This window comes from Pleurodeles waltl, chromosome 10 (assembly GCF_031143425.1).
Source record: "Pleurodeles waltl isolate 20211129_DDA chromosome 10, aPleWal1.hap1.20221129, whole genome shotgun sequence".
In the NCBI taxonomy this organism is placed as follows: Eukaryota; Metazoa; Chordata; class Amphibia; order Caudata; family Salamandridae; genus Pleurodeles; species Pleurodeles waltl.
This window is the reverse complement of record NC_090449.1, coordinates 668,934,020-669,222,377: the sequence shown is the minus strand read 5'-3', so window position 1 is coordinate 669,222,377 and position 288,358 is coordinate 668,934,020.

Sequence of the window (288,358 nt, the reverse complement as noted above, 5' to 3'; positions counted from 1 at the left end):
GAGGGCCGTAGCTCACATCAGGCCCCTAAGTAGCTCCATGTTAATTACAACAATGTGTCAGTTTATATATCAGGGTCACCCAAAACTACAGGGGATGGAATTTCAATAGCTCTAAAATGGGGAAGTGGCCCTGGTGTTTACGTACTGTACAGTGACAGTAAATGCTCCAGGAGAGATAAGGGATTCTACATTTTTTTTAAAAAGGGGATGTACTGCCATAGAGGAAGGACAATATTAAGACTAGTTTTAAACCCAACTAGTATGATGACTAATTACCCCAAGGTATTTTTGTATTAGCTCCCTTGGTCACTGTATCCACCCCTTACATCAAAATGATCTTCACAATCACGATTTTATCAATATCAATGATATGAGGTGGAGGAGCATGACGGGCTAAAAAAAGTTTACGTCCCAAGATGTACCTATTCTAATTTGGCATCCCTCACAAGCTATTTCATTGATACCAAGGAATTTCATCATTTAATCCCCTTTCATGGCTGCGGAATCGGTAAATCCATCTCTGTCCTCACTTGAAAATGATCCCCTTTAAATTTTTTATATTTCAAAGATTTGTTGGCTTGTCCAATACAGTCCATGCAACATCCTCCACACCATGGCCAAACTCCAGGTAATGGGATGTTAATTTAGACATTGTTTTTTTGCACCTAATGTTACTCCTATGTTCCATAATCCTGGTCCTGATTTTCTGTGTCATCATCCCAATGTAAAGAAGACTACCTGGGCATCGGATCAAGTAAATAAAATGTTCTGAATTACAGTTGGTATGTTTAATTTGCACCCACGGGTATGCTAGTATCACATCCACTGCTTTCGTACTCTCTGTAAGTGGACATACACTACATGAGACATATACTGTTCAGCCTCTAATTGGTGGCACTTTCCACAATCTTGGTTCGTTGTTTGGCCTTTGCACTTGAGGTCTTGTGTGGACCAACAAATCACAGTGACTGTTGCCCTGAAGGTGAACATTGGTGTCGCAAAATTCAAGTTACTAGAATTAAGGATACACCAATTTTTTGTCATTATCATCTTTACAAGATTGGAGGCCATGCTAAATGTTGGTACACAGATCGGTCTATCAACCTTGGATCTCATTCGATGCTCTAGGAAAATATCTCAGTCACAGTTCCTTGCTCTTTTTTGTGTCTTATGTACTACTTTCTGTGGGTAATCTCTATTTTTTCACTTACTTTCTAGTCTCAGGGATTCAAACTTGAAATATCTTAATTATGAATAGTTTCTCCAAAGTTGTAAGAACTGTCTGTAGGGCAAGCTTTCCTTAATGATATGGGATGAAAATGTTGAAAAAAAGGAGATTGTTTCTATCAATCGATTCATGATATACTCTTGAGGCAAACCCCCATTTTTGGCTCTTAATTCCAGGTCAAGAAATGGTAAAGACTCTTCCGTGGTAGTCGATGTAAAGTAGAGGAGTGGAATTCTCCCATTCAGCCACTCCATGAAATGGTCCAAGGACTGTTGATCCCCCCTCCAAATCAGAAAGGCATCATCTATAAATTGGTGCCAGAGTCAGATCTGAATATCCCAAGGATGATCCTGTCCTAAGATATATTTCTTATCAAATTCTGATACATACAGGCAGGCCAGACTCTGCACAAATGTACTACATATAGATGTACTATGGGTTTGGAGGTAAATCTTTCCTTTAAATTCAAAGAAATTCCTTGTCAAAGCTATCTGGGCCAGACCTAATATGAAGGATCTGGGTATTTTGTAGCCCCATACCTGCTGCCACAGAATATCCTCAACTACCCTCAGAGTCTCCTCTTGGGGGATAATAGTATAGAGGGACTGAATGTCGAGGCCCATCAAAAAATCCTTATCAGGGTCAAATGCCATGTCTTTAATGAGATTCAGGACGTCCCTGGTGTTTTTCACATAGGACTCCATCCCTTGGACCAGCGGTTTAAGATAGAAGTTACAGAGCTGTGTATGGATCTCCTTCTATATCTCTTCGGTAGGATCCACTTGTAGAATCCTATAATTTCGTTCACCTGAGAATAGCAGTAAGCATTCTAGTTTGTAGGTTTCTTTTGTCTGGATTACAACTGCTCCCCCTTGTCAGTAGGTTTTATAATGATGTTGGGGTTCTGTTTAAGCTCATGTATAGCCTCCTCCTCTAGATTAGTGAGGTCCTTGAAGGAGTTATCTGTCATTTCCCTGATTCCCTCTACCTCATGCATCACTGCCTGCTCAAATGCTGCCACTTCAGGGGGTAACAGGGACAGCATTGGTGTGAAAGTAGATCTAGGGCGAAGGGTCCTACCCCCTTGTTGTGTCAATACCTCCTCATTATTATCCAAATAGACCCTTAGGCGTACTCTTCTAAAACACTCTTCAAATTCCTGTATGAGTTTAATTGTATCAACCACTTTAGTAGGAACAAGCGCCTAGTTAGAACATTTTCTTGGGCAGCAGATAGAGTCACGTCTGTCAAATTCATAATTAAATTTGATCCTTCCTTGTATTGGGCAAGAATTCCCAGGACATGCTTCTCGTCACCCTCTATTCGAGGTCCTCCCATTTAACCCATTATTCTTTTCTTTGTCTTCTCCTTCCTCTTGCTCTGCCTCTTTCTAAAAATGGTTGAGGATTCTGTTGAAATTGGAAGGGTTGTAATTGCACGTATGGGAACACTGGTAGCCATTCGTAACCTGGACCCATATGAGGTGGAAAAGGTGGGGGATTAGACAACTGTATCTGTGTGTGTCTGCTATTGAAACCTCTTTCTCTCCCTCTGCTCCTTGGTCTACATTCTGAGACACTGCTTTCACTTCCAGAACTTGAGACACCATTATCTCTCATGCCCACCTGATCCCCTCTGTTGGACTTAGCCTCCTTCTGTTATATATACTCATCAGTGATGTAGGAGTATACCTTATCTTTAGAAAATAGTTTTAAGTCCGTATGCAATTTATTAATTTTGGATTATATCAGCAACTTCCTTGTTAACTTCATCTAATTTCTTTTTGAACATGGCTATCTAGGTTTTAAATGTCTGTGCATTGGCCTGATTTGGATCAGTAAAATGTCTGATATTTTCTTAGCAGTGTTAATAATGAGCAGTGTTAACAATCCCTCGTACATGTCCAGGCAATTAAAGCCCAGTCCTGTCTGAATGATGCATCCTCAAGGAAGATCACAGTTTTGTTGGTCACCAGTAGTCCCCTTGGGGATGCATTGGCTCCTAAGTATTCCGTTAATATGGCTCCATGTAAAATAGTTTTGACCTGTGTCTTTTTTAAATCTACTAGGGTTTCCCAACCCTCTGCCTGGGTGAATGCCTGGGTGATAGTTGTGTGCCCCAAAAGGGATGGCTCTGACACATTAATGCTACTGCATCATCCTCATATGACAAACCCTGTTTGTCCATCATGTATCATTTTTAAACCTGGATAGTTATCCTATGTCCTGTGATCTTAAGTTACTTGCCACTCATCAGCTTACAAGATTCAAAACAGCTCTGTGGCTCACCGACCGTACAAACATAACACACACTAGAGAGGGGAGAGAGGAAAACACTCCTTATCCATCTTCCCTAATACTGACACTTACACATGCAAAATAGGACAAGGAGGAAAAGCAGAAACTTCCTAAGACTCACCAGCGGTCCACCGTAAGGGGAAACAATGCTAGGTTCTTTAAAATGCCTTCACTCATTAGTTGTGGCATGCTTCATCATCAGGCTTTTGCTAGGGTTAAAAACCTATACTGCAGTGGTGATATTGGGGAATCATCACCTATTCACCCCTGTCATCTGCTATTGTGTCAATGTGTTTCGGCCATTCAAGTCTGCCGTTGTAGGTCTTACGGCGTTCATCAGTACATTGGATCCTTATGGCTCTATGGCTCACCAGAGGAACAGGTAACTAACTTAAATACATGCTTGTCAGTTTTCAAAACCATCCTTTCCTTCTAAAACGTACCTCTGAGTTTCAGTAAGTTATTTAGTTGCCTGTTGTCACAATCTGTGGTCCGCAAATGGGATGTACTAGTTGTGGATTGTGGAGCTCAATACTCTGAGTATTTCAAATGTCCATTGTGTTTTGTGATATGTGATAAGCTCTAAATCCTCCTTGTGCTGCATTCAAATATCTATGCAAGTAAGCTTTATAGCCATATAATGATTTGTCTGATAATCCGATTATGGTAAATAACACAGTACATGTATTTGCATTACAGCATGAGCTGTGTATGCATACTGTTTGATTCAGTTGAGGACGTTGTGAGCAAAGTGTAAAGTTCCACAAATTGCTCATCCCAGATCAAGCCTTGGCAAACTGTGGTGTGAGACCCATGTAAAACTCACTGAGTCCTTCGGAGTGCCACACAACCCTGAACTCACATATAGGGTGACCACAGCATTTATTGTTATGCATGGAAGTTATGGTAATGTGCTGTTCAGGTACACTCTGACTTTTAACTTCCTTTTTATAGTTATTGGAAAAATTCATTGGGGGATCTGACTGTATCTTTGATACGGTGACGCACTGCAGTAAGGACTGTGTTGGAGAACCTACATATTAAGTGGGCTTTACATCTGTTGAGATGTTACTACACTTAAATCGATGTTGTAATGGATTTAAAATTTTAAAAAACTGTAGGTCCAACTGCCAAAATGGAGCATGCCTGATCATGTTAATTGGACTTTAGTAACCTCCTTCCGCCGGCAGAAGTTGACCGCACAATGCGGGGGGAGGTACAACCGCAGCAGACACAGCCAAAGGCTAACGTTGTTGACTGTGACAGTCACAGCCCAATGGCTGTGCCCGTCGATGGTGATGATGGCGTACGTGACATACATGTATGCTACGGTTTGAAAAATACCTCACTTGCCTCCTGACACTGCTGCCATCAACACCTCCACCACTTCAGCCGGTGTGTGCTTCCTGTGAGAGCAATCATGCCAAGCATGTGAAAGGGCCCCTGCCTTCTCTCCAGAGGAGCAGGAGAAAGTTGTTGAAGAGGCCCTTCTCCTGCATGGCTAGCTCTAGGTCTCATAACACACCCCCAGAGAGGGGAAAGAGGAAAGCACTCCTTATCCGTCCTCCCTAATACTGACACTTACACACACAAAATAGGACAAAGAGGAAAAGCAGATACTTTCTAAGAATCATCAGAGTTCCGCCTTAATGGGAAACAACACTAGGTTCTTAAAAATGCCCTTACCCACTAGTTATGGCATGCTTCATCATCAAAGCTTTTGTGCCAATATCCCCACAATAGCCAATATCAGGGTTGGAGCAAAATGTGTGTGGGGAGGGGGGGTTAGACAATTCACAACATAAACATAGGGATTTACTCCGCAGAGCACATATACATGTGAAAACTATCTCATGGGTACCATCATCTAATTTTATTCAAGGATTCTCTCAATAGGGTTAAAACCCCATATTGTGGTGGTGATATTGGAGAATTATCACCCATTCACCCCTGTCATCTGCTATTGTGTAAACATGTTTTGGCCATTCAACTCCACCATTATAGTTCTGACAGCCTTCATCAGGACATTGGATCCCTCTATCATCACCCCACAACTGTGTTTGTAGATTATTTGGCAATGGGATATGCTGGACTCAATGGTCCCTTACCAGTACACACACATGGAAGCATCTAAAAAATAAACAAAAGGAAAAACAAATAAATATGTAAAGACACAAAGAACCAGCATGTTTCTACTCATATATCTATTATGCACCAATTTGGTAATCCCTTCACTATTCCAGAGATTCCCCATCCAGACTTACCTCTGTCCACTACTCCAACACCTCTATTATGACCAACGTACCATCACTACGGCACTCCACCCAGTCACAAATCAGGGAGAAATTCATGCTCTGAGTGGTCGCTTACCGAGTTTCATAGACCCTGCCTCTTAAACTGGAGTCCCAGTGGGAGCGCCTCCTTGTAGTCACACACTATCACGATGATCAAAAGACATATAGATTCATGACATTATCATGTAAGCGATCAATTGATCAATACGATACGCACTTGCTCATTAGTAGTCCCAACTCGTAAAGGTCTGGTGGCCATTTATTGTGTTATCAATCAATTGATGTGATATCTGCTCCCACAGATTGTCTGTTCTCATATCTAGTGTATACAAAGCATTGCTTTCAGTAATCCGAAATCTCCCCCTAAACTAACAACCCCAACGTTACGACTGCCTCGTGCAATAGCCATCGCGTCATGACTTACTTCCTCAAGGCACCGGCACCTCCTCCCCCTTCCACTCGCGGCTCCGTGAAGACGCCAAAGTGGAGTCTGAGTCTGTCTTTTATGACTCCTCTCCCGCATGTTCTTCCCCCAAGTCACATGCTTACTATGTGGTCCTCAATATCACGTGATCCATCCCAAAAACAGAGCCGCCATCTTTGAATCATTATTCAACTGTATATTACCAATGCACGACCCAGATAAATAAATGCCATGGTGAGTTAAATGTATCTAACTGTAGAGGATGTGAAATTTATTTCTTTTGTCGGAATGTGCATCATACTACATACATAACAAATATTATTTATGAAGGGGCCGTAGCTGACATCAGGCCCCTAAAGTAGCTCCATGTTAATTACAACAATGTGTCAGTTTATATATCAGGGTCACCCAAAACTACAGGGGATGAAATTTCAATAGCTCTAAAATGGGGAAGTGGCCCTGGTGTTTACGTACTGTACAGTGACATTAAATGCTCCAGGAGAGATAAGGGATTCTACTTTTTTTTTTTAAAGGGGATATACTGCCATAGAGGAAGGACAATATTAAGACTAGTTTTAAACCCAACTAGTATGAGGACTAATTACCCCAAGGTATTTTTGTATTAGCTCCCTTGGTCACTGTATCCACCCCTTACATCAAAATTATCTACACAATCACTGATTTTATCAATATCAATGATATGAGGTGGAGGAGCATGACGGGCTAAAAAAAGTTTACGTCCCAAGATGCACCTATTCTAATTTGGCATCCATCACAAGCTATTTAATTGATACCAAGGAATTTCATCATTTAATCCCCTTTCATGGCTGCGGAATCGGTAAATCCATCTCTGTCCTCACTTGAAAATGATCCCCTTTACATTTTTTATATTTCAAAGATTTGTTGGCTTGTCCAATACAGTCCATGCAACATCCTCCACACCATGGCCAAACTCCAGGTAATGGGATGTTAATTTAGACATTGTTTTTTTGCACCTAATGTTACTCCTATGTTCCATAATCCTGGTCCTGATTTTCTGTGTCATCATCCCAATGTAAAGAAGACTACATTGGCATTGGATCAAGTAAATAACATTTAGGGTGACCACAGCATTTATTGTTATGCATGAAAGTGATGGTAATGTGCTGTTCAGGTACACTCTGACTTTTAACTTCCTTTTTATAGTTATTGGAAAAATTAATTGGGGGATCTGACTGTATCTTTGATACGGTGACAGCAATATTAAAAGAACTGACTAACAATAAGAAGGATGTATTTTCAGGCCCAAGGAAATATGTTGGTTTGGAAGGATCACCACTGATGGGTAGAAAGATTCATCATGAAGAAGTCTGTTGTCAAAATGATTTCGGCTCTCAGGCAGGAAAACCTCACAACAAGAAATGCTCCAAAGAAGCTCCTTGTATAGATAGTCCAGTCAACTTTATTTGGTTTGTCTTCAATAACTCTTCTACTAAAAAGAATCTAAGTGAAAACCCTCATGCACTCGAGCAGGACTTGTTACCGATTTTTAAATCTCGCCCTAAACAGGTGTCATGCATTGGCGTTTAAAGCAAGTAAAATCTGGAAAGAGGGAACTATCACATAAAGGAAAGAAAAAATCTTGTCATAGACTTTCAAATAAAGGTCGAAGGAAGTTTCGTTTCGGAGAAATCATGGATAATTTACCTAACACTGTGGGCCTGGAGCAAATACCTTATTTAGCACAGGCAGCGGATCCTAAAAAAAAACCAGTAATGTCACTTGTTAAGAGAACCCCTGCTGATAGGCTGCACACATCTTTTACACCCTGTTCCCTAAACTCTATGGCTGTTCTTTTTCTAGATTCTGATACTAGAAAAAGTCAATTGGCACTAAAAGGGACAAAGGCAGCAGAGTGTTATGTGGACTCTTTTAGGTTGGACTTTACCCCATGTTTTGATGGAGATTTAATTTTAAATAGATCTTCTCTACTCAAATGTTTTCTGAAATCATGAATTTAAGATTAATTGAAGGTAATTTATATACAGTATAGGGTAACCTTTCACTCCAAACTTTTGGCAAATATAATATTAAATAATTCAGAATGTTTGCAATGTAGGGGATTGATGTTATCTCACTTATAGAAGATCAGGGGAGGCAGACCTTTGGTGTGGAATCCTATGGTATTAATGCAATTAGTAAAGGGCAATCCCTCCCCCATGTCCCCACCCGCAGTAAAGGACCCCCGCTAGATTATAAGGGGATGAAAGTCAATTTAGGTAATCATGGTAGACAGGTATCCGTTAGGGATGCCTCTAGTTCCTCTTCTCCAGTAGAACGTGAAGATGAATTGTCTAGATGGGACTGGTTAATGGGTTTCTTATCCAGTGCCTCCCAGAGTGGGCACTTGCAAGGCTCTTGTAACTAGCAATAAGTTAAAAATCCTCTCTTGGAATATCACCAGAGTTCAGAACAGCCGGGAGAAGCTCCAACTTTTGGTATCTTTAAATGCAGATGTACGATGTCTCCATGAGACATGGAGCATAAGAGGTCTAGCCTTTCATGGTTTCTTTACCTTGGAGTGTGAAGCAGAGCCCTCAAGAAGGGGGCATGCACAGGGAGGGGTGGCGTGTCTGTTGTCTAACAAGCTTAAATGGAGGTATGAGTGTGATAAAGATCCCAGTAATCTGTTTCTGGCAGTTTAATTCTGGAAACAAAAAGGAACATTACCCTTATTGCTGATAAATGTGTATATTCCCCCCAAGAGCATCTATGATGAGCTCCTGGGTAAGGTTTTTTCTTATATGAAAAAAGTTGCTGGAAAAGACGAACCTCCACATTTTATCCTGGTAGGAGATTTAAACTGTAAAGTATCTAATTCTGCCCCAGATCAATTTCAGAATATTGAAAAAGAGGAAGCCTTGCAGATCTCTCCCGCTATCTTCCCCTCAAATATAAGAGCAAATAAGAGAAGGAGAACTCTGTTGACCCAGCTAGAAAAAACTGACAGTATTATTGTTAAAGGGAGGTTACCCTCTGATTTTCCAACAGCTTTCACTCACAGAGCATCTGGGGGAGGTGCATCTTGGACTACATGATAGTAAGTTGTTCCTCGTTTCATCTTTTGGGTGATCAAAAGGTGGCAGATTCCCTGCTTAGTGACCATAGCCTGCTAGCTTTCTCCTTGAATACCAACACATACCCTTCGAGTCCTTGGAAAGCAGATAGATCTGCTTTAAGCCTCAATAAGAAGACAGGGCTGACTCATTGGGATTTTAGATCAAGTAAGGGGTTGAAACTCAAATTAGAGGCCACGCTTGGCATTTTAGGTAATTGGGTTGAGAATGAAATCGAAAGTTTTAATAAGTTTATGAAGCAGATAGTTAACAATGCTAAACAGAAAAAATCACTGAATCCCCCTAAAGTAACCCCCCTTCCTCTTCTTCCCCTTAATGGGGAAATAAACACACTTGTTAGGGCACAATATTTGGCTCTTGATATTGATAGAAAAGTGAAGGTGCAGGTATTAAAGAAGAGAAGGGCGAGAGTGAAAGCCTGCCTAAAGAATGGGATAAACTATGGATTAAATTGAGGGAGTCTGCAGTCAAAGGCAAGTCCCAGACTTTTGGGATGTTAATTGGAGTTGGCAGTGGTACGAGAGCTAGGTCTTTCCCTTTATCCATTGAGGAATCGAAATGGGTCTCCTTCCTTAAGGGTCTTTATGTGGTGAATAGGGGGGGGGGGAGACTAAACAATCTGTGGCAAAGAAGGATCTGCCCCCATATGACCCCTGACCGAAGTAGTGATTATGGCTGCAATGGGGCCTGACGAGCTTCCCATCTCTGTTCTAAAACAAAATCTAATACTCTGGAGTAAAAGTCTCTATCCAGTTTAAAAATAAATTGTTTATAAATCCATCTTTCTGGACAGGAAGTATTTCAGTCCCTATCTTGAAGATGGGAGACCGTAATTCACCAGAAAACTATCATCAGATCACCCTCCTGGATGCAGTGCGTAAAGTTTTTGCCAAATGTGGATTGGTCCAAATCAATGAATGGGTGGTAGAAAATAAAATTCTCCCTATTGAACAAACTGGGTTCAAGAGTAGACATGGAACCCTTGATAATACAACCGCCCTTCAGGCTTTAACAGAAAAATATGTGGTAGTAAGGTGTGGCATCCTTTATGCAGCTTTTATTGATTTTTCCACAGCCTTCAACAAAGTTGATCTTCCTTTGCTGAGGAATAAGCTGCAATAATTGTATATGCCAGGCCCCCTTTTAAATTTAGTGATTGTTCTGCATTCAAATACCTAGTGTAGGGTGCTTATGGGTGGGGACAGGAGCCCATCACAAGTTATTTCCACTGTAAATAGGCTTAAACAAGGCTGTCTACTTGCCCAGCGTCTCCTTTCTTTTTACATCCATGACCTTCCGAACTATCTGACTCAAAGTAAGGGTATTCCTTCTTTACTCAGAAGAAAGGCTATTAGTCTACTTCCTGCAAACAACATAATCATTTTGTATCTAATCCCTAAAGGGTTAAATTGTTGCCTGCAGGCCTTACAACAATATCTCAGACACACATTTTATGAAGGTAAATGTAAGCAAAAGTAAATCAATGTGTTTCCATGGGAGAAAGAAGCCACTCTATAGAAATTATGCATAGTTCTTAGGTCCCCATAGACTAGAAAATGTTAATTCATATGTTTTCCTGGGAAAGACAGTATGTGGGAACCTACGTGAGAAGGCCCATATAGGAAAAATATATTCAAAGCTCTTTCTCAGGCCAAAGGCTTAGATATATTCAATAAAGCCAAAGGGAGAAGTCATTTTTCACTCTTGCTAGAGGTCTATCGCGCAAAAATTCCTGCCTCCCTGGTGTATGGTACAGAACTAATTCATGTTTATAAATGGTGCTTTCTAAACTCAATAGAAAGTTGTGTTCTTAAAAGCTTAAGCTCTGTGCATTCAGCCTCTTCCGTAGCAGCTTTACAGTTGGAATTTGGCTTTAGAGGTGCTTTGTTCAGGGCCGCGTATCTCCTAAACTGCAATGGCGACTCATTAAGATCTTGTATAAAGAAAGAAATCTAGGGCAGTTTAGAAAATAAGTCAATAATTCAAAGGAACTTTATGGCAGCTATAGAGATGCTGCATTTGGACCCCATTGTAGTTTTCTCACTATCAACACAGCAAATAAAGGCAAGTCTAAAAAAAGCCACATGATATTTAATTTGGACAGAGAAGCAGGCTCGAAGGAAATGCCCAGTGAATTTGTGACTGACTCTTACTTGGTAAACAAAATTTAGTCTTACACCTATTGGGATTTGCTTCACAGCCAGGGATGCTTTTTGTTCCTTCCAAGACAGGGCTTGCAGCCATTAGCCCCTTGTTGTCTAAATGGTACGGCATTTCGCCAATCTGTAATTGGTGGCAAATGGGGATTCAGAATCTTAATCATGTTCTTTTCATATGTCCCACTCTTTTTACCCCACCGGCAGAAGTGGTTGAGGCCTATCTGTTTGCAATTATTGATTTCTCTTGCTCCAATGCTCCTTAATGCACTGTTTTCACAGCCAAAAGAAATGCTCTGTTTTAGAATGTTTTACTTTTTTTAAATGTTCCTAAAATTATATTAATGATGTTTGATTTAACATTTAAGTTATGGTGTATTCATTGATAGCTATTTTATCCTAGTAATATAATAAGTCTTATGATGCTATCAAGATATGACAATTATTTTTGTCCATGTGCAATACTTTTCATTTTTTCTTTTTGGGAAAATTGATTTGATGTTTTGTTCTTTGTTATGTGGACCTCATTGAAGTTTCTGCAGGATAAATAAACAAAAAACTTTAAAAAAACTAAGGTAGGGTGTGTATGCTCAGCTTGCACAGAGAAAGGCTGTTTAAAGCATTTTCACAGTACGGGACATTGTCAATTACAAAATGCTTATGCTAGGTGTTTAAAAAAATTTGTGTTACACTGTTACTCTTAAAAAGTGCAATTGTGACCTCTTCATTTGTCTATTGCATCCATACAGGTCAAGGCCCAACAGATGCAAGTAATTTAGAGAGCCATTGCCCTGAAGGTGTGGACCCTGGGGGTCAATCGCCGATGAAGCATCCACTGTTGAATAAGGTGGGAGGACCTGAGATTCTGGGCCCAGGAGATCGTGGAGGTCCCGATTGGTGTTTGAGGGGAGCACAGCAGCTACAAGGGCGTGAGTCCTTGGCAGGTTCCTATCTGTTACATTGTCAGGTTCATGTGCTAGAGGCAGCCATGGAGATAGCAAATGTGCAATATAAACGATGAGTTAATGTTTGTGTATGTATGGTAGCTGGTGCATGGTGATGAGCCTTGACTCTTGTCCTAGTGATTAGGGAAACAACAAAGTACAGTCCACTATCAATATACTGTCTTTAGCGGACACATGGCTGAGTGCAGAAGTCAATCATATCATGTTGTTTCATGTTGGGGGTGTCATTTGAACCCAACAATCCACTTGTCTTCAGCGTGTCAGCCCCAACATTAAACAACATGAGGTAATAGATCACTGTACTCAGCCATGTGTCTGGTCAAGGGAGTATATTGATGTAAGGAAATGCCTCCTTGGCATGGTTGCCCCCTGACTTTTTGCCTTTGCTGATGCTATGTTTACAATTGAAAGTGTGCTGAGGCCTGCTAACCAGGCCCCAGCACCAGTGTTCTTTCCCTAACCTGTACTTTTGTATCCACAATTGGCAGACCCTGGCATCCAGATAAGTCCCTTGTAACTGGTACTTCTAGTACCAAGGGCCCTGATGCCAAGGAAGGTCTCTAAGGGCTGCAGCATGTCTTATGCCACCCTGGAGACCTCTCACTCAGCACAGACACACTGCTTGCCAGCTGTGTGTGCTAGTGAGGACAAAACGAGTAAGTCGACATGGCACTCCCCTCAGGGTGCCATGCCAGCCTCTCACTGCCTATGCAGTATAGGTAAGACACCCCTCTAGCAGGCCTTACAGCCCTAAGGCAGGGTGCACTATACCATAGGTGAGGGTACCAGTGCATGAGCATGGTACCCCTACAGTGTCTAAACAAAACCTTAGACATTGTAAGTGCAGGGTAGCCATAAGAGTATATTGTCTGGGAGTCTGTCAAACACGAACTCCACAGCACCATAATGGCTACACTGAAAACTGGGAAGTTTGGTATCAAACTTCTCAGCACAATAAATGCACACTGATGCCAGTGTACATTTTATTGCAAAATACACCCCAGAGGGCACCTTAGAGGTGCCCCCTGAAACTTAACCGACTGTCTGTGTAGGCTGACTAGTTCCAGCAGCCTGCCACACCAGAGACATGTTGCTGGCCCCATGGGGAGAGTGCCTTTGTCACTCTGAGGCCAGTAACAAAGCCTGCACTGGGTGGAGATGCTAACACCTCCCCCAGGCAGGAGCTGTGACACCTGGCGGTGAGCCTCAAAGGCTCACCCCTTTGTCACAGCCCAGCAGGGCACTCCAGTTTAGTGGAGTTGCCCGCCCCCTCCGGCCACGGCCCCCACTTTTGGCGGCAAGGCTGGAGGGAACAAAGAAAGCAACAAGGAGGAGTCACTGGCCAGTCAGGACAGCCCCTAAGGTGTCCTGAGCTGAGGTGACTCTGACTTTTAGAAATCCTCCATCTTGCAGATGGAGGATTCCCCCAATAGGGTTAGGATTGTGACCCCCTCCCCTTGGGAGGAGGCACAAAGAGGGTGTACCCACCCTCAGGGCTAGTAGCCATTGGCTACTAACCCCCCAGACCTAAACACGCCCTTAAATTTAGTATTTAAGGGCTACCCTGAACCCTAGAAAATTATATTCCTGCAACTACAAGAAGAAGGACTGCCTAGCTGAAAACCCCTGCAGAGGAAGACCAGAAGACGACAACTGCCTTGGCTCCAGAAACTCACCGGCCTGTCTCCTGCCTTCCAAAGATCCTGCTCCAGCGACGCCTTCCAAAGGGACCAGCGACCTCGACATCCTCTGAGGACTGCCCCTGCTTCGAAAAGACAAGAAACTCCCGAGGACAGCGGACCTGCTCTAAGAAAGGCTGCAACTTTGTTTCCAGCAGCCTTGAAAGAACCCTGCAAGCTCCCCGCAAGAAGCGTGAGACTTGCAACACTGCACCCGGCGACCCCGACTCGGCTGGTGGAGATCCAACACCTCAGGAGGGACCCCAGGACTACTCTGATACTGTGAGTACCAAAACCTGTCCCCCCTGAACCCCCACAGCGCCGCCTGCAGAGGGAATCCCGAGGCTTCCCCTGACCGCGACTCTTTGAATCCAAAGTCCCGACGCCTGGGAGAGACCCTGCACCCGCAGCCCCCAGGACCTGAAGGACCGGACTTTCACTGGAGAAGTGACCCCCAGGAGTCCCTCTCCCTTGCCCAAGTGGAGGTTTCCCCGAGGAACCCCCCCCTTGCCTGCCTGCAGCGCTGAAGAGATCCCGAGATCTCTCATAGACTAACATTGCGAACCCGACGCCTGTTTCTACACTGCACCCGGCCGCCCCCGCGCCGCTGAGGGTGAAATTTCTGTGTGGGCTTGTGTCCCCCCCGGTGCCCTACAAAACCCCTCTGGTCTGCCCTCCGAAGACGTGGGTACTTACCTGCAAGCAGACCGGAACCGGGGCACCCCCTTCTCTCCATTCTAGCCTATGTGTTTTGGGCACCACTTTGAACTCTGCACCTGACCGGCCCTGAGCTGCTGGTGTGGTGACTTTGGGGTTGCTCTGAACCCCCAACGGTGGGCTACCTTGGACCAAGAACTGAACCCTGTAAGTGTCTTACTTACCTGGTAAACCTAACAAAAACTTACCTCCCCTAGGAACTGTGAAAATTGCACTGTGTCCACTTTTAAAACAGCTATTTGTCAATAACTTGAAAAGTATACATGCAATTTTTATGATTTAAAGTTCCTAAAGTACTTACCTGCAATACCTTTCGAATTAGATATTACATGTAGAATTTGAACCTGTGGTTCTTAAAATAAACTAAGAAAAGATATTTTTCTATACAAAACCTATTGGCTGGATTTGTCTCTGAGTGTGTGTACCTCATTTATTGTCTATGTGTATGTACAACAAATGCTTAACACTACTCCTTGGATAAGCCTACTGCTCGACCACACTACCACAAAATAGAGCATTAGTATTATCTATTTTTACCACTATTTTACCTCTAAGGGGAACCCTTGGACTCTGTGCATGCTATTCCTTACTTTGAAATAGCACATACAGAGCCAACTTCCTACAATTGACATCTATACCCAACAGGCCACTTGTCTTCAGTGTATCAAGGGTGCTGGTGTCTGCCTAACTACTGTCTCTCGTGTTGTGGTGGCCATCATACATGTGACATAACAGATATTGGCCCTCATTATGACATTGGCGACAAGTACCGATTACCTCCATGCTGACTGCCGCCAACATACCGCCACTTCAGCGGATTACCGCCACCCATATTATGACCCACACAGAGCAATCCGTCACTATACAGCCACATACACAAGTCCGCCAGACCAAAGGTCAGTGATAAACTGGCGGTAGCAAAACTCACACTGTTACGCCAACAGAACTACGCACACAGCATTATGATCCACGAATCACTGCGGCAGACATTCAATGGCGCTAAACCATTGGTGGTACATACCGCTGCGCTCAAGATACACACACACAAACAAAACAACACCACATTGGACAGTTTGAATACACACACCTGACACACATCCACACACCACACCCACACAACCACACCACTATAAAACACATGCCCACATTAGCCAAAACCCTTTACGAATACAAACAATTGCCACAAGAGAAATAGCAAGACCAGAGACAAGACGCACCTTACATCACACACCCCAACACATCACCCCTGACACTCTCACCCACACCACTCACACTACACCCATGGCACCACAACCACACCCCAGGTTCTCAGAGGAGGAGCTAAGGGTCATGGTGGAGGAAATCATCCGGGTAGAGTCGCAGCTATTCGGATCACAGGTGCAGCAGACATCCATTGCTAGGAAGATGGAGCTATGGAGGAGAATCATGGACAGGGTCAACGCCATGGGACAACACCCCAGAACAAGGAATGACATCAGGAAGAGGTAGAATGACCTAAGGGGGAAGGTGCGTTCCACAGAAGCAAGACACCAAATAGCTGTTCAGAGGCCTGGCGGTGGACCCCACCTCCTCCCCCACAACTAACAACATGGGAGGAGCAAGTCTTGGCAATCATGCACCCTGAGGGCAGGAGTAGGAGGACTGGACTCTGGTAAGTCAACTCTCTATTACTATCACCCCCCCCTATCTGCATGCCATCACTAACCCCCACCCTTACCCTCACTCCCATCATTCCACCACCTCACATACACCGCACCATCACAACCCACCTCTCCCAATACCAAGCCCTGCATGTAACACCAATGCACGGACCCCCATCACAGACCTGCATGGTCACCCATCACTAAACCATGCACACTAGAAAGAATCACCTAGCCCACAAAATAAATTCTCACACAGGGCAATAACAATCATAGAGGGCAACACACACATGCACAAGATGATACACACAGAAACAATAACACTGCATTTACATCCCCACAGGTCCCCCACCCAAACTCACCGGAGAGGAGGCGCCGGCAACATCCAGTCCCCCCCCCAACCTGGCCCACCAGGGATCTCCGGACAGTCGGTAACCCAGGCACAGTCCCATACCACCACAGAGCCTCCCCCTCAGGAAACACCACCACAGTACCCACCCAGCGGGCCCATACCTCTGTCCGTAGGACACATCAATCAGCAGTGTGTTCCCCACTACAGGGACCCCAGGCAACCCCACAAACACAGGACAATCAGGGACCTGGGGTCAGTGGCAGTGTGCCCACAGTTCAGGGGACAGAGGCACAGGAAAACAGGAAAACAGGGAAGCTGGGAGGACTGCTATGTGACAGGGGGAGTACAGGCCCAGGGACTTGAAGGACATCAACACCACCCTGGTCACCATTGCAGGGGTGCTGGCAGACATGGCCAACACCATGAGGGAGGCAGTGGCACACCAGTGGGCCCCTGACACTAGCCAAACCGATGATCAGCCTTCCACCTCCGCTAGTGGACCGGAGGCCCCGCCACAGGAACAACAGGCCACCAGCACCCCACCCCCTACAGAAGGAGAACCACCCTGCAAACGGTCCATGTGATCCAGGAAGAAGCCAGAGACTATTGCCAAGACCCCTGTCAGGAATTAGACTCTCTTGATTGTCACCTTTGTGTCCCACTCTATCACCCTGTCCACCTTGAACTGCCATTGCTCCACTTCCTATGCCCCCTTGTATAAATCGCCTGTGATACAAATAGACTGGACTCTATCGTGGACATTCTTCCACCATCACCCCAGCCCATTGCACATCCCCCTCTACTTATTAGCACTTAAATAAACACCATTTGAATAAATACAAGTATGGAGTCTGTGAAATGATTTAAATATGTATTTGTTTAACAAGCTTTAAACACTGGAATACAACTGTATAGTAATGTGTACATAGGAATGACCTGTAGTTGGCTGCAGTCAACACACCAGGAGCGATAGTGGGGCACAAATATCTGAAAATAGAGATGCCAAAGGGTACAGTAAGTGGCCATAGGATTGGGAAAATCAGCCTGTGTGTATTGTCGTATTATTGCACTTCTGTTGTCCTCATCCTTATCCTCTGTCTCCTCATCTTCACGGTCCACAGGGTGCACTGCTGCCACACGGCCATCTCCGGGCTCATCCTCCTGCAGAAAAGGCATTTGGCTCTCAGAATTTTTTTTTTCGTTTGCCTCAGGGGTATAAGAATAGCCCAGGACTGTTTTCGGCTCGTGTAACTGAAATGCTGCATGAGTTCGACCCTGAAGCATTATCATATGTTGATGACATATATCTGACAGATGATGAGATTCTGCAACATCTAAGGCGTGTATCGCGCATTGTTGTGGGGTTTGCTGATATTGGCTATAAGTTTAATTTTAAGAAATCAAAGATTGCCTTCCTCAGTGTCATTTTCCTGGGATATGAGTTGTCGAGTGAGGGCAAGAGCCTAGCGCCACATTTTTTGGAGAAATGTGCTTTATTGCAGCCTCCTAATACGGTTCGGAAGCTCCAGTCATTGTTGGGGTTTCTGAATTTTGGCAGAACTTACATTCCTGATTATGCAACGCGTATAAAACCCTTATACGAGTTGATTCGCCCGAATTTTTCGAGTACATTTTGGACGATTGAACATACACACATACTGCGAGAATTACAGAGTGATCTTTTAGCAGTTAAACATTTACACACACGGGACAATAAGACACATTTAGTGATCAGGGTGATACCTGGGGCTGTTGGGTTTACTTATGTCACCTTTAATGAAGCTGAGACTGTCCCGATTGCATACAAGTCTCACTTGTATTCTGCTGCAGAGCAACGTTTTGCACAAACTGAGAAAATTCGCACTGCAGTACAGATGGCTGTTATTAAGGAAAGACCGCTGGCCCAGGGTCAACGCATAGTTGTTTCCCCGGTTCCGGCCTTAGAGGCTGTTACAAAAGCGAGTGTTCCTAATTCGAAAGCTTTACACCCGCGATGGATACAATGGGCTACGTCTTTGACAGCCACTGATGTAGATTATGTATTTGACCCTAAACTGTAGACTCAAGAATTTCTTCAATACGAAATAGAATACCCTGTTCCTGCTGGTACATTGCCTATTGACCAATATGAAGTGGTCATGTATACAGATGGCTCTGCGCAACCAGCGGTTGGGACTAAACAACAGTATTCTGCTGCATGTGCGGTGGTGAGCGGCACTATGGAGGGGGAAGTGTTCTGCCCCCGACATACTTATACTAAAACCTTGGGAGATTGCACGGCACAGCTGGCTGAGCTCAAAGCTCTATTGTTAGCGTTGGAGCACGCGGATCCGGCACTTTTAACCTTGCTGGTCTGTGACTCCTACTACTGTGTGCAGTCTTTCAACGAATATTTACACTATTGGAAGATGAATGGGTTCAGAGATTCTAAAGGCAACACCATTAAGCATAAAATGTTGTGGGGTAAGGTTGCGGATCTGAAGGAAACGCTTCCTAAAGTCCATGTTGTGCATTCACTTGGACACCAGTGCGTTGGAATACACGTTGCTGGTAATACTTTGGCTGATGAAGCCGCGAAATCAGAAGTGGCTGTCGCCACTGTGGCCGCAGTGACTCGTTCGAGTTCCAAACCAGACACAGAAATTTCGGCTGCCATAAAGGCTACGGCTGATGGCACGCCCTTTCCTAAAGGATTTCCTTCAAAATATAGTTACTGCTTGAATGGTGCGCTAAATGCTACTGTTACAATTACAGGCATTGGTGTACGTGAAATTCCCAATAAAATTGAGAGACCTCGATTGATTTCTGCAGCACATGAGGGGGTGGCTTCTGCACATGCTGGGGTGGCTGCCACAATTTCACTTTTACAGGCTCGTTACTGGTGGCCTGGTCTCTATAAAGAGACGAAGCAATATGTCCTTTGTTGTGACGTTTGTCAACAAATTAAAGCATCGTCGGCTAGACGCCCGCAGCAGACGCCCCTTCTGATTTCAAATAAACCATTACAGTGTGTGTACTTGGATCATTGTGGTCCGCTGACACCAGATAGTGCAAACAAATATATATTGTTTGCTGTAGATTCGTGCTCCAGATTTGTATGGGTATGGCCATAACGCTCGGCTGACGCTCGAACTGTTATTAAAGATTTGCGCATCTTTGTCGATATATTTGCAGTTGCGGCTTTTCATTCGGACCAGGGCCCTGCTTTTGCCTCTAAGGCAATCAGGGACACCATGGCTTCGTTGGGGGTCCAACTCCAATTCTTGTCTCCATTTCATCCCGAGGGAAATTCTGTCGTGGAGCGTTTAAATCGTGATTTAAAGCAGTCCTTAACGGCCAGAGTTATAGGTACGGGTCGTGGTTGGCTAGCCCACCTATATGGAGTACAGAGAGCACTTAATAACTTGCCTAGAAGGTCACTGGGGGGTCGTACTTCATATGAGTGCCTGTTTGGAACACAAATGTATGTTCCTGATCTAGATGGTCCTGGTGTGGAGGCGGCAGATACGCCCTTTGACATAAACGATCGTGTCACTGTTTTGCAGGATTTACAACAATTCCGTGAAGATAACTCTTCCGACAGTGCTGCCTCCTCAGGAATTAAGGATGAGCCAGTAACACCTACTGGTTGGATACCCAGGATTGGGGATCTAGTGCGTGAAAAGGTCGCAGTTAAAAAAGAATTTGGTCCTTCTTATCGAGAACCTGTCCCTGTGTTAGGGGTAAGCGGCACGAGAACTGTGATTTTACCGCCGCTGAGAGGGGCCAAAGGAAATCGCTTTGTTTCCATTGATAATGTCAAGTTACAACATGTGGCCGATTCTGCACAGCAGACCAAGAGGGACACCCAGTAGTTCCGGAATCCCTCTCACTACTGGGGAAGAAGTCCCGCTGCAGGTGATTTTCACCGACACTGTTTCGTCTCCGAGCTTGGGGAGGGTGGATGATGATCTTGCGTTTGTTCCACCGACGGCGATTAATATGGAATCTTGTGATCAAATTGCTGTACGTTCTACTGATGTTTCTGAACATGTGGTTTATAGTGTGCCACGGCGAGAGCCTCCGTCTGCTTCTTCGTTCACAGTTGCACCTTTTGCTAGAACTGCTTCTGGCTGCTTCAACAACGCTGATAATGATGGGTCCGGCTCCTCGTCTTCGATGTCTTCTGTCCACGGTCCACGACGGCTGCTGGGATGGCTTAAACGAACATATTTTGTTTTTCCTTGGAACTATTTTTGGCTGTTTTTGGCCGTGATGACTATTTTATTATGGTTGGGATTTGTGGTTACTTTTTTTCTGATAATACATGGTCATTTTCTTCCTGATCGATCTGACATTGAGCACGTGGAGACTGTGTTAAAACCACATTTTTCGTCTCATATGGTTCGAAGAGACTTGTCCACAGTGAACATTTCTGCTATACCAGTTCCGGATGGAATTGTGTGGGATAAAGTAATGTTTGATATATATGGTCCCACTGAATTGATTCAAATACCGTATGTCCTCAAATTATCAATGAATGATATTGTTATACCTGGCATTGTTTCTGATGATTGGGATGTGAAGACAGTAGATTCTATGCTAACGGATTTGCAATATTATACTGTCTATGACGATGAAGATGCTTACCAGTTTAGAGATAATCATGGTGACATGTTTTGTTACAACTATTATGGATACCACTTTATTCATAAAGCTAGTAGCCCTAAGCCCATGTTTAATTATGTGCAATGGGAACATTGCTCGACTCCTCCACAAGGGAGTTCAAAAACGTATTATGACAAATTTGCATATTTTGCTGGGCATGATCCACGTAATGCTAGGTCCTACTATTTTAAAGTTATACCGTATTCTAATAAGCAAATGTTATTGACCAATACTAAATTACTGTATTCCAATTTGTTTGTATCTAAACTGTTGGTCGAGGGATATGAATACTGGTTCAAAACTGTTGACTTGAAAAGTGTTTGGGGTACAAAAAATTCGCAAATGCAAGGCAGGGACACGTTATTTAGAGCATGTATTATCCCTGTGCAGATGATTTTCCTCATTGACACAGTACAACAGACTAGCTGTTTGGGCTTAGCGACGATTAGGGAGTTAACTTTGCCTAGTATACCTGTCCCTTCTAAATTAAAAAATTGGCAGCACTATGTGAATGCTACTTTCAGTGACTTTACACATTGGGTCCAGAATGGTACGCTTAAAACTTCATCGTTACATCCAGGCGGGTGGTTATTATGGCCTGTAGACACTAATATGTGTCATCAACGTTTTGTCACCTCTTCAGGGGGGTTCAGGACTAGTAGGGCAGACCCTCGTTACGTTTCACCAGAACATGCTGATATTATAACTACATACAGTGTGGGGAAGCTTTGTCAGCAATGGTTGAAGTCATCCACGCTGGATGCAGTTAAGTCACATCTCATGTTACTGTCTAATAATACTGATTTACAAGATTTTTTGTCAGGTCCCAGAGTACCACGGAAGAAAAGGTTCTTATACGAGGTTCTTAATGAGATTTGGAAGCTTTCACAACAAGAGGCTGCAGCCCGGTTGAGGCAGATTGATCAAGAAAATCTGATGCAGACTTTGTCTGTTGTTGATAATGGCATGCATACCCTTTCTGAACGTGTTTACACGATTGACAGCATTGTTTCCTCTGCCATTGACATTATTAAATCGGACGTGTCTTCTTTATATCATGGGCAGAGTCAGACGCTGTCCATGATGCAGCTGGGTTGGACTCTTCAGACCTTGAAGGCGGGTCGCGTTCCATGGCAGCACGTTCGTGCCAGAGAGATCTTTATCTCTTTTAATTTGACTCGTCAACAACAACTGATGGCTAAAAAGGAAGCGACATATGTTATGTTAAATATTGAGAAATTAGAGAAACTGCCTTTCACGGTAGCTGAAATTCCGTCAGCTGAATGGTAGATCCATGGGGTTATTAATTTGCCTATCTCTACTTTGCAATTTACTTCGTGTTTGAAGCACATTCCGGTGGGTAGATATGAACTATTGGGAGACAGTTACATACACGAGGTGTGGGACCTTCCCTTTCAGTACAGATGTGTTAATGGTTTGAAGGAGGTTTTTCTTAGCGGCAGCGAATGCGAAGCTTCTGTCAGCCATTCAATGGTTTGTAAACAGCTGTCCTTGCACGGGGCGTGTAACGCTTCGATTGCTAACTTAGCTTGTTATCTGAAGGGAGTTCCAGTCCCGGTTATTAAAAACACTTTCCAGGTGCTTTCTAACGGCAGTTACATTGTTCTTAACAGCGAACGCTGCTGTGGCATGCGTGCCGGAATAGTTTACATCGTCGTTGTCAACAAGGCCGTTACGTGCTGCGGGAATGTGTTGTTTCCCCCCACTCAATTTAGGGAGGTAGCAGACATCTGGCCTCATATTGCTACTTCCAAGGTTGATTTCGACAAGTTGAGTCGGCTAAAAGCTTTATTGTTTCAAAAGCATGTGGCCCTTACATCTGCTAGCGAGACCTACGCACTTGAGGTGGCAAGGTCATTGGCGGAGATACAGTCCCTTTTGAATACTAACTTTCCGAATCACTTCGGTGAACTTGTGGGACGTATATTTAATGCATCCAGCACCGCTGGTATTGCACATTTTTTCAAAGTCGTTGGTGTTGGTTTTGCTCATACCTTCTCTTCCATATTCGGTTTGATACCTTCGGCTATACATTCTATTTTCGGAAGCATTTTTGGGGGTTTCCCGATTACTTTGGCTTTATTGGCTGGAGTCTTGCTGTTGTTGCTATTTTTTCGCAATGGCTGTCCCGTCACGACGAGATCCTGCACTGCTGCTCCCATCAGCGCAGCTGTGTCATGAACGCATGATGCAGCATTTTGGAGCAACACTCCTGGGACATTTGGAGTGCGACTGGTCTCTGTCATTCAGACCGGTTTTGGATTGTGTGCAACCCGTGTTTCGATGCCTTTGGTGCTCGTTTGAACATGCACTGGCTCTCTGTCTCTCATTGCAGCGCCCTCCAATGGTCGATACTGATCTGTTGATGTTCCCGATTAGGGCTCATTCCCAGACTTGTGCACTACGGATGCGCTTGCTTCGTGAGGCAGTTTATGAGATTCCCTTCCTGGAGGAAGATGGTATTGTCTCTTTCATAGGCCCTGCACGGGGTGCCGCGCTGAATGGTTTTGGGGCTTTGGATCACACCTGCTCCATGGTACTTTGTGGCGTGGATCTTCCGATATTGACATATAACGAAGTGGAGGAACTCCTGCGTTCTATTGCTTCTGTCTGACGATTGGATTTTTACGAAATTGACACTATATTGAATTTGGTTATGCTCACATGTTACCTAAATTTATGACTTTGTTGTCTTCTCACCTTGTCGAAATACTTGTTTTAGATATTGTTTATATTTAGGGCATCCTTTTATATTATTGGAACCACTTGCTACCGACAAGGGGAGGGTGTAGTGTGGTTAGTTTTACGTATTCATTGCGCTTTAGCTTCAGGCTTTAGGCCTTTGTGCATTTTGCCCTGAATATATTTTATTCATTTGCTGACAGCTTAGAGCCTCTGTGCACTCTGCTCTACATGCTTTTTATTAGGCTTCGTACTGTTATTTTTCAAATAGCCAGTTCTACGGTGTTGTTTTTTATTCATATCACACTGTTTTGCCTACTTCAGCACTGGAGTTCTCCATAACATATTTACTCTGTGCTTCAGTCAAGGATACAGTCTGGTACATTGCCGATAGACGTGGTAAGAGTTTAGACTTGGCATTCCTGCGTAGGGACATTTTGTGATCACGGTGACATGTTAGTAATAAAATCACTTCCTTGTCCCAATACACGCAAGAGGGAGATTCCGACCAGGGAACCACAACTTGACTCTGACTGCCTAGTTGCAGATGCTGAACCAAGATCACAGGTCTTTGCTCAGGTATGAGGGCTGATGTATCCACAGTGATTCTAATAGGCAAGCTAGAAGCTTAACATGCTGTGCTCTAGATAAAACAAGCAGAGGGAGAGTAGAAACTGTTTGACAATATGATAGCTTTGTTTTTATGTTTTACTCTCCTAGTAACTATTACAATCCTACTGTGTTGTATCGTTCTGGTTATTGCGTCTCACGCCTTAATATCTAAAATACAGTCGTTTTATTAAAACATTATATAAAACTTATACTGTCTTTGTCATTTGTATATGAGATCATATTGGAAATAAGAGAGTTGGTTTGGATCTGAGTAACCACGACTTCCCTGAGAAGTTCCAAAGATGTCATGCGCTCGGCTGCCAAATCATTCCTTCCAAATGGGAGGAATGAGGCACTGCTAGTTAGCCGGAGCAAAAACCGGATTTAGGGTGACAGAGTTCTTTACACGTGGGTCAGACTCAGTCCCCCACACCGTTATCGATCCTGCTACCTAGAAATCCAGTAGTCTCATTTAGAATAATGAGAGCCCACGCGACACACTTGGAAGGAGCCAGTTGCCAGGAAATGGAGCACTGATAGGACTTGCACAAGAGGGGGCATCCCGGCAGGCTGACGGATAGCAGATATCAAGTCAGGTTCCAATTGGGCACACAGCTCTGTGACCGTGGCCCTGTCCAGTCTATAGGTGAGGATAATGTGCCTGTCCTCCATTGTTGCCAACTCCACCAGGGGCCTGTACACGGGAGGATGTCTCCATCTCCTATTTATCCTCAGCAGTTGCAATCTAGGGGGCAAACGGTGGGCAGCTGGTCAGTATTCCGTATTTCCAAACACTACACTGCATTGCATGTTATTACTGTAACAGTATATTGTTGGATAGGCCCAAATGGTGCCTATGTGTATTGTGACACAGTTAGGTGCCATGGCCTGCCCCCCCTGAAATGGTGTCTGCCTGTCCTGTATGGAGGGACAGGTGGAAATGAGGTAATTCCACTGACGTTGTGCGCCGTTGCGGAAGGCAGTCGAGAACCGCAGTGCAACTCCTCATTGGATACCATTGGGCCCTATCGGTTACAGTGGCCAATTGTGATGTATGCCAGCGGTGACGGTACACACCGCCGCAGACGTGACCGCCATTTTCTATCGGTTCACTCACTTGCTACCTGACCTTCAATAGGAGAGGACCTACACTGCAAATGCTGCTGTAACCTGTGTCTGGAACCGACCATGGCTCCTGTCACTGGGGAAAGGGCCTCTGCCTTCACCACTGCAGAGTTGGAGAGACAGGTGGATGGGGTCCTACCCCAGTACCGAATGCTGTATAGGCTTCCAGACCAACAGGTGAGTACACTGTGAGCACAATGCATGGAGTGCTGTGTGTGAGGACCTCATGTGGGGGGGGTTGGTGGAAGGGCCCTGGGCAGCGTGCTGCATGTATGGTGGGCAATGTCTGTGCATAAGGGGATGTGAGGGCTATGGTGGGCCATGAGTGTAACTGGCAGGACGGTCTCACTGACGCATATGGCATGCCATCGCCAAGGACGTGCGGACCCTGGGGGTCTACACCAGGTGGAGCACCCACTATCGCAAACTTTGGGAGGACATGAGAAGCTGGGCACGGAAGACGGCGGAGGCCCAGCTTGGGATGGCCTCCAAATGAGGAAGGGGTGCCCGTCGAACCCTGACCTCCCTGATGGCCTGCATCCTGGCGGTGGCCTATCCGGAGCTGGATGGGCGCTTGGGGGCATCACAGCAGCCACAAGGGGGTGAGTACAATTCCCCAAAATGCCTCTTGCGCGTGGTGGGGTGGCATCCAGGTGATGGATGTGGGCCTGTGGGTGCCCCTAGTCCAGGCCAGACATTTCAGGGTAAGGCCCATGTTGGGCAGGGTCTGATGTACACCTCCTCCAACCAAGCTAGTAGGCATCCACTACTGGGCAGGGTCTCAGGTATGCTGCAATTGGCGTTAGGTATCCCTGTCCATAGGCTGGTGACTAGCATTGTGACTGTTAGTGCATTGCCTAGTGTGTAGGGCTGTTCCATGCGTGGGTCTCGTGTACGCCAACAGTGGTTTTGTTGCCACCATTGACCAAGGGTATCCTTTGGCTTTCCCCCCCTTTTTGTTTAGTCACCCTGTCCTTATGTACATTAGCATCATCTGGCGGAGGAGCAGAGACACCAGCGACGGGGAGAGCTGCATCCCACAGGGCCCAGAAGGCTGAATGAGTGAGGGCACCAGTAGGACAGATGGCGAGGGGAGCACCACGGCGGCGGAGACTGGAGGGGACAGTTCTGACAGTGATACCTCCTCCGTGGATCTCCCTGGTGGTGGCGGACACCTCTGTGCCCACCCCAACTACAGGTTCAGCCACCACCCCCTGTACCAGCACCGCCCTCCCAGCAGCCCCTCAGCATGTTTCCCGGGCCCGCTCACCCAGGAGGGTGGGCATCTCCTTTGCCCCAGGCATCTCAGGCCCTGCCCCAGTTAGCCCTACTGCCCTGAGTGAGGAGGCTATTGAACTCCTGCGATCCATCTCTGTTGTGCAGTCAACCATTGTTAACGCCATCCAGGGGCTGGCAGCCCTTTTGCAACAAACAAATGCATTCCTGGAGGACATTCATTCTGGCATGGCGGCCAAATAGAGATCAATCCAGGCTCTGGCCTCCTCCCTGATGGCAGCCATTGTCCCTGTTTCTAGCCTCCCCCTCCAACTTCCTTTGCCCAATCCGATTCCCCTCAACCCCAACCTATTCCAAGCACACAGGCAGACCAGCATGCACCCAGGAGAACACACTGAAGTGGTTCAGGCAAACACAAATACCATACATCATCCCACAGGCCCTCACACAAACACCATCCAGATGCAGACATACCAGCATCCACTGCCGCCACTGTGGCCCCCTCCTCCTAGTTGTCCACCTCCCTCCCAGTAGCGTCTACACTCACACCTGCATGCACTACATCCTCATCACTACCACCATCACGCCTATCACTACACACCCCTCACTGGCAGTCACCACATCACCAAATCAATGTACACGTCCCTTGTGTCCTCTCCCACTGTGTCTGTGCCCCCTCCTCCCATAGTACACAAACGCAAGCACTCAGACACCCAACAGTCATCCACCTCACAACAGCATCCAGCCCATGCACCTGCACCGCAACACAGCAGACAGACACCTCCTACAACCACTTCCTCTTCCTCCACTCCCAAACCTTCACCCTCTTCCCACCCAAATGGCCCTAAGAAGCTTTTCCTCGCCACCCTTGACCTCTTCCCTACCACTCCCCCGTCCTTCTCATAGAGCAAGGGTGGTCAGAACCTAGGCGAGCACCTCAGCCACCCAGTCCACGGCCACAGTAGTGTCGACAGCTACTGCAGGTGTGAGAGGATCCCGGGCACCAGGCAGCAACACTGACAGGGTGCCTGCACCAAGTGCATCAAGGAAGGGCAAGGAGGCACCACCAGCTGCAGGAGGGAAGGGCAAGGGGCAATCCTCAGCTGCTGACAGGAAGGGCAAGGGGCCTGTACCAGCAGGCAGGAAAGACAGGATGCCTGGTGCTGGGACTCATTCGGAGCCCCCACCATCAACCATGGTGGTTCAGCCGTCTGAGGCTGCAGGAGAAGGGCTTGAGCTTCCCCCCACCACTGCCAGCACTGCCACCAGCACCAGCACTGCCACCAGCACCATTGCCAGCAGCACCAGTGGGCAGCCGTCTGAGGCTGCAGCGGATGTGCTGGAGCCTCCCCCAACACTCGGCGGACAGTGTGTAGTCCTGCCTCCATGGGCTGTTGTGCGTCCTGGCCCCTGCAAAGCATGTGGGTCTGACACCCAGGTGAGAGACTGTGACCTTGCACTCCCCAAGATATGCATCACAGGGCACAAAGACCCCTCCAGAACCAGTGGAAGAAGCCATCCACTCACCCCATCCTTCCCAGGATGAAGCACACTGGGCACCATTCCCCCTCAAGAACCAGTGGAAGAAGCCATCCACTCACCCCATCCTTCCCAGGATGAAGCACACTGGGCAGATGCTCCCCTCCAGAATCAGTGGAAGAAGCCATCCACTCACCCCATCCTTCCCAGGATGAAGCACACTGGGCACAAGGCCCCCTCCAGAACCAGTGGACGAAGCCATCCACTCACCCCATCTACCCAGGACCAAGCCCAGGGCATGTTGCCCCCTCCAGAGCATGTGGGCAAACTACTCACTTGAGAGACTGTGGCCTTGCACTTCCCCGGACCAAGCAGTGGGGAAACAACCCACTTGAGAGACTGTGGCCTAGCACTCCCCAGGACCAAGCAGTGGGCAAACCACCCACTTGAGAGACTGTGGCCTTGTACTCCCCAGGACATTGCACAGGGTATGTAACCCCATCCATTACCAGTGGTGTTGTACCATCTTCCGGCTGAGGTGCCCCCTCATTCCCCATCCCCCTGAGGTGCCTGTGTATTTTCGACCTGATGCCCCTGCAGTGTTCTCTCCGTGTTGTTGCAGGAGTGAGGTGAGGCCTTGGCCTATGTAATGTGGGCCTGTGGCCCACGAAAATTGAGGACTGGGCATTGTCCCTACATTTGTAAATATGTATATACATTTGTATTTTGATGCACTTATTCATGTTATTTTATCGTATTGCACTCACTTTCTTCCAGTCATTTTGTCCTTGCATTATTCCTGAGGAGTACTGGGTGGATATGTAATGTTTGTGCATCTGATTGTTTCTATGGTGTTAGGGGTGTTGCGTGCTGTGTGTGTGTGTGTCACTCTTTTTTTTCTCCCCCCTCCCTTGTGTGCTAGGTGGCAGTACTCACCGTGGTCGTCTGCGCCAGCGTTGCTGCTCATAATGCAGGAAAAGGTAGACGAGCATCGGAAATATGTGCAGCTCTGGCTCCATGGCGTCGTGGTTGTTCCCTGAGTCTCCAGAGGTGAGTCCTTTGACTTCTGTGTTCTGTTTCCGCCGTGCTTTTGATGTCTTTGGTACCGCCCCGGAAAAGGTGGTAGATAGGCCTGTCGTAATAGTGTGGGCGGTACATTGTCTTACGTCTGGCTGTTGGCGGGTGGCGCCGTGGTGCTTGTTGATACTGCCGTGGCAGTCGGTGTGTTAAAGTGGCTGTCTGTCTGAGTGGTTTCTGCTGTGGTCATAATTCCATTTTTGTTACCGCCGGCCTGTAGGAGGTATTACCGCCTCTTTATCACCGACAGCCAGGGTTGTAATGAGGGCCATTGTCCTTTGCATGCAGTCACTGAGCAATACTTTCCCTCGTATGTAGGGAATATAAAAATTCATGATACAGTGTGTCATCACTGTTGGCATCAGTAGCCATGCCTACATGTTAGCATGTGTACCTTGCACTTTTGTAATAAAATTTCCAATATTGTTTCATACATGATATACCTGTCTTGAGGGGATGATGTCTGATTCCAATACATATGTGTGCATGCCAAAATCTCTTGTTGAATAGTTTCATATGACAGGTATACAGTCCATGTGTTACCACATACAGGAGTTTGTCAACATTGTGTGTTGGGTCACACATACCCCAAAATATTACTCTTTGTCATTTATCATGAACAAATCAATGAAGGGCATGAAAGGTAGACCTCCAGTACTTACTTGCTCACAATGTGCATTTCCATGCCACTTCATTGATGTTGAAACATTTGGCTAAGTGCTTTGCACATGTCAGTTGTTGAAGGTTCTTTACCTGACTGTTGTCATGTATCAGGGAGTGACAAGCAGAAATGTTAAATCATATGTGAGTGTGTAGACTCAGGACTCCAATGGAATATGTGTTTGAATGACATAAAGGTAGGTATACAGATGTGCCTTCCCATTGAGAAAGATGTTAAAGGCCATCTTCAGATTTTAGAGATACCCTAAGCCGCAACAACATTCAATGGACTATTGGCTTTTAGTAATGCAATTTTAGAAGGGTGTTCTCAGCAGTACCAATCGAAACAGGTGATTTCCCTAGGTCTGGATGATTAATTGTGCTGTGGATATGTGCTGAGAAATCTCCCAGACACTTTCACTGGATTGTCTCCAGTGTACTTTTCTTTGCAAGATGTGTTATCTAGCAAAGCAATATTAGTACAACTTCCATTACACAATTTTGTCAATGTACATATTGTGAAATTACCATTGGTGACTTTGTACAGTGTAGCATGGGCGTTTCCATGTCACCTTGTTTGGGCTATTGTACTTCTTACTGCAACATGGCTGGATTAATTGCTCATCATTTCATCCTGATAGAGTATTGTTTATATGAACATTTGCTGATTGCAGGGCCTTGTGTGGAATCTGTGAGAATGTCCTTGCATTGCCATTTTATTCGATGCCAACAGGTTAGTGAGGGGTGCTACAAGAGCCAAATCATTCAAGGTGATAAGGTCTCCTATTGATCCATGACTATTGAGATTAGACAACTTCACTCATGCAAATGAAGATGTCTATGAAACTAATTTTCCTGTGTGCAAATGTTTACAGTTCATGTAGCTTGCATGCATGTGGTGTTGGAAATGTTGGAGGTACTTTGGGGGACCCTGTGGCTGTGGACTACTGTACATTATGGTAAGGGTTTGTAATCAAATCTGTTGTTCAAGTGTGTTCTGGCACATGGACTGACCCTATATGTCCGTGTCATTTCAGCATCATCATAGGCAAGCAGAGGAGACAGGGCCGACAGCAGTGGGGAAGCAGCTGGCCATGGCACCTCAAGTTTTGAGACATCCGACATGGAGGGACCCAGTGGCCCAGAGGGTAAAGGGAGTGCCACAGAGGACACTGGTTCCACATTAACTTCTTTGGAGTCAACCTCCAGTGGACAGTCTCTAGTGGTGGCAGAACTTTCAGGACCTGCAAATGTTCAATCCTTGTTCCATCTCTACCCTACCTGTAGCTCCTCACCCTGTTGGCCAGGCCCGCTCCCTCAAGAGAGTAGTCTCCTTCACGCCAGGCACCTCACCCCCTGCCCCTGTTACCATTGGTGCCCTGAATGAGGAGGCTATAGATCTCCTGAGGAGCATCTCTGTGGGTCAGACTGCCATTAAGAATGCAGTCCAGGTGCAGGGCACCCAGCTCCAACAGATAGTTGTATACCTGGAAGACATTCACAGTGCTATGTCTGGCCTATAGAGTTCTTTTCAGGCTTTGGCCTCCTCCCTTATGGCAGCCTTCCACCCCCCACAATCCTCCCCCCAACACCTTCCTCTATCTCATCCAATTTCCCTATCACTACTCCTGTCCAAAGCACACTCACACATATGCATGCACACTCCTCAAGAGCCACAAGCAGCACACATAAACACAAACACCACATGATACACAAGCACTCAACAGTCACTCACCCTGTTCACAACCACCACCACACCCCCAGACACCACCCCAAAATACACATACACAACTACCAAATATACCATACCCTCAGACACCACCACTACACCCACAGACACATCCGCCACATCCACCATACCTTCAGACATCACCCCAATATCTATAGACACAGCTACCACATCCACCATACCTCCAGACACCACCCCCGCCCAAACAGACACATCCACCATTCCCACCATACCCATCACATCCACATCACAGCCCACCAAGAAACACAAACACCTACAGTCACACAAGCAACAGACACCAACTGAACACAAGCACACTTTAGAACCACACACACCAGTACCAAAAACACCCAAAGCCACACCTGACACAAGCACTTCCTCAACCTCCTGTCACGTTGTCTTTTCCTCTGGATCTGCACGCTGCTGAACAAGAAGGCTCACCTCCCGGCGTCACCAACTTAGAAAGCTTTAATAGTACAGAGTTATGATGAAGTCAGGCGTGGGAAGGGAATTAGGGTAGGGAACAGCTGGGAGAGAGATCTGAAAAGGAAAAGGTTAGAACAAACATGCATATACTCATTAATGACCATCAAATTCACCATTAGAGCCTTAGCGTACATGCATCTCCATAACACCAGATTGAAACTCTTTGTGATTGTGCAATAGCCCCTTGTAAATCACAACACCAGAATGAACTGAGACCTCCGAGTCCCAAGAAGACCAGAGTTTTTAGACCACGGACACTCTCTTAAATATCAATCATAGAACCACTTATGCATTGATAATATCAATCATAGAACCACGTATGCATTGATAAAACTCTAAACATTAGATCTCAGTTTTAGAAGACTCGTAAACACTTAAAGAGGTCTTTTCACATAATATAAAACACCTTAATATGTATCTCACGTATCATGCATCCTAAAACGATGAAACTGTGATTTCTTTATCTTTGAAACCCTTTTTCGATAAATGTTCTCCTGTACATGAAAAGCACTTTAGGTATTGAGCCAAGGGCGCTTTACTTTCTGTGAACTGAAGTGCTTTCAAATATTGTGGTCAAAGCGCCTTTTTTCTCCTCTGGAACTGAAGCGCTATGCCAATGCACGTTTATTCCTTTTGATTGGAGCGCTATGTCAATGCGTGTTATTATTGAGAACTGAAGCGCTTTATCAATAGCGCGTTGCTGGAGTGAAATGAAGCGCTTTTACTTGAGCACGTCGTTGCTGTGAACTGAAGCGCTTTACTGAGCGCATTGCTGCTGCGAACTGAAGCGCTTTACTGAGCGCGTGGCTACCGTGAACTGAATCGCTTTACAGAGCGCGTTGCTGCCGTGAACTGAAGCGCTTTACTGAGCGCATGGCTGCCATGAACTGAAGCCCTTTACTGAGCGTGTTGCTGCCGTGAACTGAAGCGCTAAAATCAAAAGGCCTAAAACGCCATGCTCGTTAGGCTAGGGGAATGCTGAAAGTTAGGGAGAAACAACTCCCTTCTGACTTGGGCTCTTCTCAACATTACCGCCCATGAGTACAACCTACTCGTGTCTGAATTCCAAATGGAATAACAGGAACCTTCGAGTTTCTGCCAAGCTGCCTTTGAAGAAATTCTGCTTTGCTCCAGAGGAAGGTCCCTTGAGGTCTGACTGCATCGAAGTCTTTAAAATAGTGAGCCACACGCTTGGATGTGGCTGGGCTTTATAGGCCAGCCGCAACCCAAGATGGCTGCTGCCTCTAAAAACATGGCAAATGTAGTCCCTTCATAGAATAGCACTGATAAGTGCATCTTGACCACCAATGGCCTGAACCTGCAGCTATGTGAGCTTTACCACAGGGCAAACGATGCTGCTGGCCATTCTTGGAACAAGCGGGGATGACCAGTGGTGCGCATAAAGCGCCGCAAAACCGCACAGCGAACCTTCGGGTGGAACATGGACCACACACAGCCTTGATCCTGACATTACACCCCCCTCCCAAGCGCATTCCAGGGCGGCGTTTTTCAGGATCGAGGAGATTAAATCGCTGCACCAAACGTGGTGCATGGACATTTTTTGCAGGTTCCCAAGAGTCATTTTCCGGTCTGTATCCTTTCCAGGACACCAGGTACCAAAGAGAAGACCCCCGATATTTGGAGTCTAAGATAGCTCGCACTTCATATTCCCAGTGCCCTTGGACTAAGAGAGGAGCAGGTTGTGTGACACTTGAGGAAGAAGCTAGTTTAAGAAGTGAAGTGTGAAATACTGGGAGAATTTTCAAAGACAATGGTAACTTCAGTTTATATGTTACTGGATTCCCTTGTCGTAAAACTTCATAGGGCCCTATGAATTTTGGATGGAACATATTTTGATTTTTTAATATAACGTTTTTTGTGGACAACCAAACTCTATCTTTTTCTGTGTATTGAGGACCAGGCTGGTGTTTCTTGTCATATTGTATTTTATATTTTTTCTTAGCTTCATGGAGATTTGTTTGCAGTTGTGAATGTACCTTCTTCATGTGCGTTAGCATGTCCATACCTGCCGGAGTAGTTTGTGTTGAAGCCGGTAATGTGACTTGCAAAATATGTGGATGGCGACCATATAGCCCATAGAAAGGTGTTGAGTTTATCGAGGAATGATGAGAGTTATTATAAGCCAGTTCAGCTATCCACAAGAGGTCCAACCAGGTTTTTGGAGATTTTGTTGCATAACATCGTAAGCATTGTTTCAGGGTTTGGTTTAGTCTCTCTGTTTTACCATCCGTGTGGATGATAACTTGTAGACAAGGTTGAATCAATTAGTAAAGCCTTGCACCACTGTTGCCAAAAGTGTGCAGAGAATTGAGTTCCTTTTTCAGAGAGGATGAATCTTGGAAGTCCATGAAGGCGAACAATGTTTTCTAGGATAATAGTTGCTAAGGTGTCAGAGGTTTGGAGCCCTTTACAAGCGATTAAATGAGCATATTTGGTAAGTCTGTCCACTACCACTAAAATGGTTGTAAATTGTTTTATTTGTGGAAGACCAGTAACGAAGTCCATTGAAATATGTTCCCATGGATAATTGGGAACAGGTAGACCTTTAGGTTTGCTATGTTTGCTTTTGCATCTTGCACATATCTCACATGATTTTAGCATTTGCTTAAGATCATGAACGAATGTAGGCCACCAAAAAAACCTCTTCATGAATTCTTTTGTTTTTTGAGGACCTGGATGACCTGCCTGAGGATGACTATGTAACCAATAAAAAGCTGTTTCTCTTAACTCCTCAGTAGGCATGAAAACTCGAGATTCATGTAGCGGTAAACCTTGTTTATTGGACCTTTTGGTGTCTTGTTGTAACCACTCTTGCCACTGGGTGATATGAAATTTTTTACAAATAAGATCAAAGAATTTCTCAGCTGCTATTAAACACAGTACCTTTGAAAGCATTATAATAGGCATTAGTTTTTGTTCAGTATGAGTAATCGAAGAATCTTGCCTAGACAAAGCATCTGCCTTTCGATTATCAACTCCAGGTCTAAAGGTCACTATGAAATCAAATTCTGCGAAGAATAGCATCTATCTCAATTGTCTGGGAGTCAATAGTCTGGCAGAACTCATAAATTGTACATTTCTATGATCAGAATATGCAGTTATGGTGTGTTTTGCTCCCAACAGATAATGTCTCCATTCCTTAAAAGCATTGCGAATTGCCAATAATTCTTTTTCGGCTATGGTGTGGTTCTGTTCTGCTTCATTCAATTTCCTTGATGCATAAGCGATGGGGTGCAACTGTCCCGTTTCTCTATGACGTTGAGATAAGATGGCTCCCACAGCAACATCGGATGCATCAGCTTCCACTATGAATGGTTCCTCCACATTGGGGTGAGCTAGGATGCGAGCTGTAGAAAAGGCCTTTTTTAATTCTTGAAATTCTTCCTCAGTTTCTTGGGACCACTTGAAGATGGCCTTTTTTCTTAGCAATTTAGTGATTGGTGCCACTTTTTGGAAGAAATGATGGATGAAGCGTTGATAAAAATTTGCAAATTCCAAAAAGCATTGAACATCACATACTGATTTTGGTGTTTGCCATTCAGGTATTGCTTGAATCTTTCTTTCAGTCATTTGCATGCCATTTGGTGTTAAAATGACTCATAGAAATTCAACTTCTTTGGAATGAAATTCACATTTACTTAATTTACAGAATAAATTGTGCTTTTGCAGGGTTTGTAGTACCTTTTTCACATGTTCTTCATGTATTTCCTCTGAGTCTTAATAAATCAATATATCGCCTATATAAACGATAACAAAGATGTCCAAATACTCTCTCAGAACATCATTTAGAAAGTATTGAAAGGTTGCTGGAGCATTACATAGACCAAACGGCATCACTAGATACTCGAAGAGGCCATTACGAGTTTTGAAAGCCATTCGTAAGTCAAGTTTGGTATAGATAACGGCGGATTATACTTGGTCTAACAAGACTGGAATAAGGCAGTGGATATTTGTTTTTCACTGTGATCTTGTTGATTGTTCTACAGTCAATACAAGGCCTCAAATCACCATTTGCTTTGGGTACGAAGAATTGGGGAGAAGCTGCTGGAGACCGTGATCGCCGAATCAACTTGTTGGCCAAAGATTGATTAAGATATTCTCGTAGGACTTGATTTTCTTTCTCAGATAAAGCATAGATTCTACAATTTGGTATATTAGTGCCAGGTACTAAGTCGATCTGACAATCGTACGGTCTGTGAGGTGGTAAGGAACTTGCTTTTTTTCACAGATGATTGTCCATCATCACAATAAGCTTTATTCGATCGACAGACCATCAAAGCAATACAATACAAAGATAAATAACATCATAAACAAAGCAGTACAAGTCTACCCTAAACCAATATCTAAGGATTAAAACCCTGGTTGCCCAGTCTTTAAAATCTGTTAAAAGTCATTATTTATATAAGAGTTGCGTATACGCCATGCTGCTACTAAAAACTTGCTTACGCCATAAATTAACAAATTTGAATTGTGACTTTTTAAGAACCTCAGACCTAAAGCACATTTCCTTATCTTCATTTCCCGGCAGATTTTGCAGATCCATTTAGACCTAGGGACTAAGTATGCAGGACAGAAAAACATAAAGGGGGTCATTCTGACTCCCGCCGGCGGCGGTAACCGCACGCCTGGCGGGAGCCGCCGAATGACCGCACCGCGGTCAAATGACCGCGGCGGTCATTCTGAGTTTCCCGATGGGCTGGCGGGTGACCGCCAGAAGGCCGCCCGCCCGCCCAGCGGGAAACCCCCTTCCACGAGGATGCCGGCTCCGAATGGAGCCGGCGGAGTGGAAAGAGTGCGACGGGTGCAGTTGCACCCGTCGCGATTTTCAGTGTCTGCTATGCAGACACTGAAAATCTTTGTGGGGCTCTGTTAGGGGGCCCCTGCAGTGCCCATGCCATTGGAATGGGCATTGCAGGGGCCCCCAGGGGCCCCACGACACCCGTTCCCGCCAGCAAGGTTCTGGCGGTCAAAACCGCCAGAACCAGGCTGGCGGGAAGGGGGTCGGAATCCCCATGGCGGAGCTGCCTGCAGCGCCGCCATGGAGGATTCCTCAGGCCAGGGGAAAACCGGCGGAAATTGGCCTGGATGCACCGCCAGCTTGTTGGCGGTGCATCCGCGGTCCCCGGCCACCAGGGTCGGAATGACCCCCAAAATGTTCTACTGTTTCAGGGGAAATGCCACACACGGGACAAATATCAGAAGTGGCATTGGATCCCCATCTACTCGTCAAGGTCTTCAATGGTAATGTCCCGAAACGAAATCTGGCATACAGTCCTTTGCCTAGTAAGTTAGGTATTATATCTAGATATAATTCAAACTCTGGGTACCATTTAAAATCAATAAAAAGGTTGGTTAGACGGCCATGAGATTTGTGAGAAATATAGTTGTTCGGTACATAGGACCAGTATACACCCTTCAATACTTTTACATGTGATTTCTCAAGTTGGTGGGGATTCTCCCAGAAGTCTCCCAATCCCAATGTGCGAAACCAACTAGATATGTGTTTAATCCATGGGATAGAGATAGATTTTGAACATTTTAGCAATTCTAAAAGTGAGATCTTATATACGACCAATTCAGGGACTATCCATAGCCTTACCCAATATAGCAGAGGTCGTAAAATAATTAGGTCGGCCATCCGTTTTAGTCCCAAGTCTAAAAACAAAGGGATTAGTGGGGTGCTGGGGGGGCATACGCATATGGCCCTTGCAAAACTGTTCTCACTTTTGGTTATCCTGCTACTATCAGAGAAACCCCATATCTCTGCACCATAGACAGCGGCTCCCTGCGCCTTGGCCACATAGATCTTAATTGCTGAGGATACAGCTTTGGCCATCGTGCTCCTGTAAAAGCGCAGTATGGATGCTGCCCGATGTTGCAGGAGCCCAACACTCTTGCTAGCCTGTTCTTCCCAGTAGAGTGTATCTGTGAGCCTCACGCCCAAGTAATCGATGGAACTAACCTGGTCCAGGGTAATACCATCTAGTCTTATAATGCATTTCTTACGGGAACCAGAGTGAAATACCATAAATTTAGTTTTCTTCAAATTCAACTCTAGACTAGAGTTCCGGCAGAACAGATTAAATTTGTCCACAAGAATTTGGAGGCCCATAGGGGTTTTTGAGATGAGTAGGGAGTCATCTGCAAAGAGAAGAATAGGGATTTTCTGATTGTCTAAGGTGAGAGAGTCATTCTGACATGTCATTAGTTCTTGCACCACCTCGTTTATAAATAGGGAGAACAGGAGGGGTGCTAGCACACAACCCTGACGAACACCCCTTTTTATGGGGAATTTATTAGTCAGCTCGCCTTTGTTGCCCCATCTCACTTGTGCGTATGTATCTTCGTGCATGCGTTTCAGTAAGTGGGTTATATTAGCTGGTATCCCTATTTTATATAACACTTCCCACAACTTTTCTCTTGGGCCAAATCGAAAGCGGATCGCAAATCAACAAAGGCAACATATAGGGTTTGCTTTGCCAGGACTATATATTTCCAATGTAGCACGGCCAACCTGAAAGCCTGGTCTACCATACTTATTCTAGGCCAGAACCCCGCCTGGAGAGGAGAGAGAATCTGTTGTTCCATAACCCAACTCGATAGTCTATCTAAGAGCTGTTTGGGAAAAAAAAATTGCAGGTTATCAATTAGACTAATCGGTCTATAATTAGTTGGGAGATTTGCATTACCCTTTTTGTAGATGGGATTAATTTCGGCACCCTTCTACGTCCCGTGAATCTGTCCTCCTGTGATTTTATTTGACAGTAGGTTGATATACCAGGTCCATATAGTTGGCTCTGATCTGTAAAGATCGCCTGGGATTTTATCTGGTCCTGGGGCTTTACCAGGTTTCAAGGAGTTAATAGCGTCAGCAGTTTCTTTTAGAGAGAAACAAATGTGGTCCTAGGGGTCATATAGACTCCCGTCTAAGGAAGTGGTAACAGGGTTTGCATTTGAAAAAGTGGGAGGATCTAATCCCACGTTGTTGCTATCGGGGGGCCCTGGAATAGCGATTTTATCATAGAGGAGAGAGAAGTGCTCCACCCAACTTTCGGGTTGGATATGATTCTTTAAGCTATTCCTGCCCCCTTTCTCACGTTTAGTCAACAGTTCCCAAAACAGCGTGTTATTATTAGTTTTCGTGGCATCCAACAGCTCCTGCCAAATAGAATCTTCCCAGGATTTCTTTGATCGTAAAATAGTCTTCTTATAAAGACATCTAGCTTGTTGGATCGCCCCCAGGGTCCCATCCATAATAGCCTTTTTTAGCCCGGACTTGGCCCTTGTACATGAATCATTGAACCATCTGTTATTAGCCGAAACCCCACATCGCGGTCTTACCATAATCTTTTTGTATAAGATACTTTGGAGTTTGACAGTCATGGTTTCATGTATACCAAGAATTGGAATAGCCTTAGGATCATGGTCTTCATAGGCTGACAAATTGTCAATAAACATTTGGTAGATCTCGCGTAGCAAATAGGGATTCAACATCACTTTTGGCCACCCAATCTTCGTATATGCATTATTCAGAATAGGAGAAGGGACCATTGTAAATTGCGTGTTCAAGGTTCTTCCAAATATATTCCCAGAGAGGGTGAGTAACAGGGGGTAGTGATCACTCTCACACCTGGAATCCACCCTCATGTCTCTCAATAAAGGCCATAGTGGCACATCCACTAGGAAATAATCAATAACACTTGTCAATGAACCTCATTGGAATGTAGTTGCAAGGTTTAGATCAGAGGGAGTACGACCATTACAGGCCCTAAGGCCGAACTTTAAACATAGTGAGGCTAGCTGAACAGCAACTCGGGAACATGGACAAGAGATGTCACCATTCAGTTGTGCAATCCCCCATAGTTCGTCTTCCTCCACGGTTAGGTCACTAAAAAGCACTGAGGGTTCAAAGGTACAATTTACATCCCCAGCTATTATTAAATAGAAGTTGGTTTGTATGGTATCTAGGAAATCAGAGAGCAGAGTTTAAGTGTGTGATTCTGATCCTCGAGAAACGGATCGTGCATAAACATTAATAAAAATTACATTAAAACTCTGTTGAAAGGAAATTTGTAAGCCCATCAAGTCAACACAGTCAAATTTTAAAACCTTATAATCACATTGGAGTTTTGAATTTAAAAGAATTAAGGGGCATATTTATACTCCGTTTTGCGCCGATTGTGCGTCCAAAAATTTGACGCACAATCAGCGCAAATGTTGCCCCATATTTAAACTCTGACGCCCGAGCCCGCGGACAACAAAATTCTGCCGTGTGCGTCATTTCTTGGATGCAGGGTAGGCGTTCCCGTCCAAAAAACGACGCAAATGGCCGTGCGTCGTATTTATGCTTCCGGGCAAAAATGACGCTCGGCCGGGAGGCGGAGCCAGAAAATGGCGCACAGCCCGATTTCGATTTGCGTCAAAATTTAACGCCTGGGTCTTGGCAGGCGTTAAAATGGGGCAAACACACCTGTTTTTAATCAGAACACACAGAACAAACAGCAGAGCAGCATAGCCATAGTGGCACATCCACTAGGAAATAATCAATAACACTTGTCAATGAACCTCGTTGGAATGTAGGTGCAAGGTTTAGATCAGAGGGAGTACGACCATTACAGGCCCTAAGGCCGAACTTTAAACATAGTGAGGCTAGCTGAACAGCAACTCGGGAACATGGACAAGAGATGTCACCATTCAGTTGTGCAATCCCCCATAGTTCGTCTTCCTCCACGGTTAGGTCACTAAAAAGCACTGAGGGTTCAAAGGTACAATTTACATCCCCAGCTATTATTAAATAGAAGTTGGTTTGTATGGTATCTAGGAAATCAGAGAGCAGAGTTTAAGTGTGTGATTCTGATCCTCGAGAAACGGATCGTGCATAAACATTAATAAAAATTACATTAAAACTCTGTTGAAAGGAAATTTGTAAGCCCATCAAGTCAACACAGTCAAATTTTAAAACCTTATAATCACATTGGAGTTTTGAATTTAAAAGAATTAAGGGGCATATTTATACTCCGTTTTGCGCCGATTGTGCGTCCAAAAATTTGACGCACAATCAGCGCAAATGTTGCCCCATATTTAAACTCTGACGCCCGAGCCCGCGGACAACAAAATTCTGCCGTGTGCGTCATTTCTTGGATGCAGGGTAGGCGTTCCCGTCCAAAAAACGACGCAAATGGCCGTGCGTCGTATTTATGCTTCCGGGCAAAAATGACGCTCGGCCGGGAGGCGGAGCCAGAAAATGGCGCACAGCCCGATTTCGATTTGCGTCAAAATTTAACGCCTGGGTCTGGGCAGGCGTTAAAATGGGGCAAACACACCTGTTTTTAATCAGAACACACAGAACAAACAGCAGAGCAGCAGAGCAGCAGAGCAGCAGAGCAGCAACAGGGAGACATGGAGGTGATTCTTATCCAGCGTGCACGCAGACGCAGAGCCCAGCAGCAACAACAGCAGCTACCACAACACCAGCAGGGACCCCAAAGGCAGCGCAGAAGGCAGGAGAGGATATTCCGCCCAAGAACCACCCTTCAGGGCTTCAGGGAACACAACATCATACAGAGGTACCGGTTGAACTGGCAGGCCATCCAGCAGCTGCTGCGAAACATTGAACAGCAGTTGGCCCCCACTTTGGTGACACCCCGCACCATACCAACAGAAACAAAGCTGCTTGCCGTACTTCACATGCTGGCAAGTGGCTCATTTCAAACAACTTGTGCCCTGGTTGGCGGAATATCACAACCATCATTCTCCGCATTTCTGCCAAAAGTACTGGATGCCATAATTCGCCTGACACCCGCCACATCTGCTTCCCTAACACACTGCAGAAGCAGCAGGAAACTAAACCGGGGTTCTACGCAATCAGTGGCTTTCCACACGTCCTTGGTGCAATCGACTGCACACATGTACGCCTTGTGCCACCTGCTGTGACTGAGCACCTCTACCGCAACAGGAAGCACACACATTCAATCAACGTGCAGGCCATAGTCGATCACCAAGGAATGTTCACAAACATCGTGGCTAAATATCCTGGGAGTGTACATGACTCATTCACTTTCGGTCACTGTACCATCAACCAACACTTCCAGGATGGACGGTATGGCAATGGACTACTTGTTGGTAAGTACTAAAACCTACTTATTCACACACTGCACAGCAACCCTCTAGGACACACAACACATACACCACAACAGCAACATGTCAACAGGAACACACTGAGGTCCTGACATCACTAGCCATGTTTCTTAAGTCACCATTGAACCTGTCACACATCGGAATTTACTGTACAGCCTAATGTGAAAATGTCAATGAGTGTGCTAGCCGAAATGTCACCTTGCAAATTGTAAGTCTCACAATGACCTTTACATTAATACACTGCCTAAGTCTAAAGGTATGGGATGTCCAGGGTACTTCCATATGAACGTGCTAACAACACTTATAAATTAAACTCTACATTGAACTATCTACTCACCCCAAGTGAAGACACAAGGACACCTGTATCACAAGTCACAATGTTAGGGAGGGCACACTGCACTGAAAATCACCAAACATACTGATGACAAACGGTTAGCAGACAAACACGTGCTCAGCCAAGGTAAAAACACAATGCATATGGTATAGCCTACAAGTATAGGATGTCACATCAGTACACAAAAGAGTCACAGATAACACAAGACAACTACTGCCATGAACAGTCTTTTCAATAATGCAAGCTACATCAACATGATCCCATTCTTTTTTTTCTTTCAGCTAATCAGGGGTATGGCATCCAGCTATGGCTAATGACACCATTTGGGAACCCAAGTACTGCTGCAGAGCGGGCATACAACGACCCCCATAAGAGGACATGCTGCATTGTTGAGCGGACCTTCGGCATCCTCAAGTCAAGGTTCCGCTGCCTCGACATCACTGGTGGTAGCCTACTACATTCCCCTGAGATGGTCTGTAGGATCATACTCACATGTGCAATATTGCACAACATTTGTGTAAAAAGGAACACTCCCCTCCTCGAACCAGACCCATACATGCCTGAAGACGAAGAAGAGGAGGATGCTGGCCTGCAACAGGAGGGGGAACAACCAAACACGGCTGCTGGAGTGCGTAGGCGCCAACAGATTGTAAATAATTTCTTTTCATAATTATCACCATCACCACTTAATGCACTATTGTAAATTAACACTGATAACAAACACCACATCATGGTTTGGCCTATTCATTTCTGCCCACCTTTAGCTTTAAATATCAGAAGAAGAATGTTGTCTCATTGAGCAATAATGATATAACAATCAGGACACAGAAAAACACACAACAAATGTAATGGCCACCATACAATGGTCACATACACACACAATGTAAATGACTGACATCCTGTACAGTTCACCTTTGAAGGGCAATAGCTGAGGACCACACATATGACACACATACATGTAGGAAACATGGATCATCGCAGCAGATGGCACACAACTAAAAAACCATCACTCAACTCGGGGAAAACAGGCCTCATACATAAGGCAGTTCACATGCTTATGCTTCAGGAACAGGAATGTATTACCAGACTCTTGGCAAGAGTAATTCCAACTACTTACTATCTGTGCAATGACTATCTGTCACTAGAGTTACACATAAGCAAAACATACACAGCACAAGTGCTACACATATGACAAGCATCCAGCACATCACTACCCATCTACATGTCAGCCCTTTTCTAAAAACATTACACACACATGCGGCTGGTCACACCCCACCTGTCTGAAGAGGTCCCTGGAATGCTGATATGTGTACACTGAGATTCCCTCATCTACACACACACACTCACAAGAGTCATCCAGTGTGCCACACCCTTTCCTATGCCTACCATTGTCATAGTACCATCTCACTGCGTGGAACTCAGCTCATATAATACACTGGCTTGGAGTTTTTAAGGCATGGTATCACCTGTAGATTGATTCTCGTGTGAAAGGTACTGTAGGCTAATTTTCAGCAAATCTCATCTGACAGGACTAGTGAGACACTGATGGAGGCCACACCAGTGATCCCCTCCATGCACACCACCCAAATGTACATTCCCTGTCCCTGCTGATGCCTCCTACAGCATAGATGTTGGCATTTGGGCAATTACATCATTAAGCATTGCTACTAATGTTGCCATGTAACACTTTATCAGGGTTCATGTGTCACCTTCAAAACAACACAGGACATACACAGTGTGACATGTCAACTGTCTACTGCTCCCTCTGACCAGTCCTAGTCAGACCACTGATCATGTAATTTCTGAAAGAACTGGCTCCTGATTGACCCAGCATCCTGTCAGACTGACTGGCACCTGTCCGTGGGTCACCCTAAAGATACCTGGGGTCCACCTATGGACCACACGTGCTGTCCAAAACCTCTTGTACCTCAGACACTAATTTGTCATTTGCCTCATCAATGTATACTCAAATACATAGTATTGCATCATCTGACTGTTATTTCTATCATATTTGTGACAGTGCCCTTGAATAGCTAAATCATGGCCCTTCCATTGTCTGGGCCTCATTAATGCCTAAACTACAAAGTGTGACAGTGTACCTGGACCATAGCGTTTGATGGCGTACGTGGCCTCCAGCCGAACCAGCAACCTCAGATAATGTCCATGAAAAGTCAACACATATGAGGACCCTGACAGTTCACATGCAGAGTTACATTGTTCAAATAATAAAGATGAGTCGTGTGTGCTGAATACCAGCCATTTACTTCTGCACAGAGGCTATGATGTTGCCTGATACATTACCATCCACAGAGGCCAACTTGAGTACAAATGTTGCAATGACACATGCCGGATCCAGACACCTGAGACATTCTCTCACTCAGCACACCAAGGTTGCCCAGTTGAAAGTCTCATTACACGTCTTCAGTGACAGGGTGGGACCATCCACGTGTAGGTGACCATGTCCTCAATGACTTTTCTCAAATTTTGCTACAAACGATACTCATTAGATACACGATTAGATGCCACTAACTCATGAGGAGACCTGGACGTTACAGTAACAACATACACCTTGACAGTTGATACTGGATCAATATTGGACCACACACATGTACATGTACCATCCAATCAACAAAATGGTTGCAAGCAGCCTATCACAGTAGTGTCCCAGTTGTAACATAGCAGGAAGAATGAAACATGCCACTAAACCAGGTAATGCATAAAGGGCCACATACATCAACAACCTATTTGCTATCATGACATAAGGAACGTTGAGATTTTGCTATAATGGTATGTCAGAATTCTCCAAAGAATCAATAGGGCAAACGTCAAATGGTCAAATGGGATTACAGATTAGCAAACAGTGAATAAGACCCAATTTGCTTCCATGGGCCTGCTGCCAATGGTTTTGCATTACTGAATTTGAGAAACCCTTGGAAAAAGTTGCAAGTCTGGAAGAGCAAACCCCAGGGTGCTGGGGGCCTAAGTCCCCCTCTGCTGCCCCCCAAATATACATTTTTTATGCACATGTGAAGCACACACATGCATAAGGCGCATGTGTGCCCTACATGTCAAAAGTGAAACACATTTTAGATAAATTAACTCGTAAATAGGACATGGTTACCCCCAAAAAATGTTTAGGCGACAATTGCACTACCTAATTGGCCTTTATGCCTTTATGCAATTTTGAATAGCTTGATACATGTGGACACAATTTTGCTAAGGAATACATCCTGGTATCTCTTTCATATTTTGAAATTAGCAATCAGCAATTACCTACATATGTGTACAATTATGAGTAATATCCATTCTGGCCAATCATTACTATTGCACTGTGAATACCTTCTATACATCCTATAAGGAACATTTGCTATAGCTAACCCCAAAGTTTATCACTTAGCACCGTTTGGTCATGACAAAATTAATTTCTCATTTGGACAAATGAAAGACATATTTGTCATAATGCGTCATATTTCCACGCATACAGCTTGTGCGTCATAATTTTTGACGCACAGGAGTGCAGATAATGCTAAGTCAAAAATATATTTCATAAATAGATATCATAATATCCTGCATAACAAGGCCTCTGTTTTTTTCCATTATGCGTCATATTTCCACGGATACAGCTTGTGCGTCATAATTTTTGACGCACATGAGTGCAGATAATGCTGAGTCAAAAATATTTTTCATAAATAGATATCATAATTTGCTGCGGCTATCTAGAACTGTAAAATATGCCTCAAACAAATATTATATCCCAATAATGATTTTTTTTTTACTCTGCATTATTTGCACTCCTGTGCATAAAAAAATATGATGCACAAGCTGTATGCGTGAAAATATGACGCATAGTGGAAAAAAACGGCAGCCATTTTATGCAGGATGTGATGTAATAGGATATCCTGTTTACAGAATCTGTACAGTGGGTGTACTTTCACTTTGCAGTCTCAGATTATTCTAGACTGTGTGCAAAGTGTTGTCCTGTGTATTAGTGCTTTTGTGTCCACTGTGCCATCTCACTTGTGCTTTTGTCATCATTATCTTGTTGTAGAATACTGTCTGAGTCTGTGTTGTATTAATTTGTCAAGTCCAGTGTTGTATATATTGTCTGTGGGAGTCTGTTGTGGGTACTGTAATATAGGGTATAGTTGGGCTCTTCTTCTTGTTAAGTTTTCTTTGTATTTCCCCACTCTACCTTTCCCCATTTCCCCCTTTTCCTTTTTTCTACTACTTTTTCCCCTTTTTCAGTGCTGACATGTCTGGTAGGCCACGGCTTTCCAGGATGGGTGAGGAGGAATTGGGGGGGTTTATATGGCTTGTTTGCCATTTCCTCCCACTTATGCTGGAGGCTGGGGGTAGGGTGATACAGGGGTATCATACGGAGGCCCGTAAAGTCCGGTGGGGGAAGGTGCACCATCACTTGGTGCGTCTATATGGTAGCCAAAGGAATGACCATCAATTGAAGCACCGCTGGGCTGATCTGACCTCCAGGGAGCAAGATCTGCTGGACCACCTGGGAATCAGGATTGGTGGCCATGTTGGTGAGTACAGATCATTTAAATGTGCACAATTTAAAGCTGTGTTGTGACATGTGATGATTGTTACCCAATCTGCCAGATAAGTAGCTGACTGTGTGTAATGCTAGGGAAACATACAGGGTAATTGATGCACTATGTGAAGGATGACAAATGCAAGCAGTCAGGTAGCTCATGTTTTCTACACATACAGGTTGCCTGTAGCAGAATGTAATGTAGTGCCGCCTTTGTGTCAGACAAGCGACACATTAATGATGCAATTAGGACTCTACAGGTCACAATAGCCAGTGAAGTATGGATGTAGAAACATCATACCTACATATGTTGACGCTATAGCTAGACTGACATTTGTAAACCCTACATGATGCTGAAAATGAGTTCTGCCTTCACGTCAATTGAAGTTAGCAATGTGGCCCACACATATGTCACATGTGTGTCTGGTTGGTATGTAGGGAAAATGTTCTTGGAAGTGCCATGCCTTGTCGTGATAAATGTGCTCCTTCACATTTAGTTGTTACATGCCAGATCTGAGCATGAACCATATTTGTTAAGGACTCAGGTGCCCTCAGCTAACATTTTAGACAGGTATTTATTGTCACTTGTGCCCAAATCAGTATAGGGATGGCAGTCCAAAGGTATGGACTAGGGTACAAACATCTATGTTTGGTGCCAATCACCATTGTTTGGACACATCAATGTATGAAACTGTAACAACATGAGGTATTGCCAAAGTACCTGGCCCTCTGTACCATGTACCTATCAGTCACATATGTGTCATGACCACATAGGCTGTTTGAGAGGTCAGGCAGTCCTCAAGTAACCAGCTTTTGGATGTCTCTCTTGGATGCACATGATGAGATGAATGCACACCTATATTGTTGGTGCATACTAATGGAGGTGCATCTTTGCCACCACATGACAGTCCGGGCCACTGCATGTGTGTAGTAGTGTGTGTAACTGTAGCAGGAGACTCATCCGATGTAAATGTTGCGCATGAATAATTCCATGCAGTATGAGCATGTGTAAAAGTGTTTCATTACTCATGTCATATTATCACATTGTCTTTGTATTTGCAATTGTTTGTCAGTGCACGGATTCTGAGTATATTCTTACTTCCATGCTTTACAGGTGGACCTGCACCGTACACAGTGGGAGAGGTGGCTCATTTTGAGGACCCCGACACCTACAGTGAGTGTTGCATGTGTGGTATTTTTTGTGTTTGCTGGTGATGCGTGATGGACTACTGTGTGTTGAACAGATTGCAAGGTTTGATGCGCTGCCCAATCATTAGTCTTGTTCCATTAGTGGGATTTCAGTTATGACTTCATTTTGAGTTGACCTATGCTTATCCATTTGTCAGAATTTGGGTCTGTAGGCCATTCCTGTAGGGCCCGCTATGGGAAATGGGGTGAGTCATGTGGAATACACTAGTTAATGTAAGAGTTGCTCTGGGACTCGTCTCGGACTGAGTCTGCATGTCAGACTGACATTCTCCCAGATAGCTTCTGCAAATGGCTTGTCTGAAATCTGCTGCTTCCCTAGTAAACGATGTACTGAGTACACTGTAGGTTGGATCTTCCGGGGGCATGTACTTCCACAAGTTGTACTAGAAGTGTGTGGGACTACAGTGCAACGGCCTAGGTGTACATGCTATTCATGATCATGGGTGTTCTTGCTCCTCTGTGTCTGTAGAAAAATATGCCTCACTGGAAGTATGTGATGTTGGCCTAGGTCAGTACATTTTGACATGTGTGGACCTTGGATAGGACAAGGTTTAGCTGACTCCGATTTGTTGATAGCCCTTCACTAGTGGTGTGTGTGGAGGCAAAAACATGTTGAGCTTTCTATACACTCCTGGGTGTGCATCGATTTTGGGATTGTTGGTTGTTCTTCCCACCCCCCCCCCCTCAAAGACAGCCATGTGTTTGGGAATAGGGTACCTAGGACTGTAGCAACCAGTATGTTATACATACTTGTGACCATTTGAAACTTTGTTTTGAACCTAGTGTACACACTCGGTTATGGCACATGAGTTCTATACTAGCAAATCCGATTACAAATTGCAGATCTTGAGGTTTGTGATGGTTATCACATACACTGACATATGGAGTCCAGGCAATAGGCAGAGGAGGTGCAGCATGAATGTTGGCTGCATTTGTAATTTTTATGATGAGAAGTTTTGGCTGATGTCACCCATCATGTAGATTATTGTATATGCTATGTGTGAGATGACCTTTGTATGCAGGCTTCCCATGTACTTCCTCTGAGACTTTCAATGATCTATATGGTGATATGAGCTGTTACAACTACAGTAAAAGTAATTTCCGATTGACCACTTTTGCTATTCCACACAATGCATTTCCTATGGTAAATAGTTGCCCTTTCTCTTTACAGCTGCAAACATGAGTGCCGCACAGAGGCATGAATTTGAGAGGCGGGCCATGAGGTACCGACACATCCTGCAGGTGCAGTCGGGGTTCCGACAGATGGCCCGAAAATACCAGGCGGATCGGGCCTCCGGAGCATGGTGGGCTTCACCACAGGGTGGCCCAACGTTGCCCACTACAGCCACCACCACCACAACCACCAGTTCTCCCCAAGTGGCCCCAGCAACAGCGGGGACAGTTGTCCCTGCCTCTGCAGCACGACCAGAACCCAGCATTATGAGAGCTGCAGGACAGTCCAGTGGGCTACGCTCAACACCCACACAGAGCACCTCTGCCGGGACCCAGACAGCAGCAGCACCTCCAATTGACCCTGCGGCATTCCAGGCTTTGGACCGCAAAATGGACAAGTTCATAAGGAAGGTGGACAAGCTGAGCGAGGATGTGGCCTACATCAAGAAGCGGGTCAGGTCCATCAGGCGGACCCTCCGGAGGGCCAATACTGACTGATATGGTCTATTTAAATTAATCCCTCCCCTCCCTCCTCTTTCCTTTTTATCATGATTAGTGGGCTTGGGGGATTAGTGTTAGGTTAGTATAGATTGTTAGCTTAGTTAGTGTTAGGGAGGAGGGTGGGGGGTCCTTATTCTTTCTACTTTTCATTATTAAGTGTGTGGGTGGGTGGGTGGTTGGGGGTCAATGTTGGGGTTCTTGTCTGTTTAGAAAAAAAAAATATATATATATTTTTTCAAAAATATCCAAAAAAATATATGATTGTTTAGGATAGTATAGTATGTGTGTAGGTTAGTATGTGTTGTCCTGCATGTGTCCTGTCTCATAATGGTGGGTGGGGGGTTGATTTTTAGATCGATTTGTTATATGTGTAGAGTAAGTTTAGCTTAGGTTAGTTAGTGACAGTTGTGGGTAAGGAGTAGTCAGGTTAGATTAGTGTAGATATGACTTTTCCCTTAGTTGCCTCTGGTGTGATTACTTATGAATAAATATATAGTTAACCCTTTGCATTATGTGTTAACTGCTACTTGATCATGGCCTTGCCATCAGTGTAGGTGATTGTTGTTCTATGACATTTGTGTCCTATGCTACAAACCAAAGAAAAAAGAGGTTTAAAATGGCAGCTACCCCTGTGCTAACTTGGTAAGTATCCACCATTTGATAGAACCACCATTTGGAGTTTACATGGATCACAAAGGATTTGTGTTGATGAGTATGTTTTCTACATCACAAAGTGTGCTTCCAGACTTGGTATTGTGGGGAATTTTTTAGGTCGGACTGCAGTGTCATGTTCAGGGACATCTTTGAAGATGAGGTGTTGTTAACACTCTTGTCTTCTTGTCTTCATTACTGACATAGATCATGTGTGCAAAAAATCAGCATGAGTACCTATTTGGAAGTTTACTCAGAAATGTTGATTGATGCTGTGTTTAGTTGTGTTTGCTTAGATTAGACTGCATAATTCAATGTATTAGTATTGCATGGTGACAACATTTATCAGCCACCATTAGTTGACTTTGATTTCTATTGATGGAGCATTATTCTGTCCAACACAGCATGATTGTGTGTGGTTTCTCCCTTCATCAGTTATTCTCCTCAGGATGGGCAGGCTATGATGCAATCCTGGCCACTGCACAGATGTATCTGACTACATGATGTCAGGACAGTTGTATTGACAAGCTACATGGTTGTCACACAGGCACTTTTGAGTTATCTACTGCACAGTTGATGTGTCAAATTACACAGAGACATATTAGGTGTGCAAGTGCTATTTATTGATAGGTGCTGTAGTGTAATATGTACATTGTCCATGTTTGCTGAGTCCGTTCTAGTGAAATCTTACATGGTGATCCTACAGAAGGGGTGTGGATAATGCTCCTGACTTGCTGGGGTGATGTTACCGACAGTGCAGAGGGACAGGATTTGCCAATTAGTAGGAGAGAGATAATCACTGGCAATGCTGACAAGTTATACAGTGGTTAGTGGAACAGTCATTGAGTATAGTTGTAGTGAGACTGGCATTTGGCAAAACGTAGGACCTTGGTCAAAGTAGGCCATGGTGCAGGGACTAGTGCTTCCGGGTACTCTTCCTTGTGAATGTGATCTGTTCCATGTCTTCATCTTCTGATGTGTGTGTTGCCTGCTTCGTCCTTGTTGTTGTTGGTTGTGAAGGGGCAACACACACCTCAGTGTTAGAAGACGTGGAGTCAGACATCCCGGTCGCTGCTCCCTGTGAAGGTCTTAAGGGCAGTACTGCAGCAAGGAGGGCCTGCTGGTTTTTGAGAATAGCAGCTACATCACGATGGTAGGCAGCCAGGTCGGCCCTGAGGGAGTCATGATTGCATTCGTGCATGCAGTGGAAAGTTTGGGGTGCGAGGTGTTGTGGCAACTCCCTTACTGCAGTGGTGAATTCCTTGACAGTTTCTTGTAGTCATTGAAGTATGGATGTTAGGGCTTGCATAGCTGCTGCCTGATCTGCAGATGACATCATGCACGAGTGCACCCCCTCAAGGCTGGCTGCCATAGTTTGCATCCCCACCCGCACCTCCTTGGCCAGCTCCCGCTGTACTCCAACTACAGTTCTTTCAAAGCTGGTGCCAGTGTCGTCAGAGTCCTCAGCTGTATAGGAGCTGGCAGGTCTTGCAATTGGGGTGGTGGGTGGTTCTTCTGTGATGACTGCTTGTTCTGTGCTCCTCCTTGTGACTGAAGGTGGGGTCTGGAGGGTTTCAAGGACCTTTTGGATGGTCTCCTGGGGAATGTTTATGGGCTCGTCATCCATGTCATCAGGAAAATCAGGGACAGGCATATCGGCAGGAGATCCATCTTCCTCTGCAATGAAACAGGGTACAATTAGTGTGTCTGTGTTGTGACAATTTTGACGTAACATGCCTGCCTTTTGATGAATTCACTTTGGGATCTTGTTTGGTATTGGTATCTGCTGTCCTTCATATGGGCATTGTTATAGGCCTATGGCCCACCTGTGTGTCACATGTATGATATTGAGTTATCAGACTTGTCTGCCTACTTGCCTCTAGGTGTTGCTTTATACCAAATAGAGAATAGCCAGCTTTTTGTCCTACTCAACCCTCTGTGTATATCCATTCTCATGGTGAGACCTTTCACTGGCTGTGGGTGTTCTGATGGTCCTGGCAGCACAATTGCCTCTCATGACCTGCCCCAATCCCTGATTGTTCACATTGACTTAAATGTAATTGACATGTAGCATATCCTATGCATGGCAATGTTATGATGTGATATGGATGTTGATATTGTTAATGTGTCCTGCTGATGTTGGGTAATGTGTGTTACATTGGATTGCCCTGATTATCGTATCAGTGTCCTATTTCCCCCTCTGACTGTGCAGGTGTATTTCAGTGACCAGTTCCATGTGTCCCCTCCTCAATGCTGTTGTCTGAGCAGTATGACTTTTGTGATGTTGCCTTGTTTGCCAGGCACAGGATGGACCCTGACATATGCAGCATGGGTGTGTCCTTAGTGCTGTGTCGCTCCTATTGCTGTTTACTTTGGCTGATGTATGTGACAGCTATGGGCATTGACATTTGAGTGTACTGGGGCCTTTGTCTTGTTTCAGGGGATTGTTGCAGATGTCATCCTCACCCCCTAATTTAGGTAGGTATGTTCCATGGGGAGGTTACTGCCATTGGCTACTATAGCTGCACAGAGATTAGAGGTGGTAGTGTCAACTGTTGTTGCAGTTACATTGCAGTTGTTGATTTGGCTAGAGGATTGCTGATAGGGCCCTAGTTAATGTAGGAGATATTTTGGCAGACGAGTGCCAGGATATAAGTTTGACGTAGTGGCCTTCCCTCCTGTCGAGGCTTTCCCTTTGCTCCATTGTTGGCATGACAGGATGCCCCCATGGGACTGTTGTTGGTGTAGTGTTATGTTGTGCCCCAGCTTCTGTATGTGCAGGCCATGCCCCCCTGCCGTGCCCCTTTACCCATGCCACTCCATGTATATGATGACTTACGTGCAATGTGTAGTAGGTATTTCCCCCCTGCTTACAGTCAACATTATTGTATTTTTAATCCCCATGCGACTTACCCTGCATGTGCGTTGTCTCGTGGTAGTCTGCACTGTCCTGTCCTTGAATCCCTGTGACGATCTCCTCGGGGATGACGGCTGCAACCATCTCCTCCATGTGGCCCAGGGCCTCCGGGTGTGCTGGACTCCCACCTCCAGTCTGCAGTGCTGCCTTCCTGTTCCTGGCCATTTTTTCCTTTGTCCTACCTTTGCAGTCATGCCAGCGTTTCTTACACTCGGTGACTGTCCTGCGTACTTCAGCCACATTGTTGATCTTGTCAACAATTTGTTGCCATATGGCCTCTCTCCTACTGATTGGCAACTTAGAGGTTATAAACAGTTGGTGCTGGTGGTCCGTCACCTCTTTAACCAGGATTTCCTGCTCCTCTGCACTGAAGCGACACTTTCTTTTTTTTCTATATATGTCTTGGTTCTTGTATGGATCGTCCTGGCTGGTTCCTGGTCTGTTGTCATCTTCCTGGGGTCTGTAGTGGCATCTGGGATCCATTTTGGCTCTCCTCTGCTGAAATGGCAGTGTTCGTGGGTATTTTTGACGCTATTGCGTAAAACTAAAAAAACAGCGCATATCCGGTTTGCGGTGTTGTAAATCGACCCACAATCATTTACGCCGCGTTAACGTAGTTTGCCTTTACGTCTTGACGCCGCGTTGTGCATAAAAAAAAATGACTTCCACCTGTTGATTGCGCCGCCGTGCGTCAAAGTATAAATTTGACGCCCGCACGGCGCTACGAAATGGCGTTAGCCGGCGGTAAAATGTTTGACGCAAAACTGCGGCGGCGCAGTTTTGCGTCAAAAAGTATAAATATGGGCCTAAAAGTCCCCCTTTTGCAGGTCCTGTCGCTTCCTCTGATGGCTGTGCAGGGATATTAAAAGAAAGGAACCCGTCTATACTAGTTCGACCCTCGACCCAGGTTTCTTGGAAAAGACACACGTCTTGGGTCTTTATATAGGTAACCCAGTCTATATCATCCAGTTTCCTAGCACGGCCAGCTAGGTTCCAAGTCATTATAGATAGGCCAATAGTGTCTGTTTCAATACCATAGGTTGTGGGACAAGTATCCCCGGGGTTCAACTCGTTAGTAATAATCTCATCAGGGCTATTCGTTTGAGATTCCTCTAGGTTATCCCTGGGAGGAGCTTTCTGGGCAGGAGACAGTCATACAGAACCGTGATGCATAAATTCACCTAGCTCCCGGGGATCCCTCCTATTGGTGTAGGCCATCTGACCAGGCACAGGGGCCTGCTTTGCATCATCTAGTTCGGACACTAAGGTAATACCTCCTCTTTTTTACCCCTTATGCTGGTGCACGCGTGCACCAAAGTCAATGAGTTGGTCTGCCAAGGTTTTATCCAAAAACTCGATTGAGATTACATCATAATTTGACCCAGAGGGACTCCATCTTTTGGTTTTTGAGATGTCCGAGCGTATAACTGAAAGGCATTTCTGTTGATAGCGTAACCAGTGGGTAACCTTGTTAATCCGAGACTCTTGGCCCTCAACAGACCTTGATGACAGCTTCGGAACATTGGTTAAAAAAAGAGTGTTGCCTCTGTGCCTAAGGCCTGTGCTTTTTGCTAGCGTGTCTGGGGCGCTATAAACTCCTTGGGAAGGGAAAGCGCAAATTGGATCACAAATCGGGGGGGAGGTGGACAGCCTATTGGTATTAGAGGGGGTACAATCCATCCTACCTAAAATATTGGTAGTGGTATTGTGCCTCCCAGGTAGGTGGCTATTCAGAGAGGCAAGGGGGCGACAAATGACATCAACACAATTCACCGTAGTACTTCCATCTATTGGGGTACTATTGCATCCTGGTTGCTTACTTCTAGGTTTAACTGCGTAGGGGTTTAGGTTAGCCTCTGCGGCACCCATAAGAGATCCAGTACTTCGGAAGTAATTGGTTGATACCCCATGTGCATTTGTGGTAGACGTAATTGGTTCGGCCACCAGGATCCCTCCTTTCCCAGCCGCCTCTGACACTTGACATTTACATCTCGATGGATATGCCATTTTCCCCTGGAGGAATTTATCTAGCTGCAGTACCAGATTCCTAACTTCATCAACTCTTTGGAGTATTAGGGGCAAGCTAACTTCGCTAACAGGTGGTTCGGAACGGGTAGTATTAATAAGAGGGGAAATATCAGCCTCAATGACTGGCTCGGATGTAAGATGTTCGTGGACCCTAATCAAATCGCCCTCCTTAGCCAAGAGCTCGAAACGATTCCTACACAGTAGGTTAGGGACCAACCTTATCTCGGGGCTCAGTGGGAGGGGTATGCGTTCTACTACCTCTACGTGAGATATCCCCTGGGTGGGTGAGAAATTGGTGGCACTACCACTAACAGTTCCCTGTTGGGTAGGGGGAATAGTAACATTGGTATTAGGCAGATTTTCTACTCCATCGATCAATTTTTCAGAGTCAATGGTTTGGCCCTTCATTCTCTTGTTGAAGAACTCTTGAAACCTTTTGGGTTGGGGCAAGGGCTTCTTTGGGGGCAGGGTTCCATTGGTGACTAATTCGCTATTGAGGATGGCCTCCACCTCCTCAAATAATAGGTCTATCTCATCAAGTGATTTCGGACCACCTCGTGTGATCTTATTGACTTGTTTCCTAGGACGCTTTTTCTGTTTTTTTATATCACCCAGTGGTGCTGGCAAATCGACAGCTTTCCTTTTCCCCATGATTCTGTTAGTGAACGATAATAGCCCAAAAATAAATAAGGTGCTAATCTTACTTGGGGTTGTGGTTGAAAACTTCTTTTAAAGGGACTAGTCCCGTCCTGGCCTCAATCGGGCGATGACGGGCAAAGACAGGCCCGTCTTGGCCCGGTCTTCGCCCGGGTGCACGCCCGGTCGCGTCACGCGGGGGCGGTTCTTTTTATGTCCGCCAAAAGGAAATGCCGGAAAGGGAGATCCGTTCCCCCGGCAACGCTGGAGACGCTGGGGCTGGAGACGCTGAATACTGCGTCCCGCGGGGGCGCCTTTTTTTTTTGTCCGCCAAAAGGAAATGCCCGAAGAGGAGATCCGTTCCCCCGGCAACGCTGGAGACGCTGGGGCTGGAGACACTGAATACCGCGTCCCGGGGGGGGCACGTCTTTTTATGTCCGCCAAAAGGAAATGCCGGAAGGGGAGATCCGTTCCCCCGGCAACGCTGGAGACGCTGGGGCTGGAGACGCTGATATATATATATATAAATATATTTCAGTAGCTGTGAAACACAATTTTTTTGTACCTGTTATCAGCAGATGTCCACTGCGTCACCCCATCCATTTTCTTCTCCAACTCTTTTCCTTGCTTTCTTCTCACTGAATTGGGATGGCAGATCAACTTCGTTTTCGGCTGCAGTAGCAATGAAATGTTGAAACTCTTCTTCTTTGTTTCTCTTCATTTGAAAACATATTTTTGCACATGAGGTAGAAGAAAAGCGTAAAACCTGGTTGCGCCAGTCTATGCATGGATTATGTAACATTAACCACGGCATTCCAAGGATTAAACCATACTGAGGTGCTTGTATTATATCAAAGCAATTTATTTCACAATGGTTCTGGTTTTCATTATCTTTACAAATCATTTGGATTTGCCCAAACTTTGTGAAGTTTGCTTAGCAACTGGGCCTCCTGCCAATTCGCTACCATCAACTGCATAAACAACTTCAGGAATCTTTTTTCTGACACTGGTTATCTGTAAGTCTATTGCAGTCTGTTGATCCACAAAATTTCCTGTTGCTCCTGAATCAATTGGAACTTGTACTTTATGTCTTTTTCCTTGCACAGTCATTTGTACTAGAATTCAGAAATGTTTGACATAACGGTTTGTGCATGAGCACACTGAAGGGATTGTTAATTTGCCCAAGAGGTCCCCTTCATTTTTTCTTGGGCATTTTAGTTTTCCTGTGAGTCTTCCAAAGCAATAGCTATCTTTTTCTTTGTTTCGAAAGTTGGGTTCATTTTACCTTTGAGTTTCTTTTGACATTCCTTTATGAAATGACCCTTCTTTCCGCAATATAAACACTGACCATTTTTTCATTGTTTGTCCATTTCCTCTTTGGTCAATGATGGGCAGACAGTTCCGATATCCATCGGTTCAATCATTGAATCTGAGGACGCTTGAAGATGTCTGGGCCTTTCCAGACTCCAATTAGTTTTTTCCCATCTTCTCCTTACTCCTTTTCTTTGAGAGAGTCTATGATCCAACCGTAGAGTTAGATTAATCAAATCAGAGCAAGTTTCTGGTTGTAGTTCAACATGGGTCAATACGTCTTTCAGTTCGTCTTTTAACCCCTGATAACATACTGCTGACCTTTTTTCCTCAGGCCAAGCAGTTTCCACAACTAGCTGGTTGAAATGGGACAAATACATTATCAAATCTTTATTTCCTTGGTGCAATTCTAGCAACTCTTTGTCTGCAGACTTAGTTATTGCGCCCCTATGAAAAACTTTTTCAAATTCTTCCACAAAACGGCACCAATTATACAACAAAGGACTGTCTACTTGAACTAAAGGCACAGCCCAAATAGCTGCATCACCACTCCGATATCAGAAATGTAATTCTAGATTGTGCGTCCGGAAACGACATGTAAAATGTAACTCCACCTGTGTGAGAAAAATGTGAACCTTATTGGGGTTGCCTGAAAACCTTTCTGGTGCAGCTAAAGGAATCTGTGGTGGAACGTTCACAGCTATGTTAGTAGGTGTGGCAACCATGGGGCGAGTAGTAGAATCAGAACAATCATCCTTACTCTGTAACTGAGTTACTTTGCTAACCAAATTAGCTGTGACATTTTTTGAGTCTGTCAAATCTTTTTGCATCTGAGCTACCGCTAGCATAAGGGTGTCTAAGCTGGCCATTCTTGCGCAGCTAACGTACAGACCATGAGGAAAGTATAAAATCGTGGGCTCACTATTCGGTCATGGTGTCTTTTCCTCGGGATCTGCGCGCTGCTGAACAAGAAGGCCCACCTCCCGGCGTCACCAACTTAGAAAGCTTTAATAGCACAGAGTTATGATGAAGTCAGGCGGGGGAAGGGAATATGGGTAGGGAACAGCTGGGAGAGAGATCTGAAAAGGAAAAGGTTAGAACAAACATGCATATACTCATTAATGACCATCTAATTCACCATTAGAGACTTAGCGTACATGCATCTCCATAACACCAGATTGAAACTCTTTGTGATTGGGCAATAGCCCCTTGTAAATCACAACACCAGAATGAACTGAGACCTCCGAGTCCCAAGAAGACCAGAGTTTTTAGACCACGGGCACTCTCTTAAATATCAATCATAGAACCACTTATGCATTGATAATATCAATCATAGAACCACTTATGCATTGATAAAACTCTAAACATTAGATCTCAGTTTTAGAAGACTCGTAAACCTTTAAAGAGGTCTTTTCACATAATATAAAACACCTTAATATGGATCTCACATATCATGCATCCTAAAACAATGAAACTGTGATTTCTTTATCTTTGAAACCCTTTTTCGATAAATGTTCTCCTGTATATGAAAAGCGCTTTAAGTATTGAGCCAAGGGCTGAACTGAAGTGCTTTCAAATATTGTGGCCAAAGCGCCTTTTTTCTCCTCTGGAACTGAAGCGCTATGCCAATGCGCGTTTATTCCTTTTGATTGGAGCGCTATATCAATGCGCGTTATGATTGTGAACTGAAGTGCTTTATCAATAGCGCGTTGCTGCCGTGAATTGAAGCGATTTTACTTGAGCGCGTTGTTGCAGTGAACTGAAGCACTTTACTGAGGCACATTGCTGCCGTGAACTGAAGCGCTTTACTGAGCGTGTGGCTACCGTGAACTAAATCTCTTTACTGAGCGCATTGCTGCCGTAAACTGAAGCGCTTTACTGAGCGCGTGGCTGCCGTGAATTGAAGCGCTTTACTGAGCACGTTGCTGCCATGAAGTGAAGCGCTAAAATCAAATGGCCTAAAACGCCATGCTCGTTAGGCTAGGGGAATGCAGAAAGTTAGGAAGAAACAACTCCCTTCTGACCTGGGCTCCTCACGACCTTACCGCCCACGAGTACAGCCTACTTGTGTCTGAATTTCAAATGGAATAACAGGAACCTTCGAGTTTCTTCCAAGCTGCCTTTGAAGAAATTCTGCTTTGCTCCAGAGGAAGGTCCCTTGAGGTCTGACTTCATCGAAGTCTTCAAAATAGTGAGCCACAAGCTTGGGTGTGGCTGGGCTTTATAGGCCAGCCACAACCCAAGATGGCTGCTGCATCTAAAAACATGGGAAATGTAGTCCCTTCATAGAATAGCACTGATAAGTGCATCTTGACCACCAATGGCCTGAACCTGCAGCTATGTGAGCTTTACCACAGGGCAAACGACGCTGCTGGCCATTCTTGGAACAAGTGGGGATGACCAATGGTGCACATAAAGTGCTGCAAAACCGCACAGCGGACCTTCAGGTGCAACCTGGACCACGCACAGCCTTGATCCTGACACCTCCTAACCTCCCAATCCCTCCTGTACATTCTCCTCATTTTCCCAAAGAAAGTTGTATATTTGTCCTTGGCAATGTTCCTATGGCAAACCCCCCAACCTCCCAAAGCAAAAAGAATCCTGACCACACCCCAACTCATCCCTTCCATGTCTAAGTGCTCCCCTGTAGCACCAACCCCCACCGGACCCTGCCATACTCCACCCAAACCCAAGAAGAAACTGACCCACCCAAAGTGAAGCCCGCCTCTCCCAAGACCAAACCCACCCATCCTAAACCTGACGCCACCCAATGGTGATCTTGGAGGTACCGGGAATGCCCACTAAATGCCCCTTCCTGTGGAGGTTTCTGTAGCAGTGATCTTTGAGGCAAATTGTGGGGCACAACAGTGTGCTCAGCACACCTTTCATCAAGGACTGACCATTGGCCTCTTCTCCATTTTCGTAGGCTTGTAAATGAAGTTTGGTTGTTTGCTTTGCTATACATTGGTCCTGTCATTATTTTTCTACCTTTTGATATTCATGATTAATATGTGAGGTATGACTACAGTTGTGTTTGTTTCACCCTGATTGATGATCCATTTGCTAAGGTTAGTAATATCTGACTTTGGAACCAGTGCTAGAGTCACCCAGGGAAAGGGGAAATGTTCTATGGATTGATGTGTGGGATGTGATCCAAATGGGTTGGCATTGCATTGTATGTTGTTTCATATGGTAAGTATTTCCTATTGGCTTGGCTACTATCAACATCTATTGGGTTACATTTCTCCACCTCTTGTAGATTGGACATGTGTTTAATGTGTGCAAGCTAGATTTTTCTTTGTCCACACATGGAGAGTATTTAATTGTGCTAACTTCCTATACAATTGAATGTAGATGTGTCCATTTTAATGTGTGTACCTTACACGTACTTTATTTAAATGTGTGACCCTTGCTATTACTGGTTTATTTGTTTTCTAAACTTGCACTTACACATTTGCCCTATGGGCATGACACTTGGTTGTCTCCAATATTCATAAGGCCACAGTTCCTGTGCAAATAGAGTTTTGAGGCATGTGCAATGTGAAATGTGCCACAGGGCAGCAGCCTTCCTGGGGTCTCCCTGATAACGCTATCCCTATTTAGCAGGGATTGTTTACATTGTGTGCTTAGGATGTTTCTCACACAAATTACACTGTATCTCATTTACATTGATTTGCCTTGCAATGTGGGTGATATGTGTGAGTCCATTACAAGGATTTTGAAGGGAACGTGTGTTTGGGTTCAATAGAGTATGTGTCTTGTCACAACAAGTCACGGTATGTGTACAATGTGAGGGTGTCACTTCAGTTTTCAGATGTGATATTGATGTGGATTTGCCATTGTGTGACATAATGTTATGAACACAACACTATCAGAAACTGGGATGTGTACACATATCAAGTTTTGTATAGGGTAGCGGTGCAGTATCAGTGACCTGGCCAAATGGGGTGCCATGGGGCTGTGTCGGGACATACGTTGTGTACAACTCCGAACCAGGGCACACGAAAGATATTTGCGCCATGGACACAGCACACATACCTGGTCAATGGTGGCCCTTTGAGTTGCTGTGGAGTTGGAGTAAACAACTAGGTGTTTGACTTACTGTCAGTTGCATCCACAACAACATCGATTTTGTGCACCATCAAGCAGCACAAGCATCGGCAGGGCATGTAGGATTGGCTCCTTGGTGGCACCTTATGTGTGAGGCTGCCTACAGGTGATTTTCGATTGGACCACCACAGTCACATCAGCGGGAAGCAACATCATGATTGGGACAACGGTGGCAGTTTGCTCTCTGGTAGACACATTTGCCTATCTCACCAACACCAAGGTCTAGATTTCCTGGTGGTGCGGACAGGACCTCAGTGGTCTTTCGTCTATGTAACCCCATATATCGTAATATGAAGGTCGGACAATCAACACGGCTGCATTCGGGCCACCGCTGATGTGGTCCCCAGACCACCAAACTCGTAATTAGGCCCTAAGTGTTGACACTGCTGACTTAGCTGTAGCATAGTGCAGTCGTTGGTACACCTGATGTTCCCATATGTGTCTCTCTTGCTGGAAAGGTAGACTTTGCTTTGCCAAATATTTAAAACAGCTGGCATACACAATTAAAGATCCATACACTTTTTGATTCATGGAGTGGATAGTACATTATTTAACAGTGTTGAAAATAGTCCTTCCTACTGTAATTGACAGACGGATTTTACTGTTAAGTAGCATTTTAACAGAAATGTCATTAATTTAACGAATACTTGAATTTATTAATTCATGCCCAAATTAGCAAGTGCTGAACTGAGTAAGAAGGAGAATGCAGTTTTACATAGACAATGTAGGGGCTGAGGACTGATCAGCGAGCCGCAGGCCACTGCAGAGCTTTAGAATCTGGTAGTCAAAAATTCTAGATGGCTAAGTTAGGAAGGTGGAATTTCTTACTTTAGGTAACATACTGAACTGACTTTATGTATTGATTTGCAGTGTAAGAGTAAGACAAAACTGTAGAGTAGCAGTATATTTTAGGACACTTACCTTTTCAACTCCAAGCTTCAGAAAAATAGGGCAGCTATTATTGCCAACATTTCTCCAAAAGTTCCTATAAAAATTAATTTTTATGTGAATGTGATCCCACAGCACATCTCGTGTACAGTATTTTATCAGTAAATGTTAACTAATGTACTTAAATCTTTAAATCCGAAAAGGTATCATGGGGTTTGGAAACTAATAACGATATAAACTGATTTATGCTTCTTATCAACCACAAGATATATTGTGCGGTGAAGTCACACAAAACATGCTCTGTGAATTTTATGTGGATTTGCTTATCTCAGGCTTCAATTGATGTTTCTTAGTTTTTGCGAATAACTTACCGCTCATTTGTTATTTTTTCCTGACATTTTGCCCATGCTCCTGTTTGGTTTGGATTTAATTCTACCAAGCTGTATCTAAAAATTAGAAACTTTTCAAGGAAAATCTAAATAAATTAACTCGCCCAGGGCCGAAGAAAACCATCCACTCAATCTGTGCAAACTTTATAGGTTTCATTTGTATTGCGTTGTTAGTTTGTGCTGGCAAACCTATACAGTAATACCTCAAAATCTAGCTCGCCGGCTCCGGACAGTATCTGCCAGAGCCTTGGTTTATTGAATTTGATTAAGCTTCCTTTCAATGTAAATTAATTTTTTTTGGGGGGGATAAATGAAAGTTCATACCTGGGTCGTTCGTGTAAAACTCAAATACTGAAATAATGATAAATTGTTATTCTCAAATTTCCAGTTTTTCGGTTATATTTTCATTGCATTGGGAAAGCACATTACCTTTGGGGTGAAGTTACACAAAGAGCAGAGTTACGTACAAGTGGTGAAAAATGGGCAAACCGTAATCGGAAGGGACAATAGAATCAGGGGCATATTTATACTCCGTTTGCGCCGAATTTGCGTCGTTTTTTTCGACGCAAATTCGACGCAAAACTAACTCCATATTTATACTTTGGCGTTAGACGCGTCTAGCGCCAAAGTTCATGGAGTTAGCGTCATTTTTTTGCGTGAACACCTTCCTTGCGTTAATGATATGCAAGGTAGGTAAAAAATGACTCCGATGCATATGCGTCGTATTTATACTCCCGGGCAAAAATGACGCCCGGGAGTGGGCGGGTCTAAAAAACCTGCATTAGCGCCGGATTTTAGCGCCTGGGTCAGGGCCGGCGTTAAGGGACCTGTGGACTCAGAATGAGCCCAGAGGTGCCCTCCCCTGCCCCCAGGGACACCCCCTGCCACCCTTGCCCACCCCAGGAGGACACCCAAGGATGGAGGGACCCACCCCAGGGACACTAAGGTAAGTCCAGGTAAGTATTTAAAAAAAAAAAAAAATTGTGGCATAGGGGGGCCTGATTTGTGCCCCCCTACATGCCACTATGCCCAATGACCATGCCCAGGGGACAGAAGTCCCCTGGGCATGGCCATTGGGCTAGGGGGCATGACTCCTGTCTTTGCTAAGACAGGAGTCATTTCAATGGGGGATGGGCGTCGTAAAAAAATGGCGCAAATCGGGTTGTGGCGATTTTTTTGCCTCAGCCTGACTTGCACCATTTGTGGATGCCCATACGCCATTTTCCCCCTACGCCGGCGCTGCCTGGTGTACGTCGTTTTTTTCAACGCACACCAGACAGCGCCGGCGGCTAACGCCGGCTAACGTCATTGAATAAATACGGCACCCGCATGGCGCTTCAGAATGGCGTTAGCCGGCGCTAATTTTTTTGGCGCAAAACTGCGTTAGCACAGTTTTGCGTCAAAAAGTATAAATATGGCCCTCAATGTCCTATAAGTAACGGACATTACATGGGGAGAGATAGCAGGGATTAATTTCAGAATACCAGCTCTGCCAGTCACATGGGATGCTGAAATAGGTACTTTGGGGAAATCATGATACAAGTCACCAGTTGCAGAGAGTTGGCATGCAAGACTCTAACATTCATGTTTTGTCGATGGATGGTCTCAAATAATGTGAGATGCACTGAAATCTTCCTAAGAGAATTTGGTCTGAAATAAAGGGCCTCATTACGAGTTTGGCAGTTGGACCGCCATGTTGGCGTCCCCAAAAAAGACCGCCTTGTTGATGTTCTTACAGACCTCCCTATTACGAGTAATACAGATAGGATCGCCGACCACCAACCAAAAAAGACAAACCGCCATCGGCACGGAGGCCAGGAAATAGGTAATCCAACTTCCAGCACTGACAGCACAGCGACCAACTCCTGACCGTATTACAAGTTCAGAGTCACAGTGGCGTGTGCCCCTGGCGGTCAGCCAATGGCGGTACGAACCACGGTGGTCCACAGTCACCAAAGTAATACACAACTGCACATTGGATGGAGTTGAAAACAACAAAGCTAACACACATTGCCATACTGGGCATACCTGCAAAGGACACTGTAAAACATCCCCCGTTACACACCACAAGTCTTGGTATTTACAATGCCACACACTGAAGCCAGAGCGAATTCATTACCTTACAGCACAGATACTAGGCACCACTTTTTTCTCACCATCTCTTTTCACGCCCAGCATACACTTTTGTCCAGTCACATACTTTTGCACTACCCCCCACCCTGTTAGTAAGTCACTATCACACTTTTTAATTTTTTTTCCCATCATGTCACATTTAAAAAGTCCCAGTTTCACAGATAAAGAGTTAAGAGTCATGTGGATGAAATCATAAGAGTAGAGCCTCAATTGTTTGGAGCCCAAGTCTAGCACACTCTTCTCAGTAGGAAAATGGAAAAGTGGGACATGATAGTTGACAGAGTGACCCCTGACCTACCTTAAGGCCGGGGCACGACTCTGCATGCTGAGCAGCTCCACCGGACTGCCCTCGTGTCCCTGACCTCGCCCCTACTGCTGGTAGGAGTATCTTGTTTGCTTTGTATTTTGTTTTTCGTCTTTAGTACTTTGTATTTAGTTTCTAGCACTGTTGTGGACTGTATTTGTGTCGCTTTTCTGCCCCGCTTTGTTTTTGCCGCTGTGTTTTTTTCCTATTCTTTCATCCGGCTCTGGCCGGTTTCCTCGTCCCTGCCACTGTGTCGCCTGCAGCCCCGCCCCCTCACGCCCCCATTGGCCACCCCCTCCCACCTCCCGCTGCTCCTCCCTCCCACCTCCCCTTCTTAATGGTGGCCGCTGCGAGGCCGCGCCGTTGGTGCGCCAGAGGCAAGCCTGCCTGCGCCCGTCCACGCCTGGACCACGCCCAGCGCCCGTCCCCCTGGTCCACGCTCCTCAGGCGCCCCCAAGTGCCACTACTCCTCCACAGAGCTCCTTGCTCCCAACTACGGCCGGCACACCACCTGCGCCCAGGCCAACCCCAGACACACCCACGGACCTTTCACATGCCGCTCATGCCACTTCTCCTGCACCCACACCAACAAGCACCACAACAAAACCAAACACTCCAATCACCTCAACTGCATCCTCCTCAACACCTGCTCCGTCCACAAGCACGCCATCGAGCTTTGGGACCTACTCACCACAAACTCTCCCGACATCGCCTTCCTAACTGAAACATGGATGAACTCCTCATCGGAACCCGACATCGCCATAGCCATCCCAGAAGGTTATAAAATCACCCATAGAGACCATATCAACAAACCTGGAGGTGGTCGCCATGATACACAAAAACTCCATCAAAAACTCCACCAACACTAACGACACCCTAGACACTTCAGAGCACCTGCACTTTCAGGTACACATCAACGCCAACACCACCCTAAGAGGCACCCTCATTTACAGACCACCAGAACCCCGCCCCCATTCTGTGACGCCATTGCTGACGTTATCAGCTCCCACGCCCTCACCTCCACAAACTACCTACTCCTCGGTGACCTAAACTTTCACCTTGAGAGCACCAACGACTGAAACTCCACTACCCTGCTGGACAACCTAACTAAACTCGGCCTCAAGCAACTAGTCACCTCACCTACCCACTCAGCCAGTCACACGCTAGATGCAATTTTTTCCCCCCAGCAACCACATCACCTTCACTCACACCACCGAACTCCACTGGACTGACCACCACTGCATTCACTTTTCCTTCCTGAAGCCCACCACCCACCATCAACAACATCCGATCCCCTATCGCAAGTGGAACAAGATCTCCAAACAACAACTGATCTCCAACCTCGCACAAGCTCCACCTCCCAGTACCAACGACCCCAACACCGCCGCACTCAACCTCACTCGATGGCTAGAAACATGCACAGACTCCCTCACCCCACTCAAAAAACCTAACAACACCCGCACCAACAAGACAGCCCCTTGGTTCACTGCAGAACTTCAATCTTCCAAACAAAAATGACGGAAAATTGAGAAAGCCTGGCGCCAAGAACCTTCAGTGAGCAACTTCTCCGCCCTCAAATCAGCCATGCGCAAACATCACCACCTCATCCGGACCACCAAATGATCCTTCTACAAAGAACGCATAGATGACAACGCGCACAACAGCAAGAAACTTTTTGCCATAATTAAAGAACTCACCAAACGCAAATCCTGGGCCACCGACCTTACACACTCCCAAGAGCTTTGCAGCTCCCTCTCCAACTACTTCCACCACAAGATCATAGACATACATGAAAGCTTCACATCGGCGTCTCCCACCATCACCTCCACCGAAATAGCCAACACCACAACACCATGCCGCACCAACGTACTGAACTCCTGGGCCCCCACCAGCGATGAAGACACCAGCAAAACCATGAGCTCCATCCACTCAGGCTCCCCTACAGACCCCTTCCCCCACCACATCCTCAACAACGCCAGCGAAATCATCGCTCCTCAGCTCCAGGCCATCATCAACAGCTCCTTCGAGACCTCAACCTACCCGGATATGTGGAAACACGCCAAAGTCAACGCCCTGCTAAAGAAGCCCAAAGCAGAACCTGGAGACCTCAAGAATTACCGGCCCATCTCCCTCCTCCCTTTCCCTGTGAAGGTCATCCAGAAGATTGTCAATGGCCAACTGACCCGCTTCTTGGAGGACAACAACGCGCTAGACATCTCCCAATCCGAATTCCGCAGGAACCACAGCACTGAGACCGCACTCATCGCCGCAACCGACGACATCAGGACCATGCTCGACAAAGGGAAAACCGCTGCCCTCATCCTCCTAGATCTCTCGCCAGCCTTCAACACCGTCTGTCACCACACCTATGACGCTGGGATCTGCCAAAAGGCCCTAGATACTTCCTTCCTCTCCAGCAGAACCCAGAGAATCCGCCTCGCTCCGTTCCTGTCTGAAGCCACCACGACCATCTGTGGCATTCCCCAAGGATCCTCTCTCAGTCCTACTCTCTTCAACATCTACATGGCTCCGCTCGCCAATGTCATCAGATCCCACAGCCTCAACATTATCTCCTACGCAGACGATACCCAGCTGATCCTCTCCCTCACCAAGGCCCCCGCCACCGCTAAGAACAACCTCCACGACGGACTGCATGCCATCACCTACTGGATGAAGATGAGCCGCCTCAAACTGAACTCAGACAAGACTGAGATTCTCATCCTTGGCTCCAACCGCTCCGTATGGGATGACTCCTGGTGGCCAGCCACCTTAGGAAACGCACCAACACCCACCACCCACGCACGCAACCTAGGTTTCATCCTTGACTCATCTCTCACCATGACCCAGCAAGTCAACGCAGTCTCATCCGCCTGTTTCAACATCCTCCGCATGCTCCGCAAGATCTTCAGATGGATCCCCACCGAAACTAGAAAGACGGTCACCCACGCCCTCGTCAGCAGCAGCCTGGACTACGGCAACGCGCTCTATGCAGGATCAATGGCCAAGCTCCAGAAGAAACTGCAATGAATACAGAACGCCTCCACACGCCTCATCCTCAACATCCCTCGCCGCAACCACATCACAGATCACCTCAGAGACCTACACTGGCTTCCCGTCAACAAGAGGATTACGTTCAAGCTCCTGGTCCACCCTCACAAAGCTCTCCACAATGCAGGCCCTGCCTACCTCAATGAGCGACTTACCTTCCACACTCCCACCTGTCAGCTACGACCTGCCAACCTCACCCTCGGCACCGTCCCTCGCATCCATCGGACCACAGCTGGTGGAAGATCCTTTTCCCACCTCGCTGCCAAGACGTGGAACTCCCTCCCGGTTCACCTACGACAGACCCAGGACCTCCTGACCTTCAGGAAGCTCCTCAAGACCTGGCAATTCGAGCAGTAGCAGTCCCTTTCCCCCCCTTCAGCGCCTTGAGACCCTAACGGGTGAGTAGTGTGCTTTACAAATTGATTGATTGATTGATTGAATTGTTTGGAGCCCAAGTCTAGCACACTCCTTTCAATAGGAAAACGGAAAAGTGGGACATGATAGTTGACAGAGTCAATGTTGCAGGCACCACCTAGCGCACAATGGAGGACATCAGGAAGAGGTGGAACAACCTCAGGGACAAGGTCCATTCCCTTGTCTCCAGGCACCAGCTGTAGGCCAAGAAGACTGGTGGTGGCACTCCCACTCCTCGCTTACAACTCTATCGCTGGGAGGAGAAGGTCTTGGCCATCCTGCATCCTGAGTGCTTGACCTGGGGGAGTTGAGCCTGGTAAGTTGCAACAGAAAAATATGTCACAAAAATGCCATGTCATCCATGAACATAAGTCACCTTTTGCCACCTTCACTGTCAAACCACTCGCCAGCCCAGTGTCCACCTCTCCAAAGGCCCCCGTCTGTCATTGCACAATTGGACATCTGTGTATAGTGTGTGTAGTACAGGGACTGACATGACTACAACTCCCAGCAGGCACTGTTACTGTTAACCAAACCACCAACCTTGTGTCCTCTTCGCCAAATATAATTGTTTGCCAAATCCCGATTGAAGCGTATTTACCTGGGAGGATAACACTTCTATTGTGTGTTTACTAGAGTGGGTGACATGACTACAACTCACAGCAGGTGCAGCTTCTGTAACATCAACAACAGACCAGTGTTCACTTGCTCAAATACGTGTTAGTGAACTCTCAATTGAAGTGTACTCATTAGGAGGAGGACATTCCATTAGGTGATGTATATGAATGTGATGTATATGAAGGCTCATCCATGTACTTCAATGTAGGTGGACTATTGTTGTGTGCGCTCTGACTTCTGTAAATTGGCCATCAATAATTAGGCTACAATGACATTACTGCACTATTCAACAGGTAGGTGATTTTAATTGTATCTTGAGTTGCAAGCAAGATGAAAATTGATCTGCAACTGCATATATGATTAAATCTAGACACTCTATTAAGGACCTAGCTAGGATGCATGGCTTAGTTGATGCATGGAGGACACTCAACCAGGTAGGCTCGGCTATACATAATACTCTGTGCATCAACATGGCCTTTGTTTCACATGGTATGATCAGTACAACTAAAATTAAGCGGTGTCCTAAGATCACTTCAGATCATAATCCTTTAGTGATGACATTTCAAGTTTCTGATACCCATAAGGGAATGTACAAATGGATTCTCCCTAGATTGCTACTATTGAATTCTGAGTGTATAAAAAGAATGGATACCTCGTTAACAGAATTCACATTGTTCAATATGGGTTTTCTGCTGCTAATATTACCTGAAATACTTTAAAAGACCATGTACAAGAGTAACCACACAGATTATTTTAGAACAAAATAAGCTTCAGAAGAGGTGAATGCGTCTACTGCATTCCGAATTACAAAGGTGGGAGAGGAACCATGCCCAAGCAATATTAGAGAAAAATACTAAGGAAAAAAACATAACATATGGTTTTAAATAGCTAGGTGGCAATGTAGTATTGTAGTATTGATCATATATACAAGGAAAAGGCTGCAGCTGCCTATAATTGAGGTAGGTTGCTCCAATTTTAGTGTGTGGATAGAATCAGAAGAGTTTTGGCTTATGAAATTGTAGAAAATAAGCATAAAAAATATTGTTAAATGCATTAAGGATGACGAGGGTACTAGGCAGCCCGAATCACATGCAGCCTGAATCACAAGTCATTGTTGATTAAATTATGATTTTTTATTGAGAATGATATACTTGTAATCAGTCATTGTCACCAAGTGAAATCAAAGGGTAGCAATCAGCTCCTAACTAAGCTAAATCGATCACAGGTTAGGACAGGTTAGGGCAGTCAAGGATGAGATCGTTCTGATGGAATTAAAGGTGGCTATAAAGAATCATACCTCAGGTAAAGCAGCAGTGAAGGATTGTTGGACTTTTGCTTATGCAGGGTCATCCCCAGTCTTTTTGCCTCCTGCCTCCTATTTTTTTCTGACCTGTTGCTGTTGGCTTTTCAACTCTGAGCACTTTACCACTGCTAACCAGTGCTAAAGTGCATATGCTCTCCGTGTAAATTGTATGTAATTGGTTTATCCATGATTGGCATATTTGATTTACTAGTAAGTCCCTAGTAAGGTGCACTAGAGGTGCCAGGGCCTGTAAATCAAATGCTACTAGTGGGCCTGCAGCACTGGTTGTGCCACCCACATAAGTAGCTCTGTAATCACGTCTCAGACCTGTCACTGCAGTGTCTGTGTGTGTATTTTTACACTGTAAATTCGACTTGGCAAGTGTACCCACTTGCCAGGCCTAAACCTTCCCTTTTCTTACATGTAAGGCACCCCTAAGGTAGGCCCTAGGTAGCCCCAAGGGCAGGGTGCAGTGTATGGATAAGGTAGTACATATAGGCCCTCATTCTGACCCTGGCGGTCGGTGATAAAGCGGCGGCCAAGCCGCCAACAGGCCGGCGGTCTAAAATATGCAATTCTGACCCTGGCGGGAACCGCCAACACAGCCCGCCAACTTAACACTCCGACCGCCACAGCGGTACAAACAAACAGCGCGGCGGTTCCCGCCAACAGCCCGGCGGCAGACAAAGTACCGCCCACCCTATTACGACCCACCAATCTGCCACCTTTTCCGGGGCGGGAGCACCGCCGATAAGAACACGGCGGAAACAGACTACGAACGGGAAAACGCTCACCTCTACGCACTCCACGCGAGATTCCGGCAGTATGGAGCCAGAGTTACAGGTCATCCCCGCACTCCTATTCCTCCTCATATACCAGGAGCACGCCCGGCGGCGCGGAAGACATCGGTGAGTACTGCACCTACGACACAGGGGAGGGAAAAGATTACCGCCACACACCCACCCACCCACACCCACTACAACACACACATCAATGCATTCCCACAGATCACTGTCACAACCCACAAACCACCCCCCTCCGAAATAATGCAAAGACCAAAAGAAGAGATCATAAACGGGCAGATATATTGAAATATGTACGCCATTAATCCCAATAAATAAATAAACTATGTACAAAATATATACAGCTACTAAATGTAGTCCAACCACTGTCCGTGGATCACAGGGGTCCTGTGCAAAGGGGCAAGGCCCAGTCCCACGACAAGAACTCCACGGAGAGAACACTGCAGGGGCATCAGAAAGAAAATAGGACAGGCACCTCAGGGGGAAGGGAAGGGGGGGCACCTCAGCCACTTGAGTACACGATGCCAGATCCACGAGGGGACTCCATGACCACTGGGCCATCCTGGGGAGAGCAAAGCCACAGTCCATACAGTCCATACAGTGGGTGGCCTGCCCACTGGGCCATCCTGGGGAGAGCAAAGCCACAGTCCATACAGTCCATACAGTGGGTGGCCTGCCCACTGGGCCATCCTGGGGAGAGCAAAGCCACAGTCCATACAGTCCATACAGTGGGTGGCCTGCCCACTGGGCCATCCTGGGGAGAGCAAAGCCACAGTCCAAACAGTCCATACAGTGGGTGGCCTGCCCACTGGGCCATCCTGGGGAGAGCAAAGCCACAGTCCATACAGTCCATACAGTGGGTGGCCTGCCCACTGGGCCATCCTGGGGAGAGCAAAGCCACAGTCCAAACAGTCCATACAGTGGGTGGCCTGCCCACTGGGCCATCCTGGGGAGAGCAAAGCCACAGTCCATACAGTCCATACAGTGGGTGGCCTGCCCACTGGGCCATCCTGGGGAGAGCAAAGCCACAGTCCAAACAGTCCATACAGTGGGTGGCCTGCCCACTGGGCCATCCTGGGGAGAGCAAAGCCACAGTCCATACAGTCCATACAGTGGGTGGCCTGCCCACTGGGCCATCCTGGGGAGAGCAAAGCCACAGTCCATACAGTCCATACAGTGGGTGGCCTGCCCACTGGGCCATCCTGGGGAGAGCAAAGCCACAGTCCAAACAGTCCATACAGTGGGTGGCCTGCCCACTGGGCCATCCTGGGGAGAGCAAAGCCACAGTCCATACAGTCCATAACAGACCCCACTGCCACTGGAGGAGGCAAGTTGGCCAGAGGACATCCTGCAGCCCTGCCCGAGATAGATCCTGCCCTGCCACGTCTGCCAAAGGGCCAGCGGTTCTTGCCCTGAAGGGCCCAGTTCAGCGGTTCATGAGACGGCGGGGCCCAGTTCAGCGGTTCTTGAGACGGCGGGGCCCAGTTCAGCGGTTCTTGCCTTGAAGGGCCCAGTTCAGCGGTTCTTGAGACGGCGGGGCCCAGTTCAGCGGTTCTTGAGACGGCGGGGCCCAGTTCAGCGGTTCTTGCCTTGAAGGGCCCAGTTCAGCGGTTCTTGCCTTGAAGGGCCCAGTTCAGCAGTTCTTGAGACGGCGGGGCCCAGTTCAGCGGTTCTTGAGACGGCGGGGCCCAGTTCAGCGGTTCTTGCCTTGAAGGGCCCAGTTCAGCGGTTCTTGAGACGGCGGGGCCCAGTTCAGCGGTTCTTGCCTTGAAGGGCCCAGTTCAGCGGTTCTTGCCTTGAAGGGCCCAGTTCAGCGGTTCTTGAGACGGCGGGGCCCAGTTCAGCGGTTCTTGAGACGGCGGGGCCCAGTTCAGCGGTTCTTGAGACGGCGGGGCCCAGTTCAGCGGTTCTTGCCTTGAAGGGCCCAGTTCAGCGGTTCTTGAGACGGCGGGGCCCAGTTCAGCGGTTCTTGAGACGGCGGGGCCCAGTTCAGCGGTTCTTGCCTTGAAGGGCCCAGTTCAGCGGTTCTTGAGACGGCGGGGCCCAGTTCAGCGGTTCTTGAGACGGCGGGGCCCAGTTCAGCGGTTCTTGCCTTGAAGGGCCCAGTTCAGCGGTTCTTGAGACGGCGGGGCCCAGTTCAGCGGTTCTTGAGACGGCGGGGCCCAGTTCAGCGGTTCTTGCCTTGAAGGGCCCAGTTCAGCGGTTCTTGCCTTGAAGGGCCCAGTTCAGCGGTTCTTGAGACGGCGGACGGTCTATGGCCAACTGCTAAATGCCTGGTGGTGCCCTCCTGGGCAGCGGGGATGGTGCTCCTTCACTGCCCACCTGGGCTGTGGGTGGTGGGGCCCTCCTGGCCAGCTGGGCTGGGTCCTCCCTGGGCAGCGGCTATGGGGCTGGTGGGCTCCTCCTGGGCAGCAGGCCTGCTGCCTGACCTCTCCAACTTGCTGCCCTTGCCCTCCTTAGTCGTCGGCCTGTGGCCCTTTCCTCCCTTTGGAGCTGTGGCTGGTGACTGTCTCTGGGTGGTGTCCGGGGGGGATGTAGAAGGCGGGCTCCTGCGGCGCCCCTTCCGCCTTCTGCTCCTCTTCCCAGGGGGTGGGCTGGCTGTCCCCTTGCTGCTGGGCGAAGATCCAGACATGCGGGCTGGCGGGCTCCAATACCCCTGCACCCTTGTCAAGGGGGCTGCAGGGCTGGTGGTGGCTGAGGTGCTCTTCTTACCCCGACGAGAAGAAGGGGGGGGCTCAGGGTCAGGAAAGAAGTTAGTAGTGGCGAGGAAGAGCTTCTTGGGACAATGGAGAGTGGTAGGTACAGTGGGAATGGGAGTGGAGGGAGAGGATGTGGTTGTAGGTGAGTCACGTTTGCTGTCTTTGGGTGCAGGTGCAGGAGGGATAGGCTGTCGTGAGGTGGATGGCTGTTGGGTGGGTGGGTGGCTGCGTTTGTGTGGTGTGGAAGAGGGGGTGACAGACACAGTGGGAGAGGACACAGGGGACGTGTAAATGGCAGTGGGGGTGGTGACTGCACGTGTGCGGACTGGAGTGGAGGGTGTGCTGGTGATGGAAACACTGGCTGATGGTGAGGTGAATGGAGGTGTGAGTGTAGACGTCACAGGGAGGGAGGAGGGAGACGAGGAGGTGGGGGTCACAGAGGTGGTAGTGACTGTTGGCATGTCTGCATCGGAATGTTGCGTGTGTGAATGTCTGCGTGATCTGTGGTGCTTATGTTTGGATGAGCTTCTCTTGGGTGTTGAGGTGTGTGCAGGCTGGTCTGATGGTGTGGGTGGGACAGGCAGAGGAACAGGAGACTGGGAGGAGGGAGTTAGTAGAGGCAGGCAGGAGACAGGGACAATGGCTGCCGTCAGTGCTGAAGCCAGAGCCTGGAACGATCGCTGATGGGCAGCCTGACCCGAATGAATGCCCTCCAGGTACGCATTGCTGCGATGAACCTCCCTCTCCACCCCCTGGATGGCATTCAAAAGGGTAGTCTGCCCAACAATGAGCGTTCGGAGGAGGTCAATGACCTCCTCACTGAGGGCAGCGGGGGTAACAGGGGCAGGGCCTGAGGTGCCTGGGGCGAAGGAGATGCCCGGCTTCCTGGCAGAGCGGGCACGGGGCGAACGCTGAGGGGCTGCTGGGAGGGCGGTGATGGTGCGCTGGGTGGCGACTGTACCTGTAATGGCGGGGGGCACGGATGGTGCCACCCCCGCAAGGGAGCCCCCTTCCGAGGACGTGTCCGTGTCGCTGCAGGGTCCAGTCGTCCCCGTCGTGGAGCTCCCCTCGCCCTCCGTCTCACTGGTCCAGTCTGACTCTGTGGCATGGCCCTCCTGGGCCATGTGAGATGCAGCTCCCTCCTGCCCCGATGCCACTTCTCCTCCGCCTGATGATGCTGATGCACACAAGCACAGAAAGACAAACAAAAAGGGGGGGGGAGAGAGAAATAAAGGCATATTGAGTACATGGATCTCCGGTACAGTTAGCGGACATGACAGACACAGATGCCCCCTGCACTAAGTTGCGCACTTGGGGTACGCTACGCATTCCGTGGAACATGGCCTACACGCCTAGAGTTGACAACTGCACCCATGGATGACACGGCCCAGGGATGGCTGTACTGACAAACTACTGAGGGTGGTGGCTGGGGACACAGGGGCTTACGGGGGTGCCCAGCCTACAGATATCGCCCTGGCCTAGGGGGACCCCCAGCCCTCCTCCCCCACCCAGACACCTCCACTGCGCGACAACAGAGTAGATAATGCTTGTACTCACCCCCTTGTGTCTGCTGTGCTGCCCTCACGCGCCCATCCAAATCAGGGTAGGCCACCGCCAGGATCCGGAACATCAGGGGGCTCAGTTGACGGCAGGCACCCCGCCTACGTTGGGAGGCCATCCCCAGCAGAGACTCGGCGGTCTTCTTGGTCCCGCGGCGGATGTCCTCCCACCTCTTGCGGCAGTGGGTGCCCCGTCGATGGTGGACCCCCAGGGCCCGGACTTCCTTGGCGATGGCACGCCAAATCCCGATCTTCTCATGGGCGTGGACCTATGTGACACGTACAGGGAGGGAGAAATACCACGTTCAAGTTACTCAGCATTTTCCTTTCCAGTGGCCCAACGCCCCCCATCCCCGCCAGGCCCCCCGCCAGGCCCCCCGCCATGCCCAACATGCCCCCCATCCCCGCCAGGCCCCCCGCCAGGCCCAACATGCCCCCCATCCCCGCCAGGCCCCCCGCCAGGCCCAACATGCCCCCCATCCCCGCCAGGCCCCCCGCCAGGCCCCCCGCCATGCCCAACATGCCCCCCATCCCCGCCAGGCCCCCCGCCAGGCCCAACATGCCCCCCATCCCCGCCAGGCCCCCCGCCATGCCCAACATGCCCCCCATCCCCGCCAGGCCCCCCGCCAGGCCCAACATGCCCCCCATCCCCGCCAGGCCCCCCGCCATGCCCAACATGCCCCCCATCCCCGCCAGGCCCCCCGCCAGGCCCAACATGCCCCCCATCCCCGCCAGGCCCCCCGCCAGGCCCTACATGCCCCCCATCCCCGCCAGGCCCCCCGCCAGGCCTCCCGCCAGGCCCCCCGCCATGCCCAACATACCCCCCATCCCCGCCAGGCCCCCCGCCAGGCCCAACATGCCCCCCATCCCCGCCAGGCCCCCCGCCATGCCCAACATGCCCCCCATCCCCGCCAGGCCCCCCGCCAGGCCCAACATGCCCCCCATCCCCGCCAGGCCCCCCGCCAGGCCCCCCGCCATGCCCAACATGCCCCCCATCCCCGCCAGGCCCCCCGCCAGGCCCAACATGCCCCCCATCCCCGCCAGGCCCCCCGCCAGGCCCCCCGCCATGCCCAACATGCCCCCCATCCCCGCCAGGCCCCCCGCCAGCCCCAACATGCCCCCCATCCCCGCCAGGCCCCCAAGACAGCCAGTGGCCCCAAATCCAGATTGAATTAAACTCACTTGTTGGTCTGGAGGACCGTAGAGTAGCGCATACTGGGGGAGGACCCCATCCACAAGTTTCTCCAACTCCTCTCCAGTGAAGGCAGGGGCCCTTTCCCCAGTCGCAGCAGCCATTGTCCCTTCCAGACCGAGGTCACAGCAACACTTGCAGTATAGGTCCTCTCCTGTGAAAGTTCAAGTCGCAAGTGGATAAGTAGATAGAAAATGGCGGTCACGTCCGCGGCGGTGCGTACCGCGGCGGTGCGTCCCGCCACCGCCGGCGCCCTTCGCCATTGGCTCCTGAAACCCATAGGCTTCAATGTTAACCAATGCGGCTTCGCGCCGCGGTCTTGGCCCGCCGCCCGCCGCGGTGTGCCACGCCAGCGCATTGACCTCACATCCCATTGTCACACTTCACAGGTCAGGCAGCCGCCATTTCCAGGGCCCACATGGCTCAATTTCAACTGCGTCACACAGGCCTAGGCCTTGCATAGCCACTCAGACACGCCATTCACTGCATAGAGAATCGTATACTGTGCTAGCTGTGAGTACGTACCTGTGGGTTGCCTGACTGTGTGCTCCATGTTGTCCTTCCTAGGCACCGTCCGCTGGGTTGGGCGAGGAGACGGATGAATCCTCCCGTGTACCGACCGCTGGTGGACCTGTCGACAATGGAAGAACGCCACATTATCCTGACCTACCGTCTTAACCGTGCCACTATCCATGAACTGTGTGCCCAGCTGGAGCCCGACCTGATGTCCCCCATCCGCCAACCCACAGGGATTCCCCCTCTGGTGCAGGTCATGTCAGTACTACATTTCTTGGCAAGTGGGTCATTTCAGACAACCGTGGGAATTGCTTCCGGGATGTCTCAGCCCATGTTTTCAAAGGTGTTATCCAGAGTGTTGTCTGCCCTGATGAAATCCGTGAGGAACTACATCATTTTCCCTGAGGTGGGCGAATTGGCTACAGTGAAGGGTGATTTCTACGCCCTTGGACATATTCCCAACGTAATTGGTGCCATTGATGGGACCCATGTGGCTTTGGTTCCCCCAAGAGACAGGGAGCAGGTGTACAGGAACAGAAAAAGTTACCATTCAATGAACATCCAGGTGGTGTGTTTGGCTGACCAGTACATCTCGCATGTAAATGCCAAATTCCCAGGGTCAGTGCATGACGCCTACATCCTCAGGAATAGCAGCATCCCTTACGTGATGGAACAGCTACAGAGACACCGTGTATGGCTAGTGGGGGACTCTGGGTACCCCAACCTGTCGTGGCTACTGACCCCAGTAAGGAATCCCCGGACCAGGGCAGAGGAACGGTACAATGAGGCCCATGGGCGTACTAGGAGGGTGATCGAACGCACCTTTGGCCTCCTAAAGGCCAGGTTTAGGTGCCTGCATATGACCGGTGGATCCCTAATGTACTCACCTAAGAAGGTGTGTCACATCATCGTGGCCTGCTGCATGCTTCACAACCTGGCTTTGCGCCGCCAGGTGCCTTTCCTGCAGGAGGATGGTCGAGACGGTGGTGTTGTGGCAGCGGTGGAACCTGAGGAGAGTGACGAGGAGGAAGACGACGGGGCTGAAACAGACAACAGGGACAGAATCATTGAACAGTACTTCCAATAGGACACAGGTAACATTTCAAAGATAATTTAGTAAATGTTAACTACTCTGCAGCATCTCTGCTGCCTGTCTATTTGCCCCAGTGTATGATGACTGAGTTTTGGCTTTTCCCTCCCTATTTCAGATCTGGGGTCCCCACTACGAGTCCTGTGCTTCGCTTCCCCATGGACTACAGCTTTGTGGCAGCTGTTTGTTGACTTCACCATGTACTAGGACATATTTGCACTGTCATGTCAATTACAATCTATTGAAATCACAGCCAGACTCCTGATATTTTGGTGCAAAATAGGTGTTTATTGAAGTGCTCAAAATGGGATGGGTGGTTTCAAGTGGGTGGGGGCTATGGTGAAGGAATGTCCATGCAGAGTCCAGAGTAACAGTCACACAGGTGCATTGTCCAGAGGCCTGTGGAGAGATGGAGCATGGGCAGTTCAAGGATGGACAGGGTGACAATGTGGGACAGTGGGATGACATCAGGTGGTATCCATTGCTGGCGGGGGTCTTGACATCCTACTCTGTCTTGCGAGATCTCAGGGCCCTCTTGCGGGGTGGTTCTTCTCCTGCAGGAGGTGGGGGTCTGGTGGGCTGCTGCTGTGCGGGGGCCTCCTGTCCACTAGCGCCGGCGGAGGTGGATGGCTGTTCTTGGTCCAGGCTAGTGGCAGGGGCCCTTGGGTGTTGTTCAGTGTCCGCCCTGCTGTTTACGAGGTCCTGCAGCAGCCCTACCATGGTAACCAGGGTGGTGTTGATGGCTCTGATGTCCTCCCTGTACCCCCGATAGTGTTCCTCCTGCAGCACCTGGATCTCCTGGAACCGGGCCAGTACCGTCGCCATCGTCTCCTGGGAGCGGTTGTATGCTCACATGATGGTGGTGAGGACCTCGTGGAGAGTGGGTTCCCTGGGCCTCTCCTCCCCCCCCTGTCGCACAGCTGCCCGCCGAGTTCCCCTGTTTCCCTGGGCCTCTGCCCCCTGGCCGGTGTGCCCACTACCACTGCCCCCAGGTCCCTGTTGTTGTTGGGGTGGTGGGTTATCCTGGGTGCCCTGTAGTGGTAGACACACCGCAGATTGACGCGCCCTGGAGACAGAGGCATGGGCCCGCTGGGTGGGAGCTGTGCTGGTGTTCCCAGAGGGGTTAGGGTCTATAGTGGCCTGTGCCTGTGTGAGGGGAACCGACTGTCCAGAGGTCCCCGATGGTCCGGGCTGGTCATCGGTGTCCAGATCGACAGAGCTGCTGTCATCGCTGACGGCCTCTTGGGTGGGGGGTGTGGATAATTCTGGCCCCTCCGCCGCGGTGTGTTGACGGTCGGGTCCTGCAGGGGTATAGAGGTATGGTTATAGTTTCAATGTGTGGCATATGGGTGTATCTGTGGGTTCCCGTGTCCCCAAGTGCTGGCATTCGTGTGTGGGGGCTTTGGTGAGGGTGGCTTGTGGGGGGGATGTGTATATGCATTGGGCATGCTTTGGTGATGGGTGTCCATGCTTAGTGGACGCATGCAGGCCTAGGTTTTGGGATGTGTGGGTTGTGATGGTGAGACATTGGCGGGGAATAGGTGTGCTGGGGGTGGGGGTGAGGATGGTGGTGGGGGTGAGGATGGTGGTGGGGGTGAGGGTGGGGGTGAGGATGGGGGTGGGGGTGAGGGTGGGGTTCGAGGATGGGGGTGAGGGTTGGGGTCTGATTTGGCATGCAGGTGGGGGGGAAGCAGTATTGAAGCTTCAACTTACCAGTATCCATTCCTCCGCCGACTCCTGCGAGGCCGTCAGGATGCAGGATGTTCAAGACTTCCTCCTCCCATGATGTGAATTGTGGGGGTTGAGGTGGGGGTCCTCCGCCAGTCTTCTGCACGGCGATGTTGTGCCTGGATACCATGGAACGCACCTTCCCCCGTAGGTTGTTCCATCGCTTCCTGATGTCTTCCCGATTTCTGGGGTGCTGTCCCACTGCGTTCACCCTGTCGACAATCCTCTGCCATAGCTCCGTCCTCCGGGCAATGCTGGTGTATTGTATCTGTGTGCCGAACAGCTGGGGCTCTACACGAACGATTTCCTCCACCATAACCCTGAGTTCTTCGTCTGTGAAGCGGGGTTGTCTTTGGGGTGCCATGGGGTGGTGTGTATGATGTGTGGGGTGGAGTATGTGTATTTAAGTGAGTTGAGTGTGGTGGTGTGTGTTGTTTTGTGTGTGGATAGTGTGTGGGTGATGGTGTTGAGTGGCTGTGGCTGTTATGTTTTGGATGCTGGTGTCTCGCTCTTGTCTTCTTTACGAATTTTTAAGCGTAGGGGTTTGTGGGTGATGTGGGTGGGTGTTTTATATTGTATTGTGTGTGTGGGAGTGGTGTGTGTATGTGTATCAGGTGTGTGGGATTCAAATCGTCCAATGTGGGTGAGTTTTGTTCGTTTGTGTGTATTCTGACCGCGCCGGTGTGTCCCGCCAATGGAATACCGCGTTTGAATGACCGCCGCGTGGATTCGTGGGTCGTAATGGCATGGGCGTATTTCTGTTGGCGTGGCGGTGGAGGTTTGGTCACCTCCACCTTTCCGCCGACCGCTGGTCTGGCGGTCTGTTGTGGCGGTCGGATTTTCGGAGGTTTGCCTTCTGCGGGTCAGAATGACCGTGGCGGGTTTCCGCGACCGCGGCGGGATTATGGAGGATTTCTGACCGGCGGTAGGCGCCTTTTACCGCCGAGGTCAGAATGACCACCATAGTAATGTGGTTTATATGTCCTGACAGTGAAATACTGCTAAATTTGTTTTTCACTGTTGCAAGGACTGTCTCTCTCATAGGATAATATGGGGGCTACCTTTAAATATGATTAAAGCGTAGATTCCCCTAGAGAGTAGATGGACATGTGGAGTTTGGGGTCCCTGAGCTCACAATTTAAAAATACATCTTTTAGTAAAGTTGATTTTAAGATTGTGCGTTTGAAAATGCCACTTTTAGAAAGTGAGCATTTTCTTGCTTAAACCATTCTGTGACTCTGCCTTGTTTGTGGATTCCCTGTCTGGGTCAGTTTGACAGTTGGGTTGTTTTTCACCTCACACCAGACAGTGACACAAAGGGAGCTGGGGTGTAACCTGCATTTCCTGATTAGCCATCTCTGCTAGGAGGGAGGGGTGGAGTGGTCACTCTCATCTGAAAGGACTGTGCCTGCCTCTAACAATGCCGGCTCCAACCCCCTGGTGTGTGTCTGAGGCCTGGCCTGGGCAAGGCTGGATTTCACAAGTAGGTGTGAGTCCCCTTTGAAGAAAGGTGACTTCAAAGACTAAAATGGGTATAAGAAGGGCACCCAAATCTACAGACTTTAGAAACACTTCTGGAATCAAGAGGAACCTCTGCCTGGAGAAGAGCTGTTAGCTGAGGAGGAAGTGCTGCCCTGCCGGTGACTGTGCTTTGTGGAGCTTTCCTGCAGTGCTGCTTCTGCCAGAGTAAGAGGGCAAAGACTGGACTTTGTGTGCCTTCCATCTTGAGAAGAAATCTCCAAGGGCTTGATCTAGAGCTTGCCTCCTGTTGTTTGAAGTCTCAGGGACAGCAAAGACTTCTCTCTGCCAGCACCTGGAGTCTCTGGAGAGACTCCTACTCTGCCCTGTGGTGCCCATCCAGTTCCTGGGACCCTGAAAGGAGAAGCTGGCAGCCTAAGGACAAGAAAATCCACGCACAGAGCGCCGTGCGGAGAAAAGATCGACGCCAATCCGATCAGCGGCTGAAAAACGAAGCGCCACCAGCTCCGCGGCTGAGAAACGACGCTCGCAGGAAACGCGACCGAAGAATCGACGCACGGAGCAGGAGAAACGACGCGCAGCATCGCTGACGGAGGCTAGGAGATCGCAACCAGCGCGGCTGGATCGTCAACTCATCGTGCGGCTGGATTTTTGACTCGAGTACCGCCGTGCGGAGTTATTTTCGACGCCCGCCCGGGGTTATTTTTGACGCACACCAGGTACATTTTCACTCTAGCAGCGCTAGTGTGTTTTTAAAACTACTTAAAGACTCTTTTTGATTTTTAATTAATAACTTGACTTGTGTATGGTGGATTTTTGTTGTTTTGGTCTTGTTTTGTTTAGATAAATATTTCCTATTTTTCTAAACCTGTGTTGTGTCATTTTGTAGTGTTTTCATTGAGTTACTGTGTGTGTTGGTACAAATACTTTACGCCTAGCACTCTGAGGTTAAGCCTCCTGCTCTGCCAAGCTACCAAGGGGGTAAGCAGGGGTTAGCTGAGGGTGATTCTCTTTTACCCTGACTAGAGTGAGGGTCTTTGCTTGAACAGGGGGTAACCTGACTGGCAACCAAGGACCCCATTTCTAACATTGGTGATCAGCAGTCGGGATTTGGACTTGTATTTGTACTTGACATACAGTGATTAAGTGTACACTACTGTTTTGATCTCAGACCACTACGTGACCACATACTACTTGTTTGGTGATCTTTTGCTTTTTCTCTTAAGGACTCCTTTTTGTTCTACTTCCATGATTTTGCTGATCACTTGACTGATTCTTTTTACTTCATTGGGAACTTATTTTCTGCCTTTGGAACTTTGCACTTGTGACCATCATGTCTCAATCTGGAGATGCAACAGCTGGAGCTGTGTTTGAAATGGAGAAACTGAAGGAGTACTCAGTTGCTCAATTGAAACAGTTCCTTAAAGATCTTGACTGTCCCACTAAGAGCTCCACCAGGGAGGGGGAGCTGCAAAAGGCACAGAGGGCCGGGGTGACAATCAAGAAGGCTGGAGGGCACACAGAGGAGGAGAATGTGGGTGGGGAAGTGCAGAGGATACACAGTGGTGTAGTGGAGGTACCTGTTACGCCTGGGGGGAGGGTCCCCAGGAGGGGTAGCAGGGTGTCGTCTAAGGGTCTGACTCCTAAAGATGTGCAGGACAGACAGGCAGAAAGGGTTCGCCGGTTGGAGGCAGAAAAGTTGAGGATGCAAAGGGAGTGTGACAAGTGGGAAAGGGACTTCGAGATACAAAGGATGATTTATGCTTACAAGCTTAACTTGAAACCGCTGGAAGTCATGAGGGCTGAGTCCAGCTGGAATGGTGGCAGCAACAATTGTATATTCAGTGCTGCTGAAGAAGTGCACATGCCCAGAGATGTGGTGCCCTACTTGAAGGAGGCAGTTAACACACACCAGGAGGTTCAGGGGTATGAGGTAGCTCCAGTGATGCACAGGGTCCCTGAGGTGGATTGGGGAACTGGCATGGGGAGTCATATTCCTACTGGTGGGAGGGACACTCTACTGACTCTAGGTGAGAGTGACAGGGAGAGGGGTTCCCCCCAGGTAGAAGTCCTGGTTATGGAGTGTGAAAACATCCCAGAAGAGTGTGGGTTGAGTGTCAGGGACAGTCAGGTACTGTCTCACCAGTCTCAGGAGGGTGATGTGGGGTGCTTTTCCAAAGCAGAGTCACTGGATGGTTGGGTGAAGGGTACTTTGGTTAATTCATGTAAGGGGCTGAGTGATGTAATTGCTGGAGAGCATATGTCTAGTCCTTATTTTCCAGAGCTACGCCAACACCAGGTGGAGTGTGAGTTCTCTGACCCCAGGGAGCTTACAATGGAGGCAGACCTCTTGGTGAGTACCAGAGAGTCTGAAGAGGCATTTGGGGGTGCTCCTGAGAGGAGTGGTCTAGGTATTTCCCAACCAGGTGAGGTAGGGAAGGATTGTAGTGTCCCAGGTAGGTCCCAGTGTAGTGGGATGGGTGAGGGACCCCATGTCCAGTCTCTGAGGAGAGGGAATGGGGATGGGCTGAGGTCCAAGGTGCCCGAGATCCGGTCCCAGGTCCTGGAGGGTTCCATGAGGGAACACCAGGAGGGGAGCCTAGCCTGTACCATAGGGCCATCTGTTGAGGGAGACCCCACAGTGTCAGGAGAACTTGGGGGGGCGGCTGTAGCCAGCGTCCCACCAGTTCTGTTGTCTGGCAGTACCACTCCTAGTGAGGGGGTGCAGAAGTCCAGACAGAGGGTTGAGAGGGGGTTGCGGACCCCAGTGGAGAACCTGGATGGTCAGGGGTCAGCTCTGAGAGCAGAGCCCCCCAGGAATGACCTTGGTAAGACCATTTCGGGGTTGGGGGGAATCCAGACTCTGTCAGATGGGCAGAGGTCAGGAGACCTGCGCCAGCCAGACTCTTGTGTGGCCCTTGGGGACAGTGTGTCCCTTGAGGTGGGTAAGTGTGCCCCCCTGGAAGTCCTGGTGTGCCAGGCAGTGGTTCAACCGCAGGGTGGTGACCCTGGGTTGGATGACCAGGTTCAGAGGGTAAACTCTGACCTGGTGGGGGGTAGGTATGCCCCCCAGGAAGTCCTGGGTTGCCAGGCAGTGGTCCAGTATGTGGGTACAGACCCTGGACTGGAGGATCAGGTGCAGGGGGTAAACCCTGACCTGAAGGGGTGGGCGGTTTGCCCAATCACCCCCCCTGGTGTGATTTCAAGGGGTACTCTCCCTGAGGGGGGGGTGCAGAACCCTGAGAGTAGGGACAGGGGAGAAAGAGCCTCACCCCTGGCCCTGGTCCAACCTGAAGGTACAGACCCCAGGTTGGCGGACCAGTTGCAGGTTAACAGCCCTGCACTGGTGGAAGAATTGTGCAGGACTGCTTCTACAAGCACCCTGACAGTTTTTGACTCTGGGGGTGCCGCTTCGGCAGGGAGGGTACAGAGCCCCAGAGGGGAGGACCAGGGTCAGGTTGTCATCCCTGACCTGGTGGAAGAGAGAGTGGTCAAAGGGTGCCAGGCACCTGGGGCTACCGCCCCCCACTCTCCGCAGTCACAGTGGTTGGAGAGGCCTGAGATCGGGCTCTCATCCCTGACAGTTGTCCGGGGCCACCGTGACTTGCTGTCCTGGTGGACAGAGTTGCCCCTGGGGAGGGGACGAGAGTCACACCCCGGGGGTGGAGTGGGCAACACCACTGTGTTGGCCCTGGTGGTACTATCTGCCCATTGCAATTCATCTGTGAGCAAAGTAAAGTTAGGTGCTGCACAGATGGTGTCTGTAGATGTGGAGAAGGGTTCCCCATGGGTTAGCTTAGTGGGCCCTGAGAGTATGAACAGAGGGATCCAACTGGAGTCAGGAAGGCATAGAACTGGAACATGCCCCTGCTGTTGTGGGCCTGGGTCCTTGCTCTATCGCCCCAATCAGGGAAGTACATCAAGGTATTGATTGTTCTCCCCTGGCTTTAGGCTGGTAGGGGGTCGTGTTGGACTTTTGCTTATGCAGGGTCATCCCCAGTCTTTTTGCCTCCTGCCTCCTATTTTTTTCTGACCTGTTGCTGTTGGCTTTTCAACTCTGAGCACTTTACCACTGCTAACCAGTGCTAAAGTGCATATGCTCTCCGTGTAAATTGTAGGTAATTGGTTTATCCATGATTGGCATATTTGATTTACTAGTAAGTCCCTAGTAAGGTGCACTAGAGGTGCCAGGGCCTGTAAATCAAATGCTACTAGTGGGCCTGCAGCACTGGTTGTGCCACCCACATAAGTAGCTCTGTAATCACGTCTCAGACCTGTCACTGCAGTGTCTGTGTGTGTATTTTTACACTGTAAATTCGACTTGGCAAGTGTACCCACTTGCCAGGCCTAAACCTTCCCTTTTCTTACATGTAAGGCACCCCTAAGGTAGGCCCTAGGTAGCCCCAAGGGCAGGGTGCAGTGTATGGATAAGGTAGGACATATAGTAATGTGGTTTATATGTCCTGACAGTGAAATACTGCTAAATTCGTTTTTCACTGTTGCAAGGACTGTCTCTCTCATAGGATAATATGGGGGCTACCTTTAAATATGATTAAAGCGTAGATTCCCCTGGAGAGTAGATGGACATGTGGAGTTTGGGGTCCCTGAGCTCACAATTTAAAAATACATCTTTTAGTAAAGTTGATTTTAAGATTGTGCGTTTGAAAATGCCACTTTTAGAAAGTGAGCATTTTCTTGCTTAAACCATTCTGTGACTCTGCCTTGTTTGTGGATTCCCTGTCTGGGTCAGTTTGACAGTTGGGTTGTTTTTCACCTCACACCAGACAGTGACACAAAGGGAGCTGGGGTGTAACCTGCATTTCCTGATTAGCCATCTCTGCTAGGAGGGAGGGGTGGAGTGGTCACTCTCATCTGAAAGGACTGTGCCTGCCTCTAACAATGCCGGCTCCAACCCCCTGGTGTGTGTCTGAGGCCTGGCCTGGGCAAGGCAGGATTTCACAAGTAGGTGTGAGTCCCCTTTGAAGAAAGGTGACTTCAAAGACTAAAATGGGTATAAGAAGGGCACCCAAATCTACAGACTTTAGAAACACTTCTGGAATCAAGAGGAACCTCTGCCTGGAGAAGAGCTGTTAGCTGAGGAGGAAGTGCTGCCCTGCCTGTGACTGTGCTTTGTGGAGCTTTCCTGCAGTGCTGCTTCTGCCAGAGTAAGAGGGCAAAGACTGGACTTTGTGTGCCTTCCATCTTGAGAAGAAATCTCCAAGGGCTTGATCTAGAGCTTGCCTCCTGTTGTTTGAAGTCTCAGGGACAGCAAAGACTTCTCTCTGCCAGCACCTGGAGTCTCTGGAGAGACTCCTACTCTGCCCTGTGGTGCCCATCCAGTTCCTGGGACCCTGAAAGGAGAAGCTGGCAGCCTAAGGACAAGAAAATCCACGCACAGAGCGCCGTGCGGGGAAAAGATCGACGCGAATCCGATCGGCGGCTGAAAAACGAAGCGCCGCCAGCTCCGCGGCTGAGAAACGACGCTCGCAGGAAACGCGACCGAAGAATCGACGCACGGAGCAGGAGAAACGACGCGCAGCATCGCTGACGGAGGCTGGGAGATCGCAACCTGCGCGGCTGGATCGTCAACTCATCGTGCGGCTGGATTTTTGACTCGAGTACCGCCGTGCGGAGTTATTTTCGACGCACGCCCGCCCGTGCGGGGTTATTTTTGACGCACACCAGGTACATTTTCACTCTAGCAGCGCTAGTGTGTTTTGAAAACTACTTAAAGACTCTTTTTGATTTTTAATTAATAACTTGACTTGTGTATGGTGGATTTTTGTCGTTTTGGTCTTGTTTTGTTTAGATAAATATTTCCTATTTTTCTAAACCTGTGTTGTGTCATTTTGTAGTGTTTTCATTGAGTTACTGTGTGTGTTGGTACAAATACTTTACGCCTAGCACTCTGAGGTTAAGCCTACTGCTCTGCCAAGCTACCAAGGGGGTAAGCAGGGGTTAGCTGAGGGTGATTCTCTTTTACCCTGACTAGAGTGAGGGTCTTTGCTTGAACAGGGGGTAACCTGACTGTCAACCAAGGACCCCATTTCTAACATTGGTGATCAGCGGTCGGGATTTGGACTTGTATTTGTACTTGACATACAGTGATTAAGTGTACACTACTGTTTTGATCTCAGACCACTACGTGACCACATACTACTTGTTTGGTGATCTATTGCTTTTTCTATTAAAGACTCCTTATTGTTCTACTTCCATGATTTTGCTGATCACTTGACTGATTCTTTTTACTTCATTGGGAACTTATTTTCTGCCTTTGGAACTTTGCACTTGTGACCATCATGTCTCAATCTGGAGATGCAACAGCTGGAGCTGTGTTTGAAATGGAGAAACTGAAGGAGTACTCAGTTGCTCAATTGAAACAGTTCCTTAAAGATCTTGACTGTCCCACTAAGAGCTCCACCAGGGAGGGGGAGTTGCAAAAGGCACAGAGGGCCGGAGTGACAATCAAGAAGGCTGGAGGGCACACAGAGGAGGAGAATGTGGGTGGGGAAGTGCAGAGGATACACAGTGGTGTAGTGGAGGTACCTGTTACGCCTGGGGGCAGGGTCCCCAGGAGGGGTAGCAGGGTGTCGTCTAAGGGTCTGACTCCTAAAGATGTGCAGGACAGACAGGCAGAAAGGGTTCGCCGGTTGGAGGCAGAAAAGTTGAGGATGCAAAGGGAGTGTGACAAGTGGGAAAGGGACTTCGAGATACAAAGGATGATTTATGCTTACAAGCTTAACTTGAAACCGCTGGAAGTCATGAGGGCTGAGTCCAGCTGGAATGGTGGCAGCAACAATTGTATATCCAGTGCTGCTGAAGAAGTGCACATGCCCAGAGATGTGGTGCCCTACTTGAAGGAGGCAGTTAACACACACCAGGAGGTTCAGGGGTATGAGGTAGCTCCAGTGATGCACAGGGTCCCTGAGGTGGATTGGGGAACTGGCATGGGGAGTCATATTCCTACTGGTGGGAGGGACACTCTACTGACTCTAGGTGAGAGTGACAGGGAGAGGGGTTCCCCCCAGGTAGAAGTCCTGGTTATGGAGTGTGAAAACATCCCAGAAGAGTGTGGGTTGAGTGTCAGGGACAGTCAGGTACTGTCTCACCAGTCTCAGGAGGGTGATGTGGGGTGCTTTTCCAAAGCAGAGTCACTGGATGGTTGGGTGAAGGGTACTTTGGTTAATTCATGTAAGGGGCTGAGTGATGTAATTGCTGGAGAGCATATGTCTAGTCCTTATTTTCCAGAGCTACGCCAACACCAGGTGGAGTGTGAGTTCTCTGACCCCAGGGAGCTTACAATGGAGGCAGACCTCTTGGTGAGTACCAGAGAGTCTGAAGAGGCATTTGGGGGTGCTCCTGAGAGGAGTGGTCTAGGTATTTCCCAACCAGGTGAGGTAGGGAAGGATTGTAGTGTCCCAGGTAGGTCCCAGTGTAGTGGGATGGGTGAGGGACCCCATGTCCAGTCTCTGAGGAGAGGGAATGGGGATGGGCTGAGGTCCAAGGTGCCCGAGATCCGGTCCCAGGTCTTGGAGGGTTCCATGAGGGAACACCAGGAGGGGAGCCTAGCCTGTACCATAGGGCCATCTGTTGAGGGAGACCCCACAGTGTCAGGAGAACTTGGGGGGGCGGCTGTAGCCAGCGTCCCACCAGTTCTGTTGTCTGGCAGTACCACTCCTAGTGAGGGGGTGCAGAAGTCCAGACAGAGGGTTGAGAGGGGGTTGCGGACCCCAGTGGAGAACCTGGATGGTCAGGGGTCAGCTCTGAGAGCAGAGCCCCCCAGGAATGACCTTGGTAAGACCATTTCGGGGTTGGGGGGAATCCAGACTCTGTCAGATGGGCAGAGGTCAGGAGACCTGCGCCAGCCAGACTCTTGTGTGGCCCTTGGGGACAGTGGGCCTGATTCTAACTTTGGAGGACGGTGTTAAACCGTCCCAAAAGTGGCGGATATACCACCTACCGTATTACGAGTCCATTATATCCTATGGAACTCGTAATACGGTAGGTGGTATATCCGCCACTTTTGGGACGGTTTAACACCGTCCTCCAAAGTTAGAATCAGGCCCTTAGTGTTCGGGGGATTCGCGTTTAAATCTAGATCCTGTATGAAGACTAACAAAAGATCTTGTAGTGGATCCTATTTTGTTTTAATGGGAATCAGGAGTTTAGCTTAGCCTTCTGGCTTGCAGGCATGTGCACCGTCCCCTAGAGACGTTTTACCTACTTAGCTTGCACTGTCTTAGCCTATTTATTTAATTATTTCTTCAAAAATGGCTGCTATGTTTATAGTTAGTGAAAGGTTTTGAATTTGCGTTTCAGTGCCACTCTGTGAAGGCATCACTCTCAGCGTCAAAGTTAAGTGAGAAACGTAGGTATTCACATCATGTCCCTTTCCCACTTATGTGTGACAGGAACATAGGCCCTCATTCTGACCTTGGCGGTCTTTTCGCAAGACCGCTGAGTTACCGCCGCGGTGAAGACCGCCGACCGCGGCGGTGTGCCGCTGTGCGCATTCTGACCGCTGGGAGCGTTCCGCCGGAAAACCGCCAGCAGCCACACTGGCGGTCGGCGGGAAAGTGGAGACTGGTCAACCTCCACCGCCACGCCAGCAGAACACCGCCCACAGAATTACGACCCACATTTCTGTGTGGCGGTCTTCTGTTGGCGGTCTTCTGTTGGCGGTCACGTCCCTATGGCTCCCGTCGCCTCCCGGAGGACCAACGCACAAGGTAAGTTGATCGTCCGTGAGGGGAGGGGGTGGGGGGGTGTTGTGTGATGTGGGCGTGCATGGGGGTGTGCGTGTGAGTGTGTAGAGGGGGTGTGTGAGTGCGTGTATGCGGGCGGGGGTGCTGCTGTGTCTATGGGTAATGTGTGCTGTTCGGCAGGTGCGCATGTCGGCATGTATGTGTGCGGGTATGTGTCCCCGTTGTGTATGTGTGTGTAGGGGGTGTGTATATGTGCATGTTGGGGGTGTGTGCATGTCGGGGTACATGTATGTGCATGTCGGGGTGGGGGTGGGGAGGGGGTTCGTACCACCTCTGGGGGGTGGCAGGGGGTGGAGGGTGTGGGGGGAGGACTCGGGTGGGTAGTGGGGGGTGGGGGAGACCCCTATCAGTGCCAGGGAAGGAATTCCCTGGCCCCGATAGTGCTTACCGCCATGGTTCGCACGGCGGTTCCCGCCCGCAAGAAACCGCGGCGGTAGGCAGGGTCATAATACCCTTGGCGGTCTTGGGACGACCGCCGGGCCGGAGTGCGCAAACTCCAGCCCCGCGGTCATGACCGCCGTGGCGGTCGGAGTGGAGAAGTAGCGGTCGGTCGCGGCGGGGACCGCCGCGGTCAGAATGCCAATTTTAATACCGCCGGTCTGTTCGCGGTCCGACCGCCGTCTCTCCGCCGACCGCCAGGGTCAGAATGAGGGCCATAGTGTACTTTTGGATGGAATTGTTTATATAATTTCCGCCTCAAGCATGCCTCCTTATCTATTGTTTGGGAACCATACCTGCGCTAGGGATCCTACAAGATCTGTATAAATATATGTCATGCAGACACGGTTATCAAAGGAATAACTACCAAATGCTATCAACGCCATCTATGCTGCACATCGCCTTGATGCAGACCCAGCGTTCTTGTCCCCACGGAGTCTGATCTAGAGACTTCATTTCAAGGTAACATGGGCTGGGGGTGTTTCTCATGGATCTGGTACTGGCAGTTTAGGTTTAACACACTTAGCTCTCGTTAGGTTAGAGATTAGGTTCTCCATGCTAGGGCTTTAGGGATTTTACATTTCATGTTTATTGCAAGATGGTGGGGGGGTTTTGTATTCACGACTCTCATCTTTACAATTCTGCTTCTTGCATTGTTCATTATCCTAATCATTGCAGCTCATGCATTTTACAGTAGTTTGCAGTCTTTTTAATAAACCAATTAAAAACTCTCCTGCATCTCCTTTATTGCCTGTGTGTGATTGAGACTTACTACCAATGTGGCATCTTAAAATACCCTACCCAAAGCATGATTACCTCATTACTCCAGTGCCATGACGAGGAATCAAGGAAATCCATTACATCCTCAAATCTTTTGTTTATACAACAATGTGGTACATCATTATAAAAATGTATTAATAAAGTATCTTTCCTCCCATGAAGCGATATCAGAGCAATCATGGAAAAAGGTGAGGACCACTTTAGTGTTGCTTTTGTCATTACTAATTTAAGGGAGATATGGATAGTAACCACCACCGGCCCTTCTTGCTGAAGACAGAATAGTTGGTTGATGTATTGCTGAATATCTGTCCAGATAAAAAGGTTTGGCCGACCAAGTGTCCTGAGGACAAATACAAAGCCATGAAACTTAGGCAATCCAAATTATTTAATTTAGACCGGACACCTGCAATGTTCCAGCTGATCAATGATAAAAATTCCAGTCCTGCTGGATCGTTAATCTCTTCCATAACTGACATTGGAGTAAGGCCTTCAGAAAGGGAGTTTAAAGAGCCCACCAGTCCCTGTAGTAATGGTGCTTCTTGTACTACTTCACCTAGAATGCCCTTATCTTGAACAGAATTAACGTCCTTTGGGCGTAAATCATTTGAAGCAATAGAACACAATGGCTCAAAAATGATTTGATATGGGGACATTTAAGTGCGATTGTAAAGGTGACAGAATGGTCTTAGAAATTTGTGTCACCTTTGGATTATCTGAGAATAAAACAGACGGATCGTAAAAGTAACCTAACAGGTGGACTTGTGTTCCACCTTAGATCCCCACGCAATAGTGCAAGTCAGTTAACAAACGCCTCACCAAATAGGGATCTCTGAGATTGATCACAATGCAATCGCCCGCAGAAGATTGTTTCTTGTCAGTCCCTCCCATTTCACTCTTTATGTATAAAGAATCTTACTATTCAAATCTTCTGGCAATCCTGATTTTTCCCTCACCAGTGAGCTATCTTTCTCAATAATGTCATTGTGTCTTCCCTATCACTCGGGACTAATTGGGCACATTCTCCAATATCAAAACATACGGCACACTTGCAGGGACAAGTGCAAGGTCTATTTTAAACTAACAGTAGTAGAGCATGGGCAATTTTGGCACTTTAAATGATCCAGCTTTTGCTCTCTCAAGGTGTGAGTGTGCCCATTTTGGGGGAGTTTCGCCTGAGCTATAAGATGGACAAGCTCTCTTGTACTCAGTTTGTGCAGGTCACTATCTGCATTGCCTCAATCCATCACAATAGGGTTTTTCCAGGCAATGAAGTGTCCCTGCTTGCTTTTTGTGGTAGTTATTTAGCTACATAGACATGCAATTGGTCAATCTTCTCAGCGATCAGCTTAATTACTTTCTCCTCCAAAGATGTACAAAATGATTTTATAACGGAAATAATTTTGTTGGTAAAATAATTTAAAACGTATTTCCCCATAATACAATCCTTTAACATTATGTCAACCACGTACTCCCCCATATTTTCTTTTAATTGAGTGTTGCAGACCTTTTTTGGCCCCAAGAAACCCGTCTGTCTTTTTTCCCCTCCCTTCTCATTTTTGTTGTAGGATAGACCACGGAGGAGGAATCATTTGTTATATTCTCAATTAGATCCATAACCTGCATGGCGGGATGTACTTTTTGCCCTTCTTGAAAATAATTTATATCAGAAGTGGTTCCAGTGGCGGCCTCTCTGTCAGTTTCTGTACAGCCCCAATATTTTCCTCCACTTGCTCCAGTTAAGTCTCTATAAGTCCCATAACTGATGATAAATAGTTTGTGATTGAGGATTGAGCAGGGCAACAATGCTACCCTTATTTATTTGTGTGCTAATCTTTCTATTTCCCCATGACACTGTAATACCTTGCGTGCACCTTACCTCCAGAACACAAAATAAGATAATTCGATGAACAAGTGGTCAGAGGGGGATCCCGTCCTGGCCTCTTCTGCCGGACTCCAGTGCTGATTTTGAGCAAAGTGACACTACCCTCCTACTCCTCAAAGACAGGGCACAGGGGTTTGTAGTCTGCCCCTTGAGGTTCACTCCATACACTGTCCTTCCTGTGCTGCGGGACTCTGGCGCTGATTTTGAGCGTGGTGATGCTCCCCGCCTCATCCCCACTGGCAGGGCACTCAGGCTTGTAGTCCCCCCCGAGGTTCACTCCATACACTGTCCTTTTCTTTTTTCAGTATCCATTCTGGATAAAGTTCTGACTTTCGTGACAAAGTGACTTCTTCTGTGTAAAATCCAGCAACTGGAACAACAGAAGATTTCAGTGCTTCAAATGTTTTGTGAGCCAATGTAGTCTTTCCAACTCCTCACATCCCTTCACCCTTTCCTTAAGAGTGCAAGGACCTAGGTTCAGTATGGATATGCCCACTATATCTGGCAGTCCATTGAGAAATACGTGTTTGGACATGTTTAATTCAGTTTTTTTTTTATCAAGGTAGCGATATCCCAAAATCCTGGGATAACATTACTATTACATTTTTTTTAAAGGCGGTTACTTGGGTTGAATAAAGGGGATGATATGGATCTATCTCACTAATTAACTTGGATGCTACATACATGCTAAAATATTGGCTTCAAGATCTGGTGTGCTCACAACAGCATGGCTTGATCTCAGGCACTCATCGTACAAATGGTCCTATTGCTTTATTTGATGCAGAGAATACTTTGGGGAGACAAGTTGGCATGATCCTTCTAAACTCTGAGAAGGTGTTAGACAGACTTTTACGGATTAACCTTTGATCACCTATGCACAGTATGAGTATTAGTGGAAGGTATTTGAATCAGATGTAGGAATCCAATGGCTCAACTGTGTCTTAGCTGGACATAGTTCCTCTGGCCAATGTCTACAAGGAGGTACCACTGCAGCTCAATTTGTTTTGACGCAACAGCGGCCCAACCAGTGCTCCACATTACTCCATTTGTACAAACTGACACATTGGGCCCAATGCATCAGTTTGTAGAGGCATGTGTCACATTATACCTGTGCCAGGTATAATGTATGCAGGGCAGGCGTTCCCACGTTAAAAGCCAATTTACATCTTTAGACTGCATCACTCTACTACGAGTTCTGCATCAAGATTTCTATGCCTCCTCAAGCCAGGCGTAAGAATTGATGAAGGGCTTTTAACATGGGATTCGCCTCTGTGTTCTGAAGCGTTGCTGGAGTTGCGTCAGTCTTACAACAAATTTCAGCAATGCGTCACTTTAGTGCCAAAAGATGCATTAGAATTTCTGATGCATCTGTGAATCCTTACATCATGGAGCCCTGATTGTAAATACAGTGCATTCTTGGCGTCTTAAGGGCATTTGTGACAGGCGTAAGAAATGCTGATGCACCAGTAATTGTAAATGAGGCCCTCCATGTTTAGGATATCCCGGAGTACGCATCAAGGGCACCCATTATTTACACTATTGTTTGCATTGTACTTAGAGCCCTATTTGCAGCATCTAATTAACATTCAGGGAATACTACGGGCTATGTCGAATGGAATGGAGATTAGGTTTAGTGCCTGGATGTCTGCTCAACTTTAAAAAAATGCAGGCAATCTTAAACTATACACCTACGGCAAAGAAACCAAGTATTGTTTGTGGTGGCTACCTATTTAGTAACTAAGATTTCTTCTTGCATACGTTCTATCATACCTTTAAATCATGAGTAGTAGTTAAATCAGTGAAGAGCTAAAATACAGGCATGGAACCAGTTAGCAATCAGTATCATTTGCAATTCCAAATTTATGAAAACAAATATTTCTCTATCTTTTTTCACAATCCCATTGCAATTACCTACTGTTTTATTAAGCATGGTGGATCAGTTAGTAGTTTTACACGTGTACATATGAAAGCTAGGTGAGCACATGGGATGGTCACATCCAGAGTTTAGGACCTAGGTGGCATTTGATTCTCAAATCAGATGCCTCCTCACTGAATGTAAACCTGAACGCAATACATGTGTGTATTAAATAGCTATGGAGGGAGATTGAAGTGTTTGCTATGCAGACAATCGGACCCTAATCATGCAGTTGCGTTTTAAGATAATAAAGGATATGTGTACAATTTGGTGAGATATCTGCTCTGTATACAAGATACCATCTTTACATTTTCATACACTTCTCTGGAGCAATCCAATCTTACCACCTATCTTACAGTTGCAGTTGCTATATCTTAGCACTTCAGTGGAGTCAAAGCAGTAGGCCAACTACACAATCATCAAGGTTTTTGAACCTTTGCTGCATCACAACTAGTATTTAATCTTCTGCATAATACTTTATTTAAATATTTACAAATACAAGAGTATCTGCAACAAAAAGCCTCTAGTAATACAATCATATATGGCTTGGAGGTGGTGTCATGTATATATTCTGGTGATGAGAAACTGACTATTAAGCACCTCTATCCAACTATGATTGAATATAGAGAGTGAACGACTTGAGCAGCTTGACAAATACATGGAGTCTTAAAGCTTTCCAGACAACCCAATCAGTCAATGATTTAGATACCTTTAAAATTATGAATTCTTCTATTACTTCAGTTAATTTGAAGGTACATCAATTTAAATCCCTTTGTATCTTATACTATACACCAGAAAGGATAGGTAAAAGGGATAATAATTACACCAACAATATGTGTAGATATAAGAGATGCAGGTTGCACATTGAAGACATAATTCATATGTCTGCTACCTGTCAACATCTTAATCATTACTCGTTGAATATAGCTTAGCACTTATCTGAGTATCTACAAAGTGATCTACAGTTGACCGTAAGAGATAACAATCCAGGCATTAGACAAGGTGCTCGTAAACATGCATTTCCGACTTGCTTATGCATCGCTAGAGAATAGCTTAAACAGACATCTCCTACAGTGGTGGGTACAGGTTCATGAAACCGAGAGCCTCAATTACAAGGAGTTTCTGCCACCGCTGTATCATTTTTATTTAGACACAGCAGTGGCACAATAATAACTGCATATTTACAAAGTGATGCTAGAAGCCTCTAGCCTCCCTATAACATCCACTGCGTAATTTTTCATAAGCCTCGGATCTGGCTGCGTCAGATACAAGCAATGATATGCAATGTAGGCGTTCCCCCTAAAAGAATTATGCAGGATCGACGCAGCCATATTTTCAAGCTTTTCAGAAAATAACGCGGTGTTTAGAAAAGTTGGTCAAAGTCTGCAATGCATCAAAAAACTGACACCAGGTCAGACCAAGTGTTAAAATGACGCATTGGCACGGGTACATAAGAACAGACCCAAAATGCTCTGGCAAGCTCCAGGACACCCTGGATCTAATCCTACGTCAGCTTGGAGCACCAAGAAGACCACCACAACCCACACCATCACCACCACCTCCACCATCACAATCACCAACACACGCACCACAGAGGCAGGCCAGCAGAAGGGAGCTCATATATCGACAGCGCATCTCACCGATTGGCCTTAGGGAGAAGAGGTCATCACACATTACCATCTGTGTGTGGAGTCCATCCTCCATCTGCTCCACCTCATTGCAGCACTCAGACTGCAGGCAACGGTCGACAGGGTCCCCAATATACTACCACTGACCAAGCTCCTGGCTGTGCTACACATGCTTGCTTCGGGATCCTTCAGACCACTGCAGCATGAGTGGCAGTAGTTTTGCAGCCATCCTTCTCAGCATTCCTAACCTCTTTCCTGGATGCTATCATCCAGCTCACACCGCACCACATACTATTCCCTAATACCCAGCAACTGCAGCAGAATATTAAACAAGGTTTCTACATCATTGCTGGTTTTCCACATGTGCTGGGTGCCATGGACTGCACACCTGTGCAACTCGTTCCTCCAGCTGCAACTGTCCACATGTATCAGAACAGGAAACATATCCACTCCATGAACGTACAGGGCATTGTTGACAATTGTGGATTGATCATTAATGTAGTGGCCAAATACCCTGGCAGTGTACATGAGGCCTTCCTATTTTGCCAGTCCATCATCAACTGGCAATTCCAGGAGGAATAATATGGAAATGGCCTACTTGTAGGTAAGCAAACAGCAAGTACCTAACAGACACAATAGCAAATAGATGTGTGTGACACATACACAGATAACTGCCTGTACAGATAGGGACTGCAGGATGACGCTGTTACACATACATGCAGCATGCTTGAGTCCACACATGCAATGTAAATCACCTTGCCATGCAGGTGAAGACCTCTCAAGCCAGTTTTGCACACGTTGCATGATGTAAAGGCACACAGCTATGCATGTCAGCCCGAAAATCTGCCCAACAGTTCTGAGTGCAAGGGTGGTGTACCATGTACATTGGGGGGGTATTCATATGCAAGTCACATGGGACATCAGCCTTGTCATGGTTCACCCATCAGGGATTAGAGGCCTCATTTACGAGGCCATATCAGTACACTGTGCCACCGGAGGATCATTTTTTGTGATGCTCCGGTGGTGCAGTGTGCCAGTCCATATTTGCAAGGCCATGCAAAGCCACCTTGTGTGGCTTTTCATGACCTTGTAAATATGGACCCCTTTCACACATAACACTGTGTGAAAGGGGCATTCGATGGGTGTTTCTTGGGGTGTTCCCAGGCAACACTCATGGTACCCCAAGGTATCTGATGCATTCCCAGGTTTACAAGGCTGGGAATGTGTTAAATTCCTACACCACTCCAGGGCTGGCTTAAGAGTGATGCAACAAGGAGAAATATTTGTATTTCTCCCTGTTTTAGCCTCTTTCTATGTGCACTGCAGTCTGCAGCACACATAGAAAGAAGAAAACACCTCTTGTGATTGTTTCTGTGCAGAAAGGTGTCCCTTCCTGCACAATTACAATCTCTACACAACATAGGCACCCTTGTAACTCGGTGCAATGGTAGCTGAATTGGCGCTAGGCTGTAATTGGTGCAGAGGGAGAGGACAGAAATGTGCAGTATCTTGCAGTATCTTTCCTGGTGCCACAGGGATGTGCTGCCCTGCACCATGGGACATGTAAATGAGGTCTTAGGTGTTAGATGACATAGCACGGCCCATGGGCAGGTGCAATGTAACTATATAAATGTATAATGGAACGCAAAATAACTCCATCTCACATGTGTGATGTGTAATACAGCACAAAGACATCACTTACCATGCCTCTGAGGCAGCAGCCTTGGGAGGAAGGTGCTCCTGCGCACACATATAACATCCTGAGAGCAAAGAAGACCACCTACAACCCCTGATACAAGTGTGAATGTGTACTCACTAGGCAACTTGTGTGCAAATCTAGTTGTAAGGAAAACAAAAGTGCAGGAGGTCCCAAGTATTGTGTACCAATTCACCTTCTTAGAGATGTAATACAGTGCAGGATGTCATGTAGCTGGACTGCAAATGATGACTTACAGATCTGCAAGATAGATGTATTGTGTGTACAAATTGGGGACAATGCTGTAGGTCATATACATAATGATACCCCACTGTGACATGCAACCATGGATTGGAAAATGGCAGTTGTCACATCATGCCACACAGTTGGGAAGCGTGAGTGCATGTCATCAATTCAACAGCCATGGAGAATGTAAGACAATCAAAGGCATGGGCAAATGTAATGTAGGCCAACACCAACATCTGGGCATAAGCATGGACTGATAAATGTGTCTGTGTCAGCCATGTTTGGTATGTTATTCACAACCTAACCAGGACCTACAAAAAAGATTCACATCCACATCCTGTCTCACCATACATGTAGTGTGAACACAAACATTGAGTGGACTAGAGAGCTAGGAATCGGCTACCACCATAATCTGCTGCAGAAATATGACAGTGATGATGTTGAATTGTATGGTGTATCTGCTCATGCACTGTATTTGGCATCAAATACGGTGAGTGAACGGGCTCCAGGAAATGGCAGTACAGTGGCATGACTGACTTATCATGTGGACATAATTAGAAGAAATGCATGACAATACTAATACACATAACACACATGGGCAGGACATTTGCAAAGAGAGTAATCCAAAACAATGAAACTGGTATTTTTCTTTTTTACATTTCAGCTCACCAAGGATATTGCATCCAACAATGAATGATGACACCATTTGCCATCCTCCAGACCGAGACGAAAAAGGCCTATAACCAGGCACACATCCACACAAGCAACATAGATGAGCAGACCTTTGGCCTGCTCAAGGCCCGGTTTTGCTGCCTGGATATTTCTGGGGATAGACTGTTGTATTCTCTCCCCTTGGTCTGCAAAATCATATTGGCCTGTGCAATACTGCATTATATATGTGTCAGGACAAATGCCCTCTAGGGTGAAGAACAGGAGGCCCCAAGTGAAGAGGAGGTGAATGAGCCACCACATCATCGGGACATACAGAACACTGCAGAAGGCGCATGGAGACATGCACACATTGTGCAGAATTTCTTTTCATTACCACACGTGACTGAAGGCATGACATTGCCAAATATGTGAATAAATGATTTAACCTAACATATGTCTTGGAGTATTTGTCACAGTCCCCCTGAAAAACAACAAGTACTAGACACAATGCACTGATCAATGAAAAGTGTGGGATGTAATGTTGTCATTGCATGTTGTACAAACATGTTGAACTGAAAACACTCATATCCACAAATTAATTGTCGGGACAAAAGAAAAACAGACAGGCTAATATCACTTCCTGATGCATTAGGCCCAAATTGCATGATAATGTCTGTAAATAGTAGTCATAAAATGCTACAGTGGATCAGTGTGAGCTATGTGACAACTCAGTGGCTGCAAGATTCTTAACACTGGTGAGACCTCACTACATCTACATCATTTGCACTCACATGTATGACAAATAATAAGTGTATCACAAAGGACAGTACACCTGTATGTGTAGCACAGTGTCGGTCAAATCAGTGATCATCTTGCTTGTCTGCCAATTAATGTCATAGCACATGTCTACTGTTGGAAATGTGTATGAGTCAATCAGGATACTGAAAAAGTTAGATATAGGTGTGGGCCATTAACTGTAAGGACCATACCCCCAATCCAAACCTAATCACTGTGCAGCTGACAAAGGATAAATTCTGTAGCCGTGTGCCACTACTCCTCATAAACACACCCATACAAAGGCCCAGAAGAGTCATAACCATGCTTCACAGGACCTGCTACATTGTGGCGGGGACTTCTAAAGTACACAAACACTAATCTAGGAGTCAGGATGTCCGGATATGTTTGGGGGCCAATTACCCTACTTGCCAACAATGGCAACTAAACCAATACTAGTACTGCATGTTGCTGAATGCATGTGCAGTGCATGATCTTCCATGGTCCAATGACAATGAGGAGCAGGAAGAACTGGATGATGATTATGGGGAAAATAAGGAGCAAGCACAAAATTGACCATCAATTACAGCATCATTGCTGATGTACCAAATACTAATCTTAAGTGTGGTACATGCGTGAATGACTCTCACAATGTCAGAAGAGCGTGATAACAAGAAACATGGTACCTATGTAAAACTACACATTTAATCACAACCAGTGTGTAGGCAATATACCTGCTCTGTCACAGTTTCAGAAAGTCATCCTTTTAGCATGTTCATCCAAATGTACATGACTGATACTAGTAGTAACTTTCCTTGGCTGTACCCTGGGTCTGCGAAACAGGCACAGGGCCACTATTCAGAATGAAAGGTATGTGCTGAAGTGGTGCAAGTACATTTGCCAATGACAGACTCTTAGAAGTCCCTAGTAGATAAGGGGACACGGGGAAATCAAACTAGCTCTTCGTCCCTAGTATATAATAGGGTAGAGAAGTTTGGAGGCCTGGTAAATATTCTGAACGGGGTATGCACTGCTGCGTTGCCTGCTGTCCTTGCTGAAGTCAGCCTTGCAATGCAGACAGTCATCAAAAATTGTTATGTTTGCCGAATCAACTTTGAAGTAAATGTACTTCCAGGATCTAAAAACACCTAATTCTTACAGTCAATTCACACCTAAGGTCTTCTCTAGTGTGTAGGAAAGTACCATCTTGCCTGGCATGTTACCCCCATATTTCACTGTATATATGTTGTTTTAGTTGTATGTGTCACTGCGACCCTGCCAGCCAGGGCCCCAGTGCTCATAAGTGTGCCCTGTATGTGTTACCTGTGTTATGACTAACTGTCTCACTGGGCCTATGCTATCCAGAACCTCAGTGGTTATGTTCTCTCATTTTCTTTCCAAATTGTCACTAGCAGGCTAGTGACCAATTTCACCAATTCACATTGGCATACTGGAACACCCTTATAATTCCCTAGTATATGGTACTGAGGTACCCAGGGTATTGGGGTTCCAGGAGATCCCTATGGGCTGCAGCATTTCTTTTGCCACCCATAAGGAGCTCTGACAATTCTTACACAGGCCTGCCCTTGCAGCCTGAGTGAAATAACGTCCACGTTATTTCACAGCCATTTACCACTGCACTTAAGTAACTTATAAGTCACCTATATGTCTAACCTTTACCTGGTAAAAGTTGGGTGCTAAGTTACTTAGTGTGTGGGCACCCTGGCACTAGCCAAGGTGCCCCCACATTGTTCAGGGCAAATTCCCCGGACTTTGTGAGTGCGGGGACACCATTACACGCGTGCACTATACATATGTCACGACATATGTATAGCGTCACAATGGTAACTCCGAACATGGCCATGTAACATGTCTAAGATCATGGAATTGTCACCCCAATGCCATTCTGGCATTGGGGAGACAATTCCATGATCCCCTGAGTCTCTAGCACAGACCTGGGTACTGCCAAACTACCTTTCCCGGGGTTTCACTGCAGCTGCTGCTGCTGCCAACCCCTCAGACAGGTTTCTGCCCTCCTGGGGTCCAGCCAGGCTTGGCCCAGGAAGGCAGAACAAAGGACTTCCTCAGAGAGAGGGTGTTACACCCTCTCCCTTTGGAAAAAGGTGTCAGGGCTGGGGAGGAGTAGCCTCCCCCAGCCTCTGGAAATGCTTTCATGGGCACAGATGGTGCCCATTTCTGCATAAGCCAGTCTACACCGGTTCAGGGATCCCCCAGCCCTGCTCTGGCGCGAAACTGGACAAAGGAAAGGGGAGTGACCACTCCCCTGACCTGCACCTCCCCTGGGAGGTGCCCAGAGCTCCTCCAGTGTGCTCCAGACCTCTGCCATCTTGGAAACAGAGGTGCTGCTGGCACACTAGACTGCTCTGAGTGGCCAGTGCTAGAAGGTGACGTCAGAGACTCCTTCTGATAGGCTCCTCCAGGTGTTGCTAGCCTATCCTCTCTCCTAAGTAGCCAAACCTCCTTTTCTGGCTATTTAGGGTCTCTGCTTTGGGGAATTCTTCAGATAACGAATACAAGAGCTCATCAGAGTTCCTCTGCATCTCTCTCTTCACCTTCTGCCAAGGAATCGACTGCTGACCGCACTGGAAGCCTGAAAAACTGCAACAAAGTAGCAAAGACGACTACTGCGACCTTGTAACGCTGATCCTGACGCCTTCTCTACTGTTTTTCTGGTGGTGCATGCTGTGGGGGTAGTCTGCCTCCTCTCTGCACTAGAAGCTCCGAAGAAATCTCCCGTGGGTCGACGGAATCTTCCCCCTGCAACCGCAGGCACCAAAGAACTGCATCACAGGTCCTCTGGGTCTCCTCTCAGCACGACGAGCGAGGTCCCTTGAACTCAGCAACTCAGTCCAAGTGACTCCCACAGTCCAGTGACTCTTCAGTCCAAGTTTGGTGGAGGTAAGTCTTTGCCTCCCCACGCTAGACTGCATTGCTGGGAACCGCGTGTTTTGCAGCTACTCCGGCTCCTGTGCACTCTTCCAGGATTTCCTTTGTGCACAGCCAAGAATGGGTCCCTGGCACTCTAACCTGCAGTGCACGACCTCATAAGTTGTCCTCTGGCATCGTGGGACCCTCCTTTGTGACTTCGGGTGAGGTCCAGTTCACTCCACTTCGTAGTGCCTGTTCCGGCACTTCTGCGGGTGCTGCTTGCTTCTGAGTGGGCTCTTTGTCTTGCTGGAAGCCCCTTCTGTCTCCTCACACAATTGGCGACATCCTGGTCCCTCCTGGGCTACAGCAGCATCCAAAAACCCTAACCATGACCCTTGCAGCTAGCAAGGCTTGTTTGCGGTCTTTCTGCACGGAAACACCTCTGCACAACTCTTCACGACGTGGGACATCCATCCTCCAAAGGGGAAGTTTCTAGCCCTTGTCGTTCTTGCAGAATCCACAGCTTCTACCATCCAGTGGCAGCTTCTTTGCACCCACAGCTGGCATTTCCTGGGCATCTGCCCACTCCCGACTTGATCGTGACTCTTGGACTTGGTCCCCTTGTTCCACAGGTACTATCGTCAGGAAATCCATCATTGTTGCATTGCTGGTGTTGGTCTTCCTAGCAGAATTCCCCTATCACGACTTCTGTGCTCTTTGGGGAACTTAGGTGCACTTTGCACCCACTTTTCAGGGTCTTGGGGTGGGCTATTTTTCTAACCCTCACTGTTTCCTTACAGTCCCAGCGACTCTCTACAAGGTCACATAGGTTTGGGGTCCATTCGTGGTTCGCATTCCACTTCTAGAGTATATGGTTTGTGTTGCCCCTATCGCTATGTGCCCCCATTGCATTCTATTGTGACTATACATTGTTTGCACTGTTTTCTATTGCTATTACTGCATATTTTGGTATTGTGTACATATATCTTGTGTATATTTGCTATCCTCATACTGAGGGTACTCACTGAGTTACTTTGACATATTGTCATAAAAATAAAGTACCTTTATTTTTAGTATATCTGTGTATTGTGTTTTCTTATGATATTGTGCATATGACACTAGTGGTACTGTAGGAGCTTCACTCGTCTGCTAGTTCAGCCTAAGCTGCTCTGCTAAGCTACCTTTTCTATCAGCCTAAGCTGCTAGACTCCCCTCTACACTAATAAGGGATGCCTGGGCCTGGTACAAAGTGTAAGTACCCCTTGGTACTCACTACAAGCCAGTCCAGCCTCCTACATTGGTTGTGCAGCGGTGGGATAAGTACTTGTAACTGCTTACCACTTTGTCATTTTGTACTTTTCATAAGAGAAAAATATACAAAACAAGTTCAGTGTATGTACATCTAACCAAAAAGTTTTGCTTTTCTTCTCTTACTCTTTTTGCTAAGTGCTGAAAAGTACCTCTAAAACTTTCAAAAAGTTCTTTAAAAGTTTTTTTTCTGTTCTTTAAATAGTTCTGAAACTTTTTCTTTCTTTTTCTGTCCCTTAAACTCTTGTCTATCATGTCTGGTACAGGCCAAACTCTTGATCTGGCTAGCATAGCTTATGACAACCTTAGCTGGAAGGAATCAAGGAGTCTCTGCATAGATAGAGGTTTAGGGGTAGGGAAGAATCCCTCAAGACAACTGTTAGTTAATATGCTAATTGAACAAGATAAGACCTTAGTTGGCACTTCTGTTGAGAAATTAGCTGATGGTTCCCACTCTGATTCTGGGGCACCCCCAGTAAAAGATTTGGAAGGGAACCTTCCCAACCTGCCCATTAGCAGACTACCTAGCAGGGCTGGTACTGATGTGAGTTCTCATCATAGTATAGAGGTTACTCCTTTAGGCCAGGTTGTTAGAGTGCCATCTGTTAGGGACAGGTCTCCCTCTGTTCATTCTCACCATTCTTCTGTGTCAAAGCATGCCCAACCCACCCTCCCTGAAGACAGAATGTTAGAAAGGGAGCTCAATAGATTGAGAGTGGAAGAATCCAGGCTGAAGCTCAAGAAGCAACAGCTGGATTTAGATAGACAAGCATTTGACTTAGAAAAAGAAAGACAGAGGTTGGGGTTTGGACCCCATGGTGGCAGCAGCAGTATTACAGATAGTAATCCTGTAAAAGAGCATGATTCTAGGAATCTGCACAAGATAGTTCCCCCTTACAAGGAGGGGGATGACATTAACAAGTGGTTTGCTGCACTTGAGAGGGCCTGTAATGTACAGGGGGTCCCTCAAAGGCAGTGGGCTGCTATCCTATGGCTATCTTTCAGTGGAAAGGGTAGGGATAGGCTCCTTACTGTTAAGGAAAGTGATGCCAATGATTTTACAGTTCTTAAGAATGCACTCCTTGATGGTTATGGCTTAACCACTGAACAGTACAGGATCAAGTTCAGAGAAACCAAAAAGGAGTCTTCACAAGACTGGGTAGACTTTGTTGACCATTCAATGAAGGCCTTGGAGGGGTGGTTACATGGCAGTAAAGTTTCTGACTATGAAAGCCTGTATAACTTAATCCTGAGAGAGCATATTCTTAATAATTGTGTGTCTGATTTGTTACACCAGTACCTGGTAGACTCTGATCTGACCTCTCCCCAAGAATTGGGAAAGAAGGCAGACAAATGGGTCAGAACAAGGGTGAACAGAAAAGTTCATACAGGGGGTGACAAGGATGGCAAGAAGAAGGATGGTAAGTCTTCTGACAAGGGTGGGGACAAATCTAAAAATGAGTCTTCATCAGGCCCACAAAAACACTCTGGTGGGGTGGTGGGCCCAAATCCTCTTCAAATCAAAACAAAGAAAAGAAACCATGGTGCTATTTATGTAAAATAAAAGGCCAATGGACAACTGATCCCAGTTGCCCAAAGAAAAGCCTCCTACCACTACAACCCCTGCTGCTACACCTAGTGCCCCTAGTAATAGCAGTGGTGGTGGGAGCAAACCTACTAATAGCCAATCCAAGGGAGTAGCTGGGCTCACTTTTGGTAATTTAGTTGGGGTTGGTCTTGTTAGGGAGACCACAGAGGCTGTGTTAGTCTCTGAGGGGGCCATTGATTTGGCCACCTTGGTTGCTTGTCCCCTTAATATGGATAAGTACAAGCAACTACCCCTAATAAATGGTGTTGAGGTTCAGGCCTACAGGGACACAGGTGCCAGTGTTACAATGGTAATAGAGAAACTGGTCCACCCTGAACAACACCTACTTGGTCACCAGTACCAAGTGACTGATGCTCATAACAACACTCTTAGCCACCCCATGGCTGTTGTGAATCTCAACTGGGGGGGGTTACTGGTCCAAAGAAAGTTGTGGTTGCCTCAGATTTACCTGTAGACTGTCTACTAGGGAACGATTTAGAGACATCAGCTTGGGCAGAAGTGGAGTTGGAGGCTCATGCAGCAATGCTGGGCATTCCAGGGCATATTTTTGCTTTAACCAGGGCTCAGGCCAAAAAGCAAAAAGGACAGGGTGACTTGGATCCTGGAAGAATGGACCAAGTGCTCCCTAAAGCTAGGGTTAGTAAAGGTAAAACACTACCTACTAACCCTCCCTCTACAGTGGATTCAACTTCTGAGGAAGAAGAATTTCCACCCTGTGCAGAACCTACACCAGAGGAGCTGGAAGCAGACACTGCTGAGCTTTTGGGTGAAGGCGGGCCTGACAGGGAGGAGCTGAGTGTGGCACAGCATACCTGTCCCACACTAGAGGGTCTAAGACAGCAAGTTGTCAAACAAGCAAATGGGGATGTCAGTGACTCTCACAGAGTTTACTGGGAGGACAACCTCTTGTATACTGAAGCAAGGGATCCAAAACCTGGAGCTGCCAGGAGATTGGTGATTCCTCAGGAATACAGAAAGTTCCTCCTAACTCTAGCCCACGACATTCCCTTAGCTTGACATTTGGGGCAAATGAAAACTTGGGACAGGCTTGTCCCCTTGTTTCATTGGCCTAGAATGTCAGAGGACACAAAGGAATTTTGTAAGTCCTGTGAAACCTGTCAAGCCAGTGGCAAAACAGGTGGCACTCCAAAGGCACCCCTTATTCCACTGCCTGTGGTTGGGGTTCCCTTTGAAAGGGTAGGGGTTGACATAGTTGGCCCCCTTGACCCTCCTACTGCTTCAGGCAATAGGTTTATCTTGGTGGTAGTGGACCATGCCACCAGATATCCTGAAGCAATTCCTCTAAGGACCACTACAGCTCCTGCAGTGGCAAAGGCCCTCCTGGGAATCTTTTCCAGGGTGGGCTTCCCAAAAGAGGTGGTATCAGACAGGGGAAGCAATTTCATGTCTGCTTACTTAAAGGCCATGTGGAAGGAATGTGGTGTGACATACAAGTTCACCACACCCTATCATCCACAAACAAATGGACTGGTTGAGAGGTTTAATAAAACTCTCAAAGGAATGATAATGGGACTCCCTGAAAAACTCCGGAGGAGATGGGATGTCCTGTTACCTTGCCTCCTTTTTGCTTACAGGGAGGTACCCCAGAAAGGAGTGGGCTTCAGCCCCTTTGAACTCCTATTTGGACACCCTGTAAGAGGTCCTCTAACACTTGTAAAGGAGGGTTGGGAACAACCTTTAAAAGCTCCTAAGCAAGACATAGTGGACTATGTACTTGGCCTAAGATCTAGGATGGCTGAGTACATGAAAAAGGCCAGTAAAAACCTTCAGGCCAGCCAAGAGCTCCAAAAGCAATGGCATGACCAGAAGGCTGTTCTGATTCAGTACCAACCAGGGCAGAAAGTGTGGGTCTTGGAGCCTGTGGCCCCAGGAGCACTCCAAGACAAATGGAGTGGACCCCACATTATTGTTGAGAAAAAGGGTGAAGTCACATACTCAGTTGACTTAGGCACTGCTAGGAGTCCCCTTAGGGTGCTCCATGTCAATCGCCTGAAACCCTACTATGACAGGGCTGATCTCACCCTGCTCATGGCAACAGATGAAGGACAGGAAGAAGAGAGTGACCCTCTCCCTGATCTCTTCTCTTCCACAGAACAAGATGCTCTAGTGGAAGGTTTAGTTTTAGCAGATTGTCTTACTGCTGAGCAGAAAGACCACTGCATAAATCTCCTGGGTCAGTTTTCTGAACTCTTTTCTACTCTGCCAGGCACCACTTCTTGGTGTGAGCACACTATAGATACTGGAGACAGCTTGCCTGTCAAAAGTAAGATCTATAGGCAGCCTGACCATGTCAGAGACTGCATAAAACAAGAGGTTCAGAAAATGCTTGAACTGGGAGTGGTTGAACACTCTGAAAGTCCATGGGCCTCGCCTGTGGTACTTGTACCAAAACCTCATTCCAAAGATGGGAAAAGGGAAATGAGATTTTGTGTTGACTACAGAGGTCTCAACCAGGTAACTAAAACTGATGCTCACCCTATACCCAGGGCAGATGAGCTAATAGATACACTGGCATCTGCCAAGTATCTAAGCACCTTTGATTTGACTGCAGGGTATTGGCAGATCAAGTTATCAGAGGATGCAAAAGCAAAAACTGCATTTTCCACCATTGGAGGGCACTAGCAATTCACAGTAATGCCCTTTGGTTTGAAAAATGCACCTGCCACTTTTCAAAGGTTGGTGAACACAGTCCTGCAAGGGCTGGAAGCTTTTAGTGCAGCATATCTAGACAATATAGCTGTCTTTAGCTCCAGCTGGGATGATCACCTGGTCCACCTATGGAAAGTTTTGGAGGCCCTGCAAAAGGCAGGCCTCACTATCAAGGCTTCAAAGTGCCAGATAGGGCAGGGGAAAGTGGTTTATCTGGGACACTTGGTAGGTGGGGAACAGATTGCACCACTTCAGGGGAAAATCCAAACTATTATAGATTGGGTTCCCCCTACAACTCAGACTCAGGTGAGAGCCTTCTTAGGCCTCACTGGGTACTACAGGAGGTTCATAAAGAACTATGGCTCCATTGCAGCCCCTCTTAATGACCTCACATCTAAGAAAATGCCTAAAAAGGTATTGTTGGACTTTTGCTTATGCAGGGTCATCCCCAGACTTTTTTGCCTCCTGCCTCCTATATTTTTCTGACATGTTGCTGTTGGCTTTTCAACTCTGAGCACTTTACCACTGCTAGCCAGTGCTAAAGTGCATATGCTCTCCTGTTTAAATTGTATGTAAGTGGTTTATCCATGATTGGCATATTTGATTTACTAGTAAGTCCCTAGTAAGGTGCACTAGAGGTGCCAGGGCCTGTAAATCAAATGCTACTAGTGGGCCTGCAGCACTGGTTGTGCCACCCACATAAGTAGCTCTGTAATCATGTCTCAGACCTGCCACTGCAGTGTCTGTATGTGTATTTTTACACTGTAAATTCGACTTGGCAAGTGTACCCACTTGCCAGGCCTAAACCTTCCCTTTCCTTACATGTAAGGCACCCCTAAGGTATGCCCTAGGTAGCCCCAAGGGCAGGGTGCAGTGTATGGATAAGGTAGGACATATAGTAATGTGGTTTATATGTCCTGACAGTGAAATACTGCCAATTTCGTTTTCACTGTTGCAAGGTCTGTCTCTCTCTCATAGGATAATATGGGGGTTACCTTTAAATATGATTAAAGTGTAGATTCCCCTAGAGAGTAGATGGACATGTGGAGTTTGGGATCCCTGAACTCACAATTTAAAAATACATCTTTTAGTAAAGTTGATTTTGAGATTGTGAGTTTGGAAATGCCACTTTTAGAAAGTGAGCATTTTCTTGCTTAAACCATTCTGTGACTCTGCCGTGGTTGTGGATTCCCTGTCTGGGTCAGTTTGACAGTTGGGTTGTTTTTCACCTCACACCAGACAGTGACACAAAGGGAGCTGGGGTGTGATCTGCATTTCCTGATTAGCCATCTCTGCTAGGAGGGAGGGGTGGAGTGGTCACTCTCATCTGGAAGGACTGTGCCTGCCTCTGACAATGCTGTCTCCAGCCCCCTGGTGTGTGTCTGAGGCCTTGCCTGGGCAAGGCAGGATTTCACAAGAAGGTGTGAGTCCCCTTTGAAGAAAGGTGACTTCAAAGACTAAAATGGGTATAAGAAGGGCACCCAAACTTACAAACTTCAGAAACACTTCTGGAATCAAGGGGAACTTCTGCCTGGAGAAGAGCTGATCGCTGAGGAACAAGTGCTGCCCTGCCTGTGACTGTGCTTTGTGGAGCTTTCCTGCAGTGCTGCTTCTGCCAGAGTAAGAGGGCAAAGACTGGACTTTGTGTGCCTTCCATCTTGAAGAAGAAATCTCCAAGGGCTTGATGTAGAGCTTGCCTCCTGTTGTTGAAGTCTCAGGGATAGCAAAGACTTCTTCCTGCCAGCACCTGGAGTCTCTGGAGAGACCCCTACTCTGCTCTGTGGTGCCCTTCCAGTTCCTGGGACCCTGAAAGGAGAGGCTGGCAGCCTAAGGACAAAAATACACGCATCGAGCGCCGTGCGGGGAAAAGATCGACGCGAATCCGATCGCGGCTGAGAAAACGACGCGACGCCGGCTCCGCAGCTGAGAAACGACGCCGCAGGGAACGCGACCGGAGAATCGACGCCCGGAGCAGGAGAAACGACGCGCAGCATCGCTGACGAAGGCTGAGAGATCGCAACCTGCGCCGCGGGACTTTCGGACCGTCGCGTGGCTGGCTTTTTCGACGCGCATCGCCGTGCCGAGTTGTTTTCGACGCACACCGCCCGTGCGGGGTTATTTTTGACGCAAACCAGGTACATTTACACGCTAGCAGCGCTAGTGTGTTGTTACAACTACCTAAAGACTCTTTTTATTTTAAACCTTAAAAAAATCATAACTTGACTTGTGTATGTTGGATTTTTGTCGTTTTGGTCTTGTTTTGTCTAGATAAATATTTCCTATTTTTCTAAACTGGTGTTGTGTCATTTTGTAGTGTTTTCATTAAGTTACTGTGTGTGTTGGTACAAATACTTTACGCCCAGCACTCTGAGGTTAAGCCTACTGCTCTGCCAAGCTACCAAGGGGGTAAGCAGGGGTTAGCTGAGGGTGATTCTCTTTTATCCTAACTAGAGTGAGGGTCCTTGCTTGAACAGGGGGTAACCTGACTGTCAACCAGAGACCCCATTTCTAACATTGGTGACCAGCGGTCGGGATTTGGACTTGTATTTGTACTTGACATACAGTAATTAAGTGTACACTACTGTTTTGATCTCAGACCACTACGTGACCACATACTACTTGTCTTGTGATTCTGCTTTTTGTTCTCTGATGTCCTCCTGGAAGTATTGCTAATATTTTTGGACTTTGGTTTTTGGTTGTGAAGCCTTTGCAGAATGGAAGTCAATTTCTGGCACCTATTTATGTATAAAAAGTGGCAGCTTAAAGCATTCTGCATGGAAAGGGGACTGGCTGTGAACAAGAAATCCAGAAGGGAGGATCTTGAGTCAGCCCTGTTTCAGTATGAATTGAAACGTTGTCAGGCAACACCACCAAATGACTCTGAGGAGGAGGACTACTCCGAAGAGGAGGGCAGCGGCTCTGAGGAGGGAACAGAAAGAGATGATTGGCTCCTAGCTCGAATCCGGAGTCTGGAAGAGCTAGATGCAGAGCTTGAGAGGGCTGAGGAGCAGAGAGCCTTAGTCCTGGAAAAAGAAAGGATTGCAGCTCAAGAGCTGAGCTGTGAAGAGCTGAAGCTGGAGGCCATGAGGGCTGAATCCAGTTCAGATGGTGGCAGCAAAAATCTTGTATCCAGTACTGCTGAAGAAGTGCACATGCCCAGAGAGGTGGTGCCCTACTTGAAGGAGGGAGTTAACACACGCCAGGAGGTTCAGGGGTATGAGGTAGCTCCAGTGATGCACAGGGTCTCTGAGGTAGATTGGGGAACTGGCATGGGGAGTCATATTCCTACTGGTGGGAGGGACACTCTACTGACTCTAGTTGAGAGTGACAGGGAGAGGGGTTCCCCCCAGGTAGAAGTCCTGGTTATGGAGTGTGAAGACATCCCAGAAGAGTGTGGGTTGAGTGTCAGGGACAGTCAGGTACTGTCTCACCAGTCTCAGGAGGGTGATGTGGGGTGCTTGTTCAAAGCAGAGTCACTGGATGGTTGGGTGAAGGGTACTTTGGTTAATTCATGTGAGGGGCTGAGTGATGTAATTGCTGGAGAGCATATGTCTAGTCCTTATTTTCCAGAGCTATGCCAACACCAGGTGGAGTGTGAGTCCTCTGACCCCAGGGAGCTTACAATGGAGGCAGACTTCTGGGTGAGTACCAGAGAGTCTGAAGAGGCATTTGGGGGTGCTCCTGAGAGGAGTGGTCTAGGTAGTTCCCAACCAGGTGAGGTAGGGAAGGATTGTAGTGTCCCAGGTAGGTCCCAGTGTAGTGGGATGGGTGAGGGACCCCATGTCCAGTCTCAGAGGAGAGGGAATGGGGATGGGTTGAGGCCCAAGGTGCCCGAGATCCGGTCCCAGGTCCTGGAGGGTTCCCTGCGGGAACACCAGGAGGGGAGCCTAGCCTGTACCATAGGGCCATCTGTTGAGGGAGACCCCACAGTGTCAGGAGAACTTGGGGGGGCGGCTGTAGCCAGCGTCCCACCAGTTCTGGTGTCTGGCAGTACCACTCCTAGTGAGGGGGTGCAGAAGTCCAGACAGAGGGTTGAGAGGGGGTTGCGGACCCCAGTGGAGAACCTGGAGGGTCAGGGGTCAGCTCTGAGAGCAGAGCCCCCCATGAATGACCTTGGTGAGACCATTTCTGGGTTGGGGGGAATCCAGACTCTGTCAGATGGGCAGAGGTCAGGAGACCTGCGCCAGCCAAACTCTTGTGTGGCCCTTCGGGACAGTGTGTCCCTTGAGGGGGGTAAGTGTGCCCCCCTGGAAGTCCTGGTGTGCCAGGCAATGGTTCAACCGCAGGGTGGTGACTCTGGGTTGAATGATCAGGTTCAGGGGGTAAACTCTGACCTGATGGGGGGTAAGTGTGCTCCCAAGGAAGTCCTGGTGTGCCAGGCAGTGGTTCAACCGCAGGGTGGTGACCCTGGGTTGAATGACCAGGTTCAGAGGGTAAACTCTGACCTGGTAGGGGGTAGGTATGCCCCCCAAGAAGTCCTGGTTTGCCAGGCAGTGATCCAGTCTGTGGGTACAGACCCTGGATTGGGAGGCCAGGTTAAGGGTGTCCCCCCTGACCTGGAGGAAGGGGCTACTGCTAACAGTGCCCCTGCCATGTTGTCTTCTGGGGGGGCCACTCCTAGTTGGGTGGTTCAGGACCCCAGAAGAGAGGGCAGGGGGAGGGAAGCCTCACCCCTGGCCCTGGTCCAACCTGAAGGTACAGACCCCAGGTTGGAGGATCAGTTGCAGGTTAACATCCCTGCACTGATGGAAGAATTGTGCAGGACTGCTTCTACAAGCACCCTGACAGTTTTTGACTCTGGGGGTGCCGCTTCTGCAGGGAGGGTACAGAGCCCCAGAGGGGAGGACCAGGGTCAGGTTGTCATCCCTGACCTGGTGGAAGAGAGAGTGGTCAAAGGGTGCCAGGCACCTGGGGCTACCACCCCCCACTCTCCACAGTCACAGTGGTTAGAGAGGCCTGAGGTCGGGCTCTCATCCCTGACAGTTGTCTGGGGCCACTGTGGCTTGCTGTCCTGGTGGACAGAGTTGCCCCTGGGGGGGGAAGGACGAGAGTCACACCCCAGGGGTGGAGTTGGCAACACCACTGTGTTGGCCCTGGTGGTACTATCTGCCCATTGCAATACATCTGTGAGCAAAGTAAAGTTAGGTGTTGCACAGATGGTGTCTGTAGATGTGGAGAAGGGTTCCCCATGGGTTAGCTTAGTGGGCCCTGAGAGTATGGACAGAGGGATCCAACTGGAGTCAGGAAGGCGTAGAACTGGAGCATGCCCCTGCTGTTGTGGGCCTGGGTCCCTGTTCTATCGCCCCAATCAGGGAAGTACATCAAGGTATTGATTGTTCTCCCCTGGCTTTAGGCTGGTAGGGGGTCGTGTTGGACTTTTGCTTATGCAGGGTCATCCCCAGACTTTTTTGCCTCCTGCCTCCTATATTTTTCTGACATGTTGCTGTTGGCTTTTCAACTCTGAGCACTTTACCACTGCTAGCCAGTGCTAAAGTGCATATGCTCTCCTGTTTAAATTGTATGTAAGTGGTTTATCCATGATTGGCATATTTGATTTACTAGTAAGTCCCTAGTAAGGTGCACTAGAGGTGCCAGGGCCTGTAAATCAAATGCTACTAGTGGGCCTGCAGCACTGGTTGTGCCACCCACATAAGTAGCTCTGTAATCATGTCTCAGACCTGCCACTGCAGTGTCTGTATGTGTATTTTTACACTGTAAATTCGACTTGGCAAGTGTACCCACTTGCCAGGCCTAAACCTTCCCTTTCCTTACATGTAAGGCACCCCTAAGGTATGCCCTAGGTAGCCCCAAGGGCAGGGTGCAGTGTATGGATAAGGTAGGACATATAGTAATGTGGTTTATATGTCCTGACAGTGAAATACTGCCAATTTCGTTTTCACTGTTGCAAGGTCTGTCTCTCTCTCATAGGATAATATGGGGGTTACCTTTAAATATGATTAAAGTGTAGATTCCCCTAGAGAGTAGATGGACATGTGGAGTTTGGGATCCCTGAACTCACAATTTAAAAATACATCTTTTAGTAAAGTTGATTTTGAGATTGTGAGTTTGGAAATGCCACTTTTAGAAAGTGAGCATTTTCTTGCTTAAACCATTCTGTGACTCTGCCGTGGTTGTGGATTCCCTGTCTGGGTCAGTTTGACAGTTGGGTTGTTTTTCACCTCACACCAGACAGTGACACAAAGGGAGCTGGGGTGTGATCTGCATTTCCTGATTAGCCATCTCTGCTAGGAGGGAGGGGTGGAGTGGTCACTCTCATCTGAAAGGACTGTGCCTGCCTCTGACAATGCTGTCTCCAGCCCCCTGGTGTGTGTCTGAGGCCTTGCCTGGGCAAGGCAGGATTTCACAAGAAGGTGTGAGTCCCCTTTGAAGAAAGGTGACTTCAAAGACTAAAATGGGTATAAGAAGGGCACCCAAACTTACAAACTTCAGAAACACTTCTGGAATCAAGGGGAACCTCTGCCTGGAGAAGAGCTGATCGCTGAGGAACAAGTGCTGCCCTGCCTGTGACTGTGCTTTGTGGAGCTTTCCTGCAGTGCTGCTTCTGCCAGAGTAAGAGGGCAAAGACTGGACTTTGTGTGCCTTCCATCTTGAAGAAGAAATCTCCAAGGGCTTGATGTAGAGCTTGCCTCCTGTTGTTGAAGTCTCAGGGATAGCAAAGACTTCTTCCTGCCAGCACCTGGAGTCTCTGGAGAGACCCCTACTCTGCTCTGTGGTGCCCTTCCAGTTCCTGGGACCCTGAAAGGAGAGGCTGGCAGCCTAAGGACAAAAATCCACGCATCGAGCGCCGTGCGGGGAAAAGATCGACGCGAATCCGATCGCGGCTGAGAAAACGACGCGACGCCGGCTCCGCAGCTGAGAAACGACGCCGCAGGGAACGCGACCGGAGAATCGACGCCCGGAGCAGGAGAAACGACGCGCAGCATCGCTGACGAAGGCTGAGAGATCGCAACCTGCGCCGCGGGACTTTCGGACCGTCGCGTGGCTGGCTTTTTCGACGCGCATCGCCGTGCCGAGTTGTTTTCGACGCACACCGCCCGTGCGGGGTTATTTTTGACGCAAACCAGGTACATTTACACGCTAGCAGCGCTAGTGTGTTGTTACAACTACCTAAAGACTCTTTTTATTTTAAACCTTAAAAAAATCATAACTTGACTTGTGTATGTTGGATTTTTGTCGTTTTGGTCTTGTTTTGTCTAGATAAATATTTCCTATTTTTCTAAACTGGTGTTGTGTCATTTTGTAGTGTTTTCATTAAGTTACTGTGTGTGTTGGTACAAATACTTTACGCCCAGCACTCTGAGGTTAAGCCTACTGCTCTGCCAAGCTACCAAGGGGGTAAGCAGGGGTTAGCTGAGGGTGATTCTCTTTTATCCTAACTAGAGTGAGGGTCCTTGCTTGAACAGGGGGTAACCTGACTGTCAACCAGAGACCCCATTTCTAACAGGTATTATGGACAGCAAACTGTCAGAAAGCTTTTGAGGAGCTGAAGCAGGCCATGTGCTCTGCACCTGTCCTAAAAAGCCCCTGTTACTCCAAAAAAATCATTGTCCAAACTGATGCATCTGAATTAGGGGTAGGGGCAGTCTTATCACAACTTAATTCTGAGGGCCAGGATCAACCTTTTGATTTTATCAGCAGGAGGTTGACCTCTAGAGAAAAGTGTTGGTCTGCCATAGAGAGGGAGGCCTTTGCTGTGGTCTGGGCACTGAAGAAGATGAGGCCCTACCTCAGTGGTTCCCAAACTGTGCGCCGCGGCACCCCGGTGCACTTTTAGAAGTTGCCAGGGGCGCCGCGTGCATTTTGGAAACATGCTGCATCTAGGCAGCTTTGATAACAGTGTTTACAGAGACTTATAAACGAAAGCATTATTCACAATGATCTCGTTTCTATCTGCTCCCTCGCGCACGGCCTTTGCAGCTTCACAAAAACATTCCCCTGGGAGCCCCCGTCCGAAAAACAGGAAAATATTTGGAAAGAACCGAATTAATTTGTATTTGGAAAGAACCCAGTTAATTTGCTGGGAGAAGTCAGGGTCAAGTTGCGTGCACTCCCGGCCTTGCAGGGGAGATTTATGATGCACCATTGATGTTAAAGAAAATTCTTAATTTTATATCGCTAAATACAATCACATTTACATATTTACATTTTTATTACTGAATGGTTTGCGCCTAAAAAAGAGACAGTAGTATGAAATTGTATGTAATGGGGCTATTTTGACAGATTTTAAGTATAACTACTGTAGCACATGATCTGTTTCCATGCCTCTGTATTTATTTTGTTGAACTACAAAAAACAGAAATTAGTTATTTCAGTGTTTTGGTTGGTCATGCCGCCCTTTTCTCATTATAAAGCACACCTTTCCTTTTTTCCCCATTTGTGTTTAAAAAATGCTATTTAAATTGTCCAAAATAAATTATAGGCCCTCAGTCCTCCCTCACTTGCATGCCCAAATCAGATTACTTACTGAGTCTTACTGCCAAGGAAAGGCAATTTTCGTTGGGAGGCCAGAAAAACGGCTACGGGAGGTACAGACGGAGTGGAACTTGGAAAGCAAAGTTATCAAAAGCTGAAGGGGGCTTTGAAATAATTTAGAAACTGCAGCGTGGGAGTGTGAACGACAGTGCTTAATTTGTACATAAAAATGTGCCGGTGCCCAAAGCCCTCCTCTTAAACATGTGGCTGCTGCAATTAAATGTGGGAAAACGGAATACTGAGGCAGTGTAATCCTGAAGCCATCTCAAGCCTCTTCAATTATTTTAAAGCCACTCCCTGCCCCTTCCGCTCACTCTTGCAGCTTTCTGTTTTCTCCCATTGTGACACTATTTTGTTTTTTCTCTTCCTCAGTCTTTCCCATATGTGTCTTTTGCTCACAGTAAATGCTTGAGGCAGAAAAATAAGTGCCACCCCTCAAAAATAAGTGCTGGTGCTGTGCACCGGAAACAAGCACAAATTAAGCACTGATGAATGAACAAGTACTGTTCAGTAGTGTTAGAGGAGAAAGTGTCCAGATTGAAGGCAGAATGTGTGCTCCAAAAGTGAAGTGTGAGGTGTGTGTGGTCAAGGCAAAGTAATGACGTTGTAAACAGAGAAGAAAATATGTACATGGAGGACAGGCAAGTGTGACACAGAGGGGAGATGTGGCTACATTTTCCGGACGTTCAAAAAAGGTTGCTAATTCATGGAAAGATTTTTGGCCCTTAATATAGTATTGTTTCTGACTTAACTGAATTAAAAAAAATCTTAAAGTAAACAACTTATATTTTTATTTTATTACCAATATGATAATACCTTCATCGCCTTCATCCTAATTATTTGTAGGGAGAAAAATTGAAGTACTCCCGAGGCTGGGCTTACATCGCCTACACAAAAAGAAAGTGACATAATGGGGAGCCACAGGCAATGGCCAATATAGGTGAAGGGAGCCGTGGGTCAAAAAAGTTTGGGAACCACTGCCATACCTGTTTGGCACTCACTTCATTGTTCAGACAGACCACAAACCTCTACTTTGGCTAAAACAAATGAAAGGTGAAAACCCTAAATTGTTGAGGTGGTCCATATCCCTACAGGGAATGGACTATACAGTGGAACATAGACCTGGGAGTACCCACTCCAATGCAGATGGACTCTCCAGATATTTCCACTTAGACAATGAAGACTCATCAGGTCATGGCTAGTCTTATTGTCCTTCGTTTGGTGGGGGGTTGTGTAGGAAAGTACCATCTTGCCTGGCATGTTACCCCCATAGTTCACTGTATATATGTTGTTTTAGTTGTATGTGTCACTGCGACCCTGCCAGCCAGGGCCCCAGTGCTCATAAGTGTGCCCTGTATGTGTTACCTGTGTTATGACTAACTGTCTCACTGAGGCTCTGCTATCCAGAACCTCAGTGGTTATGCTCTCTCATTTTCTTTCCAAATTGTCACTAACAGGCTAGTGACCAATTTCACCAATTCACATTGGCATACTGGAACACCCTTATAATTCCCTAGTATATGGTACTGAGGTACCAAGGTTATTGTGGTTCCAGGAGATCTCTATGGGCTGCAGCATTTCTTTTGCCACCCATAGGGAGCTCTGACTATTCTTACACAGACCTGCCCTTGCAGCCTGAGTGAAATAACGTCCACGTTATTTCACAGCCATTTACCACTGCACTTAAGTAACGGAATTCAGCCCTCCATAATACCGCTCCACGGTCAAAAGACCGCGGAGGGTATTATGAGTTTTTCCCTGGGCTGGCAGGCGGTCTCCAAAAGACCGCCAGCCCAGGGAAAAACTTCCTTCCCACGAGGATGCCGGCTCGTAATCGAGCCGGCGGAGTGGGAAGGTGCGACGGGTGCTGTTGCACCCGTCGCGTATTTCACTGTCTGCAAGGCAGACAGTGAAATACATTTTGGGGCCCTCTTACGGGGGCCCCTGCAGTGCCCATGCCGTTGGCCGCCAGGAACTGGATGGCGGGAGGGGGAGTCGGAATCTCCAAGCCGGCGCAGCAAGCTGCGCCGGCTTGGAGGATTCCTTGGGGGCAGCGGGAAACCGGCGGGAGACCGCCGGTTTCCCTTCTCTGACCGCGGCTAAGCCGCCGCGGTCAGAATGCCCCGCGGGGCACCGCCGGCCTGTCGGCGGTGCCTCCCCGTCCAGCGGCCCTGGCGGTTACAAACCGCCAGGGTCGTAATGAGGGCCTTAGTGTGTGGGCACCCTGGCACTAGCCAAGGTGCCCCCACATTGTTCATGGCAAATTCCCCGGACTTTGTGAGTGCGGGGACACCATTACACGCGTGCACTATACATATGTCACGACATATGTATAGCATCACAATGGTAACTCCGAACATGGCCATGTAACATGTCTAAGATCATGGAATTGTCATGTCACCCCAATGCCATTCTGGCATTGGGGAGACAATTCCATGATCCCTTGAGTCTCTAGCACAGACCCGGGTACTGCCAAACTACCTTTCCCGGGGTTTCACTGCAGCTGCTGCTGCTGCCAACCCCTCAGACAAGTTTCTGTCCTCCTGGGGTCCAGCCGGGCTTGGCCCAGGAAGACAGAACAAAGGACTTCCTCAGAGAGAGGGTGTTACACCCTCTCCCTTTGGAAAAAGGTGTTAGGGCTGGGGAGGAGTAGCCTCCCCCAGCCTCTGGAAATGCTTTCTTGGGCACAGATGGTGCCCATTTCTGCATAAGCCAGTCTACACCAGTTCAGGGATCCCCCAGCCCTGCTTTGGCGCGAAACTGGACAAAGGAAAGGGGAGTGACCACTCCCCTGACCTGCACCTCCCCTGGGAGGTGCCCAGAGCTCCTCCAGTGTGCTCCAGACCTCTGCCATCTTGGAAACAGAGGTGCTGCTGGCACACTGGACTGCTCTGAGTGGCCAGTGCCAGCAGGTGACATCAGAGACTCCTTCTGATAGGCTCCTCCAGGTGTTGCTAGCCTATCCTCTCTCCTAAGTAGCCAAACCTCCTTTTCTGGCTATTTAGGGTCTCTGCTTTGGGGAATACTTCAGATAACGAATGCAAGAGCTCATCAGAGTTCCTCTGCATCTCTCTCTTCACCTTCTGCCAAGGAATCGACTGCTGACCGCGCTGGAAACCTGAAAAACTGCAAAAAAGTAGCAAAGACGACTACTGCAACCTTGTAACGCTGATCCTGCCACCTTCTCGACTGTTTTTCTGGTGGTGCATGCTGTGGGGGTAGTCTGCCTTCTCTCTGCACTAGAAGCTCCGAAGATATCTCCCGTGGGTCGACGGAATCTTCCCCCTGCAACCGCAGGCACCAAAGAACTGCATCACCGGTCCTCTGGGTCTCCTCTCAGCACGATGAGCGAGGTCCCTTGAACTCAGCAACTCAGTCCAAGTGACTCCCACAGTCCAGTGACTCTTCAGTCCAAGTTTGGTGGAAGTAAGTCCTTGCCTCCCCACGCTAGACTGCATTGCTGGGAACCACGTGTTTTGCAGCTACTCAGGCTCCTGTGCACTCTTCCAGGATTTCCTTTGTGCACAGCCAAGCCTGGGTCCCCGGCACTCTAACCTGCAGTGCACGACCTCCTGAGTTGTCCTCCGGCGTCGTGGGACCCTCCTTTGTGATTTCGGGTGAGCTCCGGTTCACTCCATTTTGTAGTGCCTGTTCCGGCACTTCTACGGGTGCTGCTTGCTTTTGAGTGGGCTTTTTGTCTTGCTGGACGTCCCCTCTGTCTCCTCACGCAATTGGCGATATCCTGGTCCCTCCTGGGCCACAGCAGCATCCAAAAACCCTAACCGCAACCCTTGCAGCTAGCAAGGCTTGTTTGCAGTCTTTCTGCACGGAAACACCTCTGCACGCCTCTTCACGACGTGGGACATCCATCCTCCAAAGGGGAAGTTTCTAGCCCTTGTCGTTCTTGCAGAATCCACAGCTTCTACCATCCGGTGGCAGCTTCTTTGCACCCACAGCTGGCATTTCCTGGGCATCTGCCCACTCCCGACTTGATCGTGACTCTTGGACTTGGTCCCCTTGTTCCACAGGTACTCTCGTCAGGAAATCCATTGTTGTTGCATTGCTGGTGTTGGTCTTCCTTGCAGAATTCCCCAATCACGACATCTGTGCTCTTTGGGGAACTTAGGTGCACTTTGCACCCACTTTTCAGGGTCTTGGGGTGGGCTATTTTTCTAACCCTCACTGTTTCCTTCCAGTCCCAGCGACCCTCTACAAGGTCACATAGGTTTGGGGTCCATTTGTGGTTCGCATTCCACTTCTAGAGTATATGGTTTGTGTTGCCCCTATCCCTATGTGCCCCCATTGCATTCTATTGTGACTATACATTGTTTGCACTGTTTTCTATTGCTATTACTGCATATTTTGGTATTGTGTACATATATCTTGTGTATATTTGCTATCCTCATACTGAGGGTACCCACTGAGATACCTTGGCATATTGTCATAAAAATAAAGTACCTTTATTTTTAGTATATCTGTGTATTGTGAGTTTTCTTATGATATTGTGCATATGACACTAGTGGTACTGTAGGAGCTTCACTCGTCTCCTAGTTCAGCCTAAGCTGCTCTGCTAAGCTACCTTTTCTATCAGCCTAAGCTGCTAGACACCCCTCTACACTAATAAGGGATACCTGGGCCTGGTACAAAGTGTAAGTACCCCTTGGTACCCACTACAAGCCAGTCCAGCCTCCTACATAGGTGCCCCAAGGATGGGGGGCCATGTAACTATGAGGAGGACATCCCAAAATATTTGTGACATGTCCTGTTGAGGGGAAAACTGCACATCACAGTTTATGAACATTGGTGAAACTTAGCACCATAGGCCAACATGGTAAGATATGACTTGAGCAAGGTAGTTGCTAAATCTGTCATGACAGGACTCCAAAGATTGGCAATGGGAAATCCAACAATGTGCCACTGTTGACTTCAACATAGCTAATCCCAGTAAGAAGTAACAAGACTTCCTGTCCTGTAAGCAAAATCCAAGCTGCTAGGTGTTTCCCTATGAGTTCAAGTCATACAGATTTGAGCATAGGTACCACTGGCCAACTAGGCTTATGTCACCTCTCACATGAATCATCTGGTGGCACAAGCCTCTCACCAACATCCATGTGGCCATGCGAAGTCTAGCTGTGTGGCACATCATGGACTCATAGCTATGTTGTAACAAAATGCACCCCAAAAAGCTCATAAATGTCATTCAGTGTAATGAGTGTATTGGAGGGACATCCTTGGTGCATCAGTGTTGGACAGCCCACATAGATCACCTGGATGACCAATGTATTAGTGTGGATGTCAACATGTGGCTGTTGAAGAGACTCACATATCCACACAATCTGCTGTCATTTGGCATAACAATTCATTCAACAACGTCATGCACATGTACAATCCATGGCCCAGTCCAACATGACCAATGTGAGCTACATAATGTAGGACACATTGAAGCAGGTGGGCCGAGGTCACATCAATTTAGACTCCTTGTTAACGCTCTCCTGGGTAACTCCGACAAGTTTGCGACTGAACCTGGTCCACATGAGTCATCATCATCAAACTTTATTCGATTTTAGCAAATCATCAAAGCATGCACATGAATAAAACAGAAATTACATGCAGGATATTTAAATAATTTTTGAAAAATAAAGATCACACAAATAAAATGTACAATACTAGACTATTAAAACTTGATTGTAAAAAAAACCTTCCCTACAGCAGATCTTGTACCTCTTACTTCCTCCATCACAAACATAAAAGTAATTGCCTTCAGCCGTATCGTTTTCTTATACAGAGAGCCCCTCTCATAAAATTGAGACCCACCAGGCAGACGTCCTGAGAATCAAGCGAATACAATGACCTCCACCCATCATAAAGAGAGTCTGAGCTAGAGGATCTCAATAATGGGATCGAAAATAAACACCTAGGAAAATGATAAAGTGAACAAAAAAAGAGAAAAAGAATAGTCGACTGTCTAGAAGCATTATTACAAGGACAGGGAGGGAGTTTCCCACCCCTCCCCCCTCGATCGGGAAAGCCACTAGAAAATGAACAGTGCCTAAACGTAACCTAGTCAAATAAAATGTATACTGGAGATTCAAAACAAATGATATATAGAACTGCAACGATATAGAAAGCACAGACTCACTAATATTATTTATAAATGACGTGCTCGAGGGAAGTCTTTAATGGACGCCTACGGGCCAAAATCGCTCTTTTCAAATATACAGATTTCACAAGCTGCTTTGAATTGGGGGCTGATGTGAGCAGGATCGACATAAAACGCCCTAAAACCTGATTCTCTAAGAATGCGTTTAACTTATCTTAGCCCTCCGGATCTTATCATGATCGGACACAGTCAGACAATCGGAGATAATTTGTCTAGAGTATTCAAGCTCAGACGATGACCAAATTTTAACCCATAAAAGTAACAGGGCTACACCTATTATACTGTCCAGATAACTCTGTCCCAATTCTGAATGGCAAAAGAACATAAGGGACCCTTTTAGGGCCTACAATAGTCTCCTAAGTAATAGTCTTCTAAGAAAAAGCTTTCTCTACTGCCTGTAGTTTGGAACAATCGATGTAACCCCAAACACTACTCCCCTATGAAGTGGTTGACAGACATTTTGCTTTATACAAAGTCTGCAACACCCCAACCGGCCTTTGTCCAAGTTTGGCAGCAAAACAAAAAAGTGCTTCAACTGTTCAGTTAATTTGTTGCACCCTCAACATAACTAGCAGATCCAAATTTAGCTTGTTGTTAACAAGTACCTCTAAATAGCAAAATTCAGAGACTTTATCCAACTCTTTTCTCTTGAAATAATAGGTTTTTGCTTTGGTCGATTTGGGACAACAAATCATGACAAACGATTTTTTTCAAATTCACCTACAGCTCCAACGAGGACATTAATTCTGTGAAGGCATCAATAGCTTTCTGGAGGCTATTTGCTCTTGTAGTCAACAGAACAGCACCATCTGCATAAAGTAGGAGTGGAATGGAAAAGTTACTCTATTTTCCTTTGCTGTAGGAAAGCTTCCACACTGTTGATGTGTACCAAAAACAAAAAGGGAGTTAAATTACAACCCTGCCAAACACCTTGAGTAGAAGTAATTAGGGATTTCACACCCCAGACCAAAGCAGACTCACCCTTTTATTCCAGTGGATCCCCTGAAGAAGAATGACCAATGGTTCCTCCACTCACATTTCCCTTAGGATGCTCCAGAGTTTCTCACATTTTACACTGTCAAAGGCACTGGACAAGTCCATGAAGGCCAGATGTATAGAGCTCTTCATGGACTTGGTGTACTTACTTACAATCAGTGCAAGATTGAGACACTGTTCGACTGTTCCATGGCCTTTTCTAAACCCATATTAGGCTCTTACAGTATGCTATTATCACTAGCCTATGTCTCCAGGCGGGTTTGTAGCACTCTTCCCAAAACCTTAACCGTGGAATCTATCAGGGAAATTGGCCTAAAACTGGCCGGATCGTTTCTATTCCATTTTTTAAAAATTGGTACCACAATAGCTTCCTTCCAGAAGACAGGGAGTGGGCCTAAATTGGCTGCTCTAAATAAATTTGTTAAGATAATGGCCCAAAGCTCAGTGCTATTTCTAAAAAGATCTAGAGGGACACTATCTGGACCCGGTGCTTTCTGGCAAATACACTGATTACTCGCTAGCTCAACCTCCTTCACTGTGATTGAATTGCTGAAGTTATTAACTTGTTTGTCATCAATAAATACCATAGGACCATTTTCCGTCTCTCCAAATATCTTCCCTTGGGGATTAAATAAATGGGTGAAGTGAACAAGCCATTCTGCCCCAGTAATCACAGAATCTATGCTGTCATCAGGCCCCTCTGTGAACAATGTTCGATTGACCACCTCTCAAAACATCCAAATCAAGCGCCCTTTCTTTGCTCCTCCCTTCTGACCTCAAGCGTGATCTTATAGTTCTTCCGGGCAGCTTCAACTGTTTCTTTGACTCTAGTGACTGCATGAAGAGTGGTCTTTAAAAGTTTATGGGCTTTTTTGTGCAGGCACTGTCAAATCAGTAAGCCGGAGTGACAGGAGCTGCAGGCCATTTAACTGTTGGCTCACTTGATATAGCTTGACACAGAAGTTCAAAGCCCCTAGTCACATCAGTGGGACGACCCTCCAAACAGAGGCAGCTGGTTATCAAATCAATATTTTCCCTAACAATTTTACCCTAAAAAACTATGGGGTCTATCTGGTCCCACTTAAATCTAATACCCTGATTTGAGCTAGGATGAATGATAGGCGGATAAGATGGCCACAGACTGTCCCTAGATTGAAAACACCAGAGGGTTATGATCACTGGCACAGTTTGATACAACACGAAAATCTGTGACCAGGTAACTGTGATTATTATTTAAAATCATCATAAAATTGATAGTACTCGGTTTCAGCCCACCCAAAAAAGTAAGGAGGGCAGAGAAAACATCATCAGCACAATCTGACAGAAATATTAAATCATTGACAATAATAATACTATTTAAGGCATTACCATAATGAAAGTGGCTAAAGGGAGTCAAAGACTGGCCACACCTCCTTGAGTTACTGAACCAACATAAGGTACAATTAAAATTGCCTACCCACAGAGCACACACATCAGGGGTTAAAGGTTGCAGCCTCTGAATAGCCTTACTTAACACCTCTTCAACACTAGTATTGTACTGATCGAATATATTATGGTAGACTTTTATCAACAGAATGTCAAACAAGCTCAGCCCTTTTATTCCTAACAATTGGAACCGAGAGGAAGAATCCAATTGCTTGACATTTGCATTTAAACATTTATGGGAAAGTAAAACAGCCACCCCTTCCTTTGCCATGCCTAAAGATGCTTGCTGTGCTGGAATACAAAAAGAACGATAACTATTTTTATGGAAATCTCCCTGAGACCATGTTTCCTGAAGGCAAATTAACTCATTTTCAAGTACAAAACTCTGCCAGTCCTCATTATCCAGTTTAGTGTGTAACCCCGCTATATTCCAGCAGACTACTTTAAAACAAGGCAAATTCCTGCCAGTACAAATAGACAAAACTATTTTTCTCTCAGATTCTAGAGGGTCAGAATTACTCAATAATACCCTCTAAGAAGACCCCTGTCAAAAACAAAGGTGACTGCTGTTGCTACGCAGGAGAAGGCACTGCTTTGGCCTTTTATCAGTAGCCAGTCAGTCAACCTCCTCCAAGTCACACAGGGCAGAAAAACACATTTCCAAGCAGAATTCTGATGTCGCAAAAGAGGTGGCTGGATAGGTGCTTGCCCTTGATGTGGCCCACAGGGCATCCTGTCATTTCCTCCAGGGAACGTAAATGAAGACCAATGGGAAAACTTGTATTGAACAATTTGAGTTTCTCCAAATTCCTTAGACAACATAAGAGCTCCCTGACCAGCCTAGGTGATCTGAAGTTGACCACCACACAATCCTTATCTGTCAAGGCTCTGCAGTGGTTGAGACTACCCACTTGATGGACTGTAAGGACCTCAATAGAAAAATCACCAAGCCACTCTGCTTTGGGCCCAAGCCGGTGCAAAACTTTGCTCCTAAGATCTTCTTCCGACTCAGGCTCTCCAACCTTCAGCATGGGGACTTGATCTAAAACAATAACATAGGGCATTGACTCTGCTGGGAGGCGAAGATGTGGACGACTTGGCTGATTTTGGGAGAGCTTTGGTGGTGTAGGTTTTAGGCTAACAGGGAATGAAGGCCTCAAGAGATGCTTTCCCTTGTTCAAAGTTGGAGCTCTAACAGATGACACAGATCAGCTCTCGCTCGAACGTTTAGACTGAATTCAGGCATTCGTGGGGTTAGAATGAGAGGGACTGGGCTGGCAAGATCTTGGGAATATTATCTGCACTGGGGAGAGGCTGATGGCACTTGGAAGCTATGATATTCCCCAGACTGCTCTCCAACTTTTTGAAAAGATCCTTTTTCATGTCCAACACTAAAGCCAACAGTCTGTTGAATAGCTCATCACAGCAAGGTTTCATTAAAACACTTAGGTGGCCCAGAATGCCCCCTTGGAATGCTATTACTTAAATGCAGGTCACTAAAAGAGCACGCCTTGGGAGGCTGGGGAGGAGATTTTTTCTTTGAAGGTGACTGCTTTGTCTGTCTGCTCTGTTTGTCAATACCAAATACCACATATTTCACTCATTGCATCTAAAAAATTGACGAATTATTCCAATTTGTCTTTGTTTACCCATTGCGTATGCCAAAAATGACGCTTCGATTGCAACGTGTCAGAACTTCCTCATGGTGCTTCGTCAAGCGTCCTTCATTTGCATGAAGCGTAAAAAAAAATTATGCACTGTCTAAAAACATGCCGCATCCGACCAGGAAGTGATGTAATGGATCAGCCATGCTGCAAACCAGGAACTGTAATGTTACTTTCACTTTCTCTTCCACTCACAGTCTTGTGTGCTTGGTTGAGGTTGTGTGGTGCTGTTGGTGGAGTGAGGAGTGCTGTTTCTTGAGTCTTTTGTGCTGTCTGCTATCCCTGTTGTGTCCCTAATGTCTGTTGTGTCCTTTGTATTTTTATAGTGTGTTGTAAGTTACTGTGTATTGTCTGGTTTTTGTCCTTGGGGCAGATTATTTCATAGGGGTTGTTGTTTTTTTTTTCTTTTTTTTTCATCAATCATGCGTCTGAGGTAGGACATTTTGGGGAAGGCCAGGAGTGTGAATGAGTTTGGAGGGTTCATCTGGTTGGTGACCCACTACATTCCTAATATGGTGGCCATGAGCGGTTGTGTGATCCAAGGGTACAGGACAGAGGCACACAAGCTGCGGTGGGAGAAGGTCTGCTTCCACTTGCAGCGGATCTTTGAGCTGGAGAGGACAACTCACCAGCTGAAACATCAATGGGCAGACCTCATAAGCAGGGAATATGACCTTCTCGACTACCTTGGAATCTAGGTCAGAGGGACTGTTGGTAGGTACACATTCTTTGTGGCTGATTCCTTGCATTGCGCTTGCAACTAGATATCTGCAGGCCATTGGGCCTCCTGCACTATCTTAGTACACAGGGCAGGGCTGCAAGTTGTTTTGCTGTGCCAACATGCATCCCCAACATGTGCAGCAATGCACCGTAAATATGACATATAGCACATTCCTTTCCTTGTCCCCTCTGCTTGCACACAAATTGCTGATGAGCACCAATGCAGACACCCTTGTGTCATGGTGAAAGGGTACATGGTTGAAAGGGATGAGTGTTCATGTGCAGGAAACAACATTTTCCTGCCCAAACACAATCATCAATGGCAGAAAGCAGCACACATAGGCAGAGGAAAAACGTAGAGTAATCATGTATTTCTTTCCCATTGGGCCAATGTGACGCTTCCCCTGAGGTGGCATTTGAATTTGATGAATTACCAGCCTTGGGATCATGACCTGGCACACTGTGTCACAGAAACTTAACAAAAATGTTGCTCTGGTGGTCTAGGGTGACATTTGGTCTTGTAAATGTGGCCCATACTGTCAGTGGTTCACATATGTTAGGGTGCAAATGCCATCACACCCCAAAACAGTAATTTTACATAGGCAAAGCATGACACAAAGGATTCCAAATTCTGGGCTGTTATGCACCCACATCCCTAGCATGCCTGTCGGACACTTTCCTGTCAGCACCACAGTGAACATGTCAACAGATGTGCTGTGGACAACCTGAGGAAGTAGGTACATTTACAATACATGGCTGGCTGCTAGGGCATATGTCAACATGTGCTGCCCTGAGAGTTGTGCATGAGCAGGAGCTATCCTATTTTGAGACACTTCAGTAGCTCATGTCTCATGTAGATGAGGCATGATGCAAGTTACTCTGTACATAGTTTAGACATGGGGACTGTCGTACACCTGTATATGTCACACACGTCTGTACCTAATTGCAAAATGTTGTGGTGTGGGGAAGGACAAGACATGTATGTTTGGTGTCTATGACCATGCAGCAATGACGTTGTCTGTTAAACGATTGGACAAGGACGTTCAACTAGTGATGTATGTAGCATAGACATGTACATTTGATGAACAGGGTAAAGCAGGCTATTTATAGCTGTAGCTGACTGTGTTCTGTGACTCATGTAGATGCATAGTGCCATTACACTCAGCTAGCCTTGCAAAATCTTGGGGTAGCGAGTCATTTGAAAGCCTTCAACAATTTACCTGAGACATGTATGTATGGTGGCATCACGTATGTGTACATGTCAGCCTTGCCTACCAATGTATGTCATTGAGACATGTCCAATTGCCTCCTTGAGTTGTTACAACTACAAGGCTACTATGGACATTTGCACATCATGTGTAATGTGCAATATTTGACCACAGTGTTCATTGTGCAACATTCACAGTGCTATGTCTCAGGTACTGTCTTGCAGGTGGACCCGAGCCTTACGCAACTGGAGAGGTAGAAAGTGGCTGAGACCCCGATGCTACAAGTGAGTGTCATCCTGCATCTGTAATGTCTAGTGAAAGGATTGTGTGTGATGTTGTATGCTGTGTACAATGCCATGTACAAAGTGCATGTATACAAACTCAAACTCCATATGCTATATATGTAAATGCACAATAAGGTAGAGGTTGGATCCAGGTGTACATTTGCATCTGACTAATGTAAAGAAGGTTCTGATTGCTATCACTGAGGGCCTGCCAGTTTGGTGGTATGACCAAAGAGCAATGACCAGAGTCCCAGGATCTGTGAACATATGTGGAAGTTGATATATAAGTGAACATGGCAGGGCACTGTACACCTGAAAAAAGCATTTCATGTGCATAGATAGGCTGCTGTTACTCACAGTGTAATCTATGTCTGATGTATATGGCTAGCCCACACATGGTGTATGAGTCAAAACACAGTGATGACAGTAAGGACATATGCCAGAAGTACAGGGTCCTACACATCTAAGCAGGGTGGCAATATGTGGTTCACAGAACATGTTCCTGCTGTGTATGGCACAGGAACATCACAGTAAATCATGTTCTTCCAGCACTGAGGACCGTGTGAATATACCTCTAAGATTAGCAGGACAGTGGTCAACATACTACACTTGGAATTGCATTTAAATTGCTCACTCATATGATGTGATGCCCCATACTCTATGTTGTATGGATCAACATTGCTATCCCCTGTCATCTTCACAGTTCTGGCAATGTGTGTTGGACCAGCGAAATGTCCGTACAACATAGTCATACAACATGCCAATACCCAATCCATCTTCAGATAATGCCGGCCCTGATAGTCTGCAGGATATAATGTAAACATGTTCATACAATGAACAGCATTAGCCATTGCTGTTCCAAGAACCCTGTGCAAATGAGATGTAGGGAATGCATGCACCCACCTATCAAATGGCTGATTGCTGGTGTGCAGCAAAGTGACATGAATTTTGGACACATATGTACAGGCAATGGGCTGCATAGTGGGACACATCCAGTTACTCAGGGAGTGTGCAAGAAGTCATGGCACAGCCCACAATGTAGTGACAGGAGTTGATATGGGAGTAGTTTCATGCATCTCTGTGTGTTGTGAGTGAGCTATCCACCCTCCATTGTCACATATGATACCTGACACATGTAGCTTCTATGTAGCAATGTCTCTAGATATGTATCCTTGCCATGTCAGACACACATGGCCTCATTTACGAGCCCCAAGGGGCACGCTGCACCACCAGGGCGTCTTTTTTTTAATGCTCCAGTGGAGGTGTGCGGGCCCATATTTACAAGGCCATGCAAATCTACCTTGTGTGACTTTTCATGGCCTTGTAAATATGGACCCCTTTCACACAATAACAGGACATTCCATTGGGGTTGTTTGTGGTGTTCCCACGCAGCAGCCAAGAAACCCAAAGGAATCTGACGCATTCCCAGTCTGGGACTGCATCAGATTCCTATGCCACCTCAGAATGGCGCAACGGAGAGAAAAATATATTTATTTTGCCCCTTTTTGGCTCTAGAAAGAGGGAAACACCTTTTGTGATTGTTGTGTGCAGGAAGGTGTCACGTCCTGCACAAAAACAATCATCCCCACAACGCAGATATCCTTGCACCATGGTGTAAGGGTGTCTGTATTGGTGCTAGGCAGCAATTTATGCACCAGCACAAGGGGAGAGGACAGAAATGCACCATAACATGTAGATACGGTGCAATTCTACCCTTTCCCGGTGGTGCAGGGTGGTGCATCAAGACACTTACTGCACCCCCCTGTGCCACTGTCCTAGTAAATGAGGCCCATAATGTTGTGATACAAGTCATCTAACTTGCATTCCTTGCTCAAATGACTTTGGCTAATGCCAATGGATCCCAGGGCAATAGAGTATGCAAAAGGGAAATTGATGATCAATGCAACATGACTGTGTCATACCATGGTCACAAAACAACATTTGTCATTACCATACTCAGTGATGACATAGTCATGCAATGATGTCCCAAGACGGGGCATTGCTATTCTGAAACATCAGCCTAGCCTTGGTACCTTGACCCCAAATAATATGGAGATGATGGTTACTGTGCAAATGTATGTTAACTTTGACCTTCAAGATGTTATTGTGATTTGTGATGTAAAACGTGATATCCACATATAGGTCCTCATTACAACATTGGCGGTAAAAGCCGCTTACCGCCGCGCAGAAGACCGCCAACACACCGCCGAGGCTGCGGAAAACCGCCACAGCTATTAAGACCCACATTTCGGAATCCGCCAAAATTCAGACACCCACACTAGTCCGCCACACCAAAGGTCAGTGATAAACTGGCAAAAACAAAACCTTCACCGTCACGCCAACAGAAATACGCCCACACTATCATGACACACGAATCCACGTGGCAGTCTTTCAACCGCGGTATTCCATTGGCGGTACACACCACCGCGCTCAAAATACACACACATTTACAAAACACTACCACATTGGACAATTCAAAATACACACACCTGATACACATACACACACCACTCCCACACACCCATTAAAATATAAAACACAGACCCACATCACCCACAAACCCCTACGACAAAAAATCCAGAAAGAAGGCCAGAGAGAGACACCACCAGCAAGAATAACAGCTTCAACAGGCACACAATACCATCACCCACACAACTTCCACGCACCTCACACAACACACCACTACATATCACCACACTTATCACCACACAATTCACCCCACACATCACCTACACCACCCCATGGCACGGCAAAGACACCCCAGGTTCTCGGAGGAGGAGTTCAGGGTCATGGTGGAGGAAATCGTCTGGGTAGAGCCAAAGCTATTCGGATCACAGGTGCAGCACACCTCCATTGCAAGGAAGATGGAGCTATGGTGCAGAATAGTGGACAGGGTCAACGCAGTGGCTCAGCACCCACGAAATCGGGAGGACATCAGGAAGAGGTGGAACGTCCTACGGGGGAAGGTGCGTTCCGTGGTCTCAAGACACCACCAGGCGATTCAGCGGACTGGCGGCGGACCCCCACCTCCTCACCCACAACTAACAACATGGGAGGAGCAGGTCTTGCCGATTCTGCATCCTGAAGGCCTCGCAGGAGCAGGCAGAGGAATGGACTCCGGTAAGTCAAATCTTAACTATTACATCCCCCACACTACCTGCATGCTATCACATACCCCCACACTCACCCCCCAGCACCTCCTCACATATGTCCCAACATCACAAACCACCCATCCCACACCAAGCCCTGCATGCAACAACAGAGCATGGACACCCATCACTAAAGCATGCCCACTGCACATACCCATACAACCCCCTAAACCACCATCACTCAAGCTCCCACACAGGAATGCAAGCACTGGGGTACACGCTCACCCACCCATTGCACACCATGACACATACAGATGTAATAACCATCCTTTTATACCCCTGCAGGACCCCTACCGAACGTCACCGGACAGGAGGGTCCACACATGTCCACCCCACCAACAGAAGAGGCCCACAGTGATGACAGCAGCTCTCTCCAACTGGATCTAGATGACCAGCCCGGCCCGTCGGGGACCTCTGGGCAGTCGGTTCCCCTCACACTGGCACAGGCCATCACACACCTTCCCCCCTCTGGAAACACCAGCACAGCACCCACCCAGCTGGCCCATACCTCCGTCCCCAGGACACGTCAATCAGCTGTGTGTCCACCACTACAGGGAACCCAGGATAACCCACCACCCCAACAACAACAGGGACCTGGGGCAATGGAAGTGGGTACACGCTCCAGGGGACGGAGGCCCAGGAACACAGGGGAACTGGGAGGGCTGCTGTGCGACAGGGGGCGGACAGGCCAAGGGAATCCACTCTCCACAAGGCCCTCTCCTCCATCACGGGAGCCTACCACCACTCCCAGGAGACGATGGCAACTGTACTGGCCAAGTTTCAGGAGACTCAGCGCCTGCAGGAGGAACAGTATATGGGCTTCAGGGAGGAACTCAGAACCATCAGCTCCACCCTGGGCACCATCTTAGGGGTGCTGAAGGAACTCGTGAACACCAGGAGGGACACTGTGGCACTACAAGGGGCCCCTGACACTAGCATGGACGATGAACTGCCCACCACCTCCGCTGGCGCTAGTGGACAGGACGCCCTGCCACAGGACCACCACACCAGCACCCCACCCCCTGCAGAGGGAGAACCACCCCGCAAACGGTCCCTGAGATCCAGGGCAAAGACAGAGCACGATGCCAAGACCCTCGCCAAGAAATGAGACCACCCTGATTGTCATCCTACTGTCCCACTTTGTCACCCTGTCCATACTTAAACTGCCCAACCCCCACTTCCTATGCCCATTTGGGCAATGCACCTGTGAGATTAATAGACTGGACTCTGCCATGGACATTTCTCCGCCATCACCCCTCACCATTTCACTACCCCCTCCAATATTGAGCACTTAAATAAATACACTTAAAACACAAAACAATCAGCAGTCTGTCTGTTATTTCAAAACAGTGTATTAGCAATTACAGTGACAAAATGCTCTTTCAATTGTAATGTCAACATACCTATATCACACAGCTCAAGTCCATGAGGAATCAAAGCAGATGTCACACAGTGGGATCCACATCTGTGAAATCGTAAGGGAAAGTGACAACTCAGTGACCATACACTTGGTGAAAACGACACACAGTAGAGAGGTAGTAGTGTTTAAGTACATGTAGTAGGCAGGTCTGTACTCTTACCTGTGTCTCACTGAAAATATTGCTGAATCACTGAGTCCCTGTTGTTCATGTCTTCTTCTTCTGCTTCCTCGTCTTCACTATCCACAGGCTCCACAACTGCAACAACACTACCATCTGGACCATCCTCCTGCAGAAAAGGGCACCTGTCGTCGCAATGCCAAGTTATGAAGCATACAGCAGGCCACGATGATCTGGCACACCTTCTTTGGTGAGTAGAATGGGGATCCACCTGTCATATGGAGGCACCGGAACCTGGCCTTCAGGAGGCCGAAGGTCCGCTCGATCACCCTCCTAGTTCGCCCATGGGCCTCATTGTAGCGTTCCTATGCCCTTGTCCTGGGATTCTTCACTGGGGTCAGTAGCCATGACAGGTTGGGGTAACCAGAGTCACCTGCAAATGGCAAGGGACAAGTATTAGACACACAGGCCCTCATTCTGACCTTGGCGGGCGGCGGAGGCCGCCCGCCAAAGTCCCGCCGTCAGGTTACCGTTCCGCGGTCGAAAGACCGCGGCGGTAATTCTGACTTTCCCGCTGGGCTGGCGGGCGGTCGCCTTCAGACCGCCAGCCAGCCCAGCGGGAAAGAGGCTTCCACGATGTAGCCGGCTCGGAATCGAGCCGGCGGAGTGGAAGCTGTGCGACGGGTGCAGTTGCACCCGTCGCGTATTTCACTGTCTGCGCAGCAGACAGTGAAATACATGTAGGGGCCCTCTTACGGGGGCCCCTGCAATGCCCATGCCAGTGGCATGGGCACTGCAGGGGCCCAAAGGGGCCCCGCGACCCCCCCTACCGCCATCCGGATCCCGGCGGTCCGACCGCCGGGATCTGGATGGCGGTAGGGGGGGTCGGAATCCCCGCGGCGGTGCACCAAGCTGCGCCGCCGCGGAGGATTCAATGGGGCGGCGGTACACTGGCGGGACCCCACCAGTGGTGCTGGTCTGCCCGCGGCTTTACCGCCGCGGTCGGAATCCCCATTGGAGCACCGCCGGCCTGTCGGCGGTGCTCCCGCGGTCCTCCGCCCTGGCGGTCAAAGACCGCCAGGGTCAGAATGACCACCACAGTAACCTGTAGGGTAACCCCAGACAACCATTCCCACTGTCTTGCTTACAGGTGCTCACCTAATAGCCACACATGGTGCCTCTGGAGTTGACCCATCACATAAGGGATGCTGCTATTCCGCAGGATGTAGGTGTCATGCACAGAGCCAGGGAACTTGGCATTCACATGGGAGATGTACTGGTCTGCCAAACATACCATCTGTACATTCATAGAATGATAACTCTTCCGGTTTCTGTACACCAGTTCACTCTTGTGGGGGGGGGACCAAAGCCACATGGGTCCCATCAATGGCACCTATAATGTTGGGGATATGTCCCAGGGCATAGAAATCACCTTTCACTGTAGGCAAATCCTCCATCTGAGGGAACACGATGTAGCTCCCCATGTGTGTCAGAAGGGCAGACAACACTCTGGACAATACGTTGGAAAACATAGACTGGGACATCCCTGATGCTATGGCCACTGTTGTTTGAAATGACCCACTTGCTAGGAAATGGAGCACTGACAGCACCTGCACTTGAATGCGGATTGCTGACATCAGGTCTGGCTCCAACTGGGAACACAGTTCCTGGATTGTGGCACTGTCAAGCCTGTATGTGATTATGACATGTCGCTCCTCCATTGTCGACAGGTCCACCAACGGTTGGTACACCGGAGGATGCCGCCATCTCCTCACATGTCCCAGTGGACGGTGCCTATGAAGGACAACAGCGAGCACAGAGTCAAACAACTCAGAGGTACGTACCCACAGTTTACACAGAACACCAATCATACACAAAAGGTGGCCTGTATGTGTGTTGAGTTTAGGCCGAGGTATGTGTGACGCAGTTGGAAATGAAGCCATGTGGGCCCCTGAAATGGCGGCTGCCTGACCTCTAAAGTGGGACAATGAGATGTGAGGTAACTGCGCTGGCGTTGTGCACCGTCGCGGCAGGCGGTCGAAGACTGCGGCGCAATGCTGCATTGGTTAACATTGGACCCTATGGGTCCCAGGAGCCAATGACGATGTGCGCTGGCGGTGACGGTACGCACCGCCGCGGACGTGACCGCCATTTTCTATCTGTTCAATCACTCGATACCTGATCTTCAACAGGAGAGGACCTACACTGCAAGTGCTGCTGTGACCTCGGTCTGGAAGAGACAATGGCTCGAGTGTCTGGGGAAAGGGCCCCTGCCTTCACATCGGAGGAGTTGAAGAGGCTCGTGGATGGGGTCCTCCCCCAGTACACGCTACTCTACGGTCCTCCAGACAAACAGGTAAATACACTGTGAGCATGCTGTATGGGCTATGAGTGTGGAGTGGGGTGGATGAAAATTGGGGGGGGGAGATTGAGGCGTGCATGAAGAGACGGTGAGTGCATGTGCATCATGGCAAGGGTAGGGATGGGGGCCAATCACTTTGACGGTGCAGTTGGTAATAACTACTCTTTTTCCCATGTACATTTCATGTAGTTCAGCGCCCACCAGAAAAAAGATATTTGCCGTGCCATCGCCAAGGGTGTCCGGACCCTGGGGGTCTAGCACAGACGGAGCACCCACTGCCGGAAAAGATGGGAGGACATTCGCCGCTGGAGCAAGAACACGGCGGAGGCTCAGCTGGGGATGGCCTCCCAACGTGGGAGGGGTGCCCGTTGCACCATGACCCCCCTGATGTTCCGGATCCTGGCAGTGGCGTACCCAAAGTTGGATGGGCGCTTGAGGGCATCACAGCAGACACAAGGGGGTGAGTACACTCGCATTCTGCTGACTTTGCGCACAGTGGAGTTGTCTGGGTGGGAGAGGTGGGCTGTGGGTTTCCCTAGGCCAGGGCGAGTTCCGTAGGCAAGGCCCCTCCGTAAGGCAGGCCATGTGGCACCCCAGCCCACCTCTGTAGAGTGCCAAGTACACCTAGTCATGCCCCTGTGTCATCTATGTGTGCAGATATCGTCCATAGCCCTGTAGACCATTTCCCAGGAATTGAACAGTGGAGCCCAAGAGCGCGGCGTAGTGCAGGGGGCTTCTGTGTCTGTCGTGTCTGCCAACGGTAGCGGTAATGCATGCACTCAACATGTCTCTCTTCTGTCTTCCCCCCCTTTTTGGGATCTCCCTGTTCTTGTGTGCATTAGCATCATCAGGCGGAGGAGCAGTGGCACCAGAGCAGGAGGGAGCTGCATCCCACATGGCCATGGAGGGCGACACTACGGACTCTGAATTCACCAGTGGGACGGAGGGGGAGGGGAGCTCCACGGCGGGGACAGGAGCTGAGACCAGCGACACGGACTCGTCCTCTGATGGGAGCTCCCTTGTGGTGGCATCAACATCTGTGCCCCCCGCATCTACAGGTACAGCCGCCACCCCCCCTACCAGCACCGCCCTCCCAGCCGCCCCTCAGGCTTTGCCCCGTGCCCGCTCACCCTGGAGGGTGGGCATCACCTTCGCCCCAGGCACCTCAGGCCCTGCCCCAGTCACCCCTGCTGCCCTCAGTGAGGAGGCCATTGACCTCCTCAGGTCCCTCACTGTTGGGCAGTCTACCATTTTGAATGCCATCCAGGGTGTAGAGAGGCAGTTGCAACAAACAAATGCATTCCTGGAGGCATTCATTCTGGTCAGGTGGCCCTTCACCGAGCTATTCAGATGGCAGCCATTGTCCCCGTCTTTAGCCTCCCCACTCCAACTTCCTCCACCCAGACCCAATCCCCTCTACCTCAGCGCATCTCAAACACACCTACAGACCAACATGCACACACGTCAACACCCAAGGGTAGTTCAGACAAACATAAGCACCACACATCCCACAGGCAGTCACGCAAGCATCACACACATGCAGACACACCAACATCCACTGCCTCCACTGTGTCCCCCCTCTTGCTCGTCTCCCTCCTCCCTCCCAGTGATGTCTACACTCACACCTGCATGCACTACCTCTACAGCCTCTACGTCCCTCTCCAGCACACCCACCACCACACCCCGCTCACGTGCAGTCACCACCCCCACTACCATTCACACGTCCCCTGTGTCCTCTCCCAGTGTGTCTGTGACGCCCCCTCCCAAGATACACAAACGCAGGCACACACCCACCCAACAGCCATCCACCTCACGACAGCCTCCAGCGCATGCACCTTCACCCAAAGTCACCAAACGTACACCTCCTACAACCACCACCTCATCCTCCACTCCCAAACCCCCTCCAGCTACCCGTCCTAGTGTGTCCCAAAAACTTTTCCTGTCCACCCTTGACCTCTTTCCCACACCTCCCCCACCCCGTCCATCTCATAGGTCCAGAACTAGCACCTCAGTCACAACATCTCCGGGACCATTGGTGCCTGTAGTCACCGGAATCTGGAGTGCACCGGCCATCAGGGCAGCCAGTGTGGCACGGAGCCACAGCACAGACAGTCCCCCACCTGTAAAACATCAGAAGTTGGCCAGTGCTCGGCGGGAGAGGGGGAAGACTCCAGCCACCAAAGCTGCTCCCAGGGGTCCCGGTGGGAGTGTGGAGTCAGCTGTGACACCTTCCAAGGTGGGGAAGGGCCACAAGAAACCCGGCAAGTCTGGGAAGAGCAGCACGGCGGAGAAGACCACCATCATCCCCGCTGCCCAGGAGGCCACCGGCAGCACCAGCCCAGCTGCCCAGGAGGCCACCGCCAGCACCAGCCCTGCTGCCCAGGAGGCCACCGCCAGCACCAGCCCTGCTGCCCAGGAGGCCACCGCCACCACCAGCCCTGCTGCCCAGGAGGCCACCACCAGCAAAAGCCCCGTTGGGCCATGAAGGACCGCAAGCAAAAGCCCCGTTGGGCCATGAAGGACCGCCAGCAAAAGCCCCGTTGGGCCATGAAGGACCACAAGCAAAAGCCCCATTGGGCCATGAAGGACCGCCACCAAAAGCCCCGTTGGGCCATGAAGGACCGCAAGCAAAAGCCCTGTTGTTCCATGAAGGACCGCCAGCAAAAGCCCCATTGGGCCATGAAGGACCACCACCAAAAGCCCCGTTGGGCTATGAAGGACCGCCAGCAAAAGCCCCGTTGGGCTATGAAGGACCGCCAGCAGCTGAGACCCTGTAATGGAGACCGCCATCTCAAGCACCGCTGACCAAGGCACCGCCCTCTCAAGCACCGCTGCACAGGGCACCACCATCTCAAGCACCGCTGAACAGGGCACCACCATCTCAAGCACCGCTGAACAGGGCACCGCCGTCTCAAGCACCGCTGCACAGGGCACCGCCGTCTCAAGCACCGCTGCACAGGGCACCGCCGTCTCAAGCACTGCTGGCCCATGAGCGGCAAGGGCACTGATGCAACTGAGTCCGTCACGGGGCGAATGATGCACTCTGGGCACAAAGCCCCCTCCAGAACCAGTGGAGAGATCCATACACTCCCTCTGTCCTTAGCAGGATGAAGCACTCTGGGCACAAATCCCACTCCAGAACCAGTGGAGAGATCCATCCACTCCCGCTGTCCTTAGCAAGATGAAGCACTCTGGGCACAAAGCCCCCTCCAGAACCAGTGGAGAGATACATCCACTCCCTCTGTCCTTAGCAGGATGAAGCACTCTGGGCACAAAGCCCCCTCCAGAACCAGTGGAGAGATACATCCACTCCCTCTGTCCTTAGCAGGATAAAGCACTCTGGGCACAAAGCCCCCTCCAGAACCAGTGGAGAAGGCATCCACTTGAGAGACTGTGGCTTTGCACTCCCCAGGATTGCACAGTGGGCAAACCACCCACTGTAGAGACTTGAGAGACTGTGGCTTTGCACTCCCCAGGATGGAACAGTGGGCAAACCACCCACTGTAGAGATTGAGAGACTGTGGCTTTGCACTCCCCAGGATGGAACAGTGGGAAAACCACCCACTGTAGAGACTTGAGAGACTGTGGCTTTGCACTCCCCAGGATATGGCAGTGGGCAGCCCACCCACTGTAGAGACTTGAGAGACTGTGGCTTTGCACTCCCCAGGATATGGGAGTGGGCAGCCCACCCACTGTAAAGACTTGAGAGACTGTGGCTTTGCACTCCCCAGGATGGGCACGTGGCCCCCTCGTGGATTTGTCGTCGTGCACTCAAGCGGCTGAGGTGCCCCCCTTTCCCTCCCCCTGGGGTGCCTGTTTAGTTGCTGTCTGATGCCCCTGGAGTGTTCTCTCCGTCATGGTCGGGGATCTTGTGTGGGCCTCTCCCATACCGTGTGGTCCCAGTGTTCCACTGACCTTCTTAGAACACTACCTGGACTACTTTGCTTGGTATATATTATGTACATGGTGTATATATCTATTTATGCCTACTTGCTTTCAATATATTACAATGGTTACACTCATTTTCTATTGTCTTTGCATTCTTCCGGGGGGTTTGGGGGGTGTAACTGTAATGTTTCATGCTGTATTAGTGTGTGTGTTGTAGTGAGTGAGGGTGGGGGTGTTGCGTGTTACGTGTGTGTGTCCCTGTTTTTTCCCTCCCCCTCCCCTGTGTCGTAGGTGCAGTTCTCACTGTGGTCTTCGCCGCCGGCGTTCGTGCTCCTGGTAAAGGAGCAAGAAGATGAAGGCTGGGAAAATGTGAAGCTCTGGTTCCATGGCGTCCTCGTTCCTCGTGGAGTGTGTAGAGGTGAGCGTTTTTCCTTCGGGATTCCTGTTTCTGCCGTGTTTTTATCCACGGTGAATCCACCCCGGAAAAGGTGGCGGATTGGTCTGTCATAATAGTGTGGGCGGTACATTGTCCTCCGCCTGTCTGTTGGCGGCGACCGCCGCGCTGTTTGTTTGTACAGCCGTGACGGTCGGAGTGTTAAAGTGGCTGTCTTTGTTGGCGCTTTCCGCCACGGTCGTGATTCCAAATTGTTTACCGCCGGCCTGTTGGCGGTCTTACTGCCGCTTTAACACCAACCGCCACGGTTGTAATGACCACCATAGTATTTACATGGCACGCTTGATGTTCATTTGCAAAATAAAAATTGTATGGCATGTATTGTTTATGTTTACACAGTGAACAAGAGCCCATCCAAGAAGAGGAAGTATGAACAGAGGACAGACAGGTATTGGCACATACGCCAGGTGCAGAAGACCTTTAGGAGGATGGGGAAGACATTTGAAAGAGAAAAAGCATTGGGGTCCTGGATTGCCTTTCCCCAAGGGGCTCCCGCGTTGGAGAGAGCAACCAGTGCAAGGCTCAGGCCACAGGCATGGGTGGCTCTGCAGGGGCAGGTCCATTCACCACCACTACGACTGCCCCATCCACATCCCATGGCACGGCTCATGTACTTTCTGTACACTTTGAGATGGACATATGAAAGGAAGTGGCAGACCTAACATTCCGGGTATCCAGCCTGGAGAACAAGTCTGACATGATCCTCATCCTGTTCTGTAAAATCAAGAAAGCAGTTACCAAACCCTGAGGATCAGGATGGACTAAGTGGACCCTTACATCCCTTCCCCATGTCTATAGTTATTTTATTGTTGTGGTTTGGATGGTTAATTTGAGATAAGTTAGGGTAGAGCAGGTTAGTTGTAGTACATGTTAGTTTTCATTATGGAGCGTTCTTTTTTAGTGGTTTGTTTCTATTAGGTGTTTTAAGTGGGGGGTGATGCTTTAGTTATGTGTTCATAAAAAAATGAAGAAAACGAAAAAATACCAAACACTTAAAAAAAAACTTAAATATATATATATATATATATATATATATATATATATATATATATATATATATATATATATATATATATATATATTTGTTTAGGCCTAGATGATTAGTTAGTTAATGTATAGCTGTAGTTACTCTTGTCCTTGTCTACAGATGTGTTTTAAGGGTAGGTGGGGAGGTTGATGTCTATCATGTGGCATTAAATGTATAGCATATGTTAGGCTAAGTTAAGATCGTTGTAGGTATAACTTAATATAAGGCAGTGTAGGTTAGGTTAGGATAGTTAGGTTAGGTAGTTTAGGTAGTTTTAGTGAAATATTTCTGGTATTATTAAATTCTGTTGTTTCCTACATTATGGTCCCTAACATGATTGACTGCCTAGGAGTTAGCATGTCTGCATAGGTTATGTAAGTTACATGCCTTTAGCTTTGCTAGCAGTATTTGTCCACATTTGTGACTAGGTGAATTCCCTATGGACAAGTACCTGTCAGGTTGGCAATGAGATCACATCAGCTATCTACAACCATTGTTGAGCAATATACGTGACAAAATGGATGTGATTGGATACACATCCCAAATCAGATATTCATATGCGGTTGCTCTGAGTTGGTAAGTCATGGTACAAGCATTGGTGGAATGTTGTTGCTATTGCACTCACCCTAACTCTAGTATTTATTACTCACACTCATGCCTAACATTCACACACTCACACTTACATCATTTGGTTGTGACATCAATATAGAATGGTTGCTACTATCCTTGCTTAGACCAGCCACTTATTGTGTAAGTTACATCAGCTGTCACAATGACTACGCAATACATGTTCCATTACATACTTGGGAGCGTCAGGAACTGCTTGATACTCAACATACATGTCATATTAACCCCTTATGTGCACTCAGCCTGCGTGGCTTTATCTCTGACTCTAATCCACACATATCCCTAAAAAAGACACTCAAGTGGTGCAGTGTGCCGCTAGGGCCTAGTAAATGAGGCCCAAAGTGAGGTAAACATGGACTGATACTGCACTTCACACAATGAGGAAAGTGAGATAATGGTTCTGGACTGGTATGTCGTAATTGTCGGAGGTTAGTGCGCATTACATATCTTTGCTGTATAGCCATAAGTGTGCCAGCATATTACCTTTTAGCTTGCAGCCAGTTGATTTTAGCACTTGGGCACAGCTGCCTACCCCTTTTGACACTGCATACTTACCACATTGCCTCCAATGCAACTTACCTTGTGGTTGTAATTCGTCATATGCTGCACTGTCTTGTCCTGGGACTCCTGTCACCAACTGCTCAGGGATCACAGCTGCCACCATCTCCTCCAAGTTATCCAGCTCCTCCTGGGGGGCTGCACTTCCACGTTTGGTCTGCAATGCTGCCAGGTGGTTGTTGGCACAGTTTCTCCTTTGTTCTGCACTTGCAGTCGTGCCACCGCTTCTTACAGCCAATGACTGTCCTCTCGACCTCTGCCACACTGTTGACTTTGTCCACAATGGACTGACATATGGCCTCTTTCCTGCCTAAAGGCAATTTAGAGGTGATGAAGAGCTGTTGCTGATGCTTCGTCACCTCAGTGAACACGATGTTGTTCACCCCCTCACTAAACCTGCACTTCCTCTTCCCCTTTTCCTGGGAGTCTGTCCGGACATCTTGGCTGATACATGGGTTGTTGGGGTTCTGGTCTCCAGGAGTCTCCATATATGCTTCTGCAGTGTATCTTCTGTTTTTTTTTTAGATGCTGCATTTTCCGACTATTTTTTGATGGTTTTTGGTGCAAAAGTGACACTAAGACAGATTGCGTTCGATTATGTGCCACAAATCAGGCTAGCGTCACTTTTGCAGCTCTAGGGTCATTTTTTTTAGTGATGCAGTGCTGAGGCTAGAGTCATTTTTTTGACGCAAGTCAGATCTTAAGAACGGCAAAAGGCCTAAAATCCATAATTTATTTTCAAATGTTGCTAGGAATAGTTTTTTTGATAAATATTTCATGTTTTTTTTAATACTTGAGCTTACCTACTTAGTCAGATCGATGGTACTGTGCAATAATGGTGCAGAGGTTCCCTCTCACTCGTCTTGTCACCTGAAAGGTTTCCAAACAAGAGACCACTAAATGGTGGTCCTCACGCTATAAAGGTTTAAGGGTATTACTGCTCTTTTATGTAATAGCATGTGCTTATTTTTTGTGAATTTCAGATAGAAACATATTTTTTTAACTAATGTCGAGAAAAACATCTTGAGCTGTGTGTGAGTGTGTGGACACCATATTGGTAGAAGATGTTTTAGTCACCCTTTGAAGTAGGATTGTTCGCACAAAACGTATGAACATGTGAAGGGATTTGTTTTATTGTTTAAATGATAACTTAAATGTAATTTTTAGCTAATAGAATGTTTAAAATGTCATGCAATATAATAACGTATATCAGTCGTACATTACATAGAGATACAACACGTTTTGAAACCATTCAGTGTAAAACCGTAAAGTACCAGGATATAAACTACCATGAACAACCACATTTATGACTACCATAATGTTAATCTTTTGCACAGCTAAAATCTGGCCGTAATTTCCTGTGAAAAAATTGAAGCAAGGACAACTAACACGCTGCCTCTTATGGGAGCAAGTGTGAACATTATTGTCTTACTTATTTGGCCGTTTTAATACTTAGTCATGGCTCCACAAACAATTTTGATTTGAGGAGCAAAAAGACATAAAAAGCAAGTATTGGCAAGTCCAATAGGTTTTCCTTCTAAATAGTGTAGGTAAACAGAAGCACACAAAATACAGTAACAGATGCAAACATACTTCATCATCACACAACGTGACAGTTATAGCTTTCTATGCACACACAGATCAACACAGGTACTTTAGTCACATTCAAGAACCCCTCAGACACCCATTGACCGGGCAACAAATGCACCATAGTCTATGTACACAGACAACACACGGGACTACAGAAATATGCCAAGACAAATTGACAAAGATCTAGGCTCATGCAAAGTTTTATTTAGGTCTGTGTTGTCAGGCCAATTCAGGGAATTTTGTGCTTCAAGGATAAACATTATAATCATGATGTTCCAGAGATTTTCCAAGAATGATGTAGCTAAAAATTACCCATTCCCAGTAGCCAGATGTCCTTTCAAAATAGACTGTACTTCAGCTGCATTGATTTGTTTTTGTGGTGCCGTTCTCCAATGGCGGCAGGACATTTTAGGAAGGGAGGGGTGAGGACAGGGCATACACAAATACACTCTTACACTCATTTATACACATACACACACACACACACATTCACAATACTCATTACCGAATATTCAAACATGCACACTTGCACGCACCAAACATTGGACCAGATTTAAGGAAAGTGGCACTGCACCCAGTGCAATGCCACTTTTCTTGTGCCCCTTAAAAACCCCTTACGCCACCATGGTGGGCGTATCTAAGATACAGCACACCAAGGTGGTAGTGGTAGTTAGGGAACTAGCATCAAAGTTTTTGATGCTAGTTCGGAGCTTTCCAGGATTAGTGTCAAAAGTTTTGACCCTAATCCTGGAAAGCCCATTGAGGCCCATTGTAATGGTGTGCTACAAAGAGTCACTTAGGGCTCGGCACTTAAATCTGCCATATTATTTAAAAAAAATCACACTTACCCAAAGCTCTGCCTTCAAGGTCCTAGGAAGGCTGGGATGCTGCCTTCCCTCATTGGTTGACCTTAGGTCAGCCAATGAGGGAAGGCAGCAGGCCCAACCTTGTCACAGAGTGGGATAGGGTCAGTGAGACTCCTGACCTCACCCCACTCTGTGACGATGTGTCACTGATTGACACTCTGCCCTGGGCGCTTCAGAGCTTAAAGGTGAAGCACCCATGGCAATGAGTGATGCTACCCCTCGTAACTGAGGGGGAGGGCGTCTAGAACCTTTGCTAAGCTCAGGAGCTCATACCCACAGGAGCTGTGACATCCTCAGTCCTTCAAAGTTCAGCTCAAGCAGCCAGGAGCCTGCTCATTCAGCTCATGTTTAGCTCTGGGCTGCCTGACCTGAAAATGAAAATATCTGTCAAGCTGACCTTTGCTCATCCGAACAGACACACTTCTTCAGGGACAAAAGGTGAGGGGGCATGGCCTCCTCAGCCCCTATGGACAGGCCGCGGTTGCTGTTCTCCTTCTCTCTTTCCCAATCTCAGGTGACTTAGTGCAGTACTTCCAGGATGGGGAAAATAAAAGAAGAGCAGCTACTGTTGTATTTCCCAGCTTACAACACAATGAAAGTTGTGCAGCAACATGTTCCTCTTTTCTGGTCCTGGATGTTTCAGGGCAGGACTCTGGGATCATGGGAAAAGTATTATGCCACAAAAATAAGGTAAGTGGATGTTACTCATGACATAGCACAGAACATCCTGCTGCTGGATAGGGATTTTTGCCTTTATTTTATTTAGAAATTGCTTCTCAATTAACAAATCTAGGATTGTTTTAAAAAAACATAATTGTGTGAACAAATATAGACACACAGAATGTATGATGGAACAATGAATGCTGGAACCACGCATGTCTCAACAATGCGGTTGGAACAACGACAGTGTTGTTACCACAAATGCCTTTACTACGCATGCCTTTACAATGATTTTTCATTGTAAAAGCATGCCTAGTAAAGGCATGTGTGGGAACGGCATCTAGCATGTGACCCGCCCACCTGCCCCAAGGCCCAGAAGTACCCTACCCCTAATACTAGGGCCCTCATTATGAACATGGCGGTAAACCTCGTTCCCCGCAGTGGCGATGCAGAACAGAATCCCGTCATTGGCGATGAACAGAAACCCGCCATATAATGATGCAAAAATCAGAAACCACCAAAAATCTCCCTGCCACCAGTCACCGCCAGGACCTTGTCAGCGGAAATGCTGGACCTCCCACCCTGCCACCGCCAAGCACACAAACACCTGCCCTCCAAATAATGAAGTACAAATCACTGCGGTGGTTAGAGGAAGCTGAACGAACACTGGCGGTACAGACCGCCACGGGCGGCAAGTGGACCCAACAGTAAGAAATGCATACATTGGTAAGTTTGAAACCCACACACCTGACACACATCCACAACACTATAAAACAGACACACCCCACAATCCTTTGCAACAAAATTAGGCCAACCAATACAGAGAACTCCAGAAGCAGACACCAAACGGCACAATCCACAATACAGACACCCAACCACACAAGAGCACCCTCACCTAGATCCACAAAAGAACCATTCACAACACTCACCATGGCAACCCCCAAACACCCACGATTCACAGAAAGGGAGCTAAGGACCATGGTGGACGAGATCCTGAAGGTGGAGCCACAATTACTTAGGGCACAGGTCCAGCACACACCCATCGCCAGGAAGATGGAGGTATGGCAGCAGATAGTCAACAGGGTCAATGCAGTGGGACACCATCCACGCACCAGGGACGACATCCGCAAGAGATGGAACGACCTGCGTGGGAAGGTCAGCTCCATGGCTTCCAGGCACCACATTGCTGGGGGAGGACCTTCACCAATACCACACGAATACACTGAATGGGAGGAAAAGGTACTGGCCATCCTGCACCCTGAGGGACTCACTGGGGGAATGGACTCGGTAAGTCATTTACAAATTTCCCCATATCCATCACACCTAGAATGCATGCACCACCTCACCCCTCCAACTACCACCAGGACCACTACCCCACCCAGGCCGCAATCACTATATCCAGCCCCCCTGCATGCCCACAAACCCACCAATAGGCCCACATCCCTCCCCTGTGCACAGCCACCCACTCCTACAAGGAATCACAATGGCCTACAGCACCCACAATGCATCTCCACATCCTAAGCTAAAAAGCAATGCTACCCTCACGAAAGCAACCTGCATGGCCCCAAAGTGTGTAACCTGCACAAAGACGCCCAGTCCTGTGCACCCCATCCGATCCTGCTAATGTAACAGACATGTCCATCCCTCCCAACATGCACCACCACCCATACCATCCTGACGGACAGGACAAGGAGTGGCAGTGGCCCACAGGGAGACAGAGGCACCTCCCGGGACACTGGGGATGGAATCCTGGACACTGATGATCACCCTGGCCCCTCACACAGTCCTGAACTGTCACCATCCAGTAGCCCCACTCAGGATACCACTGACACCCCTACCACCCAGCCAACAACATCAGCCATGGCCAACTGTCCACACATCTGTGTATCAAGGCCACATACTGGTGGAGCACAAGTACAGAAGCCACAGTCACCCCCTACCAAAAGGCAGGAAGACAATGGCCCTATGACAAGTGGTACCGCCAGACCTGTGGAGGGGACACAGGTACAGGGGATTAGGACCAGTGGGAGGGCATCCGTGGCCCAGGGGGGAGGCCACAGGATGGATGCTGCAGTCCATGATGTGATCTCTAAGGTCCTAGGAGCATATCACCATACACAGGACAGATTGGCCCAGATAGTATCCACCCTGGAGCAGAGTCAAAGGATGCAGCTAGCACACCACCAAGAGGCCATGGAGTAGTGGAAACTGCACAATGCCACAATGGCCAGCATAGCAGGTGCGCTGCTACACCTTGTCCCAACACAGCCTGAGGCCCACACAGACCGAGAAGCCCCTACTACAGGCCAGGATACAGACCGGACAACAACAGCATCAGCAGCAACTGCACATGTACCACCCCCCCAGGACACACAGGGGACATCCATCTAAACCTGTACCGGCCAACACCAGGAGTCCAAACGGACCCTCAGGCCCAGATATGGCACAGGAACACCTGCCAAAAAGAAGGCTCCCTCAAAGAAGTGACTCTGGCAAGAACTGTCCTCCAAGTGTCCCACTGAATCAACGACCAAACCATGTGAAAACAACAACAAACTCCTGAAACATTGATGGGCCTACCACTACTGCCAACATTGCTGCAACCATGTTGCTGTATTGTTCAACCACCAGTAGGCAACCCCCATCACTGTAATCTGCACCATTTTATCCCTGCACCAAATAAAACACCTTTTCACCTGTTACAATGTGCCCTGTCATTAAGTTGAAACAAAGTGAAGTATGGATGCAACTGTATGATAACTCTTATTTTTATCTGATTAGCAGGAAATGCACCACACGCCTTACATGTTGTTGTGCCTACAGATGTGTTGACATTTTATACTATATTGTAATCTGTCCTATACAGACCTGGTCACAGTGGCAATGGGTATTGACCCAACACCCCCATAGGTGACAAGGCACACTGACAGTATGATGCACAGACAGCAATCTCATCCAAGTGTCCTACAAAGTTACTGGAAGTAGAGTTGTATCAGTTGGGTCCTGGTCTGTACATATTCCCCCTCTTCTTCATCACCATCACTCTCATCCCCTCTCTGAGGAAGCTGGTCTGGATATACAGCACCCTCCTCCTCCAAGAGGGGGATAGAATTTCTCATAGCCACTTTGTGCAGCATGCAGCAGGCCACCACTATTCTACACACCTTTTCAGGCCCATAGGTCAGGGAACCGCCAGAGATATGTAGGCAACGGAATCTAGCCTTCAGGAGACCTATTGTGCGCTCTATCACCCTCCTAGTACGTCCATGGGCCACATTGTAATTCCTCTCTGCATCTGTTCCAGGATTCCTCACTGGTATCAGGAGCCAATGCAAGTTGGGATAGCCAGAATCACCTAGAAAAAGGTGCAAAACAGGACATTCATTGACAACCCTCAGAGGCAGACAGCCTGGCTGTCTGCTATGTGGCAATAGGTGTCAGAAACACCTACCTATGATCCACCCTCTGTCCTCTTGTAGTTGTTCCATCTTGTGTGGCACACTACTGTTCCTCAGCACAAAGGAATCATGGACTGGTCCAGGGAACATGGCATTCACATGTGAGATGTACTAGTCTGCAGTACACACCAATTGAATGTTCATGGGATGAAAGTTCTTCCTGTTTCTGTTCACCTGTTCACTGACTCTTGGGGGGATGATAGCTATGTGGGTGCCATCGATGGCACCTATCACATAGGGTATGTTGGCAAAGGCATAGAAGTCTGACTTGATGGCAGGGAGGTCAGCACTTTGGGGAAACCTCACATAGGACTGTAGGTGTCGTACAAATGCATTCAGAAATCTGGACAGATTTATGCTAAACATTGGCTGTGAAAAACCTGCACCCATACCCACTGTCACTTGAAATGAGCCCGTGGCTAGGAAATGGAGTACAGAGAGCACCTGCACTTCAGTGGGGATGGCATGCTGATTACGATTTGCCGGTGTCAGTGCTGGATCCAGTATTGCACAAAGTTCATGAATAGTTGCATGAGTCTGTAATTGATAATGATGTGACGCTCCGCTGCACCATGGACTGAAAATCAACAAGGGATCTGTACACAGATGGGGATCTTCCTCCCCACAAGGGTCTGTACCTAGGAGGAGTTTAAAACAGGTGTGAGGAACACACATACATCTGCACACATTGTTTTTCATTCAGCACAGCTGGCATGATTGTAGACGAAACTAATGCTTAGTGTGTGTGATATTACAGCAACATGACCAGAATGATATATCAGGACTGGTCAGGTGAGGTAATGTATTATGTTACATGCCTATGGGTGTTTAGGGGACAATAGGGTCTGCATTGTGCAGATGAGGGTTTTATAACTGCGCAGTTAAGGCCAAAATGTCTGCCCCCTATAATCCAGAAGTGTTGTGGTGGAAGTGACCTCATACCTCTAGCGGTTGACGTAATAGCGTAAGGCGATGTTTACACATGGTTGTCAATGGGCAATCTTAGTGTATCATGATCGCCGCCGGCGGTGACCGTGCACACCGCGGCGGAGTGTATGCAAACTCGTCACCCCAACTTCACTTGACTCCCTGATCTTGTGCATGCAGGTACTCCACTGAGTGTACTGCTGTGTCCTGCCTCTGGTCATGGAAATGGCCCGTGTTGAAGGGGAAAGGGCCCCGGCCTTCACCAACGAGGAATTGGAGAAGCTCGTGGAAGGGGGTGAGTACATATGCCATGTTTTGGCCCCTTGATGGATGTGTGTGTGTGCATTTGTATTTAGGCTGTCTAGTGGCAGGGACTCTGACTGATGTCCATCTACATAATGGCCCCCATGGGGAGTAGGGGTGTTTGGGTCAAGTCTGCAGTACGTCAGGTCCTTAAGTTAGTTGGGGAATGGCTGCAGATCAGGGTTCTGGGCACTGGTCAGGGACATAGCCATGTGTATAGCGGTAGGTGTTGCCTGGTGGAAGATTTTCTGGGTGGATGTATGTGTGGCCCACTAATGTACCTCCATTCAGCTATTTACAAGTGTCTCTCCTGATTTGTCTCCCCATCCCTGTTCTCTTGTGTTGTCTGTGTACATCAGCATCATCTGGCGAGGGAGCTGAGGCACTGGCGAGTGGGCATGCAGCGGCCCACGGATCCTCGGAAGCAGAGTCGTCCGAAGCCAAAGGGACCAGTCTGTTGGAGGGCGAGGGGAATACCACTGAGGAGGAAACTATCCCTGGAGGTAGTGACTGCGATACCTGCTCCGATGGGAGCTCCCTGGCGGTGGTGGACCCTAGTGGGCCCACCCCTACTGTTTCATCTTCCGCCACTCCGTACCATCACCGCCCTCCCATTTGCTCCCCACCGAGTTGCCCGTTCCCGCTCACCCAGAAGGGTGGGAGTCTCCTTCGCCCTAGGCACCTCATCCCCTGCCCCATTCAGCCCTGCTGCCCTCACGAAGGAGGCTATTGACCTCCTGAGAACCATCTCTGTAGGGCAGACAACCATCATCAATGCATCCAGGGGCTAGCATCAGAGGTGCAGCAGACCCATGCCTACCTGGATGGCATTCACGGTGCTGTGTCTGGCCTACAGACCTCTTTTCAGGCTCTAGGGCTCCTCTTGGGCGGCAGCTAGTGTCCCTGGTCATTCTGTCCCCCCTCCAACCACCTCTACCCCTTTCAGCACCGCACTCACTTCACCCATCCAAAGCTCACATTCTGACAAGCAGGCACACACCTCAACACACAAGAAGCACACTGCAAAACACAAGCACCACACCTCCCACCACAAGCATGCACACAGCCAACATACACATGCACACACACCAACATCCACTTCCCCCAGTGTGCCCACCTCTTCCGCCTCCCTGTCTGTCCCCTCTACATTCACACCCACAGTCATTGAACCCTCATTCAATGTTGCTGACCCTGTTCCTGCAGTCACCACAATTGCACACATCCATTTATGCACCCCAGACACCACACCTGCACTCACCACAACGACTTTAGTTGACACATGCAGCACACTCAACAGACTAAAAGACACCCAGACAACATCCATTTACACTGGCAGCCCACTGCCAGTCCACTGTGTCCACCCCCCTCCTCCCAAGTCACTCAAATGCACCAACACACACACACCCATCACAATACACCTCAGTATACTGTCCAGTCACCTGCACCCACATCATGCACACCTGCACCTGTCACGACCACTCCCTCTACCTCCACTCCCACGCCTTCCTCCAGGTCCACCCCAACTGCACCTAAGAAACTTTTCTTCTCCTGTGTTGACCTATTCCAACCCACTGGCCCACCCTGTCTCGTCCCTAAAGTGCTCACCTCCTTACCCTGTCCACTCCTCTCACGTCACAGCCCGCCCCTGTCCGCCATTCCCATTCCTGTGCCCCTTCCCCAGAGAGGAAGAAGTCCCATGCTGAACCAGGTCCATCTGCCACCTCCCGGTCCAAGCCCACTTCCCCACCTTCCAAGGGCAAAACCAAACTCCCTCCACCTGTCACACGAAAGTCTAAGCCCCCGTCATAAATCCCCACCCCCACCATCCCCTGCCCCTGTTCCCTGAGGTGCCTGGATGTCCCATTGTTGCCCCTATGAGGTGGAGTACCTTAGCACTTGTGGGAGTCAAGTTGGGGCCATTGTGGCCCATAGGACTTATTGCACGATGGACTGGTCATTGGCCTTCTAAGCACTTCTGTTGATCAGTGAGCATAATAAAGATTATTGTGTGGCCTGTGTTGTTAGAGGCACACTCTGGAGCCGTGGTCTCTCGTTTCATTGTTTGGGGGTGTTGGGCACATGTATGTACTTTGGGCAGGTTGGATTCGACTTGTGTCGGGTGAGTACCTCTTGCTGTGAGGTGTATGGCTTGTGCTGCTGTGAAGGGTTGTGGGAGCGTTGCAGGGTGGGTGGAGTGGGTAGGTATGTAACGGTGCCCTTTTTTCCCTTGTTTAGTAGGTTGTGGTACTTACCGTCATCGTCTTCGTCGGCGGTCTCGGTCATGGAGGTATATGCCAAGGAGCAGGGCTGGCATGATTTGCAACTCTCTATCCATGTCTGCTTCGGCGTGTTGTGTGAGCCTCCGGTAAGTGTTTCCTAATATTTGGTTAATTTCCGCCTGGCTTTACGTGGCGGTGGTTCCCGCCCCAGAACTGACGGCGGTTTAGTGGTTCATTATTTGATAGGCGGGTAGGGCCTTTTCGTCGGCCTGTGGGCAGGCTCTGCCATCGATGTCGGCACTCCTCTGCTGGCGGTGAGTGGTTTTCAGGATGCCTGTGTTTCAGTTGGTTCATTATTTGACGGGTTGGACCGCATGTCTGTTGGCGGTTGTTACTGCCACCGCTGGCGGAGCAGTGTTTACCACCGTGTTCATAATGAGGGCCTAAATCTACCCTGACCCCCACCCCTAAAACAAAACTACCCTGGATACCCCCCACCCATCCTGAGCCATAAACCCTCCTTCCCCGACCTCTCCCACCTGCCCTAAAAACAATCCCACCCACCTGCCCCTAAAAACAAAACTACCAATATCCCCTTACCTCCCACCCCACCCCTAAAAACCTAACTATGATGATCCCCCACCCACCAAAACCAAACTACCTCGACCCCCAACCCTGCCCCAAAAACCAAACTACCCTGATCCCCCACCCCCAAAAACTACCACAACCCCGTTCCCAAAAACCTAACTACCCTAATCCCCCACTCCCACCCCACCCCAAAAACCAAACTACCCCGATTCCCCTACCCCCAAAAAACAAAATACCCCAATCCTCCACCCCCAAAAACCAAACTACTCTGATCCCCCACCCCACCCCACCCCCAAACACCAAACTATCCCACCCCCAAAAACAAAAGTACCCCGACCTCCACCCCAAAACTAAATTACCCCAACCCTCCACCCTGCCCCTAAAAACAGAATTGCCCCGATCCTCTGCTCCTAAAAACCAGAACTACCCTGATCCCCCCCACCCCTAAGGAAACAAACTACCCCTGTCCCCCCAGCCCCGCCCCAAGCCCTTAATCCACACCCCACCCCTAAAAACTAATCCCCAACCCTGCCCCAGCCCCTCTTACCTGACCGCGTCCTCTCCCGATGCACTCTCCCTTTTTCTGTGCCTTAACCACGCATGTGCATTGTTCAGCACATGTGTGGTTAAGGCAGAGAAAAACAACGTAAACGTTGTTCGGAAGTCATTGTTCCAAATGTTTTCCAGACTCACAAGCATAGTTGCCAAGTTGGTTCAAGCCATGTCATGTGTCTGCCAGGCCTTGATTTGTGCTGAAAGCCGTTTTTGTACTGGGATATGTAAGCAATAATTGTTAAGGCAACATTACAGGGCTCAGAATAAAATGTTCATTTTGTTAAAAAGCCAAAATCTGACTAACAGCGTGCCACATTGCATGGGTCATATGACAGTACATGTGCCAATACACACATGCACAATTGAATGGATGGAAGGATATAAAATATAAAATACGCACAATATAAAATGCATTTACTCTTTATGATTTTGAAAATGTGACTTTTTTTTGTTTGCCTCTGCTGCTTTGTGGGGATTTAACCATTCCTATATTAACTTGTTCTTTGAACACAAGCTGAAATAAAGTTATAATATATTATACATTTGGCTTTCAACAATGAGTCACTCACACACAGAGCACAAGGAATAAAAATTAAGACACCAAACATAGTCCCACCGGCTAGAGATACAGCATATTAGTTTTGCCCTTACCCACTAGTAGTGGCATGCTTCATCATAGGGGGATGCTAACACATTCCCACGCTAGCCAACGTAAGGAATGGAGCAAAAGGGAGGGGAAACAAATAACATAGACCAGCAAACGGGGATCAAACACGCACACAACACATCGTTCGCATGGTTAAAACTATCTCAGGTGATACCATGCTCAGTCTTTATTCCAAGGTTCACCAGATAGGATTAAAAGAAAATTAACACTAGGTGGTGAAAAGGGGGCATGATCACCCCTACACCCCGGATAGCCATTCAATGGTCATAGCCATTCAAAGGTCAGCATGTTTCGGCCATCTCTGTTGCCCCTAAGGGTAACTCGGCCTTCATCAGGACAATCGATCCCCTTCAATTCATGTCATATCTCATACCTACCTGTATTGCATTCAAATTGTGGCCAAATATGCCTCGGGGTTCACTTGTGCCCCTGACTTTTAGTACACACACTCAGGATTGTTGAGTTATCAGTGGTAATCTCCAAAACTGGAATTCAGTGGGAGCACCTCCCTGTAGTCACACACTCGTCAAGGGACCGGTGACGCCCATCTCCCAAACTTAACTATATATATAACTTTGCATCCATACTTTCACCCTTTGTCACTGTTTCCCACTCTTTTGCTTCCTCCATATTTTTCGTTTTTTGTCTTTTTTTTGCAGTAGGTCAGGGTCTGATGATGAAACATGTTTGTTCTCTAAACTTGAAAGTGGATGCCCAGCACTTGCATACACCTGCACATATTAAGCACTGTGGGCCCAATTCACAAAGGTAAACTTAGACCAAAAGTCTAAGTTTAGACCTAAAGTCTGACTTTACTCGTAGTAAGGTTGGACTTTTGGTCTAAGTTTAGACTTTTATAGTAAGTTTAGACAAAAATTCTAAACTTAGACCAAAGCTCTAACTTTACTGTGAGTAAAGTTAAACTGTTGGTGTAAGTTTATACTTTTGGTGTAAGTTTAGATCAAAAGTCTAAACTTGGGCCAAAAGTCTAACTTTACTGTGAGTAAAGTTAGACTTTTGGTGTAAGTTTAGACTTTTGGTCTAAACGTAGACTTTTTGTGTAAGAGTACCTTTGTGAATTTGGCCCTGAATGTGCGGGACCGTACAGGTGATTTTCAGGGGGAAAATAGTAAAGTGCTAATTTTTCCAACAGCAGCAGTGCAAACCCAACTCAATTCCCTTCTGGCATTCATGAGGACACTCAGAAAAATAAATATTCAATAGATGCTAACAATGTGATTGTTTGATGCGAGGCACATTTCTTCACTGAACCCAAGGGGGTTTGGAACTGTGCAGACCAATAGAAAACCATCAATGATGTAATGTAAAAAAGCTCAAGGAGGGAGGCAAAGAGAGATGCAAATCTTACTTCAGCTCAGACACTAGGTGGGAATGTTGAATCTGTGGCAGAAGTCATTGTGTGACTGTCCAAAGATCAATCTACGTTGGTGACAAACTCCAAGGGCACCAAAGCTCGAATGATATCATAACAAGAAGTCTAAAACATGAAGAACAGATGCTGCTGCTGGTCACTCTGGTTGAAGCAGAATGCACCTATTTTGGGGAGCTTGTTACTGTCCCTGAATCTTTGGCGATACTTTTTAGAGGTCAGTCCAAATTTGGCAATCAAAATGGCTTTCATAGGGACATATGTGGTCTGATCCCCAATCTCTAGTGTAAGAAGTGTGTCCCTCCCAAGTATTGGCATGTGTTTCTACAAGCCCACCCCCACCCCTGATTGCTCTTCAGGAACCCCATGAGCCCTCAGTGCAACTTCATAGGCAAGAAACCACTTATCAATATCATCTCCCACCACATAACTTGGCACCACATCATTATGCTGCCACCATCACTGCCTGGACTTGAGTTCCAGCTCTTTCACACTCAGTTCGTGAGCCAAGATCAGTTTCTTCCCTGCCAAGGCTCTCTCAGCCTCAGCTCTCCCCTGTCTCCATTTTTAATAGTGCCAACTGTAATTGAAATTCTCTTTCCTCCCTCCTTTCCTCTGCGGATGGGCCATGATGGGAGACACTGCTTCCAGGTCTTGCAGGAGGAACAAAATCAGGGGTGTCACCCCCCTCTGCTGCTGGTAAATCTTCTGAAGAGCCATCCACTTGCTCTCCAAACTCAACATGCTCTTGTGAGTGGGCTTCTGCTCATGCCCTCAGTGCCTTTTGGTAGTCCTCCTTCTTGGAGGCTCCACGAGTGAGTACCTGCATCCCTTTTCAGAAACCCTTCAGCTGGTTGATGGTATATTTCTCCACCTTAGCTAGATCAAACTCTCCAGTTCCACTTGTGGACCCAGCCAGAGACATGTTGTATAGAATTAGATTAGAAAATGTAAAGCACGGAAATTTGGAACAAAAAGAAACAAATAAAAAAATGTATCTTTGACTTTGGGTGGGTAGTTTACACTTAGCTATTGTATGGCATTGCACAAACACAAGTGCTATCCCACTGCTATCACCAATGTTAGAAATGAGGTCTCTAGTTTGCAGAGGCATCCACTCTTGTCCAAACAGGGACCACAATGCTAGTCAGGGTAAGTCACCACACAATCCAATTTATCCTGTGCCTATGTCGTAGTTTGACTCTTGCTCTAGGCAAGACTGCTGTTTTAGGGATGACAGCACTTATGTTTATGAGTGACTCTGCCAGTCAAACAACAAGTCACAAGTGTTGTCCCAACCCTCCCGGCTCACAAGCAGCACCTCAACAAAAACCCAAACAGTAAAAGGTGATTTGTGGCAGCCTTTACACATGGACTCAAGAGTGTTGTGGTTAAACGGAGATTGCCCTTTTCTCACACGAACAACATGTCTCAGTCAAACACACAGGCAATGAAGGAGATGCAGTAAAGTTTTCAATTGGTTTTATTAACAGAACTTCATTCTACACCAAGTTGCATGGGCTGCAATGATAAGGATATTGAACAGTGCAATAAGCAGAATTGTGAACATGAAAGACATTAATACAAAGACCCCCACCATCTTGCAATAACATAAAATGACATGAGATATGAAATATGTCCTAATACCCTAGCATGATGAACCTAATCTCTAACCTAAAGAGAGCTAGGTGTGTTACACCTAATCTGCCAATGCCATATCCATGAGAAGAGCCCCCCAACCCTTGTTACCTTTGAATGAGGTCTCTAGCTCAGACTCCGTAGGGACACAAAGACTGGGTCAGCATCAAGGTGACATGCAGCATGGATAGCATCAATGGCATCTGGTAGGAATCACTCTGACTATCTGTCTATGTGAGGTGCATTTATACAGATCTCCTCAGAAACCTGTAGGCTTGTTCCCAAACAACAGATAACAAGACATGCTTGGGGTGGCAATTACATAAACAATTCCTAGAAAGCACAAAGGCGGAAAGTACCTAATGTGAATCACTACCTCTTATCTATCTTCTGGCATTGATAGTGACGCCTTAGCAGAGTGGCACTGACAGCAGGAAAATAAAACATTATTCTAACTAAAAGCAATGCAGCCATCTTGGAAAGATATAATTAAATACTTGTGCTAAAACAGAGCAAGCTAGGTAGGGTAAAAGTCACTGGGTGACGGGGGTACAAGCCTGCAATCCTGAAGGCTAAGTTAACTCCTGCTTCTCATTAAAACAAGATAGCATTCACTACACCTCCCCCCCATTGCCGGAACAGGTATGATGCCATAGCATGACGCCATTGAAGGCAAATTAATCCAAGCTAAAATGCTCTGGACTAAAAAAAACACAAAAAATAATTACAAATTAGCTAGAAAATACATTTAAAAATGGCTAAAAACATACAAAGAGACACAAGGTCGACCATGATGAGCACAGCAGACCAAAGGCAATGAATGCAAATTTTGAATTTGGTAAAATAAGATTTAACAGTAGTCATGATCTTGAAGAGCATCTGCGAAGCCATTGAATGGAAAGGACCTCAGGAATCAGGATACATCATCAGATGTTAGATTGATGACAGGATAGACAAATGGATCCACGGAGCAGTATTGCATGGCAGTCTCTTGTGCAGGTCCACCTGCAGGAGTGGCACTCTCCACAGTGCCGAAAAGAGCCAGATTGTTCACCAAGGGTGGCTCATAAGTGGCCTTGCGAATGATCCTTAATCTCAAGGGGCACAAATTAACCCTCATCGGGGACATCAGCAGTTCTTGGTCCACAGGAGGCATTGGCGGAACAGCAATACACTGTAGGCAAGTGTTCGAAGAGGCACCTCACAGTGAAAGACTGGCTGCACACACCATAGGACTGGTCGGAATGACAATGAACAATCATGCTCCAACTCTTCCAGTGACAGAGCATTAGAGAACTGAACCATGCGTTCACGGCACAGTTGAGTTGGTTGCAGTGGCTCCATCACTCCGCTTAGCTGGAAAGGCACAACCACTGCGAATCAGAAGCAATAGCAGTAGTATTCCGCCTATTAACACCAAAGTTATAGGAAAGCTGCAAAACACACTTGAAAAGAGTGAGTGGATGGCTGAAGGAATAACTCTGAAGAAATTATGGAAGATGGACACAAATCCAGATCCAAAAGCCTTAAAGAAATAGATAATCCCCATAGTGCTCGATGCGTTGAAAATTCTGGATACCAGCTCTCCAAAGTGCTTGGGGAAGTTAGTATTTAATAGGGATTGTATCTCAGCTGATGATCTTGCTATCTGGAGAGCATACATCTCTCTAGCCGATGTCAATGCAACTTGTTTTTGGGAACAGTAGCGCATTTAGGCCCTCATTCTGACCCTGGCGGTCCTAAACCGCCAGGGCCGCGGGCAACGGAAGCACCGCCAACAGGCTGGCGGTGCTTCATTGCCCATTCTGACCGCAGCGGTAAAGCCGCGGTCAGAAAAGTGGATCCGGCGGTTTCCCGCGGGAATACACCTGGCAGGGCTGAACCTCCATGGCGGCGCTGCAAGCAGCGCCGCCATGGGGATTCCGACCCCCTTCCCGCCAGCCTGTTTCTGGCGGTTTTGACCGCCAGGAACAGGATGGCGGGAACAGGTGTCGTGGGGCCCCCTAACAGGGCCCCAGCATGATTTTCACTGTCTGCATAGCAGACAGTGAAAATCGCGACGGGTGCAACTGAACCCGTCGCACTCCTGCAACACCGCCGGCTCCATTCGGAGCCGGCCTCAGTGTTGCAGGGCCTTTCCCGCTGGGCCGGCGGGCGCTCCTTTGGCGGGCGCCCGCCGGCCCAGCGGGAAAGCCAGAATGGCCTCCGCGGTCTTTTGACCGCGGAGCGGCCAAATGGCGGTGACCGCATGGCGGGCGGCTACCGCCGCGGTCAGAATGACCGCCTTAGTCTGCTCAGCTTGTAATAATTTACATTAGCAGTATCAATGTGAGGCCACATTTCTGATACTCTTATCTCTTGTGTGGGGGGGGAATAAAACCTGTCCACAACACGTAACAACCTTAGAGAGTGAAATTGCATATGCCAATTCCTGGTCGCATACTGCAACAGCTTTGCTCGCTCAGCACTACATAACTTCCATTTCAAAGTACATGAAATGCTGGTCGAATCAAGGGGACGGGAGTAACCTTCAGACAACAGGCCAACTTTGCGACCCCCACATTGCGAAGGCCATGAAGGGACACCTGTTTGCAGATCATTGAATGACTAACAGTAGTCTCACATTCCCTTCCGCTGAGAAAGACCTCTGTTTCACCGTTCAGACACTTATATTCAAAGGGCAACTCTCACTCTTCTTTAATATTTTAATATAGCTGTTGCCTAACCGCTCATATCTGCCACGGCAAGATGTTTCAGGCATTTCAAAACATTTTTGAAGCAGGTAACTTGAAATAATATGACTCTGCATTTTTTGTGTCATGCCCAGAAAAATAAGTGAATTTATCCGAATAATGCTTTGGAGGTGGAGTTGAACAGTGTTCCCATTGTGTATAGTTAAATATTGATCTATGGGGGTTATTACAACTTTGGAGGAGGTGTTAATCCATCCCATCCTACGGAACTCGTAAAACGGCTGGTGGTATATCCGTCACTTTACCGTCACTTTTGGGACGGATTAACACCTCCTCCAAAGTTGTAATAACCCCCCATGTCTAGTGGCACAGTGCAGGTAGTAATGTCCCCAGTTGTTATAGCAGAACATTTCCCCATAATTCTTTGTGTTGGTGTATACATCATCACTTTCAATTACTGAATAGTCCTTCATTTCAGTTAACATTGAATCAACTGTCTGGACATCCCAATCATCTGATACAACACCAGGTGTAATGACATCAGTCATAGATATTTTGAAGACATATGGAATTTGAATGACCTCAGTAGGCCAGTATATATCAAATGGAACTTTATCCCACACAATCCCATCGGGAATTGGTAAAGCTGAAATGTTCACAAGGGACAAGTCTCTTCGGACCTTATGTGAGGAACGATATGGAGTTAAGACTTCATCCACGGACTCAACAGAGGAGCGTTCAGGAAGGTACTAAGCAGTTATAAGCAAGAAGAGAACAGTCACAAAACCAATCCATAGGAAAAATGCAAGAAATGTCAGCAATACCCACAGATAGTTCCATGGATAACTTAGATAGTTATTTTTAAGCCATATATACAGCTTACGTGTCTTTGAAACTGTTTTAATAGCAGGAGTGGATGAAGTTGAAGATAAGTCATCAATATCGATGAAGTAACCAAAAGCAGTCTCTGCAAACGCAAGAGCAGGTGCGTTACAGGTGGATGGATCCACTTCACGCGGAGGGTCGTAGTAGACGTTGTCGTCAGTTTGTGTTGTGTTGTAATACAAGACAGCCACATCGTGGACAGGTGTAGTCATTGAAGTGGTAACAGAAATCAGCAAGAGCTCATTTTCCTCCCTCCCCGTGGTCGAGGAGGTATTTGTAGCATAGTTGGACCTGCTTGTGTAGTCAGAAGTGTTTTTAGTTCGTCTTTTAAGAGGTATGTCCTGTTGGGTAGTGAGAGGGGACTGGGAAATACCCAAGGGACCTCTGGGTCTACTGCACAGGATCGGCCACATGGTGAAGTTTGATGTTGTCAATTGAGACAAATCTGTTTGCTTTGGACCCAGGCAGTGGTGGTAGGATAACAGTTCTGGTACCGTGTATTCCCAGGACTGTGACTGGTGCTTTGTAGTATGGACTAAATTCCTTCTTCACAGCGATCTTCTCATGAAGCAGATCCCCAACTTTAGGAATCCAGCCAGTAGAAGAATATGGCAAATCCCTTATTCCTAAGGTGGCAGCACCGGTGGGTGATTTATCATCACGAACTTGCTGAAGCTCCTGTAAGACAGTGAGACGTTCCTCTATGTGAAAATGTGTATCTGCTGCCACCAATACATAGGTATCTCAAAGAGAACTTCATAGGGAGTGCTTCCCCCCAAGGACCATCTTGGCAGATTATTCAGTGCCTCATATAGGTGATGAAGCCAGCTGTGGCCAGAACCTAATACTCTAGCTGTTAAGGACTGCTTTAAATCATGATTCCTTCTCTTCACAACCAAATTTCCCTTGGGATGGTATGGTGAGGAGTAATGGAGTTCAACACCCGCCGTCCCCATGGTATCCCGGAATGTCTTAGAGGCAAAAGCAGGGCCCTGGTCTGAATGGAATGCTGCAACTGCATATGTACAGATGAAGATCAGAAAGTCTTTGATAACAGATCGAGCGTCAGCCGACCGCTGTGGCCACACCCACAGGAATCTAGAACAAGAATCTACAGTGAGTAAGATGTATTTGTATGCACCATCAGGTTGTAGGGGACCGCAATGGTCCAGGTGCACACATTGTAGTGGTCTGTTGGTCACTAAGAGGGATGTCTGCAGTGGGCGTTTGATATTTGAGTCGTTTCTCTGCTGGCAGATGTCACACCAAAGGACATATTGCTTGGTCTGCTTGTATCGACCTGGCCACCAGAAGCGTTTCTGTAAGAGTGTTACTGTGGCCGAAATACCAGCATGAGCAGAAGTGTAACCCTCATGTGCTGCTTTGATTAGATCTAATCCCTGGTCTTGATTGGGGATCACTCGATCTCTATCCCCAGGTGTTGCATTGGCAACATTCTATGCACTGATGTGGTAAGAGTATTTTGTAGGGTATGCTTTTGCAAGAGGCTTGCCTTCAGCCAAAACTTTCACAGCAGTCTATCAATCAGTCAAATATCTTTATTAGGTATAACTTAGACCATAAAGTGCATCATAAAACGGCATTACAATAATCAATCATTAAGGGTAATACAACTCCAATAATGAAATTTAGTTTCCTTTAAAATCTACTAAAATACAAGTGGGATTGTGCAAAATAGCAAATTGCGTAGATTATTTAATGTTTTCACTCCGAACAATTGTACAAATAGCAAGGTGGGGGATGGCCCCCATTATACTACCTCTAGATCAATATATACAAGATAAACTTTAAAAGAATCACATTTTTAACACCCTCAGCGCTATATAAAATATATCCTATAAGAATTCATTATGCATTTATTTGGAAGATGATACAACATGTACAACATACAGCATCCCCTTCTTTATAATGTAATTCATTTGCCTAAAAAGAGACACCCCGATCTATTAATAATGACAGCACTTGGTCTCAATTATTAATAATATATTCCTTAAATATTGTTTTTTTTAAATGTTAAACACATTTAACAGCCATAGGCAATCCAATAAAATATGTTGGGCACTACCCTTTTGTTGTAGGCCACAAGTGCATAAGCCCCGGTCATTTCTAAATACCATTTTTACTTTGGGGTCCATATAACCGAGATTTAACCCAATTCTAAATTTTATACTGCATCTCTTAATTTCCGGTTGGATAGAGCCTCTATATAAGCAAAGTTTTCGACATTCCTCCACCCCACCTCCCCTCCACCATATGCTGGGTGGAAATTTTATTTTCCAAGTACTCTAAATCTGATTCTTTTACGCTACTATTAGTCATAGCGCGCAGCACCACCCTCGGAATTTGTTCCCAACTCCATTGGTTTTCACTAAAACCTAAGAGGGTATATCTTTCCTAACTGTCCTCTCACTTGTGCTGCCCAATTTAGCTCGCTTATCTTTATTTCGATTTTACTCAGTCTTGCAATCTTGGGAATTCCATTATCTGTCATATTCAGCCAGAATTTCAGCGTAGTGTGCAGTCCTTGATAACTCCATGCCGTCATTTGGCACTCTGCCCTTTTGGCTTGTATCATACATGAGGATGGTAACGATAGCAAACGTTTTAGACATTTGCTTTCTTCCATTTCCCAGCTTAACTTCCCAGAAAATGGTGAGACTTCTACCCCATATTGGAATTGGGGGCGACCATTGCATTAAAGGCCGAGATTACTGGTCTGAGGGCCGATCCACCATATTTTCTACTAAACTGTTTTAATCACCATACTGATGTTAGGGCTCTGGTTTTTAAAGCTTCTATGTGAGCATTCAATCTTAGTTTTGAGTCAAACCACATACCTAAATACATATATTTTTCAACCTTTTCTACCTTTTCTCCTCCCAGGATCCAGGAGACCTCTCTCTTCTTTTTCCCTAATACCATTACTTTTGTTTTTTCCATATTTACTATGAGTTTTTTCCTATGGCAATAGGACTTAAAGGCACCAAGTTCTCTTTGTAACCCCATCTCTGTCATATCTACTATCACCAGGTCATCTGCATATAGAAGGCAAGGAATATGAACTCCATCCATTTTGGGGCTCAGACCTTTAGACCCTCATTACGACCCTGGCGGTCGGCAGTAATTTGGGGAAAGGTACTGCCAACAGGCTGGCGGTACCTTTTCCCAAATTATGACATTGGCGGTTTGGCTCAAGCTAAACCGCCAATGTACCACTCCGGCCGCCAGGGTGGTAACGGCCGCTGGGCTGGAGACTTCGGTCTCCAGCCCGGCGGCCGTCATAATCCCACCCTCGGGATTATGACCCCGCCTACCGCCATGGTTTTCGTGGCAAGCGTACCACCTCGAAAACCATGGCGGTAGGCACTATCAGTGACAGGGAATTATTTCCCTGGCACTGATAGGGGTCTCACCTGCCCTCCTCCTCTTCCCCAAAGTCCTCCCCCCCCTCTCCTGCCCACCCACTTTTTCACACCCACACACGCACACATACACAATCATACACACACGCATACCCACATCCACCCACGCATGCACTCATACACACCCACACACCGCAACACACACAAACATACATTGTTGCACACACGCATTCACAACACACAACATATACATACACTCACGTTCAGTCATTCACGCACGCATTCAGTCATTCACGCCCCCACCCACCTCTCCTGTCGGAGAACCCGACTTACCTGCTTGCAGGGGGTCCTCCGGAAGGAGGCGGGACGCAGCGCTGCTATCAGCAGCAGCATCTGCCAGCAAAATACCGCCAGGCCGTATCATTGGTCATGATACAGTAGGCAGTGTTTTGCTGGTGTGGCACTGCTGCTTACAACAGCACCACCTTACCGCCGTCCGCCGTCATGACCGTCAACAGTATTCCACCAGCCTTCTGGCGGAATTCCGTCGAGGGTCATGATGCGGGTGGGCGGCTGGTAGCCACGGCGATGATATGTTGGCGGCTGTCGTCGTGGCGGTAGGCAGCAGTTACCGCCAAAGTTGTAATGAAGGCCTTAGTATCCTTTAGTGAACCTGGTAAGACTGACAGGAATATAGCAAATAATAATGGGGCCAAAACACAACCTTGGCATTAACCATTTCTTATCAGTATCTTTTTTTAGAGTGAACCATTAGTATCTAAAATTACTTGGGGCCAATTTTGTGTATGCAGCCCCTGGAGGTGGAAGAGCATATTTGGGTCAATCCCCAGCTGCTTTAGCATATTCCATAACAAGTTTCGACCCACTAAGTCAAATGAAGCACAGAAGTCGACAAAACAGCAGAAAAAGCACCCTCGCATTTCAACTGACTTTTTGCTAGTGACCAGAGGCTGATGCAATGGTCAATTGTTCAGTTCCCTTCTTTGAAACCGCCCTCCTCAACCGGAATCAGGTGATTTGACTCTGCCCAGGATTTTATGTGACCCAGCAACAGCTTTGAGAAGACTTTTTCACCAGCATCCAATAAACTAATTAGGCGGTCATTTTTTCTTTAGTTGGGTCGTCTTTTTTAGTTATCGGCCTAATTATAGAACCCTTCCAATTCTCAGGGAAACTACCTGTATCAAGGATTTTTTGATAAGTATATAAAGGAGATTAGCCCACCAGTCTACATTATTTTTTATTATTGTCGCTTGTTCATCTGGGAGGTTATCTGGGCCCGCTGCTTTAGTTAGTTTGAGCCCTGTTATTGTTTCTTTTATCTTTTGCAGAGAGAACGCTGATCTTACTCTCTTACTCGCCTTTATTTTTCCACATTCTCCCTCCACATCCTTGCCTCCATATATATTAACCAGGTATTAACTCCAGTCATCTTCACCGAACAAACACCACATGTTTCCTATAACTTTTCCCTCCCTCACCAACTGCCATGGCATGACTTCTACCATTACCTCCCAGTTCCTGTTTGATACTACTGTTTCTGCTGCCTTATGATTATTTTATATCCTTGCTTTTCTAAGCGGAGCTCCTGTTCTGCATCTATGATGCATTTTTTCTTGATTTCCCTTTCTAATCTCCACACCTTCTGCTTTATGCTCCATCATTCTTGATCATACCAACTGTTTTCATTTGACTTATTTGCTCTCCATGGCCATTTTTAATTTTACTTTCAAGCAGCCTGCTACTAACTCAATTGCTCTATCATATCCCCTGAAGACTTCATTAGGGTCTTCATGTATCCTAAAATCTCTATGGTTTAATATAAATTAATTAAGCATTTTTAGGCTGCTTTCAGTGATACGGGTCATTATCCTACATGGGTACTCTACCTGTAGTGCCAGCACTTTTTCTCTTTTTATTTGGGCCTTAGTTTCTGACCCAGTTATTAACTGTAGGGGCCAGTGGTCACTACCCTCTAACTGCACAATACTAAAGTCTTGCACGTCTCTAAATTGCCAGGTGTTTATAAATGCGCAATCAATGGGGCATATTTGATTGCCTATTCGAATGGTTTTTCTTTGCCGGGCGATCTGCCTTCAGACGTCCATTAATGCAAAACAGGCCTAGAGATCCTAAGGTTCTTACTAAGAACTTATCAGGGGTAGTGCAGACTGTGTTGGGGAAAGTGCTTTGCAGGACCTGTGCTGCAGTTAACACTTCCTTGTACAGTTTATCACTACTAGTGGAATCAAGTTCATGATTAAAATCCCCCAATAATATTATAGGGAGTTCTGTGTTACTCATGCAAATCGCTTCCAGATCTTCCTCAACTAGCCCCCGTTGAACATCATAATCTAATGTCATCCCTGGCTGAATACATACATTAATTATCAGAAGCTGCATAGACCCACCAATGGTATTGTATAGGTCAATATGACCCGTCAGAATCATTTTGTTTTTACTTCTATAAATCTGTTGGCTATTCTTGTCGAGGTCAGGATGATTAAGCCCCCCCAAGGGGCGGCCTTGGCCCTGGTGGGTGGCTCCCCTGAAAAGTCTCATAAATCCATCTACTGGTTCAGGTTCTTCGCACAGCCATGTTTCTTGGAAACATACTATATCATAATTTTCCAGCCTTTCCTTGAATAAATCTTGTTTTAGATTTTTTTTGTAGCCTCCTATCATCCAAGAAAAAATCAGATTGCTGTGCGAAGGGGTTAATTCCTAATCCAAATCATTCATCAATCCCCACTATAACTATCCCTGTAGTTTACAATAGGCTCAAAGCGTTTTTTCAGCTTTACATTTTTAGATTCATTGGTTATGGTTACACTTAATCTACCCTTGTTATCGTCCACACATGCTTTTGAGTCTTTTGAGCCTCTCAAATTAAACTTGTACTGCACTTGATTGGGGAGCAGACCTCCATGGCACATTAGTTCTCTACTGTTCCCTTCCCCGGGCTCTTGTTCACTTACTTGAATCAATCTTACACCCTCCTTTGCTAACTCCCTCTGTGCCTGTGCCACCAATTGTCTAACACATTATGAGTAAAAAAGCGTTTTGTCACCTCTGCCCCCTCAGAAGATAAGAAGAACCCTATTTGTTTTACATCTTCCAACTCAATCTCACATAAACTTGGACACAGGGCCATAACTTCTAGTAGGTGTGAGCGATTCAAGGGTTTTAACTTTCTCCAACATTTCTTCCTCATCTCCCTTCCCCAAGGCTCCAGATATATCCACCTACTCACCCTTCCTCCTACAGATTCCTTCCTCCTCCCTCCTCCTTCCTCAGAGGCCCTTATGCAATGGCGAGGGGCTCCCCTTTGGCAGTGGCGAGGGGCTTCCCTTCTCCTTCCTATTCGTATGCTGTTCTTCTCCACTATTTATTCTTACTACCAACCTTCTAGGATCCTTCCCTTCCTCCACTTCTCTGCTCCCCCTCTCCCTCCTTTCTTCCTTTTCAATTTTGTGGGGACGCTTATTCCTTGTTACTGCCTGAGACTCTTCCATATGTAGTCCTGTTGGAACCTTTAGTAACATATTTTTCAGAGCAGCCCTTTCTCCTATATTTTTTAATGATGTCCTTATTTTCTTACAACAAACTGCCCTTGCCCCTTGCTCTGCTGATCTGTGTCCCCCTCTTTCTCTTAATTCACTTTGTTTACTTCTTATGCTATTATAATGTAGGTTATAGGGTGCAAAACCGCTCACCCCCCACCCTCGACTCCTTTTTATTACAAGTATAGGCCGCTTAGAGATATTTACTGATGGGATCTCTATCCCTTTTGTTATATCTTTACTCACTACTTCACTGCACTTGTCGGGTGTACCTGTTTCCTGACCCTTTTTTTCTGGTGCGGTTTGCACCAGTAGCGTCACACAACAATTAATTTGCTTCAGTTCATCCATTATCCCTTGTAGTTGACTTATATGCATTTTACACAAACTGTTATTCACCGTTATTACTTCTAAAATTGCTAGTAGAGTTTTTTGCATTAGGAACATCACATCAAGTAGTGATTCTGTGGGTACCGCAGTGGTGTTTAAGCCAAGAGTGGACTGTCTTTCTGATTGCCTACCTGAAAGAGACAAAGATGATGGGGCAGGCTTCCCCGTTCTGTTTACAGCTCTACTCCCCCACTCTGCTCCTCTTTCTCCTCCTTCCCCTTATCCTCATCTTCCTCACTCTCTTTCTCTGGCTCAGAGTCGAACGGAAACCACCCCTCTAGGATATCACTACCCCTTGATTCGGGCAGGGTGTCAAGAATCCCCAAGGTGTCTCCTGTGTTATCTGTCAGCACCCCCAGGGATTAGGGTTACATCATATCTCTGTTCTTGTTTAAACCTTCATGTTTCTAAGTAAACATAATGTGCTGTGTTACACAATTGGTTTTATCAATGCTTGTTTGCTAATGTGAGCAGGTGTAGACATGTGCTTCTAATTGGGTGTGGTGTAGACATGTGCTTTTAATTGGGTGTGGTGACTCGTCCACATGTGGAAACTCAACTGCTTTCCTGATTGTGTGTAAATAGCAGAGTGAAGCATGCCTCCCTGCTTGGCTTTGTTTTGCTTCCTGATATCAGCACCTGATTTGGCAGTCCAGCCCCTGCTGTCATCCTCGTATTCAGGACTTTTGAGGCAATTCTTTTCTTCGTTCCCGTACCAGCTGACACCAGGCATTCCTCCAGCACTCTGGAAAAGACTGCAGCTAAGTGATAAATATTCTCCAGGGAGTTTGTTCTTTGAGCGCCCCGCTTTCTTAGAACAGCTGGTGTATTTCAGACTTCGTATTTTGGCAATGTGCTTATCTTGAAGAGACAAATGCATTTCTGAACATTCTACATTATTATTGTATTTACTTGCCTTAATGTGCTTCAGGAAATCTGCTTGAGCACAAGTACTACAAAAAGTGACAGTGCAATTTTAAAAGAGCATTTACCTGACTTTTCTTTCTCTAACAGCATAACTCTTGGATTTAAATTGTGTCATTCATGCCTGTGTTTCTGGTTTGAGGAATTTGCTTTTGAAGGGTTTTTCATACACACAGTGAAACCAAATCAAACTGTGCCACCCTAACTGTTTAAACCCAGAGTGGACATTTGTATTTCTTGGATTGTTTTTGTTCCTTTTAGTTTAACCCTATGCATGCAGGAAAGTTATACGTGATATAATTAATGTCCTTGTTTGTCTTTCTTTTTTGGTAATGCAGTGTTAGTAATTGTGCCAACAGTTATTATTATTCAGGAAAAGTGCTGGAGCATCCCGGTGTTCTTCTACCACTCCCATGCCCATATCAGAAAGAGAGATTCCGTTTCAAGGAAGTTGAGTGCACTAACTCTACTATCACTCTGTCAACAACAACCTGACCCCCAAAGATACAGGGTGCCTGGCTTGACCGGCAAGACATGGCAGTGTTTTGTCTCTTTCCCTTCCACTCCCCCTTTCCTTTTGAGACACCTGCCGGGGTTTCTGTGTCCACCAGGAAGTGCATAGAGGTGTTCCAGGAGCTCGGGCCATTCCATTTCCCCTGCAGATATCCTGCTTTTCAAGTGAGTGGACACGTTTCGACACGGGGGCATGGAGATGAAGATAACCTGGGCTCCAGTGAAAGCCTACCCCGACTGTCTCATCCGCCTCTCCCAGGTACCCATCCTCAAACTGCAGCGACTCTCGTGTATAGTAGCCACTCATATGGCCTCACTCGACCTTACTCTGGTTAGGGCTTGATATGCTCCCCCCTTTTAAAGACGTTGACACATAGGAGGACTTTTTAAAATACTTTCCCACAAAGTCCTTAATTAAAGCACCCAATGGTGTTGCAGTAGCTCTTTCCCCATTGTCTCTCATGGCATCATTCAGGGTGCCGTCCAGGTGCAAGCACTGAGATAGGACTTCCTTTTCTTGGTTTATGGCTGGCTCCTATGGAGGCCGGCTCTCCTTCGGGGCTCCCCTTGTCCTGGGAGGGCCCTTTGGTCCCTTCTTTATGCCACACAACCCTGTGTGCTGGACATTTACTTGCCGGCATGCTGTGTATGCTCTGAATGGCATGCAGACTTAGCAGACAGATATGTCTTATAATATGTTTGTAATATGCTTATCCTCTGCTTATCCGCTGGTGTGGCAACACGTGCTGATACTACCACCACCACCTCCACTCAGTGGGTAGCTTGCTCTCCCCTGGCCTTAACAGCTTATAGTGTCCTCTACTAGGCCTCTGTCGTCTTTTTCACAATAATAAGGCTCAAATATTGTTCAAGTAGGGCTCCAGCCCTACGGCCCCTTACGTTGTTCCTTGACACAGACTCAGCTCCAAAGTTACTACCGGTATTTTGTTTGTTTTCACAAGTCAATCAACATGACCCAACTCTCTGCTCCGCACCCTTCTAAATAGGTGCCAGTACTTATGCAAGTCCAAGCTGCCACGAGCCGCAGCTGCTTTTCCCCAAACTCAGTCAAAGCCCATCAAGCCCTAGTTATAGATGCTGTGCACCTACCACCTCCTGGCATCTTCAGATCCCCTTTAATCGCCCACCCTCACCACGGACTGCAGGGGGGGGGGTTGGCGCACTGTGCATATGCTCGGTGAAGCATGTAACGCTGAAATCATGGCCCGCTGGTGGCAAACAAAAACAGGCAGCTGATGTTCAGTGCCTGGCTGCCCGGTGGCTGCTTGGCTGCGTGGTGGCGGGCCTCTGATCTGACCCTTGTAAACCTGTGATTGTGACCATGGCACGGTAGCACCCTGTGAAGGGCCGGCCAGGAGAGCTCAAACAACACGTCTCCGCAGCTCCACGTCCACGTTCTCGAGTGCCCACCTTTGCGTCAGCGTCCTCAGTCAGTAAGCGATCGGTCAGTGTGACTATCTCGGGAGGGCACTTCCTAATGCATAAAACTAAAGATAATTTGTTCTTCTGACTGTTAATGCTATCTCAAGATGGCCACCACGTTTTCATGGCAGTCAGAATTTCATTATCCAATCTTGGGTGAGAACGAGTCACTGCAGCCACAGAAGCGAATGCAGATTTGGCTGCTTCATCAGCCAAAGTGTTGCAGATAACGTGTACTCCGACACGTTGGTGGCCGAATGTATGCACTATCTTAGAGATCAGCCACCCTCCCCCACAAAGTTCTGTGTTTTTTGGTGTTCCCTTTGGAATCTCTAAACCTGTTCATTTGCCAATGACGAAGGTAATCATTGTAGGACTGGATGCAGTAGTATGAGTCACAGACAATCAAAGTCAGTAGTCCTGTTGGACCCTTTTGTAGCATTTTTTTCGGAGCAGCCTTTTCTCCTATATTTGTTAATGATGTCCTTATGTGTGTTCTAGAGCTCAGATAAGGCCTTTGAGTTCAGCCAGCTTAACTGTGCAGTCTCTGAGGGTCTGAATATAGATATTATGAGGGTGGAATACACCATCCTTCATCACTCCGCTCACGGCTGCGCAAGCAGCTGAGTATTGATATTTGGTACCTACAGCTGGTTGTGCTGAAACATCAGTGTAAATGACAGCATGGTATCTGTCAAGTGGCAAAATATCTAGAGGTGCAGGGTACTCCTGTTCATATTTGTGAAATCTTTGTGTCAAAGGTTTTGGGTCAAAGATGTAATCTACATCAGTGGCCGTCAGGGAGGTAGCCCACTGAATCCAGCGTGGATGTAATGCTTGAGCAGTAGGAATGCTTGCTTTGGTGACGGCCTCTAAGGCTGCTCATGGAGTAACGACAATAATGAATTTCCCTTGGGCAAGTGACCTCTCCTTATTGACAGCCAGCTGAACTGCAGTTAGATTTTTTTCTATGGGTGCAAAACATTGTTCTGCATTGGAGTATATATGTGTGGGATATACTGCGTTGCCTTCATTAAAGGTGACATAAGTGAACCCAATGGCACCAGAAATTATTCTGATGACCAAATTTGTTTTGTTATCACGGGTGTGTAAGTGTTTTGCTTTTAGCGTGTCCTGTTGCAATTCCCTAAGGATGCGTGTGTGTTCAACTGTCCAGTGTCTGCTAGAAAAATCAGGGCATAATAAATCATAAAGTGGCTTGATACATTGTGCATAGTCAGGAATGAATGTTCAGCCAAAGTTAAAGAAACCAAGTAAAGACTGTAGATTGGTGGTTGGAGTTGAGCACATTTTTCTAGAAAGTGTGGGGCCAGGCTCTTGCCCTTGTGAGATAGCTCATATTCCAGGAACAATACGCTGAGTAAGGCTATTTTTGTTTTCCTAAAGTTAAATTTGTAACCAAGGGATGCAAATCCTAAAACAATCCGATCGAGCCTGGCAAGATGAATGTTGAGGTCCTCATCTGTGAGATAGATACCATCCACGTAAGACAATGCATCAGGATCAATATCATGTAATATTGATGTGACACGGGCTGAGAACAGCCCTGGACTGTTCTTGTAGCCGTGGGGCAAATGGCAGAAGCGTTTTTGTGAGCTAAAGGAGAATGCACTTGGGTCCCGACTTTTGTTTGCTAACTTTTGGCAGAAGAACCCGTTGGAAATATCCAAGGTTATTTTGTATTTTTTATGCACTATGTTGTTTATTAGTTCTGTGCTATGCAAATTTTGTATAGCGTATGTGCGTGTATGACTGTTTAAGTGTCTGTAATCTAAAACTATTCTGTAACAATGGTCAGGTTTTGCAACGGGGAATAACGGGTTATTAATTGCAGAGACACAGGGCTCAATTACTCCCTGGTACTCAAGCTGAATGAGGATCTCACTTACCAGAGCTGTAGCTTCATGTTTAACAGGATATTGTGGCTGAGGCTGGGGTGTAGACCTGATAAGTATTACATTGCAAGATGTGTCCTTGTCCCAACCTACATGATTGCGTTACAATGCAGGTGCCTGCGCTAAAGCCCAATTGACAGAGCAGGCTTGTGTCACCGCTTCTGGAACAAGATCAGAAAAAGAAGGTAAAATGGCATCTTCCCTATGTCAGACTTTGCGGACATGCTCGGGTGGCCATTCCCTCTCGGCCAGCAGGATATCACAACTAAGTTCATCCCAGAATATCACACTAATGGTGCGCTCTACGTCTCCCTCCCGCGCCCGTCTGCAGTCTCAACTGAAATGTAATCGCTAGTTGCTGTTGCATCCAGATGTTCTTTCAGACTCTGGCGACATCGTGACCTCGGCTGCGCTGTCTAACAGTGTCACGGCCCATGTCTTGTTCTTCAGCAATGTTCTCAAGTGTACTGGCAATTTTTAATTGACTGTGCTGCCACCTTTTTCTTTTTAAACTGTGGCTTTTGTTGTGGGCTCTTGTCTTCTTTTTTGTCTGAAGACGGTGGTGAGTCTTTCTTCTTTTTCACGTAGTCAGGATGTCGCTCTGACCAGCCCACTCTCTCACTACGTCTATCCGGTGCTTCCTGAAAGAAACAAGAGGGAAGTGAATCAGTTTATCTGTCAGGAGCTTTTACATTTTCTCTATTTCTGAGAGTGTTGGACCTGGCCCTTTTTACAGGGTCATCCTTAAACTTTTTGCCTCCTTCCTCCTATTTTTCCTGACCTGTTTTTGTTGACTTTTGAACTCTGTTCATTTTACCACTGCTAAGCAGTGTGAAGGTGCATATGCTCTCTGTGTAAATTGTACTGTTAATTGGTTTATCCATGATTGGCATATTTGATTTGCCAGTAAGTCCCTATTAAAGTGCACTAGAAGTGCCCAGGGCGTGTAAATCAAAGGCTTCTTATGGGCCTGCAGCACTGGTTGTGCCACCCACATGAGTAGCCCTGTAATCATGTCTCACACCTGCCACTGCAGTGTCTGTGTATGCAGTTTTAAACTGTAAATTCCACTTGGCAAGTGTACCCACTTGCCAGGCTTAACCCTTCCCTTTTCCTACATGTAAGACAACCCTAAGGTAGGTCCTAGGTAGCTCCATGGGCAGGGTGCAGTTTATGGCTAAGGTAGGACATATAGTAATGTGTTTTATATGTCCTGACAGTGAAATACTGCCAAATTCGGTTTTCACTGTTGCAAGGCCTTCTCTCTCCCTTTGGGAGCAGATAGAAATGTGGAGTTTGGGACCTCTGAACTCACAGTTTAAAAATACATCTTTTAGTAAAGTTGGTTTTAAGATTGTGTGTTTGAAAATGCCACTTTTCGAAAGTGGGCATTTTCTTGCTTGAACCATTTCTGTGACTCTGCCTGTTTGTGGATTCTCTGTCTGGGTTAGTTTGACAGTTGGGCTGTTTGCATCTCTCTCCGGACAGTGACACAAAGGGGGCTGGGGTGTAGCCTGCATATTCTGATGAGCCATTTGTGCTAGGAGGGAGGGGAGGAGTGGTCACTCGCACCTGAAAGGACTGTGCCTGCCTTCACACAATGCAGACTCTAACCCCCTGGTGTGTGTCTGAGGCCTTGCCTGGGCAAGGCAGGATTTCACACAAAAATTAGACTTTCCTTTGAAGTAGGCCTACTTCAAAGGCCAAAATGGGTATAAGAAGAGGACCCAAAACCACAGTCTTTAGACACTTCTTGGGGTAGACACTCTACCTCACAGACACTTCTGGACAAGAAAACTGCTGGTGAAGAATCCCTGAACCAGATCTGCCAAGAGGAACTGCCTGGCTGCCCAAAGGACTCACTGGGACTGCTTTTCTGACAAGGACTGCTGCCTTGTTGTTGCCCTGCTGCCTTGCTGCTCCCTGGCTGAGCTGAGAAGTGCTCTCCAAGGGCATGGATAGTGCTTGCCTCCTGTTCTCTGAAGTCTCAGGACCAAAAAGACTTCACTCCTGCAGCTGGACTCCTTGTGTGGCAAACATTTGACACCCCCCCTGCTCCACAGTGAGAAATTCACCGCACGTCAAACCGGAGTGACGCAGCCCGACTTAGCAAGGAGAAGATCGACACGGTGCCTGCGACTGGAACTTCAACGCACGGCCCACCGGATCAACGCACAGCGACCCAGCCCCACTTCCAGAGAGGAATCGACACAGCACCTGCCGTGCGGGAGAATATTCCACGCAACGCACACTGGATCAACGCAGCGCTTGTGACTTCCCTCCGCAAGCCCAGGATTCCATGCACAGTCCCTGGGTGCCAGAAAACCCCGCAACCCGAAGAGGACTTGGTTCTCCATGTGCCGGAAATCGACAAAAAGCCTTCCCCGATGTGGAAAATAATGCATTGCCTCCTCTGCGGTCCCTTGCAGAGATTTTGAACGCAAACCAGGTACTTTGTGTTTGCAAGAGACCTTTGTTGTTTTTAAGAGACAGTTATTTGTTTTGCAAAGACTAAAGACACTTTGGCCTTCAATACAACCCTGGCGGTCGGTGATAAAGCAGCAGTAATACCGCCAACAGGCCGGCAGTAACAGAAATGGAATTATAACCACGGAGGAAACCGACCACACCGATAGCCACTTTAACACACCGACCGCCACGGAGGTAGCAACAAGCACCATTAGCGGTAACCGCCAACAGCCAGGCAGAAGACAATGTATCACCCAGAGTATTACAACAGGCCTATCCGCCACCTTTTCCGAGGCGGTACCAACAACATCAAAAGCACGGCGGAAGCAGTACACAGAAGGCAAAGGACTCACCTCTGGAGACTCAAGGAAGAAACATGACGCCATGGAGCCCGAGTTGCACATCTTCCCCATGCTGCTATACCTCTTCATGCATTACAAACAGCAACGCCGGCGAAGACAACCATGGTGAGTACTGCCGCCTAGCACACAAGGGAGGGGGGAGGAAAAAGAGAGTGACACACACACGCAACACCCCACCCCCAACACCATACACACAAACAGATGCAATAACATTACATATTCACCCCATACCCCTCAGGAATAATGCAAGGACAAAAGGAATTGATTAAAGTGAGTGTAATAAGATCAAATAGTAGAAATTTGTGCTTCAAAACAGTATATTCATATATACAAATTGAGGGACACTGCCCAGTCCTCAATGTTCGTGGGCCACACGGCCACATCAAATAGGCCAAGGACCCACTTGACTCCTGCAACAACATGGAGAGAACACTGCAGGGGCATCAGATCGAAAATACACAGGAACCTCAGGGGGACAGGGAATGGGGGGCACCTCAGCCAGAAGATGATACAACACCACTGGTCCTGGAGGGGGCAACATGCCCATCACTCTGTCCTGGGGAGTGCAAAGCCACAGTCTCTCAAGTGGGGGGTTTGCCCACTGCTTGGTCCTGGGGAGTGCAAAGCCACAGTGTCTCAAGTGGGTGGTTTGCCCACTGGTTCTGGAGGGGGCCTTGTGCCCAGTGTGCTTCATCCTGGCAAGGATGGGGTGAGTGGATGGCTTCTTCCACTGGTTCTGGAGGGGGCTTTGTGCCCAGTGTGCTTCATCCTGGCAAGGAGGGGGTGAGTGGATGGCTTCTTCCACTGGTTCTGGAGGGGGCCTTGTGCCCAGGGTGCTTCATCCTGGCAAGGATGGGGTGAGTGGATGGCATCTTCCCCCGGTTCAGGAGGGGGCCTTGTGCCCAGTGTGCTTCATCCTGGCAAGGAGGGGGTGAGTGGATGGCTTCTTCCACTGGTTCTGGAGGGGGCCTTGTGCCCTGTGATGCAGCACTTGAGGTGTGCAAGTCACTCACATGGGTGTCACACCTACAAAATTTGCAGGGTCCAGGACGCACTAGAGCCCATGGAGGCAGGACTACACACTGCCTGCCGGCGGTGAAGGCTGCTCAATGATGGCAGTGGCGGGCTGATTTTGGGGATGCCAGTGGTGGGGGGAGGCTCCAGCCCTTCCCCTGCAGCCTCGGAAGGCTGCCCACTGGAGCTCCTGCTGCTAGTGGTGGTGCTGGTGGCGGTGCTGGTGGCAGTGCTAACAGTGGTGGGGGTGGCTCCAGCCCTTCATCTGCAGCCTCGGACAGCTGAACCGCCATGGTTGGTGGTGGGGGCTCAGAATCAGTCCCAGCACCAGGCCTCCTGTCCTTCCTTCCTGCAGGGGCAGGCCCCTTGCCCTTCCCTTTCGCAGCTGGTGGTGCCTCCTTGCCCTTACTCTTGGCAGCTGGTGGTGCCTCCTTGTCCTTCCCCTTGGCAGTTGGTGGTGTCTCCTTGCCCTTTCCCTTGACAGCAGGTGGTGCATCCTTGCCCTTTCCCTTGGCAGCTGGTGGTGCCTCCTTGTCCTTCCCTTTGGCAGCTGGTGCAGGCACACTGTCAGTGCTGAAGGCTGGTTCCCCGGAGCCTCCCTGTAGGAAGTTGGCTCTGTATGTGCTATTTCAAAGTAAGGAATAGCATGCACAGAGTCCAAGGGTTCCCCTTAGAGGTAAAATAGTGGTAAAAAGAGATAATACTAATGCTCTATTTTGTGGTAGTGTGGTCGAGCAGTAGGCTTATCCAAGGAGTAGTGTTAAGCATTTGTTGTACATACACATAGACAATAAATGAGGTACACACACTCAGAGACAAATCCAGCCAATAGGTTTTGTATAGAAAAATATCTTTTCTTAGTTTATTTTAAGAACCACAGGTTGAAATTTAACATGTAATATCTTGTTTGAAAGGTATTGCAGGTAAGTACATTAGGAACTTTGAATCATTTCAATTGCATGTATACTTTTCAAGTTATTCACAAATAGCTATTTTAAAAGTGGGCACAGTGCAATTTTCACAGTTCCTGGGGGAGGTAAGTTTTTGTTAGTTTTACCAGGTAAGTACAACTTTTACAGGGTTCAGTTCTTGGTCCAAGGTAGCCCACCGTTGGGGGTTCAGAGCAACCCCAAAGTTACCACACCAGCAGCTCAGGGCCGGTCAAGTGCAGAGTTCAAAGTGGTGCCCAAAACGCATAGGCTTCAATGGAGAGAAGGGGGTGCCCCGGTTCCAGTCTGCCAGCAGGTAAGTACCCGCGTCTTCGGAGGGCAGACCAGGGGGGTTTTGTAGGGCACCGGGGGGGACACAAGCCCACACAGAAATTTCACCCTCAGCGGCGCGGGGGCGGCCGGTTGCAGTGTTAGAACAAGCGTCGGGTTCGCAATGGAAGTCAATGAGAGATCAAGGGATCTCTTCAGCGCTGCAGGCAGGCAAGGGGGGGCTTCCTCGGGGAAACCTCCACTTGGGCAAGGGAGAGGGACTCCTGGGGGTCACTTCTGCAGTGAAAGTCCGGTCCTTCAGGTCCTGGGGGCTGCGGGTGCAGGGTCTTTTCCAGGCGTCGGGACTTAGGTTTCAGAGAGTCGCGGTCAGGGGAAGCCTCGGGATTCCCTCTGCAGGCGGCGCTGTGGGGGCTCAGGGGGGACAGATTTTGGTACTCACAGTCGTAGAGTAGTCCGGGGGTCCTCCCTGAGGTGTTGGTTCTCCACCAGCCGAGTCGGGGTCGCCGGGTGCAGTGTTGCAAGTCTCACGCTTCTTGCGGGGAGATTGCAGGGTTCTTTAAAGCTGCTCCTTTGGATAAAGTTGCAGTCTTTTTGGAGCAGGTCCGCTGTCCTCGGGAGTTTCTTGTCGTCGTCGAAGCAGGGCAGTCCTCAGAGGATTCAGAGGTCGCTGGTCCCTTTGGAAGGCGTCGCTGGAGCAGAGTTCTTTGGAAGGCAGGAGACAGGCCGGTGAGTTTCTGGAGCCAAGGCAGTTGTTGTCTTCTGGTCTTCCTCTGCAGGGGTTTTCAGCTAGGCAGTCCTTCTTCTTGTTGTTGCAGGAATCTCAATTCTTAGGTTCAGGGAGAGCCCTTAAATACTAAATTTAAGGGCGTGTTTAGGTCTGGGGGGTTAGTAGCCAATGGCTACTAGCCCTGAGGGTGGGTACACCCTCTTTGTGCCTCCTCCCAAGGGGAGGGGGGCACATCCCTAATCCTATTGGGGGAATCCTCCATCTGCAAGATGGAGGATTTCTAAAAGTTAGAGTCACTTCAGCTCAGGACACCTTAGGGGCTGTCCTGACTGGTCAGTGACTCCTCCTTGTTGCTTTCTTTGTTTCCTCCAGCCTTGCCGCCAAAAGTGGGGGCCGTGGCCAGAGGGGGCGGGCAACTCCACTAAGCTGGAGTGCCCTGCTGTGCTGTGACAAAGGGGTGAGCCTTTGAGGCTCACCGCCAGGTGTTACAGCTCCTGCCTGGGGGAGGTGTTAGCATCTCCACCCAGTGCAGGCTTTGTTACTGGCCTCAGAGTGACAAAGGCACTCTCCCCATGGGGCCAGCTACATGTCTCTAGTGTGGCAGGCTGCTGGAACCAGTCAGCCTACACAGATAGTCGGTTAAGTTTCAGGGAGCACCTCTAAGGTGCCCTCTGTGGTGTATTTTACAATAAAATGTACACTGGCATCAGTGTGCATTTATTGTGCTGAGAAGTTTGATACCAAACTTCCCAGTTTTCAGTGTAGCCATTATGGTGCTGTGGAGTTCGTGTAAAACAGACTCCCAGACCATATACTCTTATGGCTACCCTGCACTTACAATGTCGAAGGTTTTGCTTAGACACTGTAGGGGTACAGTGCTCATGCACTGGTACCCTCACCTATGGTATAGTGCACCCTGCCTTAGGGCTGTAAGGCCTGCTAGAGGGGTGTCTTATCTATACTGCATAGGCAGTGAGAGGCTGGCATGGCACCCTGAGGGGAGTGCCATGTCGACTTACTCATTTTGTTCTCACTAGCACACACAAGCTGGTAAGCAGTGTGTCTGTGCTGAGTGAGGGGTCTCTAGGGTGGCATAATACATGCTGTAGCCCTTAGAGACCTTCCCTGGCATCAGGGCCCTTGGTACCAGAGGTACCAGTTACAAGGGACTTATCTGGATGCCAGGGTGTGCCAATTGTGGAATCAAAAGTACATTTTAGGTGAAAGAACACTGGTGCTGGGGCCTGGTTAGCAGGGTCCCAGCACACTTCTCAGTCAAGTCAGCATCAGTATCAGGCAAAAAGTGGGGGGTAACTGCAACAGGGAGCCATTTCTTTACACTTCCCCACCTGAAGTAGCTGCCGACACTACTGTGGCGGTGGACTGGGTGGCTGATGTGCTCACCTGGGTTCTGACCACCCTGGCCCGATGTGAAGGACGGGGGTAGGGGTAGGGAAGGGGTCAACGGCAGAGAGGAAAAGCTTCTTAGGGACACTGGGGCGGGAAGAGGGTGAAGGTTTGGGAGTGAAGGAAGAGGGAGTGGTTCTAGGAGGTGTCTGTCTGCTGTGTTTGGGTGCAGGTGCATGGGATGGATGCTGTTGTGAGGTGGATGGCTATTGGGTGTCTGAGTGCTTGCGTTTGCGTACTTTGGGAGGAGGGGGCACACAGACACAGTGGGAGAGGATACAGGGGACGTGTGCCTGGATGTGGGGGTGGTGACTGCCAGTTAGGGGTGTATAGTGATAGGCGTGATGGTGATGGGGTAGTAGATGAGGATGTAGTGCATGCAGGTGTGAGTGGAGATGCTACTAAGAGGGTAGTGGACGACAAGGAGGAGGGGACACAGTGGAGGCAGTGGATGTTGGTATTTCTGCATCTGGATGGTGTTTGTGAGTGCCTGTGGGATGATGTGTGGTGCTTGTGTTTGCCTGAGCCACTTCTGTGTGTCGTCTTGGGTGCATGCTGGTCTGAATGTGTGCTTGGGATAGGTTGGGGTTAGGGGAATGGGACTGGGTAGAGGAAGTTGGAGGTGGGGGGTTAGAGACAGGGACAATGGCTTCATCAGGGAGGAGGCCAGAGCCTAGATTCATCTCTGTTGGGCCGCCATGCCGGAGTGAATGCCCTCCAGGAATGCATTTGTTTGTTGCAAATGGCCTGCCAGCCCTGGATGGCATTCACTATGGTTGACTGCCCAACAGAGATGGATTGCAGGAGGTCAATAGCCTCCTCACTCAGGGCAGCAGGGCTAACTGGAGCAGGGCCTGAGGTGACTGGGGCGAAAGAGATGCCCACCCCTCCTGGGTGAGCGGGCATGGGAAACACGCTGAGGGGCTGCTGGGAGGTCGGTGCTGGTACAGAGGTGGCGGCTGTACTTGTAGTTGGGGTGTGCACTGAGATGTCTGCCACCAGCAAGGAGCTTCCATCAGAGGAGGTATCACTGTCCGAATTGTCCCCTCCTCTCTCCGCCGTGGTGCTCCCCTCGCCCTTCGTCCCACTGGTGCCCTCACCGTCAGTGGATTTGGCCTCCTGGGTCCTGTGGGATACAGCTCCCTCCATCACCGGTGCCTCTGCTCCTCCGCCAGATGATGCTAATGCACAGAAGGACAGGATGACAAAACAAATAGGGGGGAAGAGACAAAGGATACACTTGGTCAGTGACAGCACCAAGCACCACCATTGGCGTACATGAAACACACACAGAGGGAACAGCCCTATGCACTAGACAAAGCACTACGAGTCACAATGCTAGTCACCAGGTCACGGGCAGGAATACCTAATGCCAATAGCAGCATACCTGACACTCACGGACCCCTGCCCAGTAGTGGATGCCTACTAGCTTGGTAGGAGGTGGTGTTCATCAGCCCCTGCCCAACATGGGACCTACCCTGCTATGTCCGGCCTGGCCTAGGGGCACCAACAGGGCCACATCCCCCACCCAGAGACCACCTCTCCACGCGCAAGTAGTATATTGGGAAACTGTACTCATCCCCTTGTGGCTGCTGTGATGCCCTCAAGCGCCCATCTAGTTCTGGATAGACCGGCACCAGTATGCAGGCCATCAGGGGGGTCAGGGTTCGACGGGCACCCCTTTCTCATTGGGAGGCCATCACCAACTGGGCCTCCGCCGTCTTCCTTGCCTAGCGTCTCAGGTCCTCCCACCGTTTCTGACAGTGGGTGCTCTGCCTGGTGTAGACCCCCAGGAACTGCACGTCCTTGGCGATGGCACGCCATATACCCTTTTTCTGATGGACGCTGACCTGCAGAAATATAAAGATAGAAAAAGGTATCAGTCATACCGTCCGGCCTGTTACACTCATGGCTCACCATTGCCCTCCCATCCCCTTACACAAAGACATTTCCCACCATACACGCAGCACGCTGCCCAGAACCCTTCCACCAACCCCTACCCTACACGAGGCCCTCACACACAGCACTCCATGCATCCATGCCCCTTGCATCGTGCTCACAGTGTACTCACCTGTTGGTCTGGGGGCCCATACAGCATTCAGTACTGGGGTAGGACCCCATCCACCAGTCTCTCCAACTCTGCAGCGGTGAAGGCAGGGGCCTTTTCCCCAGTGACACGAGCCGTGGTAAGTTCCAGACACAGGTCACAGTAGCACTTGCAGTGTAGGTCCGTTCCTGTTAAAGGTCAGGTAGCAAATGAGTGAACAGATAGAAAATGGCAGTCACGTCCACGGCGGTGCGTACCATCACCGCCGGCGTACATCATCATCGGCCACTGTAACCCATAGGGCCCAATGACAACCAATGAGTAGTTGCACGGCGGTACTCGACCGCCTCCCGCAATGGCGCACAACGTCAGCGGCATTACCTCATTTCCACATGTCTATCTACACAGGACAGGCAGAGGCCATTTTAGGGGGGGCAGGCCATGGCACCTAACTGCGTCACAGTACACATAGGCACCATTTGGGCCTATCCAACAACATAATGGGGGTCATTCTTACTTTGGCGGGCGGCGGAGGCCGCCCGCCAAAGTAACCCCGTCAGAACACCGCACCGCGGTCGAAAGACCGCTGCAGTGATTCTGAGATTTGCCCTGGGCTGGCGGGCTGGCAGGCGGCCGCCAAAAGGCCGCCCGCCAGCCCAGGGCAAATCAACCTTCCCACGAGGACGCCGGCTCCGAATTGAGCCGGCGTAGTGGGAAGGTGCGACGGGTGCAGTGGCACCCGTCGGGTATTTCAGTGTCTGCATAGCAGACACTGAAATACTTTGCGGGGCCCTCTTACGGGGGCACCTGCAGTGCCCATGCCATTGGCATGGGTACTGCAGGGGCCCCCAGGGGCCCGGCGGCACCCCCTACCGCCATCCTTTTCATGGCGGGTTTCCCGCCATGAACAGGATGGCGGTCCGCCGCCATGGAGGATTCAATGGGGCAGCGGTAAACCGGCGGGAGACCGCCGGTTTACCCTTTCTGACCGCAGCTGAACCGCTGCGGTCAGAATGCCCTTCGGAGCACCGCCAGCCTGTCGGCGGTGCTCCTGTGGCCGGTGACCCTGGCGGTCACCGGCCGCCAGGGTCAGAATCAGGCCCAATGTTACTTTCACAACATGCAATGCAGTATAGTGTTTGGAAATGTGGAATACTGCCCAGCTGCTCCCCGTTTTGCCCCATAGATTACAACCACTGTGGATGAAAAGGAGATAGAGACATCCCTCATGTCCAGACCCCTGGGTGACTTGGCAACAATGGAGGACAGGCACATTATCCTCACCTATAGACTGGACAGGGCGACAATCACAGAGCTGTGTGCCCAATTGGAGCCAGACCTGATATCTGCTATCCGTCAGCCCACTGGGATCCCCCCTCAAGTCCTATCTGTACTCCATTTCTTGGCAATTGGCTCTTCCAAGTGACAGTGGGCTTGGCAGCAGGAATGTCTCAGCCAATGTTCTCAATAGTGCTGACCAGAGTGTTGGCTGACCTGAATAAACACATGCGCAGCTACATTGTTTTCCCCCAGGTGGAGGATTTGGCCACAGTGAAAGCTGATTTCTGTGCAATGGGATGTGTCCCCAACAATATTGGAGCTATTGATGGTACACATATTGCATTTGTACCCCACCCTGGGAAAAATGAACAGGTCTTCAGAAATCGAAAGAGCTTTCACTCGATGAATGTGCAGATAGTGTGCCTGGCGGACCAGTACATCTCCCATGTCAATACAAAGTATCCTGGGTCTGTGCATGATGCCTGCATCCTGAGGAATAGCAGCATCCCATATGTGATGGCTCAACTCCAGAGGCACAGGGTGTGGCTAATAGTTGGGCCCATGGTTCCCACCCAGTATATGTTGGTGTATGGGTATGGTGTTGGCCATGAGGGTTAATGTTTGGCTAACAGGTATGCCTCGATATTTGCAGGTGACTCTGGTTACCCCAACCTCTCATGGCTACTGACCCCTGTGAGGAATCCCAGAACAAGGGCAGAGGAACATTACAATGAGGCACATGGGTGAACAAGAAGAGTAATAGAGAGGATATTCGGCATCCTGAAGGCCAGGTTTTGTTGCCTCCATCTAACAGGTGGATTGCTGCACTACTCACCCAAGACGGTGTGCCAGATCATCGTGGCATGCTGTATGTTGCACAACCTTGCCTTACGTCGCCAGGTGCCTTTTCTGCAGGAGGACCAGGCTGGAGATGGGCGTGTGGCAGCAGTGAAATCTATGGACAGTGAAGATGAGGAGGCATAGGATGAGGATGAGGACAACAGAAGTGCTATTATAAGACAGGTCTTCCAATGACACACAGTAAGACACTGTAATTACACTTTACATTGACAGTTTTGTATTTGACATTGTCACTGGCATGCTGATTTTCCAACTTCTGTGGCCCCTTGCAGTACCCTTTGGCATCTCTATTTTCAGATATTTGTGACCCACTATCACTCCTGGTGTGTTGACTGCAGCCAACTACAGGTCATTCCTATGTATATAATACTGTACAGTTATATTGTAGTGTTTAAAGCTTGTTAAACAAATACATGGTTAAATGATTTGACAGACTCCATACTTGTATTTATTCAAATGGTGTTTATTTAAGTGCTAATGATTAGAGGGGGATGTGCAGTGGGCTGGGGTGATGATGGAGGAAAGTCCAGGATAGAGTCCAGTCTATTTGTATCACAGGTGATTTATACAAGGGGGCATAGGAAGTGGAGCAATGGCAGTTGACGGTGGACAGGGTGATAGAGTGGGACACAAGGGTGACATTCAGAAGAGTCTTTTTCCTGGCGGGGGTCTTGGCAATGTTCTCTGGCTTCTGCCTGGATCGCAGGGACCGTTTGCGCGGTAGTTCTCCTTCTGTAGGGGGTGGCGTGCTGGTGGCCTGTTGTTCCTGTGGCGGGTCCTCCTGTCCACTAGCGGCATCGGAGGTGGAAGTCTGTTCATCGGTTTGGCTAGTGTCAGGGGCCCGGTGGTGTGCCACTGCCTCCCTCATGGTGTTGGCCATGTCTTCCAGCACCCCTGCAATGGTGACCAGCGTGGTGTTAATGTTCTTCAAGTCCTCCCTGATCCCCAGGTACTGTCCCTCCTGCAGCCGCTGGGTCTCCTACAACTTGTCCAGTATCTGGCCCATCGTCTCCTGGGAATGATGGTATGCTCCCAGGATGTTGGTGAGTGCCTCCTAGAGAGTCGGTTTCCTGGGCCTGTCCTCCCCCTGTCGCACAGCAGTCCTCCCAGCTTCCATGTTGTCCTGTGCCTCTGTCCCCTGAACCGCGTGCCCACTACCACTGACCCCAGGTCCCTGATTATACTGTGTTTGTGGGGTTGCCTGGGGTCCCTGTAGTGGTGGACACACTGCTGATTGACATGTCCTGGGGACAGAGGTATGGGCCCGCTGGGTGGGTACTGTGGTGGTGTTTCCTGAGGGGGAGGCTATGTGGTGGTATGGGAATGTGCCTGGGTTACAGACTGTCCGGAGATCCCTGATGGGCCAGGTTGGGCATCCAGATCCAGGCATCCAGAGCTGCTGTCATCACTATGGGCATCTTCTGGGGGGGGACTGGCTGTCTGGGCAGCTCCTCTCCGGTGGCGTTGGGTGGGGGACCTGTGGGGATGTAAATGCAGTGTTATTGTTTCTGTGTGTGTCATCTTGTGCATGGGTGTGTTGTCCTGTATGGTTGGTATTGCCCTGGCAGCTTTGCCTTGTGTGAGTAGTGATTTTGTGGGCTAGGTGATTCTCTCTAATGTGCATGCTTTAGTGATGGGTGTCCATGCAGGTCTGTGAGGGGAGTCCATGCATTGGTGTTGCATGCAGGGCTTTGTATTGGGATAAGTGGGTTGTGATGGTGGGGTGTGTGTGAGGTGGTGGAGTGATGGGAGTGAGGGTAAGGGTGGGGTCAGTCCTCCTCCTACTCCTGCCAGGCCCTCAGGATGAATGATTGCCAAGACTTTCTCCTCCCATGTTGTTAGTTGTGGGGGAGGAGGAGGGGGTCCACCGCCAGCCCTCTGTACAGCTTTTTGGTGTCTTGCAGCTGTGGAACGCACCTTCCCCCGTAGGTCGTTCCACCTCTTCCTGATGTCATCCCTTGTTCTGGGGTGCTGTCCCAAGCCGTTGAACCTGTCTACGATTCTCCACCATAGCTCCATCTTCCTTGCAATGGACGTCTGCTCCCCCTGTGATCCGAATAGCTGTGGCTCTACCCGGACAATTTCCTCCACCATGACCCTTAGCTCCTCCTCAGAGAACCTGGGGTGTGGTTGCGGTGCCATGGGTGTATTGTGAGTGGTTTGGGTGAGGGTGTGTTGGGTGCTGTGTTGGGGTGTGTAATGTTGGGTGCGTGGATGGTCAATAGGTGATGATGGTGTTTGTCTGTGGTCTTGTCTGTGGTTTTGCTATCTCTCTTGTTGCACTTGTTTGAAATGGTAAAGTGTTATGGGTAATGTGTGTGTGTTTTATAGTGGTGTGTGGGTGTGGTGTGTGTATAAGTGTCAGGTGTGTGTAGTGAGAATTGTCCAATGTGGTGGTGTTTTGTATGTGTGTGTGTGTATTTTGAGCGGGGTTTTATGTACCGCCAATGGTTTACCGCGGTTGAATGTCCGCCGCAGTGATTCATGGGTCATAATGCTGTGGGCATAGCTCTGTTGACATAACGGTGTGGGTTTTGGTACCGCCACTTTATAACTGACCTTTGGGCTGGCGGACTTGTGTGTGTGGCTATATAGTGACAGATTGCTATGTGTGGGTCATAATATGGGTGGCGGTAATCCGTTGCGGTGGTGGTATGTTGGCGGCAGTCAGCATGGCGGTAAGTGGGATTTTCCGCCAATGTAATAATGAGGGCCTACGTGCATAATGGGCTTATAATTATGCTTCATTTTTTGTTAAAGGCAGCTTTATATTGTGCACTGTTTTTATTTGATAACACTGTTCTACATCTATTTTTGAGTAATTGTATGTCCTAACCACCAAGGACATTTCTGTGCTTTACAAAGATATTCTGATATTGTGGCTCCGTGTGCTGATGGATATCTATTGATGTATATGTTCATATGACAAAGGGGATTTTAAGAAAATGCAGTAGTGATGTTACAATAGTTTAGAGGGTTCCATATGGGATTTACATTAACAGTACATTGAGTTCCTTTTATAGGGAATACAATGTTTGTGAATTGTGGTTTATGGCCACTTCTGTGAGGGGGGTGTCAGTGGGGAGGAAACTTAAGTGAGAGGAACACAATCTTAGTTCTTGCCTGAAAAACAGAGGTGAAAGCCTTAGTCTCAAGAAAAGTAAGATAATACTCCAGAGGTTGAAGGTGAATTAGGAGAAAGTCAGTTGTCTTAATTTTACCTCGTATGTTTCTGTTGTTTGTATGATCGGTTTGGGCTATACGTTTAGGTGTGACTGGCAAAATAGAATTTTGTCACAAGGTAGCCCACTTTCTGGGTGTATAATCTTTTGTAAATGATGCACAAGGATTGTGACCTTTAAGCTATCTGGGAGGTGGATCCAATAGAGATGGCGACTCCACTGGCCCTCTGGTCATCCTCTGTTTGCTTCCTCCTTCACAGCTCCACCTACTGCTGCCACTGCTGCTGATCCCTCTGAGAGCCTGCCTGCTCTAGGATTGAGGCCCACCTCCACCCACAGGCACCCACATGTGCCTCATCCCTGGTGGCCTAGTGGCCATCTGTATCTGTCTGTCTCCTTCTTTCTTGCCCTTTTCATCTTTTTTACTCTTTTTGTCTGTTTTTCCCCTCTTTGCACTCTTGTGCTGCTTTTGTTTTCCTGTGCTATGCCCCTGCTGCACCTGCAGTCTTGCCCCCTACCTACAAAGCGCTTTCCCACCCTCCAACCTCCCAGCTGACCAGCCCCTTCCACCTCCCTCCCCTTCTTAATGGCGTCTGCTGCGTAACTGCACAGTGGGTGCATGCAGAGAACGGGCCACTGGCATGCCAAAGGTGCGCCAAAATCAAGCCTGTTTGCACCCGTCCATGCCTGGACCACGCCCAGGGTCACAGACCTTGGTTCCCACACCACCCACCGATGCGATGCCAATGCTTTACACACCCTCAACCCTGTAAAATCCTCAGTCTTCCATGAAGCCGACCCGAAGAAAACTCATGGACCATTCTCGTGACGCTTCTGCTCCCTCACCTGCCTCCGCATGCCACACCACCCTGCCTGTAGCCCAGGCGGACACTTCAACTGCATAGTCCTTCATTCCTGCTCTCTCATCAAACATGCAATAGAAGTTTGGGACCTCCTTGACTCGATCGCCCCTCATGTCACCTTCCTCATAGAGACCTGGATCACCCCCACCTCAGCCCCAGACATTGCCACTTCCATTCCCAATGGCTACAAAATCATCCACAAAGACATAATTAATTGACCGGGAGGAGGCATCACCATAGTCTACAGGAACACCCTCTGCCTATCGACCACCATAGAGACAATGTACCAGCCAACCACCCTCGAACACCTATACTTCCAAACTCAGACCAACCTGAGCACCTCCCTTTATGGCACGCTTGTCTACAGACTGCGCAAGCCTGGCCCCAGTTCAGCGAAATCATTGCCTACCTCGTTGCCCCCCACGCACTCACCTCCACTGACTACATCCTACTCTGGAACCTCAACTTTCACCTCAATAACCATGACGACCCAAACACCATTACCCTCCTGGACAACCTTGCCACCCTCGGTCTCAAGCAACTAGTCAACCTTCCCACTCACTCAGCATGTCACACCTTTGACCCCGTCTTCTCAGCAGGAATCAACATCCCCATCTCTCACATCTATGAACACCATTGGACTGACCACTGATGCGTCCATTTCGCTTTCTCGAAGACCACCCCACACCACCATGGCCCTGTACCCCCTGGCAGAAACTGGAATAAAGGCACTGAAGCCCAACTCACCAACGCACTCAGCTACTTCCCCCAATGGATGCCACAAACGCAGACAACTCAGCACACAACCTGCACAGCTGGATCACAGAATGCGCTAACACCATAGTCCCCGTCAGAAAACCGACCGGAAACCAGCACCGTAAGAAACCTAGCTGGTTCACAACAGAACTCCCAGAGTCAAAAAGCACCTCTAGGTGACTAGAATGAAAATGGAGAAACAGCAAAACAACCACAGGCCACACAGCCTACACCACGCACCACCAGTGAATCAGAGCTTCCAGGAAAGCTGCCATCTACGAACGCATCAGCGCCAATGCACAACAACAAGGAGATATTCACCATAGTCAAGGAATTCACGAACCCCGGAATGGACACCTCAGACACCCCCCCCAAAGACCACTGCGACAACCTTGCCACCTTTTTCCACTGAAAAATCCAAGACATATATGAAGGATTCAAGAACCAAAACCCGGCCCCACCATCAACCAGCATCACTACAGGCCTCACGCCGCAGCAGACCCTGAACCATTGAAACCCTATCTCCAAGGAAGACACCTAGAAACTCTTGAGCTCCATCTGTTCAAGGGCACACTCAGACCCATGCCCACATCACATTTTCAACTTGGACAGTGCCACCATGGCACCAGAGCTTTGCCGGACTATCAATCAATCCATCAAAACTGCCCTTTCCCATCTGACCCGAAGCACGCAGAAATCAACCCGCTTCTAAAGAAACCCTCCGCCGACCCAAGGGAGATGAAGAATTACAGACCCATCTCTCCGCTCCCCTTCCTGTCCAAGGTAACAGAAACACTCATCAGCATGCAACTCACGGAATTACTCAAATTGAATCACATCCTAGACCCCTCCCAGTCTGGATTCAGGAGCAACCACAGCACCGAAACAGCCCTCCTTGCAGCCACCGGCAACATCCGTGCCATACTGGACCAGGGAGACACGTCTGCCCTCATCATCCTCGACCTCTCCGCCGCGTTCGACACAATCTCCCACTCCATCCTTTGCACCAGACTCCACAACGCCCGCATCTGCTGCAAAGCACTGGAATGGATTTGATCCTTCCTCACCGGAAGACCCCAGATTGTCAGACTCCCACTGTTCACCTCGGCATCCAAAGAAACCTGCTGCAGAGTATTCCAGGGATCCTCAATAAGACCGACCCTCTTCAACATCTACATAGCTCTGCTCACTCAACTCGCTAGACAGCATGACCTAAATATAGTCTCCTATGCCGACAATACCCAGCTGATCCTCTCCCTGACCGACAAGGTACATTTCCACAACGGAATGAGAGCAGTCGCCGCTTGGATGGAAACCAGCTGCCTCAAACTCAACTCGGAGAAGACTGAGATCCTCGTACTCGGCTCCACCCCCTCTGCCTGGGACGACAGACTGGTTGCCAACTGCCCTAAGAAACTCCCACACCCCCACCGACCACACTCGCAGCCTGGGCATCATCCTGGACTCCATGCTTTCCATAACCAGTCAAGTCAACACAGTTTCATTGTCATGCTTCCACACTTTGCATCTCCTTTGGAAGATCTTCAAGTGGATCCCCACCTAGACAAGAAGGACGGTTATCCACGCTCTAGTCAGCAGCAAATTGGGCTATGGCAACGCACTCTACACCGGCATCACAAAGAAGCTACAAGCAAGACTACAGAGAGTCCAGAATGCAGCAGCCAGACTCATCCTGGACATCCCTCACCAAAGCCACATTTTCGGCCACCTCAGAGACCTTAGCTGAGTCGCGGTCGCCAAACGCATCACTTTCAAACTACTGACACACACCTACAAGGCTCTGCACAGCATAGGACTGGACTACCTCAACCACATTCTGACCTTGTACACCCTGCCAGGCAACTCCGATCCTCCTAACTTGCCATTGCCTCCATCCCCAGAATCAGGAAGGGAGGCAGACCCTTCTCTTACCTCTTACCTCGTAGCCCAAACATGGAACACACTCCCACTTAACCTCAGACAGGCCGCCTCACTGAAGCAGTTCAGGAAGGATCTCAAGACCTGGCTTTTCGGGTGATCAGCACTCCCACAACAGCAACTTGAGACCCCATGGGTGAGAAACCGCACTTTACAAGTACCTGATTGATCAATTGATTTGATTGATGTCAATGGATGGTGTCTTATATAGTTATGTATGTGTTATGTTATGGTATAATATTATGTTATGTTATAATGGATTTATAAAGTGCGTGCACACCCCGAAGGGTTCCATGGTGCGGCAGCTGTGATGCAGACTACTTTGACTTAGCTTTAGACCTGTTTGAGGAGCCAGGTTTTCAGCAGAGACCTAAATTTCATATAATTGATGGAAGACGTTCTCTTCGGGGAAAGGAGTTCCATAACTTTGGGGAAAATCTGGAACCACCAAGTCTCGGTCTAATAAATTTTAGAACCTCCAGGACACTTTGGTTGGATTATCTAAGGTTACGCTTAGGAAAGTATTTCCAAATTTAGGCGAAACAAATGTGGGACTTCTCTCATGGAGATCTTTGAAGATTAGGCATACAGTTTTGAAGATGGTTCTCTGAACTATTGGGAGTTCGTGAAGTTTTTCCAGAAGAGGAGTGATGTGACATAATCTAGGCTGAGGCCACACCAGCCTGGCTTCCTGATTTTTAACCAATTGCAGCCATTGAGATAGCTTCTGTGGAAGTCCCAGGTAGAGAGAATTAGCATAGTCAAGCCGAGACATAACCAATGAAATAAAGATCTAAATGATAGCATTGTTTGTAAAATATTTCCGGACTTTCTTTATTTTTTGAAGCTGAAAAACAGGCCTAGGAGACAGCACCGATCTGGGGCTCCATAGATAGATCTTTGTACACGAGTACCTCAAGACATTTGGCCTATTTTATGGGTAACAGGGGAGAGTCGTTCGTTCTCCAGTGATCAAATAGGCAGCTTGGCATCAAGCATCGGGGAGAGTCCTTGTGTTCTCCGGTGATCAAATAGACAGCTTCATGGAAGTCAGCCATGTGGAATGAGTGTGGTGTTTGGGAGGATGGGGAGCTGGACGTTGCATTCATTTGCATGGGTGACAATAAGGGTTTGCATGTTTGCGTGGAAGGTGAGGGATGGTGGAAACAATCTTTGCAAAAGAGACTGATTTGGTACTAGCCTGCTTGAGGATTTTTGCTGACACAGCCTTAGAAGAAGAGAATTTATAAATGTTTCTTTGAAGTAAAGGAATGGTGGCCACCAGCCACCTTGCATTGTGCTAAGCCACCCCTTCAGCTGCTTCTGCTGTCTGTCGCAGCTTGATCAGATAAAATGCTGTTTTGTTAGAATTGACTCTTAGGTGTACAGTGGATATCCCTGAATGTTTCAGGCCCTGGAAGCCAACAACCAGTCACCTGTAGGTTATGTCATATTTCAATCGTCAGCAGCTCGACTTGTGATATGAGTATGTAAGCCGTTTTGCTTCTTGAGACAGACTACTGAAAAACGGGGCACGCCTTTGATGTTTTAAACTCTTAGCAAATATGCATCAGAGGTCGCTCCTTCATGGGAAAAATGATGCCAAACTTGAGGTGCACCTGATGGTAGCAGACTAAGCACAGTTTGGTAAACAAAGATAAACGCTTGCCTACATTTTATTTTAAAAACCTGAACCTTTCTTCCACAGTACAACACAAACACATTACGCTTCTGTGAAGTTTGTTACTTTTTTTTACCCTACATCAAAAAATGTGGTCTGCTTCATTTATGAAAAACAGAATAAAACGAGATAATTTAAAGATCAATCATCGTTGGTGAGTACACGAAACAGTACTATTCTAGTGGTTTTGTTGCTTATAGCCATACACATTGTCACAGTAAGTAAAATGTCAACATTCCTATTACGTGAAGTACTATATTCCACTACAAATCTTTCAGAGGTATGTGAAGACAGTCGGGTTCTTTCCTTTGCAAATTTTAAATTCTGTGCATAGGACATTACGCCTGAGAATAGCAGTCTATTTTCTAAAGCTTTGCTATGAACAATTCAGTCCAGCCATCTTGATAGCAGTCTATGTGCTAGAGCTTTTCTTGACCAATTCAATCTTGCTATCTTGAACTTAAACTTACAAAACGTGTAAAACTCTCCTCACAAACAGCAAGCAACATACGCACTGGCAAAACCAATAGGTTTCACCTCTAAAACGCCAAGCTATTGGCTTTGACAATTACTTTTTAGGGTCGAGCCTGCGTTGGATGCGCTCGCGCATGCGTATCGCAGCGACACTCTTTTGTATTTAGAAAAGGGCTCGGAGCCCTGTCAACTTCACATCAGTGTTTTTTATTGGTTCGTGGGCTTGCCTAATAAAATCTGCTTGTTTTCATTAGTCGAGGCAGGCATAACTCATTCCTTTTCCGGTGGCTAGCCCTCCTCAAGCGAAGCGACCAAGTACAGAAAACATGCGAGGCTCGCTGTTTTCCATCGGGCTCGTGGACTTCTTTTTCTCTAATTTACGAGCACGGTCTCCCTTGGCAGAAGTCGATCGCTTTACATAGTTAATTTCACTTTTTCGGGTTATGTACATAAATGCACTTTTGCCCGATAGGTGATGCTTGTTATTCTTGCCGTCATTACTCCTTTATGGAACTGCCCCCGTGCCGTTGCTCGCTCCATTGGTATTCTATACCCCCCACGCTCTCGGTTTATCTGTTCCTTGTCAGTGGGTATGTACGGACAGGGGATTCATGGCTTTCTTTCACTCACTTATTCTCCACAGGGAGTCAGTCTAAAGCGCCATCAGTCCTTTCCTGCTGTTCACCCTAGGTGCTGTTGTTAAACAGCCACCAAAGAATGTATTTGAAGTCAGACTTCATGCAGTGCTGAAAAACTAAACGAGCGCAAAATAGTGCCAGCAGCACTGGCTGATAAAGCCAATTGGTCTGGTTTAATTCTGTTGTTGCTTGCTTTCCCGTTGTGCTACGTAGTGCTGCTGTTTGTGTGCACTAAATTCTATGTCAGGACCGGAGGCTCAGATTATGCTTCTCTTTCTATGCTTTATTTTCCAACAGCAGCCAATAAGGGAAGACAATGTCAAAAAACTACATATCCCATAAATCAAAGTATACACACAATAACCATAGAGAACAGAGTATAAAACACAAAGAGGCCATGACACTTCCTCTTTCTTTGCTGCTTCCGCAGTCAGCTAAGTGCATTCCTTTATTCTCGCTTTGGTGATTGATTGTAATCGAGCGCGTGCCGCTAATTGCTTTTGTTTTGTGGAGCGGGAGTGTCAGTTCGTCCGACTCTGAATTTTTCTGTTGAGGCGGATCGGCAGAAATTTGAAAGTGCCCGTTCCCCGCGTTGTGGCGCGTTTTTTCTCCTCACGCGCCCGTGCTTTCTCGTTGCCCTGACGACCGTCCCGTGTAGACGCGCTGTCAGAGAAACGGAAAGACGCGAGCGCTGTCTCCCATCGGCTCTCGTCCCTGCGCTTGGATATGCAAGGTTTTTGGGCTATTTTCAGCTTCCTCTTTTGTGCCGGACCGCCTCAGATTTACTCCCTGACGCCCTAGGTTCACGTTGTGACCAGGGCTGTACAATTGAATTAGGCGCTGCCTAGGGTGCTGCAGGCTGGCTCCCTCCACACTCTAAGTCATTTTCAGCAGTTTTGAAATTTTTTCTACTGCTTTCATCCTGCCGGGGTGTGCACTCCCTCTGACTGTAGTCTTTGACTACCCATAATCCACGTTTGTACGTGACAGAAATTCGCAGAATCCACGTTCCCTGCGTGACTGTAATAAGATGGCCCACTCATATTCTTATGAGGACGAAGAATACTTTGGGGATGAGCCTCCCTTTTTTGATGAAACTCTGGCTGGCGCATTGGACAATACGGTGCAGCTCTCTATAAATAAAGCACTGGAGAGGGCTCTGGGTCCCCTCACTGTTCATTTCGAGAGTTTTGCGCGCCAGAAGGTTTGGTTGCCCCCCATTGCATCTTCGGAGGAAGCGCGTTCGGACCAGCCCTCTACCTCTAAGGGTAAGGCTAAGACCAAATCTTGGGCTCACTCCGATATTTTCAGAAAATTGGCCTCTTCCATCCAAAAGGAACATGGTTATAGTTCCTCCCAAGCTCAGGACGCTTATGGTTCGGATTCGGACCAGTCATCCTCCAAATCATCGTCCGGGTCAGATTCTGAGGAGGATCTCGGTACCAGACCAGGCACGAGCAAGTGCAAAAAGTCGGAGTCTACCAAAGCCCCTCCTACCAAAGCACCTAAGGTACTGACATTCAGTCCAGAAGAGATTGTCCACCCTCGCTCTTCCAGCTGGGTTCCTCCACCCGAGGTGGCTGAATACCTCCAAAAACATATCAGGGCTAGTTTTGATAAGGATGTGAGGGCCCGGCTTCAGGCAGAATGTTCTCGCCCTGAGTTGGAGGTTAAGGTTACGGATACACCGGATGTGGACACCTTTTTAAAGAAATGGGCGAAAGACCCCAAAAAGGGCCTCGACCGAGCTTGGCGCGCTTGTCAAGACAAGCTTCTTGACCTCTCAGGTCCTCTAGACAAGATCTTAGAGATGGCTTACGTGGCCAAAGAGTCGCAATCCCCTATCGACCCGGACATCTTGGTAGGATGGGCTCAACGTGCCATTTGCCACTTGGGTAATGCCAATGTGGCTTTGTCAACAGAGAGGAGACGTTCTATCCTCATGCGAATCGATCCTCAGCTTACGGAACTCGCCACCTCAGAAGCGGGTCCGGTGGCCAAGGGGCTACTGTTCGGGGCTCCTTTCATCAAGGATTTGGCCAAGTTTGCTGCGACTTTCAACACCTTGGACAAGGCGCAACTGTCGCTCAAAAAAGTTTTCAGGGAGACTCTTTTTCGGAGGGCCAGACGCCTGCGGGGGCGCTCGTCTGGCTGCTCCTATTACCAAGGCCCCCGTCGCAATGCCCTCTCCAGAGGCCGCAATTACTACAGGGAAAAACAAGCAAGCTCTACCTTCTATCCCACGCGTCCCCGTGGAGGTAGAGGTCGCTACCGCAAGTCCTCTTCCAGAGCTCAGCAAGGAGACTCCCAGGGTCACGCCACTTCAGGTGAGACTAATCCACCCTTCCGAGGTAGTTCTTGGGGGCAGGGTTCAATCTTGTTTGACAGAATGGCAAAAGTTATCCAGAGACCCATGGCTGTTACAAACCGTTCAAGGGTTCAGATTGGAATTTTACCAGACCCCTGTTCAGCAAAGCCCCCTTCCTCTTCCCCGTTTTTCCCATCACGATATCGACATCATAGACTCCGAGGTACAGGCGCTCCTCAAGAAAGGTGCTATTTGCCGAGCTGTTCCTCATCCCAGGGGTTTCCTAAGCCCCATTTTTCTTGTAAACAAGAAAGGGGGAGGTTCGCGTTTAGTCCTAAATCTCAAGGAATTCAACGCATGGCTGGTTTACAGACATTTCAAGATGGAAGGAATCCATCTTCTCAGGGACATACTGCAGGAAGCGGATTGCTTAGTGCATCTAGACTTAAAGGACGCCTACCTAAGTATCCCTATTTTCCCACCTCATCGGCGTTTCCTTCAGTTTCTGTGGCAAGACCAGTGCTTCGAGTTTCAGGTTCTCCCCTTTGGGCTTTCCTCCGCTCCTTGGTGCTTCACCAAGGTAATGAGGCCTGTAGTGGAATCCCTTCGGGCAAGAGGTGTGTGTCTGATAGTCTACCTCGACGACCTGATAATTATGGCTCAAGACCCCCTTCGCCTGCAGGTCCACTTGTCTTGGACGATCCAGCTTCTCCAAGATCTGGGTTTCATAATCAACCAACCCAAGTCTTGTCTCCATCCGTCCCAACAGATAGAGTTTCTCGGCTTCAGGATAGACTCGGTGACAGCTCAGTTAATCCTCCCTCTGCTGAAGGTGCGCAATATCAAGAAGGAGTTGCGCCTACTTCTATCCAGACAGAAGGTATCTTTGAGGAACTTAGCCAGGATGGTGGGCCTTTTATCCTCCTCGATCCAGGCTATTTTCCCGGGGCCCCGTCATTACAGAGCCCTCCAACGGCTCAAGATCTCTCATCTACAGAAGGGCTTGTCTTATACAGACTTAGTTCCTCTGAATCCAGAGGCCCGCTCGGAGATAACCTGGTGGTTAGAGCACATGGAGGCATGGAACGGACGAGCGATCTTCGGCTCTGCCCCAGATGTCATTCTGGAATCGGATGCCAGCAGATGGGGTTGGGGAGCCCGGTGTGGGGATGTGACCACCAGGGGCCGTTGGTCGGAGGAGGAACTCCACTTCCACATCAACTGCCTGGAGCTTCTAGCCGGATCCTTCGCAATCCGGAGTGTCTCTCCTCTGAAGGCAGATTGTTGCATTCTCTTGAGGATGGACAACATCTCCGCGGTCAGGTATGTGAACAAGCTCGGAGGCACCAGATCCCCGACCTCAGCTCGCATTGCCAGGGATTTCTGGCAATATTGCCTTCAACATCGCATCTCTGTGATTGCGGAGTACCTCCCAGGGACTCGCAACACAGTGGCCGATTGGAATTCCAGATTCCTCCGGGATTCCAGTGACTGGATGCTACTCCCCAACGTGTTTGCCTCTCTCAACCACAGATGGGGCCCTTTCTTGATAGATCTCTTTGCCTCGAGATTGAATCGACAGCTGCCTCTATTCTTCAGCTGGAGACCAGATCCGGAGGCGGTGGCCACCAATGCCTTTCTCCAGGACTGGTCTCCCCATCGAGCGTATGCCTTCCCTCCGTTCAGCATGATTCCTCGAGTCATTGCCCAAGTTCGTCGTCTGAGGACGGAAATTGTGTTGATAACCCCTCTTTGGAGGGCTCAAGCTTGGTTTCCCTTAGCACTAGACCTCCTGTGCGATTTCCCTCTCCTAATCCCTCCTCTTCACAACCTTCTCCGGGACCCTCTGGGGTCTCCGCACCCCTTGATAGTTCAGGGCAAGCTTCGACTGGTAGCTTGGAGAATCTCAGGCGTCATTGGTTCCTGCCAGGCATTTCAGAACAAGCTTCTAAATTCATCCTCCAGGCTTGGTCCCCCAGTACTCTCAAGCGGTATGCTTCTGCTTGGAAACAATGGAGTCATTGGTGTAAGGAACGGAGTTCCGATCCCTTTAACGCTGATGTCAGTTTAGTGGTCAATTTTCTGGCTTCACTGGCGGCTTCAGGCCTAGCTTTCAGATCAATCAATAATTATAGATCTGCTATTTCCGCAGGTCATTCTCCAGTTCAAGGCAAACCTATAGGTGAGCACAATATTGTCTGCAAATTAATGAGGGGTATTCGTCTGTCGAATCCTCCGCGTCCAAATATGCCTCTCTGTGGGACGACAACGTAGTGCTTACGTTCATTTCGTCCTGGCCAGATAACGAATACCTTTCTCGTAAGCATCTCTCGGCCAAATTGACCTTATTGCTATGCCTCATTTCATGCAAGAGAGTATCGGATGTGGGCTCCCTTGATTTGCAGGGCAGGATTTTTTCCCCTTCGGGGGTCTCTTTCTCGATCTCCAAACGTACTAAAACGGGTACCAGATCAGCTTCTTACCCTGCTTTCCCTCATAACCCCAAATTATGCGTGGTACAATGTTTGAAGGCCTATGAAGCGGCTACAGAAGAATTCCGTACAGACCCTAGGGGTCAGTTGTTGATTGCTCTTCAGAAGCCTTTTAAACCAGTATCGTCAGCTACTCTAGCTTCTAGCTTCTTTCTGAAGCAGGGATTAATGTCTCCATGTTTGGAGCTCATTCAGTTCGTGGAGCTATGGCTTCAAAGTCCTTTAGTTTAGGCATGAGGTTGGAGGATATTATGAGGGCGGCAGACTGGTCGTCTGAATCTACTTTTAAGACCTTCTATCATAAGCCCATTGTGGACATTGCATCGATCGTAGTGGATCAGCTTTGAACTAGCATAATCTGAGCCTCCGGTCCTGACATAGAATGAAAAATTTTCAAGCTTACGCGTTAAGAATTTTCAATTCTATTAAGGACACGGAGGCGAGGATTATCCCTCCCGAGTGACAATAAGACCTCTGCTTACGAGTTAAGTATTCTCTTTTCAGTTGATGTCTCATTGTTCGCCCACCCTGTGATGTTATCAATGCATGTAATTTTGAAAACAATGGTTCCATGACACATACTATTATTAGTTTTGTTTCTTTTCTTCACAGGTGTGGATCAGAGTTGAAATTATTCGTTCCAAGAAGGTGTGGATCAGAGTTGAAATTATTCGTTCCAAGAATGTACAGATCTGGATGGTTTCATTCGTTTCCTTTCCGGGGATCCTGTGTTTTGGATGTTGGATCGTGTTTTGTCCGATTTGATGATGTTACAATTATTGACTCTTACTGACTGAATTCTCGCAAAGAAAGAGGAAGTGTCATGGCCTCTTTGTGTTTTATACTCTGTTCTCTATGGTTATTGTGTGTATACTTTGATTTATGGGATATGTAGTTTTTTGACATTGTCTTCTCTTATTGGCTGCTGTTGGAAAATAAAGCATAGAAAGAGAAGCATAATCCTCGCCTCCGTGTCCTTAATAGAATTGAAAATTCTTAACGCGTAAGCTTGAAAAATGTTCATCCACACGGCAGACAGAGGTGTTTCCTTGACTGGCTTCAGTGTGCTGCGAATGACGATAGCAGCAGTTGCTATATGCTCAGTCATTTACCTACCCAAAAAGATGAAAGGCTGATGTGGCGCTAATTGGACTAGAGCTCATGGCCTAGAAAGAAGTCAGGGTGTATTTATATATCAGGACCAAGGACTGAGGTATCTTGCCAGGAACACATCTGCACATTTCTAACAAATAACTGCTCTTCTGGGCACTTGTTATACTAAAACTCCCATTTTTCTTTCAATGATGAAAAGCAGCAAGTTGTCAGTGCGCCTCCCGAACCCCACAGTTGTTTATTTTGCAAACAAATCTGCACAAAATACACCGTACTCTAATAATGTAACTTGGAAATGCAGTGATCTCTGTGTGTGATCGTTACGTCATATTTAGCATTACAGAGGGCCAACTCAGCCATTCATAGTTCTAAGGGCGAAAAAAGGATTGTCCCTGACTTCAATAACACCACTGTCACTTATCGCGGTGCTCTCAAGCCCGGGTGTTAAACGGTAAATTAAAGCAAGTTACTAATTGTAATTTTCATTTTTAACTTTTTTTTAAATGTTTAATTACGTAAATACCGAATTTTTACATCTGAGAATAGTGTACACGTAGCAATTTTTCTCTCTCAAGGAGAGTTTGGCAGATACATTCCTCAGACTGCAAATATGAGATAATAATTTCCAAATATTTTTTTGTGTTGCTCCGTGGCTGCAAAGAAAGTGCCATAATGCTGCTCTGCATCATTAAATGGCACTAGCATACAAGTTAATGGTAGAAACGCTCATTTTACCTCTTTGGATTAAGGATTGAAGGCAGAGTTGGCCCTGCGGGGATTACATTCAAGTGCTGTGGTTTCCCGTTAGATCTGTGAAGGAGGTGCTCTGCCCGCGCGTCGCAGCCCTCTGGAGCCTGCAATCCTGTGCACTGCATTTCAGTGAGTACTAAGGAGTAGCCAGTGATATGTCTGAAAGTGCCTCACGACCTCTGCCTCAGCTTCTCGCTGTTGGAAACTGCTGCCCTGAGTATGTCAGTATTTTGCATAGTCTGTCATACCTAATAACTGATATATTCAGCCTTGTTGTTCTCATGTTGTCCACCTCAATAAAATATCCCGTGTTGTGATTGGAAACTTTGATCTGTAAGTTTCTTTTCATCATGTGCACTGATCTACAGAACTAGCCTGTTTGATCAAATATCACTCATTGTGATCATCAGACTCACTTGATCATTTCCAGTTTAAGAAGAACTGAAAAAACGTACTCTAGGTATTTCGTAGTGGGTACTCTTTGTACAATTAAAAACACACACACATGTCCAATTTTACAAACAGATCACTCTTGGTACACAGTAAACCGACAGATGTTTGCAGAGCCTGACATCGGTGGCACCATTGCAGTGATGGAGCCTGTCTGAAGCCGAAGCCCCCCCCTTGGTGCTTGGGAGCCCCCCATCAAGAATCATTAGAGATCTGCAGGACCACCTACATGTACATCTTGCTCGCGTTCCAGCACATGATCAAAACGGAGTCTGACGATGAATAGAGAGGGGTTCGGTGCGTCTGATCCTCCAACCTCTTCAGGCCTCTCGATCCTTCCGAAGACTGTGCTGTGTGTCCCCTCCCAATTCTGGTTCAACCCCAACTCCCACCGGAGCACCTTCTGCAAGCCACGTAATCACTTCATTGTGCCAACTGTCAGGTACCTGTGTTACTGCCTCATGCAAAGTCACTCTTTCTGTCCCTTCAACAAAACCAGCTCAAATGATGTACATTTCAGATTCATTTTGTTTGTGCTGCTGAATCAAAGGTACTCACTTTCATATCATGTAATGCTGACCAGTTTGTATCTCATTATAATGTGATCATTCGTCAGGAGGCCAATAGCCAAGCCGTTGTCCCTTCTGGATCTGTGAAGGTGAGAGTCCCCTAGAAAGGATCCGCAATTTACTTGGCTCAAAACGTGCAATAGGTGAGCGCCAAAACCATTTCTTCGGATCACTAAAGGCCCTTGAGTGAAACCAAACCAAAATATATAGTAAAAGACATTGTCGTTTACAATGCCAATAGCTCTAACTTTCACATTTGCAAATGCTTGTTTAATACTTTCTTACAGCCTTTCTCAGGGACGTTGCAGGAACTACGGTGTGATTTAAGCTGCCGGAAACCTGATCTCAAAGTGTCAGTAGGACCAGAAGTTGTTAAAGAAAACGTTTCCAAATCGTGTGCTCGCTGCTGCTTCAGCGGGCCAATTAGACGAGATGGAAACCGAGCAGGCTGTCGCCAGGCCTGGCTGCACGAATAGCAAACAGGCTCGAAAGCAAACAAACGACTCCACAGAGCGTGGCCGTCGGAGGACCGCTGACCCCTTCGTCCCAGGCCAAAACATGGATGAGTCTGTGGGCAATTCACTCTGACATCAGTTAGCAGCACGAAATTACCAGAAAGCAATTAATCAGGGAAAGTCTCCACACAGAAGGTGGGTAAATAAACCGCTGCTAACATTCTGAGCCACTTTAAGTTGCAGATAAGAGGATGGGATGGGGGCAATCCGTCTTCCTGGACTCTCCTTGGGTCACTGGTGGCTCCTCGGCATCCTCAACCATTTATTTGTCTTCGAGCAGGAACATTATTTATTTATCCAGCCTTGACGAAATACTCAAGTATTTCGTAAACAAAGCGCGACACTCCTCTCGAAGCAGACATTTCTAATTTCCTGCATTCGGCAGACAAAAAAATACAATTACATACACGCCTTCTTTTTTTCTAAACTCAATACGCACTCAAGAGGCCTTTAAAAACACCCTTGTGTGAAAAGACAGGGAGTGACATAAAACCATATTTCAGTGTGATTACAAAGAGAGTGGTGATGGAATGAGCTTTTCTGCTTCATGGCACTATTGTCCATGCACGTGTCACGGCTTTAAAGTGTAACAACACAGGTAACAGTGTGTGCTTTTCTACAATACTTAGCCCGTTTTTAGGGTCGAGCCTGCGCTAGCATGTGCTTGCGCATGCGTATCGCTTGCGAGACGCTTTAGTAGTTAGAAAAGGGCTCGGAGTCCCGTCCATGTCACGTCAGTGTCTTTCATTGGTTTGTGGGCTTGACTTTTAAAATCTGCTTGCTTTCATTAGTGGAAGGCATGCATACTTCATGCCTTTTCCGGTGGTTAGCCTTCCTTCAGTGCAGCGACCAAGTACTGAAAACATACAAGGCTTGCGGTTTTCGGTCCGGTTTGTGGATTACTTTTTCTCTTTTTTCGCAGCGTGATCTTGCTGGGCAGAAGTCGAGCACTTTGCTTGACATTGACCCTGTTACATAGTTAATTGCATTTTTGCCAGTTACGTAGATCATTGCACTTTTGCCAATATGTTTCACTATGAGTGAACTGTAGCAGCGCGATCGCACTCTTTTTTTCCATTTAATGATGAAAGAAAAGTCCGGTTGGGAGTTTAGAACTGCTAATAGCTCTAACTCGGAGAAATGCGAGACCCGTTGCATTGCAAATGCTTGTTCATTGATGCTAAAATGTCAAAATGGTCGCTGCTACATCAGAGTACTTGCAAGCACAAGCATCATGGCTAATGCACAGCCATGGGCAGACATGTTAAAAAGGGTTTTCTATTAAAAAAAGACATTCCAAGATAGGCGCAAATGTGTACACAGCATGTGTCCTGACTCATTGTGATGCATGCTTGCACCTGCCTGGTAATGCATAGGGGGCCACTTTGGCATTTTTAATTTACATTTATAACATGGCATTTTAGAACAATAATTCTAAATCTTTAAAAGCAGGATCCAGAAAGCTTAAGAGCTTGTCAGCAGATAGCACTGTGTTTGTGTGAGAGAGAGACAGATAACGGCACTTATGTGTGTAGCTTCAGAAATTTAATTTGACTGAAATGTGCCATTTAATGTAGAATCAGCAACAGATGACAGTTTAGTGAAGTGAAGGATCACAAATTACAGCAACATCCAAAGTAACAACAAAGTCTTCTGCTGAAGTGATGGGAAGGAGAAAAGCTAAAGAAAAAAAACGTTTTCACAGTAGCAGTCACTTTCTCTGCCAGCAAAGACTGAGGGGCAGATTTAAGAAATGTGGCGCTGCATCCAGTGCAGCAGCACTATTCTTGCGCACCTTAGCACCCCCCCCCCACTGCCACCATGTGTGTGCCATATCTATAATACGGCGCACCATGGCGCAGGGTAGGGGACAATAGCTTAAAAAATGTTTATGCTATTGATGTACTGTTCAAGGTTCCCACCAAAATTTTGACGTAACCCTAAACAGTACATAGGGGCCAATTATAAATAACGATGTGTCCCCTTTTAACGCCTGCTCTGAGCATGACGCTAATGTGGTGCAAAGAGGCACTAGGCCCTCTTAAATCTGGGCCGGAGTATTTTAAATGTGTAATTGTATAGCCAGAAGGGATTTGTAATGTAAGGTTGGAGACATTTTTAAGCCAAACATCATGGACAATCCGAAGTGTACTTCTCCTAGTTCATCATTGAATTATGCATACAAATACATTTTTCATCTGAGGTTTGGGGTTCACTAAGGTAGAAGAAACAAGCAAATGGTAAATGAAACCAAAACGATTGTTAGTAGGTACAGTTTGACTAAAATCCTAGGGCAGTATATTAAGACTGACCAAACACATTAATGCAAGCAGTGAACATTCCGACAGTCATTCTACACAGAAGCAGAAGACATGGTCATACAAGGAAACTGGTGAAAGTTGAGACATTAAAGCAGAGATCTGCCGCCACAATCTGTATTTGGAACAGATAAGGGCAGATCGGGCTTCCTTGGTTGCACCACCAGTGCAGAAACTCATTCAAAGTCCTTTTAGGACCAAAGGTGGCAAGAAAGCAAGAGACAACAGAAGGATATATCATAAGTGAAGGTAAAGCATAGGAAGCTGAAATTAAATAACAATTGGAGGTCAGGCTATATTTTGTACAGTTAAACCTGTAACTATTCCTAAATCATAAGGGCCTGCTTTACAAAGGTAAACTTATAAGTTTGTGTTTTTAATGAAAGCCTCTAAATCAGATTAACTGAGGGTATTGTCAGCAGCAGTTTATGGCACTGTCCCCAAGCTCTCTCCTCTGAGTTGTCCTAAGTAGCAAGGGAAACCTAAGATTCACTGGGAACCTGGGGATATATAAAATATTTCCTCTTCTTTACGTTGTAGAAAAAACCATAATTACCTGCTAACTTAAATGATCTTTCCAGTGTTTGAAACCAATGAAATGTTCCACTAATGGGGCAGTGAAGACCTTACTTCTGAGCCGGCTCCTATGTTGGCAATTCTACATTTTTATTTTCTATATGGTTTAGCCAAAATATAAGTGTTTGCAAACGGCTTATGTAATGTTGCGAGTCTTACAATTAGAAACATCTTAAGGAGAATCTGGTGGTACAATAATTGGATTCCTTGGTTTTAATAGTGAATGAGAAAACGTTGCAAAATAATATTTGTTATCCTAGTAAAGGCAAGTCCAAGAGACACTGTTGGGGGAACTGCAACACCAACTAAGTGTTTTTTGAGATTTTTTCCTTTTTTTAATGCAGCCTTAGGAGGCTCAAGTGCAAGGACCTTGCCGCCAAGACCTTCAAGTGGTTTAATGTACTTGGTGACTGAAGTTGATGCAAGGGAAAAAGTGGTGACATAATCCAGTCTGTCTGATCTTTCTTTTGGGTTAGGTTCCAGATCAATGTCCACAGGGCAGTACTAAGCCCTCTTCACATAATAATTTAATTTAACATACCTACATAATTAAAAAGAAAATCAAAATAAAGTTAATGATGTTTGAGCATTATTTTCTTTAGTTCTACATTTAAATTAAATACAGAAAATTAAATTACATTACTATTTTTTTTTTCAAGTTAACTTTTTTTTAAAAATGTCCCTATATTGCACTATAGGGAGATTTCACAGTAGGGCAGGTATTATCCCATGGTAACGTTTAGGAGAAATTAGAAAGGTTTTTGCATGTGTCATTAAAATCCTCATAAGATAATTTGCAGGCCTGCTGCGTCTATGCAACAAACCTCAAACCCCACAACAGCCAGTTCCGGACATTCTAATCCAGGGCATTTTAAAAGACTACGTGGCACTTTCCTTTATGTCCTGCAAAGTGTACGGTTGATCCATTCTTGAAAACGGTTAGGTAAATGTCATGGCCACAATCCCAGGCCAGTTCACCTACGTCTTTCTTGTTTTTGCATGTGTTACCGTTGAAGCTCTAGTCTGACAGGTGGCTTAGAGTCAGACATTAAGAGGGATGAAAAGGTATGAAGTAACAAAATAAAAAAAAAGATAATAGCAATCTAAAATGTGACAGCGGATTTTAACTTTTTAGGTTAAATTAAATATGTAATTGTAATACCATAACAATCACTATCAACATTTCTGAGATACAGTTTAACAATCAATTTACATGTATCTTTATTTAATATAAAATGGACGCAGCATGTGTCAGAACAGCAAACTTTTCATTTTGAATGTTAGAATAATATGTGCAACTCTTTAAACTGAATAAAGGGCTCGCACTGTGGCTGAATCAAGAAAATGGGCAGCACAGTAATCCTTTGTGAGCTTGGCTGTTGGTTATAGTAAGGGTAAATGGCTTACAAGGGAATCATTCAAACGAAAAATATTGTAAAAACTTACAAAATGAGTTGATTGTTCAATTAGTGACAAATAAAATCATACTGATTATTCATGTTAATATAAACATTTAGAAATCAATCAAATCTGAAGAAACAGGCGTATAAAATGATTGTTGTTATAAAAAAGCAGTCTATCCTCAATGCATGAAGACAAGGGGCACAAAACAAACAATATCCAAACATCCGTCAGCAATGCATCTTCACAGCCGCGTAAAGCAAAGAGCATCACAGTCACGTGTTAATGAAGCAGAGTGCACTTTCATAATTATGTCATGTCCATCTTCACTGAAGAATGAACAGTCCATAGGTCATAGGTAAAGAAACTATGGTTGTGAGATAAAGAGGTGGACTTGACGTCAACGTTTCCGTCTCAAATATTATAAATCTGCAAGACCATCCTCAGGACCAAAATTATATAGGAGGAAATGCAACAAATAACTCCACAAGAAAGCGAGCTATTTGGTAGGACTTGCATGTATAAATATGTCAATCAACTAATACAGGGAAAACTCTCAATATTAAATATATAGTGAGTGTCTTCTTAATCCAGAGTATGGGGGTCATTCTGACCCTGGCGGTAAAAGGCTCTTACCGCCGGTCAGAAGACCGCCATCATTCCGCCGCGGCCGCGGTAAACCGCCACAGTCATTCTGATCCACAACTGGCAAACCGCCAAAAACCCGACATCCACTGAAGCCCGCCTTATCAGCGGTCAGCGATAAACTGGAGATGACCAAACCTCCACCGTCACGCCAACACAAACACGCCCATGCCATTACGACCCACGAATCCAAAGCGGTCAAAATACACACACCTTTACAAAACACAGCCACATTGGACAATTCAAAATACACACACCTGATACACATACACACACCACACCCACACCCCCATCACCATATAAAACACACACCCACATCACCCACAAACCCCCACAAAGTGAAATTCAGAGACAATACACAGAGAGAGAGCACAGGGAACGCAAAGCACAACACACACAGGAACCCAACATCATCACCCACACCACATCTACGAACAAAACACCACACACCACCACACCCATCACCACAAACACCACCCCAGAGCTCATCCACACCACCCCATGGCACCCCAAAGACACCCCAGGTTCTCGGACCAAGAACTCAGGGTCATGGTGGAGGAAATAATCAGGGTAGAGCCCCAGCTCTTCGGCACACAGGTGCAGCACACCACAATAGCCAGGAAGGCAGAGCTATGGCAAAGGATCGTCGACAGGGTCAACGCTGTGGGACAGCATCCCAGAAATCGGGAAGACATCCGAAAGCGCTGGAACGACCTACGGGGGAAGGTGCGGTCGATGGTGTCAAGATACAACCTCGCTGTGCAGAAGACTGGCGGCGGACCCCCACCCACTCCACCCGAATTCACAGCATGGGAGCAAGAGGTCTTGAACATCCTGCATCCTGAGGGCCTCGCTGGAGTAGGCGGAGGAATGGACTCTGGTAAGTCTAATCTCAACTACTTCACCCCCCCAACCACCAGCATGCCAACCCACACCCCCACCCTCACCCCTAACCCCCCAGCACACATACTCCCTGTTAATGTCTCACCAGCACAACCCACCCAACCCTACCCCAACCCCTGAATGCCAACACAAACCATGGACACCCATCACCTAAGCATGACCACTGCACATACCCATCCCCCCCCCACAAACCACCCTCACAACTCCTCCCACATGGGACTGCCAGCACTTGGGGACAAGGGCACCCACAAATCGCACGCCATGGCACACACAAAATCAATAACCATACTCTTTTACCCCTGCAGGGCCCGAACGCCAACACACCGGCCAGGAGGGTCCAGATTTGTCCATCCCACCCCCAGAACAGGCCCCCATTGATGACAGCAGCTCTGTCGACCTAGAACCTGATGACCAGCCCGGACCATCGGGGACCTCTGGACAGTCGGTTACCCTCAGACAGGCCCAGGCCACAGCAGACCTACCCCCCTCAGGAAACACCAGCACAGCACCCACCCAGCGGGCCCATGCTTCTGTCTCCAGGACAGGTCAAGCAGCAGTGTGTCTACCAGTACAGGGCACCCAGGGTAACCCACAACCCCAACAACAACAGGGACCTGGGGGCAGTGGTAGTGGGCACACCGTCCAGGGGAAAGAGGCCAAGGAACAAAGAGGAACTGGGAGGGCTGCTGTGCGACAGAGGGAGGACAGGCCTAGGGAACCCACTGTCCAAGAGGCCCTCACCACCATCATGGGAGCGTACCACCACTCCCAAGAGACAATGGCGACGGTCCTGGCCATGTTCCAGGAGATCCAGGCCATGCAGGAGGGCCAGTACATGGGGTTCCGGGAAGAACTGCGCAGCATCAGTTCCGCAATGGGTACAATCGTGGTGGCACTCAACCAGATTGTCACCACATTGCGGGACCATGTGGCCCCCCAAAGGGCCCCTGCCACTAGCATGGAGGAAGAACAGCCCACCACCTCCGCCGGCGCTAGTGGTCAGGAGGCCCCGACACAACAGCAATGGCCCTCCCGGACCCCACCCCCTGCAGAACAAGAACCACCCCGCAAGAAAGGCCTGAGATCGAGGAAGAAGACAGAGTAGGATGTCAAGACCCCCGCCATGCACGGAAACCCAAAGGATGTCATCCCACTGTCCCACTTGTTCACCCTGTCCAACCTTGAACTGCCCCTGCTCCACCTTCCACAGGCATATGGACAATGGACCTGTAGGAACGACAGTCTGGACACTGCCATGGACATGCCTCCACCATCACCCTTCACCCTTTTTGAACTATACACCTATTTGAAAACTTCAATAAACACAATTATTGCACATTAACCAACTGGATTCTGCTATCTATTTATTGAAACCAAATGTATTAAATATAACCAACAAAACATTTCTAGTTACATTGTGATGACAACATACCAGTGTCACACAGCGGTAGTCCATGGGGAAGAAAACCAGAGGGCACTCCGTGGGGATCAGATCACTGAAATAGGAAGTGATATACACAACTAAGTTACCATACATTGGGGTGAAAGGTCAGACAGTAGAGAGCCACTACAGTTACAGATATAATACAATGCAGGAGTAGATTATTACCTGTGTGTCACTGGAAATACTGCAGTATCACTCTGTCCCTGTTGTCTGTGTCGTCCTCTTCGTCTTCCTCCTCTTCACTCTCCGCAGGCTCCACAGCGGCCACAACACCACCATCTGGACCATCCTCCTGCAGGAAAGGCACCTGGCGTCGCAAAGCCAGGTTGTGAAGCATGCAGCAGGCCACGATGATCTGGCACACCTTCCTTGGTGAGTACATTAGGGATCCACCAGTCATATGCAGGCACCTAAACCTGGCCTTCAGGAGGCCGAAGGTCCGCTCAATCACCTTCCTGGTACGCCCATGGGCCTCATTGTACCGTTCCTCTGCCCTGGTCCTGGGATTCCTCACTGGGGTCAATAGCCAAGGCAGGTTTGGGTAACCAGAGTCACCAATTAGCCACACACGGTGTCTCTGTAGCAGTTCCATCACATAAGGGATGCTGCTATTTCGCATGATGTACGCGTCATGCACTGACCCTGGGAACTTGGCATTTAAATGGGGGATGTACTGGTCAGCCAAACAGACCACCTGGACATTCATCGAATGATAATTTTTTCAGTTCCTGTACACCTGCTCATCGTCTTTTGGGGGAACCAAAGCCACATGGGTACCATCAATGGCACCAATGATATTGGGAATGTGTCCAAGGGCATAGAAATCACCCTTCACTGTAGGCAAGTCACCCACCTCTGGGAAAATGATGTAGCTCCGCATGTATTTCATCAGGGCAGACAACACTCTGGACAACACCTTTGAAAACATAGGCTGAGACATCCCAGATGAAATGGCCACGGCAGTTTGAAATGATCCACTGGCAAAAAAATGCAGTACTGACAGCACCTGCACTAGAGGCGGAATCCCTGTGGGTTGGCGGATGGGTGACATCAGGTCTGGCTCCAGCTGGGCACACAGTTCCTGTATAGTGGCACGGTTGAGTCTGTAGGTGAGTATGACGTGTCTTTCTTCCATTGTCGACAGGTCCACCAGTGGCCGTAACCGCCATTTTCTCTCTGCTTGATCACACGAGACCTGAGCATCCACAGGAGAGGACCTATACTGCAAGTGCTGCTGTGACCTCGGTCTGGAAGTGACAATGGCTGCTGCGACTGGGGAAAGGGCCTCCGCCTTCAGTTCCGAGGAGTTGGAGAAGCTCGTGGACGGGGTCCTCCCCCAGTATGCGCTACTCTACGGGCCTCCAGACCAACAGGTGAGTACACGGGGGGCAATGCATAGTGCCCAATGCCTGGGCTGAGTGGGGAGGATGTACGATGGAGGGGAGGGCAGCGAATGACGAATGCATGGCACGACAGATGAGAGCATGTGCCACATGGCAAGGTTGGGGAGAGGGGGCCACTTACATCGAGCATGCAGAAAAGTGATGATGTTTCTCTTCCCCCCCTGTACATGTCACATAGGTCAGCGCCCATCAGAAGATTGACATTTGGCGTGCCATCGCCAAGGACGTCCGGGCCCTCGGGGTCCACACCAGAAGGGGCACCCACTGCCGCAAGAGGTGGGAGGACATCCGCCGCGGGAGCAGGAAGATCGCGGAGGCTCTGCTGGGGATGGCCTCCCAACCTAGGAGGGGTGCCAGTCGTACCTTGACCCCCCTGATGTCCCGGATCCTGGCGGTGGCCTACCCCGATTTAGATGGGCGCTTGAGGACATCACAGCAGACACAAGGGTGTGAGTACCAGCAAATCCAGCTATTTTGCGCGCAGTGGAGGTGCCTGGGTGGAGGAGGAGGGCTGTGGGTATCCCTAGGCCAAGGCGATTTCTGTAGGATAGGCCCGTCCGTGAGGTATGGTCCTGTGCCCCCGCCCCCCACCTCTCTAGGGTGCCTAGTAACGCGATTCATGGACCAGTGTATACTGTGTGGGCAGTTGTCGCCCATAGGCTTGTAGGGCATGTCCCAGTGAATGAGTAGTGTACCCCAAGTGCGCAGCGTAGTGCAGGGGGCTTCTGTGTCTGTCCTCTCCGCCAACGGTGTCCCCAATGCATGCACTCAACTTGTCTTTATGTTTTCCACCCCTCCCCCTATTTTCTTTGTTTTTCTGTGAATGTGTGCATTAGCATCATCAGGCGGAGGAGAAGTGGCATCGGCGCAAGAGGGAGCTGCATCTCACATGGCCCCGGATGGCCATGCAACGGACTCCGACATGACCAGTGAGACGGAGGGCGAGGGGGGCTCCACCACGGGGACCCGTGGAGACGTCAGTGACACCGACACGTCCTCGGAAGGGAGCTCCCTTGCGGTGGCGGCAACATCCATGCCCACCGATCCTACAGGTACAGCCACCACCCAGCGCACCAGCTCCGCCCTCCCAGCAGCCCCTCGGCCTTCGGCCCGTGCCCGCAAGGCCAGGAAGCCGGCCATCTCCTTCGCCCTAGGCACCTCAGGCCCTGCCCCAGTCACCCCTGCTGCCCTCAGTGAGGAGGTAATTGACCTCCTGAGGACCATCATTGTTGGGCAGTCTACCCTTTTGAATGCCATCCAGGGTGTGGAGAGGGAGGTGCATCAAAGCAATGCATACCTGGAGGGCCTTCATTCGGGTCAGGCTGCCCATCAACGATCGTTCAACGCTCTGGCCTCAGCACTGACGGCAGTGATTGTCCCTGTCACCAGCCTCCCTCTTCTGACTCCCGCCACCCAGTCCCACTCCCCTGTTCCTCTGCCTATCCCATCCACACCATCAGACCAGCCTGCACACACCTCAACACCCAAGGCCAGCTCATCCAGACATAAGCACCACAGGACACACAAGCATTCACCCAAGCAACATCCAGATGCAGACATGCCAACAGTCACTACCTCCTCTGTGTCCCCCACCTCCTCGTCTCCCTCCTCCCTCCCTGTGACATCTCCACACACACCTGCAAGCACACCACCATCAGCCATTGCACTCATCACCAGCACACCCGCCACACCAGTCCGCACACGTGCAGTCACCACCCCCACTGCCATGTACACGTCCCCTGTGTCCTCTCCCAGTGTGTCTGTCACCCCCGCTTCCCAACCACACAAACGCAGGCAGGCACCCAAACAACAGCCATCCACCTCACGTCAGCCTCCTGCCCAAGCACCTGCACCCAAAGATAGCACACTTGACTCTCCTACAACCACATCCTCTTCCTCCACTCCCATACCCACTCCAGCCACCCTTCCCATGGCTCCAAAGAAGATTTTCCTCTCTAAAGTGGACCTCTTTTCCTCACCTGACCCACCCCCTCCATCCCGTAAGAGCTCCACAAACACCTCAGCGTCCACCAGCCCAGCAACTCCCAAGAACGTCGTGCCTGGTTTTTGGAGTCCACCCTTTCCTTGGGCTGGAACATCGTCCAGCAGCAAAGGCACAGCCAGCCCCACCCCTGGGAAGAGGACCAAGAAACTAAAGGGCAGGCGCCAGAGGCCTGATACGCCTGCCCCCAAGGAGGGTAGCCTTGCACCGTCACCTGCCACATCGGGTAAGGGAGCCAAGGGCCACGGACAGTCTGCCAAGGAGGGCAAGGGCATCAAGGAGCAAAAGGCAGGGAGCAGCCGACCTGGCCATGAGGGCCCCACCAGCCCCATTCCGGGGGTATCGAAGGAGAGCCAGGGCCCCAGGACTCCATCACAGGAGGGCCCCGCAACGGAAAGGTCCGATGCAGACTGAGCGGCAAGTATTGGCCAGGTGTGGTTCACTGGAAACACAAGACAGGCACCGCTGAACAGGGCCCCGCCGTGAGGAGCACCGCTGAACAGGGCCCGCCGTGAGGAGCACCGCTGAACAGGGCCCCGCCATGAGGAGCACCGCTGAACAGGGCCCCGCCGTGAGCAGAACCGCTGAACAGGGCCCCGCCGTGAGCAGAACCGCTGAACAGGGCCCCGCCGTGAGGAGCACCGCTGAACAGGGCCCCGCCATGAGGAGCACCGCTGAACAGGGCCCCGCCGTGAGGAGCTCCGCTGAACAGGGCCCGCCGTGAGAAGCACCGCTGAACAGGGCCCTTCCTGTCAGGCACCGCTCCGCTGGGCCCTTCATCTCAAGCACTGCTCCGCTGGGCCCTTCATCTCAAGCACTGCTCCGCTGGGCCCTTCCTGTCAAGCACCGCTCCGCTGGGCACCGCCGTCTCAAGCACCGCTCCGCTGGGCCCTTCCTGTCAAGCACCGCTCCGCTGGGCACCGCCGTCTCAAGCACCGCTCCGCTGGGCCCTTCCTGTCAAGCACCGCTCCGCTGGGCACCGCCGTCTCAAGCACCGCTCCGCTGGGCCCTTCATCTCAAGCACCGCTCCGCTGGGCCCTTCCTGTCAAGCACCGCTCCGCTGGGCCCTTCATCTCAAGCACCGCTCCGCTGGGCCCTTCATCTCAAGAACCGCTCCGCTGGGCCCTTCCTGTCAAGCACCGCTCCACTGGGCCCTTCATCTCAAGCACCGCTCCGCTGGGCACCGCCGTCTCAAGCACCGCTCCGCTGGGCCCTTCATCTCAAGCACCGCTCCGCTGGGCCCTTCATGTCAAGCACCGCTGGCCCATTGGCAGTCCCGGTTCTGTGTCGGGCAGGCCTTCACAACGCACTCTGCCCACCATGCCTCCTCCATGACCAGTGGTCTCTGTAATCCACCTGATGGACTGTGGCTTTGCACTCCCCAGGATGTAACAGTGGGCAATCCACCCACTGTAGAGACTTGTGAGACTGTGGCTTTGCACTACCCAGGATGGCACAGTGGGCATGGAGGCCCTTCGTGGATCTGGCGTCGTGGACTCATGTGGCTGAGGTGCCCCCCCTTCCCTTCCCCCTGAGGTGCCTGTCTTTTTATTTTAGTGATGCCCCAGCAGTGTTCTCTCCAATGGACTCGATCTCGTGTGTGGGCTTTGCCCATGTGTTGCTGCACATTGGCCCACGGACATTTGGACTTTGAATGACTGGCCCGGACTTTTGCTACTTGTATGGATCTAGTTCTAGATGTGTATTCATTCTTCATATATTGCTAAGGTCGCTATACTTTATTGTTGCAATAATATGGTTCTACTTTTACATTCATTGCCTTTTGTCTTTGTTTTTGTGGGGGGGGTTGGGGGTGTCACTCTGAATTTTTTATCTGCATAGGTGTGTAGGTATTTCGGTGGGGGTGAGGGTGGGGGTGGGTGTGTGGCGTATGTGTGTGCCCGTAACCTTTCCTCCTCCCCACTCCCCTGTGTCGTAGGTGCAGTACTCACCGTTGTCATCTGCGGCGAGGTTCGTGATCCTGGAAGAAGAGCAGGAAGGCAATGGCTGGGAGGATGTGGAGTTCGGGTTCCATTCTGTTACGATTCCGCGTGGGGTGTGTCGAGGTTAGCGTTTTCCATTGGAGATGTCTGTTTCTGCCGTGTTTTTATCGGCGGGGCTCCCGCCCCGGAAAAGGTGGCGGATTGGTGAGTCGTGATAGGGTGGGCGGTACATTGTCTGCCGTCTGCCTGTTGGCGGTGACCGCCGCGCTGTTTGTTTGTACCGCCGTGGCGGTTGGAGTGTTAATGCGGCGGCCTGTGTTGGCGGTTCCCGCCAGGGTCAGAATTCATATTTTTAGGCCGCCAGCCTGTTGGCGGGTTGGCCGCCGCTTTAACACTGACCGCCAGGGTCAGAATGACCCCCTATGTGTACAAAATCCTGACAGCATGGAGTAAATCACAAAGTGGCTCACACGTAGTCAGAGACCGAGGCATTTGTCTTGCGTACTGTGGATGACTATTGTGGTTGAGTTATTATAATTCCATTGAGCCTAAGGTCTTGACAGGCAATGAAGCCAGACCGATTGCACCATAGTGAAGGTTAAACAGGTATGTTCGGTTTGTGCACACAAACGTTTACGGGTGTATATGTCTGGTTTCGTCTGGGTTGCTTTCTGCCCTTTAGAATGTCTAATGAAAATAACCCAAGCCCTTATTGCATTGGCTAGGATGACAATTAAATTTTTACTCAAGTCTGGCATATGCGGAGTTGTATGTTATGACTTTAAGTTATCCCTTAATTGTAAGTTCTACTGTTACGTCATTAAGAGTGTTAGGATGCTGGGATTCCTTGATTGCCTTTGGGTCTGCTGCTGACAGGAGGGAAGCCATGCATCTGGCAGGCTGTTGCTGACCCAGATATGTTAATTAGAAATATTAATGAGTGTTATGCGTTTTGATTAACAAGAAAATGTTAGAAAAAGTAAACGTAGAAAAATTAATGTGCACGTTTGAAAATGTGCCCACAGAGAGTAACAGTCAGTTTATACGAATTTGTACTAAAATGATTAAAAATGCATAAAATATTGAATATGTACAAAAATAATGTACTAGTATGTCACATTGAGATGTATAACGTGTGTTTCGCATTATATTGTAGAGATAACTTAGCCAAAGTTGTGGCCTAGTTTTGCCAGGCCTCATGCAGAAGCTGAATTACTAGCACTGTAGAGAAGCTGATGTATTGAACTGACTATGAACCATTGGCTGTTAAAGTCTGCTTAGCTAGAATTTTCTGCAATGTACCGATGGACAGGAGATGAGTCATCAAATCGCAACATATGTTGTGTAGAGCAGACAAGATGTACTTTCCCAGGCCTCGAACAATAGAGACACTGACTGGAGAAGAAGATGCAACATTTTCGATACCTGATGAGCCGGATGATGAGGACATCGTACAGTGAACCAATCAACAAACTGGGAATGGCGTAATCTTAGAATTTATAGATTCATAAAATAAATATTATTGGTTAGGGTAATAACTGGTGATTGACTGACCAATTAGGAATTAGGGGAACGGACTGGAAAACCTTAATAAAAAGTCATCACAAAGGGCAAAATCTTCAGATGTGAGGGGTGAATGGGCTCATACTCTTGAGAGCCTGATGTGTTGCTGGTCGATTGATGACCTGAAGATGAAGACTGACTTTGTTGCTGATCCATTCTGTGGATACGTAGCTATGACAATGTGACTGATTGACTTTTGTGCCTTTCTTTCTAGTTACCAACTGCGCTATTTAAATAGTTTTTTTTTTTTAGCTAGATGTTTTCTAAATTTGTGTTCTAAATTGTTTTCGCATTAAGTCCCACATGCTAATGCTAATCTGGGTTAGGTAAGGTTCCTTAGGGTAACGCTGACAGTGACAAATGATTGACAAACTGATTGCTGAACTCTGCTATTAGTGCTGTTATATTCATCTTTGTTAGCTTATGCTGAAGCATTCAAGCATATGTTTTCTCAAGTTCTGATTACATTATGTTATTGGTGGTCACTAATGAATTATTCTTGAGTGAATTGAATACATTTTGAATTAATCTTAGGACTTAGTATTATAACAAATAGGGAAATAAAATTGATAAAATGTATATTGAGTTGTGGTTATTCATGGACTGTTGATATAATTGATTAATGATTAATAATTTACTTAGTGGTTATTGATTGGGTATATTGGATATTGATAACATTGGTCACTACATGGCTAGAATACTTTATGCGATCCAAAAGGTTCATCGGCCTATATGCGTCCCCTTGTAAGTTTACTTATTAAGGACCAGGCGCGCTAGCAGTTTTTGGTAGCAGCTTGATGGTTAGTTTACTTCGAGAACTAGTTATGTGGTGACTAATGGTTATGGTAGTAGTTTGAGTTAGGGTTAGTTGTTCATTATTATTGTGATTTGGATTTTATTTTTCATAAAGGCAATTGTAGCAATAATGATGTCCCCTTAAGCCCAGAAATTACTTTCCCAGATCCTGGATCCAGCTAGTAAAGTTGGGTATGTTCTCTTCGTTTTAGTGATAGTATGAAAGTGATAGGATGGCGCTTGCAAAGGCTTATGCAGCCGACAGGTGAATTGTGATATATGAGAGGTAAAGTAGGGAGTTTGCGTACTCCAGTTAAGGTTTAGTAGGAGTGTGTGTACTCCGCAGTATGAGGGTAGGGAAGTCGTCGAACTTCATATGTGTGTGGCACTTTGTGCTCAAAAATTGTCCACATGGTTGTTGTTGGTGATGTTCGGACCCTGCGTGGTCTAAGAATCCGGAGTATATTGACAAGTGTAGAAGACACTTGGTTATGTGTTGTAATCTGTCTGGTTTAGTAGGTTGATTGGGTGTGGTCAACAAGTCGGTGTGTAAGTTAAGTGAGTGAAGGAAATTTTTCGACTGAGATTTGGCAAGTCCTATGTGCACCAGGACATACCCATTGATCAGTTGAGAGTGAAATTCGCGGGTCGAATTTTGCTTACGAATGTGGGAGACTGAGAAAGAGGAATAGCTGCATGAGCGAAAGTGCCATCAGTGAAAATCGTAAGGTCTCTGAAGCAATTGTATAGTCTCCTGTAGTAAATCAGCTGATTTGTTTTTAGTTATTGGTTTTTGGTTAGTGCTCGCAATACTTTTGCATTAGTTTTGTGTGAGTTGAAGATGAGGAGGACAAGCCGCAAGACTTTGTCAGCCGCAGTGTGTGAGTGTGACGTCGGAGTGAGCAGCGCAGGGATAGGTTAGTTAGTGAGAAGAGTCGCGAGCAATTGGCAGCCGTCTGTAAGGGGCAATTGGTCGAGTAAGCGGGTGAAAGGAATCTTGGGAGTAAAAGTCATTTCCTTATTGAATCGAATAAATGCAACAGAGAAAGATGAAGTTTTTCAGAGCGTTTAGGAGTGCCATGAAGGGTGATAGTTACATTAAGGCGACAGTGGGGGAGCCGACCCTACTGGAAAATTCTCCGGCATATATTGTGTTGGAGGAGAGAGGTGTTGTGCCATGTCTTTGGTTAAAGCAGTGGTGCAAATTGACAGAGAAACAGGGAGCTCTAGCATTTCCAGAGCATGGAACGTTTTATTTGAGAATTTTGGATCAGTTGCAAATGACCCTATATGAGATGAAGCTACTTGTGAGACCAGCACAGTTTGAGGCTTTAGCGGCTTGGGAGCTCATAGCAAAACAAAGGCAAGAAATGAAATTCCAGAGGAGAATAAGGAAGGTAGAGAAGTCTCTAGCAGAAGCGAGATGGGATTGGGAACAGAAAAAGTGGAGAATGACGACATTGCAAGGTGTTAAGTTGTTTCCTGCTATCACAGAGGAGGATGAGTCAGAAGAGAAGGAGGATACTAGCAAGAGTGACAAGAGTTCGTCAGGGTGGTAAGAAGAAGAAAAAGACTTATGTGGAAGAAGAAGATCAAGATATTAGGGACCTCATTATTCAGGTGTTGAGGGACCAACCTCCACTATATGCGGTATGGGAAGGGGGACCAAGTACTACTTCTTCTCCAACTGCGCCAGCGCAAGTGTCGGGGTCAGTGGGACCAGTGCAAACAGAAAATGTACAAGTACAAACGGTAGTGCAGAGTACTCCCAATGCCATGACTACTTTGGTGGTCCAAGCGCAGATGCACCCACCACCAATACAGAGAATTTATCCAGAAGTACCAATTCTTGAGACAACTTCGAACTTAGTGGTTCCTACGGAGCAAGTGGTTCCAAGGCCAATGCTAGTTCAGACTAAACCGACTCCAATGTTTTTGCCTCAGGCCCAGCCACAGGATTTGCTGAAGTTCACACCAATGACAGGGACACAGTCATATGTGACACCAGTGATGAATTAGAGTATGGGAGTAGCCCTTCCACAAAATGCAGGTGTCAGAGCGGCACCAGATGCAATATCGCTGCTGATTACTGTTGGTCCAGCGGTACCATTGTTTGCATAACAGAAGCCGATTGCAGGAGAACAGGGTGAAATGTCACAAAGCCTCGTGAGGAGGGGGGTGAGAGATCATGTGCAGGTAATATTATCTATGGGTCAGACCTTTGATGGATCTAGACCATTAATGGATCTTAGTCCACTTGTTGCGCTTCCAGATGCAGTAAATGGCCTGAGCATAAGTCAGAGCTTGAAGCTTTTGACACCACAAACTCTAGGTGCAGTGGTACAACAGGTGCCATTGCCGAATGCAAGTAATATTTCATTGCAGGGATTGACAGCACAGCAGTTAGATGAGTGGTTAGACAGTCTGAATACTCCTCAAAAAACACATCCAAGGGTGAAGGGCAAATTAATCATCTAAGATTGGCTACAGAGATAACGGAACTAGTCGAGGGATCAATGGGAATGAATGGGTTAGAATCCTATACAGAAGAAGAGCTGAGATACTTGTGTCCAAGAATTTTCGAGAGAAGTGGGCAAGATACATCAGAAACTGGCAGATCTGGCAGATAAACATGACATAGACATTGAAAAAACAAAGCACTTGAAAAGGAGCTACAGGTTAGATTTCGAGGCAAATGATTTTGAACACATGAGGTCAGCAGGGATGAAAGCGCACCTTAAAGAATTATTGCAGAGTTCCCCCGATTTGAGGAGCATTAGAGAAGTGGGAAGGCAGATGGGCGGAGAAGAAGGATAAATGGAAACGAGACTCACAAGAAGGGTCTGAAGGTGCTCAGAAAAAAAGGATCCAGTTAAAACATTACCAATGAGGGAAATTCGAGAAGGGCAATTTGTTCATGTACCCTGGCACCGGAGTGATATTCTGTCCTTCACAAATGATCTCCAAAATTGAGGGAGAAACCAGTTGAGTGGTACCAGCAGACAGATAGATTTGTGAAGCTTTCAAAATGTCTGTGGGAAGACCTGAATACTCGATTGGAGATAGTGGTTCCAGCTGATTTATGGGTTGAGTGCAAGAGAGCAGTGGATTGTCCGACAAGTGAACCGGAAAGAGATAGAGTTACAGGTGACCATCACCTGAAGTGATGAAACATTATTATAAGGTACTTGAGTTCTTGAAGATAAGAATCTCGCCTAAAACTATTGATTGGAAAAGGATTGACCGGACAGTAAAAGAGTTGATACATACCTACTCTGAGAGATTGCTGAAAGCGTTCAAAGAGTACAGTGGTAAAGAAACGATTGGGCCGAAAGACGTGTTGCACTTTGTGTTCAGGTTCATGGAAGGATTGAGACCTGAAATAGGTCAGATGATTAAGAGTCATTTGATTTGCTGGCAAGCTAAACCGATTGATGAGGTGTTGCAGTATGCAAAATACTGTGGTGATGAAATTGAGTTGAAGCAGAAAAAGTTGAAAGAGAATGCAATGATGATACAAATCAAGGCAGCTCAAACAGGAGTGCAGGGAGCTTTAGTGCAACAGATGCCACAACAGCAGGGAACTGTCATGTTCCAACCTCAGGTGAGAGGTAGGGGTCGTGGAGCCAATATGAATCTTGGTCCGGATTGAAGTACTGTAGTGGTTCAGAATGATGTGCAAGGGATGAAAAAGATGTAACTGTGTCATCTTTGCAGAAACATGCAGGATGGTGTTGTTCAGCAAAGTAGTGATGTCAATACATTTCAAACTGTGAAAGTCCCTAGTATGAGAGGACGTAATCCAAATTTTCAGAATCAAGTGCAGAATTTTCAACCCATGCAGCAGGTGCAAATGCCTTGTGCACAAGTGACACAGTTGCAACCAATGCAGCAGTAGGTTCCTATGGTACCTAGACAGCAAATGCAGATACCGCACGCCCCGATGGAACAGCATCAGATGATGCTTACGCAGCAGGTCACAGGTCAGAGACAAGACAGAAGTAGTGACAAAGTGCACCAATACCCATTACATAGTGAGAATGGAATTAACGACGAATGGATGAGGAGCCATGTATGCTTGAAGCTTCCCTAGAGGTAGATCAGAGAGGCCCTTTTGTGAAAGGAAAGTGATGGGTCATAGTGTCTAATTTCTGGTGGACAAAGGAGCTACACGCTCTACAGTGAGAAGTGCAGAAGTTCCAAACTTAGCTCTTTCAGGCACAACAGTTCAGGTTGTGGGAGTAGCAAACAGACAGTTGATAAATCCGATCACAGATCCAGTACAGGTTGAGATTGATAACTTCCAGGGACTGCATAAGTTTGTAGTTTGTGAATCGAGTTCAGTATTCCTACTGGGAAGGGACTTGTTGTGCAAAACCAGATGTTCAATTAATTGTTCAACTGCTGGAATAGAGGTTCAGACGAATAGTGACGATGAGGAAGAACAATTCCTGAAACTGAGACTGAAACCGTTAACTAAGAGTACCCATTGATTGCGTTTTTCCCGACGTTTACTGTGAAAGAATTACATGCAGATTTGCAGGGAACGGTACAGGAAAGTGTGTGGGACCTGACAGGTAAAGAAGTAGGTCTGATCAAGGGAGTGGAGCCAATTAAGATTACTTTGAAGCAGAATGCAGTGCCTCTGCAGCTTCCACAGTATAACATGGCACAGGATGTTCTGATGAAAGTGGCGCAGATAATTGGAGATTTTCTGAAACAAGGGGTATTGAAAGAAGTGTTGAGCAGTCCATGTCATTCACCGAAAAGGGCCTGAAGAAGCCTTGTGGGAAAGTACAAATTGTGCAAGACTTGCTAAAAGTGAATGGCATGGTGGTCAAGTGTTGTCCTGTAGTGCTGAATCCAGCAGTAATATTGTTTCAGGTTCCATGCAATGCAGAGTGGTTCACAGTGGTTGATTTGTCACAAGCTTTTTTTTCTGTGCTTCTTCATGAGGATAATCAGTTTCTTTTTAGTTTCAAATTCCTAGACAGAGTTACACCTGGTGCAGGTTTCCTCAAGGGTATACGGAGTCAACGTCTCTGTTCAATCAGATACTGAAAAAGAACTTGGAGTCATTCAAACTACTGTTCCAATCGACTCTAGTGCAGTACATTGATGACTTACTGATTGCGTCCAAGGCAAGGGACGAGAGTAAGTACGACTTGATTGCCCTGTTGAATAATTTGGGAAAATTTGGACATAAAGTATCACCTTTGAAATTGCAGTATTGTCAGAAATCTGTGAAATACCTGAGACACCAAACTGAGAAAGGGTCAAGGAGAATTTCCAGAGAAAGGATTACAATGATACTGCAGAGAAGTCCACCGACTTCACAGAGAGATGTCAGGATGTTGCTGGGAATGGTAGGCTATTGTCGTCAGTGGATTTGGAATTTTGCTGAGATTGCTAAACCATTGCAGCAGCTGACACATAACGAGGTTACAGATCCCATTACCTTAGATCAGGATCAGATGAAAGCATTCACTGAGTTGAGAGAGAGTTTGTGCAGAGCTCCAGCTTTGGGAATGCCTGATTATACGAAGCCATTCATATTGTTCTGTCATGAACGTGATGCTTGTTCTTTGTCTGTCTTGGCACAAGTCCATGGAGGTGCTTATCGCCCAGTAGCCTATTTTTCAACTACCTTGGACCCAGTTGCAGCAGCCTTACCAGGTTGTTTGTGTGACGTTGCCGCAGTTGGTCAAAGCCTTTCTCAATGTGAGGGAGTAGTGATGGGATACTCTCTAACGGTAATGGTTTCTCACTCTTTTGAAATCTTACTGATAAGGACGAAAACACAGTATTTGACTGGTGCCAGTTTGACAAGGTATGAGATGAGCATTCTATGTGCTCCAAATGTAACATTGAAAAGATGTACAGTGCTGAACCCGGCAACATTACTTCCGAGTGATACTGTTGAGATTGAAAAAGAGGAAGACATCGAGAATGATTGTCTCAAGGTAACTGAGCTGTGTACAAAACCAAGACCAGATATCAGAGATACACGATTGGAAGAAAATGACCAAATTGTCTTTGTTGAATGCTCATGTCTTAGAGATAGTACAGGAACATTGAGAGCAGGATATGCTGTGTGCACAATAACAGGGACAATAGAAGCTTCTTGGCTTCGAGGTGTATATTCTGCACAAGTAGCAGAATTGGTAGCTCTTACTAGAGAAAATAGACTGAGAGTCACAATCTATACTAACAGCCAATATGGATTTGGAATTGTTAATGATTTTGGTCATTTGTGGTCGCAAAGAGGTTTCCTGACCTCTACTGTTTCGCCAGTAAGGAATGGCAACAGAATAAAGGAATTGCTGTACGCATTACAGTTACCTGAAGAAATTGCTGTGGTGAAATGCAGTGCACATCAAAAGACACACAACTGCATCTCACTGGGAAATGGATATGCGGATCAAGTCGTGAGGTTTTGCACATTGAACTGTATATTGTTTAAAGACCAGTGGGAACTGATGTCAGAAGAAGACAATACATGTACAAGTTTTGCATTGAAAGTGATTGATACTTTGGAATAATTGAAAACACTACAAAATAATGCTGACAAGGAAGAGAAACGACTTTGGTCAAAACTAAAATGTGTCCAAAGAGCTGATGAAGTTTGGATTTCTGAGGAGGGTCAAATAGTTCTGCCAAATAGTTTGTTGTCGCAAATGGCCCATTATTACCATGGACAGACACACATTGGGAGGGATGCTATGGTTTGTTTGTTCAAAATCGACTGGTTTAATCCCAAGTTTAGGCAGGCAGCAGAGGCAGTATGTCATCGCTGTATAATTTGTCAGCAGCTAAATGTGGGAAAAGGGACAGTGGTGACTTTGAGCCACATTGGAAAAGCAGTATGTCCATTCAGCAGAATGCAATTGGATTTCATTGAGATGCCTGCGTGTGGAGGTTTGAAGTACATGTTGGTGATTGTGTGTTTTTAGTCACTGAATTGAAGCGTACCCTGCAAGAAGGAATGACAGTCTCACAGTAGCAGAGTTATTGCTAAGGGAGTTGATACCACGTTTCAGGGTTCCGATCTCTTTAGAATCAGATAGGGAAACTCACTTCAATAACGAGGTGATGAAACTCTTATGTGCAGCACTAAACATTGAGCACAAGTTGCATTGTAGTTACTGCCCAGAAGCATCAGGACTAGTGGAACAGATGAATGGTACCCTGAAATCAAGAATTGCCAAGATGTGTGCAGCTATGAATCTGAAATGGCCAGATGCACTGCCTTTGGTGTTGATGTCAATGAGAAATACACCGGACAGGAAGACAGGGCTGTCGCTCCATGAGATCCTAGAGCAATGAGATTGCCAGCGGTTCCAGCCAATGCACTTGTAAACATTACAGATGATATGGTGTTGGGCTACTGCAAGGGTCTGGCTGATGTGATTCGCTCTTTCTCTCAGCAGGTGCAGCCCACCACCCTGCCACCCATCCATGATCCAGGTCACAATCTGACAGCCAGAGACTGGGTCATTGTTCGAAAACATGTGCGCAAGACATTTTTAGAGCCACGCTGGAGAGGGCCTTACCAGGTGGTCCTAGTAACTGTGACAGCTGTGAAGTGTGCTTGACTTCCAAACTGGATACAAGCGAGCCATACCAAGAGAGTGGTGTGCCCACAGGATCATGAAGAAGCATTGTTGAGAGCACCAACAACAGCAAAACAAGTTGCTGCACCTGAACCAGAAAAGGAGCCAAGAGAGCCTGTAGTTGAACAAGAGGTGGTGGGAGATGGTTCTATTACCCCTGTAAGAGACGAAGGTGAAGAATTACAGGAGGGTGCGGAAGAATCAATCTCAACGGATACAGCAGGAGAACCTAGAGCAGCAGAGGTTCTCCCAGAAGCAGACAGTGTTGAAAAGCAGACAGAGCAAGTGCCAGACCAAGAGGGGGACAGAGTTGAGACGGATCAAAGTGAAGGTGATCCGACTCCTCCTGAGCCTGTTGCAAATCCATCAAGAGAAAACACCATAGAGAAAGAGAAGGAGAAGAGTCCAATCCTGAGAAGAATACTAACAGAAGGTTTGAGGAAAGGAGATAGTTGGCCTCAGTCACAAGTAGGGAAAAGAAAATAATTCGTCATAAATCAGACAATAGAGGAAGAAGTAGATACCACAAGAAAAGAAGAATTGAGTGAAGGTGAATTAAGTGGTGATCGAAAGTTGAAAAGAAAGAGAATAGCAAGTCGGCATTACACAGGTCCTGAATGAGTTTATTCAACTACCAATGAATGGCAACACAAGTTTATGTCCTTTTGTTTTAATAGAGAGGTTCTGAGTCAGTACTTTGATGTAACTTGAAGGGAAACAAGAAGCTGATTTGTTGAGCCAATCTGAAAAACCTAAAAGAGGCTGTTGAAAATAAAACCGAAAGAGACACTGACAACCTGATTTGAAATTGAAAACCGGATGTGACAAGCTGCTAATCGATTTTGACAAAGGAAACGGGTTCCTGGATGTGAAACTGAACTGTGAGAAAATAATTTTTCTTTATTCTTGACTTTTACTGCACTTTACATAAGAGTTACTTCTGCTTTCTGATTCTTTACCGATCATGGCTGAGTTAAACAACCAAGGTAGAAATGCTAGGCGCTGTAGATATATGAGTGTTAGATTGGCAATTATGTGTGGAATCTTGTTTATAGTGGTGATTGTGGGAATGTCTGTTCTTGTTGTGAATGGAGCCACTCATACTTCTGCTCCTGAAACTACTACACTAACGGCTTTGGAGAAGTTTAAGTTAGATGACAAGTATTTGCATTAAACTAATGCTCAAGGAGAACTTTCTTCTAATGTTTTCGATCGCTTATTGAGTGAGTATGTTGAGACGATGGATGCAAGGTATTGTCTCATCAGTAGAGGAAGGAGTTACGTACCACAGCTTACCATTAACATATGGAATAAGCTCTAGTTTGCTACTAACAAAGTTCTATAATCAGGAGTATATACAATATTTTTACTCTAACTATGATGTTGTGTTTTCGTTTGTTCCATTATTAGGTATCTGAGTAGAGTAGCTAAAGAGCATGGTATAGTATTAGTTAGAGGATTCTTCGAGCCTACATTAACATTTGGAACAGCATATGCGCATAAGAATAATCTCACATGCTTGCTTACACCTTTAGAAAAGAGCTTTATGGGGCATACTGATGACACAAGAAAAGCATTGAAATAAAAATCAGAAAAAGGTTTATAGAAAGAACTTACAAGAATGATTATGCTTACACTGCAATTAAAACGCAAGGGGAATTAGCATTAGATGCATTACACATAGGAAAGCTTTGTATATACAGGCCAAAATCACACACTGACACTTTATTTGTGGGAACGAGTGAATGTAGGCATGTGTTTCTGTTTCAGAGTAAGTGGACTTTTATGTTGAATGGTCAGGACCCTGCGATTCATGGGATTTATTATATTTGTCGACTTAATGCTTATTACCGTCTTCCAAGAGGATGGTATGGGACATGTTATTTGGGGATAGTTTTCCAAAGATTTATCAAATAGATGACTTAAAGAAGTTTCCGAAATTGACTGAATTACATCATAAGCGACAGAGGAGGGAAACCTCTTCTGCAGTTGTGGGAGATATCTTTGGTGCGTTGATTCCTTCAGTGGGAGTCATCCTGAATTTGATCAAGATACAAAAGTTGTCTACTATTGTGGATAACATGCTGACAAATTTTACAGGAGCAATACTTCTGATAGATACTGAATTAGCTGTGGATACAGCTATGACACTTCAAAATAGGCTTGCTTTAGACATTCTTTTAGCGAAAGACGGCGGAGTCTGTAAAATGATTAACACTACGCATTGTAGTTCTTATATAACAGATAATAGTAAGGAGATAAGAGACTTACTCACTAACCTGACTAACTCAAGTAAGGATTTAAAAGAATTGAAAGAACCAGGTGTTTGGGAAAAGGTTGGAAAAGGATTTGCTTCAGTGGGAAATTGGCTTAGTAACATTTGGAATGGGGTATTATTAAAAATCATACAGGGAATATTAATTGTGATTGCTTGCATATTAGGATTATGGGTTTCTTGTAAATTGTGTCACAAGATTAAATTGAAAAGGACCAAAAATAATCAGAGGAGGGTAGAAAAAACAGGGAAAGAATCTATAGGGAAGATTTGAGAAGAAGACAAAATGCAGAAGAGATGAATTGTGAAATAATGGCAAGGAAAGGTGTGATGACATATTTAGTCATCAGAGGAGGGATTGCTCGCTCAGATGTGTTAGTTAGAAATTTTAATGAGTGTTATGCGTTTTGAGTAACAAGAAAATGTTAGAAAACTTAAAGGTAGAAAAATTAATGTGCACGTTTGAAAATGTGCCCATGGAGAGTGACAGTCAGTTTATACGAATTTGAACTAAAATGATTAGAAATGCATAAAATATTGAATATGTACAAAAATAATGTACTAGTATGTCACATTGAGATGTATAACGTGTGTTTCGCATTACATTGTAGAGATAACTTAGCCAAAGTTGTGGCCTAGTTTTGCCAGGCCTCATGCAGAAGCTGAATTACTAGCACTGTAGAGAAGCTGATGTATTGAACTGACCGTGAACCATTTGCTGTTAAATTCTGCTTAGCTAGAATTTTCTGCAGTGTACCGACGGACAGGAGATGAGTGAATCAAATCGCAACATATGTTGTGTAAAGCAGACAAGATGTACTTTCCCAGGACTCGAACAATAGAGACACTGAATGGAGAAGAAGATACAACATTTTCGATACCTGATGAGCCGGATGATGAGGACATCGCACAGTGAACCACTCAACAAACTGGGAACGGTGTAATCTTAGAACTTATAGATTCATAAAATAGACATTATTGGTTAGGGTAATAACTGGTGATTGACTGACCAATTAGGAATTAGGAGGATGGACAGGAAAACCTTAATAAAAAGTCATGACAAAGGGCAGAATCTTCAGATGTGAGGGGTGAATTGATGTCGGAAGACGCGATTCGAGATTCTGTCATTAGGTTCATGCTCTTGAGAGCCTGATGCATTGCTGATCTATTGATGACCTGAAGACGAAGACTGACTTTGTTGCTGATCCACTCTGTGGATAGGTAGCTATGACAATGTGACTGATTGGCTTTTGTGCCTTTATTTCTATGTACCATCTGCGCTGTTTAAATAGTTTTTCTTTTAGCTAGATGTTTTCTAAATTCGTGTTCTAAATTGTTTTCGCATGAAGTCCCACATGCTAATGCTAATCTGGGTTAGGTAAGGTTCCTTAGGGTAACGCTGACAGTGACAAATGATTGACAAACTGATTGCTGAACTCTGCTATTAATTCTGTTATATTCATCTTTGTTAGCTTATGCTGAAGCATTCAAGCATATGTTTTCTCAAGTTCTGATTACATTATTTTATTTGTGGTCACTAATGAATTAATCTTGAGTGAATGGAATAAAGTTTGAATTAATCTTAGGACTTAGTATTGTAACAAATAGGGAAATAAAATTGATAAAACGTATGTTGAGTTGTGGCTATTCATGGAATGTTGATATAATTGATTAATGATTAATAATTCTCTTAGTGGTTATTGATTGGGTATATTGGATATTGATAACATTGGTCACTACATGGCTAGATTACTCCCTGCAATCCAAAAGGTTCATCGGCCTGAGAGAGCGTAGTCAAAACGTATTAATTATTAGAAGTAATGCTTATATAAATGCCTAACAAATGCCGCATAGAAAATGACAATGAATAGTAATTTGCTTAATGTGCATTTGAATTATGTCAATGAAACATAGAAATACCATTGTGTGTGTACAAATTAATGTTAGTTATGAAAATGATTGTTTGCATCATAATTAATCGAGCTTATATTGGTGTTTACAATATCGCATTAAACCATATGCTTTAAGTTAGCGTGAGCTGTGGATTTAGCTGCCTAGCTCTCATATTAAAGCATTTTCTCTGTTTTCCAGTGTGCTGACTCACAAAGGGCCATGACCCTGCATTTGTTCTTTTCTTCGTTCCATGTAACCATAAAGGTTTGTTCCCATCCGTATGCTAGCTGCTTCTGTATGGATTATTATACTATTTGCAACAAAATAAACTAAAAGAAATATTCAAGGACATTTTACCACGGACTGGAGAACTTGTGACCCGAGGAACGTGCCAAGATGATGAACAAATTCCGGATGTGCCACCTCCGAAGACGTCAATTATGAAGACCAATCAAAGTGTTGTGAATTATCGTGGGGTGACAATTGGGATTACCTAATGTATAATTTGATAGGTCAAAGATAAAGGGGTATAGCAAATATCCAATAGAATTTTGAGGGAAGGGGTTACGAAAAGGGATAAAAACTCATGTCACAGAAGGGACGTTGGAACTAGGTAGGGAATGCTATCGATTTTGTCCAGAAACTCTGTCACTCTGTTTGGTGACTTTGAGACTTAATAAACCATCCTCACCCACATACTGCCCTTTATGCTTCTCCTCCTTATGAGGGAAGCGTCCCCTGTCCGTTAGACGAGGTTAGACTGATGGTGTTTCGACTGATGCCCTGAAGACGAAGACTGATCCTGTGTGCTGACCTATCACTGGAGGGTAATTATGACAAGGTAAATTACAATTTGTATGTTGCTTTTCCTTTCTAGGTACCAACTGCTGTATTTTTGAATAGAGGCCATAGTTAGACGTTTTTCCAAATTGATGTTCTAAATTATTTTGCATGAAGTCCAACATGCTGATGCTAATTATTGGTTAGACTAGGAAAAGACACTTAAGACGAAACGGACGTTGCGCTATGCTGAACTAAGATTGCATCATATTCTCTGTGTTCTAATCTATGTTGACGGTATGTTGTGCTCTAATGTTCGTGATTCTTGTATTATTGAAATCTTATTATAATTGCTATATTGTGGTTATGTTCTTATGTTTTTGATTTGAGATTGACGCTTCTACAAGTAGATTGTAACCAATAGGGAATAAAACTCATAAAATTCTATCAAAGGGTGTGGTTATTCATGACTGAAAGGTCATGGTTGCGCCGACAATTTGATCAATGTCTTTATCCAAAGTAAAGTATATTGTGGTGATAAATATTAGTGATATTATTGACATTCTCCTCGACATATTGATCAGTTATCTTGGCCTACGGTGTCTCACCACTGGGTCAAAAGATTCATTGACCTAAAACGAGTCCTGATGTGTATAAAATTGGCATAAAGGGTTCTGGTAGCAGAGCGACGGTTTGGCCCTTGGGGGCCCTAGGACGGAGATTCATTGTTTAATTTGTTTTTCTGTAATAATGCAAATTGGAGGTATGATGGGTTTCTAAGTTCAACATGACTTTCCCGGGATCTCGGAGTCTGCCTAAGTGAGTTGGGAATGTTCTCGGCATCATAATGTATGTGGTTTAGGGTTTTTGCGCTTGCTTAGCTTCTGCCTTTTGCAGACGATTGTGAAGATTTGTGTGTATTAGGCCAAATTAAGGGTTGTTTAGTAGGAGTGGGCATACTCCGCAGTATGAGAGTAGGGAAGTTGGCATACTTCATGTGAGTGTGGCGTTTAATGCTCAAAATTATCCACGTGGTTGGTTGTTGTGTACGGACCTGTTGAGGTCTAAGACTCCGGAGTATGTTAACAAGTGTAGGAGACACTTGGATTTATGTTGTAATCTGTGCGGTTTAAGAGATCAATCGGGCGTGGTTGACAAGTCAAGTTTGAATCATAATGTATGTGTGAAACCTTCGATGGAGATTTGACAAATTCTAAAGTGCACTAGAAGGAGTCATTGACAAGTCGAGAGTAGAATTTGCAGGTCGAATTCTGCTTGCGTATGGGGGAACTGATAAGGAGAGAGTAGCGGCCGAGGCTTCAAGTGAAATCTCTGTAAAGCTCTGAAGCGAATGTGTTACCCTTCCTGTAGTACACCGGCAGATTTGTGTTGTCATTTAAGGTGCTCGCAATAATTGCATTAGTTGTATGGGTTTGTATGGGTTCAGTGAGGAGCGGACGAGCCGCAAGACTTTGTCAGCTGCAGTGTGTGAGTGTGACGTCAGTGGTGCCGCGCTGAGATAGGTCAGTTGTCGAGAGGGGGTCGCGCACAGATTGGCTGCCGTCCGTGAGAGGCAACAGGTTGAGAAGGCGGGTGAAGAGTGTCCTGGGAACTAAGTCAATTCTGATTAAATGTAGAACAAAAGAAAATCGCAAAAAATGAATTTTGTTAAAGCATTTAAGAGTGCTTTGAAGGGAGATACCTATATCATAGCGACTGATGGAGAGCCTACACCACCGAAGGTACCCCAGCTTATATAGTTATGGAAGAAAAGGGTGTCGCCCCTTGTTTATGGATGAAACAGTGGCGCAAACTAACAGAGAAAGAGGGATGTTTAGCGTTTCCAGAATATGGAACATTCAATACGAGGATCCTTGAGCGATTGAGGTGGATGTTAAGTGAACAGAAACCACCTCCGAGGCCAGCACAATATGAGGCGTTAGCGGTTTGGGATCTGATGGCTCTTAAACAAAAGCAAGAGAAATTTCAGAAAAGATTGCGAAAGGCAGAGAAATCTTATGCGGAAGCTAGATGGGATGATGAGAGTAAAATGTGGAGAAGGGGAATAGTTGATGGAATAAAACTGTTTCCAGCAATAGCACAAGGGGAAGAAACACAGGGAAAGGGAGACTCAGGTAAAACAGACAAGGACTCAGGCAAATCTAAAGAAAATAAAAGATCTTGGGAAGAGGAGGATGATTCAGATGATGAGGAATTTATGGACAGATTATTACATGATCGTCCGCCACCTTATGCAGTGAGCGACTGTGTCCCAAGCACTAGCATGGATCCTGGGAACCAGACGCAAGAAAAGGGAGCTGCTGATACGGCACAGACTAGTGATATGACTTCATTACAGAATGGTGTCAGTGTACCCACTGCTCCAGACATACCGATACAGTTGCAGCCTCCACCGCAGATACAGAGAATCTACCCAGAAGTCCCAGTGCTTGAAACTACTACAAATCTGATAGTACCGCCCGACCCAATATACACAAAGCCACAAAGCTAATACAGATTGAATCAACACCGAAATTAGTGTCCCAGCCGCAACCACAACTAATGCCCGGGTACAATTCGGTAACTGGTCCACCATTAGTACCAGTCCCTTGTACATTAGAGCAGACTTATGGAGCCACTGCTCCACGCAGTTTGGGTATGGGTCAGACACCTCCTGCCATATCATTACCAATTACTGTCGGTCCACCAGTGGCATTGTATGCACAGGGTAAACCTGGCGTATGTGATCAGGGAGTAATGACTCAAGATGCGATAAGAGGAGGGTTTATGGGAACTCCACAGATTATGGCCCCAGGAGAACAAGCAGTTGCGCAACCAAGGTCTTTAATGGACCTTAGTCCAGTGGAAGCACCCATTGAAGCAATGCGTCAAGCAGGGTTAGGAGTTTTAACTCCACAGACAATGAGTATAAACACCTCGCATTCACCATTGATGCATGCAGGGAACATTTCATTGCAGGGTTTCACTGCCCAGCAGTTAAATGAATGGTTAGAATAGACTTGTACTTCACAAAAGACTGCAGCGGTTACAATCGAACCAGAAAAAGAAAAACAAGACGAATACCTGAACTTTGTAAGACTAGAGGCAGAAGCTGCTGAGTTAGTGGAAGGTACAATGGGAGTGAACAGACTGGAGTCATACACGGAGGCAGAATTGAGATACCTATGCCCCAAGATTACCAAAGAAGTGGGCAAGGTGCATCAGAGATTAGCGAACCTGGCGGAAAAATATAACATTGATATCGAAAACATTAAACATTTGAAAAGAAGTTACAGATTAGATTTTGACTCAAAAGATTTTGAACACATGAGGTCTGCAGGAATGAAGGCACATTTGAGAGAATTATTACAAAGCGCGCAAATTTGGGGTGCTCTGGAGAAATGGGAAGGCAGATGGGCAAAGAAAAGAGATAAGGCAAAAGGAGACAGTCCAGGGTCTAATCAAGCTAAGGCTTCACCTGATTTGGAATCAATAAAAAATATTACTTATGAGAGAAACAGCTGGTGGTGTCTTAGTTAATGTGCCATGGACCAGAGGAGACATTCTATCCTTTACTAACGATTATCCCAGATTGAGAGAGAAACCGATCGAGTGGTATCAGCAGACAGATAGGTTCGTGAAACTTGCAAAATGTCTCTGGGAAGACTTGAACACCTTGTTTGAGATCATTGTTCCGCCTGATTTGTGGCTAAAGTGTAAGAGAGGAGTCGATTGGCCGACAAAGGAACCAGCGAGGGATAAGGTGACCGGGGCACCTTCTGAAGAGGTGATGAAGTATTATCATAAGGTGATTGAGTTTTTGAAACAATAGGTGTCGTCGAAAGTGACTGATTGGCAGAAAATCGACCGGACCTCTCAAGAGGTTAAGGAATCAATACATGCCTATTACGAAAGATTGTTAAAGGCATTCAGACATTACAGTGGTACTGAGACTATTGAACCAAAGGATATGAACCATCTCGTGTTTAGATTTGTTGAAGAGTTACGACCAGAGGTTAGCCAGATGATTAAGAATCATTTGATTTGTTGGCAAGCTAAACCGATTGACGAAGTGTTGCAGTATGCAAAGTACTGTAGTGATGAGATTAAGTTGAAACAGAAAAAGTTGAAAGAAAAGGTGATGGTGATGCAGATAAGGGCTGCACAGGCAGGAATACAAGGAAATGGAGTTCAACAGATGATACAGCAGCAACCGCAAATGAACGGCGTGTTTCAGACCCAACCGAGGGGTCGAGGTCGAGGGTTTGTGAACCGTGGTTCAGACATGAATACTGTTGTGATTCAAAATGATGTACAAGAGATTAAAAAGATGTCACCATGTCACGCATGCGGGGGCGTGGGGCATTGGAAACGGGAGTGCCCGAATATGGTGCAGGATGGTGCTGTTCAGCAGGGCGTTAACGTTGGTACGTTACAAAATTCACGAGGTCCGAAAATGAGACACCAAAACCCGAATTCTCAGAACAATTTAGTACAAGGGGTACAGCCCATGCAACAAATGCAAATGCCACGTTTTCAGTCAGTGCAATTGCAACCAGTACAACAGCAGATTCCCATGGTGCCTAGACAGCAAATGCAATTACCGATGGCTCCGATGGGACAGCAACAGGTGATGGTTCCTCGGCAGGTCACAGGTCAAGTAATGAGTCAAAATAATACAGTACAACAGTTCCCATTACGAGGTGAAAACAGCATGAATGGGGAATGGTCAGATGATAGTTCAGACAGTGAAGAGTGTAGACTTGCAGCATCCCTAGAGGTGGATCAGAGGGGTCCATATGTAGAAGGGAAGGTGATGGGCTACAAGGTCTTGTTCCTGGTGGATACAGGAGCTACACATTCCACAGTTAGAAGTGCAGAGGTCCCGAGATTGCCTCTTTCAGGACGTACCATAAGAGTGGTCGGAGTGGCAAACCAGTATCTGACAAATCCGGTTACGGATCCAGTGCAGGTGGAGTTTGGTAACTTTCAGGGACTGCACAGGTTTGTAGTCTTTGACTCAAGTCCGGTATCCCTACTGGGGAGAGACTTAGGGCCAGATGTAGCAAAAATCCAATTTGCGAGCTGCAAATTGTGAGTCCTTCTGACTCGCAATTTGCAACTCGAAAATTGGTATGTAGAACGGTGTCTCAGACACCGTCTGCGAGTCGGTATGGGGTCGCAAAGACCCTCCTCATTAATATTAATGAGGTGGGTCGCAAATTGCGGCCCCATAGCACCTATGGGCACTCGCAAACATGGAGGCCTGCTGTAGTCAGCAGACCTCCATGTTCGTGACTGCTTATAAATAAAGCAGTTTTTTTTTTTTAAGTGTAGCCCGTTTTCCTTAAAGGAAAATGAGCTGCACTTAAAAAAAAATCACAAACATTTAGTTTCGGTATTTTTTCAGGGCAGGTAGTGGTCCCTTGGACCACTACCTGCCCTGGAAAAATAATTTGTGGTCCATTCACAAAGAGAAAGGGGTCCCATGGGGACCCCTTCCAATTTGCGAGTGGGTTACCATCCACTTGAAGTGGATGGTAACTGCGACACCATTTGCGACCGCATATGCGGTCGCAAATGGTATTGCGTACCACTCCGAATCGCAAATAGGAAGGGAACACCCCTTCCTATTTGCGATTCTGAAATGCATTTTGCGAGACGGTCCCGACTCGCAATATGCATTTCTGAATAGGAAAATGCGGTTTGCGACTCGCAAATGCTTTCCTACATCTGGCCCTTTGTGTGCAAGACAAAATGTTCAATTACCTGTTCCAATGACGGAATTGAAGTACAAACAAATAGTGATGATGAGGGAGACGAAGGGCAATTCTCAGAAGATGACACAGGAACAGCTAATGAAGATTACCCTTTAATTACCTTGTTCCCAATGCTTACCTTGATTGACTTGCCTGTTGAGTTGCAGGGGACAGTAACAGAGAAAGTGTGGGATCTGAATGGAAAAGAAGTAGGATTAATAAAGGGGGTAGAACCAGTCAAAGTCCAAATAAAGCCAGCTGCAGTATTCCCTCAAGTACCACAGTACCACATGACACAGGACGTTCTCATCGAGGTGTCACAAATAATTGCAGATTTTCTCAGACAAGGGGTTTTGAAGGAAGTTTTGAGCAGTACATGTAACTCTCCAATAATGGGTTTGAAGAAGCCCTGTCGAAAGGTCCGAATTGTACAGGATTTGAGGAAAATAAATGAAATTGTGATAAAATGTTGCCCTGTGGTACCCAACCCAGCAGTAATAATGTTTCAGGTCCCTTGTGATGCTGAATGGTTTACCGTAGTGGACCTATCACAAGCCTTCTTTTCAATACCTCTTCATGAGGACAGCCAATTTTTGTTCAGTTTCAAATTCCTGGATAAGGTGTACAGTTGGTGTAGAATTCCTCAAGGGTTCTCTGAGTCACCGTCCATCTTCAATCAGATATTGAAGAAGGATTTGGAGCCACTGGTGCTGCCTTTTAATTCAACACTTGTGCAGTACATTGATGATTTGCTCATTGCATCCAAAACCAGAGACAGTTGTAAATACGATACCATTGCATTACTAAATCATCTGGGGAAAAATGGACATAAGGTGTCACCCAGAAAGCTACAATACTGTCAGGAGGTGAAATACTTAGAGCATTTGATTGAAAAGGGTTCCAGAAGAATATCAAAGGAACAAATAACAGCTGTTTTGCAAATGAACCCTCCAACAACAAAAAGAGATGTCAGGATGTTTTTGGGAATAGTGGGTTACTGTCGTCAGTGGATACCCAACTTCTCGATCATTTCAAAACCATTGATAAAGCTAACAGGCAAAGAGATTAAGGATGAGCCATATACTATAACCTTGTCTAAGGAAGAACTTGAGTCCTTTATGGAGCTAAGAGAATGTATGTGCAGGGCACCAGCGTTAGGAATGCCAGACTGTTGTTCTGTCATGAACGTGATGCTTGTTCTTTGTCTGTCTTAACACAGGTCCATGGAGATGCGACTCGCCCTGTAGCATATTTTTCAGCTACCTTGGACCCTGTCGCAGCAGCCTTACCGGGTTGCATGCGCGCAGTTGCAGCAGTTGGTCAGAGCCTCACACAATGTGAAGGCATTGTCATGGGATATCCTATAACAGTAATGGTTCCACATTCAGTTGAAATACTGTTGAATCGAACTAAAACTCAGCACATGACAAATGCACGTCTCACTAGGTATGAGACGATCATACTGGGGTCACCAAATGTCACGCTCAAGAGGTGCAGTGTATTGAACTCGGCAACTTTACTTCCTGTTGAAAACACTGAGATTAAAAATGAGGAAGAATTTGAACATGATTGTCTTGAGGTGACTGAATTGTGCACCAAGCCTCGTCCAGATATTCAGGACACTCAATTGAAAGAAAATGACTGCATCATGTTTGTTGATGGGTCCTGCCTAAGAGATTCTGCGGGAATGCTGAGGGCTGGTTACGCGGTATGTACTATAACCGGCATTGTTTAAGCATCCTGGCTCGAAAGAGTGTTTTCCGCACAAGTGGCAGAACTGATCGCCCTTACTAAGGCATGCCACGCAGCTGTAAATTTGAAAGTCACTATCTATACTGACAGCAGATACGGATTTGGAATCGTGCATGATTTTGGCCAACTTTGGTCCCAGAGAGGTTTCATGACCTCATCTGGTTCACCTGTGAAAAATGGTGAACACATAAAAGATTTGTTACATGCAATTCAGTTACCTCTTGAAATTGCCGTGGTGAAATGCAGTGCTCACACCAGATCACAAGACTTTGTGTCCATGGGAAACGGTTATGCAGATCAGGTCGCAAGGTTTTGTGCCCTGAACTGTATATTGTTCAAGGAGCAATGGGAACTACTGCCGCAGACTGAAAATGACACATGTTTGAATCTTGCATTGCGGGTAGTCGATACTTTAGATGAGTTAAAGACATTACAAAGTTGTGCAAGTAAAGAAGAAAAACGTTCTTGGCAAAGAATGCAATGTACCCAGAGAGCTGATGATATATGGGTTTCAGAGGAAGGAAAATTAGTCTTACCAAATTGCCTTTTGTCACAATTTGCCCGACTGTATCATGGACAGGCTCATCTTGGGAGGGACGCAATGATCAGGTCATTTAAAATTGATTGGTTCAATCCCAAATTCAGACATGCTGCCGAAGTCATTTGTCACAGGTGCATCATCTGTCAGCAGATGAATGCGGGAAAAGGGACAGTGGTAACTTTGAGCCACATTGGGAGAGCTGGAGGTCCATTTAGCAAGATGCAAATGGATTTCATTGAGATGCCTGTTTGCGGAGGATTGAAGTATGTGCTTATGATTGTGTGTGTTTTCAGTCACTGGATTGAGGCATACCCTACACGAAGAAATGACAGTCTCACAGTTGCAAAACTACTACTCAGGGAACTAATACCAAGATTCGGGTTTCCGGTCACTATACAATCAGATAGGGGCAGACACTTCGACAATGAGGTGATCAAACTTCTGTGTGCCGCACTTAACATCGAACAGAAGCTGCGTTGTAGCTATTGCCCTGAAGCATCAGGACTAGTAGAACAAATGAACGGTACCTTGAAATCGAGAATGGCGAAAATGTGTGCAGCTACCAATATGAAGTGGGCAGATGCATTACCTCTAGTGCTGATGTCAATGAGAAACACCCCAGATAAGAAAACAGGATTGTCCTCCCATGAAATCCTCATGGGTAGAGTTATGAGGTTACCAGCAGTACCTGCCAATGCTCTAATGAATATTACAGATGATATGGTTTTGGATTACTGCAAAAGTTTGGCTGATGTGATTCGCTCTTTCTCTCACCAGGTGGAAGCTAACACTTTGCCACTGATTGGGGATCCAGGTCACTCTCTGCAAGCTGGTGACTGGGTGGTTGTCAAAAAGCATGTGAGAAAGTCGTGTCTGGAGCCACGCTGGAAAGGGCCCTATCAAGTGATCTTGACAACTACCACTGCTGTAAAGTGTGCTGGAATCCCAAACTCGATACATGCTAGTCACACCAAAAAGGTAACGTGTCCAGATGAAGAAGAGCTCGGAGTTACCAGCACGCCTGTTTCAGAAGGAGAAGTCTCAGGTCTAGAGAACAGTCAAGAAAGATCTGAGACTGCTGGAGAACTCACTGAGAACAGCCTCGTCCCTCAAGCAGTCAATGAGTTCAAGAGAGGTGACAGAGAGCCTATCTCAGTAGAAACGACAAGAGAACAATATCAAGAAGAAGTTCTCCCAGAAATAGACAGATGCGGGCTGGAACTTGAACCTGGTACAGACCCAGAAGAAGAAGAAGAAGGAGAAATAGTAGAGAGAGGTCAGAGTGAGCCAAAATCTCCCAAGCCAATTGCAGGTCCATCAAGCGAAAACACCATATTACATGAGGAGGGTGCTGTCCAAAGTCCTGAAAAGACGCATCAGACGCATAAGGGTGAGGACAGACCAAACAAACCACTTTCTAAAATAAGAGGTGTGCCAAGAAACACAGTAATAGAGGAAAGTTATACATCTCGAGTAGAAGACTTAAGCGAAGGAGAACAACAAGGTGAACGAAAGTTGAAAAGAAAAAGAATTGCAAACAGGAGATGTACAGGTCCTGAATGGGCATATGCTACAACATCTGAACGGCAACAAGAATTCCTGGCATTCTGCTTTGATCGAGAAGTACCTGGCCAATACTACGGTACCTGAACAAATCTGAAGAAATCTTGGTTAAAATTTGAAACTGAAAATTGAAAGAGAAAAGAGAGACTTTATAAATTACCTAAAGTGACACTAGAACCGAATTTGACTATTAAGAAACCCGATTACGACAAGCTGCTAATCTGATTTGACAAAAGGGATCCTGCTGCCAGTGAAAACGCTGTAAAATACATGGAAAAAAAAATGAAAAAAAGTTAGAATCACTCTCTGGTTGATTGTTATTCTGCTATCTGATTGTATACAGACATGGCTAATAATAGGAGTAGTAGCAAGAAAAGTAAAGTGTGTGGATGGTTGAGCCTTATAGTAGGTATTGTGTGTGCAATAATGATAGTGGGAGTGATTGTAGGAATGCCGTGGTTAGAGAAAAAGACTATTAATGCTACCTCAAAACCTGAAACTACCACACTAACACCGTGGGAAAGATTTGAGCAGGATGCACGACACATGCATGAAGGAACTAATGCAAAAGGGGAACTTTCTACTAATGTCTTCTATCGCTTACTAAATGAGTATGTGGAAACTATGGATGCGAAAGGTTGTTATGTGTGTACTACAATTCCTTCGTCTGTACAGGAGGGAGTTACATATCATAGTCTCCCTCTCACTTACGTAATTAGTTACAGCTTACTACTAACAAGGTTCTACAATCAAGAGCATGTGCAATACTTTTATTCAAACTTAGATGTTGTGTTTTCTTTTGTGCCTGTGATTGAATTTTTGAATAAATTAGCTAAAGAACATGATATTAAAATAGTTAGAGGATTCTTTGAGCCAATGCTTACATTTGGGACAGCTTATGCACATCGCAATAATTTGACTTGCTTATTATCACCTGTTGAAAAAAGCTTTTTAGATCACACTGACGATAGACGCAAAGCATTGAAAGAAAGATTAGAAAAAGGGTTCGAGAAACGCACATAGGCAAATGATTATGCTTACACCGCAATCAAAACACAAGGGAAATTAGCTATAGATGCATTACACGTAGGTAGGCTTTGTATATATAGGCCAAAATCCGAGCAAGACAATCTGTTTGTGGGAACAAGTGAGTGCAGGCATGTGTTTTTGTTTCAGAGTAAATGGACCTTTATGTTGAATGGACAAGATCCAGCGATACCTGGGGTCTGTTACATCTGTGGGCTAAACGCATATTACCGTCTCCCTAAGGGATGGCATGGGACATGTTATTTGGGAGTAGTATTCCCAAAGATTTACCAGTTTGATGACTTAAAACAGATACCTAAGACGTCTGAATTACAACATCCGAGACAAAAACGCGAATCAGTGGCGGCTGTCATTGGTGACATATTTGGAGCTATAATCCCTTCAGTAGGGGTTATCTTAAAATCTATGAAGATACAGAAGTTGTCTACTATTGTGGATAACATGTTGACAAATTTTACAGGGGCTATACTCCTGATGGATACTGAACTTGCTGCAGAAAGAGCTATGACTCTTCAAAATCGGCTTGCTTTAGACATTCTTTTAGCAAAGAGAGGGGGGGTCTGCAAGATGCTCAACGAGTGTCATTGTTGTTCATTCATCCCAGATAACAGTAAAAAGATTAGAAGTATGCTTACTAACCTTACTAGAGATAGTACAGATTTGAAGGATTTGAAAGAACTTGGTGTTTGGGAGAAATTTGGAAAGGGAATTGCCAGAGTTGGGAGCTGGTTTACCAATATTTGGAATGGGGTACTTGCAAAAATATTAATGGGGTTACGAATTGTTTTAATCTGTCTATTAGGATTATGGGGGGCATGCAAAATTAATGACAAAATGAAAAGAAACTGGACTAAAAGAACAAGAAGAAATGAAGAAAGTGAAAGGGAGAAAATATTCAATGAAATTTGGGAAAGTTCACATAAAGGGCAAGATGTTGAAATGCGCATTATGCGCAAGGCAAGAAATTGAAAGAGTTTGTGTGATAACGAACGTCATCAGAGGAGGGACTGAGAGACCGTAGTCAAAACTTATCAATTATTAGAAGTAATGCTTATATAAATGCCTAACAAATGCCGCATAGAAAATGATAATGAATAGTAATTTGCTTAATGTGCATTTGAATTATGTCAATGAAACATAGAAATACCATTGTGCGTGTACAAATTAATGTTAGTTATGAAAATGATTGTTTGCATCATAATTAATCGAGCTTATATTGGCGTTTACAATATCGCATTAAACCATAGGCCTTAAGTTAGCGTGAGCTGTGGATTTAGCTGCCTAGCTCTCATATTAAAGCATTTTCTCTGTTTTCCAGTGTGCTGACTCACAAAGGGCCATGACCCTGCCTTTGTTTTTTTCTTCGTTCCATGTAACTATAAAGGTTTGTTCCCATCCATATGCTAGCTGCTTCTGTATGGATTATTATACTATTTGCAACAAAATAAACTAAAAGAAATATTCAAGGACATTTAACCATGGACTGGAGAACTTGTGACCCGAGGAACGTGCCAAGATGATGAACAAATTCCAGATGTGCCACCTCCGAAGACGTCAATTATGAAGACCAATCAAAGTGTTGTGAATTATCGTGGGGTGACAATTGGGATTACCTAATGTATAATTTGATAGGTCAAAGATAAAGGGGTATAGCAAATATCCAATAGAATTTTGGGGGAAGGGGTTACGAAAAGGGATAAAAACTCATGTCACAGAAGGGACGTTGGAACTAGGTAGGGAATGTTATCGATTTTGTCCAGAAACTCTGTCACTCTGTTTGGTGACTTTGAGACTTAATAAACCATCCTCACCCACAAACTGCCCTTTATGCTTCTCCTCCTTATGAGGGAAGTGTCCCCTGTCCGTTAGACGTGGTTAGACTGATGGTGTTTCGACTGATGTCCTGAAGACGAAGGCTGATCCTGTGTGCTGACCTATCACTGGAGGGTAATTATGACAATGTAAATTACAATTTGTCTGTTGCTTTTCCTTTCTAGGTACCAACTGCTGTATTTGAATAGAGGCCATAGTTAGACGTTTTTCCAAATTGATGTTCTAAATTATTTTGCATGTAGTCCAACATGCTGATGCTAATTAGTGGTTAGACTAGGAAATCACCTGACTGACACTTAAGACGAAACGGACGTTGCGCAATGCTGAACTAAGATTGCATCATATTCTCTGTGTTCTAATTTATGTTGACGGTATGTTATGCTCTAATGTTCGTGATTCTTGCATTAATGAAATCTTATTATAATTGCCATATTGTGGTTATGTTCTTATGTTTTTGATTTGAGATTGACGCTTCTACTAGTAGATTGTAACCAATAGGGAATAAAACTCATAAAATTCTATCAAAGGGTGTGGTTATTCATGACTGAAAGGTCATGGTTGCGCCGACGATTTGATGAATGTCTTTATCCAAAGTAAAGTATATTGTGGTGATAAATATTGGTGATATTATTGACATTCTACTCAACATATTGATCAGTTATCTTGTCCTACGGTGTCTCACCACTGGGTCAAAAGATTCATTGGCCTAAAACGAGTCCTGATGTGTATAAAATTGGCATAAAGGAACGCGTTATCAGGCCTATACGCGTCCCCTTGTAAGTTTACATACTAAGGACCAGGCGGGCTAGCACTGTCAATAAAAAAACTTACATATTCTACTAAGCATCTTCTCTTTACATCATTACATTGTGCAGACACTATTTGCTGTCTACACAATGACAGATTTCTTTTTTTATTAACAAGGGGAGATTAAGTCATTTTCCCACAATCACAGGATGATGAGCCGACCAGAGATTCAAGCTTGGGTCCATATTTATGGGCTTTGTGGTGCCTTGCTATTGGTGGGATCCAGGGTGCTTTTCTGTGTTCTCATTTTTGTTGTGCATTTTCCAGTGTGGATAACAATGAGGATGTTGTGTTTTGTCCATCTTACTATTGATGCCAGTATCCAATGTTTAGTACTCTGTGCAGGGCTGTTGGCTTCTTTTTGGAATACATTTATTGTCATGTCACATGGCCACGATATGTGTGTCATAATCAGTGATTGTTGCCTTGGAGACTCTAGTACACTTAGAAAATAATAAGGGTATAACTGCTTTCCCAACCCTGCCCCCTCAGGTAACTGTTATACGTTTGGACCCAGATTTACTAATATGTGACAGAAGACAGTGCATCAACCAGAGCTACTTACTGTTCTGCCTTCAGTTCATGTGTGAGAGGAAAATAAGCTGTATCTATTAAGATACAGCACACAGCATGGGTTTTGTACTGGAAGTAACACCTTCCAGTAGAAAAATTATCATTGAAGATTTTCCCCACTTTGTAAGCATACTGAACAATGCAGCACACATGCACAGTTGGGAAAGTAAAGAGAAATTAAAACATTCCTCCTTGTTACGCCTGCCTTGGGAAGGCATACAGTTATGGTGCACATCTCTACAAATGTTAGCAGGTAGGGATTTGCATCAAAGCCCGTGGGTGGTTGCATGGGAACACCCATGTACCACTCATGAAAAAAACCCTTAATGCAAAATAGCGAAAAGTAGTACATAAAACAACTTTACATTACTTTACAACGCTCCCATTCCTAGACTATGTTTGGTCAGGGTCCATCACCTGTGTGGCACGATGAGCCTCGCCAGTCGTGTCACATGATTGTACCAGCTACACCTTCTGACGGCCATGTTCACTCCTCTGTGGCTTCTGCCCCCGACTTCTCAATCCCATTTCTCCTTATTTGGGTAAAGTGTGTCATCTCCCCATAAGTTCAACTCTTTGTCAGGACCCGTCCACAGCAGATCCTGGCTTGCAGCCCAATACCGGCGTGCTAAAATGCGAAATCATCACACAGTGGCCACCGCTGGACTTTGCAAGCCACTCTTTTTGTTTCTGGCGAAGCAAATTGTTTTTCAATGACATGAAAAAGAATTCAATGTAAGCACAGTGGCACTGGTTTGTCTGCGTTATTTGCTTTTGCCTTTAAGGAACATGAACCGCAGTGATTTGAAATGCTATTTATATTTGCAGCTAATGGCGAAATAGGACTGAGACTTCATGAACTGCAATAACAGAAGAATTGGCAGCATTGCTACCTCATACTTTTTGTAGAAAGGCGCTTTAGGTACTAACACACTATATCCGCTTTTGTACAATAAGAGATCGAAACATTTAAAATGTATGTGTATTCAGTTGTGTAACTGTCCTGCAGGGAGTTAGTTTAGGTGATGATCTCCTTGATTGCTGTCAGAGGTCGCTCCCCTCAAGGTTGCAAATCAGAGAACCATGGGATGCTAAATGAGGAAAAATGACAATTCGAAGAAACGCTAGCCAAGACCAAAATTCACTCCATTTCCCTGGAGACTTCTGCAGTTTGTCAGAATGTATTCTTTATTTAGAATATATAATCATTTCCTTCTAAGCTTAGAGTGTAATTACTAACAGTAATCAGTTTGCTTTCCATTTATATTTTTGCCAACTTCTACAGTATTTTAAGGACATTCGCTTCCTTCATCTATGCAATAATGTAAACGAGAGATCTATTTTTGTCCAAATAAAAAAAGGCATACAAAGTGGAATTAACGGCATTTTTTTGCACTCTGATGCTTACTTTTATCTATTTGAGTTTTGAACATGGAAAACAGAGCCCTAGGTACTGAAAAAGGTTGAAAATGGACATTTCCTGAACCAGGGCAGAAAGGGCTCATGGGTCCTCGGCCATCTAATGGTGGAGCAGAGATCGGCGGAGAAGAGGCCCATGGGGAAATATGTCACTTAGGAGCTCCGCTGTGGTAGACTCCGCCATCATATGAAGGCACTGCAAAACAGCATTGGAGAGAGAATGGCAGGCAAAAAAAAGGCAAAACAGGACTTCTTCATCTCATGTAGGAAATATATGGCAGCTCAGGATCGGAAAGTTCTGAAAGCAGGTGAATTTTTTAGCATCCAAGGATTCATCTCAAGCTCTTCGACACGGTTGAGAAATCAACCTCAGCAGGTCGAGCCGGACAAGAGAAGATAAATTCTAGGGTAACTGAAGATGAATCAGAGAAGATGTTCCTGGATTTCGAGGTGATTTCATTTGAAAAATAAAGAGGATGGAGTGGAGATGTGAATGCAGGAATATGGGGAGTTTAGACACTGTGGCAAGTGTAATGATCGTCCCGGACAGCAAACTAGCTACACTTTAAAATGGTTCGAGAGCATCAAATATCCGTTGTGACAAATCCAAGTCAGAGGGCCCTAGGACAGTCAGACGTTACTGGGTCAAATGTAACAAATGTGGTTTTTCCCTTCCGATGGCCTGAGATCCACGTACTGCAGCTCTGCAAAGTGGAAACCAAGTACCCATTTTAGCACTAGATTCTGAAGAAAGTAAGGTAAAGCAGTTTAAGGCTTACTCAGAGACACGCTCCTGGTTAGAAAATTAGAACTCATAAATGCAAGAACTAACACTCAATGAATCAATGTTAAGTAAGGACTTTTGGTTTACATAGGAAATGCACTTTAATGCATGCAAAACTAAACACTACACACACAATTAGACGTATCTACAAGACGGCAGGTGCCAATATCAATTGGAACCCCCTTAAAAAAGAACAGGGGCTCACAATTAGGCAAAGGTCACAAAGATGAAATAGACGCTTAAAGGTCAACCAGACCACCTCTGCTGGAGGAACCTTGAACAGTCGGCATGCGAGCAGACCCTAGCCCATAAAACTAGAAAAGAGCCCATAAGCCTAAAGTACACATGATACACTATGGAAAGTCTGTTGACTCTGCCAAAGAGTGTTAGCACCCAAACAAAAGTAGTAAATAAATATTTCATGCAGTGTTGTCTTAAGAATTTTGGGGCCCCAGGCAAGATTTACCTTAGGGCCTCTTGTTCGTAATTTGTCTGTTAATTGAAGCTTGCATGATGCTAAACCAACTTTTAGGAGTTCACATAAAAACTGCTTAAATATGTCTTTCCAGGTCCACTCAAAATCCTAGGTTGCAACTGGGTAAAGAAAGAAAGACTCCAAGGGAGGGGTAGACAAAGAAGTGAGAGATTGAGATATTAAAATAGGCCAAGGTAAGCAGGAGAAAGAAAATGCTTACTTTCCCTGGTGACCCCTTGAAAGGTAGGAGTCCTATGCAAGTGCCCAGTTTGTCCATGTCTTAAAACGTCTATGTTTTCATGAATATTATACATTGCAAGACAATATCACAAATATGTACTGATGTTGCTTTGGAGTTATAATAAAGCCATCCGATGGGCTATGGTATATCTAATAATAAACAATGCAAAATTTGACCCAATTCTGTGAAAAACATTTTATGTCACAGAACAATGTTACAGGACAACCTCACAGAAGCATGACACAAAGGCCCATACATACCAATGACTCTTAACAAAACCTCAGACGTGGGAGCTCGAAAATAATAAAAACTCGTCCTGAGTTCTCTACTTCAGAGACTCAGAAGATTTATGGTATTTGTTCAGAAAATTATTGAGGAGGCTGCGCTTCATGTGACACCACCAAAACCCTAGATTGAATACTCTTTTAGGGCCTCATGTCTTCTAAACTTTGTGCATACTTATCACTACCAGGCATTGCTTCTTCAGCACTGTAGTTGCAGTGGGCTGCAAATGTCCTCCCCCTGACATATCCCTTGGTAGTCTCTAGACTTGGGGTCTTCCTGCAGCAACACTCCAAAGTCCACAAGCCAGACCACTCTCCCTGTCCAAGCACAGAAGGCTTTTCACCTTTTGCAGGATGACTGTATGTCCACCAGGAGACTGAGATACACCCACATAGAGGTCCTCTAGCCAGGATTAGTTCACAGCAGTCCTATGCGACCTACTTATTTCAAAGTTCCCAGGAAGTCCACCTTCTATTGTCCTCAAAAGGGAGATGGGTAGTTAGTGACACTAGCTCTGAAGACAAAGAGCAGCAAGACTCCAATGGCACAAAACAAGAGTGGGTCGTTCCACTCCTGGCAGGGGTTCAAATACCCTGTGGATCTATCACCTTCCACTTTGATGGGTTCTCTCTTATCAAGAGGTGTTTCCCTATGCAGTGGTTAAACAATTAAAGTGAGAGTTTTAGAAGGTAGGAGCCCCTACCAAATCCAGCGATATCATACCGCTGCTCCACCCCTGACACTTCTATGTGGCACAACATTGTCTGTCTACCCCTCTACAATGCACAGGTTTTTAAAAAAAATGATGATTTGAAACAAGGTTGAGAAAGACCTCTCATTCGACTCCTCCTTGTCTTCTTCTACCTAAAGCTGTTTTTCCCTTCATGACTTTAGAGGAATTCTGGTGTCTGCCTGCTTTCTCTTTATCTCTGTGAGAACACTGTGCCTCGCCTTGTCAAAAAGAGACATCAAACTACCCTAGGGAGCTTTTTCCTTCACTCCATTCTTCTCCCAGTATAAAGCTAATTCCCACAACTGCGTCTATTGTTCAGGGGAAAGCCTTGAACTGTCAGACGGCCAGCAGAGTAACTTTTCCCAGGTATCAAGGCTGCCTCACTGAAATATTTCCAATTTTTGAATTATTTACCATTTTAAAATACAAAATTAGATGCACACAATATGAAACAGGTGTTGAATATACGTGTGGGACACAGGTAAATGTAGGAAAAAACACATCAATGGCTTTCCTTTGTTGTGCCAATGAAAAGTTGCCCTGTAAGAATATTTTACCCAATGTAAAAAAAGGTTAAACAGTACAGATTTTACACTTGAGTCAAAAAAAGAAAGGGGGGCACCTCAATTGAAATATAAGCCTAAGTAGAACATAGACAATTTATTATTTGTCATTTTTCCTATCTGTGACAGTGTTAGTTGTGCGTAGATCCTAAGCAGAGCTCCACAAGCACTCTTTTCCTCTCTCAGCCTCCACATGTGTGCACATAAATGTGAACCAGTGTTGGATGCATCTTGCTCAACAGCTGACCGGAACAATAGACATTGACAGTTGCAAGTGAAGCCCATTTTAAACAGAAGCTAACAGCAAATACGACTGTATTAGGGAGACTCACATTTTGCTTAGTAAGAGGCCCAAAAGCTTTTATACAGATTAAAATCCACGTCCTCACATCCATGTCTTGGGGCTCCCGCTTGTGGCCACCGCGATGTCTAGCACAGAGGTATTGCATACCTTCACTGACAACATGCCCCCTCCCACCAGAGAGCAACAGGTTGGACATAGTGAGAAAGGCATTTAAGTTCCCATACAATGGGTCACATGTGTCATCTGACGGAGCTACAATCATTGTAGTGCTTCATGAAACGGATCTTAGAGTTCCAATTTGGCATGCAATAGTCAAAGTGAAGGGTCCCTTCAGGTGGAGGGAAGAACAATCTCACTCTTCCCTGATTATGGTGCACAGACACAACACATGGCACAGGAACAACAGGTGATTTTCAAAGAGCTCTAGGAGTTAGGTGGTAAGGCATGATAATGAAATTCAGCCAAGCTTAAAGTGTGGCACTTTTTTCTCAGAAGTAGAGGCAGTGCAAAACTTTCTTGGATGTCTCAAAGCAGGATTTAATTCTGGAACATGATGCAGCTTAGTGTTTGAGAAGCTTTCCCATTTTTATTTGTCCAGTTTTAGTTTCAATACTGTTGTGACTGAAATTCAGCTGTTTGTTTGCCTTCCCACATCCCCCGACATTATCATCAGTTCCCCTTTCTCCTTCTTCCTTCCCTTTCTTTAACAGTCAGCCCCCTACCTTGGCCTTTGTAGGTGTATATCGATAAAGAAAATAATATGAGGCACTACACTGTTGCCTAAAAGTTGTTTGTGTGAATATATTGTGGTGGATGGTCTGTCTGCGGTACACAAGACAATGGTAAACCTACCCTATGCTGTTTATTTCAGTAGGATCTACTGACGATTCAATACAAATATTTACATGTAAAAGAGATTTAAGGATTGTACGACGGACCACCGACTTTAAAAACAACTACTGCCTTAACAACGAGGTCGGAACACCGACCTCGTTCTTACTACTAATGATTTTACCACGAATGCCTTAACAACGATATTTCGTTGTAAAGGCATTTCTGATAAAAACATTACTAATAGGCACCATTCACCCTACATCCCTCACCCCACCCCCCCAACCCCACCCCAAAACCTAAAACCCCCTAACCCCCACCCCTCCCCAAAACCAAAAACGCCCCACCCCCAAAACCTAAAACCCCCTAACCCCCACCCCCTCCCCAAAACCAAAAAGGCCCCACCCCCCCAACCACACCCCAAAACCTAAAACCCCCTGACCCCCCACCCCCTCACCAAAACCAAAAACGCACCACCCCACAACCCCACCCCAAAACCTAAAACCCCCTAACCCCCGCCCCTCCCCAAAACCAAAAACGCCCCACTGCCCCAACCCCACCCCAAAACCTAAAACCCCTTAACCCCATCCCCTCCCCAAAACCAAAAACGCCCCACCCCCAACCCCACCCCAAACCCTAAAAACCCCTAACCCCCCACCCCCTCCCCAAAACCAAAAACGCCCCACCCCCCAACTCCACCTCAAAACCTAAAACCCCCTAACCCCCACCCCCTCCCCAAAACAAAAAAACGCCCCACTCCCCCAACCCCTCCCCAAAACCTAAACCCACCACTTACCTTAGTCGACCCATTGTCACCTGCGTCGTCCTCCTTCGCCAACTCCCTTCTTTGTACCTTAACCACGCATGTTCGTTGTTCAGAACATACATAGTTAAGGCACAAAATAACGGAGTCGTGGTTAAAAAAAGCATTGTTGCGCATTCGTTAAACACGACTTTCGTAAAAAGAAAGTCGTAAAAAAGGATGTTTCCCGATTTAAGTAATAATAAGTTATATTTTATAGCTTTTCAAAAAGGTGATATATGAAAGATTAATATTAGACACATACGCAGTAATCCAAATATAAAAAGCATTTACTGAGAAAGCAATATTTGATTTTCAAGTGATTAAAGGGATCGTGGACATACCATTAAGCATTTACTTGGTGAGGGATTATCTTGCCCTCCTTAATGGATAGACAACAATAACACTCAACAGTACCAACCTCTCCACAAAGTACAGTACAATCACCTCACGCACCAGCATGCAGCTGTGGCAAGCAAACCACAGCCAATTAATAGGGAAGGATTGACAACAGATCTTGTATCACAGCTGGCCCCCAAGAGGTGACACACAGCAAATGTGAAATCAAAGGTGAAATGTGTAAAGAAATGAAAGAAGGGAGCCAGACTGGGCCTAGAGTAGACTCTAGCTGCCACAAAACTTTGATACTGCCTCTATCTTTGATTCCTTTTAAAGAACAGCAAAACAGCCATCCTTTTCACCCATACTAAAATAAACCCTGCGTGAGATGGACTACACAATTGCCAGATCTGCTTAGCAATTAGTGATTTGAGTGATCTATTACTTCTGTATCAAACCCTAACTAATAGCACAAGAATTATGAGGCACAAGTCACAAAGGTAAATCTATGGACTGTAATTTTTACAGGCAGAAATGTATGTCTCTATCTATACGTATGTTCCTGCTGAAATGCCATTCAACAACCCCTGGTGGAGATTTCTGTTGCAGGAGTCTGTATTCCTACGGTCTTGCATAAGGAGAAGGTGATACATAAAGCTCAAAATACAGTGGTAAAGTTATTAATAGTTACATTACGGTGCATTCTAGGTGTAAATTTGCCAAATGTAGATCTAAGTAGCACAGACAAGCTATGCTAAGCTAGGTTCAACTTGAAATTGAAAAGAATAGGCTTCACTCAAGAATAAGAATATACACATGACGTTTGTTTAAACAAACAATGTGTAATGATGTGTTTTTGAGTGAGTTTAGAGCAGCATTATTTTTTTAGATGAGATGTGTTTTTAAAAAGCATTACCTATTTACATATGAGTAATGTTCTATGTATGCGCTTCAGTTATGTTTAAATGCTTATAATTTAATTTGTATAGGTTTCTGCAGTGGCACAGATATATTTTACATTATTTGTATTTATTATCTTATTTTATGTTATTTATTTCATTTCAAGGTTCAAGATCTCTGCAATGTCTAAAGTATTATCGCCATTTTGCAATCGTATTTATTTATATTTTTAGGTTCTGGCATTTGTACTGGTTGTAATATTTCCAACTTCTATTGATTTCCATGTGATTCCTTGCAGTACCATTGAGTGGCTATCTGTAGTGTGTGACTTACTCTAAGACATGGCTGGAGTAGATTTGAGCCCACTAGGTCTGTAATATTACTGAACTAAATTTGACTGTGGCTTTACTAAATTGCAATTGACCTACCTTTTTGTAGGTGTGTTTTCGTGCTTGGAAGTGCCCCCTTGTATCTCTCCTTAACTTTCCCTTTTTTCTTTTGACTTTGTAAAAGATGTCGCCCATTTCCCAGCTATTCGCCCTTGTCACTCCCGCATTCACACCTGCACCTTAGACCTATAGAGTGTGAAGTTCTCCACACCTGAGGTAGAAAACTTCATATACAGAGATAGGCTAGGCATAGGCAGAGATCTTCCCTACTACCTTTGTGAATTGTATTGATGAGTATGTAGAACTGCACTGCATGAGTGCTACAAAACTTACTTGTAAATACTTCTGTGACTTAGCTTTTATGTGCCCCTGGAGAGGTAGTTAAAATAGTGCAGCCATATATTGTGGATACACTCATTTTATAAAGACAGCTTCCCTTACCTGAGAAGTAGGAGTGCTTAAACACTCAATACATGTTGAAAGTATTTGGGAATTGTGAGCAAGGAAGCAGCCAGAAAAATAAAATACCCCACTTTGACCCATATATGACAATTAACGTGCGAGTAAAATAAGCAGTCATAACCTTTACTGTGAAGTGCCATGGCAATTGTACCCCTGGAGAAATTTTGCAAAATGTTTAGTATTAGTGCATGATTTCAAAGGGACTTGAGCCAAAACTACAAATTTACCAGTATTGACTTATTCTCTCATTCATCCTTTCCATATTCTTTCTTTCCTTTTATGCTTTTCTCCTCATTTCTTTCTATCATCTTTCTTTCATTTTAAAAGTACTATATTCTTTTTCGCCAACTTTCTTTACCTCTGTCTATTCTTTTCTCTTTTCTCATTCCATCTCATTCTAGCTTACTACCCCTTTACTTTGATCATGCTCCTGCCATTCCTTCGCACCTCCTCTGCATCTTTTCTTTTTGTATTTCTACCATTCTTTAATTCTTTCTTTCACTTCTTTCCTTCAGTCGCCCATTTTTTATCTCACATTTCTTCTTTATTTCATTATATTGCTCTGCTTTACGTCTTTCTCTCTTTCCACTTTCCTTTTTTTTCTTTGTTTCTTCCATATCATTCCCTCCCTCCATCCCCTCTTTTTTCCTTCTTACTTCCTTTTTACTTCTTTTACATGTTTTTCCATTTTTCTTGTGTTCTTTTCCACCCCCTTTCCTTCATGCTTCCCTTTTCCTTCCTACTGCCATTATTTACATTTTACTTTCTTCTTTTTTGCTGTCTCCCTTCATTTGCCTCTAAATTATTTTTTCTTTGCCATTTTAATAATTTTTCTTTCTCTCTGCAACACATTTTAGGCCTCTTTTAGGTTTTCTGTTTGTCCTCCTCCCACAGCCATGCTATTCTTGTAGGTTATTACTCCAGGATTTATTTGCTTTTCCTTCTGATGTGCGATGACCTTTGCGCCAGAGATGAAAGAAGGGCCATGAAACAATTTAATCTGATCCAGTAGCAATCCTCCCCCTCCCCACCCCCGTTTAAGCTGGTGTAGAGGGGGTTCACTATTGCCTTGGTTGTGAGACTCAGGCCATGACAACATTCGTCCCTGTATTGCCCCCTTGGAAATGGAAGAATATATAATTCAGGGACTTCAATAAAAGCATGAATGTATATTCTGAAGAAGAAATGCAGACATTTTATTTTGTGGGAGCACTGAAATAATGATGTTATATGTTTGAAAATGTTGTACTGTATACTACGTAGCTATGTTTATGTACATGTACTTGTGAACTTGGTCTGTGACGCAGCACACCATTTTTTTATTTTATGTATTACAGAATAGCCAAAAACCGTACATTAAACCTAAAGGAAAATCTTCTCAACAGTGCCTATTGTACATTGACATAATAGACTGCATACATGCTACAGTCAGAGTATCAAAAATCATCACTCTTTATCAGACTACTTGCCTTCAGAAGTATGTTGCAAAAGAAAATAGGGTGATGGTACTGTGAGAGGTGTCAGTGGGCCTACCACTAAAGTGTGACATCATATTGGCTGATTCTGACAGCAGGTCCTGCCTTACAAAAAAGGGAGAACCAAGGGGAATTTGGTGAGCAGAGAGAAATATGCTCTCTCTGCTGTGGTCCTGGCTCATTGCACTAAAAGGTATTTAACTGATTGACAGGAGAGAGAACAACCTTCAGCACAGCAGTCCCCGCAGGGGTAGATTCCAAAGAAAAGCAGTTGAGAATGACCAGGGCTTAGGGTACATTGTCAGCCTACAGAGTGGAGATCCTACTGAAGATAAGCAAATAGGAATAAACAGACCTTAAGAAGGTTCATTGGTTGTCCAGGTGCTCTGGAACTATGGGGTTCCAGAGCACTCTAGTGAAAACGACTTAAGAGGCTTGACCTGATATTATCTTCAAGCTAATACGGAGATAAGAGGTTAAACAAAGACCCCAGTAAGAGTAGTGAAGAAATGCATCATTATACATCTTATTACAGAAGGCATATCAGAGGGAAGAGTGATATGTGTCCATATGGAGGAAAGGAAATTACAGTTTGAGGCCCAAGTGTAAGTAGCTTGTAGACGTGGTGAATCATCAATGTACAAAGAAAGCCTCTGATTTGTGGTGTCCATCAGTGAGTGGTGTTAGTTTTACTCTTTTTAATATCCACAGCCATGGAGGATGACTTAGAGGCACACTGGGCCATATTTATTGTTTTTTCACTCAATGTAGAAAGACACCTTGCTGTGCTACGCTGTCTGAAAGGGAGAGGGCAAGAAGGTACCATATATTTCAAGATATGGTGCATTCCTGCTCTCTGCTTGGACTGGTGCATTTTTAGCTGCCTAGCACCAGCATGGGCACCCTTGCACCATGGTGCACAGGTGCCTGTGTTGCAAATAGGATTGTTTTTGTGCAAGAAAATACACCTTCCTACACAAAAGCAATCTTTTGAAGCTTTTTCTTCTTTCTCCATGTACTTCATCATGCAACACACGTAGAAAGAGAAAAAACCAGAAGAAATAAAGATATATCTCCTCGGAATGATGCCCCTTGGAAGGCGTAGCATTTTGATGCATTCCCAGGTCTTCTACTCCTAGTAAATCTGGGAAAGTACCTAAAACCACAGGTGCATGTGTGGGAACACCCACAGTCCACCCATGGAATGCCTTCCTAGAGCAGAGTAACGCAAGACAGCCCATGTCACGGCCGTACATTACTCCAGAATTACCAAGCACTGCAGGGCCATGCAAGGTGTCCCTGCGTGGCTTGCTAAATCTCATCTAGGTTTTGTGTCACCCTTTCATTACCTTGTGTGACAAAATGGTGAGCAACATTTGATAAATGCACCCCTAAGGATCTATTCTCATCTTGTGCCTCTTTGCTAAATCATTGAGCTCCAGGCTGTATCTGTTGCTTACATTAGTACCCATACAAGGACAGAAAACCTGACAACTCCTTTCTAATAGGACTGCGCACGCATATCTGTCTATTTCACATGTGTGACATACTTGTAAAAACAATATTTACATGTGTGCATTTTTATTAATGAAAGGCTACCTACATTTTCAACATCTTTCAAAACAGCATAAAGTGACCATTTTCTGACAGATGCCTAGGGTCCTGGACCTCCAAACACCCCACTATAACTGAGACTAAGGGACTGATTAGAACTCTGCAGACGGGTTACTCCATCACAACTGAAAGAGCATAACTTGGCTCTACATTATGGGCCATATGTACCAACGAATTTTCCCATAGACACAGAATGGGTAAAACCCTTTGATACATCTGGCCCTATATGTCATAGCATGTGAAATAGGTAGTGGTTATTTCCTTATGTTGAAAATAGATTTCTCTGTAACGTGGTGCACTGGAATGCATACAAGTAAAGTGCGTGGATGATAATAATTCTACATGTAACTCGTGTTTATTCATAGGTTTCAAATATGTTCATGTTAAATTATTTTAGAAAATGTTATTTCTTTAATCATTTAATATTCACTAACAGAAATGTGGTTAAAATCATTTCACCAAAGTACATTATATGTAAACTTTAGTTTGGCTGGAGTGAAGGCCCAGATGTTCCTGTGTTTAATCTTCAACATGAAAGTTTGTTTTATTTCATGTTTCTTAAAGGTGCAGTGGCATAAGTCTGAGACTCATATGTATTCTATTGTGCAGAAAACATAATGGGGCTGGTGACAACGTGTTACCAAGATTGAAGAAGAGTAATGTGGAGTCGACAATCGAACACCCCTCTGAAATTCCTGAGCACAGGAGTGAAACAAGGGATGCTTCAAGGTTCAGTTGACAACTAGGCAGTTGATAGAGTTGCTGTTTAATGGAAAAAAATGATCTGTGATGTCACTCCTTGAAACATTGAGATTTAATAGTGGTTCAGTTAGCTGAAGGGCAGATCCCCTTTTACTTTGAACAGAGTGGACCCCTCTGCAATACAGACCTCCATTTCCAAAGATTTAGCAGCTGTATGCTGCACATGCCTCTCTTGACAGAACTTTCTACTGAAGTTCTGTTGTGCTGATGCATTTCTCTGAGTTCTAGTTAGCTGTTAGGATAACTAGCTATTCAGATCAGATGGGTAGGCAGGAGGATTTATCATTAAATCAAAATAATCATATGTTTTTCTTCTGTTTTGTATCGCTGTTGTTGAAAGTTTGGTTTTCTATATGTTGATTAAGTTTAGAGTGGTTCATCCTTTTAATTCTTCCTTTGGTGATGCTTTACATGTACACTGTGGTTTTGAGACTCATTAATGTAAGTTTGGCTTTGAGTCTGCAATAGATTTTATCTTTAATTTGGTCTCTGAGATTTAATGAGTATCCGGCAGGTTACACTGTGATGAATAAACTACTGGCAAAAGTATCTTCAAACCCTCAGAACAGAGGAAAAGATTATTCGAGCTCAAGAGTTTACAAATAGTATCCAGAGCTGGACAGATGGTAGTGACAAGGATGGTTCTCTTCCTGAAGTGAGGGGAACTGGAACCATATTCTGGAGTAGTTAGACCCAGAGTCCAATCCTTAATGCCGGTATCCAGAGATTGAGGGTCATCAAAGTTGCAGAGACTGTGAAAAGGGTCATACGGGCTGCAGAAGTGTGAGTACTAATAGGGTTGTTGATACAGCAGTCGTGTTTAGCTTGTTGGGTTTGTGAGAACTGGATGGTATTTTGCGGAGATGTTTTGTGTGTCGTTTGAATGAGGTGATTTATAAACAAGTTGAAGTATTTATCAGGTCCGACGTGGCTAAAAATCCTGGAATAGTATTAAAAGGTGTAGAGGACACCATACTAAATTGTCTGCTGACTGGCTGTGCTCGTTGTGAGACGTCATCAACGGCACGGTTAAGATAGTGATTTATCTTGTGTGAATGTGAGACAATTGGTACAGTGGATCTTAATGCGCCGAGTGAAGGTGTACTAATCTGCATGTTACCGCACGGGTTGAGGTTTCATTAGAAGTGCTTGTTAACTTTCTTGTGTGTTTGAAACTATTCATTCTTTAGAGGAGCAGATACCGGTTATTGTATTGTATTTTATATATGTGTGTGACATTGTGGAGCGAGTGTGCATGCATATTGTAAAGGAGGGGAACTACTGCAAAGAGCAAGTTCTACGTCACAGTATGTCGCGCTGGTATAGGTCGGTTGGTGTGGTGCTTCAGTGCTATTGGAAAGCCCCGCTGGTATTGGTAGGTTCTTCGGAATATGGGATTGTAGATACAACACTGTTCTGAATTGAATTGAAGTTTTGTGACCATTGTCGAAAAATGAACTCCTTTAAAGTCATGCAAGATTTGTTTAGAGGAGATACTCATATCCCCAGCAGGGAGGGATACCCCAGGTCAGTATATGGCGAATAACTTAGGGCTTCATAAATCTGTTTGGCTTGATCAATGGCACACAATTTCAGAAAAGGAAGGTTCATTGACATTTCCACATAATGGCACATTTAGGCCCATATTTATACTTTTTTAGCGCCGCATATGCGTCGTTTTTGGATGCATAATCGGTGCAAACTTCCAAAATACAATTGCGTTTTGCTTTTTCTTATATATAACCCTCACCCACTCTAATAATGACGTGCTTCATCATCCGGTTCACCCTGACCCCTATAGGTCAGGGTGGGCTCATCCATATTCCAGGGAGCTCTTATAAGAAAATTAAACTAGGTGGCGTAACCTTAAGATATAAGATCCTCATCTAGTCCAATGGTGTCTATTTATCAATAGGATTGATAGGAATGATTAAAACTATAATATGATTGTTTTTTTAGGATATAATGGTCCTATGACCCTGAATTGCACCAACATGTTTCAGCCCCTACACTATTGGTCTTTATAGGTCCTGGGTTTTCGTCAGGATGGATTTGTATTTTCTAGCTCTACCCCCATGACTTGTTTTACGTAGTTATGTTGCATGCACATATATAATCTAAGCATGCACATGCAGCATAATACTTACCACTTTGAGCTGAACTTTTAAAAACAAATTATATCATGTAAAATACTGTGCCACACTGTGGCTTCTCCAAAAGTGACATGCACACCTCCCCATCATGTGTGCAAAAACGCATAATGCTTATCCTGAGCATATACAGGCACCTATTTGTGTCTTTTTACTCCTAAGCATACATCTTATACAGGCGGTTGATACACGTTTACTGCTAGTCATGCTTATATGGTGCACCTCTAGTCTCTCCTTATACTAGTGTCAGATGTGAGACCAAAAATCAGTCAATACAGTCAAAGACACTTTAACAGCTCAAACTGGGCTGTCCACAGCATACATAGGCCATTATTCATGGCCCCCACATTGGGGTTTTAATTTAACTCACATACACACATCTCTATGACCATCTCATGCATTTAGTGTACAGCGACATCATTCACCCGATTTGTGGGAAAAACTGACCCCACGGGAGGGGTCCTGGCCCTGTAGTCAAACCTTAAAAGGGGTAATTGAACATCCGGTCAGAGTTTCAGGTCCAGTACTTAATAAAGGTGAGCATTCATTTGCATGAAATAAGCACTTATTTCATCAAGGGTCCCTACCCTCTGAAACACCTATTTGGCTCTGCACTCCCCAGCATGTGGTGTTTGGTGCCAGAGGGCGTGGATACTTAAACCCTGGAATACAGCTTGTATGGGCTGGCCTCGGGAGTTGAAAAACAATCAGAACGGGGCTCTGTTGATACCTCTCAGCTGTGTTGCTGGTGCTGCGACACGTATAGGCACCCAATAATTGTGCTGCAAAGCGGACGCTGTGTAATCTCCACACCCCTCAGACCCTCTGGTGCCGCTGCAGTATCCAACCACTATTGTGTGTGACGTGTTTCCATGGGGTGCTGTGCTTTCAAGGCTTTGCCCCGCTCAGTGACAGTGCAGGGATTCCAATACATTAGGCCATTCAATCATGGTAGTAGCAGTCACCCACTGCCCTGTCCCCTTGAGTCGTGGGAGTTGAAGTCCCTTACGGCCCACTTCCTCCATACTTTTCATCAATGCCCCAGTGAAAAAAATCTGCCAGTTTTATTTGCATAACCATGATCTATCTTTATGATTTTATTGACATTGAGACCTGTAACTGCTCAGAAAAGGAACCGTTTGTGTTAGTTGGAGGGGGTCACAAAAAAGTTGGGCTATCTCTGAGTTCAAACCCAGGAGATTGTTTGGGGAGTAATTACAGGCTAATACTAATAAACACTAGTTCTGCCCCCAGACTTGCAAAGTCAACTTTGTTTAGATATTTCACAAAATGGAAATGTGTGACCAAATCATCATACCATTAACCCCCTCGGTGCCTTGGACGAGGTGGTCTCATCCCAGCACACGGTTCCCGTGTGCCTGGGACGAGACCACCTCGTCCTACACCGGCCCCACGAGGGAAGTGCTAGCGCTCCCCCGTGAGCCCCCCACCAACACCCCCCATCAGGGATAAAAGGGGAATCGCTTCCCCTTTCACCCCTGACCCACCAAACCCTCCAGTGACGACTGATGACGTCAGCACGTGATCGCATGCTGACCTCATTAGAGGTCGCCTCTCATCGCGCTGGAAGCATGCTTCCAGCGCAATGCGGAAGAGAAATGCTTAGCATTTCTCTTCCACTCGGGAGGAGGGGGCCGGGAGAGACATCGGAAGAAAGGAATGTCTTTTCCTTTCTTTTGATGTCATTTTGAGCATTTCTGAGTGATCGGGCAGCAGAAATGCCCACTAGACACCAGGGACTTTATTTTTATTTAAATTTACATGAGGGGAGCGGCCCCTTGGGCAAGGGTCGCTCCCTAGGGGGCCAAATAATTTTTAGGTCATTTGGGGGCAGATCGGCCTAATATAATCAGGCCGATCTGTCCCCGGGAGGGGCAGAAATGCCCACAAGACACCAGGGACTTTATGTTTTTTTTTACATTTACATGAGGGGAGCCCACTAGACACCAGGGAACTTTTTGGGATTGTTTTTTTTTATTTTATGTGCAGGGAGCAACCCCTTAGGCAAGGGTCGCTCCATGTGGGCCAAATTGTGCTTAGCACATTTATGCCCCCCCCGGGGGCAGATCGGCCTAATATAATTAGGCCGATCTGCCCCCAGGCGGGGCAGAAATGCCCACTAGACACCAGGGATTTTTTTGGGGTGTTTTCTAATAAAGGGAGTGGCCCCTTGGGCAAGTGTCGCTCCCTAGGGGGCCATATTATTTTTAGACCCTATCTGTCCCCAGGGGGGGCAGAAATGGCCACTAGACACCAGGGAATTTTCATGGATTGTTTTTTTTATCTTTTATGTGCAGGGAGCGACCCCTTAGGCAAGGGTCGCTCCCTCGGGGGCCAAATTGTGCTTAGGCTATCTCTGCCCCCAGGGGGGGGAGAAATGCCCACTAGACACCAGGGATTTTTTTCTGTGTTTTCTAATAAAGGGAGCGGCCCCTTGGGCAAGGGTCGCTCCCTAGGGGGCCATATTATTTTTATGCCCTTTCTGCCCCCCCCCAGGGGCAGAAATGCCCACTAGAAACCAGGGAATATTTTTTTTTTCTTTTTTTCTTTTATGTGCAGGGAGCGACCCCTTAGGCAAGGGTCGCTCCCTGGGGGCCAAATTGTGTTTTGCCCATTTCTGCCCCCACGGGGGCAGAAATGCCCACTAGACACCAGGGATTTTTTTTGTGTGTTTTCTAATAGTGGGCAGATGGGTCAATTACCCCGATCCACACCCTGGGGGGCAGAAAGTCTACTAGGTGCCATGAAATGTAAAAAGAAAAAAAAAAGTGGGGTGGTGACTACCAACCAGTATGGGCCTGGTTATGCCCTCACCCAAACTGAAGGGGCTAACAGTCAATCAGCTCTCCCCCGCACACTAAAACATCTTATCCAATGGCAAGCAAGAGGACATTTGATATTTTTGGTTTTTGTTTTACATTTGGGCCATGAGAGCTTGGTAACTCTCAAAATCATCCCACTTGGAATGGTGAGGGCTGCACTTTTTTTTACTTTGGGACGCTGCCCTGTAGAAAAATCCACATGACCGAGACACATCTGAAAACTAGACATGTAGTTGATTCCAGGGTGGTGTGCTTCACTTGCACCCCACATCATTTCCTTACCCACAATGCCCTGCAAACTTGCAACTTTGCTGGAAAGCACACATTTTTCCCACATTTTTGTGATGGAACCTTCCAGAATCTGCAGGAATCCACAAGATTCCTACCACCCCGCATTGTCTTATCTTTACCGATACAATTTCTGCTGCACTTGTCAGCCTAAAAATGTTTTGTTTCAAACTGCCCTTTTGGACCCACTTTGGTTCCCCCTCAATTTCAACGTGTTTTTGGCTCTTCCCTGTCACAAACACTTGGCCCACCTACACAAGTGAGGTATCATTTTTACCGGGAGACTAAGGGGAAGGAAATTTGTCCCGGCGCAGTGATCCCACACAGAAATGTGGGAAAATGTGATTTTTTAGCTAAATTTGAGGTTTGCTGAGGATTCTAGGTAAGAAAACATTGGGGGATCCACACAAGTCACACCTCCCTTGAATCCCCCGGGTGTCTAGTTTTCAGAAATGTCTGGGTTTGGTAGGTTTCCCTAGATGGCTGCTGAGACCAAAAACGCAGGTGGCCCCCCGCATAAACAGGTAGTTTTCTATTTGATAATTTTGATGTGTCCAGATAGTGTTTTGGAGCATTTCCTGTTGCGAGCAGAAGGCCTACCCACACAAGTGAGGTACCATTTTTATCGGGAGACTTTGGGGAACGCTGGGTAGAAGGAAATTTGTGGCTCCTCTCAGATTCCAGAATTTTCTGTCACCGAAAATGTGAGGAAAAAGTGTTTTTTAGCCCCATTTTGAGGTTTGCAAAGGATTCTGGGTAACAGAACCTTGTGAAAGCCCCACAAGTCACCCCGTCTTGGATTCCCCTAGGTCTCTAGTTTTAAAAAATACACAGGTTTTGTAGGTTTCCCTAGGTGCCGGCTGAGCTAGAGGTCAAAATCCACAGGTAGGCACTTTGCAAAAAACACCCTTGTTTTCTGTGCAAAAATGTGATGTGTGCACGTTCTGTTTTGGGGCATTTCCTGTCACGGGCACTAGGCCTACCCACCAAGTGAGATACCATATTTATCGGGAAACTTGTGGAATGCTGGGTGGAAGGAAATTCGTGGCTCCTCTCAGATTACAGAACTTTCTTTCACCGAAATGTGAGGAAAAAGAGTCTTTTTAGCCACATTCTGAGGTTTGCAAAGGATTCTGGATAACAGAAGAACCTGGTGAGAGCCCCACAAGGCACCCCATCATGGATTCCCCTAGGTCTCTAGTTTTCAAAAATGCACAGGTTTGGTAGGTTTCCCTAGGTGCCGGCTGAACTAGAGGCCAAAATCCACAGGTAGGCACTTTGCAAAAAACACCTCTGTTTTCTTTGGGAAAATTTGATGTGTCCACGTTGTGTTTTGGTGCACTTCCTGTCGCGGGCGCTAGGCCTACCCATACAAGTGAGGTACCGTTTTTATCGGGAGACTTGGGGGAACATAGAATATCAAAACAAGTGTTAGTGCCCCTTGTCTTTCTCTAAATTTTTTCCATCCAAATATAAGACGTGTATTTGAGAAATTACCTGTAATTCACATGCTAGTATGGGCACCCTAAAATTCAGAGATGTGCAAATAACCACTGCTCCTCAACACCTTATCTTGTGCCCATTTTGGAAATACAAAGGTTTTCTTGATACCTATTTTTCATTCTTTATATTTCAGCAAATGAATTGCTGTATACCCAGTGCAGAATGAAAACCCATGCAAGGTGCAGCTCATTTATTTGCTCTGGGTACATAGGGTTCTTGATGAACCTACAAACCCTATATATCCACACAACCAGAAGCGTCCAGCAGACGTAACTGTATTTTGTTTTCAAAAATCTGACATTGCAGGAAAAAGTTACAGAGTAAAACGTAGAGAAAAAGGCCTGTATTTTTCACCTCAATTTCAATATTTTTTTATTTCAGTTGTTATTTTCTGTAAGAAACCCTTGTAGGATCTACAAAAATTACCCATTGCTGAATTCAGAATTTTGTCTACTTTTCAGAAGTGTTTAGGTGTCTGGGATCCAGCATTGGTTTCACACCCATTTCTGTCACTGACTGGAAGGAGGCTGAAAGCACAAAAAAACATAAAAATGGTGTTTGTCCCAGTAAAATCCCAAAATTGTGTTGAAAAATTGGGTTTTCTGATTCAGGTCTGCCTGTTCCTAAAAGCTGGGAAGCTGGTGATTTTAACACTGTAAACCCTTTGTTGATGCCAATTTCAGGGGAAAAACCGCAAGCCTTCTTCTGCAGCCCATTTTTCAAATTTCTTTTTAAAAAACAAACTTTTTACTGTATTTTGGCTAATTTCTTGGTCTCCTTCAGGGGAACACACAAAGTCTGGGTACCTCTACAATCCCTAGGATGTTTGAAAAAAAGGATGCAAATTTTGCGTGGGTAGCTTATGTGGACAAAACGTTATGAGGGCATAAGCGCGCCCGCCCCAAATAGCCCAAAAAAACGCCTGCCACCTGAGGGGGAAAAGGCCTGGCAGCGAAGGGGTTAACATGTAGCACTGATGTAGTTCCCAAACCAGGAAAGCCACCATAAATTCATCGCCCATTGGGGTGAACCACTAGACAGTATCTTTAACATAGGTTAATTGTTAAGGATGTTCCTATAACGTACCATGGGGTTCATTACAAATTTGGACTACCAATTGCTCAGCTGATTCCGTGGGATTTCGTTATTCAGTCCTCTTTTGTTACTTGTCAATTTATAGGTCCATTGATGATCCTAACCCGGGAGTTGAGTTTCTCAATGATTGACCACCTAATATCAACCTCATTATTGGTTTTGTTCAAGAAAATGTGTTGTCAGTTTAGTTGATGCCTTTTTGCACCGAATTGTGCTCTTATGCTCTCTTTTACGGATTTTAATCTTCTGTGTTGTCATTCCGATGTAGCGGAGGCCACATGGAAAGGTGATGATGTATATGACTTTGCTACTATTACAGTTGGTGTGAGCCCTCTGCTTCCACGGTCTATTGTTTTTGGTTTTTAGGTTTGTGGGCATACTATGCAACTTCTGCAAGGCAAATGTCAGGTGGTAGGAGGAAGGCTCCACAGAGTGGTTTGTTCTGAAGTTTTGTGCCATGCGTAACTCTGCACCAGTCTGTCTCTCAGGCTTCTATTCCTCCTGAATGAAAACAGTGTTTTGCTGAAGGACAGCTTGTTGGAAGTGAGGACACACCAATGTTTGTTCAGAATTCTTTTAATAGTATTAGATGAAGATTTGTAGTTTTTTACAGAAATTAGGGATTTATTGCCCTGCTGGGTATTGGGGTCTAGAAGAGCCTCTCTGGGAATGTTTTGTGCCCTCTTCCAAGCTTTGGCAATGATTCTCTCTGGATATGCTTTCTTTTTCAACTATTTAATCAATGTTGCTGCTTCGTTCTTAAAGTCTCGGATGTCTGAACTGTTTCTTCTGTTTCTTAGAAACTGTCTCGCTGGCAGATTCCTTCTGAGAGCATGAAGATCTGCACTGTTGAAGTGCAACAAGCTGTTCCAATCCGTTGGCTTTGTATACAAAGGAGACCTCCATCTTATGCCATGAGGTTGACATTAACAAAACACACACAGGTTCTGTTTGTTGTCATTGTGAACCTTAGGAATGGGTTCTTTCCATTCAGCCAGACGAATGGTTCTGTGGTTGTTTCATCTCTGTGTCAGATTACTAGAATATCATCAATGTATCACTGCCACAACCTTAAGTGGGCATCAAGTGGGTTTTTGGTCCAAATGTGCAAGAAGAAGGTTGGTAATCACCAAAAACTCTCACCTTGCAGGATACTGGTGTAGCGTGCCCCTAAATCAAGGCACAACAGTGTTTCCATTGCAGGATTGTATTCCACTTCTTTTAGTGAATTCAGCAGATGTTTTGTATTCTTAATATAGGACCTTGTTTGTTTTACCAGAGGTCCCAAGAATCAGTCAATTTATTTAGAAATTGGCTCTAGCACTGAAGTGATCCCTGATATTATAGGTCTCCTGAGGTGTGTGTGGGGGATATTCTACCACTGTGAATCTTCGGAATGGTATAAAACTGAGGCATCCTTGGTTCAGTGGTTATGGGGAATTCCTGCTCTTTCTTAGTGATCCACTCATTGTCAGCGCTTTCATCTACTAGTTCCTTAACAGTATTCTGTTGGCAGCTGGTGGGATTGGTCTGAAGGACCACATAATTCCTTTCATCTCATAGAAGGTCCAGGCATGCTTTTCCTTGTATAACTATGGCATCCCATTTGTCTGCAGTTTTGATATCAGGTGATTCTTTTTACTGAGGGTGTCTAAGGCCATTCTCTCTCTTTTCGTCAAGGTTTGAAAGGTGCGTCTTCTAGAATTTAGCTCTTTAACCTCTTCTGTCACCACCTCTACAAAAGTCCAAACTTCAGGAGGAATTGTGGATGGAGGAAGATTAAGGCCCTCATTATGACATTGGCAGTAAATTCTGCTTTACCCTCATGCCGACTGACGCCAACATAACGCCGTTGCGGCGGATAACCGCCAAGCATATTATGACACACACATACTAATCCGTCACTATACAGCCACACACAAGTCCGCCAGCCCAAAGGTCAGTGATAAACTGGTGGTATCAAAATCCACACTGTTACGCCACCAGAACTACGCCCACAGCATTATGGCCCACGAATCAACGCAGTGGACATTCAATGGCGGTAAACCATTGACGGGACATACCGCCGCACTCAAAATGCACACACTCAAACAAAACAACACCAGATTGGACAATTCAAACTACACACACCTGACACACATGCACACACCCATGCACCCACACCACTATAAAACACACACACACCTTACCCACAACCCTTTACAACTAGAAAGAATTGATACCAGAGAGAGACAGCAAGAGCACACACAAAACCAGAGCCATATAACATCATCACCTATACACCACCAACGCAGTTTACATCACACACCCCAACACACCACCCCACACACCCACACCACTCACACTACACCCATAGCACCACAACAACACCCCAGATTCTCTGAGGAGGAGCTGATGGTCATGGTAGAGGAAATCATCCTGGTAGAGCCACAGCTATTTGGAGCACAGGTGCAGCAGACATCCATTGCTAGGAAGATGGAGCTTTTGGCGGAGAATCGTGGACAGGGTCAATGCCGTGGGCAACACCCAAGAACAAGGGATGACTTCAGGAAGAAGTGAAACGACCTACAGGGGAAGGTACGTTCCACATCAGCAAGACACCAACTAGCTGTACAGAGGACTGGCGGTGGACCCCCGCCTCCTCCCCCACAACTAACAACATGGGAGGAGCAAGTCTTGGCAATCATGCATCCTGAGGGCCTGGCAAGAGTAAGAGGAGGACTGGACTCTGGTAAGTCAAATCTCTATTACTATCACCTGCATGCCATCACAAACCCCACCCATATCCTCACTCCTATCACTTCACCACCTCCCACATACCCCACCATCACAACCCACTCATCCCAATACCAAGCCCTGCATGTAACACCAATGCATGGACACCCCTCACAGACCTGCATGGACACCTATCACCACAACATGCACACTGGAGAGAATCACCGAGCCCAACAAATAGCTACTCACTCACATGCCAGGGCAACAACAACCATAGAGGGCAATACACCCATGCACATGATGTCAAACTCAGAAACAATAACACTGCATTTACATCCCCACAGGTCCCCCAGCCAATGTCACCGGAGAAGAGGTGCCAGCAACATCCAGCCCCCCCCCCAGAAGAGGCCCACAGTGATGACAGCAACTCTGCTCGTCTGGATCTGGATGACCAACCTGGCCCATCAGGGATCTCCGGACAGTCGGTAATCCCAGGCGCACTCTCACACCACCACAGAGCCTACCCCCTCAGGAAACACCACCACAGCACCCACCCAGCGGGCCTATACCTCTGTCCCCAGGACACGTCAATCAGCAGTGTGTCCACCCCTATAGGGACCTCAGGCCACCCCACAAACACAGGATGATCAGGGACATGGGATCAGTGGCAGTGGGCACACGGTTCAGGGCACAGAGGCACAGGACAACAGGGAAGCTGGGAGGACTGGTGTGTGACGGGGGAGGGCAGGCCCAGGGAAACTGCTCTCTAGGAGGCACTCACCGCGATCCTGGGAACATACCACCATTCCCAGGAGACGATGGGCCAGATACTGGACAAGTTGCAGGAGAACATGCGGCTGCAGTAGGGACTGTACCTGGGGATCAGGGAAGACTTCAAGGACATCAATAACACCCTGGTCCCCATTGCAGGGGTGCTAGCAGACATGGCCAACACGATGAGGGAGGCAGTGGCACCCCACCGGGCCTCTGCCACTAGCCAAACCGATGAACAGCCCTCCACCTCCACTGCCGCTAGTGGACAGGAGGCCCCCCACAGGACCAACAGGCCACCAGCACCCCTCCCCCTGCAGAAGGAGAACCACCCCACAAACGTTCCCTGCGATCCAGGCAGAAGCCACAGTCTATTGCCAAGACCCCCACAGGGAAATACAACTCTCCTGATTGTCACCCTTGTGTCCCACTCTGTCACCCGGTCCACCTTGAACTGCCATTGCTCCCCTTCCTATGCCCCCTTGAACAATGCACCTGTGATACAAATAGACTGGACTCCAACCTGGACTTTCCTCCATCATCCCCATCTTAGCACTTAAATAAACACCTTTTGAAAAAATATGGAGTATGTGAAATGATTTAGTATGTATTAGTTTAACAAGGTTTAAACATTTAAAATCAACTGTACAGAAATGTATACATAGGAATGACCCGTAGTTGGCTGCAGTCAACACACCTGGAGCAATAGTGGGGCACAAATATCTGCAATTAGAGGTGCCAAAGGGTACAGTGAGTGGCCATACAAATGGAAAAATCAGCCTGCCAGGGACAAGGTCAAACACAAAACTGTCCATTCAATGTGAAGTTACACTGTTTACCTGTGTGTCATTGGATGTATGGATGAATTATTGCACTTCTGTTGTCCTCATCCTCTGCCTCCTCATCTTCACTGTCCACAGGGTCCCCTGCTGCCACACAGCCATCTCCAGCCTCCTCCTCCTGCAGAAAAGGCACCTGGCGACATAAGGCAAGGGTGTGCAATATACAGCATGCCATGATGATCTGGCAGACCTTCTTGGGTGAGTAGTACAGAGATCCACCTGTTAGATGGAGGCAACAAAACCTGGCATTCAGGCGGCCAAAGGTCCTCTCTATAATTCTTCTTGTTCGCCCATGTGTCTCATTGTAACGTTCCTATGCCCTTGTCCTGGGATTCCTCACAGGGGTCATTAGCCATGAGAGGTTGGGGTAACCAGAGTCACCTGCAAATATTGAGGGACAACTGTTAGCCACACACCAACCCTTAGGGCCCACACCATACCCATACACCAACATCCACTGGATGGGAACCATGGCTCACCGATTAGCCACACCCTGTGCCTCTGGAGTTGACCCATCACATATGGGATGCTGCTATACCTCAGGATAAAGGCATCCTGCATAGACCCAGGATATTTTGCATTGACATGGGAGATGTACTGGTCCGCCAGGCACACCATCTGCACATTCATCACATGAAAGCTCTTTTGATTTCTGAACACCTGTTCATTTCACCTGGGGGGGGAGGAACAAATGCTATATGTGTACCATCAATTGCCCCAATAATGTTGGGGATATGTCCCATTGCAAAGAAATCAGCTTTCACTGTGGCCAAATCCTCCACCTGGGGGAAAACGATGTAGCTGCGCATGTGTTTAATCAGGGCAGACAGCACTCTTGTCAGTACTATTGAGAACATTTGCTGACACATTCCTGCTGCCAAGCCCACTGTCACTTGGAAGGAGCCAGTTGCCAGGAAATGGAGCACTGATAGCACTTGCACAAGAGGGGGGATCCCAGTGGGGTGACGGATAGCAGAGATTAGGTCAGGCTCCAATTGGGCACACAGCTCTGTGATTGTGGCCCAATCCAGTCTATAGGTGAGGATAATGTGCCTGTCCTCCATTGTTGCCAAGTCCACCAGGGGTATGTACATGGGGGGATGTCTCCATCTCCTAGTCATCCACAGCGATTGCAATCTATGGGGCAAAATGGTCAGCAGCTAGTCAGTATCTCAATGCATGTCGGGATTGTAACAGTATTTTGTTGGAGAGGTCCAAATGGTGCATATGTGTACTGTGACGCAGTTAGGAGAAATGGCCTGCTCCTCCACCCCTGAAATGGCATCAGCCTGCCCTGTTTGGAGGGACAGGTGGAAATGAGGTATTTCCACTGACGATGTGCGCTGCTGCAGGAGGAGGTCAAACACAGCTGTGCAACTCCTTATTGGTTAACATTGGGCCCTATGGGGTACAGTGGCCAATGGTGATGTCCGCCGGTTGTGACAGTATGCACTGCCGCGAACGTCACCGCCATTTTCTATCTGTTCACTCACTTGCTACCTGACCTTCAACAGGAGAGGCCCTACACTACAAGTGCTGTTGTGACCTGTGTTTGGAACTGACCATGGCTCGTGTCACTGGGGAAAGGGCCGCTGCATTCAACTCGGCAGAGTTGGAGCGACTGGTGGATGGGTCCTACCCCAGTAAGGAATGCTTTATGGGCCTCCAGACCAACAGGTGAGTACACCGTGAGTACGATGCATGGGGCGTGAATGAATGGAGTGCTGTGTGTGAAGGCCTCATGTGGGGGGGTTGGTGGATGGACCCTGGGCAGCGTGCTGCAGGTATGCTGGGACATGTCTGTGCTAATGGGGATGGGAAGGGGCATTGCGGGCCATGAGTGTAGCAGGCAAGACGGTCTGACTAATACCTTTCCCTGTGTGTATTTTCTCTGCAGGTCAACGCTCATCAAAAGAAGGGTATATGGAGTGCCGTCGCCAAGGACGTGCGGACCCTGGGGGTCTACGGCAGGTGGAGCACCCACTGTCGGAAACAGTGGGAGGACCTGAGATGCTGGGCATGGAAGACGGCAGAGGCCCAGCTTGGGATGTCCTCCCAATGAGGAAGAGATGCCTGTCGAACCCTGACCTCCCTGATGGCCCACATACTGGTGGTGGCCTATCCGGAGCTGGATGGCCGCTTGGGGGCATCACAACAGCCACAAGGGGTTGAATACAGTGCCCCAATATACAACTTGTGCATGGTGGGGTGGTATCCGGGTGGGGGATGTGCGCCTGTGGGTGCCCCTAGGCCAGGCCTGACATTGCAGAGTAGGTCTCATGTTGGGCAAGGTTCTGATGTAAAATGACCCAACCAAGCTAGTAGGCATCCACTGCTGGGCAGGGGTCTGTGGGTCTCAGGTATGCTGCAAATGGCGTTAGGTGTCCCTATCCATGGGCTGGTGACTAGCCTTGTGACTGGTAGCGCATTGCATAGGATGTAGCGCTGTTCCCTGTGTGTGTGTGTGTGTGTGTCGTGTACGCCAACGGTGGTGTTGTTGCCGCCACTGACCAAGTGTATCCTTTGTCTCTCCCCCCCATTTTGTTTTGTCACCCTGTCCCTATGTGCATTAGCATCATCTGGCGGAGGGGCAGAGGCACCGGTGGGAGCTGAATCCCACAGGGCCCAGGATGCCAAATCCACTGACGGTGAGGGCACCAGTGGGACGGAGGGCGAGGGGAGCACAACGGCAGAGACAGGAGGGGACAGTTTGGACACGGATTTCTCCTCCGAAGGAAGCTCCTTGCTGGTGGCGGACACCTCTGTGCCCACTCCAACTACAGGTACAGCCGCCACCCCCGTACCAGCTCCGCCCTCCCAGTAGCACCTCAGCGTGTTTCCCATGCCCGCTCACCCACTCACCCAGGAGGGTGGGCATCTCCTTCGCCCCAGGCACCTCAGGCCTTACCCCAGTGAGCCCTGCTGCCCTGAGTGAGGAGGCTATTGACCTCCTGCAATCCATCTCTGTTGGGCAATCAACCATTGTCAATGCCATCCAGGGGCTGGTAGCCCAAACGCAACAGACAAATGCATTCCTGGAGGGCATTCACACTGGCAAGGCGGGCCAACATAGATCAAACCAGGCTCTTGCCTCCTCTCTGATTGCAGCCATTTCCCCTGTTTCTAGCCTCCCCCCACAATGTTCCTCTACCCAAACCCATTCCTCTCCCAAGCACACAGTCAGACGAGCAGGCACTCAGGACAACCCACAAGGGTGGACACGGCAAACACAAGCACCCCACAGGCACTCACATAAACACCATCCAGATGCAGACACACCAACTCCATTGCCTCCACTGTGGCCGCTTCCTCCTTGTCGTCCACCTCCCTCCCAGTTACATCTTCACTCACACCTGCATGCACTACATCCTCATCCACTACCCCCATCATCAGCACACCTATCAGCACATGCCCCTCTCTGGCAGTTACCACCCCCACTTTCATGCACACATCCCCTGTGTCCTCTCCCACTGTGTCTGTGCCCCCTCCTCCAAAAGTACACAAACACAAGCACTCCGACACCCAAAAGCCATTCACCTCACAACAGCATCCAGCCCATGCATCTGCACCCAAACACAGCAGACAGACACCTCCTACAAGCACTCCCTCTACCTCCACTCCCAAACCATCTCCCTCTTCGTGCCCCAATGTCCTCTCCACATTTGATCTCTTCCCTAGCCCTCCCCCCTGTCCCTCACGTCAGGCCAGTGTGGTCAGAACTCAGCCAAACACCTCAGCCCCCCAGTCCAGGGGAACAGTGGTGTCCACAGCTACACCAGGTAGGAAAGGATCCCGGGTACCAGGCAGCCACACTGACAGGGTGCCTGCACCAAGTGCTTCAAGGAAGGGCAAGGGGGCACCCCCAGCTGCTGCAAAGAAGGGCAATGAGGCACCCCAAGCTGCTGTAAAGAAGGGCAAGGAGGCACCCCCATCTTGTAAAAGGAAGTGCAAGGAGCAGTCCCCAGCTGCTGCCAAGAGGAGCAAGGATCCATGCCAAGTTGCTGGCCGGAAGGGTCAAGGGGCCTGCACCAGCAGGCAAAAAGGACAAGAGGCCTGGGACTTAGTCAGAGCCCCCACCACCAACCATGGTGGTTCAGCCGTCCGAGGCTGTAGGGGATGGGCTGGAGCCTCCCCCCACCACTGCTAGCACTGCCACCAGCACCGCCACCAGCACCACTGCCAGCAGCAGCAGCCCCAGTGGGCAGCCGTCCGAGGCTGCAGGGGAAGGGCTGGAGCCTCCCCCCACCAATGCCAGCACCACCACCAGCACCATTGCCAGCAGCCCCAGTGGGCAGCCGTCTGAGGCTGCAGGGGAAGGGCTGGAGCCTACCCCAACCATTGCCAGCACCGCCACCAGCACCGCCACTGCCACCCTGAGCAGCCGTCACCGCCGGTGGACAGTGTGTAGTCCTGCGTCCATGGGCTGTTCTGCGGCCTCGCCCCTGCAAATCCTGTGGGTCTGACACCCAGGTGAGAGACTGTGACCTTGCACTCACCAAGATCTGCATCACAGGGCACAATGCCCCCTCCAGAACCAGTGGAAGATGCCATCCACTCACCCCATCCTCCACAGGATGAAGCACACTGGGCACAATGCCCCCTCCAGAACCAGTGGAGAAGCCATCCACTCACCCCATCTTTCCCAGGATGAAGCACACTGGGCACAATGCCCCCTCCAGAACCAGTGGAAGAAGCCATACACTCACCCCATCCTTCCCAGGATGAAGCACACTGGGAACAATGCCCCTTCCAGAACCAGTGGAAGAAGCCATCCACTCGCCCCATCCTTCCTAGGATGAAGCACACTGGGCACAATGCCCCCTCCAGAACCAGTGGAGAAGCCATCCACTCACCCTATCCTTCCCATAATGAAGCACACTGGGCACAATGCCCCCTCCAGAACCAGTGGAGAAGCCATCCACTAGAGGGACTGTGGCCTTGCACTCCCCAGGACCAAGCAGTGGGCAAATCACCCACTAAAGAGACTGTGGCCTAGCACTCCCCAGGGCCAAGCAGTGGGCAAGTCACCCACCTGAGAGACTGTGGCCTTGAACTCCCCAGGACCAAGCAGTGGGCAAGTCACCCACTTGAGAGACTGTGGCCTTGCACTCCCCAGGACCAAGCAGTGGCAAAGTCACCCACTTGAGAGACTGTGGCCTTGCACTCCCCAGGACCAAGCAGTGGGCAAATCACCCACTTGAGAGACTGTGGCCTTGCACTCCCCAGGACAGAGTAATGGGTATGTTGCCCCCTGCAGGACCAGTGGCATTGTACCATCTTCCAGCTGAGGTGCCCCCCCATTCCCTGTCCCCCTGAGGTGCCTGTCTATTTTCGACCGGATGCCCCAGCAGTGTTCTCTCTGTGTTGTTGCAGGAGTGAGGTTGGGGCTTGGACTTTGTGATGTGGCCCTGTGGCCCACGGACATTGAGGACTGGGCAGTGTCCCTTGCATTGTAAATATGTATACACTTTTTGATTTGGATGCACGAATTTCACCTATATTTATCTTATTACAGCCTTTTTACACTATAGAGCTTGACCTTGCATTATTCCTGAGGGGTACTGGGTGTATATGTTATGTTAGTGCATCTGGTTGTCTATGTGGTGTTGGGGGTGGGGGTGTTGCGTGTGTGTGTCACTCTCTTTTTCCTTCCCCCTCCCCTGTGTACTAGGTGGCAGTACTCACAGTGGTCGTCTTCGCCGGCATCGGTGACGTAGTTTAGCAGAAGGTAGAAGAGCATGGGGAAGACCTGCAACTCGGACTCCATGGTGGCGTGGTTCTTCCTTGAGTGTCCAGAGGTGAGTCGTTTCCCTTCTGTGTAGTGTTTCCACCAGGCTTTTGAAGTCGTTGGTACCGCCCCTGAAAAGGTGGCAGATAGGTGTGTCATATTACTGTGGGCGGTACATTGTGTTCCTCCTGGCTGTTTGGCGGTTCCTGCCGTGGTGCCTGTTGGTTTCACCCTGACGGTCAGTGTGTTAAAGTGGCTGTCTGTCTGAGCGGTTTCCGCTGTGGTCATAATTTCATATTTGTTACCGTCTGCCTGTTGTCGGTATTATCGCCGATTTATCTCCAACCGCCAGTGTTGTAATGAGGGCCTAAATGTTGATTTTTTTTTCTCAGAGTGGTGTGCCCATTATCTGTTTCCACATTTGGACTGTTCTGAAAGTAAACTTTTACTCCTATTTTTCTGAAGAATTTGGCCAGCTTGCATCTCATCAAAAATCTGTCAGTGTGCAAAGTAGTAACAGAGCAGAGCCCTTTGTTCAGCACAAGCAACGCATCCGATGAGAGGATCTCCTTAGTTAGGTTGACCACTATGTCTACAGGCTGCTCTGGCCTAATTGTTCATCCTGTGTCCTGCTCTGGGTGTTCAAACCTTCTGGCTATTCATTGCTCCACTGGAATCTCCTTCCTCCTGGTCTTCCTCGCCACCTCTCCCTAAAAAATCACTGATTCTGCTGGAAGACTGACATCTGCTGGGGTTGAGGTGGGCTTGAGTGTAGTTGGGTTCCATACTGTCCTGGCCAAAAAACCATTTGAGGTGGTGGATATGAGGGGTTGAAGAAACCCCCTCTTCTTTGTTGTTTTTGTTTTTCCCTTCAAATTTGACCAGATTTATCACTTGACCAATCATCTGCATCAAAAATAAGGATCCTGAATCACTCCTTCCTGTGGAATCTATATCTGATTTGTATTTCTTTTTGTAGTCATCTCTAGTATAGGGATACATTTTCTCATGAGAAAACGTCTTCAGACCCTTCTGTAGTTTGCTTCTCTGGCTCTCCATCAGGAAATCGTTATGTTACAATATCTCTTTATTCACCGCTCCCCATTTCTTTTTAAAGATGGTGGATTTGACCTGCTGTTGGAAATCTTGTCTGGAACAGCCAGAGACTGATCAAGAAGGTGAGCTTTTATTTATGTGTAGGGACATTCCAAAGCGAGTGGACCAAGTTCACAATATATTGGCAGAATTGGCTCAAAGATATGAGGTAGACTTAAAGAAAACTAAAGATCTGCACAAGAGTTATCAAGGGTGCATCAGTGAAAAAGACATTGCTGATACAAGAACTCCAGGAATGAAAACTAAGATCAAAGAACTAATTCAGAATATTTGGACACAGAATGAATGAGATAATTGGGAAACTGAAAAGATGAAAAAGAAGGAGATAAAGAAGCCTTCAGGTGAACCACCTTCGATTGGAGCAGAGGGAGGTGTTACAATCTTCCCCTTGAGAGAAGTGCCTGGTGGAGGTTATGTTCATGTGTCGTGGAGCAGAAGTGATCTTGCATCATTTACCAATGATTTATCGAAACCAGTGGAATGGTGTAAACAGGTCGAAAGGTGTGGGAAAATGTCATAGGTGATGTGGGTTGATTTGAATAAGTTGTTTGACATTGTGGTCCCAAGCGATGTATGGAAAATAGCTGTTCGATGGCCTGAGATGGAACTGACTATAATTGCCATGACTAAGGGTCTCTCACTGTTGATAATGAAAAAGTGTCAGGAGGACATGATGTGGGAGCTGGCCTGGCTTGTAGTTGGTCCCTTAGGTACTTACACCTTATGCCAGGTCCAGTTATCCCTTAGTGAAATATAGTAGTGTTCTAGTAGCTTAGGCTGTTAGAGGTAGCTGTAGCAGAGCAGCTTAGGCTGAACTGGGAGACATGCAAAGCTCCTGCAATAGCACTACAGTCACACAGTACTTATACACAATAAAATACAATACTCAGTATTACCAAAAATAAAGGTACTTAGAAGCAGTTCTCCTTCTGGAGGTAAGTATTATACACAATATATACACTAGAGATCAAAATCAGATAAGTAAATAGTCACAGAATAGTGCAAACAATAGAAAATACAATAGAATGCAATAGGGAGAAATAGGCCAAGGGGCAGCACAAACCATATACTAAGAAAGTGGAATGCAAATCACGAATTCCCCACTAGGCACGTGTAGTGTGTAGAGGGGTGCTGGGGTGTAAGAAAACCACAAAGGTGAGTAAAATACCCCACCCCAGAGCCCAAAAAAGTAGGAGTAAAGTACTGCAAGTTTCCTCAGGATACACTAAAAGTCGTGATTGGAGTTATTGCAAGAACCGAGGAAGACTGCAAACAAAAAATGGTGGATTCCTGGACTTGAAGACCTGTAAAGAGAGGAGACTCAGTCCAGAAGTCGCAGAAGATTCCAGGAAGGACAGGAGCCCCTGCCAACCTAGAAGATGGTGCAAAAGAGGATTCTCCAGTTGGAAGAAGTCTGCAGAAAAGCACCCAAGAAGATGGCTGCGGGTTCCTGCATGATGCAAAGAATGCCCCACGTTGAGATGTTGGATGCAGGTGAGTTGCAGCGCTGGATTCGTCCAACAAGCCTTGGTTCAAGCAATGTCGCAGATTGCGTCAAAATGTTGCTGCCTGGACCTAGGAGGGACCTGGGGGACTCAACTCAGACTGAGGAGGCAGAGGAGGCTCCCAACACTGGAGGGGACCCACAGATGACCAGGAAGCAGCCAGGGAGGTCCCAGGACAAGAGGACAAAGAAGGTGCAATTTGTGGTTGCTGCAGCACTACAAAAGAAGGTCCCAAGCCACCGGAGAACAAGTGAGCGAGTTGAGGGTGCAGGATAGAAAGCTGGGGACCTGGGCCAGGCTGTGCATGAAGGATTGTTGCAAATAATGCACAGAGGCCTCAGGAGGTGAAGATGACGTGGTGTACAGGGGTACTGTCACAAATGGGGAAGGCAAGCTCTTACCTCTGCCAAATTTGGACAGCTGGACCTTAGGACAGTCTGTGTTGAAGGGGTCCACCACCTGTGTTCCAGGGAGCATGCTCGTCGCCAGGATAGGAGTCCCAGAGAACTGGTTGTCATCTTAGAAGGTGCCTGCTAGAGCAGGGAGATGACTCTGTCACTCCACTGGAGATTTCTTTGGTTCTTCTGGTGCAGGGTGAAGACAGGAAGTCCCCAAAGTGTGCACACCTTGGAAACCGTTGCGGTTTCTGGCTGGAGCTGAAGTTGTAGGGTCATAGTAGCCTTTCTGGTCACTTTGTTGCAGCTACAGCAGTTCCTGGAGCAGTCAGCGGTTGATCTGATGGTCAGAGGATGAAGCAGGCATTGCAGAGGATTCCTGGTGGGAACCTGCAAGCTAAATCTGAAGAGGAACCCACAGGAGAGACCCTAAATAGCCCTGAGAAGGGGATTGGCTACCTAAACAGGTATACACCTACCAGGAGGGGTCTCTGACGTCATCCGCTGGCACTGGCCACTCAGAGAATCTCCAGAGTGTCACCACACCTTGGAAAACAAGATGGCTAACGCCAGGGAGCTCTGGGCACCACCACTGGGGTGGTGATGGACAGTGGAGTGGTCACTCCCGTTTCCATTGTCCAGTTTCGCGCTAGAGCAGGGACTGGGGGTCACTGAACCGATGTAGACTGGCTTATGCAAGGAGGGCACCATCTGTGCCCTTCAAAGCATTTCCAGAGGCTCTGGAAGGCTACCCCTCCCAAGCCTGTAACACCTATTTCCAAAGGGAGAGGGTGTAACACCCTCCTCCCAAAGGAAATGCTTTGTTCTGCCTTCCTGGGACTGAGGTGCACCGACCCCAGGAGCGCAGAACCCTGTCTGTGAGGTGGCAGCAGCTGTAGCTGCAGTGCAAGCCTCAGAGAGCTGGTTTGGCAGTTCTGGGGGACCATGGTGGAGCACCCAGGATGCATGGAATATGCCCCCCAATACCAGATTTGGAATGGGGGGACAATTCCATGATCTTAGACACCTTACATGGCCACATATAGGTATTGACCTATATGTAGTGCACGTGTGTAATGGTATCCCAGCACTCACGAAGTCCAGGGAATTGGCCCTGGACAGCGTGGGGCCACCTTTGCTAGTGCAAGGGTGCCCTCACACTTAGTAACTTTGCACCTAGCCTTCAGTAAATGACATATAAGTGACTTATAAGTTACTTAAGTGCAGTGAAAATGGCTGTGAAATAGTGTGTGCACTATTTCACGCAGGCTGCAGTACAGTCCTGTGAAAGGGTTTGTCTGAGCTCCTTATGGGTGGCAAAAGAAATGCTGCAGCCCATAAGGATCTCCTGGAACCCCAATGCCCTGGGTACCTAGATACCATATACTAAGGACTTATAAGTGGGGTCCAGTGTGCCAATTGCAATTGGTAAATGAAGTCACTAAACTATAGTGACTAATTTGGAAGCAGAGAGAGCATGAGCACCGAAATTCTGGTTAGCAGAACTTCAGTGACACAGTTAAGCACTACTGACAACACACACATTAGGCCACAAACTATGAGCACTGGGGTCCTGACCAGCAGGATTCCAGTGAGACAGGCAAAACATGCTGACATACAGATAGAAATTGGGGGCAACATGCCAAGAAAGATGGTACTTTCTATCACATGACATTCCTGAAAGAGACAGTGCCTCCTCATGATGTTGATTGGTTCAAAACTGACAGAACGCATCAAGAATCAAAGGAGTCAATCTGTGCTTACTATGAGAGGCTGTTACAGGCATTTAAATAGTACAGTGATGTGGAGACATTAGAGGCCAAGTATATGAGACATTTTGTGTCAAGGTCTGTGACAGGACTGATGCCAGAAATCAGCATGATGATTCAGCAACATTTGATTTGTTAGCAGAACAAGTCAATTGATGAAATTTTGCGGTACGTCAAGTACTGTCCCGTTGAGATAGAAATGAAACAGAAAAAGCTGAAGGAAAAGCTGATGCTTGCCCACATGAAAGCAGCCCAGAGAACTAGCCAGATTCTCCCAGCTATGAACAATGTAGGAACAATGCAAGGTGTGTATCAACAAATACCAAATCTGATGCAGGGAAGAGGTTGAGGAGTTCCTTTAGATCTTACTACGGGAATGGATGTAAATAGTCTAAAAAAGGATAACTCCTCGTCATATTTGCAATAAGCTTGGACATTGGAAGCAGGAATGTCATTTAAATACTGCTAACCAAGTCCAAAAGGCAGTATTTGTGCCTTCTCAAAATAATGATCCCAATCAGATGCACAGTGTCCAAAGACTCAGGACGCAAAACTTTAATGTGCCCCAGTCCCTGATGATGCAAGTTCCCCAACCTCCGCTGCCGCAGCAAAATGCTGTTGGGTCACATCAAAATATGAATCAGGGCTTGAGAATGAATGCAAGTGTGATGCAGGATAATAAAAATCCATTTCAACAGTTCCCTTTCTTTGATACGGGTGAAAGAAGTGGCTGCGAATAGTCAGCCGGAGGGTGCCTCAGGGGGAGGAAGACTGCATACTTGGCGCAGCCTTAGAAGTAGGCCAGAGCGAACCATTCATAGATAGTGAAGTGGATGTCCATTCCATATCATTTTTGGATGACACTGGTGTTACCCGCTCTACTCTGAGGACAGTAGAGGTTCCCAACCTGCCACTCTTGGGAAAAACAGTCCAAGTTGTTGGTGTAGAAAATAGACAAATGACAGCTCAGAAAACTGCCCCACTCACAGTAAAGATGGGATCCTTTGAGAAGAAACACAAGTTCTTAATATGTGTTGTAGTCTGATGAGCCTCTTGGGAAGAGATCTACTGACAAAATTGAATTGTTTTATCTTTTGTACCCCAGCAGGAACAGAAGTACATACCCAAGGTGAAGATGCTGTCTTTAAGTTAATAAAAAATTAATCACATTGCACGTTACTGACTTTGCTAAAATTTGAGTACTTGCCTCCAGATTTGAGAGAAACTGTCAAACATGAAGTGTGGGATTTCTCAGGAAAAAATATTAGACTGATAAAAGGTATAGAACCTGGACAAATTGCTGTAAAAACCTAATGTTGAATTCCCAAGAGTACAATCTGACCCCTGAAACAATTGCTGGGATAACTCCTGTAATTGAGTCCATGATACAGCATTCTGAAGGAGATAATGAGGAGTCCTTGTAACTCACCCATTAAGGGTCTTCAGAAGCTGATTGGTAAATATTGAATTGTATAGGCCCTTAGGAAAATAAATAACGTTGTTGTTCCTTGTTGTCTTGTGGTACCCAATCCAGTTGTAATATTGTTTCAGATTCCATGTGAGGGTGAATGGTTCACTGTCAATGATTTGTGTCAAGCCTTCTTGTCAATACTGTTGCATGAGTATAGCCAATTTCTCTTCTCATTTCAATTTGGAAATAGGGGTTTGGCATGGTGCAGAGTCCCACAAGGGTATACAAGGGTATACTGAGCCTCCATCTATTTTCAACCAGATTCTAAATAGAAATCTGGACTGTCTGGGTATGCCTTGCAATTCAGTCTTGACTCAATACATCAGCGACCTAATGGTGGCATTTAATGTTGAAGAGGCTTGCAAACAGGATACCACTGCGTTACTAAACCACTTGGCTGAGAATGGACATAAGGCGCAAAATCTTGGACATCACAGTGAAAAAGGAGTGAGAAAAGTGTCACATGAGAGAATTTCAGCCATACTTTAAAAATAAGTTCGCCAACCACACAGAGAGAAGTCAGGATGTTTTTGGGAATGGTGGACTACTGCAGACAGTGAATACCCAACTTTTCCCTGGTGGCTAAGACTCTAAAGAGGCTGACCCACAAGGATGTGTCCGATCTGGTACCATGGGATAATGATTGCCTAGTCGTGTTTCTAGCGCTGAGAAAATGCCTCTGTCATGCCCCATTATAACAAATATGTTGCACTTTCCTGCACTGAAAGGGAAGATGGTTCTCTCAGTGCTGACTCAGACCCATGGAAATGCTAAGAGACCTTTGGCTTATTTCTCCGACCCTGTTGCTTCTGCATTGCCTGTCTGCCTTAAGTCTGTAGCAGCGGTCAGCACCAGCATAGACAGCTATGAAAATATTGTTATGGGTCACCCATTGACTGTGTATGTACCCCATACAGTCAAGCTTTTGCTGACTAGAACAAGAATCAAACAATTAATAAGTAGTTGACTTACCTGGTACAAGCAGATCATCGTGACAGCAGAAAATGTGAATATCAAACGCTGTGGGATTTTGAATCCTGCTACTCTGTTGCCAATACTGGGTCAGAGAAGCAATGAAGATTGTGAAAGTGAACCATGATTGTCTTGATGTTACTGAACTATGTACAAACCGCGACTAGACATACAAGATGAACCCTTACCCGAATCTGATTATGGCCCTAATTACGACCCTGGCGGTGAGTGATAAAGTGGCGGTAATACCGCCAACAGGCTGGTGGTAAGTACCACCAAATTATGACCATGGCAGTGATAACTCCCATAGACAGCCAATGTACCACACCAACCCCCAGGGCGGAAACAACACTCACCATGGAGGTCGCCGTCAACAGCCAAGTGGGAGACAAAGTACCGCCCACCATATCATGACACACGAATCCACCACAGTTTCCGGGGTGGTACCAACGCCATCAAAAGCCTGGTGGAAACAGAGCACAGAAGAGAAAGGACTCACTATCGGAGACACAGGAAAGAACAACGACGGCATGAAACCCGAACTGGAAGTATTCCTGATGATCTACTGTGTTATGCTCCACCTGAAACATCAACACAGATGAAGACGGCGACAATGAGTACAGCCGCCTAGCACATAAGGGAGGGAGGGAGGAAAACGAGAGGGACACACACACGCACGACACACACCTGACACAGCCACACCGTACACACAACCAGCTGCAGATGAAAAACAATGGCACACGACACACAGCATAACACAAGGAACAGAGTATGGATGTACAGAGAATGTATTAGCATAGCAAAACCCACCACACGAACCAAATACATACAAATGTTCACAAAGGGCCCATACCCAGTCCAAAATCATAAGGGCACACATGGCCACAGGGCACAGTCCAAGGCCCAACTTGTATCCTGACATCATCCGGAAAGAACACTGCAGGGGAATCATTTTGCAAGTGGGCAGGCACCTCAGTGGGATGGGGAGCACCTCAGCCGAATACAGGAACTTCCCGACTGGTTCTGGAGGGGGCTCCATGCCTGTGTCCCATTGCTGGGGAGTGAAAGGTCACAGTCTCTGAGCTGGGAAACATGCCCACTTGTTCTGGAGGGGGCTCCATGCCCATGTCCTATTGCTGGGAAGTGCAAGGTCACAGTCTCCGTGCTGAGGATCTTCCCCACTGGTTCTGGAGGGGGCTCCATGCCCATGTCCCATTGCTGGGGAGTGCAAGGTCACAGTCTCTGAGCTGGGGAACTTCTCCACTGTTTCTGGAGGGGGCCCCTTGTGCATCAGTCCCTGGAGGGTGGCCTACATGTCCTCCGCTGGCGGTGATAGCTGCACTGCCTCAGCTGGTGGTGAGGGCTGCTCTGTGGCAACAGGTGATGGTGCCTCCTGGGCTGCCTCTGCTGGCGGTGATAGCTGCGCTGCCTCAGCTGGTGGTAAGGGCTGCTCTCTGTCAACAGGTGATGGTGCCTCCTGGTCTGCCTCTGCTGGCAGTGATAGCTGCACTGCCTCAGCTGGTGGTGAGGGCTCTGTGACCACAGGTGGTGGTGGTGGTGGTTTCACCCTCCCAGCCTCTGAAAGAGTTGAGGGCTTCATTCCCTCAATGGCAGGAGGTACGGGCACCTTCCCCTTCCTAACTGTTTGTGTTGTGGGCTCCTTCCCCTTCCTGGCTGTAGGTGTTGTGGGCTCCTTCCCCTTCCTGGCTGTAGGTTTTGTGGGCTCCCCTTCCTGGCTTTAGGTGTTGTGGGCTCCTTCCCCTTCCTTGCTGTAGGTGTTGTGGGCCCCTTCCCTTTCCTGGCTGTAGGTGTTGTGGACTCCTTCCTCTTCCTGGCTGTTGGAGTGGAATCCCTCACAGTCCTACCTCCACGACTAGGAGGTTCCTCCACTGTACCCGTGGATGGTTTGGCTGAGGTGCTGGGCTGGTTGGTTGTCACCCTGGTTCTATGAGCAGAATGGGGGGTAGAGGGAGGGAAGAGGACAAGTTGTGCAAGGAAAAGCTTCTTGGGAACGGTGGGGTGGGAGGAGGGATGGTAGTGGAGTTGGAGGGAGTAGTTGTTGGAGGTGTACCTCTGCTGGACTTGGGTGCAGGTGCATGGGCAGTGTGTGTGTGAGGTGGATGGCTGTTGGATGTCTGAGTGCTTAAGTTTGTGTCCTTTACGAGGGGTGACAGACACAGTGCTGCTTGGTGTGGTGATGCTGGTGGTGGATGTTGAGGCAGTGCATGCAGGTGAGTGTGACCGTGACTGGGAGGGAGGTGGAGGAGAAGAAGGAGAAGGAGTAGGAGGGGCGACAGTGGAGGTAGTGGATGTGGTTGTGTCTGCAACTGTCTGGTGTTTATGTGAGTGCTTGCGGGATGAAATGTGGTGCTTGTGTCTGCCTGTGCCACTCTTATGTGTTGTCTTGGGTGCATGCTCATCTGTATGTGTGCCTGGGATGGGTTGGGGTTGAATGGGACTGGGAAATGGTAGTTGGAGGGGGTACGGTAGAAGCAGGGGCAATAGCTGCCATCAGAGAGGAGGCAAGAGCCTGAATCGATCTCTGTTGGGCCGCCAATCCACTGTGAATGCCCTCCAGGAATGCTTTGCATTGCTGCATCAGGGCTGCCAGCCTCTGGATGGCATTCACAATGGTTGATTGTCCTACAGAAATGGATCTCAGGAGGTCAATAGCCTCCTCATTCAGGGCAGCAGGGAACACTGGGTGAGGGCCTGAGGTACCTGGGGAGAAGGAGATGCCCACCCTTCTGGGTGAGCGGGCACGGGCAACTCGCTGAGAGGATACTGGAAGGGCAGTGCTGGTACGGGGGTGGCGGCTGTACCTGCAGCTGGGGTGATCATAAAGGTGTCCGCCACCACCAGGGAGCTTCCATCGGAGGAGGTATCTGAGTCTGTGTTGTCTCCTCCAGTCTCCGTCGTGGTGCTCCCCTCGCCCTCTGTCCCACTGGTTCCCTTGGCGTCGGTGGACTCTGCCTCCTGGGTCCTGTGGGATGCAGCTCCCTCTGTCACCGGTGCCCCTGTTCCTCCGCAAGATGATGCTAATGCACACAAGGACAGGATGACAAAACAAGAAAGGGGGGAGACAAGGGATACACTGGGACAATGACTGCACCAACACCACTATTGGCATGCACATCACCGTCACACACAGGGAACAGATTTAACCACTAGGCATTGCACTACCAGTAATATGGCTAGTCACTAAGGCAAGATGAGGACCACACACCGCCAACAGCAGCACTCCTGGGACCTACGATGCCCTGGCTGAAATGGACTGCTAACAAGCTAGGTGACCTGTATTTGCCATCCACTCAATGAATGTGCATATGGTGTGCCTGGCGGACCAGTGCATCTCCAACGCCAATGCTAAGTATCCTGGGTCGGTGCATGATGCCTTTGTTCTGAGGAATAGCAGCATCTCAAATTTGATGAGCCAACTACAGAGGCACAGGGTGTCTAATAGGTGAGCCTTGGTCCCCACCCACTGTTAGTTGGTGTACACCTCTGGTGTCAACCCCATAGGATTGTGTGTGGCTAAATGTTGTCCCTCAATACTTGCAGGTGACTCTAGCTACTCAAACCTATTGTGGCTGCTGATCCCTGTGAGGAATGGCAGGACAAGGGCTGAAGAACATTATAATGAGGCACATGGGCGAATAAGGCAGATCATCAAGAGGGCCTTCGGCCTCCTGAAGGCCAGTTTCAGGTGCCTCCATCTGACAGGTGGATCCTTGTGCTACTCACCCGAGAAGTTCTGCCAGATAGTAGTGTCATGCTGCATGTTACACAACCTGGCCCTCAGATGGCATGTACCTTTTCTGCAGGAGGAGGAGACTGGAGATGCTCCTGTCGCAGCAGTAGACCCTGATGGCAGTGAGGATGAAGAGGCTGAGGATGAGAATGAGGACAAAAGAACATCAGTTATCCATCAGTACTTTCAATGATACACAGGTGAGTCAGTGCAACCTAACATTTCCATGACTATTGGTATATTCTGTGTGGCTGTGGCATGATGGCATTCACTTCCTTTTACCTCTACTTACTGTCACCTATGGTTTGTCATTTTTGCAGATGTTGGTGATATCTGTGTACTGATGTGCTGACTACAGCCAGCTACAGGTCATTATTTACGTGCTCTCACAATGTACAATATAGTTGCAATGGATGAAACTGGTTCCATGAATATACATTTTCAAAACATGACATACAAGTAGTCGAGTTGTGTCCAAGGGTGTTTATTGTAGTGCTAAGAAATTGAGGGGAAAGTGCAATGGAATGGGGTGATGATGGAGGAAAGTTAATGGTACTGTTCTAGTCTGTTTGTAGCGCAGGTGCAGTGTCCAAGGGGCCATAGGAAGGGGAGCAACGGCAGTTCAAGGTGGACAAGGTGACAGTGTGGGACACAAGGGAGACAATCAGGAGAGTCTCTTTTCTTGGCGGGGGTCTTGGCAAGTGTTTCTGCCTTCTGTCTGGGTCGCAGGGAACGTTTGCGGGGTGGTTCACCTTATAGAGGGGGAGGGATGCTGGTGGCCCGTGGGTCCTGTGGCGGAGCCTCCTGCCCACAAGCAGAAGTGGAGGGCTGGTCGATGGACTGGCTAGTGATAGGGCCCCCCTGGTGTGTTGATGCCTCCCTCATGATATTGGCCATGTCTGCCAGCACCCCTGCTATGGAGATCAGGGTGGTGTTAATGGCCTGCAAAACCTCCCTGATCCCGTGATACTGTCCCTCCTGCAGCCGCCTGTTCTCCTACACTTTGTCTAGGATCTGGGCCATCGTGTCCTGGGAATGTTGGTAGGATCCCTGGATCTTAGAGAGTCGATTCCCTGCTCCTGTCCACCCCCTGGCGCACAGCAGTCCTCCCAGTGTCCCTGTTGCCCTGTGTCCTCTGAACGGTGTGCCCACTGCCACTGACCCCAGGTCCCTGATTGTGTAGGGGGTGAGGTGTGGCCTGGGGCCCCTGTAAAGGTGGGCACACTGCTGATTGACGTGTCCTGGGGACAGAGGTGTGGGGACGCTAGGTGGGTGCTGTTGTGTTGATTCTGATGGGGGAGGCTCTGTTGTGGTCTGTGAGTGGGCTTGGGTGAACAGCTGTCCAGTGGTCCCTGATGGGCCAGGTAGGTCATCCAGAACCTGAAGTCCAGAGTTACTGTCATTACTGGGGGCATCTTCTTGGGGGACTGGATTGTCGTGGCACCTCCTCTCCACTGACATTGGCTGGGGTACCTGTGGGGATTGTAAGTGAGGTATTATGCTTGTTGTGTATGACATATTGTACATCCCTGGCTTCCCCTCTATGGTTGTTGTTGCCCTGCCACCTGTTGTTTGTGTATGGTGATGTATTGTGGGATTGTTGTTAGCTTTGGCGATAGGTGTCCATGCAGGGCTGGGAGGGCTGTCCATGCATTGGTATTGCATGCAGAGGTTGGCATTGGGGTTATTCATATGTGTAGGTGCAGTGTGTGTGATGGAGTGGAGTGATGAGAGTGAGGGTGAGGGGGTGTGATGGCATGCATGT